The sequence below is a fragment of the Oncorhynchus kisutch genome, linkage group LG5 (assembly GCF_002021735.2).
Source record: "Oncorhynchus kisutch isolate 150728-3 linkage group LG5, Okis_V2, whole genome shotgun sequence".
NCBI lineage: Eukaryota > Metazoa > Chordata > Actinopteri > Salmoniformes > Salmonidae > Oncorhynchus > Oncorhynchus kisutch.
In genome coordinates, this window is record NC_034178.2 from 22252094 (window position 1) to 22471877 (window position 219784).

At 42.2% G+C, this 219784-nt stretch overlaps 6 protein-coding genes and 1 long non-coding RNA gene across 12 annotated transcripts; 2 read left to right on the plus strand and 5 right to left on the minus strand.

The window, feature by feature from the left end:
- Window positions 1–786: 786 nt before the first annotated feature.
- LOC109890763 (RIPOR family member 3-like) lies at window positions 787–55601 on the plus strand. The gene is made up of 5 exons (XM_031824684.1): window positions 787–888; window positions 47870–48075; window positions 54310–54393; window positions 54836–54926; window positions 55346–55601. Exons 2-5 carry the CDS (start codon window positions 47899–47901, stop codon window positions 55456–55458), a joined length of 465 nt encoding a protein of 154 aa, XP_031680544.1. The 5' UTR covers window positions 787–888; window positions 47870–47898; the 3' UTR covers window positions 55459–55601.
- Window positions 55602–62001: 6400 nt separating this feature from the next.
- Window positions 62002–66391, minus strand: LOC109890765 (bladder cancer-associated protein). The gene is made up of 2 exons (XM_020482781.2): window positions 65872–66391; window positions 62002–63091 (listed from the first exon to the last, which is right to left on the minus strand). The coding sequence occupies exon 2, from the start codon at window positions 62949–62951 to the stop codon at window positions 62688–62690; it is 264 nt and encodes an 87-aa protein (XP_020338370.1). The 5' UTR covers window positions 62952–63091; window positions 65872–66391; the 3' UTR covers window positions 62002–62687.
- Window positions 66392–87380: 20989 nt separating this feature from the next.
- LOC109890762 (transmembrane protein 74B) lies at window positions 87381–94383 on the minus strand. The gene is made up of 2 exons (XM_020482777.2): window positions 93723–94383; window positions 87381–92694 (listed from the first exon to the last, which is right to left on the minus strand). The coding sequence occupies exon 2, from the start codon at window positions 92635–92637 to the stop codon at window positions 91897–91899; it is 741 nt and encodes a 246-aa protein (XP_020338366.1). The 5' UTR covers window positions 92638–92694; window positions 93723–94383; the 3' UTR covers window positions 87381–91896.
- A 15737-nt stretch (window positions 94384–110120) lies between these two features.
- psmf1 (proteasome inhibitor subunit 1) lies at window positions 110121–125295 on the minus strand. Of its 2 annotated transcripts, none has more exons than XM_020482783.2 (7): window positions 125030–125295; window positions 123829–123981; window positions 123634–123716; window positions 118818–118994; window positions 113037–113090; window positions 112484–112639; window positions 110121–111055 (listed from the first exon to the last, which is right to left on the minus strand). In XM_020482783.2, the coding sequence occupies exons 1-7, from the start codon at window positions 125156–125158 to the stop codon at window positions 111004–111006; spliced, it is 804 nt and encodes a 267-aa protein (XP_020338372.1). In that variant the 5' UTR covers window positions 125159–125295; the 3' UTR covers window positions 110121–111003. The 2 variants fall into 2 exon arrangements, with proteins under 2 accessions (XP_020338372.1, XP_020338371.1); XM_020482782.2 differs by having other exon boundaries at window positions 112484–112642; window positions 125030–125279.
- Window positions 125296–136360: 11065 nt separating this feature from the next.
- On the plus strand, window positions 136361–194526 carry LOC109890767 (RNA-binding protein 39). 5 transcript variants are annotated; one of them, XM_020482787.2, is made up of 17 exons: window positions 136361–136819; window positions 137303–137365; window positions 137548–137611; window positions 139177–139226; window positions 139360–139533; window positions 154868–154933; window positions 155042–155137; window positions 156373–156490; window positions 156805–156963; window positions 167533–167670; window positions 169307–169372; window positions 171338–171542; window positions 191703–191789; window positions 192092–192200; window positions 192344–192449; window positions 192535–192613; window positions 192733–194526. In XM_020482787.2, exons 3-17 carry the CDS (start codon window positions 137579–137581, stop codon window positions 192831–192833), a joined length of 1587 nt encoding a protein of 528 aa, XP_020338376.1. In that variant the 5' UTR covers window positions 136361–136819; window positions 137303–137365; window positions 137548–137578; the 3' UTR covers window positions 192834–194526. The 5 variants fall into 5 exon arrangements, with proteins under 5 accessions (XP_020338376.1, XP_031680546.1, XP_020338374.1 ...); XM_031824686.1 differs by having other exon boundaries at window positions 156805–156957; XM_020482785.2 differs by lacking the exon at window positions 137548–137611.
- LOC116374184 (uncharacterized) lies at window positions 174277–208167 on the minus strand. The gene is made up of 3 exons (XR_004209975.1): window positions 207969–208167; window positions 175553–175674; window positions 174277–175373 (listed from the first exon to the last, which is right to left on the minus strand). It is a non-coding gene; the product is annotated as an uncharacterized LOC116374184 (long non-coding RNA).
- LOC109891484 (pyruvate dehydrogenase [acetyl-transferring]-phosphatase 1, mitochondrial) lies at window positions 204259–206780 on the minus strand. The gene has a single exon (XM_031824687.1). The coding sequence runs from the start codon at window positions 206752–206754 to the stop codon at window positions 205174–205176; it is 1581 nt and encodes a 526-aa protein (XP_031680547.1). The 5' UTR covers window positions 206755–206780; the 3' UTR covers window positions 204259–205173.
- Window positions 208168–219784: the final 11617 nt, after the last annotated feature.

Consider the following 219784-nt stretch of genomic DNA (forward strand, 5'->3'; position numbering starts at 1 on the left):
TATTACCAAACCCTGCAGATGAGAAAGTTTAACGTGCATGTCACAGTAGGAATTAAATGATAACACAATCAGACCCCTCTGAAAGATCAAAGCTGATGTACTATCAGTCAACGTAAGGTTTGGCGGGATCTCTGGGGTACTGCAATGGAGAGATGTCTAATTTATTGAGCAAGTTACACATTTATCAACAGAGGGCGCTATTATGTCACACTAGCCAAATGCATAGACAGGTCATATCCAGATCACTGCCTACACAAAGAACAAGATATCAGTACAGCTGAATGTATGATTGCTTGCTTTGATGGGGGCAGGATTTGTGTTAACTCTGGGCCAGCAAGACAAAGAAGAGAAGTGACACTGAAAACAGTGGGAGAGGGGAAGAGAGATAGAGCAATAAAGCATATGGGGTTTGGGAAAAGAGAGAGTGCAGGGGAGACCAATAACTTGGATGTGAGATGGAGTACGAGGGGGAATGAAACGGAGCAGGAGAGAGAGAGGTTGCAGAGGAGAGAGTGGGAGCAGAGAGAGGGAGAGAGAGTTTGCTGAGTGTGAGTAGTATTTGATGTGTCTAGCCTCTCTTCTAAGCAACTTATTGGAATTAAGTGTCACTTCTACCTCCTGGAGCCTCTCAGCTGACCATTTCTCCTCTATCAGGAGTTAGCAGCCAGCTGCCCAGCCTACTGTCTCACACACACACACACACACACACACACACACACACACACACACACACACACACACACACACACACACACACACACACACACACACACACACACACACACACACACACACACACCAACAGCGCTGGGGAGGAGCAGCACAAAGGCACTTCAAGAGGCAGTCGGATACACAGTCACCCTGGGATAGGAGTGTGTTTTCTATCAGGTAAGGTCAAACATTTGCTGTCAGTACTACCACTACTGTACTTCTTGCCTCTTTGCTTGGGCTGTGTTCATTCAGTGTCCGCGTTTACATCCCAAGGCAATTGCTCATCAAGATGAAATACATGCAATTGTGTTTTCATGGGATGAAAAGGATACTTTTAGCACAAATGCATGTATGCATTTGCTGAGTGCCTATACAGTTGTTTACAGTGTCAAACTCGGCCATAGTTTCTCATGAACCCCTTATGCTGTTGCTTGCCACTCCTACTCAGTGAGTCAGTGGGTCTGGAGAAGGATTTGACATATTTTAAAACAAATAAGCCTAAGGCCTTCTCACAAATCTGCAGCCTCCGTGTTTATTTTTTAAACTCTTGCTCATGCTTATGGAAAATCTATCTGATTGAGAAACGGGAGGGGACAGAGGTCTTTCAAGCTGTGCTTCCCACAGGTGGGGGAACCTCTAGCTTAGAGTTAAATACTGTATAATGTTGCAGTGACATTGCAGGGAGGTTGTATAGAAGTTGTGGCTGTGTTTATTGTACATGAGGGTGCTCTTAGCTTGGGGTTTCTCCCAGAGATTGAAAAGCAGATTACATATTTTTTTTAAAGTAAAACACGCTTTTGGATGCCTAATAAAGAGCTTTGACATGCGCTAATCGAAAGCAGCATCCAAATAAGAGTCGGACAGATCCCATGCAGGCTTAAAGCATAGGGTGACAGGGACTAAAATATGACTAAATTACAAAAAATTGCTGAACTATGCCTTTGAAAAATGTCTCAACAATGCCTCAGACCGGGACATGTTTCCATTGGTACAATCCCACTTAGTAGTGTACTGTCATCATAACTCCCCATCCCCTCCCACCTCGTCCACTCCATCATACTCCTGTCAGGATCTATTACGTTACACAGAAAAGCTATTAACATGAGATTGTTGTGTAATATTAACAGCATTTGAAATATATACACTACCGGTCAAAAGTTTTAGAACACCAACTCATACAAGAGCTAATCTTTATTTTTTACTATTTTCTACATTGTAGAATAATAGTGAAGACATCAAAACTATGAAATAACACATATGGAATAATTTCCAATCCCTCTTATATTTGTATGGTAAATACACTGCTCAAAAAAATAAAGGGAACACTAAAATAACACATCCTAGATCTGAATGAATGAAATGTTCTTATTAAATACTTTTTTCTTTACATAGTTGAATGTGCTGACAACAAAATCACACAAAAATTATCAATGGAAATCAAATTTATCAACCCATGGAGATCTGAATTTGGAGTCACACTCAAAATTAAAGTGGAAAACCACACTACAGGCTGATCCAACTTTGATGTAATGTCCTTAAAACAAGTCAAAATGAGACGTAGTGTGTGTGGCCTCCACGTGCCTGTATGACCTCCTTACAACGCCTGGGCATATTCCTGATGAGGTGGCGGATGGTCTCCTGAGGGATCTCCTCCCAGACCTGGACTAAAGCATCCGCCGGCATCCGCCGGCGTTGGTGGATGGAGCGAGACATGATGTACCAGATGTGCTCAATTGGATTCAGGTCTGGGGAACGGGCGGGCCAGTCCATAGCATCAATGCCTTCCTCTTACAGGAACTGCTGACACAGCATTAGGAGGAACCCAGGGCCAACCGCACCAGCATATGGTCTCACAAGGGGTCTGAGGATCTCATTTCGGTACCTAATTGCAGTCAGGCTACCTCTAGCGAGCACATGGAGGGCTGTTCGGCCCCCCAAAGAAATGCCACCCCACACCATGACTGACCCACCGCCAAACCGGTCATGCTGGAGGATGTTGCAGGCAGCAGAACGTTCTCCACGGCGTCTCCAGACTGTCACGTCTGTCACATGTGCTCAGTGTGAACCTGCTTTCATCTGTGAAGAGCACAGGGCGCCAGTGGCGAATCTGCAAATCTTGGTGTTCTCTGGCAAATGCCAAACGTCCTGCACGGTTTTGGGCTGCAAGCCCAACCCCCACCTGTGGACGTCGGGCCCTCATACCACCCTCATGGAGTCTGTTTCTGACCGTTTGAGCAGTCACATGCACATTTGTGGCCTGCTGGAGGTCATTTTGCAGGGCTCTGGCAGCGCTCCTCCTGCTCCTCCTTGCACAAAGGCGGAGGTAGCGGTCCTGCTGCTGGGTTGTTGCCCTCCTACGGCCTCCTCCACATCTCCTGATGTACTGGCCTGTCTCCTGGTAGCGCCTCCATGCTCTGGACACTACGCTGACAGACACAGCAAACCTTCTTGCCGCAGCTCGCTTTGATGTGCCATCCTGGATGAGCTGCACTACCTGAGCCACTTGTGTGGGTTGTAGACTCTGTCTCATGCTACCACTAGAGTGAAAGCACCGCCAGCATTCAAAGTGACCAAAACATCAGCCAGGAAGCATAGGAACTGAGAAGTGGTCTGTGGTCACCACCTGCTGAACTAAACTCCTTTATTGGTGGTGTCTTGCTAATTGCCCATAATTTCCACCTGTTGTCTATTCCATTTGCACAACAGCATGTGAAATGTATTGTCAATCAGTGTTGCTTCCTAAGTGGACAGTTTGATTTCATAGAAGTATGATTGACTTGGAGTTACATTGTGTTGTTTAAGTGTTCACTTTATTTTTTTGAGCAGTGTATATATATGTATACATATGTACATACCCACATATAAATTCAGCAAAAAAAGAAACGTCCCTTTTTCAAGACCCTGTCTTTCAAAGATAATTCATAAAAAGTCTAAATAACTTCACAGATCTTCATTGTAAAGGGTTTAAACACTGTTTCCCATGCTTGGTCAATGAACCATAAACAAGCACCCGTGGAACGGCTGTTAAAAATTCTTATGGCTGCAATCCCGTTAACGGGATGATATGACAACAGCCAGTGAAAGTGCAGGGCGCCAAATTCAAAACATCAAAAATCTCATAATTAATAGTCCTCAAACATACATGTATCTTATACCGTTTTAAAGGTAGTCTTGTTGTGAATCCCACCACAGTGTCCGATTTCAAATAGGCTTTACGGCGAAAGCACCACAAACTATTATGTTAGGTTACCACCAAACCACAAAAAAACTGTCATTTTCCCAGCCAAAGAGGAGTCACAAAAAGCACAAATAGAAATAAAAATTAATCACTAACCTTTGATGATCTTCATCAGATGACACGCATAGGACTTCATGTTACACAATACATGTATGTTTTGTTTGATAAAGTTCATATTTATCAAAATATGAGTTTACATTGGCGCATTACATTCACTAGTTCCAAAAACATCCAGTGATTTTGCATAGCCACATCATTCAACAGAAATACTCATCATAAATGTAGATGATAATACAAGTTATACACATGGAATTATAGATATACCTCTCCTTAATGCAACTGCTGTGTCTGATTTCAAAAATTCTTTACGGAATAAGCAAACCATGCAATAGTCTGAGACGGCGCTCAGAAGAAATAGTCACAATAGCTGCCAGATTGGCGTCAACATAAACAAGAAATTACATGATAAATATTCCCTTACCTTTGATGATCTTCAACAGAAAGCACTCCAGGAATCCCAAGTCCACAATAAATGTTTGTTTTGTTCAATAATGTCCGTTATTTATGTCAAAATACCTCCGTTTGTTAGCTCGTTTGGTATACATATCCAAACACTCATTCTGGTCAGCGAGCGTTACGTCAGACAAAAACTTCAAAAAGTTATATTACAGGTCAAGGAAACATTTCAAACTAAGTACAGAATCAATCATTAGGATGTTTTTAACATATAGCTTCAACTTCAATAAAGTTCCAACAGGAGTATTCCTTTGTGTCTTGATGAGCAATGGAATGCAAGTGGATACCATGAGGAATGAGCGTGATCAGAAAATGTCTGACTGCCAGTCAACTGATAGATTCGGCTCTCATTCAGTCCCACAACACAGTAGAAGTCTGTTAATGTAATTTAATTATGCCAATGTGCTTTCATTAATTGAAAACCCTTAATCTATTTTATGAGAATTTGGAGGTGTACCTGTGAATGTATTTCAAGGCCTACCTTCAAACTCAGTGCCTCTTTGCTTGTCATCAAGGGAACATCAAAAGAAATCAGCCAAGACCTCAGAAAAAAAACTGTTGACCTCCACAAGTCTGGTTCATCCTTGGGAGAAATTTCCAAAAGCCTGAAGGTATCACGTCCATCTGTACAAACAATAGTACGCAAGTATAAACACCATGGGACCAAGCAGCCGTCATACCGCTCAGGAAGGAAACTCGTTCTGTCTCCTAGAGATGAACTTACTATGCTGCAAAAAATGCAAATCAATCCCAGAACAACAACAAAGGACCTTGTGAAGATGCTGGATGAAACAGGTACAAAAGTATCTGTATCCTCAGTAAAACGAGTCCTATATCAACATAACCTGAAAGGCCGTTCAGCAAGGAAGAAGCCACTGCTCCAAAACTGGCATAAAAAAGCCAGACTACGGTTTGCAACTGCACATGGTGTCAAGGTTGTGCGCTACTGGTGGAGAAGTCAGGTGCAAGAGAGCAGAGACTTGTGAACAGGCGTACACTTTATTAAGGCAGAGTCAATAAAACAGACAGATGCCACTGCGTCAAAACCTCCAGCCAAAGGTAAAAAGTGCAAGGCGCGAAACAGTCACAAAAATAAGCAAATGTTTAGCAATTAACTTCATTAGGATAGGGGGCAGCATTGGGAAGTTTGGATGAAAAGCGTGCCCAGAGTAAATTGCCTGTTACTCAGGCCCAGAAGCTAGAATATGCATATAAGATTTGGATTTGGATAGAAACCACTCTAAAGTTTCCAAAACTGTTAAAATAATGTATGTGAGTATAACAGAACTCATATGGCAGGCAAACACCTGAGAAAAATCCAACCAGGAAGTGGGAAATCTGAGGATTGTAGTTTGTTTAAGTGATTACCTATCCAATATACTGTGTCAAAGGGGTCAGACTGGACTTCCTAAGGGTTCCACTAGATATAAACAGTCTTTAGAAAGTTGTTTCAGGCTTCTATTGTGAAAGGGGAGCGAATAAGAGCTGTTTCAACAAGTGGTCAGGCTGAAAGCCTTTAGTTTAGTCTCGCACGTGGCCTTGAGCGCGAGCTCCGTTCCCTTTACTTTCTAATGAAAACAGTATTGTCTGGTTGAAACATTATTGAATATTTATGATAAAAACATCCTAAGGATCGATTAGAAACATTGTTTGACATGTTTCTACGAACTTTAATGGAACTTTTGTGAATTTTCATCTGGACTTTGTGAGCGCGCTTTGTGCATTTGGAGTACTGGACTAAACGCTAGAACAAAAAGGAGGTATTTGGAAATAAAGATTAACTTTATCGAACAAAACAAACATTTATTGTCTAACATGGAGACCTGGGAGTGCCATCAGATGAAGATCATCAAAGGTAAATTATTAATTTTAACGCTATTTCTGACTTGTGACACCTCCTCTTGGTTGGAAAATGGCTGTATGTATTTCTGTGGCTAGGCGCTGACCTAACATGGTGTGCTTTCGCCGTAAAGCCTTTTTGAAATTGGACACTGTGGCTGGATTAACAAGAAGTTTATCTTTAAAATGTTGCATAATACTTGTATGTTTGAGGAATTTTAATTTTGAGATTTCTGTTGTTTGAATTTGGCGCCCTGCAATTTTACTGGCTGTTGGCGAGGTGGGACGCTCACGCCCCGAACAATCCCAGAGAGGTTAAACATCCTTCGTGAAATACCACGGAATACAGGGGAAAACCCAGCCTGGCGCGTAACACGAAACACGTAACAAAAACAATTCCACACAAAGACATGCAGGGGGAACAGAGGCATAAATACATGCAGTGTGATTAGGGAATGTAAACCAGGTGTGCAGGGAACAAGACAAAAAAATGGAACAATGGAAAAATGGAGCGGTGATGGCTAGAAAGCCGGTGACGTCGACTGCCGAATGCCGCCCGAACAAGGAGAGACTTCGGCAGAAGTCATGACACATGGGGACAAAGATCGTACTTTTTGGAGAAATGTCCTTTGGTCTGATGAAACAAAAATAGAACTGTTTGGTCATAATGACCATCGTTATGTTTGGAGGGAAAAGGGGGATGCTTGCAAGGTGAAGAACACCATCCCAACTGTGAAGCATAGGGGTGGCAGCATAATGTTGTGGGGGTGATTTGCTGTAGAAGGGACTGGTGCACTTCATAATATAAATGGCTTCATGAGGCAGGAAAATGATGTGGATATATTGAAGCAACATCTCAAGACCTCAGTTAACATCTCAAGTTAAAGCTTGGTTGCAAATCAGTCTTTAAAATGGACAATGTCCCCAAGCATACTTCCAAAATTGTGGCCAAATGGCTTACAACAAAGTCAAAGTATTGGAGTGGCCATCACAAAGCTCTGACCTCAATCCTATAGAAAATATATGGGCAGAACTGAAAAGGTGCGAGCAAGGAGGCCTACAAACCTTACTCAGTTACACCAGCTCTGTCAGGAGGAATGGGCCAAAATTCACCCAACTTATTGTGGGAAGCTTGTGGAAGGCTACCCGAAATGTTTGACCCAAGTTAAACTATTTATAGGCAATGCTACCAAATACTAATTGAGTGTATGTAAACTTCTGACCCACTGGAAATTAAAGCTGAAATAAATCATTCTCTCTACTATTATTCTGACATTTCACATTCTTAAAATAAAGTGGTGATCCCTACTGACATACGTAAGCCAGGGATCAAATGTCAGGAATTGTGAAAAACTGAGTTTAAATGTACTTGGCGAAGGTGTATGTAACTTCTGACTTCAACTGTAAATGAACACCCAAAGCATTGTCTTAGTAGAGGCTTTCATATTTTATTCTCAGGGAATATCTTCTGTCTGTATTGATTCTGGAGGGTTTTCATGACAGCTTTGAATGTCTGGAATTGTGTTCCAAATGGCATCCTATTTTCTATATACACAGTATAGTCTATGGGCCCTGATCAAATTTATTGCACTTTGTAGAGAATAGGGTGCCATTTGGTACGTAGTCTGGGAGATCAATATGAATTGCCTTCCTATTGTTAAGAGGAAGGTTATAACAGATGAGAGCAATGTTAAAATGTTGAAAGGGCAACAATCGTTCAGATATAATTTATCACATTGGCACAACATAACAGGAGATGCCTTGAACTTTATAGAGGCAGTAAAGTCATCTGTTTCACATTTGATTCGCTGGCAGAAAAATAAATAATTATACTAATGATGCCATGATGAAAATATGACACCAATAAGGGAATGATTACGATGCCATAATAAATCAGGGGCCAAGTTCATCACCAAACATGGGAGGAGAGAGAGAGCTTGGATAGAGGCATGCAGCATCTGGAGAAAACATTTAGACTAACCATTAAGCATCCAAAACCTCTTAAAAGCTGATTAAAATATTCCCTGTTTGTGAACGACATGTTGAAAGGAAGTATTTGATGGCATGTATGGCTCTAAAGAGTCTCATGGTTTCGTGTTACAGAGTTAACATCAAGTTTTCATGGGTATTCACTTTTATCTATGAGAGGGTCTCTCTGGTGAGGGTTCCAGTGGTCGCCCTGTTGTCTAGGCTCTGTGTGTGTATGTGCATGCGGGTGTGAGTGTGTGCATGACTCTGTGTGTTTCTATGAGATTCAACCACAAAGACCAGGGAGGTTTTCCAATGCCTCACAAAGAAGGGCACCTATAGGTAAATGGGTAAAAAGAAGCAGACATTGAATATCCCTTTGAGCATGGTGAAGTTATTATTAACACCCAGTCACTACAAAGATACACGCGTACTTCCTAAATCAGTTGCTGGAGAGGAAGGAAACCGCTTACAGATTTCATCATGAGGCAAAAGGTAACTTTAAAGGGAATTTCCCCTTGGGGTAGCCCTTGGTTTGTTTTGATCATGTCCAAGGGATTTTTAGGTCAGTGAGATGAGTTTCACACAAAATTGTCCACGAAGAGGGCAGGACTGGGCTTCACGTGACGAACGGTACACCATAATGGCGGCAGGTAGTCTGACGGGTAGGAGCATTGGGCCGTAACTGAAAGGATGCTGGATCAAATCCCCAAGCTGTCAAAATAAAAATCTGCCGTTCTGCCGTGAGCAAGGCAGTTAACCCCCAACAACAACTGCTCCCCAGACATTGATGACGTGGATGTCGATTAAGGCAGCCCCCTGCACCTCTGATTCAGAGGGGTTGGGTTAAATGCACAAGACAAATTTCAGCTGAATGCATTCAACTGACTAGGTGTTCCCCCTTCCTTCCCTTCTAATGATGACTTCCATTGTATTTGGGGGGGTCTGAAAATAGAGTGAAGGAAAAGCAGCCAACAAGTGCTCAGCATATGTGGGAACTCCTTCAAGACTGTTGGAAAAGCATTCCAGGTGTAGCTGGTTGAGAGAATGTCAAGAGTGTGCAAAGCTGTTATCAAGTCAAAGAGTGGCTATTTGAAGAATCTCAAATAAAACATATATAAACGTAACAGTTTTTTGATTACTACATGATTCCGTGTGTGTTATTACATAGTTTTGATGTCTTCACTATTTTTCTACAATGTAGAAAATAGTCAAAATTAAGAAAAACCCTTGAATAAGTAGGTGATCTAAAACTTTTAAGCGGTAGTGTATGTATTGGGGGAAGGTATACGTCTAACTGTGCATGTGTATGCGTGTATTCCAGGTCTGTCTTTTTGTGTGTATGTCTGTGTCTGGGGTCCCTCCTCTGGCCCCACCTTTCTGTCCGGTAGGGGAGACAGTTTTTTAACAATTACCACTGACCTGTGAGTGATATACACAGTCTCTTGGTGAGGCTAGCTGTGTACGTGTGACTATTCCCCCCCCCCCAGCATACATCATACCTCTCCCACATAAACAGAGGCCCCCAGACCACTTCCCTAATGTACACAAACCAATGAGAAGCTGGAAACACAAAGAACTGATTTGGCGCATTACTCTTTTTTCCCCTCTCTCTTGGGTAGGATGTGAAGATTATTCATAGATTATACATGTACAGTATGTACATTTGGTTGAAGTGAAGTTGAGGAAGAGCTCTGATTGTTTACATAGTGTGTTTATTTTAATCTGTGATATTAAGGTTTACTTCCAAAAATGTGTAATCTCTCAAATTGAAATTGAAACGGATGCATAAGAATTTAAAGATGCTTTCCTCGCCCCTGTGGTTGCAGAATGAATAACATACACAATTGCAGGATGTTATCTCCTAGGAAACAACATTACACAACATGTTTCTTCACTCAATTACACCATATGGAAAAACGTTTGTTCTCTCCTTACCTCGTGTCCAGTCAAATCAAAAACAAAAGTTGGAACATTTTGTGATATACCCTCCCCCCCAAAAATAATTATTGCATCCCCTCTATAGCCCCTGCTCCTTTGCCTCCCCATCCCTCCATTGCTTCGTCCCTCCATCTCTGTGAAAGAGCTTTTCACATCTTTCTGTTTTCTTTATGGTTGTCTGTATGGGCCCAGCCTGTCTGTCTGTCCGTCCGTCGGTCCCTCTCTCTCTCTCAGACCTCTCTCTCTCTCAGACCTCTCTGTTGTTAATCTCTTTAGGAGAGCCCCAAACAGAGTGAGTGTGACTTCTTACTGCCATTTTTTTCAGAGGAAAATGCCTTGACAACGCAATGCTTTTGGAATACACTGCATAATATATGTTGCACAATTGATTTAAGAGGACTCATCAACTCTCATCACCTCTATTTCCATTTGGGTTCGAATGTCTTCTGAGTGTTTATACTTTGAAATGCCTCCTTAGTAGAGGCTGGTTGTGTTTTTTAGCAGGGAGAGCAGAGAAACAGCCACATTATTATAATTATCAGCTGAGCTGAGTGGTTAAAGTTGATTGATGACTAACGGCCCCGAGTGAACAGCTGTACTCAACATGCGGAGAGGAGAAACATCAGTTCCCAATCCTGAGAACAAGCAACAGTGAGAAACACTCCAACAGTGAGAAACACTCCAACAATGAGAAACACTCCAACAATGAGAAACACTCCAACAATGAGAAACACTCCCAAAAATTTTTTTAAACCTTTATTTAACTAGGAAAGTCAGTTAAGCACAAATTCTTATTTTCAATGACAGCCTAGGAACAGTGGGTTAACTGCCTGTTCAGGGGCAGAACGACAGATTTGTACCTTGTCAGCTCGGGGGTTTGAACTTGCAACCTTCCGGTTACTAGTCCAACGCTCTAACCACTAGGCTACCCTGCCGCCCCAATGAGAAACACATCATCAGTCAAAGACAGTTAAAAGGGCTTACACAACTACAATTCTTTCAATAGCGACATAAACTTTTATAGAATAGTTTTTTCATCGAGATAATTGTCCCGCTATTACTCAGCGGGACAAACTGGGCAAAATTGGTTGAAATTATGTCATTATGACATAACTTCAACCTGTTTTTAGTTGTATTGATACCATTTCAACCAGTTTGCCAGCTGGATATGAGTTATCAACCATGATAGCTGAGGTATTGTTGTGGGAGATATCCAACTGCGAGGGCCAATCCTCTTTTAACAAGCTTCATTAAGTCACTTAACCTTGCCCTCGTAATCCTCCTGCAGAGAGTGGCTTACGTAAACAAGAACAGCTAATAGGCTTTGTTCACTAGTGTTTGCTGAGACTGATCACCAGGGAGTTTCAGTGATACTTCATTTGTCTGTTGTTATGCCTTTATAACACTGTTATAATGCATATATGTAACAGAAGTAAGAATGAGCCGTAAGCTCACTTCACAGCTAGCTTGAAAATTTGCCTATAGAATAGAATCATTTTGTAAAGCAAAACTGGTTGGTACGTTGTCAAGGTCACGTGTTTGAGATCAGAGAACCATTGGTTTGAGGGGACAGGGACAGTGGAGGAAGCAAAGCTGTTAGCAGGACACTGATGTCAGTTTTATACACACACATGCAGTGAATTTGGGAAAGTATTCAGACACCTTCCCTTTTTCTACATTTTGTTACATTACAGTCTTATTCTAGAATGGAGTGAATAAAAAAAATTCTTCATCAATCTACGCACAACACGCCATAATGAAAAAGCGAAAACAGGTTTTTAGAAATGTTTGCAAATGTATTAAAACATTTTTTTTAAAGAAATACCTTATTTACATAAGTATTCAGACCCTTTGCTATGAGATTTGAAATTGAGCTCAGGTGCGTCCTGTTTCCATTGATCATCCTTGAGATGTTTCTACAACTTGATTGGAGTCCACCAATCATAAATCCAATTGATTGGACATGATTTGGAAAGGCTCACACCTGTCTACAGAAGGTCCCACAGTTGACAGTGTATGTCAGACCAAAAAACCAAGCCACGAGGTTGAAGGAATTGTCCGTAGAGCTCAGAGACTGGATTGTGTTGAGGCACAGATCTGGGGAGGGTACCAAAAAATGTCTGCAGCACTGAAGGTCCCCAAGAACACAGTGGCCTCCATCATTCTTAAATGGAAGAAGTTGGGAACCACCAAGACCAATATACTTATCCTCTTGCTCAGTTGTGTACCGGGGCTTTCCACTCCACTTTCTATTCTGGTCAGAGGCAGTTTGCGCTGTTCTGTGAAGGGAGTAGTACACAGCATTGTACGAGATCTTCAGTTTATTGTCAATTTCTCGCATGGAATAGCCTTAATTTCTCAGCACAAGAATAGACTGGTGAGTTTCAGAAGAAAGTACTTTGTTTTTGGCCATTTTGAGCCTGCAATCAAACCCACAAGTGCTGATGCTCCAGATGCTCAACTAGTCTAAAGAAGGCCAGTTTTATTGCTTCTTTAATCAGAACAACAGTTTTTCATCTGTGCTAACATAATTTCAAAAGGGTTTTCTAATGATCAATTAGCCTTTTAAAATGATAAACTTGGATTAGCTAACACAATGTGCCTTTGGAACACAAGAGTGATGTTTTCTGGTAATGTAACTCTGTACGCCTATGTAGATATTCCATTAAAAAATCTGCCGTTTCCAGCTACAATAGTCATTTACAACATTAACAATGTCTACACTGTATTTCTGGTCAATTTGATGTAGTTTTAAAGGACAAAAAATGTGTTTTCCTCTAAACAACACGGACATTTCTAAATGACCCCAAACCTTTGAACGGTAGTGTATATAACGTGGAATAAAATTGTAATTAAATGTGATCTACTTCACTTTTTTATAATGAGGGGAAGTCTTCAGGCGACTAGAAAAAAATCCATGTTTATAAAGTCAACACTGACCAGGTCCTTGATTATAATACGCCATACCTGGGGGCTTACAAGCCATGTGGGCACCATTAACACAAGTCCACCCTCTTACACATACTGTATATTACATGTTGTAATGATTTATGACAACCAAGTGGATTTAAGAGTCATAAAACACAGATCTCTAACAATAATTTGGAATGCCAGATCAACTGAATGCTGGACTGTGTTTCCAGTTTAATTTGACACGTCATAATGTTGTTGTTACTGATTAAATAAGCACTCAGCTTTGGTACAATATCCAAAGGTTTCAACACTGCCTTTACATAATGTTTGGACTTTGGGCGAAAGAGAATAATTCTAGTGATTCTGGGCAAATTCGTGGAAAAGAGCAAAGAGACAAGCCAACAAGAACTGTGAGTTGTGGTTCTCCAGAATGTCTCTTCAGTTGTCAGAGGGATGCTTTTCTTCCTGGAACCCTTCCTTGTGCTAATATTTCAACTGGCTTGGGCTCGATAACTGCAGCATGTTGTCATGTGGAGAGACACAGCCATCCGAGTCAAAGTGAACTAAGTGTCAAGATTAAGTAACTCAATCGGCCATTACTTACGTGGCCTTTCTCACACCACACATGCATCTTAATCATTTACCAGCGCTAGCATTGTTATGGAAACGGTACACTCTTAGAAAAAAAGGTGTGTGTGTGTGGGGGGGGGCAGCAAGTCAGATACGTGACCTTTGAGATTGTGTGGGTGGGAGCAGGTAGCTGACTAGTGGTAGCTTCATTAGCCTGAAAGTCTATGGTTAGAACTATTGGCCAGTCTTTCAGTTTTTGCCATGATACTCCTGTACTGCCTGCGTCTGAGTGATTGAAGCAGGGAGAACTTGGGTGGCCGGGGTCCCAGATTATCGTCTTGGCCTTTTTGTGACACCTGGTGTTGTAGGTGTCCTGTAGGGAAGGCAGTATGCACCCTATGGTGCGTTTGGCTGCACATATCCCCCTCTGAAGAGCCTGCAGTCTGCGGCGGTGGAGTTGCCGTAACAGGCTGAGATGCAGACCGACAGTATGCTCTCAATGGTGCTCCTGTAGAACACTGTGAGGGCCCTGTCGCTGTCGTGCCTTCTTCACCCCAATAAAGAAAATGAGAAGTAAAAACAGGTTCAGCCCCTGGTTCGACCGTGATCTGGCAGAGTTACTCCACCTCAAGAATTCCATTTGGCGAAAGGCTCGGCACCCACATACTCAGGCTGACTAGCTCTCGTTCAGGTAAATGACAAATAAGTGCACTCAGGCTATCCGGATGGCCAAAGTTAGTTACTTTAAGGAGCAGTTCTCTATCTGTGGGTCTAACCCCAAGAAGTTCTGGAAAATGGTTAAAGACCTGGAGGATAAACCCTCCTCCTCACAGCTGCATATGTCCCTTAATGTTGATAATGAAGTGGTGATTAAAGAGCTCAGCCATGTGCTCCTTGTCAGTAATAACCACATCAAGTCAGGATTCTTATTTGACTCATTGCCAGTCCAACATTTCCTCAACTCCCACCCCTTCTAATGCAACTAGCCCCAATGCTCCTCCCTCTTTTTCCCCTGCCCGCTATGAAGTTTCTCCCTACAGGTGGTCACTGAGTCTAAGGTGCTAAAGGAGCTCCTGGAACTTGATCCCCCAAAAAACATCTGGGTCAGATGGTTTAGATCCTTTCTTCTTTAATAAGGTTTCAGCCCCTATCATTGCTAATGTCACGCCCTGGTCTTAGTATTTTGTGTTTTCTGTATTATTTTGGTTAGGCCAGGGTGTGACATGGGTTTATTATGTGGTGTGTTTTGTCTTGGGTTTTTTGTAGGTATTGGGATTGTGGCTTAGTGGGGTTATCTAGAATAGTCTATGGCTGTCTGGAGTGGTTCTCAATCAGAGGCAGGTGTTTATCGTTGTCTCTAATTGGGAACCAACTTTAGGCAGCCATATTCTTTGAGTGTTGCGTGGGTGATTGTTCCTGTCTTTGTGTTAGTTTGCACCAGTATAGGCTCAGTCACTTTGGTTTTTATTTTTTCCTGGTTTTGGAAGAGAACGTGAGCCGGGTGCGCCATTCTCCTTGCGGAGATGGTGCAAAATCCACCAACACGGTCGGTCCCAGGGATTGGGCTGGCCAACACGATTTGGTTTGCTTGGAAGGAAAAGGAGTTGGAGCCTTTAGGACGGGAAACTTTTGGAAGGACAATCTTGATGGGGATTCTAAAGCTGACGGTGAAGGACGTGTTTTGCTTCCAAGGCAACTCGTTGGAGGAAGCATACGATGTGGCACTAAATACAGAGGAGAAACATGATGATATCCTGAGAAGGGCAAGAGCAGTGAGAGGTGAGAGGCCGATGAGCCACTATGAAATAACAAGCCTGGCGAGGAACAACTTTAGGGTTGTAACTGTCAACATTTACAACCCACCACAGGTAGCCACCATGTCCCTTGGGGTCCTCCCTGAGGAGGGCCTGGAAGCCTCTCCTCCCATTCCAAAACCCAAGGGAGTCTTTGAGGTGCCTTGCTGAGGAGATGTTATCCATGTATCTCCCCAGAAAGGCCCTCACCTAAGGACGAAGAGGAAAAGCGGCGGAAGAAGGCAACTGAGTGGAGGAGCATGAGAGAGAAGAAAGCGAGGGAGGGGTGGTGGAGAAGGAGACGGTGGAAGAGCAAGTGGAGTGGGGGGAAAGTGCCCTGGTGGAAGAGATGAGGGGTATGGTGGAGGAGCTGGCGGGGGGGAGGGTGGTATCTCTCCACTGCCGCCATCACCAAAGAAGAGTGAAGAGGAGGGTGCGATTGGCTGACAGTGAGAGAGAGGGGATGGCCAAGAGAGCGATGGGGGTGGTAGACACCTCTGGGTTGCTGCTGGTTTCCCCAGGCCCTCAACTTCTGTTGGGTGGGGACACACCTAACAAGACCCAGGACTGGGTACAGGAGGAGGTGGGGAGTTTTTTGTTTGGGGACTCAGCCTCCCCTATTTTTTTCCAAACCAGCTGCAGCGCTGGGGAGGGGGAGGAGTGTGGGAGTAGACCCAGGGTGCGGGGCACCCCGGAACCAAACACTATTCCTGCATCCTGGGTTGGTGAGATGGAGGAAGAGACGTCGGGATTACGGATGGTGTTATCACCGGTAGATATGGAGCAAGGGAGCATCGGGTGAGTCTCCTGTTTTTTTTTTCTGTCTGGGTTTAGTATTTGAGTGTATTACATGTTTTAATTTTATTCTTTCATGGGGTCTAATTTTACTTTTGTTAGTTTAAATGTAAGGGGTTTAAGGGATTTTATTTAGAGGAGGGCGGTTTTTAGTTATTTGGAGGGTGTGTGGTTTGATTTTAGTTTTTTACAGGAGGTTCACCTGAGGGATGGAGGGGATGTTAGTAGGTTTAAGAGGGAGTGGGACAAGGGGGAGTCGGATTGGGGGGGTGAACTCATCGGGGGTAGGGATTTTGTGTGGGCACAGGGAGGTAAAAGTGGAGGGTTATAGGGGTGGATGTCACAATAAGGGATTGTAAATTTAGATTAGTGGTGGTGTATGGGCCACAGGTGGTGGCAGACAGGAGAGAGATGGTGGACTGTCTGGCGCCCACAAATAGGAAATTAGTGATAGGGGAGGATTTTAATACAGATTTAGGAATAGGGGGGATAGCAGTGCAGGCGCCATCACCGGGCTAATGGCTTGCCATGGTCTGGTTGATGGTGGCCTGCACACTACTCCGAAAATGGCCGGTCTTAAATGGCGCAACTCCAGGGGGGTTGCGCGGAGGCTCGACTATATTTTTGTACCCAGGTCTTTGGGTAAGTTGTCTGGGTGGTTGTTGCCTGTTTTCTTTTCGGATCACGACGGGGTGCTCCTGCAGGTGGGGTCGCCAGTCTGGCTCTTTGGTAGGGGGTACTGGAAGTTAGATCGGGATGTGCTGGAGGAGCAGGTTTTTGTTGACAGGTTTTTTGGTTTCTTTTGGAGGCTTGAAGGCCTCCGGTCCATGTGCGAGGGGGTGTTAGAGAGGTGGGAATTAGTTAAGGTGAGGATTAGGGCTTTTATAATAGGGTATTGCAAGAGGAAAAAAGGGAGGGGAGGTGGATCGTATCCAAAGGTTAATTGAACTCGAGTACGAGGCAGGCAACCTTGGCGGGTCGTTTGACTGGGAGAGATCCGCAACCCTAAAGGCGCAGCTCAGGGAGTTGCAGGAGCGGAAGGCTCGAGCTTTCCTGGAGCGTGCGGATAGTGGCTTTATAGAACACAATGAGACTTGTTCTTTATGTCGGTTAGGGCCAGACAGAGTAGGAAGGTAATGCATGGTGTTAGGGAAGAAAATGGTAGTATAGTTAGAGAACCAGAGGATATGGTCAGGGTGACAACTGATCATTTCCAAGGTTTATTTAAGGAAAGGGAAATAGATGTAGAGCAGGGAAATGTGTTTTTAGAACACTTGTCCAGGCGGTTGCCGGAGGACATTAGAGGAGTGATGGAGGCCCAGATCTCACTAGAAGAGGTTGAGAGCGCTCTTAGGAGGATGGGAAAAGGGAAGGTGCCTGGGATGGATGGGCTGCCGGCTGAGTTTTATCTCAAGTTTTGGGGTATACTTGGACCAGTTGTCCTCGAAGTCTTGAAGACCATCCTTGAGACGGGGGTCCCGGGGGGATCAATGGCTGTTGGTGTGCTGTCACTTTTATATAAGAAGGGGGAAGTAACAGACCTTGGCAACTGGCGGCCGTTGACCATGCTGTGTGTAGATTACAAGCTACTTGCAAAGGTTTTAGCAGACCGGTTGCGCACAGCCCTTCCCTACGTCGTCCATGAGGATCAGACGTGCGGGGTAGAGGGCCGCTCTATTAGATGGAAGCTACAGTTAATCAGGGACTCCATCGCTTGGGTTGAAGATAGAGGACTGCCTTTAATGGTTGCAGCGCTAGATCAGGCGAAAGCCTTTGATTGTGTGAATAGATCCTTTTTATTCAGAGTGTTAGGTCGATTAGCATTTGGGGAGAAGTTCATAGGATGGATTCGTACATTATATGTCGGAGCGGGGTGCCGAGTTAGTGTAAATAGTCACTTGGGTGACGTTTTTGACCTCTCGTCTGGGGTCAGGCAGGGGTGCCCACTCTCGGCTCTCCTCTTCGTTCTGTACATGGTGCCTCTGGGGGCTGCCATTAGGGCAGACACAGGGGTGGCAGGCTTGTTGATCCCTGGAAGTGGTGGGCTGCGTGTTAAGATGACGCAGTACGCCGCCGACACTTCCTTGCTGCTGTGCAAGGACTCGTGCCTGACAAGGTCCCTTGCCATCTTTGGGGATTTCACCCGAGCGTCGGGAGCGGTTCTGAACCATGCGAAGTCTTCCGTCAAGTTTTTCGGAAGATTGTGCGGTAGAACGGATGTGCCCGGGGGGTTATCTCTCTGTGAGGGGGCCCTGAGGATTCTCGGGGTCCATTTTGAGACCTCCGGCTCAGCGACGCTAAACTGGAACATGCGTATCGCAGTGGTACAGAGGAAGCTAGCAATGTGGAAGGCTAGGTATTTGTCTTTTATGGGCAAAGTCCTGGTCCTAAAGGTGGATGTGTTGCCGTCTCTTTTGTATTTGGCGTACATCTACCCATTGCCGGCCTGTCTGAGGAGGACTCTAGTGAGGCTTGTGTTTCAGTTCATGTGGAGTGGCAGGTGCGAGTGGGTCGCCAGGGCACGCATGCTCTGTCCCATCGGGGAGGGAGGTAGGTAGGGGGGTACCACATTTCCCCCTCAAGCTGGACGCAATTTTTGTTTGTTTCTTGTTAACGGAGCTTGCTCATCCAGTGATACACCCGCCCGGTTACCTCCTGCGGGTGTTCTTCTCGTTTCAGGCGAGAAGTGTAATGGTGTGGTCTAACACGGGTCCTCGGGCGGAACAGCTGCCGTGGCACTTTGGTCATGCGGCCAAGTGGCTGCGTGCGCACCCTGAGGTTGAAGTTGCCCGAGTAGGTTTAGATCACAGGCACCTGTACGAGGAGGTCAGAAAGGCAGGGAGTCCGGCACCTGTAGTGGGCATCTCGGAAGTGGTCTGGGAGGGAGTGCAGGCGCGGGGTCTGGACAACAGGCTCAAGGACCTGAATTGGTTGAGCCTCCATAAGTGCTTGCCAGTACGTTCCATCATGTACCGGTATAGTTTGGTGCAATCCCCCACCTGTCCAAGATCCTCTTGTGGCAGGGAGGAGACTGTGTGCCATGTCTTTTGGGACTGTGCCTTTGCCGGAGTAGTATGGGCTAGGGCACGGGTGTTGTTAGGTTTTGGTAAGGGGGGATTTTGTATTGATGTGGGCCAGGTTAGAGAGAGGTGTAGGGAGAGCGAGAGGGACGGATAGGGACAGGTTTCTGCTCTGGCTTCTCATGAGTCTCTTTAAACGGGGGCTGTGGGAAGCCAGGCAGAACATGGTGAAGACAGGGAGAGATTGGGGGGTCGAAGGGATAGTGAGGAGGGTGGAAGGAGATTTGAGGGGGAGGATGAAGAGGGAGGAGAGGAAGTGGGGGCAGCATGCTGCTCGGGAGAGGTGGAAGGGGAGTTTAGGGCTGGGTGTCATTTAGATTTGTAAGGGGATAGATTAGGGACGGGGAGATAGGGAAAGGTAGTTTGTAGGGTGACGGGGAGGGAAGATGCTCCCCTGAGGTTTTGTTTGGGTTTTTTGTTTTGTTTAGTTAAATTAAAATACCATTGTTGGAGTATGTATGAAAATTATGAGTTGTAAAGAATGAATGGTATTGAAGGTAATACATTTTTTTTATTTTTAAATAGGCTGTTTAGGTTTTCGCGTTACGTTTCTTGTTTTGTATTGTTCGTGTTTTTTCGTTTATTAAACATGTATCAAAATTACCACGCTGCATTTTGGTCCTCCTCTCCTTCACCGCAAGAAAACCGTAACAGCTAAGCCTTTCTCTAACCTTTTATAACTTCTCTCCTCTCTGGGGAGGTTCCCATTGCTTGGAAGGCAGCCACGGTGCATCCTTTATTTAAAGGTGGGGGGGGTCAAGCTGATCCTAACTCTTTATAGGACAATTTCTATTTTGCCCTGTTTATCAAAAGTGTTGGAAAAACTTGTCAATAATCAACTGACTGGCTTACTTGATGTCTATAGTATTATCTCTGATTTGCAGTCTGGTTTCTGCTCAGGTTATGTATGTGTCACTGCAACCTTAAAGGTCCTCAATGATATCACCATTGCCCTTGATTCTAAGCATTGTTGTGCTGCTATTTTGATTGACTTGGCCAAAGCTTTTGATACGGTAGACCATTCCATTCTTGTGGGCCGGCTAAGGAGTAATGGTGTCTCTGAGGGGTCTTTAGCTTGATTTGCTAACTACCTCTCTCAAAGAGTGCAGTGCTACTATGTTGTCATGTGGTGTTGATATCATGCTGTGTTATGTTCTACTGCCATGCTATGTTATTGTCTTAGGTCTCTCCTTATGTGGTATTGTGGTGTCTCTCTTGTTGTGATGTGTATTGTCCTATATTTGTAATTTTAATCCCCGTCCCCGCAGGAGGCCTTTTGCCTTTTGGTAGGCCGCCATTGTAAATAAGAATTAGTTAAATAAAGGTTAAATACATTTTTTCCTAAAATGCCCTACAGTGTCCCTGTGGTTAGAACATTTCGGCTTCTGTGAGATGTGTACACCGTTGATGAGGATGGGGGCGTGTCCAGCCTGGTTCCTCCTGAAGTCCACAATCAGCATGGTGCCAGGTTGTTTACACCTGTATGTCATCATCACACACTATTTAGCTCAGTTCTTTGCACATTATTGTGAGGTATTGTTTGTTTTGTGACACACCTCCATTCGGAGTGCTGTTTTTCACGTAATTTAATCCTCCCATGTATGATAGTTTTTGCCTGCCTCACTAATGATGCCATTGCATAAAATTGGTAACAACATGTACAACAAATGAACAAGAATTGACAATAGAAGTAAAAATTAACACATACAGTACCAGTCAAAATTTTGGACACATTCAAGGGTTTTTCTTTATTTTGACTATTTTCTACATTGTAGAATAATAGTGAAGACATCAAAACTATGAAATAACAAATCATGTAGTAAACAAACAAAAAAGTTCAACCAATCAAAATATATGTGAACAGTAAAGTTAGTGCCTGAGCTGGCGGACGAAGGGTTCTTGCCTCTGCCTGCTGGAGTTACTTCATGTTGATTCCAACCTTAAAGTAACAAAGAAAGTTAGCAGGTTAGGATATTATTTTGTCACTCCATCTGGATAAGGGCATTTCTGTGCTGTGCCAAAAATTCTCAAAAAGGTGAGATGGGGAAACTCCACTTGATTCGTATCATTGTAATCCTCTTTCGTTTACAAATCTCATGACATGGCTATGAGATGTGGTTGTAAACGTAAACGCACCCCATTCCGTACAAACGTGAGCAACCGCAACATTCAAACGAGGCTACAAAGAAAACTAATGTGACTAGCGACTGTGTTGACGTCAAACTCGGGGGTATGAACTATGTTTCTATTCAAGCGTTGATCGACATGGTAATGGCTCTATAGTATTGGAGAAAAGTTGAAAAAATGGACCCTCCGTTACATCTTGACTTGTCATGTCGTAACGTACAGCACGCATAAAGCAACTTTATGTCTTACAATCTCTCTCCACCAGGTGTAGCACTTCTAGCATCCTTTAAAAACAAGAAATGGACAGTGACGGGGGTAAGGATACCTAGTCATTTTTTGCGTCATTGCATGCGATCGTCATTCTCAAAGCCGCTGTTTACTTCTAAGATCACTTTAGCACCTCCCTAAAAACCAGATTAAAATTCGACACAAACCTTCAAATAGGTATGTAATGACACATTATTTACATTTTAGAGGTGGTAAGGTGATAAGTTGGACAGATCCAGTGAAAAAAAGCCATTTTCCCACAACATCTCTCCTTCTCACTATCACGCATTAGTTTCGCTTCCCCAACCGCCATTTTTAAAAAGACCCGATGGGGCTCATTGCCTGCTTGAATTATGCAGAAACGGGCAGCGTTTAGGTCTTGTAATTGATTCTGTTGGAAAGGGGAGAAATTGTGCATTACAATGGTATTGACATTAACAACACTGTCATCTCAGATTTTCAAAATATGCTTCTCAACCATTGCAAAATAAGCATTTGATTAACAGCTAGCGCACCTAGCGTAGCATTTAGCGTTAGCATTAGCAGGCAACATTTTCACAAAAAACAGAAAATCATTCAAATAAAATCATTACCTTTGAACTTCAGATGTTTTCAATGAGGAGACTCTCAGTTAGATAGCAAATGCTCCGTTTTTCCTGAAAGATGACTTGTTTAGGAGAAATTGCTCCGTTTGGTGCGTCACGTTTGGCTACCAAATAAAAACGAAAATTCAGTCTTCAAAACGCCGAACTTTGTTCCAAATTAACTCCATAATATCGACTGAAACATGGCAAACGTTGTTTAGAACCAATCCTCAAGGTGTTTTTCACATATCTCTTCGATGATATATATATATATATATAGTTTGTGGAAGTGTGCTTTCCCCTCTGAATCCCAGGAGAAAATGCCTGCGGCTGAAGATTTACGCACCAATTTACACAAAGGACACCGGGCGGACCCGTGGTAAATGTAGTCTCTTATGGCCAATCTTCCAATGATATGCCTACAAATACGTCACAATGCTGCAGACACCTTGGAGAAACGATAGGAAGGGCAGGCTCATTCCCGGCGCATTCACAGCCATATAAGGAGACAATTAGAAAACAGAGCTTCGAAAATTCTGCCCATTTCCTGGTTGAAGTATCATCTTGGTTTCGCCTGTAGCATGAGTTCTGTGGCACTCACAGATAATATCTTTGCAGTTTTGGAAACCTTAGAGTGTTTTCTTTCCAAAGCTGCCAATTATATGCATAGTCGAGCATCTTATCGTGACAAAATATTGCGCTTAAAACAGGCACGTTTTTAATCCATATATTAAGAGCGCCCCCTATATCCAAGAAGTTAAAGTTGATCTGGAAGTATTACGTTTATAAGGGCAATTTTACGGAACAAGGTGATGTACGGGTTTAAGTGAGTTTACGTTATCTAGTGGAATTTTTATTCAGCTGAGCCTGCTAGCTAGCAAAATGTTAGGAGCTAGCGAATTAGCTAGCGAGCAGTTGCTGTGAAGTCACCAAAATTATATAAAATAACAATTTGAGGTAGCTATGTAATCTAAGACAAAACTTAACTACTACAAACTAATTTAAATTACAATAAATAAAGGTTAATTTACAAAAAAATTGAACTGTCCAGTGGAACCACAAGTGGGCTTATGTCGCTTATCCCTGGAGCCGGCCCTGACCATCATCTAGTGACCTCTTGGCACACCTGATCCAGGTATTGTAAATAAATAAAAATTAAAAAGGAATATATGATGACCTGTGTCACATTAAGATGACATCAAATTGTTAATCTAACTTTATGCTGTTTGGCTACAATGCCACATATCACACCTTTTTTGGCACAAATGTTAACAACTTTGCAGACATTCTCAGTAGGTTTCACAGCTATTATTGTTGCAATGGCACAATAACTACAATGTGAGACGCAACAGATGCAAATGTTTACTCTCCCTTGGATCTTGTGGCGATTGAGCTGCACAAGATGGCTACTGGGTAGAGGGGACATTGCCAGGCGTTCCCCATTTATAGGGTCACCATCTCAACTGGCAAGTGAGGCAGTTCAATATTGGCTGCTTATGATGTTATCATAGGTAATTGTCTAAGAGTTTTGTGAGTCTGGATGCTCCATATGTTAAGCAGCCAAGTTAACTATAGTGTATAGCCAAGTTTTGAGCATCCATCCTTTAGATATAATGTAAATATCTATACAATTCCCATAGACAAAATGTATAGAAATCCCTTGGGAGAAAAAAACATTGAAATCCTATAGGATCTTATAGGATTCCCTGTCCTGTCAGTGTGCTGATGTGTGGTGCAGCGGTTTAAGCTCCTAACTCCGGACCACATATAACCCTTCAGTCACAAGGGTTCGAGCCCTGGCTCAGCCGATTGTCTGTGCCGTTAAGCCCCCAGAGTCAATGTCCACACCCCCTGTGAAAATATAACTAGCATTATAAAAAAATCCCCATAGAATCAGTCTTATTAAGCTAGATACAGTATAACTGTTTACCATTCCCTCTATCTGTCCTGTACCTTTTTTTTATTTTATTAAAATAATGTCCATTTAAAAAAAATCATATTTGATTCCAATAAAAAAAAATCGTATAAAAATCTAAAAGAAAATCCTTTTCAGATATAAGATAGGTTCCAAAATCTGCTAGGATTTTCCTTTGGATTCTAATATGATTTTTTTTTTATTGGAATCCTATAGGATTTTCGGACTAGGATATATATGTCTACAAAAGAGTATTTAAATCTCCAATTTGAGGAGGTAGGAGTATTTGTGTGGAGAGTTCCTTTGTTCTACTGTGAGAGTCTCTGCAAGGAATTTATGACGTGATTGTAAAGTCATAAACTGCCCCCCCCCCCCCTCCCTCTTCGGCAAGCTGCAGGGCGCTCCAAGGATGGGCAGCGGAGGTCCGGTTGGTGAGCGTCGTTGATGTCCCCCTCTGGTGGTTTACCCTGGGAGGATTTCTGCAAGCCACAACATGAATGGCCAGGGGATGTCCTGGTTGGAGATCGCCATAGCTGTCCCCCTCTGGTAGTTTACACTGGGAGGATTTCTGCAAGCCACCACAAGAATGGCCAGGGGATGTACTGGTTGGAGATCGCCGTAGCTGTCCCCCTCTGGTGGTTTACCCTGGAAGGATTTCTGCATGCTGCTGGAAGCTCCAAGGATGGGCCGGGGTTGTCCGGGTTGGGCATTGCCGTTCAGGACCTGTTCTCTGTTCGTCAAGGCTGATAGATCTGGGCAGTAACTTAAATAAATACATAATTACATTTCTTTACCAAATGAGCGGCATTTTGGCACTAAGTGTTGGTTGTATGGGGACTTTGTTTATGGCTCTATCACTTCCTAAGTGTCAAGGGAAATTAACCGAACAGGAATGAAAGCATAAACAAAAGATATATAAAATATAGTTCTCACACCTTAATCATCTAATTGGACTGTATTCTATATACGTTCATGGTCTTTGCTACATGACTATCATGGCATTGTCTCTAATGTCATGTCTAGGGCATTCCTAATTTGTGGTGTGTTGCTTAGGGCACTATCCTAAGTTTATATCTTAAGTCTACAGCTGCAAGGCACCAGTTTCCGCCAGTCTACAGGGAATACCTATGGACCTCTGTGGAGAAACTGGTGAGTACTGTAGCTGTAGAGTCAAAGGCCTCAAAGTAAATGTTCAACTTTACTAAGTCTGGTATTTTGCTCGGACCATTAAGTGATCCTAGCATAAATCCTTACTGAATGTTCCGTTGTACAGGCATGACTATTTTTGTCATTTGTTCTGGAGGTGGAAGTTCACTGGACTTTTATGACCCGTGTGGTACACCTCAGTAATAGTAAAGTACAGATACCCCAAAAAACTACTAAAGTAATACTTTAAAGTACTTTTACTTAAGTACCACTGCTAATATGACTGATGGTCATAACTCTTCTTGACAGTGTCATTAAGTGAATTTTCTTAGTCCAAATAAAGTGTCATAGGATGGTCGTAATGCTTCTTGACAGTGTCATAAAGAGTATTTTCTAGAAGATATTTAAAATATGATGAAAAAAACATGACTGAAAGAATTCATAAGAACAAAAACCAAGAACTTAAGAAACAAACTTTCAAATGAAACTAAACTTCTTGGCAGGGAAAAAATACATTAGAATAAATGTGGGTTTGACAGTCTTATGTAAGTGTCATAAAATAGTGCAGTATATGACACAACAGGTGTAAATATATGAGTATGGCAGTTTTATGACCATATTATGACAGGTTATGACATTATGACATGGCTACGACTGGGTGTCAAGTAAAGTGTACCGTGCTTTGCTCAAGGGTAGATCGACAGATTTTTCTGCTAGTCGGCTCGGGGCTTCGAACCAGCGACATTTCAGTTCCTGGCCCAACGCTCTTAAAACCGTTACAGAGTTTAATGGCTGTGATAAGATAAAACTGAGGATGGATAAACATTATTAACCTAATTGACAGAGTGAAATTAAGGAAGCCTGTACAGAATAAAAATATTCCAAAACACACATCTTGTTTGCAACAAAGCACTAAAGTAAAACTGTAACATGTGGCAAAGCAATTAACTTTTTGTCCTGAATACAAAGTATTATCTTTGGGGAAAATACAATACATTACTGAGTACCACTCCATACTTTCAAGCAGAGAGGTGGCTGCATCATGTTATGGATATGTTTGTAATCGTTAAGGACTGGAGAGTTTTTCAGGATAAAAAATAAATGGAATGGAGCTAAGCACAGGCAAAATCCTAGGGAAAAACCTGGTTAAGTCTGCTTTGCACCAGACACTGGGAGATGAATTCACCTTTCAGCAGGACAATAACCTTAAACACAAGACCAAATCTACACGAGAGTTGCTTACCAAGAAGACAATGAATGTTCCTCAGTGGCCGAGTTACAGTTTTGACTGTTAGCGGGATTAAATTCGACAACATACGGTGATCGCTACATAAATAGTCATATTAAACATTCATGAAAATACAAGTGTCTGATATGTATCAAAAGCCTAGAATCTTGCTAATCCAACTACGTTGTCAGATTTAAAAAAAGATTTACTGCGAAAGAATACGATGCGGTTATCTGAGGATAGAGCCCCATAAAAAAAAAAACTATTTCAACCAGCACAGGCGTAACAAAATCACAAATTGCAATAAAATAAATAATTTACCTTTGACGATCTTCCTCTGTTTGCAATCCCAATGCTCATTGTTACACAATGAATGGTCTTTTGTTTGATAAAATCAAGTTTTATAGCCTAACATGAAACATTTTGTGAACCGCTTGTGTCGTGAATTCCGTCTCATTCAATTTGACGACACATTCGATGTAAATACACACTAAACGTGACTTTTCCAGTCATGTTTGGTTTCATTGCAATCAACTGGTTTGTTTGTAACACAACCAAACTTGATGGGTCCTTTCGCAGGACGTATTGACTGAAAGAAACCGATTTGAAGACAACAAGTAATGACATTGTTCACCAATGAAATGACCGCTGTTCCGTTGATTGACTGTATTTTAACCCAATGACCACTGATTGTCTTGAAATCTAGCTGGGTAGATAGCCAATGAGCTGAGGTAAACAGCAATATGTAATGTTTGTGTTGGAAGACCAACCCATGTAGTAAACTCCTGCGTAAAGACGGTCATTCGCCATTGAAGATTCATACTGGGAGGAGCTAAATTTGTGACGCACAGCACTTTTCGGCAACGCGCATCTTCAGCTGTTTATATATCGAACATCATGGCAAATAAGTCAGGGAAAGCTAAATCTAAGACTAGATATACGAATGTAGACAAAATTATAGAGGAAATTGATCGTGACAGTGAAACAGATCTTCTTTTGGAAGACGATTCAGCTAGCGACCATAGCTATGACTCCAAAATGGAAGCATCTTTTTTGAACGGAGAGGACATTGTTTTGGACTGGTAAGTTCTTCTCATGCCAATGCCGTTGTTTGAAATTAATAATATAAAATATTATTTGATTTTTTAAAATCATTTTATTTGCAATATATAAACATTTAATGAAATGTGTAAAGTATACATTGGCTATGCATTGTGGGTGGGGGTATGTTTGTATGTATGTGAATGGCCTATGTTTGTGTATAGACAGAGGAAGAAGCATGGTCGCTGTGTTGCGATGTGTGGGTTTGCTGTTACATTAACAGCAAACCCACACATCGTGGAATGGAGTAGAATGTAACAGCAAACCCACACATCGCAACACAGCGACCATGCTTCTTCCTCTCAGTCTACATATTACGGATTAGAGGGAGCATGGTCGAGATGCGTGTCTGCCGCTCCACCCCACCCCCACATGAATTAGCCTATTTGAGGCAGGCCCACAACAATGGCCAAAGTGAAATGGAACAGCACTTTATGTTCCCAGTACTCTATATATCTGTTTATTATACCTGTTGATACAGGGCTCATATGTGAAACTATTCTAACTGAACATTTTCTTTCACAGTGACACTGAATCCGAATGGGAGCCCCCAGTGCCAAGGTGTCCATCCCCCACTGAAGCTGGTACATCCAGCCGGACACCTGTTGTCTCCGGCTCCACACCTCCCGGGCAATCTAGAGGTGTGAAGGCACTGACAAAGAAGCGGAGGAGGGGAAGTGTGCCACCTGCTAACGAAGGGACAGAAGGGCATTGGCACACTGTCTTAGAAGATGATGTGGAGCCACCTCAACCAACATTTAGGCCGAAAAGGAAGCCAGGACCTCAGGTGAACAGGACCGCAACTTACAGCCCCCTTCAGATTTTTCAGCTGTTTTTCACCCAATCCGTTGTCGATTCGCTCGTGTCTAACACGAATAAGTATGGGGAGAAGAAGAAAGCAGGCAAAAAGGTAGCATGGAAGTCCATATCCATGTCAGACTTTTTCTGCTACCTTTCACTGGTCGTCTACATGGGGCTGGTGAAGCTGAAAAGCCTGAGGGACTACTGGAAAACAATCTCTCTACCAACTGCCTTCCCCATGACTGTTATGTCTTGCAAAAGGTTTCTGGTTATCTCACAGGCGCTTCACATCAGTGACCCAAAGGTTGATGAAGCAGATGACAAGAAGAGAGGCACAACAACATTTGATAGACTGTGCAAAATAAAACCTCTCTACTACAGCATTGTTGAGGCCTGCAAAACCTACTTTCAGCCAGCCCAGAATGAATCAATAGATGAGAGGATGGTAGCCTCAAAGACCAGATTTGGCCTCAAACAGTACATGAGAAACAAACCAACCAAGTGGGGTTACAAGCTGTTTGTGTTGGCTGATTCTGTGTGTGCCTACACATGCTATTTTTTTTTGTCTATGTGGGGAAGAACAGTTTTGCTACAGGTACGGGACTTAGCTATGACTGTAATGGAGTTATTGGATTTTCAACTGCTAGGGAAGGGCTACAAACTGTTTGTGGATAACTTCTACACAAGCCCTACCCTGTTAGCAGACCTTAGGAAGCGGGAAGTGTGGGCTTGTGGCACCATTCGTACCAACAGGGTGGGCTTCCTGAAGACAAAGGTGAACGACATGCCTAAGCGGGCTGAGCGGGGAACCATGCGATGGATCTGTGAAGATGGCCTGCTTTTTGTAAAGTGGATGGATACCAGAGAGGTGGTGATGTGCACAACAATCCACAAGTCCTTCAGTGGGGATCATGTCGTCAGACGTGTGAAGGACGGTGCCGGGGCATGGACCACCAAAAATTTCCCCATTCCAACTGCAGTAAAGGACTTACAACAAGAGCATGGGAGGTGTGGACCTGTGAAATGCGCTGATAGGCTATTACAATGTTCTCCATAAGACGATGAAATGGTACAAGACGTTCTTCTATCATTTCATCGATATTGCTGTGAATGCATTCATCCTACACAAGGAAATGGCTAAGAGCTGTGGAAAGCTCTTGCTCTCACAGAAAGCCTTCAGAGAGCTGCTCATCGAGGAGCTTGCTGGCTACAGCACCACTGCACCACGTTCTACCTACTCTACCTCTGTCCCTTCTGCTCCTGCCACAAGTGTTCATCTGCCCAAATGTATTTCTGCTGGTATGGATGTGCCTAAGGGCCAAAAGGGCACAGCATGGAGGCGTCACTGTGTTTGCAAGATTAAGTCCCCCATCACCTGCACCTCATGCTTGGTGACCCTCTGCTTTACAGCAGAAAGAGACTACTATGGCACCTGGCATCAGCAGCACAATATTGTGTAGAGATTTGGCAAAGTGGGTGGGGTTATATCCTTCCTGTTTGGCCCTGTCCGGGGGTCTCATCAGATGGGGCCACAGTGTCTCCTGACCCCTCCTGTCTCAGCCTCCAGTATTTATGCTACAGTAGTTTGTGTCGGGGGCTAGGGTCAGTTTGTTATATCTGGAGTACTTCTTCTGTCTTTTCTGGTGTCCTGTGTGAATTTAAATATACTTAACTCTATGGCACAACCTGAAAATGGCTGCCTGATCAATAATCAATTTGACAGAGTAAGAATTTTGAAAAGAATAATGGGCATATCCTTTCTAGCGCAGGCGTTCCGCTAGCGACCCACCTCGACAACATTCGGTGAAATTGCAGAGCGCGAAATTCAAATTACAGAAATATAAATATTTAACATTCATGAAAATACAAGTGTGATACATCAGAAAAAAGTGTAACTTCTTGTTAATCCAGCCGCCGTGTCAGATTTTCAAAAAGGCTTTATGGTGAAAGCACACCATGTGATTATCTGATGACAGCACCCCGCATACAAAAGCATGAAAAACATATTTCAACCAGGCAGGTGCAACACGAAAGTCAGAAATAGCGATATAATAAATGCCTTACCTTAGAAAATCTTCTGTTGGCATTCCAAAAGGTCCCAGGAACATCACAAATGGTCCTTTTGTTTGATAAAGTCCATAAAAATTCAGTTTAGCTGGCGCTTCATTCAATAATCCACCGGTTTCCCTCCTTCAAAATGCATACAAAATTAATCCCAAATATTACCAATAAACAAATCCAAACTAGTCAAACAACGTTTATAATCAAACCGCAGGTACCCTAATACGTAAATAAACAATACAATTTCAGACAGAGAATTGTTATTGTCTTTACCGGAGATAAACAACAAAGAACACGCTCTCATCCATGAGCTTGGAAACACTACAGACACAATGGGAGCCACCTAGAAAAACTACAAATTCTAGCTCATTTTTCCAAAAACAAGCCTGAAACTCTTTCTAAAGACTGTTGACATCTAGTGGAAGCCCTAGGAACTTCAATCTGGGAGGATTTCGCCTTATAATAAAAATGACAGCCATCGGAAACAGTGGTAGGCTGAAATTTATTTTGGGGGGGATGGTTTGTCCTCGGAGTTTCGCCTGCCATATCAGTTCTGTTATACTCAGACATATGCATATCCTAGCTTCTGGGCCTGAGTAACAGGCAGTTGACTTTGGGCACATTTTTAATCCGGATGTCAAAATACTGCCAACCTAGGCCAAAGAGGTTATTAAGTTGCACAATTCATGTGTGGAAAGATTTTAGAAACTTACCAAGGAAGACTCACTGTCACGCTCTGACCATAGAGAGCCCTCTGGTTTCTCTATGGTGTTGTAGGTCAGGTCGTGACGAGGGGGTGTTCTAGTCTTTTCATTTCAATGTTGGTGCTCTTAGTATGGTTCCCAATTAGAGGCAGCTGATGTTCATTCTCTAATTGAGGATCATACTTAAGGTGTCCCTGTTCCCACCTGCTTTGTGGGATATTGTTTTGGTTAGTGCATTATGCGCTCCGTGACTGCACGTTTGTAAGTTTCACTATTAAATTGTTATGTGGAAATCTACGCAAGCTGCGCCTTGGTCCATTCATTTCAACAATCATGACACTCACAGCTGTAATTGATGCCAAAAGTATTATATATTTTTTTGTAAATACTATATGTATTTCATTTTCAATAAATTTGCAAACATTTCTAAAAACATGTTTTCACTTTGTTAATATAGGGTATTGTGTGTAGATGGGTGAGATGTTTAACATTTTTGATTCCTTTTGAATTCAGGCTGTAGAATAACAAAATGTGGGATGAATCCTGTTAGCTGACATGGATATTCAGCTAGCAGGATATACGCTGCACCGGCTAGATAGAACAGCACACTCCGGTAAGAAGAGGGGGGGGGGGGGGGGGCGGTCTGGTGCAGCTGGTGCACAAAATCTAAGGAAGTCTCCAGATTTTGTTTGCCTGAAGTAGAGTATCTTATGATTTAACTGTACACCACACTATTTTCCAAGAGAATTTTCATCTACATGTCCCTGATTGAGTGTAATACCAACATGTTTCAAGCAGACCACCATAGTCCCTGTGCCGAAGAACACTAAGGCAGCCTGTCTAAATGACTACAGACCCGTCGCACCCACGTCCGTAGCCATGAAGTGCTTTGAAAGGCTGGTAATGGCTCACATCAACACCATTATCGCAGAAACCCTAGACCCACCTCAATTTGCATACCGCTCCAACAGATCCACGGATGATGCAATCTCTATTGCACTCCACACTGCCCTTTCCCACTTGAACAAAAGAAACACCTACGTGAGCATGCTATTCATTGACTACAGCTCAGCGTTCAACACCATAGTACCCTCAAAGCTCATCATTAAGCTAAGGATCCTGGGTCTAAACACCTCCCTCCACAACTGGATCCTGGACTTCCTGACGGGCCGCCCCCAAGTGGTGAGGGGAGGTAACAACACATCTGCCACACTGATCCTAAACACTGGAGCCCCTCAGGGGTGTGTGCTCAGTCCCCTCCTGTACTGAATGTTCACTCACGACTGCGTAGCCAGGCACGACTCCAACACAATCATTAAGTTTGCAGACGACACAACAGGGGTAGGGCTGATCACCGACAATGATGTGGCAGCCTATAGGGAGGAGGTCAGAGACCTGGCCGGGTGGTGCCAGAATAACAACCTATCCATCAATGTAACCAAGACTAAGGAGATGATTGTGGACTACAGGAAAAGGAGGACCGAGCACACCCCCATTCTCATCGATGGGGCTGTAGTGGAGCAGCTTGAGAGCTTCAAGTTCCTTGGTGTCCGCATCACCAACAAACTAGAATGGTCCAAACACATTAAGGTAGTCGTGAAGAGGGCATGACAAAGCCTATTCCCCCTCGGGAAACTAAAAGGATTTGGCATGGGTCCTCAGATCCTCAAAAGGTTCTACAGCTGCAACACCGAGAGCATCCTGTCTGGTTGCATCACTGCCTGTTACGGCAATTGCTCAGCCTCTGACCGCAAGGCACTACAGAGGGTAGTGCGTACAGCCCAGTACATCACTGGGGCTAAGCTGCTTGCCATCCAGGACCTCTACACCAGGCAGTGTCAGAGGAAGGCCCTAAAAATTGTTAAAGACCCCAGCAACCCCAGTCATAAACTGTTTTCTTTACTACCGCATGACAAGTAGTACCGGAGTGCCAAGTCTAGGACCAATAGTTTTTACCCCAAAGCCATAAGACTCCTGAACAGGTTATCAAATGGCTACCCGGACTATTTGCATTGTGTGTGTGTGTGTGTGTCTCCCCCAACCCCTCTTTTATGCTGCTGCTACTCTCTGTTCATCATATGCGTAGTCACTTTATCTATACATTCATGTACATACTACCTCAATTAGCCCGACTAACCGGTACCTGTATATAGCTTCGCTACTGTTATAGCCTACTTGTTATTTTTCACTGTCTTTTTACAGTTTTTTTTATTTACTTATCTGCTGCCTGCTACTATGATAAATCACATGGTGAGGGACATTTGCTATCAAGCTATAAATGTGCATAATATCTAACAAGAGGGGTAAGGGTAGGGAAAAAGGATGAAATGATAATGTGCAAACTGACTGAGTGACAGCAAACTTGGCTGACCGCTGCAAGTTGAGGAAACAGACAGACAAACACCCCTCCGTGCACTGCTCCTGCTCCAGATTTTTATGCAGTGAGAACATGCAGGGAGGTATTTTGCCACATCTACTTAGGCATATTGAAAAGCTTCAGTTTTTTCCAATCACGAATATCACCCAATCCGACTATCAACTATCAATTTACGGATATGATTACGAATACGAGGCACACTCCTAGTAGTTAATCTAGCTATCTAAACTTGTAGTAATCATGGCCCTGGAGCCCTGACCTCCAGAGGCCCCCATTGATTGAGTTAGTCATTCTCACTCAGATATCATATTAACATGAAATAAGTCATGGTAAAATGTGTAGATTTTTAAAAATTAGCTTTAAAATGGCAAAAATTTTATCTACACCAAATGGCAAAATGAGTAGAATTGCATTACATTTGTTATCAAATTGCAGAATGTTCTCATCGCCACAAGGCAAAATGTGTAGAACTGCAGGAAATTAATAAAACATGTTCTCTCCGATGTCTTGGGGGGAGGTCCACTAAAATGTTTTGCCACGAGGTAGGGGCCCCCAACCAAATCGAGCTTAGGCTACAGCGAGCCCTGTTTATTATCCTAGTAATTGGATATAGTAATCATCATAAATTATCCTAAATTGGTTGAATAGACATAATTACACAGTTAAATACAGTGCATTCTGAAATTATTGACTTTTTCCACATTTTGTTACGTTACAGCCTTATTCTAAAATGCATAAAATTGTTTTTTCTTCTTCACCAATCTACACACAATACCCCATAATGCCAAAGAAGAAACAGGTTTTTAGACAGTTTTGCAAATACAGTATATATGGCAGGGATTACAGCTTTGGGAATTCTTGGGTATGACGCTACAAGCTTGAATTTGGGGAGTTTCTCCCATTCCTCTCTGCAGATTCTCTCAAGCTCTGTCAGGGTCGATGGGGAGCGTCGTTGCACAGCTATATTCAGGTCACTCCAGCGATGTTAGATCGGGTATAAGTCCGGACTCTGCCTGGGCCACTCAAGGACATTCAGCGACTTGTCCCGAAGCCACTCCTGCAATGTCTTCGCTGCGTGCTTAGGGTTGTTGTCCTGTTAGAAGGTGAACTTTCTACCAGTCTGAGGTCTTGAGCGCTCTGGAGCAGGTTTTCATCAAGGATCTCTCTATACTTTTCTCCGTTCATTGTTCCCTCGATCCTGACTAGTTTCCCAGTCCCTGCCGCTGAAAAACATCCCACAGCATGATGCTGCCACCATCATGCTTCACTGTAGGGATGGTGCCAGGTTTCCTTGAGACGTGACGCTTTGCTTACAGGCAAAATATTTTAATCTTGGTTTCATCAGACCAGAGAATCTTGTTTCTTATTGTCTGGGAGACCTTTAGGGGCTTTTTGGCAAACTCCAAGCGGGCTGTCATGTGCCTTTTACTGGGCATTGGTTTCCGTCTGGCCACCATAAAGGCCTGATTGGTGAAGTGCTGCAGAGATGGCTGTCCTTCTGGAAGGTTCTCTCATCTCCACAGAGGAACTCTGGAGCTCTGTCAGAGTGATTATCTGGTTCTTGGTCACCTCCCTTACCCAGGCCCTTCTCTCCTGATTGCTCAGTTTGACCGGGTTCCCAGCTCTAGGAAGAGTCTTGGTGGTTCCAAACCTATTCCATTTAAGAATGATGGAGGATACTGTGTTCCTCTGGACCTTCAATGCTGCAGACATTTTTTGGTATGCTTCCCCAGATCTGTGCCTTGACACAATCCTGTCTCGGAGCTCAACGGACAATTCCTTCGTCCTCATGGCTTGGTTTTTGCTCTGACATGCACTGTCAACTGTTGGACCTGATATAGACAGGTGTTATCTACTTTGCATAGTCAATTCACCCCTACCCACAGTGCCTTGCAAAAGTATTCATCCCCCTTGGCGTTTTTCCTATTTTGTTGCATTACAACCTGTAATTTAAATAGATTTTTATTTGGATTTCAATGGATAGACACAAAATAGTCCAAATTGGTGAAGTGAAATGAAAAAGAAAACATGTTTCAAAAAATTCTACAGAATAAAAACGGAAAAGTGGTGCGTGCATATGTATTCACCCCCTTTGCTATGAAGCCCCTAAATAAGATCTGGTGCAATCAATTACCTTCAGAAGTCACATAATTAGTTGACTAGAGTAAACCTGTGTGTAATCTAAGTGTCACATGATCTGTCACATGATCTCAGTATATACAGTTGAAGTCAGAAGTTTACATACACCTTAGCCAAATACATTTTAAAATCTCAGTTTTTCACAATTCCTGACATTTAATCCTAGTAAAATGTCCCTGTTTTAGGTCAGTTAGGATCGCCACTTTATTTTAAGAATTTGAAATGTCCGAATAATAGTAGAGGGAATGATTTATTTCAGCTTTAATTTTTTTCATCACATTCCCAGTGGGTCAGAAGTTTACATACACTCAATTAGTATTTGGTAGCATTGCCATTAATTTGTTTAACTTGGGTCAAACGTTTCAGGTGGCCTTCCACAAGCTTCCCACAATAAGTTGGGTGAATTTTGGCCCATTCATTCTGACAAAGCTGGTGTAACTGAGTCAGGTTTATAGGCGTCCTTGCTAGCACACACTTTTTCAGTTCTGCCCACACATTTTCTAAAGAATTGAGGTCAGGGTTTTGTGATGGCCAATCCAATACCTTGACTTTGTCATCCCTAAGCCATTTTGCTACGACTTTGGAAGTATGTTTTTCGGTCATTGTCCATTTGGAAGACCCATTTGCGACCCAAGATTTAACTTCCTGACTCATGTCTTGAGATGTTTCTTCAACATATCCACATAACTTTCCTCCTCATGACGCCATGTATTTTGTGAAGTGCACTGTATACACCTGTTCTGAAAGGCCCCAGAGTCTGCAACAGCACTAAGAAAGGGGCACCACCAGTCAAGCGGCACCATGAAGACCAAGAAGCTCTACATACAGGTCAGGGACAAAGTTGTGGGGAAGTACAGATCAGGGACGGGTTATAAAAAAAATATCAGAAACTTTGAACGAAACCCCATTAAATCCATTATTTATTCCATTAAATCCATTATTAATAAATTGAAAGAATATGGCACCACAACAAACCTGCCAAGAGAGATTCGCCCACCAAAACTCACAAACCAGGCAAGGAAGGCAATAGTCAGAGAGGCAACAAAGAGACCAAAGATAACCCTGAAGGAGCTGTAAAGCTCCACAGCGGAGATTGGAATATCTGTCCGTAGGACCATTTTAAGCCGAACACTCTCACAGGGCTGGGCTTTACGGAAGAGTGGCCAGAAAAAAAGCCAAGAAGAAAATAAGCAAACACATTTGGTGTTCACCAAAAGGCATGTGGGAGACTCCCCAAACATATGGAAAAAGGTACTCTGGTCAGATGAGACTAAAATTGAGCTTTTGGCCATCAAGGAAAATGCTATGTCTGGCGCAAACCCAACACCTCTCATTACCCTGAGAACACCATTTTGCATCGGCAGGGACTGAGACACTAGTCAGAATTGAAGGAATGATGGATGGCGCTAAATACAGGGAAATTCTTGAGGGAAACCTGTGACTGGGACCGAGGTTCACCTTCCAGCAGGACAATGACCCTAAGCATACTGCTAAAGCAACACTCGAGTGGTTTAAGGGTAAACATTTTAATGTCTTGGAATGGCCTAGTCAAAGCCCAGACCTCAATCCAATTGAGAATCTGTGGTTTGACTTAAAGAAAAGTATGTACAAAGTATTGACTTTGGGGGGTGAATAGTTATGCATGCTCAAGTTTTCCGTTTTTTTGTCTTATTTGTTGTTTATTTCACAATAAAAAATATTTTGGATCTTCAAAGTGGTAGGCATGTCGTGTAAATCAAATGACTATTTTAACAGGTTGTAAAGGCAACAAAATAGGAAAAATGCCAAGGAAAAATGCCAAGGGGGTGAATACCTTCGCAAGCCACTGTACATGTACAAATTACCTCAACTAACAAGTACCGCTACACCCTGTATATAGCCTCGTTATTATTATTTTATTGTGTTACTTTTTATTATTTTTTACTTTAGTTTATTTGGTCAATATTTCCTTAACTCTTCTTGAACTGCACTGTTTGATAAGGGCTTGTAAGTACATTTCACAGAGAGGTCTCCACTTTAGACAAATAAAGTTTGATTTGATTTGTGAGCCTTTCCAAATCATGTTCATTCAATTGAAGGTACCACAGGTAGACTCCAATCCAGTTGTAGAAACATCTCAAGGATGATCCACGGAAACAGGATGCACTTAAGCTCAATTTCGAGTCTCATAGCAAAGGGTCTGAATACTGTAAACAAGGTATTTCTGTTTTTTTACACAACAACTCTGTCAATAGTGCCCAGTGTGAGACATCTGATCTGATTTAATGTAACAATGCATCTATAACTCATCCTATGATCTTCCCTTAGTTCTTCCAAAGGCCCAGAGTGTTTTGGGAGGGGTGTACAAGCAGCGAGTCGCCCCTCTGTTGCCCCGCTGACACATTTGTCAAGACCCTGAGGAAACGCTACATCAACAAGGTCAAAGCCAAAGAGCCCGGCCAGCCAGACACTGTAGCTGTAGCACTGTAGCACAACAGCTAACTCAATGGAAGCTCGAGAACAAATAGCTACCATTTGGGCCGGACTTCAGTATAGGCTGTTCATAAGGTTTTCTGGCCTAGTTTTCTGGCCTGCTCTGTTACTGCTTTAGCCAGCTTACTGTTTTCTTGACAAGGCAACAATATAGTGTCATTGAATGCAGAAGCAGGTACCCACGCTAAAAGTGATATGTCACAATATCAAATCTGTTGATTGACGCAAAATATCACAAATGGCAGCTGCCATCCTTTAGCTCCAGCAGTTAAAGGCCACAGACCTGTGACTAATCGGTTTCGTTCAAATAACTATGACTTAAGGTCGATAGAGGCTGGCTGGTATTTGACTGTTGTAAGTCCCTGATACATTGTGTCATCTGCAGTGTTTGCACAGCTGTTGCAGCATATCCAGGCTAGCTGTCAGATGGTACCTATGGCCCGCTGCAGTCCGGAGAGGGTCACCGTCTTCCAGCTTTCCATGTACCTGAGCCGCTGGAGTTTCACAGACCTGGGAGAACACATCTTCCACTTCTCCAGAGAAGATAACCTGTCAGAAACTAATTTCCTTTTCACACTATTGCGCCGACCTGAACAAAACGATTCTGGTTTTGCTCAGCTCTTTTTGATTGAAAAAGGAAAATGTACATAGCATCCGAACAAAGCACTGGAGCTAGACCAAAGAATGGACTCAGCGACAACCTTCCACATTTAAATGTTGTTACTGTATAACCTCATTCAGTTCCATGGATTTGAGAACAGTTAACTACAGTATGTTCATCGTAGGACCATAACGGAAGACTTATGGATTGTCTTGAGTTGATCTTGAGGGTAAAATGAGTATCATATATTATGCATACTTTAAAGCCCCCAAATCCTGTCCACACAAAACAATGAGGTTTTGTTCAGGAATAAGAGGTACAGAATGCAAAGACAATGCAGTAGACCACAGCAAAATAGATTCTCACAACTATTTCAGATCCAGGATAACATGAGTCCCAAAAACATTCCCAAAACATCTGAATATACTCTGTCGACACTCTTCCTGCTCCATGTTAGGGCTGTTGCGGTGACCGTATTACCGACACACTGGCAGTCATGGGTCATGACTGCAGTAAAATTCTGTGACCGCTGAGTCACGGTAATCTCTTCTTATGCTCTCTGGACATGTGTTAGTAGTACCCAACTTGCTAATTATCATCAGGTCACTAATGGCCTGGTACTCAGGGCTCTATTGTCACTCTAACCACTCTGACATCAATGCAAATGCAATCGAAAATCACACCTAACACTTATCACGAAAGCAATATGTCCTTTTCAATCTCACCTCACTGTGATTGATCAATTTGAAGCAAGAAGATCAACAACAGGTTGAAACTGAGTAGAAAACATGGTCGTTATAGGTGTTGTGTCAAAGCCTAACACAACGAAATGCTTTCTAAGGTGATGATTAATTCAAAACAGTAATCTGATTATTAGAGCTATATATGAGCCCCCTGATTTAAAATTATGATTGTGCCATTATACAATACATAGCCTACCGCATATTACACATGGCAGAAAAAGAAAAAAAAATACTAATTTAAGATCTCTTTGGTACATAATTGGTCTAGCCTAAATTAAACACATTCATAGAAAGTATAGGGCACTTGTATGTTTTCCTAATTAACAGCCAGACACATTACCTTTAGCTACAGAATATCTCATCACTGTGCATTTCCATCTCCTCCCCTGTGTCCTTCATTCCTTTCTCCAGTGCTCAGAGAGAGGGGCTAACAACAGTTTAATGAAATATGTTTAGTTGTGAAAACATGCTACTATCGATGTTCCCGAAACAGATTTCACTTGGTTTTCCAAATTAACAGGGTAGGAGAGCCTCTCATTCAGAGTTTGGGGGAATATCACCTATTGCACAGCGAAATAACCGGAGTAGCCTACCAGACATGAGTGAAAGTTGCCTGGTGGGAAAGGGGCCTGGATTCTCTTTTTGAGTGCATACGGATGACATGCCTTTTTTCTCTTGCCTTATTCCTGCCCATTTGATAATGGGCCATTCTAAATCGCAACTAATTTTACATGCCAGTAAAGACTAGATTGAATTGAGAACAGTCTGATGGGTGAAAATATGATCACTTGATGAGAGAACAGCGTGTGTAGCCAGAGGCAACGAACAGAGCGCAAGCTTTTTTTTGCGACTTTCTCAAATCTGCCTAAAATAAATAATGGATTTAATGTGATGGTGTATATTCAATTGATTTATTTGACTTTTTAAATGTAGATGTTCCAAAGGCGCGCAGCTTGTATATGCTTGTATAGCAGCTGATAGCAGCTTGTATATGGCTTGTATGTGTGGAGGCCTGGAGATGTTAAACATCTTTATGGTAATTTGCGGTCAATTAACATGAAACCGGCAGTCTTTTGCATGAAAATAATCAGCTGACAAAATGTCATGACCGCCACCGCCCTACTCCATGTACACCAGAATTAAGTCTTAAACTGGAGCATGTGGGCATGGTGTGAAACAAAGGACAGGTTTCCTTAGTGGCCTCTACAGCTGTGTCTTCAAAAGGCAGAGGGGACACCCACACCACACAATGAAAGGCCCGTACTAAATCTGCATGTACAGAATGTGATGGGTACCCAGTAGAGAATGCTGCAGAAAAGTTGAGATAATTGGACACGTATGGTCTGAGCCAGACCTGGGTTCAAATACTGTATTCAAATGCATTTAGCTGTGCTTGATTTAGCTTGTCTGTTGCAATGGAACAAATAGAAAAGTCCCAAAAGTGCAAACCCCACCCTCCTGGCACTCTAGGCAGGCTAAAGTATTTCAAATACTATTTTAATCCAGGTCTAGTCTGAGCTGCAGCAGCAGTTGGGAAGAGTCCTAGAGTAATGTGTTGGATGGAAGCCATGCATGTTGTTTTATTTATTGTACAGTAGGATATGCATTTTGACTGATTGGGGATGGTATAGCCTTGTGGTTTTTACTGATAAGCCTTTTTGAGTTATGCTATCTCCACAACATGTGTGTCCTTCAGCTCTCTATCTATTTCCTTTCCAACTGTTGTTGTGCAAATATTTAGCCTCTGTACCTTCTTTACTGTTTCTGCATTCAACAACACCTACCGGGTTGTTTGGCAACTTGCAAGACAATGCCAAGTTGCCTATAAGCAGACAAAGAGAAAGCAGACAGATACGAAGATGGAAAAAAAGGGACAGCTTTAAATTTACTGGTCCAACTCGAGGTGTCATAAAAAAATGCACCCACCTCCCAAAGTAAAAAATGTTTTCACACAACCTTGAAATGTCAACAAAAATTGCACCCGCTCCCCCTCATATAATTAACTCAAAATAATGTTTACAACCAAAAATAACAATAACTGCAGCGACCCTGTGTTTATGAATGTGGATATTTCATCAGACCTACACTACAATCAGAGCCGGTTGCAGACAATGATCAGCTAGTCAAAATCAGATTTTAACATTTAGATGCTGTATTTATAATTATATAAAATATATGCAATACATTTTCCAGCAACAGGTTTCTGTGCCAATGCACCCCAATCAATAAGCAAAGCATTCCGACTTCGGGCGCTTCAACATCTTTGTTTGCCTTTCAAAACCACTATCTACACAGTTCGGATGCTGGAATTACAGGGCATTCGGAAAGTATTCAGACCATTTTACTTTTTACAAATGTTGTTACAATACACCCTTATTCTGAAATGAATTAAATAATTTTTTTCGCCTCATCAATCTACACACAATACCCCATTATGACAAAGCAAGAACACATTTTTTGATTTTTTTTTCTGATTTATTAAAAATAAAAACAGAAATACCTTATTTACATAAGTATTCTTTGCCATGAGACTAGAAATTTAGTTCAGGTGCATACTGTTTCCATTGATCATCCTTGATGTGTTTTACAACTTGATTGGAGTCCACCTGTGGTAAATTCAATTGATTGGACATGATTTGGAAAGGCACACACCTGTCTATATAAGCTCCCACAGTTGAAAGTGCAGGTCAGAGCAAAAACCAAGCAATGAGGTCAAAGCAATTGTCCGTAGAGCTCAAAGAAAGGATTGTGTCGGGGCACAGATCTGGGGAAGGGTACCCAAAAATGTCTGCAGCATTGAAGGTCCCCAAGAACACATTGGCCTCCATCATTTTTAAATGGAAGAAGTTTGGAACCACCAAGACTCTTGCTAGAGCTGGCAGCCTGGCCAAACTGAGGAATTGGAGGAGAAGGGCCTTTGTCAGGGAGGTGACCAAGAACCCGACCAAGTCACTCTGACAGAGCTCCAAAGTTCCTCTGTGGAGATGGGAGAACCGTCCAGAAGGACAACCATCTCTGCAGCTCTCAACCAATCAGGCCTTTATGTCAGAGATTCCAGGCGGAAGCCACTCCTCAGTAAAAGACACATGACAGCCCGCTTGGAGTTTGTCTAAACGCCACGAGAAACAAGATTTTCTGGTCTGATGAAACCAAGATTGAACTCTTTGTCTGAATGCCAATTGTCACATCTTGAGGAAATCTGGCACCATCCCTACGGTGAAGCATGGTGGTGGCAGCATCATGCTGTGGGGATGTTTTTCAGCGGAAGGGACTGGGATACTAGTCAGGCTTGAGGGAAAGATGAATGGCGCAAAGTACAGAGAAATCCTTTATGAAATCCTGCTCCAGAGTGCTCAAGACCTCAGACTGGTAGAAAGTTCACCTTCTAACAGGAGGTTGAAGAAATTCAGCTTTGCCCAGAAGACCCTCACAAACTTTTATAGATGCACAATGGAGAGCATCCTGTCAGGCTGTATCACCACCTGGTATGGCAACTGCACCACCTGCAACCGTAGGGCTTTCCAGAGAGTGGTGCGGTCTGCCCAACACATCACTGGTGGCACACTGCCTGCCCTGCAGGACACCTACAGCACCGATGTCACAGGAAGGCCAAAAAGATCAACCACCTGAGCCAAGGCCTGTTCACTCCGCTACCATCCAAAAAGGCGAGGTCAGTACAGGTTCATCAAAGCTGGGACCCAGAGATAGAAAAACAGCTTCTATCTCAAGGCCATTTGTCACGTCCTGACCTTAGTTCCTTTTTTATGTCTCTATTTTAGTTTGGCCAGGGCGTGAGTTGGGGTGGGCATTCTATGTTTTTGTTCTATGTTTTGTATTTCTGGTTTTGGCCTGGTATGGTTCCCAATCAGAGGCAGCTGTCAATCGTTGGTAGTTATTTTCTGGTTAGTGTTTGTTGCACCTGTCAGAACTGTTTGTTGGATCTGCTATTTTTATACTTTAGAACAGGAACCCCCTTCAGCAGCTAGCCAGCTAACTAGCCGTCATCACCGTTAAACTCTGACATCTGCCGACCTCTGCCCGGTAAATTCCTGCCAGCCTGCACAGCGTGATATCAACCCAGAGCATATCGGACTGCTTTTCTCTACCACATCTCCGGATTCCTACCGCAAGCTCTGAACCTCTACTCCAGATCATCACAACTAGCTAGCTGCTATCCGAGTGGCTACTCCTGGCTAACGTTTCTGTCCTGAAGCAAGCACCAGTTAGCCTGGAGCTAGCCTAAAACTAGGCCCATCTCCCGGCTAGCCGAAGAGATCCATCAAGCAATTCCTGCGCTTCAATACCTCTTTTGCCAATTGGCCTGGACTCTTTGCTGCTGACATGGAGCCCCACCGATCCATCACGACTGGTCTGCCGACGTAAACGTCCGAGGGAGTTTCATCAGGCTCTCCCGTTGCGATGTCCCCCTTGAGGCCATCTGCTAGCCTGCTGCTAGCCTTGGCCTGCTAGCTGTCTGAATCGCCATGCCTCCAGCTCGCCTAGCTACTCACTGGACCCTATGATCACTCGGCTACATATGCCTCTCCCTAATATCAATATGCCTTGTCTATTGCTGTTTTGGTTAGTCATTTTTGTCTTATTTCACTGTAGAGCCTCCAGCCCTGCTTAATATACCTTAGCTAGCCCTTATGTTCCACACCCCACACATGCGGTGACCGCACCTGGCTTAAATGGTGCCTCTAGAGACAAAACCTCTCTCATTGTCACTCGAAGCCTAGGCTTACCTCCAATGTACTCACATCCTACCACACCCTTGTCTGTACATTATGCCTTGAATATATTCTTCCGCACCCAGAAATCTGCTCCTTTTACTCTCTGTTCTGAATGCACTAGACGACCAGTTCTTTTAGCCTTTAGCAGCACTCTTATCTTATTCCTCCTCTGTTCGTTTAGTGATGTAGAGGTTAACCCAGGCCCTGCAGCCCCCAGCATCACTCCCATTCCCCAGGCACTCTCATTTGTTGACTTCTGTAACCGTAAAAGCATTGGTTTCATGCATGTTAACATTAGAGCCTCCTCCCTAAGTTTGTTTTATTCACTGCTTTAGCACACTCCGCCAACCCGGATGTCCTAGCCGTGTCTGAATCCTGGCTTAGGAAAGCATCAAAAATGCTGAAATTTCCATCCCTAACTATAACATTTTCCAACAAGATAGCCTGCAGAGCTCTGTCATACTATTCAGGTCTGTGCCCAAACAATTCGAGCTTCTACTTCTAAAAATCCACCTTTCAAGAAACAAGTCTCTCACCATTGTCGCTTGTTATAGACCCCCTTCAGCCCCTTGCTGTGCCCTGGACACTATAGATGGGGGGCAATCAATTCTTATATCTTCAGAGTTTGTACTATTAGGTGCCCTAAACTGGGACATGCTTAACACCCCGACCATCCTACAATCTAAGCTAGATGCCCTGAGTCTCACACAAATGATCAAGGAACCTACCAGGTACAACCCTAAATCCGTAACCATGGGCACCCTCTTAGATATCTTCCTGACCAACTTGCCCTCTAAATACACCTCTGCTGTCTCTAACCAGGATCTCAGTGATCACTGCCTCATTGCCTGCATGCGTAATGGGTCCGCGGTCAAACGACCACCCCTCATCACTGTCAAACGCTCCCTAAAACACTTCAGCGAGCAGGTCTTTCTAATCAACCTGACCCGGGTATCCTGGAAGGATATTGAGCTCATCACATCAGTAGAGGATGCCTGGTTGCTCTTTAAAGGTGCTTTCCTCTCCATCCTAAATGAGCATGCCCCATTCAAAAAATGTAGAACAAAGAACAGATATAGCCCTTGGTTCACCCCAGACTTGACTGTTTTGGGACACTGTAAAATCCATGGAGAATAAGAGCAACTCCTCCCAGCTGCCCACTGCACTGAGGATAGGAAACACTGCCACCACCGATAAATCTACAATAATAATTGCAATAAGAATTTATCCACGGCTGGCCATGCTTTCCACCTGGCTACCCCTACCCCGGCCAATATCTCAGCACCCCCTGCAGCAACTTGCCCCCCCCCTCCGCTTCTCCTTCACCCAAATACAGACAGCTGATGTTCCGAAAAACCTGCAAAATCTGGATCCCTACAAATCAGCTGGGTGAGATACTCTGGACCCTCTCTTTCTAAAATGATCCGCTGAAATTGTTGCAACCACTAGTACTAGCCTATTCAACTTCTGTTTCGTCTGAGATCCTCTTAGATTGGAAAGCTGCCGCGGTCATCCCCCTCTTCAAAGGGGGAGACACTCTAGACCCAAACTGTTATAGACCTATATCCATCCTGCCCTGCCTTTCTAAAATATTCAAAAGCCAAGTTAATAAAGAGATCACCGACCATTTCGAATCCCACCGTACCTTCTCCACTATGCAATCTGGTTTCCGAGCTGGTAATGGGTGTACATCAACCACGCTCAAAGTCCTAAACGATATCATAGCCACCATCGATAAAAGACAGTACTGTGCAGCCGTCTTCATCAACCTGGCCAAGGTTTTCGACTCTGTCAATCACCACATTCTTATCGGCAGACTCAATAGCCTTGGTTTCTCAAATGACTGCCTCGCCTGGTTCACCAACGACTTCTCAGATAGAGTTCAGTGTGTCAAATCGGAGGGCCTGTTGTCCGGACCTCTGACGGTCTCTATGGGGGTGCCACAGGGTTCAATTCTCGGCCGACTCTTTTCTCTGTATATATCAATGATGTCGCTCTTGCTGCTGGTGATTCTCTGATCCACCTCTACGCAGACAACACCATTCTGTATGCATTTGGCCCTTCTTTGGACACTGTGCTATCAAACCTCCAAACAATGCCATACAACACTCCTTCCATGGACTCCAACTGCTTTTAAATGCTAGTAAAAATAAGTGCATGCTCTTCAACCAATTGCTGCCCGCACCCTCCCGCCCGACTAGCATCACTACTCTGGACGGTTCTGACCTAGAATATGTCGACAACTACAAATACCTAGGTGTCTGGTTAGACTGTAAACTCTCCTTCCAGACTCACATTTGCATCCGTTTTATCACCAAAGCACCATATACTACCCACCACTGCGACCTGTATGCTCTCGTTGGCTGACCCTCACTACATATCCGGCACCAAACCCACTGGCTTCAGGACATCTATAAGTCTTTGCTAGGTAAAGCCCCGCCTTATCTCAGCTCACTGGTCACCAGAGCAACACGCGCTCCAGCAGGTATATTGCACTGGTCATCCCCAAAGCCAAAACATCCTTTGGCCGCCTTTCCTTCCAGTTCTCTGCTGCCAATGACTGGAACGAATTGCAAAAATCTCTGAAGCTGGAGTCTTATATCTCCCTCTCTAACTTTAAGCATCAGCTGTCAGAGCAGCTTACCGAGCACTGTACCTGTACACAGCCAATCCGTAAATAGCACACCCGACTACCTCATCCCCATATTATTACTTACCCTCTTGCTCTTTTGCACCCCAGTATCTCTACTTGCACGTCATCATCTGCATATCTATCACTCCAGTATAAATGCTAAATTGTTATTATTTTCACCTCTATGGCCTATTTATTGCCAACCTTCTTATTCTTCTACATTTGCACACACTGTACATAGATTTTTCAATTTGTCTTTTATTTTGTGTTATTGACTGTGTGTTTGTTTGTGTAACTCTTTGTTGTTGTTTTTGTCACACTGATTTGCTTTATCTTGGCCAGGTTGCAGTTGTAAATGAGAACTTGTTCTCAACTGGCCTACCTGGTTAAATAAAGGTGAAATAAAATCAATAAATACAAATTTCAACTAGACGTTGAACTGATGTCAATGCCCAGTGGGAGACCACTGTTCATTATTCCATTAGTTCGCAAAGAGGCAGGAGCGATTAGAGCTCAGTCAAATCAAGAATATATGCGTTCTGAGTTTTGATCAATGCTGGGAATAATATTTAAACTTTCTTTACTGTGTACATGTTTATTTTTTTCAAACTAGAAAACATTATAGAGGTCCGGACCTCGGCGTCTTCATATGTAGCTACAGCCCTGGATAGAGAGCAGGCTAGACAGTTAGACTGGTAGACTATATTGACATGTGGTAAAGTTAGCGCCCGGAAAGGTTTAGTGAATAAGTACCAAAGCACCTTGAGATAGGGGAGATGCATGGAAGCAGATGGGGAAACTTGGCTAGGATGGAAGAAATTATGTAGCAAAATTCCAATACGTTTTGAACTGTCTCTAACCTCAAATCTTTCAGTGTGTTTCAGGGTACCTGGTGTGTGTGCTATGGAGAGTCCTAAGAGGAGAATGGCCTTTAAGAAGCTGAAAGGGAGGTGCATCGCTGAGCTGCTGCCCTTGGGCTGTACCCTCCATCTCTTAGCCAGCCCCCAGACGGAAGCCAACCACAAGGTGTCTCAGGCTGCCAGCAACTGTCTCAGGACCAAGGTGGCCTTCAGGACCAAGGTTAGGGCGAGGACAAATCTTTTTAATATACTGAACAAAAATATAAATGCAACATGCAACAATTTCAATGATTTTACTTAGTTAGAGTTTATATAAAGAATGAATCAATTCATTAGGCCCTAATCTATGGATTTCACATGTCTGGGCAGAGGCGTAGCCATGGGTGGGCCTGGGAGGGCATAGGCCCATCCACTTGGGAGACAGTCCCACACACTGGGGAGCAAGGTCCAGCCAATCAGAATTAGTTTTTCCCCACAAAAGGCTTTATTACAGACAGAAATACTCAGTTTCATTAGCTGTCCAGCTGGCTGGTCTCAGACAATCCCGCAGGTGAAGAAGCCGGATGCGGAGGTCCTGGGCTTGCGTCGTTACACATGGTCTGCGGTTGTAAGGCCAGTTGGGTATAATGCCAAATTCTCTAAAATTACCTTGAATTAAATTCTCTGACAACAGCTCTGGTGTACATTCCAGCAGTCAGCATGCCAATTGCACGCTCCCTGAAAACTTGAGACATTTGTGGCATTGTATTGTGGTACAAAACTTCTCAGTTTAGTGTCCTTTTATTTTCCTTAGCACAAGGTGCACCTGTGTAATGATAATGTTGTTTAATTAACCCTTTAGAACCCATAGCGGCTGTTGATGGCCTCTAACTTTATTTGACTCTTTGCAAACTGGAATCCATTTATCCGGAGGCTGCATTCATTGTAGCTGGGGATTTTAACAAGGCTAATCTGAAAACAAGACTCCCTAAATTTTATCAGCATATCGATTGCGCAACCAGGGGTGGAAAAACCTTGGATCATTGTTACTCTAACTTCCGCGACGCATATAAGGCCCTGCTCCGCCCTCCTTTCGGAAAAGCTGACCACGACTCCATTTTGTTGATCCCTGCCTACAGACAGAAACTAAAACAAGAGGCTCCCACGCTGAGGTCTGTCCAACGCTGGTCCGACCAAGCTGACTCCACACTCCAAGACTGCTTCCATCACGTGAACTGTTTCGTATTGCGTCAGATAACAATATTGAAGAATACGCTGATTCGGTGTGCGAGTTCATTAGAACGTGCGTTGAAGATGTCATTCCCATAGCAACGATTAAAACATTCCCTAACCAGAAACCGTGGATTGATGGCAGCATTCGCGTGAAACTGAAAGCGCGAACTACTGCTTTTAATCAGGGCAAGGTGACTGGTAACATGACCGAATACAAACAGTGCAGCTATTCCCTCCGCAAGGCTATCAAACAAGCTAAGCGTCAGTACAGAGACAAAGTAGAATCTCAATTCAACGGCTCAGACACAAGAGGCATGTGGCAGGGTCTACAGTCAATCACGGACTACAAGAAGAAATCCAGCCCAGTCACGGACCAGGATGTCTTGCTCCCAGGCAGACTAAATAACTTTTTTGCCCGCGTTGAGGACAATACAGTGCCACTGACACGGCCTGCAACGAAAACATGCGGACTCTCCTTCACTGCAGCCAAGGTGAGTAAGACATTTAAACGTGTTAACACTCGCAAAGCTGCAGGCCCAGACGGCATCCCCAGCCGCGCCCTCAGAGCATGCGCAGACCAGCTGGCCGGTGTGTTTACGGACATATTCAATCAATCCCTATACCAGTCTGCTGTTCCCACATGCTTCAAGAGGGCCACCATTGTTCCTGTTCCCAAGAAAGCTAAGGTAACTGAACTAAACGACTACCGCCCCGTAGCACTCACTTCCGTCATCATGAAGTGCTTTGAGAGACTAGTCAAGGACCATATCACCTCCACCCTACCTGACACCCTAGACCCACTCCAATTTGCTTACCGCCCAAATAGGTCCACAGACGATGCAATCTCAACCACACTGCACACTGCCCTAACCCATCTGGACAAGAGGAATACCTATGTGAGAATGCTGTTCATCGACTACAGCTCGGCATTCAACACCATAGTACCCTCCAAGCTCGTCATCAAGCTCGACACCCTGGGTCTCGACCCCGCCCTGTGCAACTGGGTACTGGACTTCCTGACGGGCCGCCCCCAGGTGGTGAGGGTAGGCAACAACATCTCCACCCCGCTGATCCTCAACACTGGGGCCCCACAAGGGTGCGCTCTGAGCCCTCTCCTGTACTCCCTGTTCACCCACGACTGCGTGGCCACGCACGCCTCCAACTCAATCATCAAGTTTGCGGACGACACAACAGTGGTAGGCTTGATTACCAACAACGACGAGACGGCCTACAGGGAGGAGGTGAGGGCCCTCGGAGTGTGGTGTCAGGAAAATAACCTCACACTCAAAACTAAGGAGATGATTGTGGACTTCAGGAAACAGCAGAGGGAACACCCCCCTATCCACATCGATGGAACAGTAGTGGAGAGGGTAGCAAGTTTTAAGTTCCTCGGCACATCACAGACATCACAGACAAACTGAATTGGTCCACTCACACAGACAGCATCGTGAAGAAGGCGCAGCAGCGCCTCTTCAACCTCAGGAGGCTGAAGAAATTCGGCTTGTCACCCAAAGCATTCACAAACTTCTACAGATGCACAATCGAGAGCATCCTGGCGGGCTGTGTCACCGCCTGGTACGGCAACTGCTCCGCCCACAACCGTAAGGCTCTCCAGAGGGTAGTGAGGTCTGCACAACGCATCACCGGGGGCAAACTACCTGCCCTCCAGGACACCTACACCACCCGATGTTACAGGAAGGCCATAAAGATCATCAAGGACATCAACCACCCGAGCCACTGCCTGTTCACCCCGCTATCATCCAGAAGGCGAGGTCAGTACAGGTGCATCAAAGCTGGGACCAAGAGACTGAAAAACAGCTTCTATCTCAAGGCCATCAGACTGTTAAACAGCCACCACTAACATTGAGTGGCTGCTGCCAACACACTGACACTGACACTGACACTGACTCAACTCCAGCCACTTTAATAATGGGAATTGATGGGAAATGATGTAAATATATCACTAGCCACTTTAAACAATGCTACCTTATATAATGTTACTTACCCTACATTATTCATCTCATATGCATACGTATATACTGTACTCTATATCATCGACTGCATCCTTATGTAATACATGTATCACTAGCCACTTTAACTATGCCACTTTGTTTACATACTCATCTCATATGTATATACTGTACTCGATACCATCTACTGTATCTTGCCTATGCTGCTCTGTACCATCACTCATTCATATATCTTTATGTACATATTCTTTATCCCCTTACACTGTGTATAAGACAGTAGTTTTGGAATTGTTAGTTAGATTACTTGTTGGTTATTACTGCATTGTCGGAACTAGAAGCACAAGCATTTCGCTACACTCGCATTAACATCTGCTAACCATGTGTATGTGACAAATAAAATTTGATTTGATTTAAAATTACTATAGCAGCTGCGAACTGCCTTGTTTTTATAACAATGATATCAATATCACTAAATGAACATGTATACAACCTGTTGTTGTATTCGCGTGGCTGTTATCATCCAGAAACAGGGTATGCTGTCATTTGCCTTTTCAATGTTTTTTATACTTCATTACTCAAAGTGACGTAGCCGAAACAGACAAGACTTTTCACTGTGACAGAGGAACATTTCTGGGATCTTTTATTTCAGCTCATGAAACACTTCACATGTTGCGTTTATATTTTTGTTCAGTATAGATTGGTATAACTTAAATAATTCTAAATGATTATTGATGTTTAAAAACACTTTTGTTTAAATGTTATAAACTCAAATAACTTCACAGATCTTCATTGTAAAGGGTTTAAGCACTCTTTCCCATGCTTATTCAATGAACCATAAACAAGTAATGAACATGCACCTGTGGAACGGTTGTTAAGACACTAACAGCTTACAGACGGTAGGCAATTAAGGCCACAGTTATGAAAACTTAGGACACTAAAGAGGCCTTTCTACTGACTCTGAAAAACACCAAAAGAAAGATGCCCAGGCACCTTGCTCATCTGTGTGAATGTGCCTTAGGAGACAGGCACTGCAGATATGGCCGGGGCAATAAATTGCAATGTCCGTACTGTGAGACGCCTAAGACAGCACAACAGGGAGACAGGACGGACAGCTGATCGTCCTCGCAGTGGCAGACCTCGTGTAACAACACCTGCACAGGATCAGTACATCCGAACATCACACCTGCGGGACAGGTACAGGATGGCAACAACGACTGCCCGTGTTACACCAGGAACGCACAATCTCTCCATCAGTGCTCAGACTGTCCGCAATAGGCTGAGAGAGGCTGGACTGAGGGCTTGTAGGCCTGTTGTAAGACAGGTCCTCACCAGACATCACCGGCAACAACGTTGCCTATGGGCACAAACCCACCTTCGCTGGACCAGACAGGACTGGCAAAAAGTGTTCTTCACTGACGAGTCACGGTTTTATCTCACCAGGGGTGATGGTCGGATTCGCATTTATCGTCAAAGGAAAGAGCGTTACACCGAGGCCTGTACTCTGGAGCGGGATCGATTTAGAGGTGTATCACAGCATAATCAACACTGTGCATTACAGGGAAGACATCCTCCTCCCTCATGTGATACCCTTCCCGCAAGGTACCACATGAGAAAGACAGGAATGTCAGGAATGTCTTCCTGCAAGACAGGAATGTCAGTGTTCTGCCATGGCCAACGAAGAGCCCGGATCTCAATCCCATTGACCTGTTGGACCGGAGGGTGAGGGCTAGGGCCATTCCCCCAGAAATGTCCGGGAACTTGCAGGTGCCTTGGTGGAAGAGTGGGGTAACATCTCACAGGAAGAACTGGCAAATCTGGTGTAGTCCATGAGGAGGAGATGCACTGAAGTGCTTAATGCAGCTGGTGGCCACACCAGATACTGACTGTTACTTTTGATTTTGACTCCCCTTTGTTCAGGGACACATTATTCAAACTTGTTCAGTTTATGCCTCAGTTGTTGAATCTTCTTATGTTCATACAAATATTTACCCATGTTGAGGTTTGTTGAAAATAAATGCAATTGACAGTGAGAGGATGTTTCTTTTTTGCTGAGTATAAAAGCTCAATAAAAGGGCCTCCCAAGTGGCACAGTGGTCTAAGGAACTGCTTTGCAGTGATAGCTGTGCCACTAGAGATCCTGGTTCGAGTTAAGGCTGTGTCGCAGCCGCCGTGACCGGGAGACCCATGGGGCAGCGCACAATTGGCCCAGTGTCGTCCAGGTTAGGGGAGGGATTGGCCGGCAGGGATGTCCTTGTCCCATCGCTCTCTAGGGACTCCTGTGGCGCATACACGGTCACCAGGTGTACGGTGTTTCCTCCGACACATTGGTGTGGCTGGCTTCGGGTTAAGTGAGCATTGTGTCAAGAAGCAGTGCGGCTTGGTAGGGTTGTGTTTCGGAGGACGCACGGCTGTTGACTGTCGCCTCTCCCGAGTCTGTACAGGAGTTGCAGCGATGAGACAAGACTGTAACTACCAATTGGATATCATGACAAAGGGGTACAGAAATGTATAAATGCTCAATAATTGTAATGCTAATAAATGTTTAATAATAATATACTCATGTATTAATAGTATGTATACTACTTATAAACTGTTTTTTTATTCTCAAAGAGTCCTGGTATACATAAGAAACATTAATCCATTACCAAAGGACAACACAAGCATCCCATCCTAATTATTCTTCACTGTAGCTGTAGTCTAGATCCGTCATGCCTCCCTCAGTTGGTATGGTATTAATTACAATTGATTAAACTAAGTGATATGAGCAGCAGTTCAAAGATAGCGTGAGGCAAGAGGCTGCAATCGTCAGCACCCACACAGATTCTGCAAATGCACGGGAGTTTGCTTCACTCTCTGCAACGTGATAGCTGCTTGACAACTTTGGTTGAGATTAGCCTCTCATTTTGTGCTCTTTGTTGTTGCGGGTGGAAGTCATTGATTCTGCTAATGCTCATTTCATATAGCTGAGTCTTTCATCATGGCCTTTACACTTGGGTTGAAAACCTCTCCCATGCTCAACCATGTTCATAATGAAATATTTACCCTAATGATAGATTTACCACATTATACTTTGTTAGTGAAGTACTTGTAGGACCGGTATCCCAGACACAGATTTAGCCTAGTCCAGGACTAAAAAACATTCTCAATGGAGATTCTCTATTGATGTACTGGGAGTCTGGGAAAACTAAACAAAGTCTTACAAAAAAATATGACATGCTATAATTTCAAAATTTGATGGATTTTATGTCCTTATTGTCTTATTATCCTCCTAGGCTGTAGTCTACTACACGGAAATCCTGAGGAACAGCTATGTCCAGCTCCAGCAGACTGCCTGTCTGGCCCTCAAGTGTCTCAAAGTGAGTGCTCTTGGTTGTGTACAATGTATATGTACCAAAGCCACAGGGTGTCGCAAGAAGGGGACATGTGTTGCCAATTGCCACTCTGCATCAACACACTCGATCTTATCCTGGACACTAATGCTTGTAGATTGTTTGTTTTGGCATGGCAGTTCTCTCTACTGCCTTATTTCACTGGGATTTTTTGATGGCATATTTGAGGGAGCCACTGAAGTTGTAGACGTTTGGCCCTGCTTGAAAATAAAGACACCAAGCCAATTAAAAACTAAGGGATACCTTTGAGTGTTTGTACTTGAGATGTATTGCCGTCGTGCTTTTGGGAGACTTATCATGCACGTGAGGGTTATCATGTGCATAGACAAGATTACGTTTCGAAGAGATGGCAGCCTAGCTGTTTGGTTTATATGATACGCTTTGAACTTTGATCTCCTGTGTTTGGCAGGCGATGGAGAGCGTGGAGCAGGAGGTTGAGTTGTGGTGGTCATCTGACGAGGACCTGCGCAGTGCTGTTAGAGAGACCGTGCTATCATATGGTAATCATTCAGCCCTGTTCATTTGCATGCAATTACATTACTAGATAAATTCCCCCAGGTATTCATTATGATTTAAAGGGTAGGTAGCATAAACCTAACCACCTGTAACATATGTTTTTGCATTAGTATACACATCAAAAGTCCCAATGCAAAGTTACCTCACTTTCTATCTTTCATGTCGGAAAATATTTGTCCTGGGTGTGATGCAATATGGAGGACCCGGTAAGCCAGCCAATTCCCTACAATGTAAGCTCCAACAGAAATAACTTCAAATTAAACAAAATAATTTGCACTCATGACTACTGGTTTAACTTGCAAGGTTGCTAGGCAACTATTTGCCATCGCACTGCACACTGCCTTATCCCATCTGGACAAGAGGAATAACTATGTACGAATGCTGTTCACTGATTACAGTTCAGCCTTTAACACCATAGTACCCGACAAGCTCATCATTAATCTCGAGGCCCTGGATCTGAACCCCGCCCTGTGCAACTGGGTCCTGGACTTCCTGACATGCCGCCCCAGGTGGTGAAGGTAGGAAACAACACCTCCACTATGCTAATCCTGAACACAGGGGCCCTGCGTGGCCACGCACACCTCCAACTCAATCATCAAGTTTGTAGACGACACAACAGTAGTAAGCCTAATTACCAACAATGATGAGACAGCCTACAGTGAGGAGGTGAGGGCCCTGGCGGAGTGGTGCCAGGAAAACTACTTCTCCCTCAACGTCAATAAAATGAAGGAGCTGATCGTGGACGTCAGGACACAGCAGAGGGAGCACGCCCCTATCCACATCGACTGAACCGTAGTGGAGAAGATGAAAAGCTTCAAGTTCTTCTGCGTACACATCACTGACAATCTGAAATGGTCCACCCACACAGTGGGGTGAAGAAAGTGCAACAGTGAATCTTCACTCAGGAGGCTGAAGAAATTCAGCTTGGCCCCTAAGACCCTCGCAAACTTTTACAGATGCACTATTGATAGCACCCTGTCGGGCTGTATCACCGCCTAGTACGGCAGCTGCACCGCCCACAACCGCAGGGCTGTCCAGAGGATGGCGCTGTCTGCCCACCGCAGGCACACTGCCTGCCCTCCAGGACACCTACAGTACCCGATGTCATAGAAAGGCCAAAAAGATCATCAAGGACATCAACCACCTGAGCCATAGCCTGTTCAGCCCACTATCATCCAGAAGGCGAGGTCAGTACAGGTGCATCAAAGCTGGGACTGACAGACTGAAAAACAGCTATTATCGCAAGGCCATCAGACTGTTAAATAGCCAACACTAGCCGGCCTCCACCAAGTACGCTGCCCTGAACTTATTCACTGTCACTAGCCGGCTACCACCCGGTTACTCAACCCTGCAACTTAGAGGCTGCTGCCTTATGTACATAGATATGGAATCACTGGTCACTTTAATAATGGAACACTGGTCTTAATAATGTTAACATACTGTTTTACTAATTTCATTTGTATATACTGTATTCTAGTCAATGCCACTCCAACATTGCTCGTCCTAATATTTATATATTTCATAATTCCATTCTTTTACTTTTTGATTTTGTGTTGTTGTTACTGTTTGATTTGTTATTGTTGTGAATTGTTACATACTACTGCACTGTTGGAGCAAGGCTCACAAGCATATCGCTACACCCACAATAACATCTGATAAATATGTGTATATGACGAATAAAATTGGATTTGATTTGAACTTGACGGAGAGTGAAAAATAAAACGAATTATAATGTGCAAATATTGTACAATCCAAGTGTGCAAAGCTCTAGGAGACTTACCCAGAAATACTCACAGCTGTAATCACTGCTCCTTATTTACTTCACATTTTCTGTGATTAGTGGATTTTAGCTCACCACCGCCAACAGTTGGTCTGGAATGTAATTATATGCTAGCATGGCTAAGGGCTAACATTAGCCAGCTTGAGTTAGCTACTGAGCTAGCATACAAACTCGGTAGCACAGAGTACAGTCGTGGCAAAAAGTTTTGAGAATTTCCACAAAGTTTGCTGCTTCAGTGTCTTTAGATATTTTTGTCAGATGTTACTATGGAATACTGAAGTATAATTGCAAGCATTTCATAAGTGCCAAAGGCTTTTATTGACAATTACATCAAGTTGATGCAACGAGTCAATATTGCAGTGTTGACCCTTCTTTTTCATGACCTCTGCAATCCGCCCTGGCATGCTGTCAATTCACTTCTGGGCCACATCCTGACTGATGGCAGCCCATTCTTGCATAATCAATGCTTGGAGTTTGTCAGAATTTGTGGGGTTTTATTTGCCCACCCGCCTCTTGAGGACAAGTTCTCAATGGGAATCAAGTCTGGGGAGTTTCCTGGCCATGGACCCAAAATATCGATGTTTTGTTCCCCGAGCCACTTAGTTATCACTTTTTCCTTATGGCAAGGTGCTCCATCATGCTGGAAAAGGCATTGTTCATCACCAAACTGTTCCTGGATGGTTGGGAGAAGTTGCTCTCGGAGGATGTGTTGGTACCATTCTTTATTCATGGCAACATTGTGAGTGAGCCCAGTCCCTTGGCTGAGAAGCAACCCCACACATGAATGGTCTCAGGATGCTTTACTGTTGGCATGACACAGGACTGATGGTAGCGCTCACCTTGTCTTCTCCGGACAAGCTTTTTTCTGGATGCCCCAAACAATCAGGCAGGGGATTCATCAGAGAAAATGACTTTACCCCAGTCCTCAGCAGTCCAATCCCTGTACCTTTTGCAGAATATCAGTCTGTCCCTGATGTTTTTCCTGGAGAGAAGTGGCTTCTTTGCAGCCCTTCTTGACACCAGGCCATCCTCCAAAAGTCTTCGCCTCACTGTGCGTGCAGATGCACTCACACCTGCCTGCTGCCAATCCTGAGCAAGCTCTGTACTGGTGGTGCCCCGATGCCGCAGCTGAATCAACTTTAGGAGACGGTCCTGGCGCTTGCTGGACTTTCTTGGGCGCCCTGAAACCTTCTTCACAACAATTGAACCGCTCTTCTTGAAGTTCTTGATGACCTGATAAATGGTTGATTTAGGTGCAATCTTACTGGCAGCAATATCCTTGCCTGTTTTGTGCAAAGCAATGATGACGGCACGTCCCCTTGCAGGTAACCATGGCTGACAGAGGAAGAACAATGATTCCAAACACCAACCTCCTTTTGAAGCTTCCAGTCTATTATTCGAACTCAATCAGCATGACAGAGTTATCTCCAGCCTTGTCCTTGTCAACACTCAAACCTGTGTTAACGAGAGAATCACTGACATGATGTCAGCTGGTCCTTTTGTGGCAGGGCTGAAATGCAGCGGATTTTTTTTTTTTTTTGCAATTCAGTTCATTTGCATGGCAAAGAGGGACTTTGAAATGAATTGCAATTCATCTGATCACTCTTCATAACATTCTGGAGTATATGCAAATTGCCATCATACAAACTGAGGCAGCAGACTGTGAAAATTAATATTTGTGTCATTCTCAAAACCTTTGCCCACGACTGTAGATCCTCCATATGACATTGAGAAATAGTGCATTGTGGTAGTTTAGAACATATCTGTAAATAATTTATTAAATATGTAATAACCCAAAAACATAACTATTTTTGTAGTTATAGGTAGCCAGATTATGACTACAACTAAGTTACTAAGTCTCTGACCACATTGTGTTACATTAGTAAGTAAAAACTCATGCTTTCTAGCCTTTAAAGGGCGACTGCACTTCCTGATTTGGCCTTGATTTTCATCAATGCTCATTAAGAAATGCTAGAGGCCATAACTGAAGGCAAATGAGAGCCATTCAATCACAACAAACAAGGGCAGTAGTGAATACGGTGAGGTAAGCTAAGATAGCTTTGCTATGAAGAGAACAAAGTTTTGAAGTTGAGGACTTCTCCCCTCCTGACCGACTCGCCATCTCAAGTTGGTCAGCTAATTCAGTTACAAGTATAGGCTAAAGCCTGCGCTGACCTTGTGTTTAGCCAAACTGACAGTAACTACCTAGCATAGCTTGGTGATAGCTGTAGCTGGCTATCATATTTAGCTGATATTTCTCATGCCAAGAATGTGTTTCATAAGACACTTGCTACGAAAGTAATTTAGTTTGAACGTGTCACGACTTCCGCCGAAGTTGGTTCCTCTCCTTGTTCGGGCGGCGTTCGGCGGTCTTCTAGCCATCATTGATCCACTTTTCATTTTCCATTTGTTTGGTCTTGTCTTCCCACACACCTTTAAATTCTACCATTACATGTTGTGTATTTAACCCTCTGTTCCCCCCATGTCCTTGTCCGGAATTGTTTATTTAAGTGCATGTGCATGTTTATTCTGGTGTGCGACGGGTTTTTGTACCCATTTATTGTTTGTTCTGATCCGTTTTTTTTTATTATTAAACTGCTCCGTTGTAAACCCAGAGTTTGCTCTCCTGCGCCTGACTTCTCTGCCGCCAAGACACACCCCTTACACAATTTATTACGTTACAGCCTTATTCTAGAATTGTAATTTTTAAAATGTCTCTAAAGAAAAAACGAGTGTTTTTGTTTTTACAAATACAACACATTTGATGCTGTAAATATCATATTGATATGCTTATAAAGACAGCATAACTACATTTACCAAGAAAAAGTTAATCAATTGTGGGCTCCTGAGTGGCGCAGCGGTCTAGGGCACTGCATCTCAGTGCAAATACACTGTTGTGTATTTGGCTTGCATTGGATTTGTGACACACATGCTAAAAAGTTAGCAGTTGAAACAGAGGCCAGGTAAACAAAGCTAAAGCATGGGTTGCTTTCATACCTGGTCCATAGACTGCTTACAGGGTAAGAAAACCAAGATGTAATTTTGTTATTTGGGTGAACTATCCCTTTAACAAGGGTGGGGTGGGTTTTAGAGAATAATAACCTAATAGCAGGAACAGCATCATCTAGTTGTCAGAACCTGGTAATATCCGGATGTAGGACGGGACATGAACCAAACAGCTTCAATGACTAATTTCTCTGAACAGGGGGAAAAAACATCACCAAATTCACTGAAAATACATTACATTGGATGAAGAAACAATACTCCGGGCCTCTGCTCCATACTACACCAAACAAAAATATGAATGCAACATGTAGTGTTGGTCCTATGTTTCATGAGCTGAAATATTAACTCCCAGAAATGTTCCATATGCACAAAAAAACATTTATCTCATGTTTACATTCCTGTTATGGGCCATTTATTCTTTGCCAAGATAATCCAATCCATCCACCTGACAGTTGTGGCATATCAAGAGGCTGATTAAACAGTATAATGGGCACTCTAAAATGTACAGTTTTGTCACACAACACAATGCCACAGATGTCTCAAGTTTTGAAGGAGCATGCAATTGGCATACACTAGAGCTGTTGCCATAGAATTGAAAGTAAATTTCTCTACTATAAGTCGCCTCCAACGTCGCTTTAGATTAGCAGTACGTCCAACCGGCCTCACAACTGCGGACCACGTGTAACCACGCCAGCCCAAGACCTCCACATCTGGCTTCTTCACCTGCGGGATCGTCTGAAACCAGCCACCCAGACGGCTGATGAAACTGAGGAGTATTTCTGTCCGTAATGAAGCCCATTTGTGGGTAAAAACTCCACAGTGGTTGGGCCCGGCTCCAAAATGGGTGGACCTATGCCCTCCCAGGCCCACCCATGGCTGCGTCCTTGCCCATTCATGTGAAATCCATAGATTAGGGCCTAATGAATTTATTTCAATTAACTGATTTCCTTATATGAACTGTAATTCATTGAAATTAGTTTATACAATGTTTCAAGGTTGTTGCAGACAATGTGATTTATAAGATATTTATTTTATCAGGATATTTTCTACCTGCAGACTGTTTATATTAGTTAGCTTTATGTAGGCTATTTTTACATAGTTGGCAATGGCAATAGAAGTTGTTTTAAGTTTGTATCATTTTAATTTAGATTTGGATCAAATTTTGAGTAAGGATTTTCAGATATGAAGATGTTATTACTCAAATGAAACTGTTTTACAAAATGTGACAACCATAACGGCACAGACTGGTAGAAATGGTAGGATAAATTGACATTCAAAATGTGAAAGGTTGCCAACCCCTCATGTAGCCTATTGCTAGCAACTTCAGGAAAGTAATTGCAGAATCTGCAAAAGTCAGCAGGAGAATAATTGGGTCAGGTTACGTTTTTTCCCCTTCTGGTAATGTAGATCTCTGGCGCCTTCGAGGCATTTGTCTTATTTCATCAAACTGTAAGCTTAAAGCATCAGACAAGCTCAATGCGTATAGTTGATTTTATAAAAAACACAGAGTGTGTCTATATATGGAAAAATACTAAAAACTGCAGTCAATTGATTGGTCGGAAGAACAGACGACTCTCGGGTTACCAAAATCTTTTTTAGTCGTGGACAGACCTAAAGCAAATGTTTTGAATGTATTGAATGTAGACTCCAAATAACATTGGCTGCACAAGCACAATCTTCACAAACGAGCAAATTGAGACTGATGATCTAACCTATTTTAATGACAAACAAAATGTCATCAGCTACAGCAACCTAACAGAATATAATACAATTTACTTGAGTATCATTGTCAAAAGTTCTCAAAACCAGACCGGGCTAAATGTGAACATTTTGTTAGGCCTGTGGTTCACTGGATAGCCAGCTATAAAATGGTGACCTTTCTGTGATGAGTCTCACACTGGGCTGGAGTTAAAAATAACATAAAACCTTTTGATCAAAAGCTCATTAGCTTGTCCAGCAGTATCTATACGGCCCAACTTAAAATAAAATTCAATGTTTGCCGACCAGCACCAGACAACATGCAGTAATTAACCTTCTCATTTCAATTACTTTCATAATAAACTCTATAAAAACGGACTTGTCTTTTCAAATATTGAGATTCTGTGAACCCTAAAAAAAGTAATGTTTTTCTTTCACCACCAATAATTAGCTTTTCCTTCTTAGTCATGAGGCATTTTCACACTCTCAATTGCAGTGGGCAATAGTGGGCAATTGATAAAACTTGCAGTTGACATAAAGCCTAGAAGAACCAAGAAAACACACAAGGCCACGCATCATGGTCAGTGATAACGCCTTCAGACGTTGAACTTTAATAAATTAAAAGCTGTGGTAACATTTGAGCTCTGCAGGGGAAGTGACATGAAAATGGTTCACATCACTCTTCTGCTCTTGACGTCAATAAAGCTCAACAAGGACGCAGAATATTCATGTTCACCTTCCTGCTACCTTAACATACTGATAGTATGACTTGTGAAAATGCTGACTAACACACACACAATTTCTACCCTTTGGAAACTTTCAGCATTCTGTAATTAAAATTGATGTATTAACACGACATATGAAAACTATAAAGGCAACCATTGCAAATCTGAGTCCAGGGTAGTGGACGTTCACTCAAGACCAGGGGATAAAGGCAGGGGTGGAGGGCAGTAGTGAGGAGGGAGATGGGCAGGATAGGCCATTTTCTGGAAAGTTTACATATGCACTCCTCCCCATGCATTTAAATGCACTGGATTGGTGTAATTGTGGGAGAGGGAATTACCACCCTATTTTTTGCAACAGTCAATTCCTTTGAAATCCATGAAGGGAAGTGAACAAGTGTACACTAAGGGCAGAGGGGATGAGAATCGGGACACTGTCTAGGTTTCTCAGCATCTCGACAGTCAACTGGGGGATTTTATTCACAGCCTAGACAGAGATTGTCCAGGGTCCATGTGCTCCTAGTGTCAGTGGGATCCTCTTAGTTACCCACAATGCTGGGGTCGTGTGCAGAGTCTGGCAGTGTGGAGTCATGGCAGTGGTACAGAAAACAGTTTCCCCAGCAGCTGTAGCAGATGAGAAACAGGGCTGCCAGGAACACTAAGGCACAAATGGTACATGGCTTCCTCTCCAGAAGGAAGCTGAGCAGGTAGAAGCCCATGAACATTGAGTGATTGAACCATAAGGCCGGATTCAGGGGTTTCGGGATGAGGAGGACTGGGAGCAACCACTGAAGGCAGTACATTGTCTGCGAGGGGGAAGCGAAATCACACCAAGCTCAATCAGTTGGCCACAGGGCTAGATGGAATATCACACAGTGAGGTTTCCTAACCACGGCAGATGTGACGTGGGAGCAGGTTGTAACCGTTTACCTTCAGGTTAGGCCTAAAAAAAGGAAAGGAAACAGTAAATAAAAAGGTGCAGATAACACATCAGCTATACATTTCTCTTTGACATGACATTGTTAGCAATATTTCCCTGCAAATGCAAAAATAGCTCAACTTGGTCACGCTCTCATCACCTAGCTACGCTAGTCTGCTAACCCGATGGATGTTGGGTTAGATCGAGCACAACAAATATCTTTCATTGCATTAAAGGCAAGTTAACTATGGTGGGGTTGATTTGATTGACTAGCTGCAGTTAGTAACACTATAATGTTAGCTAGCTTCAAGAAGAAAACAAGCAGGGACGTCAAACATTCAGCCTGTTGCACAGACAGTGATTAGTGCTGAGCGATTAACCCAAAATGTCCGTTTTTTTCCGGCTTTTAAAACACATACAAACTTCAGATGGGCCTGGATATGTACTGGCTTAAGCAGGGGGACACGTCTGGCACTGCAGGATTTGAGTCCCTGGCGGCGTAGTGTGTTACTGATGGTAGGCTTTGTTACTTTGGTCCCAGCTCTCTGCAGGTCATTCACTAGGTCCCCCCGTGTGGTTCTGGGATTTTTGCTCACCGTTCTTGTGATCATTTTGACCCCACGGGGTGAGATCTTGCGTGGAGCCCCAGATCGAGAGAGATTATCAGTGGCCTTGTATGTCTTCCATTTCCATAGTTGACTATGATGAAAATGACAGGCCTCTCATCTTTTTAAGTGGGAGAACTTGCACAACTGGTGGCTGACTAAATACTTTTTGGTCCCACTGTAATTGACTCAAGTCAGTTAAATTACTTGAATTACATTTCGTTCTAGGTTTTTCCTGTGAGCTCGATGTGCAGAACTGTTCGATGTAGTAGGGAATTGTAGTTTCCAACAGGCCAATATTCCACATTGTTCAGCACAGAAAACGTGGTAATTAACTACAATGACCATAATCCACTGTGTGCCCGCTTAAACTTCAGAGCGGGCGCCCGATTGACAGGGATAAAAAGCAGTTATTTCGTGACCCTGAAAATACATGATCTAGCTTTTGTGACGATAGCATTATGTTGTTACAAGTGTCAAGCTTATGGCCATGTGGCAGCCATGTGTGGGAGGGAGGTTCCTAGGTGTGAGAAGTGTACAAAAGAACATAAGACAAAGGAATGTGTAGTATTGGGGAAAGTAGTGGTAGGTGTTAATTGTAAGGGTGCCCAAGGGGCTGGGGATCAGAAATGTCCGATGCGAGAGGGACATGTTGAGGTTCCCAGGGTTAGAGTTGTGCAGAAGTTGTCGTATGCTGAGGCAGTGAAGAAAGTAGAGGGAGATGGGTCAAGGGGGAGGGATCCTGAGAGGAGTGGTGTGAGTAGTCGATCTGAACCAATAGAGGGATAGGCCAACAAGTGATAAACATTTCAGTAAGATTGGATTTTTTAGTGAGTATAGGGTTAGATGGTAGGGTATTTGTTTATTTTCAAGCAAAGTATAAGGAAGTTATACTCCAGTCTAGTAGCTGGCGGTAATGCAACACTTATTGGATGTCAACTGCTGTTAAACCTCATCGAAGAAGTGAAGCATCTTGTAGTGTGCGTCACCCTGGCTGTGTTCATTCGCCAGAGCGAATGTATGTCCATTGAGAACGCACACGACTATACGACTTAGCTAAGAATGACGTGAATAATCAAGTCAAAAAACGTTGGGTAGTTAGTTAGTATATAATTAATATACTGGCCAGTTCAATGTATTAGTAGCCAACTAACATACCGGTAGTACCTACTGCTGTAATGATATGCATGCTATGCGTTTCGTAAGGATAGCGTAGCCAACACATTGTCAGCCAACATAACGTGTAGCGTATATAATTATTAAGCCATTATTTTATTGCTCAACATTTTCTTAACATTTGTCATAATTAGTTAAAGCAATTCGTTTGTATCCACTCTCGTTGGACTTCGGCAGCATATTTTCCGCATTTTTCTTAATCTGAAAACATGAAACCACACCGATTTCCTGAAGAATTGCATTATGGGCTAACATACTCAATTCACGTCATGTCGTACTTTTAGTACGAGTATTCGAACGCAGCTCCTAAATATATATAAATTCTAACACAGCTCCTGTCTTTAGTGCACACCCGTCATGTAAAAATATCCAATTTAGGCTACGTGTGGTTTTTGAATGGTAGTAGTTTCAACAGTGCATACAACCGGATTTTCCGGTTTATTGCCACTTGTCAAACGTTTTTTGTTGTTGTGTTTGTGCAGTGTACAAAGTGCTTGTTTAAAAAAATACAAGTAAACTGATTATTGTTGCACATGTGTAGATAGTATATTTTAGGTCTCCGATATATCACGTAGTGTTTCTGCATATTGGTTATTGATTTGGACACGTTCAAACTGTTTTGACTATTTATCAAAAGGTCTTGTCAACAGGAAACAACGACAAAACATGATACTGTAATGTTAAACTTAAGTTTTAGGAGTAACGTTATACATTTACCTTTCAACATTAATTTCCAATGGTATCGTAATTCATTGTGTAAAAACTGCTGAATAAATCCAAAAACGTGCTGTGATATATCATCAACATAAATCTATCACCAAAACGAGTAGTTAGCTAGCGAACGTTAGCTTGTTCGGTTAATAATTAACGTTAGCTGGCTAACGAGCTTCTAGCTAGCTAAAACAATCGTGTTGAAATAGTAGTTTGTAACAACTTGTCCAATTGAATTATACATAGCTAATATTTCGCGTTTGAAGCTAAGTATTTGAATAACAACACATCATACAAAGAATAGAACCAGACCTGTCAGTTTCCAGGTTCATTCTTGATAGTTTTCTTGATGGACTCCATTGCTGCTGCCTATAGACGACTGCGTAGAAATCCCAGAGAGGAAGAGGCGGCGCCAGAGGGTCCCCTCCTGTCAAAATCTATCCACACGGGTAAACTAACCGATAACTAGCAGACTACTCCCATTGTCAGGACGGACACAAACAGTATCTCTGGCTTTAGCATTTCAATTGCAAAACCAACATAAAAAGATGGTAACAAATTTGCCTTGGTGTAAATTATGTTACAATTATTTTATTCACTAGTAAGAACCCAATACATGTGCTAAAAACATATATAGTGTCCTACATAATAAATATGAGGTCAATAATTATATAGTTCCACATTTTAAATTACGTCAAATATTTTTCAGGCTTTATTCTGTTGATCCTTATCCAATATTGCTGTCAGAGAAACCGTAGCTTGACCACTCCAGAGATGTTACAAAAGAAAGAGACACGAATTCTCCTTCTTCGGTGGGGTTTATCGGCAGTTGGCATCCAACGTTATGGGGCATTACCGCCACCTATTGTACTGGAGTGTAGGCCAGAGACGGATAAACTAAATCCTACCTGCCAGCGCTGCTGCTCTTAAAAAATATATAGTCTCAAATATTTTATCTAATGACGTTCTACTCAATACAGTATTTCAATTCATTTCCTGTATCCCCTTTTCCTTCATACTAGATCTCGTCATCTCTGTTTCCCTCCAATAATGTCCACACTGTATCAATACATGCTCTGTTTCCTGGCAATACTCACATTTTCCTGTTGGATGTTTTCCTATCACATGTAAGGTCTTATTCAACTGGCTGTGTCCCACCCTTAATCTTGGAAATACAGCCTCCTCTCTTCTGTCCTTTCCTGCCGTTCTCCACTCCCCAACTTTCCTCTGTACTTGAAATAAATGCCTGCCCTTAGGATCTCTATTCCACTACTCCTGCCATTTCTCCACCATCACTGTCCATGTCATGCTTTTTGCCTCTGCCTTGCTCATTGAAACTACCACATCAACATCCCCACTACTTAGTGCTTGTTTAGCCAGTACATCAACTGCCTCATTCCCCTCGACCCCCACGTGAGCTCGGATCCATGTAAATATTAGCTGTATACCCATTTATTTACACCTGCCATGGGTTTGTAGCACCTCATAAAGCAGGTCTTGTCTGCTACGTGATATAAAGGACTGAATACGCCTTAGCACTGCACATGACTCAGAGCAAATAACTACTCTTTATGGCTTAACTTCCTTCACCCTCTGCAAGGCCAACAGTATGGCCATCATCTCCGCCATATATGCAGCCAGATGATCTGTAATAAGTTTCCTGACTCTCACCCCACATTCCTGCACTACAAATGCTGACCCAGTACGTCCTGTCCTTGGATCTTTTGAACCATCCTGATATACAGTATCAAGGCTTCTCTTAAACAAATCAGATGGATCAACACCCTCCCTATCTTTCTGTAGTCTCCAATACTTCTAGATCTACTACTGGAGGTGAGAGTAGCCATGGTGGATTTACAGGAATAGCTACAATTGGACTAAACTCCCTTCCATACAGTCCCATCTCCTTCGCCTTAGTATTACCCACCCACCCAAAGCTCGTGTTCTGTCTTCGCTCATGTTCCCAGCATGCCTGTAAAATCCCTTTCGCAGGATGAGATACCCCATGTCCCTTTAGGCTGACCCAATAATTAATTGCCAGCTGCTGTCTCCTGATCTGCAATGGCATTTCCCCCATCTCCACCTGTAGTGCAGCCACTGGAGACATCTGAAACGCCCCACTACTGAGTCCTTGTATGACATCTAGCCTTTCCAATGATGGACGGGTTGCCAAACCATATGCTATACTTCCATAGTCTATTACAGATCATATCAATGAAACATATATGGTCTTCAATGAGGCACACCCAGTCCTTCCCTGTCAGACAGAGCATCACATTTAGTACCTTCTTACACTTTCCCACCGTAGTACGTAGTATCAAAGTATACCCCAAGGAACCTAAAGGCCCCCACCCTCTCCAAGTTTCTCCCATATAACCTTAAGCATACCTCATCTCCCACCTTCCTCCTGGTAAAGAACACTGTCTGAGTTCTCTACACAGAACCTGAATCCCCACATTAATGCCCACTGCTCTACCTCATCAATTGCTTCCTGTACCTTCCTGACTATATATGGCACATTTCTTCTTCTCTTCCATAAGGCCCCATCATCTGCAAATAACGACCTCCCAACGTCCGGCTGTACCTGAGAGTAAGCATCATTGATCATGATTGAGAACTGTCGTGGAAGATTCAGAATTTGTTGGTAACATATGTAAGATGTTTTATATTCATCAAATGTGTGTAAGTTAATTCTCATCAGAATGGTATTTTTGTATAATACTGTGGCGAGGTTGCAGTTATCTGTTCTATGTCAAGACTAAGTTGCATGGTTCGCTGAGAGAGGAGAGGTCAAAGTGTCATCATGTGTAAACATATCTTTTACTCCCTACCTTTTTTCTAGTGGTGAAAGGAGGGTGGCAGTGTCTGGAATCATTCTCATGCTCCCTTTTATCTTAACCTATAGCCTCACTCTCCTCTCCGTGAGCTTGTCCAGGTTTGGTTGTATTTTGAGTTGGTTGTATCTAAATGACAATTTGATATATGCTTGTTGATTTGGAGGATTGGTTTATGGTTCTGGGGTTTGGGAAAGGATTTGCTATAAAGGATCCCATTTTGCCATTGTGTGGGGACTCTCAACTTTTCATTAGAGATACTGAACTGTTGAAAGTCAAAATGCTATAGAGCTTATATAATAAAAAATGGACGTTGATAACTAACTCTGACTTGTGTGTGTGGTTTGCTCCCATGATTTGGTAAATAGAGGAAATTTCCACGACAGAACAGGACTTATCACGCTCCCCTGTGGTGTACCATTATCCACCATGTAGCTGCCTGAGAGAGACTTCCCCATCCTCACCTTCCAAACAGGAAATCCTTTATCCTGTTGTATGTTCTTCCTCCTACCCCCATAATATCAAGCTTGATTAACAACCCCTCCTTCCACATCATGTCATATACCTTCTCCACATAAAAAAAAATACAGTTAACAACAGTCTCCTTGTTCACCTAAGCAGAGCACTGGGTCCATTGTTCCCCTACCCTTCCCGAATCCGCTCTGATGTGGCGATACTAACCCCCTGCTCTCCAGGAAGTAAGTTTGCCTCTTAAGGCTATTGGCCGATAGCTTGTTGGCCTCGTTGGGTCCTTCCCTGGCTTCCGGATTGGTACCACTACGGCCTCCTTCCAGCTGCCTGGTAGTTTCTCCTCCTCCCACACTGTTGTACAACACCAATACCTTATCCAGTGCCTCATCACTAAGATGGGCCAACATAACATAGCACACCTCATCTTTCCCAGGTGAAGTTAACTCAGCCTTACCTATTGCCCTGTTCACCTCTGCCATGGTAAATGGTGCATTCAACGCATCATTTACATCCTCCCTCTATCCAGCAGTCCCGGATGCTCCTCTCTCGTTCTCTCTCCCAAATTTGCTGAGCTATGCACTTGGACAAACGCTTTGGCCATCATCTCTGCCACTCATCAACACTGGATAATCCCACTCCCTTCTGACCCCACTCATCCTCTTAATCCTCCCCCACTGGTGTCGCCCTTCCAATGGTGTCACAGAACCGACGCCAACATGACCTCTATGCCTGTCGAATAGTTATCCTCACCAGAGCCTGGGCCTGCTTATACTAAATCAGATGTTGGAAGTTGTGTGTCCTTTTTAGTACTCTGAATGCCCTGTTCCTACTCCTCACCATTGCTCCACACTCCTCCAAACACCACGGAACTGCTTTCCCCCTCCTCCTCCCTGAACTCTTAGGGATCGCCTCAGTAGCTGCTCCAACTAAAGCTGCTCTCACCCAGTTATTCATACTATCCACTTCCCCTCTCAAATCCACCCAAGCCATCACCCGCTCACTTAACTCCTGAAACGGATCCCACATGCTCTTTCAAACACCCACCTGCCTACTCCATCCACTGACACCTCCTCCTCCCTCTGGCCTACTGTGCATACTATGGGGTAATGATCACTCCCTACTGTCGACTCTTCCCATTAATAGATTCCTGCCATCGCACTAGATACCAGAGTGAGGTCCAATGCAGACTCTTTCCCTGTAACTACATCAATCCTAGCCCCTCGGCCATCATTCAGGCACACCAGATCTTTAACTTCTATCAGATTTTCCATCACTTGGCCATTTCCATCCAAATTGAATTCTAAATAAATCACTGACAGTATCACCAGCAACGCACCCCCACACCTTCACACCTCCTCCTCCATGCTTCACGGTGGGAACCACACATGCAGAGATAATCTGTTCACCTACTCTACGTCTCACACTGCCTGTTCACCCCGCTATCATCCAGAAGGCGAGGTCAGTACAGGTGCATCAAAGCTGGGGCCGAGAGACTGAAAAACAGCTTCTATCTCAAGGCCATCAGACTGCTAAACAGTAATCACTAACTCAGAGAGGCTGCTGTCTACATTGAGACCCGATCACTGGCCACTTTAGTAAATGGATTACTAGTCACTTTATACAATGCCACTCTTCATAATGCCACTTTAATAATGTTTACGTATCCTAATTTACTCATATCACATGTATTTACATAAATCATAACACAAGCATTTCGCTACACTCGCATTAACATCTGCTAACCATGTGTATGTGACCAATAAAACTTGATTTGATTTGATTTAGGCCTACCTGGTTTATTGTTGGTTTGTTTCAGGGTAGGGGAAAAAATGATTATTTTGATGATGTATCCTATACCAAGTCTAAGACTATCACATTATTACAACAAATATTTTATTTTAGGCTTATCTTGCTATGATGCAGTTGTTGCTGCTTGTTGCTGTAAATGACTCAACCGGGATCAAATCAAATCAAATTTATTTTTATAGCCCTTCATACATCAGCTGATATCTCAAAGTGCTGTACAGAAACCCAGCCTAAAACCCCAAACAGCAAGCAATGTAGGTGTAGAAGCACGGTGGCTAGGAAAAACTCCCTAGAAAGGCCAAAACCTAGGAAGAAACCTAGAGAGGAACCAGGCTATGTGGGGTGGCCAGTCCTCTTCTGGCTGTGCCGGGTGGAGATTATAACAGAACATGGCCAAGATGTTCAAATGTTCATAAATGACCAGCATGGTCCAATAATAATAAGGCAGAACAGTTGAAACTGGAGCAGCAGCACGGCCAGGTGGACTGGGGACAGCAAGGAGTCATCATGTCAGGTAGTCCTGAGGCATGGTCCTAGGGCTCAGGTCCTCCGAGAGAGAGAAAGAAAGAGAGAAAGAGAGAATTAGAGAGAGCACACTTAAATTCACACAGGACACCGAATAGGACAGGAGAAGTACTCCAGATATAACAAACTGACCCTAGCCACCCGACACATAAACTACTGCAGCATAAATACAGGAGGCTGAGACAGGAAGGGTCAGGAGACACTGTGGCCCCATCCGAGGACACCCCCGGACAGGGCCAAACAGGAAGGATATAACCCCACCCACTTTGCCAAAGCACAGCCCCCACTCCACTAGAGGGATGTCTTCAACCACCAACTTACCATCCTGAGACAAGGCTGAGTATAGCCCACAAAGATCTCCGCCACGGCACAACACAAGGGGGGGGGGGGGGCACCAACCCAGACAGGATGATCATATCAGTGACTCAACCCACTCAGGTGACGCACCCCTCCCAGGGACGGTATGAGAGAGCCCCAGGAAGCCAGTGACTCAGCCCCTGTAATAGGGTTAGAGGCAGAGAATCCCAGTGGAAAGAGGGGAACCGGCCAGGCAGAGACAGCAAGGGCGGTCCGTTGCTCCAGAGCCTTTCCGTTCACCTTCCCACTCCTGGGCCAGACTACACTCAATCATTTGACCCACTGAAGAGATGAGTCTTCAGTAAAGACTTAAAGGTTGAGACCGAGTTTGCGTCTCTGACATGGGTAGGCAGACCGTTCCATAAAAATTGAGCTCTATAGGAGAAAGCCCTGCCTCCAGCTGTTTGCTTAGAAATTCTAGGGACAATTAGGAGGCCTGCGTCTTGTGACCGTAGCGTACGTGTAGGTATGTACGGCAGGACCAAATCAGAGAGATAGTTAGGAGCAAGCCCATGTAATGCTTTGTAGGTTAGCAGTAAAACCTTGAAATCAGCCCTTGCTTTGACAGGAAGCCAGTGTAGGGAGGCTAGCACTGGATTAATATGATAAAAATTTTTGGTTCTAGTCAAGATTCTAGCAGCCGTATTTAGCACTAACTGAAGTTTATTTAGTGCTTTATCCAGGTAGCCGGAAAGTGGAGCATTGCAGAAGTCTAACCTAGAAATGACAAAAGCATGGATACATTTTTCTGCATAATTTTTGGACAGAAAGTTTCTGATTTTTGCAATGTTACATAGATGGAAAAAAGCTGTCCTTGAAATGGTCTTAATATGTTCTTCAAAAGAGAGATCAGGGTCCAGAGTAACGCCGAGGTCCTTCACAGTTTTATTTGAGACGACTGTACAACCATTAAGATTAATTGTCAGATTCAACAGAAGATCTCTTTTTTTCTTGGGACCTAGAACAAGCATCTCTGTTTTGTCCTAGTTTAAAAGTAGAACGTTTGCAGCCATCCACTTCCTTATGTCTGAAACACATGCTTCTAGCGAGGGCAATTTTGGGGCTTCACCATGTTTCATTGAAATGTACAGCTGTGTGTCATCCGCATAGCAGTGAAAGTTAACATTATGTTTTCGAATGACATCCCCAAGAGGTAAAATATATAGTGAAAACAATAGTGGTCCTAAAACGGAACCTTGAGGAACACCGAAATTTACAGTTGATTTGTCAGAGGACAAACCATTCACAGAGACAAACTGATATCTTTCCGACAGATAAGATCTAAACCAGGCCAGAACTTGTCCGTGTAGACCAATTTGGGTTTCCAATCTCTCCAAAAGAATGTGGTGATCGATGGTATCAAAAGCAGCACTAAGGTCTAGGAGCACGAGGACAGATGCAGAGCCTCGGTCTGATGCCATTAAAAGGTAATTTACCACCTTCACAAGTGCAGTCTCAATGCTATGATGGGGTCTAAAACCAGACTGAAGCATTTCATATACATTGTTTGTCTTCAGGAAGGCAGTGAGTTGCTGCGCAACAGCCTTTTCAATTTTTTTTGAGAGGAATGGAAGATTCGATATAGGCTGATAGTTTTTTATATTTTCTGGGTCAAGGTTTGGCTTTTTCAAGAGAGGCTTTATTACTGCCACTTTTAGTGAGTTTGGTACACATCTGGTGGATAGAGAGCCGTTTATTATGTTCAACATAGGAGGGCCAAGCACAGGAAGCAGCTCTTTCAGTAGTTTAGTTGGAATAGGGTCCAGTATGCAGCTTGAAGGTTTAGAGGCCATGATTAATTTCATCATTGTGTCAAGAGATATAGTACTAAAACACTTGAGCATCTCTCTTGATCCTAGGTCCTGGCAGAGTTGTGCAGACTCAGGACAACTGAGCTTTGAAGGAATACACAGATTTAAAGAGGAGTCCGTAATTTGCTTTCTAATTATCATGATCTTTTCCTCAAAGAAGTTCATCTTGGGGAATGCTGCTTTTTAGTTAGCAGTATCAAAAATAAATTTCGGATTGTTCTTATTTTCCTCAATTAAGAAAAATAGGATGATCGAGCAGCAGTAAGGGCTCTTCGGTACTGCACGGTACTGTCTTTCCAAGCTAGTCGGAAGACTTCCAGTTTGGTGTGGAGCTCGGGTATTTTCTGTGTACCAGGGAGCTAGTTTCTTATGAGAAATGTTTTTAGTTTTTAGGGGTGCAACTGCATCTAGGGTATTGCGCAAGGTTAAATTGAGTTCCTCAGTTAGGTGGTTAACTGATTTTTGTCCTCTGGCATCCATGGGTAGACAGAGGGAATCTGGAAGGACATCAAGGAATCTTTGTGTTGTCTGTGAATTTATAGCACGACTTTTGATATTCCTTGGTTGGGGTCAAACCTCAAATCTTCCAAGCTCAGGGCCGACACTGTAACCACAAGGCCACTGAGTTGGTCTCATTACTTGACTTCAACTGGGGTTTTGAGAATGAACAGTGGTTTAATTCGGTAGTGGAGCTGTTGGTGAATAAGACAGACGCATGCATGCTGAGAGAGACTATTCAATGTACTGTATAGTCAGGTTTTCAACCTATTGTGCATCATACCATTAAAGCTGGAATCCGTAGCGGTGAAACTCCCACGTCTGTTTGCAATATTTCAACAACAATGTAGTTACTTCAAACAACAAACACCATTTCCCCCCTTGGACATCATTGCACATCATTGCCTCAGGATTCTCCTCTACCCAGTTTCAAAAACAAAACAATAAGAAATGCGCCAGGGGGCGACCAATGCAGATTCACCTTATGCAGATCTCAGCTTTAAAGGGTGACTGCACTTCCTGATTTGACCTCGTTTGAGATTTGGTTCATTAAGAAATTCTAGCGGCCATGACTGAATTCAAACGTGAGTTTGTTTCGGGGTGTGGTTGGATTTGGGTGTCTCATGTATGTGTTCACAGGTGGGAAGAGTTAGCCAAATTATTTAGCCAATTAGCTTCAGCCAGCTGGTGTGCGGCCGTGGCAAAGTTGGTTTGATTTTGGATAGCCTATATCCGGGGCTAGGTATGGACCGTTATACATTTCTACAATTTATAGTTGATTTGATTTGAAGTCATTGACGCATGTGGGCAGGATTGAAACAAACCCAACCTTCATTTATGCAGTCATAACCACAAGTCTGATAAAAGTTTTGCACGAGACTGACTTTATGACCAAAGTTGGCCAATTTACACTTTGTAGTCAATTTTCACAGTAGAATAGATGCTTCTGACTCATATCGATGCCACATAAGCTGTTTTCGACATGAGAAGTTGGTCATTAGGGACAGTTGCTCTTTAAGCCAAATAGGCACCCCATGTATGGCACAATCTACAACTAACTAATGTACTGGTGCATCTCAGGCAGTTCAAATTGTTGATTGAGGAACTCTTTGCTGAGGAATATGATTGTTTCTCTTGAGTATGTTTTGTAATCTTGTATATTTGTATTATGCTGTATTTGTAAATTGTGTATATGCAGGGCTCCCTTGTAAACTAGATATTGGTCTCAATGCTTCTAAAATGGTGAAATAAATGTTTAAATATAAATTGGCTCATGGTCACCATATCACCTCCATTATACCCCCCTTTGACCTCCTCCACACAGACCCAACTGGGGCACGACACCAATGTGACAGCCAACCTGAAAATCCAGGTCTCCTGTGTGCTAGAAGACAGCACTAGCCTGCGAAGCCAAATCAACTCTTTAGGGTTAGGTTACTCATACTCGAATGTGGTCCCCAAACTGCCTCCATTACCTTTGCATCCTGAAGACAGTTGACAGATTCTTGTATTAGATGCACACACTTAGAATGACAGATTTGTGGAGGAACTAAATTAGTGTCGTGTCTTTGGCATCATTAAAATGAAGACTGTTATTTTATCAAATCAATTCTCTGTAATTATTGTTACGTGATTATTCTAATCATGTAAATGTAATTAACTAGGAAGTTTGGGCACCAAAGAAAATATTCAGATTACCAAGTTACAATTTTCCTAATACAACTTTTCAGATATTTTAATATCTGATCAATTAATCTTCTGATTAATGAATTATTCTTTCAATCATTTATTCATTAACTATCTAAATAATCACAGAAATGCATAAACAAACAGTAGTACATATGGTTACAAGGAAATGATAGAGGAGGTTCCCTAGTGGGATAAACTGGCTTGGTGGTCATTACAAGTGCATCAAAGCTGGGACCGAGAGACGGAAAAACAGCTTCTATCACAAGGCCATCAGACTGTTAAACAGCCATCACTAACACAGAGAGGCTGCTGCCTACATACAGACTTGAAATCATTAGCCACTTTAATAAATGGATCACTAGTCACTTTAATAATGCCACTTTAAAAATGTATACATATCTTACATTACTCATCTCATATGTACAGTATATGCTGTATTTTATACCACCTATTGCATCTTGCCTATGTCGCTCTGAAATTGCTCATCCATATATTTATATGTGTATATTCTTATTCCATTCCTTTACGTAGCCTAGTTATTGCTGCACTGTTGGAACTAGAAGCACAAGCATTTCACTACACTCGCAATAACATCTGCTAACCATGTGTATTTGACCAATAACATTTGATTTGATTTGAATTGGACACCAGATAAGACAGGAGAATTACACCAGACATAACAGACTGATACTTGCCCCACGTCACATAGACTATTGCAGCATAGATACTGGAGGCTGAAACGAGGGGGTCGGGGGACACTGTGGACATGTCCGACAATACCCCTTGACAGGGCCAACCAGGCAGGATATAACCCCACCTGCTTTGCCACAGCAGAGTCCCCACACCACTAGATGGGTATTAACCAACCACCAACTTACTACCATGAGACAAGGCTGAGTATAGCCCACAAAATTCTCCTCCACCACATGAGCCCGAGGGGGTGCACCACCGGACAGGAAGATCACGTCAGTGACTCAACCCACTCAATTCGAATATAGCACAAAAAAGCCTGGCACAACGTGACACACCCCTCCTAGGGACAGCATGGGAGAGCACTAGTAAGCCAGTGACTCAGCCCCCGTAATAGGGTCAGAGGCAGAGAATATCAGTGGAGAGAGGGAAGCCAACCAGGCAGAGATAGCAAGGGCTGTTCATCATGCTAGTGCCTTGCCGTTCACCTTCGCACCCCTGGGCCAGTCTACACTCAATCATAGGACCTACTGAAGAGATGAGTCTTCACTAAAGACTTCAAGGTCGAGACCGAGTCTGCGTCTCTCACATCGATAGGCAGACCATTCCATAAAAATGTAGTTCTATAGGAGAAAGCCCTGCCTCCAGCTGTTTGCTTAGACAATCTAAGGACAATAAGGAGGCCAACATCTTGTGACCGTAGTATACGTGTAGGCATGTACAGCAGGACTAAATCAGAGAGATTGGTGGGAGCAAATCCATTTAATGTTTTGTAGGTTAGCAATAAAACTTCTTCGAGATAGGGGGCGCTCTTTTAATTTTGGGATAAAAAACGTTCCCGTTTTAAACAAGATATTTTGTCACGAAAAGATGCTCGACTATGCATGTAATTGACAGCTTTGGAAAGAAAAAACTCTGACGTTTCCAAAACTGCAAAGATATTATCTGTGAGTGCCCCAGAACTAATGCTACAGGCGAAACCAAGATGAAATTTCATACAGGAAATGCCGCAGATTCTGAAGGCGCTGTGTTCCAATGTCTCCTTATATGGCTGTGAATGCGCCAGGAATGAGCCTGCACTTTCTGCCGTTTCCCCAAGGTGTCTGCAGCATTGTGACGTATTTGTAGGCATATCATTGGAAGATTGACCATAAGAGACTACATTTACCAGGTGTCCGCCCGGTGTCCTGCGTCAAAATTATTGCGTAATCTCTAGGTCCATGCGCGTTCCATTTTCTTCAGAGGAGAAAGTCAACTGCCACGAATGATTTATCATCGATAAATATGTGAAAAACACCTTGAGGATTGATTCTAAACAATGTTTGCCATGTTTCTGTCGATATTATGGAGTTAATTTGGAAAAAAGTTTGCGTTGTAATGACTTAATTTTCCTTTTTTTTTCTTACCCAAACGTGATGAAGAAAACGGAGCGATTTGTCTACACAAATATTCTATTTGGAAAATCTGAACATTTGCTATCTAACTGAGAGTCTCCTCATTGAAAACATCTGAAGTTCTTCAAAGGTAAATTATTTTATTTGAATGCTTTTCTTGTTTTTGTGAAAATTTTGCATGTTGAATGCTAGGCTAAATGCTATGCTAGGCTATCAATACTCTTACACAAATGCTTGTTTAGCTATGGTTCAAAAGCATATTTTGAAAATCTGTTGTTAACAAAAGGCTAAGCTTGAGAGCAAATATATTTATTTCATTTCATTTGCGATTTTCATGAATAGTTAACGTTGCGTTATGGTAATGAGCTTGAGGCTGTATTCACGATCCCGGATCCGGGATGGCTAGAATCAAGAGGTTTTAAAATCAGCCCTAGCCTTAAAAGCCATGTGTGTGTGAGTGAGTATCCCTAACCGTGGCAACAGACAAAGAACTATGAATGGATCAGTGGTTCACCAATCAGGGCCTTGTGTAGTAACAGTAAAAATACATTGTGTGTTTTTAGGGGCACTAAATGTTCTTGCAAAGATCCCATGAAACGTGTCGAGAACATGAATATCTTAAATTCTGAGACCACGGTAATCACGTTCTGGGTAAGTTCTATTTGACATTAAGGGAATGTCCTCCAAAGTTGTGGGAACATTTGTTGCTAGCTGGGATTTTTAAATTGAGCCTTGTATCATGTGCCATATTACTTTGCTATATCTTTTATTGGTTTGAAGGCAATCCCCATTGTATAGAATGAGCAATCTTAGGTATTACAGTCTGGTACCAGGTCCTTTCTCAATGTGACTGACGACTCGATTCGGTCTTGTGTATCAAAATGTAAAAGTGTCATTTTTACATTTGAGAAAATGGCCCTTGAATATTTTGGTACACTTACTGGAGAGCTCGTCTTTGTATACACCCATTCAGCATCATTCACACCCTCTTAAGCCTTAGCCCCACCCACCTCTTTAAGGATTCACATGTGAGGCCATGTACTAAACAACCAAAGATTTCAAGACTAAAGGCTAATTTAATCTGGAGTGCCAGAGTGTGCTCTGAGCTTTGTCAGATTGTCTGTTTATTGTCTTTAGCGCGCACATTGGCCGAGGAGTAGGGTTGATCCGATTGTTTTGACCCAACAACAGCAGTCAAACACCCAAGCTACCTGGCTAATGTTGGCTAGCTTACTAGCTACTTCCAGACACAAATGAGAGAACAGCTCACTCTGACCATTTTACTCACCCTAGCAGAGCTGGTTAGGCTGTTTTTTTTAATCCAGAGCGTTGAAACGCTTACTGCAACTGTGCTGTAGGCAAAAAATGTATTACGCTTTTTTGCCAAGGTTAACTAACATGTGTTCGTAAATTCCTCAGATATTCTGCGCTCTGGCACACTCAGATGAGAGTGCTCTGAAATCTCAGTAGATATTTAGTAGAATTTAGAATTTTCAGTAGAATTTACCAGCTACGTCTATCGGCAGTTGTCGCTGTGTCATCATGAACATTCTATTGAAATGGTTACTTGCATAGTGGAGTCTTTTGTTTAGACATGTAGCTAGCTAGCTAAACAATGAACCATAATCCCATCTCACACCATTACTACCCTGCATGAATCTGCAGGTAGCTAACCAACCAGGCTCAATGTTAGCTAGCAAATGGCTCTGAGATACGAATAATGTTCCTACACAGATCCTACAAGTAACGTTAGCTAGTGAGCCAGCCAGCTAGCGTTAGAAGGCCAGCATCCCAGAGTCGCTTCTTCCCTGTTGACGTTGAGACTGGTGTTTTATGGGTACTATGTAATGAAGCTGCCAGTTGAGGACTTGTGAGGGGACTGTTTCTCAAACTAGACACTCTAATGTACTTGTCCTCTTGCTCAGTTGTGCACCGGGGCCTCCCACTCCTCTTTCTATTCTGGTTAGTCAGTTTGCGCTGTTCTGTGAAGGAAGTAGTACACAGTGTTGTACGAGATCTTCAGTTTCTCGGCAATTTCTCGTATGGAATATTCTTCATTTCTCAGAACAAGAATAGACTGATGAGTTTCAGAATAAAGTACTAGGTTTCTTGCCATTCTGAGCCTGTAATCGAACCCACAAATGCTGACGCTCCAGATACTCAACTAGTCTAAAGAAGGCCAGTTTTATTGCTTCTTTAATTAGCACAACAATTTTCATATTTGCAAACGGGTTTTCTAATGATCAATTAGCCTTTTAAAATTATAAACTTGTATTTAGCTAACACAACGTGCCATTGGAACACAGGAGTGATGGTTGCTGATAATGGGCCTCTGTACGCCTATGAAGATATTCCATACAAAATCAGCCGTTTACAGCTACAATAGTCATTTACAACATTAACAATGTCTACACTGTATTTCTGATCAATTTGATGTTATTTTAATGGACCAAAAAAAAAGTGCTTTTCTTTCAAAAACAAGGATGTCTAAGTGACCCTAAACTTTTGAACGGTGTCACGCCCTGACCTTAGTTATCTTTGTTTTCTTTATTAGTTTGGTTAGGTCAGGGTGTGACAAGGGGTGGTTTGTTGTGTGTTTGTCCTGTCTAGGGTTTTTGTATGTGTTTGGGGTTGTTTTATTAGTCTAGGTGTTTTGTATGTCTATGGTTGCCTAGATTGGTTCTCAAATAGAGGCAGCTGTTTATCGTTGTCTCTGATTGGGAACCATATTTAGGCAGCCATATTCCTTGGGTAATTGTGGGTGATTGTCTATGTATTAGTTGCCTGTGTCTGCACTTAGTCTATATACCCTGCATACCACTGCTGGCTTGCATCTGAAGCTAAGCTTCATACATATATATATCCCTGGATGGGAGACCAGATGCTGCTGGAAGTGGTGTTGGAGGGCCAGTAGGAGGCACTCCAACACACTCCAGGGCAGTGATTGGGGACACTGCCCTGTGTAGGGTGCTGTCTTTCGGATGGGACGTTAAACGGGTGTCCTGACTCTGAGGTCATTAACGATCCCATGGCACTTATCGTAAGAGTAGGGGTGTTAACCCCGGTGTCCTGGCTAAATTCCCAATCTGGCCATCAAACCATCATGGTCACCTAATAATCCCCAGTTTACAATTGGCTCATTCATCCCCCTCCTCTCCCCTGTAACTATTCGCCAGGTCGTTGCTGCAAATGAGAATGTGTTCAGATACAAAATATCTTCACGTTCGTTTGTTTTTGTAAGTTTGTTGTTCTTCGTTTCATTAAAATAGAAGATGTATTCACATCACGCGCCTTGGTCTCATCGCTATAACGAACGTGACAAACGGTAGTTTAGATGTGATTGAAATGAGATAATAATTGTTTGATTTACACTTTGTTTCAAGCTTGAGCATTTATTGAGTGTACTTTTGAGTTGACATGTCTTCCTTTTAATAATAATTTGTAACTGGTAATTGGTTGTTTGTGTTTAATTCTTATCTTCAAGGGATATTTAATCATTGAGCAGTTCTCCATACTGTGTGGGTTTATTATATTTCCTATTAAGTAAATACATATCTTTAGGAGTGCCTTACATATTAGGTGTAGGCACTGCTCTACATTATTTATGGTTATGCCTATACATGTTTACACACATTAACTGTCACATGCTGACTACTTACAGACCACCTAGTCTAATGGACCTATTATTTAGGTGTGTGAGAGTACTATTAGACTAGATGGTCTCTACGAAATCAGACTGTCCGTCTTTGATTAGCTAGCAAAAATATCTAACTCAAGTCCTTTCTCTTCCCCTCTCTGGCCTTGGACTGTTGCCTAGCAACAGGTCAATTCCCAAAATATGTCACACATGCAATACGGTAACTAATACAGTCCCTGACAGAAAAAGCTAACCAAGGGGAAGAAAAAGATTCTGGTGGGAAAACAAATGTGTCTCACTACACTCCTGTAATGCACTTATATGAGTAGTGGGTGCGGAGTCAGGTGCAGGGAACAGAGGGTAAAGTACAATTGTTTTTTATTCCGGCGCAGGAAAACGGTCACGCCAAAATGCCAGGCGCATAACAAAGACCGGCCCAAAAACAGGACCCAACCAATCCGGAGAAAAACAAGAAAATCGCACAAACACGAACAGAGGAAATAAGCCCACACTAAAGCAGGCAGGCATCACCGTGTTAAAAAGCCCAACTAAAACCTAAACAAGAAATCGGTATAACCAATAAGACAAAACCAACAGAAAAGGGAAAAGGGATCGGTTGTAGCTAGTAGACCGGTGACGATGACCGCCGAGCGGCGCCCGAACAGGAAGAGAAGCCACCTTCGGTGGGAGTCGTGACAGTACCCCCCCCCCTTGGCGCGTGAGCGCAGGACGATCCAGATGGGGGTGATGGAAATCCCTCAACAGCGGCGGATCCAAGATGTCCCCCACCGGTACCCAGCACCTCTCCTCCGAACCGTACTCCTGCCAGTCCACGAGGTACTGCAGGCCCCTCACCCGGCGTCGAGAGTCCAGAACAGCACGTACTGTGTACGCCGGGACCCCTCGATGTCCAGAGGGGGTGGAGGGACCTCCGGCACCTCACCTTCCTGCAGGGGACCAGCTACCACCGGCCTGAGGAGAGACACATGAAACGAGGGGTTAATACGATAGTAAGAAGGGAGTTGTAATCTATAACACACCTCGTTTATCCTCCTCAGGACTTTACATGGCCCCACACACTGCAGCCCCAGCTTCCGGCAGGGCAGGCGGAGGGGCAGGTTTCAGGTCGAGATCCAGACCCTGTCCCCCGGTGCGAACACAGGGGCCTCACTGCGGCGGCGGTCAGCGCTCCTCTTCAGCCGTCCACCAGCTTGCTTAAGGGATTCCTGGACGGCCCTCCAGGTCTCCTTAGAGCCCTGCACCCACTCATCCACCGCAGGAGCCTCGGTCTGACTCTGATGCCACGGTGCCAGGACCGGCTGGTAGCCCAACACGCATTGAAATGGTGACATGTTCGTGGAGGCGGAGTGAGTCCTGAGCCCACGGGACGTCTGCCCATGAGACCCATTCTCCTGGCCGGTTCTGGCAATACGACCGCAGAAACCTACCCACCTCCTGGTTCACTCTCTCCACCTGCCCATTACTCTCGGGGTGATAACCCGAGGTCAGGCTGACCGAGACCCCCAGACACTCCATAAACGCCATCCAAACTCGGGACGTGAACTGGGGACCCCGATCAGAAACGATGTCCTCAGGCACCCCGTAGTGCCAGAAGACATGGGTAAATAGGGCCTCCGCAGTCTGTAGCGCCACACTCTGCCCGTGCAGGTCCCTGAGAATCTCGTCTACAAAGGATTGAAAGACAGGAGAACGGGCAACGGGAGGAGACGGCAGGACTTAGAAAACAGATCCACGACCAGGATTGTGGTGTTCCCCTGAGACAGGGGAAGATCCACCGACAGATGAGACCACGGCCGTTGTGGAACGGGGAGGGGCTGTAACTTCCCTCTAGGCAGGTGCCTAGGAGCCTTACTCTGAGCGCACACCGAACAGAAAGAGACATAGAACCTCACGTCCTTAACTAAGGTGGGCCACCAGTACTTCCCCCTAAGACCCCGCACTGTCCTCGCCACACCAGGATGACCCGAAGAGGGTAGCGTGTGAGCCCAGTGAATCAATTGATCATGGACACCAAGCGGCACGTACTTAAGACCTGTAGGACATTGTGGAGGTGCAGGTTCCAACCGTAACGCCCGCTCAATGTCCGCGTCCACCTCACATACCACGGGTGCCACCAGCCTTGAAGCTGTAAGGATGGGAGTCGGATCGATGGGACGATCCTCGGTGTCATAGAGACGGGACAGCGCGTTGGCCTTCATGTTGAGGGAATCTGGTCTATACGAGACAGTGAACCTAAATCTGGTGAAAAAATCATGGCCCACCTTGCCTGACGAGGATTCAGTCTCCTCGCTGCACGGATATACTCCAGATTACGGTGGTCAGTCCAGATGAGGAAAGGGTGCATGGCCCCCTCAAGCCAGTGTCTCCACACCTTCAGGGCCTTTACCACAGTCAACAACTCCCGGTCCCCCACATCATAGTTTCGATCCGCCGGACTGAGCATCTTCGTAAAGAAAGCGAGCTTCTGTGGCGTGCCCGAGTGCTGTGATAGCACGGCTCCAACCCCAGCCTCGGACGTGTCCACCTCCACTATGAACGCCAAAGAGGGGTCTGGATGTGCCAACACGGGAGCATCAGTAAACAGCGCCTTCAAACGATTGAACGCTCTGTCCGCCTCTGCCAACCACCGTAAACGCGCCGGCCCCCCCTTCAGCAGTGAGGTAATGGGAGCCGCCACCTGGCCAAAACCCCGGATAAACCTCCGGTACTAATTGGCAAACCCTAAAAACCGCTGCACCTCCTTTACTGTGGTCGGAGTCGGCCAATTACGCACAGCGTTAACGCGATCACACTCCATCACCATCCCCGAGGTGGAAATGCGATAACCCAGGAAGGAAACGGCTCGTTTGGAGAACACACATTTCTCAGCCTTAACGTACAGGTCATGCTCCAGCAGTCACCCAAGTACCTTGCGCACCAGAGACACATGTGCGGCGCGTGTGGTGGAATAGATCAGGATATCATCAATATACAACACCCCACCCTGCCCGTGCAGGTCCCTGAGAATCTCGTCTACAAAGGATTGAAAGACGGCTGGAGCATTCTTTAACCCATACGGCATGACGAGGTACTCATAATGGCCAGATGTGGTACTAAACGCGGTTTACCACTCGTCTCCATCCTGAATACGCACCAGATTATACGCGCTCCTGAGGTCCAGTTTCGTGAAAAAACGCACTCTGTGAAATGATTCTACCGCAGTAGCGATGAGAGGTAGCGGGTAACTAAACCCCACTGCGATGGAATTGAGACCTCGATAATCAATGCACGGACGCAGACCTCCCTCCTTTTTTTCACAAAAAGGAAACTTGAGGAGACGGGTGACGTGGAGGGCCGAATGTACCCCTGTCCCAGAGATTCCATGACATATGTCTCCAAAACCAACGTCTCCTCCTGTGACAATGGGTACACGTGACTCCTGGGAAGTGCAGCATTTACCTGGAGGTTTATCACGCAATCCCCCTGTCGATGAGGTGGTAATTTGGTCGCCCTCTTCTTACAGAAGGCGAAAGCCAAATCAGCATACTCTGAGGGAATGCGCACAGTGGAAACCTGGACTGGACTCTCCACCGACGTGGCACCGATGGAAACTCCTATACACCTACCTGAACACTCCTCTGACCACCCCTGGAGAGCCCCCTGTTTCCATGAAATCCTGGGATTGTGACTAGCCAGCCAGGGAACGCCCAGCACCACTGGAAACGCAGGTGAATCGATAAGGAAGAGACTAATCCGCTCCCTATGATCCCCCTGTGTTACCATGTCCAGTGAAACCGTGGCCTCCCTGACCAGCCCTGACCCTAACGGTCGGCTATCTAAGGAGTGCACGGGGAAGGGTGGATCTATCGGCACCAGCGGAATCCCCAGTTTACGGGCGAGTCCGCAATCCATAAAGTTCCCAGCTGCACCTGAATCGACTAGTGCCTTATGCTGGAGAGAGGGAGAAAAGTCAGAAAAATAAATGAATACAAACATGTGACCAACAGTGAGCTCTGGGTGAGTTTGGTACTGACTCACCTGGGGTGACCGAGAAGTGTTCTGCCTGCCCTTTCGACTCCCAGACGAGCTCCCCCAGCACCGGTCGGAAGTGTGTCCTCTCCGACCACAGCTGGTGCTGGAGGAGCCTCCTCCTCCGGTTCCCCTCGATGCGACCCCCCCCTAACTCCATAGCTATGGGAGCGGGAGAGCCAGGAGGTGGAACTGACAGGGCCCTTTCTGACCACCCGCGGGCAGCTAGCAGATTGTCCAGTCGGATCGACATGTTTATGAGTTCATCGAGGGAGAGAGTGGCGTCCCGACAAGCTAGCTCCCTGCGGACGTCCTCCCGGAGGCTGCACCGGTAGTGGTCCATCAGGGCCCTGTCTTTCCACCCAGCCCCAGCGGCCAAGGTCCGGAACTCCAGCATGAAGTCCTGCGCGCCCCTCGTCTCCTGCCTAAGGTGGAACAGCCGTTCACCCAGAAACGGAGGGTGAACTCTGGGTAGTGGTCCCTAGCCGAGTCTGGGCCATTCCAAACTGCGTTGGCCCACTCGAGGGCTCGGCCCATCAGGCAGGAGACGAGGACGCTCACACTCTCTTCACCCGAGGGAGTCGGCCTCACGGTAGCCAGGTACAGCTCGAGCTGGAGCAAAAATCCCTGGCACCCAGGCGCCGCTCCATCATACTCCCTCAGGGAGACGAAGGGGAGACAAAGTGCCCAGCTCGGAGGAGCTGGAGGCGAGGTAGGGAGACCACTCCTCTTCCATTGGTCCATTCTCTCCATCATTTGGTCCAGCGCCGACCCAATCCGATGGAGGATGGCCGTATGATGGAGGACGCGCTCCTCCATAGATGGAAGGGGGGTGGCCGCTGCTCCTGCTGACTCCATGGTGGTGCGGGCTTCTGTAACTACTATGAAGTAGTGGGTGCGGAGTCAGGCACAGGGAACAGAGGGTAAAGGATAATTGTTTTTTATTCCGGCGCAGGAATAAAAATAAAAACACCAAAAGCATAACAAAGACCGTCCCAAAAACAGGACCCAACCAGTCCGGAGAAAAACAAGAAAATCGCACAAACACAAACACGAACAGAGGAAATAAGCATCACCGGCTTAAATAGCCCAACTAAAACCTAAACAAGAAACAGGTGTAACCAATAAGACAAAACCAACAGAAAAGGGAAAAGGGATCAGTGGCAGCTAGTAGACTGGTGACGCCGAGCGCCGCCCGAACAGGAAGAGGAGCCACCTTCGGTGGGAGTCGTGACAACTCCACTGTGAACAATATGGCAGTACTTGAAATTGATACAACTTAATTTGAAAGGACTTTTTCTCAGATTCAGATTCCCTTTCTTTATATTTATGGCTTCCGTTCTAGGAATAGGGCATGCCTTTCATTAAATAGTAGAAAACAAATAATTCAGTCGACATTCATACCGGTTATAGATTATGGTGACGTCATCTATATCAGTGTTTCCCAACTCCAGTCCTCAAGTACCTCCTACAGCACACACTTTTGTTGTAGGATTTGGGAAACTTAGCTTTAAAAATGCTAAATTCTCTCAGCCTCATTGCAAAATTTTTTGTTGAATAGCATGAGATTAGCTATAAAACGTAACATTTTTCTCTCTCCCCCATTGCAATATCTGTAGAATTGCAGAAAATTAGCTTTAAAAGAGCAACATTTTCTCTCGGCCTCATGGCAAAATGAGTATAATAGTGTAACATTTGTGTGGTGGGGGGTGGGGGGGGATTGACCCCAACTCTGAACTAGCCGTATGCAGTCACCATGGAAAATGTGAACAAATCTTCAGAGAGGGACTTTCTACCACAGTACGATGTCATGCAAACTGGTACTGACAAATCCGGAATTAAAGATGATACAAGAGGTATTCGATACACTATAGAAAATCCAACCTTGCCAGCGTTCCCCTTCCTATATCAATCCCACTAATCAGATAACCCCTTTTATCACCGGCCAGTCTTATTTACAAGTCCACAGATGGAGCTGAATGTTCATATTGGGCTGATAAGCAGCAAGAATAACTGAGAGTCAACCACTAAGAGAAACAATAAAGAGGACACAATAGAAAAGTAGAATAGAGAGAATAGAAACAAGAGCAACAAAGGTTTATTTGTCATACTGAAATTATTCTTTAAAATGTTCACATATACAGCTCTTAGATATATCATAAATGCAACAAAAATGGGGCATTGGATTTTCACAATATCTCACAAAACACACATGCAGTTTCAACAGCTTACTCTCTGTTTACTCTTCTATCGCCACATAAGACTTCATCACTAAGTAACTGTATGACTGCTCCTTAAGAACAAGACACACATTGGCTAACAGTCGATGGTACACAAAGTTGTCCTTTACTGATCCATAAACATGCTAGTTCATTTTGCTGTGCTGATCATTATCATGGGTTAATAACTTAAAATCAATTGAGTTATCACTGGTCAGTTTGCCAAGGTCTCAGGATGTATCCACTTCCTTAAAGGTTTTGTGTCCTTAATTTTTTGTTAACATTGAGGGCCTTTCTACACTTTAAGATGAATCCAAAACAAACAGGATTGTTTGGAAAACAGTGTGGCGGCTACCTTGATGATAATGTACAGTTGAAGTCGGAAGTTTATATACATTTGAACTTGTTTTTCAACCACTTCACAAATTTCTTGTTAAACAAACTATAGTTTTGGCAAGTCGGTTACAACATCAACTCTGTGCATGACACTTGTAATTTTTCCAACATTTGTTTATAGACAGATTATTTTACTTATAATTCACTGTATCACAATTCCAGTGGGTCAGAAGTTTAAATACACTAAGTTGACTGTGACTTTAAAAAACTTGGAAAATTCCAGAAAATGAATTCATGGCTTTAGAAGCTTCTGTTAGGCTAATTGACATAATTAATTGGAGGTGTACCTGTGGATGTATTTCAAGGCCTACCTTCAAACTCAGTGCCTCTTTGCTTGACATCATGGGAAAATCAAAATAAATCAACCAAGACCTCAGAAAAACCTCACGTTCATCTGTACAAACAATAGTGCGCAAGTATAAACACCATGGGACCATGCAGCCATCATACCGCTCAGGAAGGTGACACGTTCTGTCTCCTAAAGATGAACGTACTTTGGTGTGAAATGTGCAAATCAATCCCAGAACAACAGCAAAGGACCTTGTGAAGATGCTGGAGGAAACAGGTACAAAAGTATATATATCCGCAGTAAAACAAGTCCTATATCGACATAACCTGAAAGGACGCTCAGCAAGGAAGAAGCCACTGCTCCGAAACCTCCATTAAAAAAGCCAGACTACGGTTTGCAAATGCACATGGGGACAAAGATTGTACTTTTTGGAGAAATGTCCTTTGGTCTGATGAAACACATTTTTTACTGTTTGGCCATAATGACCATTGTTATGTTTGGAGGAAAAAGGGGAGGCTTGCAAGCTGTAGAACACCATCCCAACCATGAAGCACAGGGGTGGCAGCATCCTTTCGTGGGGGTGCTTTGCTGCAGGAGGGCCTGCTGCACTTCACAAAATAGATGGCATCATGAGGCAAGAAAATTATATGGATATATTGAAGCAACTTCTCAAGACATCAGTCAGGAAGTTAAAGCTTGGTCGCAAATGGGTCTTCCAAATGGACAATGACCCAAGCATACCTCCAAAGTTGTGGAAAAATGGCCTAAGGACAACAAAGTCAAGGTATTGGAGTGGCCATCACAAAGCCCTGACCTCAATCCTATAGACAATTTGTGGGCAGAACTGAAAAAGCATGTGCGAGCAAGGCCTACAAACCTGACTCAGTTACACCAGCTCTGTCAGGAGGATTGGGACTAAATTCACCCAACTTATTGTGGGAAGCTTGTGGAAGGCTACCTGAAATGTTTGACCAGAGTTAAACAATTTAAAGGGCAATGCTACCAAATACTAATTGAGTGTATGTAAACTTCTGACCCACTGGGAATGTGATGAAAGAAAGAAAAGCTGAAATAAGTCATTCTCTCTACTATTATTCTGACATTTCACATTCTTAAAATAAAGTGGTGATCCTAACTGACCTAAGACAGGGAATTTTGACTAGGATTAAATGTCAGGAATTGTGAAAAACTGAGTTTAAATGTATCTGGCGAAGGTATATGTAAACTTCCAACTTCAACTGTAATTGTGATAACATAAGTTCTTGTGTGGTTTTTGTGTGTAAAATGTGAAGATGATATCATGCTAACCGTCATTCAATCGTCAAATGTCAACATACATCAGTATTGCATCAACCATAATATGAATACTGTGAGCATTATTGTGATGCTACAGTTGTTCACCTTTTTGAGTGAGAAGTAGCCTAGTCCCAGATCATGTTGGTGCTATCATGTCAACTCATTGTCGTCTTTGGCATGACAAAGAGTGGCAAAGAGTGGCATGATGGCAAAAAGACTGGTACCCAAACTAAGTGAGAAGGTATTGAAGTGTATTCCAGTTGTGCATATGTGAAATGTATGTATTCACGTGTAATAACTGAAAACTTAAGACTAGCAGGGCCTTTATGAGTCCAACATCTCTGTAGTAATACAACATTACCTAACATTCATCAAACACAATCAGATTAACATGGACATTCAACGGATCCTCTCTATTTAACAGTTTGAATAACAAGCAATGCAACATTACTCTTGGTCATAACCTATAGACAGACACTTTATTGATTGTTGAAAACACCATAAGAAAAAGCCTCCTAAAACCTTGAACTGATATCTACGGCTAGATTACTCTGCAAGTTTCATCAATGTACAGTACTTATGAGTAGGCCTATGACGTGAACAGCAGCAATTGGAGGTCAAATATTTTCTACGATACATTGATCCAACAATGGTTCTGTATATAAATAGTTGTTAAATATCTGTAAACTTAATTCTCTGATATATTGTCTATATTTGTTGTGAATATAATATTAACTCCATGATTCAAAATTAAAACAATGGCCACCTTTACATAACTTACAGTATATATGGCTAATAGCAGTAAGCCAGATATTTGTAATTTCTTCCAGGAAAATGTGCTCCTCCTTTCCAAAAGTGCACTTGCCAATATAGACCAACAATGAGTGTATACTATTTGTTATTATTGTTTCACTCACTTCTCTTTGACCTGCATTGTTGGAGCTGAGCATACGAATATCAATGTACCCTGCAAACACATCTAACCCTGTGCATGTGACTAATAAACTCTGATTTAGATGTGTTTTTATGTTGGGCTATTACATTTATTACATACACTGAATGGATATCAACTTCGCAGTTGAATTGTAAGAGAAGACAAATTGCCAAATCCTTAGCCTCAGTTGATGTTAAAGGAGCCTTAGCTTTAAATCATTAATATTCTTTCTGAGCTTTATAAATTGTCTCATTCAGTTGCTCTATATGTAATGCATCACCAGATGGTAAGAAAATCATAATCTGTATACTAGTACTTTGTTCTTACCACTTTCTTTAGAAGTGATTAGCTTTCTCCATTAAATCATTTGAAAAGGCTTTGGTTTGCATTAAATAATTTGGTCTGTAGTAATATTTCATTTGGATAATAACTTATCTGGAGGCGATATATTTCATTATCATGAATGTTTGATATTTATAATAAATAAATATTGTGCTGCTGCTGTTTAACATGCTGATTTGAAAAGAGAGAGGGGGGAGAGAGAAAGAGAGAGATTTATTCTTCCAGCTCCATTATTCCATTGCAAAGTTTCATAAGGACTTCTATGATATATGATCTATGTTACCAAATGGCTCTAATGTATTTTTAAAGATAAAGGCTAAATTTGTAGCAAACAACTGGGACAATTATAGTATATAATTATGACCCCATTTCTTTGGTCAAGACCTTGCATGATGGTATGTGTGTGTGGACATTCTCCTTAACACATTTTGGAGGAAAAGTTGTTGCCGGTTCTCAACATTTGGTATATATATTTCTACATCATTATGAAATAAAATAATCTGTTGTTTTCTTAAATTCATCAAAAACCTGGCCCAAAGCCTCTGATGCATATCTAACATTTCACTTGCTTCGATGTTATTGTTTGTGCTGCTGTATATTCTTGCCAAGACCACGTTATAATAACAACCAAAAGGTTAAGTGGCTCCAGTGAGTTGCTACATATTTAACTTGGCTTATTGGCTCACATGAGCTTAGAATGTTAGCATATGTGTACACAATTTACAGTGACTAACTTTTTAAGGCATTGTATCCGTACATGATAACAACAACAGCATTTATAGGCCTATACATATTGTACATGTTTTGTTCATTAACAATGTGATAAATATATTATCCAGACATATATTCAAGTCTTGAAAAGATGCTGATAGCCATCTGTTTACAGCATGTCAAGTTAGCCTATACAATGAGTTCCTCAAGGGTGCCCATTGTGCTTTTCAGTTCCATCTCAGTCTCTGATTTGATCCTACATCCAACAATACATGATGTGTAGTTCCAGATGTGCTCTTAGTCTTAACCACATTCAGCTTACCTTGCTTGCTTCACTTTTCACAAAGCCCCTCAAGCAATGATTACAACCCTTCACATAGTCTGTGGATAGAAATGTGCTCAGATTGTCCTACTCCTGTTGGGTCCCACTGGACATCTGTGTTCCATCTGTACTTATGGCTGGGGCTGTGGTGCCAGTGTGACTAGGTTCACATTCAACAATAGATTCTGCCCCCTCGCCCAACTGTCTCATCCGCAGGTGAATCGACCCGTACGTCTTCCTGGGTTGGACAAAAGTCCTCTGGCGGTACAGCTCACCTTTGCATATGGACACCATTAGCAAGATGGACAAGAGCATTCCCCCTAGAGTCAACAGTCCCAGGCCTGCTATGATACACTTGTCGAGATGCGAGCCCAGTTGTGCGTAGTACATCTCCAGTTTCTCCATCTGACGAGCTGACACCAGGTCTGGGTTGACCTTAGCCTCTCTGGGGATGGTATAGGCAATGATTACCAGTACTATTCCACCCACCAAGAACACCAGGGCAGATATGAACCCATAGTCGACAGAATGGTCATTAAAGTCAGTCACATGACCCTCCTCAGACCGGGGTGACAGCTCATTTCGCTGGAAAGGCTGGGGTTGTGTCTGGTAGCCCCTATCATTAGACATGGACTGATGAACACTCGAGCTGGCTGGGTCACTGAACCTCATCTCGTGCTCTTCTTCCTGATATGACGTGTTCTCGATTCCAGCTCTGGGCGCTGTCCGAGGACCTTGTCCCGGAGTTGTAGCGGCCTCGCAGGCAGCGCGCTTGTCCCCATCCCCCAATTCATGGAGCTCTACGGATTTCACAGACTCCATCGACATTCAGTGGATCTGCTCATGTCGTTAAATTATGCCACCCTTAATTATTTTGCTGAACACCTGCAGAAATTTATGAAATTATGAAATAGACATTGACATGTAGGCTTATTACGCATGCAGTGCCTGCCTCTCAAATTTGAATAGTCCACCATATTTAGTGAAATCTAAGCGTAATTTAAATCGAAATGGAATATTCTAGGTTAACAAAGGCCACAATATATTTCTTTAAATGATATAGAATAACATATGCAGTCGTCACAAAACAATAAGTATTTCAAATTAAAGCGTTGAAGTGTGTAAACCTTGGTCATGGAGAGCGCATTCCTTAATCAGGAAAATCACTGCCTAGAAGTGCACGAATCACATTGAACGCTGGCAATGTTAACAATCCAAACCCGCATTTACTGATCCATGCAGGCTATTTTAATTATACGTATATTAAACACTTCACTGTTGATTCGCAGATTGTAGACTATTTATTTGGGAATAAATGCATCCCTCCCACCATTTAACCTCGATGGAACGCCACCATGTAGTGCTACTGCTGGTAACACAGATGCTCCGATTATCATTAAAAAGGGTGGAGAGAGTCAAAAAACGTTGATATATTATTAACAAGAACAACCTTTTTCATTATCATAATCATAGCTCATCTGCTAATTGTAGGCTACCAGATCTAGAGATTGACGAGAGTCTAGCTGTGTGACAATAGGCTGTAGGCTAAATATTTACCTCAAACAGTCGGCTACTGACACATTTTCTATATGAATTAGGCCTATATATCATGAAATCACTTCAATTTTCGCACACGATAGAGGTTTAATAGTTTTTAAAAACAGTGCACAATCAACACTGGGATGACCTTGATGACCATCACAATAACGTTGCCTATTTATTAGATGAAATGTTACGTTTTAAGAGGTCGATATCTATATATAGGCCTATGCGTCAATGAATCAAAGAGAACAAATATTCAACAATAATCACATTAGCCTACGATACTATAATAAACATCCCACGCATAAAAAAACTAACGGCCTACTCCTCTCTTGATATATCAATATTAAACACAATAAAGAAAAACCTACCCCAGGTGTTGATGCACCAGTGATAAGATTTTTTTTGTACAAAGATGCCGGTTGCGAGTGAGACGGAAAGACCTCGAGAGCGACTGGCCATGCGCAAACAAACAGCGCCGTGAAATTGGTGGTTGAAGGCGAGCGCATCGCTTCAGTCGGTAGTAGAGCCTTCAGTCATATTAAAAGCATAACCTGCACACACAGAGCTGTAACTACATATGAGTACGAGATCCGGACCTCGGTCATTTTTCCTCATTTGTAAAAATAAAATAAAAACTATATATAGCCTGTTTATATATTTGATACACAATCAATAAATAAGTTACGGATCAACATCTAAATATTATTCCCAGCATTGATCAAAGCTCAGAACGCTTATAGGCCTATTCTTGATCGGACTGAGTTTCTAATCACGCCTGTCTCTTTGTGAACGAGTAGAATCATTCGTTATGTTCGTCTGCTTCCCCCGGATTTGCCTTTTTTTAGCAGCACATTCACCCCTCTCTCAATCGGCTTCCTCCGAGGGCCTGAGACGTGAAACGACCTAGCCTACCCCAGTTCGCAGTCGGCTCAAGTTTGTAGCCTGTCATGATTCACACGTGTCATTTAATTTCACAGATAGAACAATAGGACAAAAATGCATTCCCTTGGCTTTTCCACTCACTTACAAAACTTAGTCCACTCTGCAGTCGGAGAAGATGTAACGAGATGGATTACATTTTATCTCAATAGAATTTTCTGTTCCCAAAACTAAAATCTGTTACGAACAGAGTGAACTAAGTTTTGTAGACCTTACGCTTTGCCAAAGTTTCAAAAGATTATGTTGTTTTGAAGGAGTGCAAATGCGAATTGAGTTATTACACAGGCGTACTTCACAAAGTAGGCGTTCCCTAATGGTGATATGCAAATGTTTGACAGAACGCGCCAATAGGATCGCTCTACCTCTGCTTGGCTCCGCCCATCTCCTTGCCTGTTCTTCCACTATGACTCATTTGTTACCATTTGAAATGCTTGTGTCATGACGTGTGACAAATGTAACGTGGCAAAGTTATAACTTGACATTTGAAAACATTCAGCACTATTTGCAAGCGTGCAGCTCAATTTGAGGTGCAACTCATTTAATAAACTTGCGACAGCTGAATCTTCTGTGAATAAAACATACATTTTACAATGTCGAAGCTGCATGCTGAAACAAGTATAGGTACAGCGTCCCAAAGTATGGGTAACTTCACACGTGAAGTGTGTGGAAGTGGGCGTGTCAACTGAAGTGGGAGGATCAGCAGCGATAGGCGTCACATGTGCGCTCTGATTGTGTTTGGTTGTGTTTGAAAGTTGACGTGTCAACCGAAGTGGAGGAACAACAGCAATAGGCGTTAAACAAAAAGCCAGTCTTTGTTGTTGGAGAATCATTACTGTGACGTTTGAATGTTAATAACATACAGTGTATAGTTGTCTAATGTTTGTGGGGCATATAACTTGTTTAATGATACTCCTCAATCACTACGATCAATCAAATATTTTCTTGAGTGTAATTTAAACAGAGCTGAGATTTGCTTCAAAGTGCATTCACCCTATTGCTTACACCTATCAAGATGTTTCAGATATACACAAGTGCCTAGGGAGGAGGGGTTAGGGTTTCTTCTGGTCAGGGCCTAACTATACTGGCCCAATATTCACATTGCCTAGAGATATCACTTATTGGGACAGTGGTTTGGGTGTTTGTCATTAGTGCTGGTGACCTGGGTTCAAGACCTGTTAGGGGAGACACCCTACTCTCATATTCTTAGAAATCTACTATATGTTAATGTTATTATTGCTGTTTTAAATATAATTTATCAGACATTTCAATTGTTTTTGTCAAAATGTAGTTGTATATGCATATTTGTTTATTATCATAATGTGTATAGATTTCTACGCATTTCTGGAACTTTGGCTACCGGCTTTATGGCTTTGTGCACGACCTCCAGATGCTTCTTCAGGCTTGATGTGGTGTTTCTGGACAAAGAGATCAATGCTGCCTTTGCAGAGTTTGCATTTGACTAAAATGTTGTTCTCTTTCTCCTCGATTAACTCAAAATAATGGGACCATATTCACAAGGAAAAGGTTAAGTGGGGTAATAACACAGCTTTAAGACAGCATGAATTCTGTTAGCATTAGACAAGTCTTTAAAAAATATATATAACACGTCGGTAGAGATATGCTTCTGAAAGTAATATATAGCTTACGAATAATATTACAATATTTGAAGACAGTAACTCGTTATATTACTCTGTTACTCATAAAAGTAATACAACTGTAAGTAATATATTACCCCCAACACTGGTCCCAAGCTATTCTATTGCAATTAGTCTATTTTTCCACATTCAAACTTGGAGATGGAACTTTGTGTTGTGTATTGTTTTGGAATAACTGGCAACATCATTGCTTAAACGGGAAATGTGAGAAAGTTTCTGATATTCTAAGAATATGGCAACTATGTTCTGAGTATATTTCAGAAGCAACACTACCACCTGGGCCATGTTTCGGCAACAGTCCCGTTAGTTCTCTTATAAACTGCTTACACAGACAACTTATATTTGGATGATTTAGCTTATTCATTGTTCATAATTAATTCATCATTATCGTTTTGGTTCATGCATGTGACCGACCAATACCTCACCTCATCTTATCACAGCACTGGCAAACCATGGCTGACCAACTCCCTGACCAAAAGACTGACATTTAGACCATCATAAGAAGGTTCATGTCCATTCTAGTATTCTAATTCCTAACTCTATGGCGGTAATTCACTCACACCACAGATGAAAATGTTCAGGTTCTCTCACAGCGTTCCCGCCTCAGAGTGAGCGGTGGTGGTGCAAGGGGAGACATAACGTTAGCCAGTCTCTCGACAGTTGCCTTCTAAGAGCGAGAAACAAACCAAATGGAAATCGCTCACCGTCCTCACAGCGTCCCGCCGTGGCTAAGAGTTGATTATATTTGCCAACTACAATTTATATTAGCTAGTTATAGAGTGGCGAAGAGGAGGAGGACCTCAGCGGACCCTTTGTGTCCGGAAGTAATTCACCCCTTCATTTTTGTCATTGCACTCTGTGGAGTTACTATTTTCTCGTGTCAATTCACTCGTGACATTCCTGGATTACTCATTATATTAATAAAGTTGGATTTAAATAACAAATATGATTGTCCATTTAAAAAAAAAAAGGTTAAGGGTACAAGACCGTGTACATATCTGGCTGTGTTGGCAAAATCACAACATATCCCATCAAGCCATGGTCGAGGGGAGAGGCTGCCCATTGTCACAGTTCCAAGATAAGTCAGAAACGTCCAGCTACCCTACGCCAATAACATGGAACTTGAATCCATGTTAGGTACCTGGGGTGGCAGGTAGCCTAATGGTTAGAGCGTTGAGCCAGGAACCAAAAGGTTACTAAATTGAATCCCTGAGCTGACAAGGTAATAATCTGTCGTTCTGCTCCTGAACAAAGCAGTAAACCCACTGTTCCCCGGTAGGCTGTCATTGTAATAAAGAATTTGTAATTAACTGACTTGCCTAGTTAAATAAAAGGTCAAATAAAAACATTGTCTTATGACATACAGTTAAAGTTGGAAGTTTATATACACCTTAGCCAAATACATTTAAACTCAGTTTTTCACATTCCTGATATTTAATCCTAGTCAAAATTCTGTGTCTTAGTTCAGTCAAGATCACCACTTTATTTTAAGAATGTGAAATGTCAGAATAATAGTTGAGAAAATTCTTTATTTCAGCTTTTATTTATTTTATCAAATCCAATTTTATTTGTCACATACACATGGTTAGCAGATGTTAATGCGAGTGTAGCGAAATGCTTGTGCTTCTAGTTCCGACAATGCAGTAATATCCAACAAGTAATCTAACTAACAATTCCAAAACTACTGTCTTATACACAGTGTAAGGGGATAAAGAATATGTACATAAGGATATATGAATGAGTGATGGTACAGAGCAGCATAGGCAAGATACAGTAGATGGTATCGAGTACAGTATATACATATGAGATGAGTATGTAAACAAAGTGGCAGTTAAAGTGGCTAGTGATACATGTATTACATAAGGATGCAGTCGATGATAGAGTACAGTATATACGTATGCATATTAGATGAATAATGTAGGGTAAGTAACATTATATAAGGTAGCATTGTTTAAAGTGGCTAGTGATATATTTACATCATTTCCTATCAATTCCCATTATTAAAGTGGCTGGAGTTGAGCCAGTGTCATTGTCAGTGTGTTGGCAGCAGCCACTCAATGTTAGTGGTGGCTGTTTAACAGTCTGATGGCCTTGAGATAGAAGCTGTTTTTCAGTCTCTTGGTCCCAGCTTTGATGCACCTGTACTGACCTCGCCTTCTGGATGATAGCGGGGTGAACAGGCAGTGGCTCGGGTGGTTGATGTCCTTGATGATCTTTATGGCCTTCCTGTAACATCGGGTGGTGTAGGTGTCCTGGAGGGCAGGTAGTTTGCCCCCGGTGATGCGTTGTGCAGACCTCACTACCCTTTGGAGAGCCTTACGGTTGAGGGCGGAGCAGTTGCCGTACCAGGCGGTGACACAGCCCGACAGGATGCTCTTGATTGTGCATCTGTAGAAGTTTGTGAGTGCTTTTGGTGACAAGCCGAATTTCTTCAGCCTCCTGAGGTTGAAGAGGCGCTGCTGCGCCTTCTTCACGATGCTGTCTGTGTGAGTGGACCAATTCAGTTTGTCTGTGATGTGTATGCCGAGGAACTTAAAAAACTTGCTACCCTCTCCACTACTGTTCCATCGATGTGGATAGGGGGGTGTTCCCTCTGCTGTTTCCTGAAGTCCACAATCTCCTTAGTTTTGTTGACGTTTGAGTGTGAGGTTATTTTCCTGACACCACACTCCGAGGGCCCTCACCTCCTCCCTGTAGGCCGTCTCGTCGTTGTTGGTAATCAAGCCTACCACTGTTGTGTCGTCCGCAAACTTGATGATTGAGTTGGAGGCGTGCGTGGCCACGCAGTCGTGGGTGAACAGGGAGTACAGGAGAGGGCTCAGAACGCACCCTTGTGGGGCCCCAGTGTTGAGGATCAGCGGGGAGGAGATGTTGTTGCCTACCCTCACCACCTGGGGGCGGCCCGTCAGGATGTCCAGTACCCAGTTGCACAGGGCGAGGTCTAGACCCAGGGTCTCGAGCTTGATGACGAGCTTGGAGGGTACTATGGTGTTGAATGCCGAGCTGTAGTCGATGAACAGCATTCTCACATAGGTATTCCTCTTGTCCAGATGGGTTAGGGCAGTGTGCAGTGTGGTTGAGATTGCATCGTCTGTGGACCTATTTGGGCAGTAAGCAAATTGGAGTGGGTCTAGGGTGTCAGGTAGGGTGGAGGTGATATGGTCCTTGACTAGTCCCTCAAAGCACTTCATGATGACGGATGTGAGTGCTACGGGGCGGTAGTCGTTTAGCTCAGTTACCTTAGCTTTCTTGGGAACAGGAACAATGGGGGCCCTCTTGAAGCATGTGGGAACAGCAGACTGGTATAGGGATTGATTGAATATGTCCGTAAACACACCGGCCAGCTGGTCTGCGCATGCTCTGAGGGCGCGGCTGGGGATGCCGTCTGGGCCTGCAGCCTTGCGAGGGTTAACACGTTTAAATGTTTTACTCACCTCGGCTGCAGTGAAGGAGAGACCGCATGTTTTCGTTGCAGGCCATGTCAGTGGCACTGTATTGTCCTCAAAGCGGGCAAAAAAGTTATTTAGTCTGCCTGGGAGCAAGACATCCTGGTCCGTGACTGGGCTGGATTTCTTCCTGTAGTCCGTGATTGACTGTAGACCCTGCCACATGCCTCTTGTGTCTGAGCCGTTGAATTGAGATTCTACTTTGTCTCTGTACTGACGCTTAGCTTGTTTGATAGCCTTGCGGAGGGAATAGCTGCACTGTTTGTATTCGGTCATGTTACCAGACACCTTGCCCTGATTAAAAGCAGTGGTTCGCGCTTTCATCACATTCCCAGTGGGTCAGAAGTTTACATACCAAATACTGATTGAGTGTAGCATTGACATTAAATTGTTTAACTTGGGTCACACGTTTCGGGTAGCCTTCCACAAGCTTCCCACAATAAATTGGGTCTTCTTGCTAGCACACACTTTTTCAGTTCTGCCCACACATTGTCTATAGGATTGAGGTCAGGGCTTTGTGATTGCCACTCCAGTACCTTGACTTTGTTGTCCTTAAGCCATTTTGCCACAACTTTGGAGGTCTGCTTTGGGTTGTTGTCCATTTGGAAGACCCATTTACGACCAAGCTTTAACTTCCTGACTGATGTCTTGAGATGTTGCTTCAATATATCCACATAATTTTCCTACCTCATGATGCCATCTATTTTGTGAAGTGCACCAGTCCCTCCTGCAGCAAAGCACCCACCACAACATGATGCTGCCATCCCCATCCTTCATGGTTGGGATGGTGTTCTTCGGCTTGCAAGCCTCCCCCTTTTCCCTCCAAACATAACGATGGTCATCATGGCCAAACAGTTATATTTTTGTTTCATCAGACCAGAGGACATTTCTCCAAAAAGTATCATCTTTGTACCCATGTGCAGTTGCAAACCGTAGTCTGGCTTATTTAATGGCGGTTTCGGAGCAGTGGCTTCTTCCTTGCTGAACGGCCTTGATTGATTTGCACATTTCACACCAAAGTACGTTCATCTCTAGGAGACAGAGCGCGTCTCCTTCCTGAGCGGTATGATGGCTGTGTGGTCCCATGGTGTTTATTCTTGCGTACTATTGTTTGTACAGATTAACATGGTACCTTCAGGTGTTTGGAAATTGCTCCCAAAGATGAACCAGACTTGTGGAGGTCTACAATTTTTTTCTGAGGTCTTGGCTGATTTCTTTTGATTTTCCCATGATGTCAAGCAAAGAGGCACTGGGTTTGAAGGTAGGCCTTGAAGTACATCCACAAGTACACCTCCAATTGATTCAAATGATGACTCGAATTAGCCTGCCAGAAGCTTCTAAAGCCATGACATAATTTTCTGGAATTTTCCAAGCTGTTTAAAGGCACAGTCAACTTAGTGTATGTAAACTTCTGACCCACTGGAATTGTGATATAGGGAATTATAAGTGAAATAATCTGTCTGTCAACAATTGTTGGAAAAATGACTTGTAGATGTCCTAACCGACTTGCCAAAACTATAGTTTGTTAACAAGAAATTTGTGGAGTGGTTGAAAAACGAGTTTTAATGACTCCAACCTAAGTGTATGTTTACTTCCGACTTCAACTGTATATCTCGAAAACAGTCATGACTATTTAGCAAAAATAATTGTCAAGTTTTTTCCCAACTAATTTCTTAGTTACATGATTGTATAACTAGTAAAGGAGTTTTGAAGTTGAGGGTGCAGTATTTATGAAGTTTGGCAATGAGAATGAAAACTAGCAAAGTTCAGCAAGTTAAGCCAGGGAAAACCGGGAAAATTAGCTCGGGCCTACTGCGCATGTGCGCCCATGCACAATAGTCTATTTCAGGAGACATATTGCAGTTTCTCTGCCCTGATATCAGGAGCCGGTGGCAAAAAGTTTGATTAAATAAATCAGACGACTCACATTTAAGGATAGTGAATCTATATGCAATCCTGAAATCAGCTGTAACTGTCAATAGTAAAGCTTAATACAATGTTTGAGTGAACCCTGAACACAGAAAATGAATGGTGAAGTCGCTTCCAGACACGGTAGACTCCTCACCACTTTTTTTTATTTGTATTTCATCCCCCTTTTTCTCCTCAATTTCGATCCTGTCTCATCACTGCAACTCCCAAACGGGCTCGGGACAGGCGAAGGCAGAGTCCCCCGCCAGCTTAACCCGGAAGCCAGCCGCACCAATGAGTCGGAGGAAACACTGTTCAACTGGCGATAGGTGTCAGCCTGCAGCCACCCGGCCCACCACAAGGAGTCGCTAAGTAAAGCCCCCTCGGCCAAACCCTCCCCTAACCCGGACGACGCTGGGCCAATTGTGCACCGTCCTATGAGACTCCTGGCCATGGCTGTAGTAACGTGCCACTTGTAAAGCTGTGCCACTCGGAGGCCTCTCCTCACCACCTTATTAGCTATAGAGCTCAACAGCTTGTAGTCTTAAAAACGTAAATGAGTTACCGCTGGTTCATTCAGCCATTCCTATGGGGAAAGTGAATGGGGAAAGAAGAGAGTTTTGGGAGAAATGCAGAAATAAGGTCTGAGATTAACACAAGCTATGGATATCTTATATGTTTTGTTCTAAGAGATAATTCAGAAAGTTAACATGACCTTTGTGAATGATGAAGCTTTTATGTGTTTAGGTGCTTTTTTTGATGACATAAATGCTTCAAAAGTCACAAAAAGTGATGATAACTGGAGAAGATTCTCATATAACAAAACATGCATTATAATGCGAAACATGATGTGATGGCGACAGATGAATGGCACGAGAATGAGCCTCAGGATATCATCACGGTATCTCTGTGCAAATTGCCATCGATAAAATGCAATTGTGTTTGTTGTCTGTAGCTTATACCTGCCCATACCATAACGCCACCATGGTGCACTCTGTTCACAATGTTGACATCAGTAAACCGCGCACCCACACGATGCCATTACCCGTGGGCTGCGGTTGTGAGGCCGTTTGGATGTAATACCAAATTCTCTAAAACAACGTTGGAGGTGGCTGATAATTTCTTTATCATTCAATTCTCTGGTAATAGCTATTGTGGACATTTCTGTATTCAGCATGCCAATTGCACGTTCCATCAAAACTTGAGACCTCTGTGGCATTGTGTTGTGTGACAAAACCACACATTTTATAGCAGCATTTTATTGTCCCCTGCCCAAGGTGCAACCGTGTAATGATCATGCTGTTTAATCAGTTTATTGTTATGCCACACCTGTCAGGTGGATGGATTATATTGGCAAAGAAATGCTCACTAACAGGGATGCAAATAAATGTGAGCAATTATTTTTTAGAGAAATAAGCTTTTTGTGCATATGGAACATTACTGGGATCTTTTATTTCTGCTCATGAAACATGGAACCAACACTTTACGTGTTGCGTTCATTTTTTGTTCAGTGTATTTAGGCTTGCCATAACAAAGGCGTTAAATACTTATTGACTCAAGACATTTCAGCTTTGAGGCTCAGTGTATCTCACCGTGTGCCACAGGATGAATAGCTATTCCCAGAGCATAACATATGCCCACAGGCAATCTGAGATCCATCCCTCCCTTCTCCCCACTCCTTTCCCTCCCACTCTCTCTCTGTCCTTACACAGCCAGTCAATGACCTAGGAAGCCATCTAAACCACTGAGGACACATTCACCCCGGCTGGGGTTTCAACAGCACTGGGCTAGATGGAACCACAAAGCTTTTTATCATTTGGTCCCAGTCTTAACACCACACAATACATCGAGTTACTGGATATGAGAGGCTCTTCTTCTTGCTGTTGGCATCTGTGAAGAGGAGGAGCAGGACGGGAGAGTTTGGAGAATGTGAGTCAGCCATGTGATTACTCGCATTGATTTCCGTTACATCTGCTCCGTCCCACTTCATCATTAAGGGAGAGGGCTCCCACAGCGAATTGACAATTCCAATTTAGCAACTTTCAAGAGATTGTTTATGTATATTTGGTTGGATGTTGGAGAGACAACAATACAGCAGGTAGGTGATCCACTAGGGTTGAACCATCCTGTAGTTGGAAAACACAGAGGTAACACGTAGGCCTACTGTAACATGTACAGTGGGGCAAAAAAGTATTTAGTCAGCCACCAATTGTGCAAGTTCTCCCACTTAAAAAGATGAGGCCTGTAATTTTCATCATAGGTACACTTCAACTATGACAGACAAAATGAGCAAAAATAATCCAGAAAATCACATTGTAGGATTTTTTATGAATTTATTTGCAAATTATGGTGGCCCGTCATGTAGTCCAGCATCCAGTTGCAGAGGGAGGTGTTTAGTCCCAGGGTCCTTAGCTTAGAGATGAGCTTTGAGGGCACTATGGTATTGAACGCTGAGCTGTAGTCAATGAATAGCAGGAACTCCTTTTGTCCAGGTAGTAAAGGGCATTGTGGAGTGCAATAGAGATGGAATCATCTGTGGATCTGTTGGTGCTGTATGCAAAGTGTTGTGGGTCTAGGGTTTCTGGGATAATGGTGTTGACGTAAGCCATGACCAGCCTTTCAAAGCATTTCATGGCTACAGATGTGAGTGCTATGGGTCGGTATTCATTTACGCAGGTTGCCTTAGTCCCTGTGCCCAAGAATACTATGGTGGTCTGCTTTAAACATGTTTTTATTACAGACACAGTCTGGTTGAAAATGTCAGCTGAGCAGCACATGCTCAGAGTACACATCATGATAATCTGTCTGGCCCTGCGGCCTTGTGAATGTTGACCTGTTTAAAAAGGTCTTACTTACATCGGCTATGGAGAGCGTGATCACACAGTCATCCAGAACAGCTGATGCTTTAGTGTTGCTTGCCTCGAAGCGAGCATAGAAGTAATTTAGCTCATTTGGTAGGCTCGTGTCACTTGGCAGCTCGCGGCTGTGCTTCCCTTTGTAGTTTGTAATAGTTTGCAAGCCCTGCCACATCCGACAATCGTCGGAGCCAGTGTAGTACGATTCAAATCTTAGTCCTGTATTGATGCTTTGCCTGTTTGATGGTTCGTCTGAGGGAATAGAGGGATATCTTATAAGCGTCCAGGTTACAGTTCTGCTCCTTGAAAGCGGCAGCTCTACCCTTTAGCTCAGTGCGGATGTTCCCTATAATCCATGGCTTCTGGTTAGGGTATGTTGGTAGGTCACTGTGGGGACAACGTCATCGATGCACTTATTGATGAAGCCAGTGACTGATGTGGTGTACTCCTCAATACCATAGGATGAATTCTAGAACATATTCCAGTCAGTTAGCATCTGCGTCATCTGACCACTTCTTTATTGACCGAGTCACTGGTGCTTCCTGCTTTAGTTTCTGCTTGTAAACAGGAGTATTTGCCAGATTTGCCAAATGGAGGGCGAGCTTTGTACGTGTCTCTGTCTGTGGAGTAAAGGTGGTCTAGAGATATTTTTCCTCTGGTTGCACATTTAACATGCTGGTAGAAATGAGGTAAGACGGATTTAAGTTTCCCTGCATTAAAGTCCCCGGCCACTAGGAGCGCTGCCTCTGGATGAGCGTTTTCCTGTTTGTTATGGCCTTATACAGCTCATTGAGTGCAGACTTAGTGCCAGCATCGGGTTGTGCTGGTAAATAGACAGCTATGATAAATATAGATGAAAACTCTCTTGGTAAATAGTGTGGTCTACAGTTTATGATGAGATACTCTACCTCAGGCAAGTAAAACCTTAAGACTTCCTTTAAACCTCTACGGGATTGGTGTCCCTAAACCGGGACGGTTGTTGCTAATGTGACTAGAATGAGGTTGTATACAACTGCGAACTTTCCGGAACATAGACATGTCTTATATGGGCAGAAAGCTTAAATTCTTGTTAATTTAACTGCAGTTTCCAATTAACAGTAGTTTTTACAGTGAAAAAATACCATGCAATTGTTTGAGGAGAGTGCACAAGAACAAAAAAACTTGTATCACTGTAACTGGTTTGACTAATTCTCTTCTGAAGGTAAATAATGTACTGACACTCCGTAATCTTTTTCCGATTTGTCATCCTGAGGGTCCCAGAGATACAATGTAGCATAGTTTTGAAAGTGTGTAAACTTAATCTATTACCATATCATTTTTGCATGCTCTCTATAGTTATGTACTTGAAAATCTATCAATTGACACTTTGGGAAAACTCCTGGCAGACTTAATACAAAATATTGTGCAGTAATGTAATTCTTCACTGGATCAGTCTGAAACTTTGCGCACACACACTGCTGCCATCTGGTGGCCAGAATCAAAATTACACAGACTTATCTGAAAGTATGGCCTTCTGCATTTCAAAGATGAAAAAAAAACGAGAATGCATGTTTTTTGTTTGTCTTATCTTTTACCAGATCTAATGCTTTATATTTTCCTACATTAAATTTAACTTTTTCACAAACTTCAGTGTTTTCCTTTCAAATGGTATCAAGAATATGCATATCCTTGCTTCAGGTCCTGAGCTAGAGGAGGTTAGATTTGGGTATGTCATTTTAGGCGAAAATAATAAAAAAGGGTCCGATCCCTAGATTTCGTGCACCAGCTGTTGTTTACAAATACACAGACCTCCACCCCTTGTCTTACCGGATGCAGCTGTTCCATCTTACCGATGCTGCGTAAACCCTCCGGCTGTATTTTATCCATGTCGTCGTTCTGCCACTACTCGGTGAACATAAGATATTACTTTTTTTATGTCCCGTTGGTAGACTATTCATGATCGTAGCTCATCTATTTTGTTATCTAATGATTGTACGTTGGTTAATAGGACTGATGGTAGAGGCAGATTATCCACTCGCTGTCGGATCCTTACCCAACCTCCGTCCCTGATATCTCCGTCTCTTTCTCATGCGAATGATGGGATGTTGGCCTTGTCGGGTGTCTGAAGTAAATCCTTCGCATCCGACCCATTGAAGAAAAATTCTTTGTCCAGTACGAAGTGAGTAATCGCTGTCCTGATATCCAGAAGCTCTTTTCGGTCATAAGAGACGGTGACAGAAAAATGATGTACAAAATATGTTACAAATATCACAAAAAAAACACACAATAGCACATTTATGGGTTAAGAGCCCATAAAACGGCAGCCATCTTCTCAGACGCCATTCAGGTAGTACAATGGTATTTTTCTAAGACCAACTTACAAAATGTTCTTAGCTTTAAAAATGACTTCAGGAACAACATTTTGGATTATTCTGTTTATATGTAACCAATTAGTGAACACAATTTCTTCTGCTTCCAGGTTGCTGACGATAATAGAATGGCTTGGAAATGTAAGTTGTGTGCAACCCCATTTCACTTCAGAACACATTTACTAAAACACTATCATCTAAAGCAGTTATTCCGAGTCCACTGCCATGTCTTTATGAAGATAGTGTTTGCACATTTCTGTCTCTCATTTCTGTCTCTCAATGCACTCCTCTATCGCAATAAGGCAGGTCAGAAATACTGTTGGTCAGGAGCATGCATCTTTTAACTGCCCTCTGTGTACATTCAAGCAACCTTTCTTGTAATCTGTACTCTTCAGTCACCTTAGGGGAAATGTAAAGAAGCATGAGATGGTGGCATGCCCATTTAAAACCTGTTGAGACTATGGGTTCCCCTACAGGAACTACACCCCCCCCGTTCAGCTGAAACAGTGGCGCAGGGAATGCAAAAATATTCTTAGAAATATTTAACCTCCACACATTAACAAGTCCAATACCTCAAATGAAAGATAAACACCTTGTTCATCTACCCAGCGTGTCAGATTTTTTAAATGTTTTACGGCGAAAACACAGCACATATTTATGTTAGACCACCACCAAAACAAAGACAAAAAGGCAGCCATTTTGTACCACAAAAGATAAAATGACAAAAAGCAGGATAAAAAAAAAGAAATCATTCACTAACCTCTTGAAAATCTTCAGATGACAGTCATATGACATGTTACACAGTACATTTGTTTTGTTCGATAATATGCATTTTATATCCATAAATCTCGGTTTACATTGACGCAATGTTCAGAAAATTCTCCAAAATGTCCGGAGGAATTATAGAAAGCTACGCCAGATAACAGAAATACTCATCATAAATTTTGACTAAAGATACATGTTCTACATATAATAAAAAATATACACTGGTTCTTAATGCAACCGCTGTGTCACATTTTTTTTTTACGTTACGGAAAAAGCCTAACATTGCAATAATCTGAGACGGCGCTCAGACGTAACAATATTTCTCCGCTATGTTGAAGTCAACATAAATACAAAATTACAACATAAATATTCCCTTACCTTTGATGGTCTTCGATCAGAATGTAGTGCAAGGAGTCCTACTTCAACAATAAATCGTTTTGTTTCATAATGTTCAATTCTAGTGTCCATGTAGCAGCATCTGCTACCACTTTCAGCTCAAATGCCCAAAAAATGACTTCTGGTCCAGGATAATTTTGCATCAAAACTTCCAAATTACAGGTCGACGAAACTGGTCAAACTAAGTGCAGAATCAATCGTCAGGATGTTATAAACGTACAAAACGAATGGCATTCCAACCGGGCAATCCTAGTTCATCTCGGGCTGATTGGAACAGACGAAGCACTCCAAACGCATATGCGCTTTCAAGCACATTAATCTTTTGCGACACTGTAGTAATTTGCTTCCCATTAGGTCAAAGTTCACAGCAAATGCTCCATTGCACTTTGTACTGAATGAGGACATCTAGTGGAAGACATAGGAAGTGTTTCCAGATCCATAACTTGTTGGGAAGGGAGGGGGCGATGACGTCAAAGTTGCCCCAACTTTCAGGATTCCAAAACTAGTTTGGAAGATTGCCTGCCCTGTGAGTTCTGTTATACTCACAGACATAATTCAAACGGTTGTAGAAGCTTCAGAGTGTTTTCTATCCAATAATAATAATAATAATAATAATAATAATAATAATAATAATAATAATATGCATATATTAGCAATTTAGGTCAGATTTTGATGCAGTTCACTATGGGCACGCAATTCATCCAAAGGGGAAATACTGCCCCCTATCCTTAACAAGTTGCGATTACCGCACAAATGCATACTCATTTAATTCACACAAGAGTAGGACACACCAAGTGTTAGGTCAGGTTTCCGTGATGACATTGTCTGTCAGCAAACTGATAACTCCCCTGTCACTAGCTCAGATGACTTAAATGAAGAATGTCCCAGCCAGAGCACAGAAATAGATGCTTCAGACAATGATGACACTGGTGAATTGAGGAATCAGCTGAAAAAAATTATTATTAATTATTTTAGAAAAATGCAGTCTATCCTTCATGTGTCAGATACAGCTACAAGAAATCGTTTAACACTTAAATCAGATTTTCTCCAAGTCCCATACATTAATTAAGGAGGCAAATAACGAGGTATTGCAGAAGCATGACCACTCTATTAATGATACTACCCTTAATGAATTTGTCAGTGCGGTCATAGACAGTAATATTCTTGCCAGTGGTAGTGCTGAAGGTGCACAGGAATTGTTGAAGTCATACCAAGGATCATTTAGCCATTTGATTTTGAATGAAAGACCACTTGATTTGAAAAAAAGAAAAGAAAAAGTGGGCCTTATTGCCATTAGCCCACACAAACACATTGAATAACATTACATGGAACAAGAGAGTTCCCACCAAAAACCTAAAGGAAGTTTGTTCTAAAGCGTCCGTCCAATATTGAAGATCGAGATTATCAGGAAACAACAACAAAAAATATTTAACCCCTTATTTTAGACACTAAACAGTCTCCATACCTACTTCCATAAATTTTTTAAACTGGTAGCGGGGGACCTTCAGATGAGTCTTGCGAGGCCTAAAGCAAAACAACCGACATGTACGTGTTCGTGAGAGTCTCACCTTTGCACCAAGGGGTCATATTAGTGTGTAGAGCTACACTACGGCTGTATTGACTTCAGACGAGTCCCAAGATACTGTTTTTGCTCTACCCCCACAAGCAATAATAGTTTACAGACCAAACTGTTCGGACGCTAGAGACGATTTTGTGAGAAGACTGATTTTCAGGATGGTCTGACAAAAACCGCTCTAACTCTGTTACCTTTCACCGCAGAAGTGCGACAAAGGAGGATAAGGTCGATTGAGACAAATCCAAAGCAAAAAATGAATTGAAACAGATTGTGGATTTGTATTATGCTAAGTGGATTTGTATTATGCTAATTAGATTCAAGGGGGCGCAGACATAGACCTTAGAGAACACAGGCAGAGCATCAGCTAGCTATGCGAATACGATTTCTCTGTGAAAACGAAAACTGTGTATTTATCATGATGGATATCAAGGCAACCTGAGGATACCTACTTTTTAGTGTTCATGTTATTTCATCTTGCAGAAATCTGTATCCACAATTTTTGGAAAATGTACATTTATGGGAATCGATTGTCCAGACATATCCCATTATGCTGGGATAAACTTATATCCACTCAGATTACGTGGTATGAAAGTTCTAGAAAAAGGGAAAAAAATGACCCTTTGGTATCTCTTTTCCCAAAAGTGACCGCATTTGCTACATACTTTAGTTTTATGCTCTTGTGAAGGTGAGCTGTAATAGATGGAGCAAAGAAATTGATATACTGTGACTAAAAATAGAGGGCAGGATTTCCTGAGCTCACTGAAGGCCGTTATTCAAATTGAGTATTTGACAGCTTCTAATGAAGCCTATTCATTCTACAGTGTTTTGCATTCGAGTTGTTTTTAAACACAAAAACAATTAAAATAGTAATAAAAAAACAGAATGTAATAAATATTTTATTACAACATTTTGCTGGACATAAACCAGTGAAGTCTGAAAAACATTTTAATAAAGATGTCAGTAAAAGCAAACTATTATGTTAAGTTGGGTAGCAGACATAACTTGGATCAATCATTAAGTTCTAATGCTGTAGGTGTTTCCGAACGACTTAGATTGTAAAACAAATTGGACAGGTTCTCACATTTTACTTTTGGGGACACAAGCAGCAAAAGCCAGTCTCTGCAAGCAGCATTTGAAAATCAGAACAAATATTAGCTGCTTGAACATTTGACTATGAACTCCAAAATGTTTAAATTAGAACGGCTGTCTGTAAATAAGCCCTCCCCCCAAAAAATAATTGGGGGTAAAAAGTAGCTTTATTCCTCACACTGAACAAATTAGTCAAACAGTTTTATTAAAAGGGATTCTCCAGTACTTTTGTATACTTTTTAAGCCAGTAGTTTGGAAGGTAGTGTCACCTATGTGCACCACGTTATTGCTCTCTCTCACTCACTCTGCTGTTTGTGCATCTTGCTAGCGGTCACTTGCATGACGAGGGCTGAAGCTCATTGGTTGAAACCGAATTGCTAAGGGGCTGGCCCACATGAGGGAAAATGACAAAGCACAGCTTCCAGAAAAACAGTTACTTTCAAACTAGGGATTTCGTTGCTAATTCAAGCAAAACAAATTCTGCACATAGATCATGCATGCGCATGAACAAACTACACATTGAGCTACCAGGAAGTGTCAAAGCGGGAGGTATTATTATTTTTTTAATATATATTTTTGCCAAAGTTCCAGAGCCTGTCTAAGTGTGTATTCCTCACATTAGAGACAGGAAGTGGTCCAGGATGTGTGAGGAGCGGAGGAGTGCCTTTTCTTCTACATGAACATGTCATCGTAGCCTGGCGGCGGCATGTGGTCTGGGTCTGGCCTGGAAACCACAGAGCATAATACAGTCATACATCCATAAATAATACTCGTCGACAAGTGCCCTACTCAAGACATACCTGGTGGGCAATTTCTGTGACGGCCCACCACACCAGCCATTTTTTCACTCTTAGATGACAGCCTAGAAGAATTGAACCTTGACTTCAGTTACATAGACTGACATATTGCATCTCAAATACCTGTGTGTGTTTACAATAGCCTTCACTTTCTTACCCAACATACAGATGAAAAGCCATCTCTTTTCCTAACTCAGGCACACTTGGATTGATTTGAACACCGGAATGTTATTTATTGTGCACTTATTCATGTCAAATAAATCCCATATTATAAAAGTGAAGTTACACGCTATAACTAGTAATAAATAAATAATATTGAAGGCATTTATAAATATTATGAACAAAAATAAAAATACAATTTCACTGAGTTACAGTAAATTGAAATAAATGCATTAGGTCCTTATCTATGTATTTCACATAACTCAGCAGGGGCGCAGCCATGGGTGGGCATAGGCTCACCCACTGGGAAACCAGGCCTAGCCAAATCGGAAACACTTCTCCCCCTCCCCCACACAAAAATGGCTTTCTTACAGGCAAAAATACTCCTCAGTTTCATCAGGTGGCTCGTCTCGGGCGATCCCGCAGGTAAAGAAGCAGGATGTGGAGGTCCTGGGCTGGCGTGGTTACATGTGTTCATGAGGCCGGTTGGACATGCAGCCAAATTCTTTAAAACAACGTTTAAGGTGCCTTTGTTTATGTTTGAGAAATTATCATGAAATTCTCTGGTAACAGCGCTGGTGGACATTCCTGCAGTTGGCATGCCAATTGCATGCTTCCTCAAAATTTGAGACATCTGTCCCATTGTGTTGTGTGACAAAACTGCACATTTTAGTGGCCTTTGTCCCCAACACAAGGTGCACCTGTGTAATGATCATGCTGTTTAAATCAGCTTATTGATATTGCACACCTATCAGGTGGATAGATTATATTGGCAGAGGAGAAATGCTCAGTAACATGGACGAAAACAAAATGGTGCAACCCCCCCAAAAAAAAGCTTTATGCGTATGGAACATTTCTGGGATCTTTTATGTCAGCTCATGTGCTCAAACTTTACATGTGGCATTATATTTTTCTTCAGTGTAGTTTATTCACCATCACTCCTACAAATGTAAGCTAGTAAGCAATAAATAGATGTATTACTTACACAACTTTCCAATTATGCATTAATGATTAATACAGTTCATACATTAAAACTGTAAATAATGAATATAATCAATAGTTCAAAATCTGTAAATATCAACATATTTCTAGCTTACTAACATTTACAAATGTAAGAATACTACTACTTATGAATGACATCTAAAATGGTGGACATTAGTAATACCCAAAATCAAATTCAAGAAAATAACTCCTACCCAGGTCTGTGTCTTCCGACAGGCCCAAAGGGGTCAAAGCGGGCCCCGGGTGGCACAGCACCCGGCGGCAGGATGCCAGGGAGCCCACCAGAGGGGTCAAACCCTGAGCGGGGATAACCAGCCCTCAAAGGGTCCACGATCATCCCTCCTCCACGACTACTGGGAGACACAGAAACAGAGCCGTCATTGGTCTATTGCATTAGATAGAAAATGCTATTTGCTGTGATAGTGACTCAATAATAATCCACTTTCCTAATATTTGAGCCTGATCTTCATTGTCCGCATAATTTAAGTCATGTAAATTAAAATATATGAAGATAAGATGTCAAATTTTGAATAGTCTTTTAAATGAATACCATCTACATAGTCAGAGTGGTTGGATAAATGTCTTTAGCGCCTAGTGCTTTAAATTCAAAGAAAACAATTGCTTTGCAGTTAAATGTACAGTACACAAACATTTTTGGTAAAAAAGCCCAGCCATAGTGAGGAATGGTCCAACGCCTGCTTCATTGTCTCTTGTTCTACCATTGCTGAGTGCAGGAGGGAAACTCACCCAAAGGGATCCAGATCGGCTCCACCTGCAGCGAAAGGAGCCATGGGGTCTGGCCTGAAAAACACATGACGACACTAGAGTGTATCACAAAGCAGACTTCACGCTATGGTCTTTTAAAACCTACTTTGTTAAAATAGTGAGTTATAGCTTGCAAAATAAACAAATGTGAATCTGGGTGACAACATGAGGAAGTATTTTTTTCCTACATTAGGACTGTTTCACTCAAGAGATTAGGTCTGCGTCATGTGGTATCGTAACACACGGAAAATTTAAGACCGCATATAGTTGTACCCATGCAAGGTATTGTCAGATGTCAACTAAATCTATTGATCCAAAGTGGAAAACTGGTTGATTTGATTGTACAGCCAACAACCAATTCACGTCAGCTGCCAACTAAATACAATATCATTGTACATTCAACGTTGTGCCGTTCGCCCGCAGGGGTCTTGATTGAAAAACAAAATGTGAAAAGTATGCATGCACGTCAATATAGTATCACTTACAGTTGAAGTCGGAAGTTTACATACACCAAATATATATTTAAAAAACTTAACTCAGTTTCACAATTCCTGACATTCCCCATCTTGGGTCAGTTATGATCACAACTTTATTTTAAGAAAGTGAAATGTCAGAATAATAGTAGAGAATTATTTATTTAAGCTTTTATTTCTTTCATCACATTCCCAGTGGGTCAGAAGTTTACATACACTCAATTACTATTCGGTAGAATTGCCTTTAAATTGTTTAACTTGGGTAAAGATTTTGGGTAGCCTTCCACAATAAGTTAGGAGAATTTTGGCCCATTCCGCCTGACAGAGCTGGTGTAACTGAGTCAGGTTTGTAGGCCTCCTTGCTCACACACACGCTTTTTCAGTTCGCCCAAAAACGTTTCTATGGGATTGAGGTCAGGGCTTTGTGATGGCCACTCCAATACCTTGACTTTGTTGTCCTTAAGCCATTTTGCCACAACTTTGGAAGTATGCTTGGGGTCATTGTCCATTTGGAAGACACATTTGCGACCAAGCTTTAACTTCCTGACTGATGTCTTGAGATGTTGCTTCAATATATCCACATCATTTTGCTGCCTCGTGATGCCATTGATTTCCATTTTTCGGCACCAAAGTACGTTCATCTCTAGGAGACAGAGCGCGTCTCCTTACTGAGCGGTAAGACGGCTGGTGTTTATACTTGCGTACTATTGTTTGTGCAGATGAACGTGGTACATTCAGGCGTTTGGAAATCGCCCCCAAGGATGAACCAGACTTGTGGAGGTCTGCAATTTTTTGTGGGGGGATTTCCCCATGATGTCAAGCAAAGAGGCACCGAGTTTGAAGGTAGGCCTTGAAATACATCCACAGGTACACCACCAATTGACTCAAATTATGTCCATTAACCGATTAGAAGCTTCTAAAGCCATGACATAATTTTCTGGAATTTTCTAGGCTGTTTAAAGGCACAGTCAACTTAGTGTATGTAAACTTCTGACCCACCTGGAATTGTGATACAGTGAAAAGTGAAATAATCTGTCTGTAAACAATTGGATGAAAAATTACTTTGCATGACACAAGTAGATGTCCTAACCGACCTGCCAAAGCTATAGTATGTTAACAAGAAATTTGTGGAGTGGTTGAAAAACGAGTTTTAATGACTCCAACCTAAGTGTATGAATGCTTCAGACTTAAACTGTACATATAAATACACTTTTTTCCCAGAAGACTATAGCTTTCAACCCTGGAACTGAAACATGTATTCATGGTGTATTGTGGCAAGGCCCACAGCAGGAGAGTGACCATCCCTTTTAATGAAGGCGAAAGTTGCAACCCTAGAAGACTCTACAGGCGATGTGAGCTGAACTCGAGAAATGCCGCCCATTGGCCTGCGTTTTTGAACACCTATAACTGCCATTTAGAGAAGAAACTTTTTTTTGTTGCCTTAAATAAATAAAATAAGTTTATAAAGTGGCACAGCATCCACATTACATTTTTTGGGAAGAACACCAGATACATTTACAGTAACTTCAGAAAGTACTCATACAGCCGGATTTCCAAATGGTTTAAATTGATTCCTCACACATGCAATTTCAGCAAATTAAGTACTAACATCTCATTTACATAAGTATTCACACCCCTTAGTCAATACTTTGTAGAAGCACCTTTGTTGGCAAATACAGCTTTGAGTAGTCTTGGGTATGTCTGGATCAGCTTTACACATCTGGATTTGGGGATTTTCTCAAGCTCTGTTAAGGCAGATGGGGAGCGGCAGTGAATGGCAATCAATTATTTCCACAGAATTTAAAATGGGATTCAAGTCTGGGCCACTAAAGGCCTTTGACATTCTTGTTCTGAAGCCAATGAAGACCACTGTACTCTTGGAAACACCCCAGATTTATGTCTCATCACAATTCTCTCATATCTATGGATAGTTCCTTGGACTTCGTGGAATAGTTTCTGCTCTGACATACTTTCAACTATGGGACCTTACAGTTAATTCGGATTGTATTTAGACCCCTTAACCTTTTCCAGTCTTAGCCTTATTCTGGACCAATTATTTATTTTTTTGTTAAAAAAAGCACACATCGACAAAGCTAACAGGTTTAGAAATATTTGCTAATTGACAACAACAAAAATGCTAATGAGATCAGGTGCACCCTGTTTCCATTGATCATCCTTGAGATGTTTCTTCATCTTGGACTCCACCGGTGGTAAATAAAACTTAAGACATGATTTGGAAAGGCACACGTATCTATACATATTTTTTATTAAAAGCCCCACGGTTGACAGTGCATTTCAGAACAAAAAAACAAGCCGTGCGGTTGAAGGAATTGTCCGTAGAGCTCAGAGACATGATTGTGTCGAGGCACAGATCTGGGGATGGGTACAAAAACATTTCTTCAGAATTGAAGGTCCCCAAGACACAGTGACCTTCATCATTCTTAAATGGAAGAAGTTTAGGAAGTGTCTTGATGGTTCCAGATTTGGCCGCCCGGCCAAACTGCGCAATCGCAAGAGAAGGGACTTGGTCAGGGAGGTGACCAAGAACCCAATAGTCACTCTGTCAGAGTTCCTCCTTGGAGATGGGAGCACCTTCCAGAAGGACAACCATCTCTGCAGCACTCCACCAATCAGGCCTGTATGGTAGTGGCCAGGCAAAAGCCACTCAGTAAAAAAAGGCACAACAGCCCACTTGGAGTTTGCCAAAAGGCACCATGAGAAACAAGATACTCTGGTCTGATGAAACCATGGTTGAACTCTTTGGTCTTTATGCCACGCGTCATGTCTGGAGGCAACCTGGCACCATCCCTACGGTGAAGGATGGGTAGCAGCATCATGCTGTGGGGATGTTTTTCTAGCGCCAGCGAAAGGGAGATTAGTGAAATAATTGTTGGGGAAATGTGTCATGCACAACGTAGATATCCTAACCAACTTGCCAAAACTATAGTTTGTTAACAATAAATGTGTGGAGTGGTTGAAAAACAAGTTTCAATGACTCCAACCTAAGTGTGTGTAAACGTCAACTATGCGTGTGAAATTTGTTTCGATTTAGAAAATACCATTATCATGCACCTATCTCAAAACGGGCAGCGGGGAAGAAAAAAAAATGTCAATCTATGCACTTAAAATAGCAAATGGAGGACAATTTTCCCATGGTTCATTTTCATGCCAGCCAAGTAGGCTATACTCCTGCTGTAAAGAGAAGCAATGTGCTTAATATTAGGAAAGTTGCATAGCCTATAGAACTGTTGCGCAACATGACCACTCATGAAGTTCGAGATTAGATTTGCATTAATGTCAGTGATTAGAGGGACAGAGTACCAGGCATTTATCAAATTTGGTAGACTAATGACCAGGTAATACGGTGACCGTAACAACCCTAGCCATACCTTACTTCATTGATAAATTACAGAAATAAGAGTCACCAGATCCAATCACAGGGTTGACTAACTCTGGAGATCCCTCCATCTCCACTGAGATAAAAACAGATTAACATTTTTTATTTTTTTTTGCACCGTACTTGTGGACTGATCTCAGAACTCTGAAGTAGGATGTTTTGGTGCAGTTCAGACAGCTGTTTGATTACATTTTTCCATGATCGTGTTTTGTAAATAATTAAATTAACTTGTAAATGTTTATTACATTGGAATTGTAAATATGTATGATTGTGTGCAGGGCTCCCTTGTAAAAGAGGCCTTGGTCACAATGGGATTCCCTGTTTAAATAAACTGAGTATACCAAACATAAGAACACCTTCCTAACATTGAGTTGCAAAACATTTGGCCATCAGAACAGCCTCAATTCTTCAGAGCATGGATTGCTGGCCCATGTTGACTCCAATGCTTCCCACAGTTGTGGCAAGTTGGCTGGATGTCCTTTAGGTGGTGGACCATTCTTGATACACACAGGAAACTGTTGAGTATGAAAAACACAGCAGTATCGCAGATCTTGACACTCAAACTGGTGAGCACGGCTAGCATACCCGGTTCAAAGGCACAAATCTTTTGTCTTGCCGATTCACCCTGAATAGCGCACACATACACAATCCATGTCTCAAGGCTTAAAAATCTTTCTTGAACCTTCTCCTCCCCACTGATTGAAGTAGATTTAACACGTGAAATCAATGAGAACATAGGTGAAACCTAGTCAGTCTGTCATGGAAAAAGGCAGGTGTTAATGTTATGTATACTCAGTGTACATTTAAATTAAATTCTGTCCATCAAGTTATAGTAAATGAAAACAGTTGACAGACTACTGTGTGAAGCTTTAACCTACCCTATCTTATGTGACCGAACGGCTCGGTCTTACGTAGCAAAATTTGAAATTGTTTACATTGGATAAAATAAATCAAAAATTGTATATCATACACTAGAGTTGAGAAACAATGGGACAGTAATTCTGCTCTGAAAGTTGATAAACCCCACTTACGAGAAAATGGCTCTTGAATGTTTTGGTACACCTACTGTCTACAACCATTCAGCATTGTTCACACGCTCTTAAGCTTTAGCCCCACCCATCTCTTTAAGGATTCAAATGAGGCCATGTGCTAAACAGAGTGAGTACGGTAGTGTACTAAATAAACAGATTAAGACTAAGTGCTGGTTTATGTCCATGTCTATTGATATATCTGTTGACAGTTGTCATAGTGACATAATTTTGTCTTCAACATCAAACTTGTCCTGGAGGTCCAAAATAGCATAATTGGTGTATTTTACCACCAATAAACCAATCCTTTAAAAACATGTAGTATGTCAATATAGCAAACCAGGCAACTAAAAGAAACTTCTAAATAATGTTTTGGTTCATTTCTAGCTTGTTAGCTAGTTAGATAACGTTAAGTAAGCTGGCTAGCCAGTTCAAATAATGACCATATCATATAGCTGACGTCTTCACTTAAGCTAATCGGTATTCATTATTACATGAAAATAAACAGTCATTATTTACAAGTTAATGGCAAGCCAATTACAGAAATTAGCTTACGGTTGTGAGTTAAGAAATAAAAGCAAGGCCTTCTACTGGAGAATTTTTGAAATTGGACACGAAGTGTTTACATTCAAATGCCACTCCTGTAAATTAGTGACGTGCATCACCTACTTTCCTGAAACGAGTAACATATACATAAATACCATTTTGTAATGTTACTAGGCTAAACAGTGGGTATAAATCAGTGACTACAGCTGATATAGTACAGTAGGGGTATTCAAGTCATGTTCTTCTTTACTAAGGTGAACATCAACTGGCCCAACACTCACTAGTTGAAGAACCCTGTAGTAAGGTATGTTGTACAAACCAGTTAGGCTGCCTACTGGTCTGTGGATGCCTTGTGGGAATGCGGAGAGGGTCACTGTCCGGCTGGGAGTCATTGGATTTCTCTCTGCTACTCTTGTCTTCCTTTCTTGGCGCAGGCACTGAGGGAAGGAGCTGGCTCTTCACCTTCTGAGACAAATCTTCTGCATTCTTGAATACACTGACAGAGGGGAGGATCATGTCAAAACCAACATGTTTTAGTTACTTATAGGAATAGTAAGGTTCATTCTGTACAAATCTGGAATAAAAATTGTAATGCATGAAAATGTACTTTGTCGCAAGCTTTGAATCATACTTGTCATTGGATCTACACTGAACAAAAATATAAAAACACAAGAGCAACAATAAAGGGTTTATTGAGTTCACAAAGATATCAGGCAATTGATTAGGTCCTAATCTATGGATTTCAAATCAAATTTTATTGGTCACATACACATGGTTAGCAGATGTTAATGCGAGTGCAGTGAAATGCTTCTGCTTCTGCTACATTACTGCGACCGTGGAGTAATGTAACAATTTCACCACAAAGTGTGAAGGAATGAATAAGAATATGTACATATAAATATATGGATGAGCGATGGCCGAGCGGCATAGGTAAGATGCAGTAGATGGTATAGAGCACAGTATATACAGTGGGGAGAACAAGTATTTGATAACACTGCCGATTTTGCAGGTTTCCTACTTACAAAGCATGTAGAGGTCTGTAATTTTTATCATAGGTACACTTCAACTGTGAGAGATGGAATCTAAAACAAAAATCCCGAAAATCACATTGTATGGTTTTCAAGTAATTAATTTGCATTTTATTGCATGACATAAGCATTTGACACATCAGAAAAGCAGAACTTAATATTTGGTACAGAAAACTGTGTTTGCAATTACAGCGATCACACGTTTCCTGTAGTTCTTTTTGCCCACTCCTCCATACAGACCTTCTCCAGATCCTTCAGGTTTCGGGGCTGTCGCTGGGCAATACGGACTTTCAGCTCCCTCCAAAGATTTTCTATTGGTTTCAGGTCTGGAGACTGGCTAGACCACTCCAGGACCAAGAGATGCTTCTTACGGAGCCACTCCTTAGTTGCCCTGGCTGTGTGTTTCGGGTCATTGTCATGCTGGAAGATCCAGCCACGACCCATCTTCAATGCTCTTACTGAGTGAAGGAGGTTGTTGGCCAAGATCTGCGATACATGGCCCCATCCATCCTCCCCTCAATACGGTGCAGTCGCCCTGTGCCCCTTACAGAAAATCATCCCCAAAGAATGATGTTTCCACCTCCATGCTTCACGGTTGGGATGGTGTTCTTGGGATTGTACTCATCCTTCTTCTTCCTCCAAACACGGCAAGTGGAGTTTAGACCAAAAAGCTCTATTTTTGTCTCAGACCACATGACCTTCTCCCATTCCTCCTCTGGATCATCCAGATGGTCATTGGCAAACTTCAGACGGGCCTGGACATGCGCTGGCTTGAGCAAGGGGACCTTGCGTGTGCTGCAGGATTTGAATCCATGACGGCGTAGTGTGTTACTAAGGATTTTTTATGAATTTATTTGCAAATTATGGTGAAAAATAAACTTTTGTTATTGACCAAATACTTATCTTAATACTTTGTTATATACCCTTTGTTGGCAATGACAGAGGTCAAACGTTTTCTGTAAGGTTTTCACACACTGTTGCTGGTATTTTGGCACATTCCTCCATGCAGATCTCCTCTAGAGCAGTGATATTTTGGGGCTGTTGCTGGGTAACACGGACTTTCAACTCCCTCCAAAGATTTCCTATGGGGTTGAGATCTGGAGACTGGCTAGGCCACTCCATGACCTTGAAATGCTTCTTACGAAGCCACTCCTTTGTTGCCCGGGCGGTGTGTTTGGGATCATTGTCATGCTGAAAGACACAGCCACGTTTCATCTTCAATGCCCTTGCTGATGGAAGGATGTTTTCACTCAAAATCTCACGATACATGGCCCCATTCATTCTTTCCTTTACACGGATCAGTCGTCCTGGTCCCTTTGCAGAAAAACAGCCCCAAAGCATGATGTTTCCACCCCCATGCTTCACAGTAGGTATGGTGTTCTTTGGATGCAACTCAGCATTCTTTGTCCTCCAAACACGACGAGTTGAGTTTTTACCAAAAAGTTATATTTTGGTTTCATCTGACCATATGACATTCTCCCAATCTTCTTCTGGATCATCCAAATGCTCTCTAGCAAACTTCAGACGGGCCTGGACATGTACTGGCTTAAGGAGGGGGACACGTCTGGCACTGCAGGATTTGAGTCCCTGTCGGCCTAGTGTGTTACTGATGGTAGGCTTTGTTACTTTGGTCCCAGCTCTCTGCAGGTCATTCACTAGGTCCCCCCGCGTGGTTCTGGGATTTTTGCTCACCGTTCTTATGATCATTTTGACCCCACGGGGTGAGATCTTGCTTGGAGCCCCAGATCGAGGGAGATTATCAGTGGTCTTGTATGTCTTCCATTTCCTAATAATTGCTCCCACAGTTGATTTCTTCAAACCAAGATGCTTACCTATTGCAGATTCAGTCTTCCCGGCCTGGTGCAGGTCTACAATTTTGTTTCTGGTGTCCTTTGACAGCTCTTTGGTCTTGGCCATAGTGGAGTTTGGAGTGTGACTGTTTGAGGTTGTGGACAGGTGTCTATTATACTGATAACAAGTTCAAACAGGTGACATTAATACAGGTAACGAGTGGAGGACAGAGGAGCCTCCTAAAGAAGAAGTTACAGGTCTGTGAGAGCCAGAAATCTTGATTGTTTGTAGATGACCAAATACTTATTTTCCACCATAATTTGCAAATAAATTCATAAAAAATCCTACCATGTGATTTTCTGGATTTTTCCCCTCATTGTCTGTCATAGTTGAAGTGTACCTATGATAAATTACAGGCCTCTCTCATATTTTTAAGTGGGATAACTTGCACAATTGGTGGCTGACTAAACACTTTTTGCCCCAATGTATATCCAATAGTTCTTCCTGGCTGTATGTAACAAGACTTAAGATTTCTTGGGGTAACAGTAAGAAATAAGTAAAAAATTATAATACTGCAGAGTTTCCTAAGAACCCGAAGCGACCATCTGTCAGCGCCAAATCACATGACTGAATAGAGATACGCGTCAGTTGGTCACAGATACCATAAAAAGTAGGGGCATGGATTAGAAAAACAGTTAATATCTGGGGTGACCACCATTTGTCTCATGCAGCATGACATCTCCTTCACATGGAGCTGATTAGGCACCAGTAGAATGTTTTTCTGGACATTGGTGGGTACTGGAACATGCTGTCGTAGACGTCGATCTATAGCATCCCAAACATGCTCAATGGGTGACATGTCTGGAGAGTATGCAGGCCATGGAAGAACTGGGACATTTTTGGCTCTCAGGAATTGTGTACAGATCCTTGAGACACGTGGTCATGATGAAACAAGAGGTGATGTGGCAAATGACCGGCACAAAAATGGGCCTCAGGATCTCATCACGGCATCCCTGTGCATTCAAATTGCCATCGATAAAAAGCAAGCATGTTTGTTGTCCATAGCTTACGCATGCCCATACCAAAACCCCACCATGGGGCACTCAGTTCACAATGTTGACATCAGCAAACCTCTCACACGACACCATCTGCCCAGTACAGTTGAAACAGGGATTCATCCATGAAGAGTTCTCTTCTCTAGCATGTCAGTGGCCATCAAAGGCGAGCATTTGAAGTCCGTTATGACGCCAAACTGCAGTCAGGCCAAGACCCTGGTATGGACGACAAGCAAGCAGATGAGCTTACCGGAGACGGTTTCTGACAGTTTGTACAGAAATTCTTCAGTTGTGCAAACTCACTGTTTTATCAGCTTTGCGGGTGGCTGGTCTCAGACAATCCATGTTGGTAAAGAAGCAGGATGTGGAGGTCCTGGGCTGATGTAGAGGTCCTGGGCTGATGTGGTTACATGTGGTCTGCGGTTGTGGGGCCGGCTGGATGTACTGCCAAATTCTCTAGAAGGACGTTGGAGGCAGCTTATGGTAGAGAAATGAACATTGCATTTTCTGGCAAGAGCTCTAGTGGACATTCCCAGTCAGCAAAACTGCACATTTTAGAGTGGCCTTTTATTGTCCCCGCACAAGGTGCACCTGTGTAATGATCATGCGGTTTAATCAGGGGCTGCAGGTAGCCTAGCTGTTAGAGCATTGGACTAGTAACATAAAGGTTGCAAGATTGAATCCCCGAGCTGACAAGGTACAAATCTGTCATTCTGCCCCTGAACAAGGCAGGTAACCCACTGTTCCTAGGCCGTCATTGAAAATAAGAATTTGTTCTTAACCGACTTGCCTAGTTACAATTTTTTTTAAATCTCAATATGCCACCCCTGTCTGGTGGATGGATTATCTTGGCAAAGGAGAAATGCTCACTAAAAGGGACAAACACAAAATTAGAAATACACTTTTTGTGCATATTGAACTTTTATTTTATTCTTCACATGTTGGGTTTCTATTTTTGTTCAGTATAAATGGATTGATGAGATATTTACTTGAAGTTGGGATATCGAAGACTCTAGGCAACAAAGCAAGAATTGGTGTAATAAAGATTTACAGCATGGCCTATAATATGTAGTAGTATTTCGGTAAGTCACTATATTTTTTGTGTGTGAAAAAAAATATTAAAAGAATGTGGTACATGTGGTCCAGTGGATTTCCTTAGCCAAACTTACAAATCTGTTGTTTGTCACTTTTGCTCCATTAAGTACAGTCCAAATTGAGCAAGACTTCAATACATCCCCAAAAATATGACATACTGACCAACCTTTCAAATGTCTGCAAATGATCTGCATCCACATAATCACTGACATTCATTGTCAGGTCTGACACCTGTTCAGTGGCCGAGTCCTGACACAATAGAAAAGAGTCACACTTAGGCCTACTGTAGATGTAGGCTAACTACATTTGAGAAATAACCACTTAAGATTTGAAATAACATTTTGAATAGCTGTATAGTTACCATTAAGTTGAAGATCAAGGTGGAATCCACAGTGATGGCTTTGACCAAGAAATTAGACTTGTCATCATTTGACTTGTACCGCAGGGTGTACAATTCCTTGCTGTCATTCCACCCTGTAGGAAGCAACTCCGACTTCTTGTCACCACTCCGAGGCTGAATTAAATGTAAATAACAGATTTATTCATTCATAATTACAGGTATGCATCGTCACGTGTCATGTTGCCTAACGTCAGACCCTCTCAAGATAACTATTTAAAGCCACAATCATGAGTGTTTCGGCCCCAATGTTAACCCCGCCACTTTTTAAAATGTAAACTAAGGATGAGGCTGAAAGAATGTAACCACACATATTCATAGATGGATCAGATACAAAGAATGACGGTTCTGGCTACAGATTTTAAGAGCAAAGAACGTGATTTAACCAAACAGATGTGGTATCCATTGTAATTGGGGGTTACATGTTAGGTACGGTTAGGCGTAGCACAGCATTTCAACAAACTTTAACTCGGCGATAAATCTTCGTTCTCGTTTCGGTCAAACATGCATCTTCTAAAAAGTGTCCAGGTGCAGGTGGGTCATTTACGCAATAAGGCCCGAAGAAGTGTGGTATATGGCAAACAACGCGGAGTGCCTGGATACAGCCCTTAGCCGTGGTATATTGGCCACGGCTAAGGGCCTTATTGCAATTATAAACTGGTTACCAACGTAAACGGACCAGTAAATATTATCATCGTTTGGTCATACCTATGGTATATTGTCTGATTAGCGTGTTACAAAATCTAACTAGAGACCTGATTGGCAAGCTAATTCACAAAACACATCCACATAAGCAAAATAATTAGTATTATTGACATATTGGCATTCATACAAATTCAAGAAAAGTATTGATTTGTCAACCCAGTTTGCTGACACCATCACAACTGGCTACCAGCGACAGATTAGCAGTCTGACATGCCTTGCTAACTAACTAACGTTAGCTATTAGCTAGCTAATTTAGCCAAATGACAACACTACCAACTATATATATATTAATGATTGTAAATTAACTAGCCAACTATAGTTGGTTAGCGAGGATACATGTCAGACGGCTAATCTGGCGTTGTTAACAAATTGGGACGTTGTCAGTAAACTCTAAAGCACTTAGCCATAAAACATGGAATTATAAATTAAATTATTTGTAGCCTGCAGGAATCACACTCACCTCATCTCCTAACCCAAGGCATTTGTACCCACTCTTTACAATTTCCCAGTGAACAAAACACACAACGACGTCTTGTGGACATGTAATACTGCCTGCTACGCAGCTATACAAAAGCTCTAAACCAGCCATCTTTCGGAAAGTTATGAATCGATAGCAATGTTTGACCGAAAACGAAAGACACGGCTGTTTATGTTCCTCATTGGGACGATCTCAATGGCTCAACAACGCGATCTCTCCTTTCCCCTTGTCTCCTTCTCAAAACCCATTGGATGAGAAAACCAGAGGTACCGCCCCCCTGACCTTCTCCTCCAATGTGTTGTGAAGTGATCCCTGGGGGAAGTGAACTCGTCTCAGATTTTCAGAAAATTATGCCTAAAAAAAGTGTCTCGTGAAATATATGCCACTCAGAAGAGGCTTTCCATAGCATTGTACAGTACATTGACTGCATACATTTATAATAGGGCTATGGGAACATGATCCCTGCGGGAATTGAGGACCACAATACGAGTCATAATACCCATAAAGCCTAGCGGTGACACCCGGAAATGATTCCAATCGTTTTCCCACCATTAATTTTACCATAGAGGATTTTAGAACTGCTTCATATAAGGTCTGTCTAGGCTTATCCTGCAGTGACTTTTGATACTGAGCAAATCTTTCTCAGACCAGGTCACTTTTGTCAATATATTCACCTGTATGCTATGTACCAGATTGTAACCACTACTCAGTGGTGGAAAAAGTACCCAATTGTCATACTTGAGTAAAAGTAAAGATACTTTCATAGAAAATGACTTGAGTAAAAGTCACCCAGTAAAATAATAATTGAGTGCAAATCAAAAACTATTTGGTTTTTATATATAGTTAAGTTTTACAAGTAAATGTACTTGCTGAAATATACTGAAGTATAAAAGTATAAATGAGGTCAAATTCCTTATACTAGGCAAACCAGATGGCGCAATTATTAATATATTTTTTTACATATAGCCAGAAGCACTCTCCAAAACTCAGATATAATTTACAAACAAAGCATTCTTGTTTAGTGAGTTCGCCAGACCAGAGACAGTAGGGGTGACCAGGGATGTTCTCTTGATAAGCGTGTGAATTGGACCGTTTTCATGTCCTGCTAAGCATTCGAAATGTAGCAAGTACTTTTGGGTGTCAGGGAAAATGTATGGAATAAAAAGTACATTGTTTTCTTTAGAACTGTAGTGAAATACATGTAAAAGTTGTCCAAAGTATAAATAGTACAGTAAAGTACAGATACAAAAAAAAAAACGACTTAATTAAGTAAGAACTACAATGACTGATCGCTGAAGCGCCTAGGGGGCTGGGACCAGCTCGTGCGCCAACAATCAACGATAGGCTGAGTGAGTTTAAACCACGCCCAGTCTCCACTCTGACAGGCCGGCTCGGAAGCAGGAACTACTTCTGTCAGAGTATATTATAATAACTGTGTCAGGAACAAGTCAGTTCTCTGTTCTACCCTGCGTGGTGTTACAGCGAACCCGTATATAGAAAAATTGCATTTACCACTTATTGCTTAGCTAAAAAAAAATACATAGTATACAATATGGTGACTCAGTGTCAAATTTATCCTGATACCAGATTCGATTGACGCAACCCTTAACACTACATTCGCTAAAGTTGCACCGTATCTCATCGTGGTGTAATCTGACTTTCGCAAGCGGTGACATGCTAGCGAATGTGCCTAATGTTAGCGATTAGCACTAACTAGCTATCGTTAAATATTCCTGCCCTGGTGGAATAGCTAACATGTGGGGTCTGGGGAAAAGTCTGACTACACTAACAATGAGCGAACATAATTAGCTAGCTAAACATTAGCTAAATATCCCTGCCCTGGCATGTCACCACGTGGAAAAGAGTGACTACACAAACGGTGAACTAACATTAACTAGCTCGCTCACAAAGTACTTGTATGTGGAAACATTGAGCCCACAAAACACAAACAGTTTTGTTCCACGATTGCATCTGTTGTATCCAACTAGCTAGTTAGCAGAGCAGTATACAGTGGGGCAAAAAAGTATTTAGTTGCCACCAATTGTGCAAGTTCTCCCACTTAAAGATGAGAGAGGCCTGTAATTTTCATCATATGACAGACAAAATGAGAAAAAAAATCCAGAAAATCACATTGTAGGATTTTTTATGAATTTATTTGCAAATTATGGTGGAAAATAAGTATTTGGTCACCTACAAACAAGCAAGATTTCTGACTCTCACAGACCTGTAACTTCTTCTTTAAGAGGCTCCTCTGTCCTCCACTCGTTACCTGTATTAATGGCACCTGTTTGAACTTGTTATCAGTATAAAAGACACCTGTCCACAACCTCAAATAGTCACACTCCAAACTCCACTATGGCCAAGACCAAAGAGCTGTCAAAGGACACCAGAAACAAAATTGTAGACCTGCACCAGGCTGGGAAGACTGAATCTGCAATAGGTAAGCAGTTTGGTTTGAAGAAATGGAAGACATACAAGACCACTGATAATCTCCCTCGATCTGGGGCTACACGCAAGATCTCACCCCGTGGGGTCAAAATAATCACAAGAACGGTGGGCAAAACTCCCAGAACCACACGGGGGGACCTAGTGAATGACCTGCAGAGAGCTGGGACCAAAGTAACAAAGCCTACCATCAGTAACACACTATGCCGCCAGGGACTCAAATCCTGCAGTGCCAGACGTGTCCCCCTGCTTAAGCCAGTACATGTCCAGGCCCGTCTGAAGTTTGCTAGAGAGCATTTGGATGATCCAGAAGAAGATTGGGAGAATGTCATATGGTCAGATGAAACCAAAATATAACTTTTTGGTAAAAACTCAACTCATCGTGTTTGGAGGACAAAGAATGCGGAGTTGCATCCAAAGAACACCATACCTACTGTGAAGCATGGGGGTGGAAACATCATGCTTTGGGGCTGTTTTTCTGCCAAGGGACCAGGACGACTGATCCGTGTAAAGGAAAGAATGAATGGGACCATGTATCGTGAGATTTTGAGTGAAAACCTCCTTCCATCAGCAAGGGATTTGAAGATGAAACATGGCTGTGTCTTTCAGCATGACAATGATCCCAAACACAACGAAGGAGTGGCTGGTAGAATTCCGGCGCCGACAGATATGGCCGCCTCGCTTCGCGTTCCAAGGAAACTATGCAGTTTTTTGTTTTTTTACGTGTTATTTCTTACATTGGTACCCCAGGTCATCTTAGGTTTCATTACATACAGTCGAGAAGAACTACTGAACATAAGAGCAGCGTCAACTCACCATCAGTACGACCAAGAATATGACTTTCGCGAAGCGGAATGGATCCCAGCCGGCGACCCAAAAAAACGACTTCGTAAAAGGGGGAAACGGAGCGGTCTTCTGGTCAGACTCCGGAGACGGGCACATCGTGCACCACTCCCTAGCATTCTTCTCGCCAATGTCCAGTCTCTTGACAACAAGGTTGATGAAATCCGAGCAAGGGTAGCATTCCAGAGGGACATCAGAGACTGTAACGTTCTTTGCTTCACAGAATCATGGCTCACTGGAGAGACGCTATCGGAGTCGGTGCAGCCAACTGGTTTCTCCACGCATCGCGCAGACAGAAACAAACATCTTTCTGGTAAGAAGAGGGGCGGGGGCGTATGCTTCATGGTTAACGTGACGTGGTGTGATCATAACAACATACAGGTACTTAAGTCCTTCTGTTCACCTGATTTAGAATTCCTCACAATCAAATGTCGACCGCATTATCTACCAAAGGAATTCTCTTCGATTATAATCACAGCCGTATATATTCCCCCCCAAGCAGACACATCGATGGCTCTGAACGAACTTTATTTGACTCTTTGCAAACTGGAATCCATTTATCCGGAGGCTGCATTCATTGTAGCTGGGGATTTTAACAAGGCTAATCTGGAAACAAGACTCCCTAAATTTTATCAGCATATCGATTGCGCAACCAGGGCTGGAAAAACCTTGGATCACTGCTATTCTAACTTCCGCGACGCATATAAGGCCCTGCCCCGCCCTCCTTTCAGAAAAGCTGACCACGACTCCATTTTGTTGATCCCTGCCTACAGACAGAAACTAAAACAAGAAGCTCCCGCGCTGAGGTCTGTTCAACGCTGGTCCGACGAATCTGATTCCACACGTATGTTTCGTATTGCGTCAGACAACAACATTGACGAATACGCTGATTCGGTGAGCGAGTTCATTAGAATGTGCGTTGAAGATGTCGTTCCCATAGCAACGATTAAAACATTCCCAAACCAGAAACCGTGGATTGATGGCAGCATTCGCGTGAAACTGAAAGCCCGAACCACTGCTTTTAATCAGGGCAAGGTGACTGGAAACATGACCGAATACAAACAGTGTAACTGTTCCCTACGCAAGGCAATCAAACAAGCTAAGCGTCAGTATAGAGACAAAGTATAATCTCAATTCAACGGCTCAGACACGAGAGGTATGTGGCAGGGTCTACAGTCAATCACGGATTACAAAAAGAAAACCAGCCCAGTCACGGATCAGGATGTCTTGCTCCCAGGCAGACTAAATAACTTTTTGGCCCGCTTTGAGGACAATACTAAAACATGCGGACTCTCCTTCACTGCAGCTGACGTGAGGAAAACATTTAAACGAGTCAACCCTCGCAAGGCTGCAGGCCCAGACGGCATCCCCAGCCGCGCCCTCGGAGCATGCGCAGACCAGCTGGCTGGTGTGTTTACGGACATATTCAATCAATCCCTATCCCCGTCTGTTGTTCCCACATGCTTCAAGAGGGCCACCATTGTTCCTGTTCCCAAGAAAGCTAAGGTAACTGAGCTAAACGACTACCGCCCCGTAGCACTCACTTCCGTCATCATGAAGTGCTTTGAGGGACTAGTCAAGGACCATATCACCTCCACCCTACCTGACACCCTAGACCCACTCCAATTTGCTTACCGCCCAAATAGGTCCACAGACGATGCAATCTCAACCACACTGCACACTGCCCTAACCCATCTGGACAAGAGGAATACCTATGTGAGAATGCTGTTCATCGACTACAGCTCGGCATTTAACACCATAGTGCCCTCCAAGCTCGTCATCACGCTCGAGACCCTGGGTCTCGACCCCGCCCTGTGCAACTGGGTACTGGACTTCCTGACGGGCCGCCCCCAGGTGGTGAGGGTAGGCAACAACATTTCCACCCCGCTGATCCTCAACACTGGGGCCCCACAAGGGTGCGTTCTGAGCCCTCTCCTGTACTCCCTGTTCACCCACGACTGCGTGGCCACGCACGCCTCCAACTCAATCATCAAGTTTGCGGACGACACAACAGTGGTAGGCTTGATTACCAACAACGACGAGACGGCCTACAGGGAGGAGGTGAGGGCCCTCGGAGTGTGGTGTCAGGAAAATAACCTCACACTCAACGTCAACAAAACTAATCAGATGATTGTGGACTTCAGGAAACAGCAGAGGGAACACCCCCCTATCCACATTGATGCAACAGTAGTGGAGAGGGCAGTAAGTTTTAAGTTCCTCGGCGTACACATCACAGACAAACTGAATTGGTCCACCCACACAGACAGCATCGTGAAGAAGGCGCAGCAGCGCCTCTTCAACCTCAGGAGGCTGAAGAAATTCGGCTTGTCACCAAAAGCACTCACAAAATTCTACAGATGCACAATCGAGAGCATCCTGTCGGGCTGTATCACCGCCTGGTACGGCAACTGCTCCGCCCTCAACCGTAAGGCTCTCCAGAGGGTAGTGAGGTCTGCACAACGCATCACCGTAGACAAACTACTTGCCCTCCAGGACACCTACACCACCCGATGTCACAGGAAGGCCATAAAGATCATCAAGGACATCAACCACCTGAGCCACTGCCTGTTCACCCCGCTATCATCCAGAAGGCGAGGTCAGTACAGGTGCATCAAAGCTGGGACCGAGAGACTGAAAAACAGCTTCTATCTAAAGGCCATCAGACTGTTAAACAGCCACCACTAACATTGAGTGGCTGCTGCCAACACACTCACTCAACTCCAGCCACTTTAATAATGGGAATTGATGGGAAATGATGTAAAATATATCACTAGCCACTTTAAACAATGCTACCTAATATAATGTTTACAAACCCTACATTATTCATCTCATATGTATATGTATATACTGTACTCTATATCATCTACTGCATCTTTATGTAATACATGTATCACTAGCCACTTTAACTATGCCACTTTGTTTACATACTCATCTCATATGTATATACTGCACTCAATACCATCTACTGTATCTTGCCTATGCCGCTCTGTACCATCACTCATTCATATATCTTTATGTACATATTCTTTATCCCCCTACACTTGTGTCTATAAGGTAGTAGTTTTGGAATTGTTGGCTAGATTACTTGTTGGTTATTACTGAATTGTCGGCACTAGAAGCACAAGCATTTCGCTACACTCGCATTAACATCTGCTAACTATGTGTACAGTGCCTTGCGAAAGTATTCGGCCCCCTTGAACTTTGCGACCTTTTGCCACATTTCAGGCTTCAAACATAAAGATATAAAACTGTATTTTTTTGTGAAGAATCAACAACAAGTGGGACACAATCATGAAGTGGAACGACATTTATTGGATATTTCAAACTTTTTTAACAAATCAAAAACTGAAAAATTGGGCGTGCAAAATTATTCACCCCCTTTACTTCCAGTGCAGCAAACTCTCTCCAGAAGTTCAGTGAGGATCTCTGAATGATCCAATGTTGATAAAATACAGTTTTATATCTTTATGTTTGAAGCCTGAAATGTGGCAAAAGGGCGCAAAGTTCAAGGGGGCCGAATACTTTTTTAACAAATCAAAAACTGAAAAATTGGGCGTGCAAAATTATTCAGCCCCTTTACTTTCAGTGCAGCAAACTCTCTCCAGAAGTTCAGTGAGGATCTCTGAATGATCCAATGTTGATAAAATACAGTTTTATATCTTTATGTTTGAAGCCTGAAATGTGGCAAAAGGGCGCAAAGTTCAAGGGGGCCGAATACTTTCGCAAGGCACTGTATGTGACAAATACAATTTGATTTCATTTGATTGGATTCGTAAGAAGCATTTCATGGTCCTGGAGTGGCCTAGCCAGTCTCCAGACCTCAACCCCATAGAAAATCTTTGGAGGGAGTTGAAAGTCCATGTTGCCCAGCAACAGCCCCAAAATATCACTGCTCTAGAGGAGATCCGCATGGAGGAATGGGCCAAAATACCAGCAACAGTGTGTGAAAACCTTGTGAAGACTTACAGAAAACGTTTGACCTCTGTTATATACCCTTTGTTGGCAATGACAAAGTAATGAGATAAACTTTTGTATTGACCAAATACTTATTTTCCACCATAATTTGCAAATAAATTCATAAAAAATCCTACAATGTGATTTTCTGGATTTTTTTAGTTGTAGTGTAGTTGAAAATAGTTGCAGTGTACCTATGATGAAAATTACAGGCCTCATCTTTTTAAGTGGGAGAACTTGCACAATTGGTGGCTGTCTAAATACTTTTTTGCACCACTGTATATAAAACAATCAATCCCTAATATATACAAGAAAATCACAATATAATAAACAACAGGTAGCAAAAGGCAGACCATAAGCTATCCCGGGCATTTCCTTCTCAGCCACATACTATAATCTTATGACTCACTTTTGAGACATACTACTATTTAGCCATTTTTTCAGTGAGAACTTGAAACTACCTATGGAGGTTATAAGTTTCAAATTATTTTAGAAGACTATTGCAAAGAATGGCAGCTGAGTATGAAAAAGTTTATTTCCCCATACCACGTAGGTTAAATCTAAAAGGAACAACATCAGTTTCACTCCTTCTCGTGGAATAGTTATAGTTATCCCTTAATAATTTTAAGACAAAGTAGACCTACAAAACAACAAAAAAGTAGGCCAAAACAACCATACTGTATGGCCTCTGCAAGGTCTACAAAAAATAACTAGATTGAACAACAATGACAAGCTATAGATTCTGATTCATACAAGGGTGAGACTTGTGCCCTGAGACGAGTGACTGAGAGTGAGTGAGTGAAAAGGCAGCACGTGTCTGTCTGGGAAAATGAGAGCAGACGGAGAGTGGCTTGTTCTAATCCAATCATTGCAGCAGGTTCAACAGATACTCCACCAGTTTATTTTCAGACAGAAGAACTACACAATAGTTGTTTGGAGCACACAGTGCTTCACACTGTTTGAGTGAACGAGAGATGCGTGCTGGCAGCTAAAAAATATATTTTTCAGATTTGCGGATAATTACAAAAAATACTAATGTCATCATCTTATTTGGGAAATTCTCCATATCCGTTATGATACTTGTTTTGTCTGAATACTCTGCAAACCCCTACTTAATTCCCCCTAGTTACGCTCACTTTTTTGGCAGAAACTAGCTACCACTCATTTGTTGCAAAGTTGTTATACTACACTCAGTGCATATTATAAAAAATGTCAGGTTTGAAGATAATCACTATTTAGCTAAAGTTTGTGATGTGAAACTCAGGCTTTCTGAAGCCTTTGGGGCTTTCATCAAATTGTGCCGGAAAAACAGTTAATTACTCAGAGCTTTTAATACCCATATTCACATTAGTGACACCTGCTGGTCAGCAATGAAAAGCAGTATATGATGTTTACATGCAAGTATAGAAAAGGCTTTAATATTTCCTCACATTTTTTTGTTAACTGTTCCTTTAATTGCACTTTTAGTTAACGGTCCCACCAAGACACTCTAGACCCAAACTGCTACAGACCTGTATCTATCCTGCCCTGCCTTTCTAAGGTCTTCGAAAGCCATGTCAACAAACAGATTACCGACCATTTTGAATCCCACCGTACCTTCTCCGCTATGCAATCTCGTTTCAGAGCTGGTCATGGGTGCCCCTCAGCCACGCTCAAGGTCCTAAATGATATCATAACCGCCATCGATAAAAGACAATACTGTGCAGCCGTATTCGTCTGTAGTCCGGACCTCTGGCAGTCTCTATGAGGGTGCCACAGGGTTCAATTCTTGGGCCGACTCTCTTCTCTGTATACACCAATGATGTCGCTCTTGCTGCTGGTGATTCTCTGATCCACCTCTACGCAGACGACACCATTCTGTATACTTCTGGCCCTTCTTTGGACACTGTTTCAACTAACCTCCAGACGAGCTTCAATGCCATAGAACTCTCCTTCCGTGGCCTCCAACTGCTCTTAAATGCAAGTAAATTCTTGCATTTAAAAATCTCCTTGCCAACAAAGCCAAAGCTTGGCTTCTCCTCTTGGCCTTTCGGCCCAAAATTCAAAACCGGATGAAGCCAACCCTCTCAGTACTCTTAGCACGGAGCGCCTTGACAAAATCGTCAAGAACTTTTGCACCTTTGACCCCATTCCAGGGAAGCCAAACAACACAGACATTCTTATCAGACATAAAATATGTCTTGGATGGCTACCCAAACACTACGGGTACTGAAAGGCTTTAACTGTTGAATCAAACATTGAATAGACACATGACAAGGTTCATATCGAAGGAGATTTTTTTTTTTAAAGTTTGAACGTGCAGACTGGCACTAAGAACAGCGTGAAAGTTTCCCTAGTCAACGCCATTATTAGCGCAATGCCCTTCCCCATGGGCTAGGTCCGTCTTCTGTGCGCGGCTCTGTCGCCCATCCCATGCCTTGAACCTTGCGCGCCCACGGCAAGGCAATCCCATTGTGCGCCACTTGGGAGCCATGACCTATATGACCAATAAATATTGTCCTGCTAATAACAGGGTTAATAATATATATATGTGAGAATATCCAAGGGGCTTTTATATAATTCTAAATTAATAATAATAATAATCGCTTTGTTTAAAAAATAACAATATTTTGGAGATGATTTTGTTTTCAAATAACGTAAAATGAGCGAGAAAAGGGTCATTCTTGAACATGGGGTGAAACATTGTTACTAATTTGTAATTAAATTATTTTTACTAATTTGTAATTAAAGCCAGTTTGTTATTTAGAATTATTTATTTTCGTTTTTAGAGGGAGAGGAACCAAAAACCTTCAGTCATCTTATGGCTCTGACAGTCGAGCCCGGCATGTGTATTGAACCAGCATCTGTAGCAACACAGCTTGCACTGCGATGCAGTGTCACCGCTGCGCCACTAAGGTGCTGTACAATACAACCGATCGGGAGTAGGCCACAGTACTACAGAGACACAGTAGCGCCTTGAGACCCAAAAGCATAATCAGTGCTCTAACTCCCCTTTTGGGCTGGTCTGGAGCAATGAAGTAGTGACTCAGGGTACAGTACTAAACCACAAATTACCTCTAAATCCCAGAGAATAGTCACAAAACTTTTAGAGGAGCAACCACTGTACCAAGCAGTCAAACAGGGAAATGGCTTCAATTTTTTCACCATTCATTTTTCCCATAGGGAATTTTAGAAACACTTAAAATAAGGTCTGTGTTTTGTGTAGGTTTACCCTGGCTTGACAACCATGTAACTCTCTCTCGGACAATATGACTTTTATTATTATATTCGGCTCGATTTACGTTCAGATTCGATAATGCTAATTAGCATCAAAGTAGACATCATGCAAGACTACAAATCCCTGCAATCTCCAGCACAGCTTCTCTAGCTGGCACCTTTGCTAACAGGTATTGTGTCAATTTAAAACTTGCACAAGACAGTTCAAATAATTGTCCACTTAATCCAATGAACCATTGCATTTCTGTTCAAAATTTTGTAACAAGACTGCCCAAATGTGCCTAATTGGTTTTTAAATAACTTTTCAAGTACACTCTCCTCAAACAATATCATGGTATTCTTTCACTGTAATAGTTACTGTAAATTGGACAGTGCGGTTAGCTTAAATTCTTGTTAATCTTTCTGCCAATATCAGATATGTCTATGTCCTGGGAAATGTTCTTGTTACTTACAACCTCATGCTAATCGCATTAGCCTACGTTAGCTCAACTGATCCTGAAGAAATTAAAGAAATGTAGCCAATTTCTTAATTACTACATTTAACTACCATTAGATAGTTAATCCAGAGATTCTTACCTTTGCCTCAATTTGGCAGTCTCATCCAGATCATCATGGCATTTGTAGCTCTTCATGATAGCCACATAAAAAAAATGTGGGGGGGGGGGTAAATACAGGCGAATTATATCGCGATTTTAGAGATATACAAGGTTATCAAAACGTCTCGCCAGGGTAACCGTACCTACACGAAACACAGCCCTTATTTTAAGTGTTTCTAAAATCCGCTATGGGAAAAATGAATGGTGGAAAAACGATTGGAACCACTTCCTTGTTTGACCTCTAGGTTTTATGGGTATTATGACTCATACTGTGGTACTCTATTGAGTCCTAACATAGCAATCAATGGATCAGTACAGTGTATTGATACATACTGTACCATAGATCTGGCAGACGACTGCGATGAAATTTCTCTGGACCGCGACCACAGATTATTTATAGCATGCGTCATTAGATGAGCACGGGAAAAAAGAAGCAACAACAGTGTTTCGCACTCATTCATATTTCTCAGCACATCACGTTTTTTTTAAATATTTTTGTCTGTTTACACGGTGTATACTGGTTTGGGATTTAAAAAGGTACCTTTGCAGTTACATGTAGCCATTGTTAGTTTGTATTAGCAACGTGGAAGAAAATATATTCGTAGCTTCAAAACGAGAGGCCTGCTAGCTACTGTTTGCTTGTTGCAACAAGAACCAGCTACAAGAAACCCTCACGAGTTGGTCTTGTTTGAGCAGAAACGTTTTCCACAAATTTCAGGTACGTTAATGTTCGCTACTTGTATATCTGAACGTTGTCTTTCGTAACACGTTGTATAACTAGTTAATTAACTTGCATACAGTATCTTAGTACAGTAACTATCTACGTGTGTGGTCATAGATTGCTACAGTTGTTACCTAACCTGTCCATCTGTGCTAGCTAACTAACGTGGTCAAGTTAAATAGGGTCTTTGGTCAAATGAACAACCTTAGCTAACCAAGATCAGCCGGTGTGTCAAACACACAGGCTGGTCGGATTTAACTAACTAGTAATGTTATGTGGAGTAAACTGAAACGTAACTGTTCGCTAATTAACTAACTATGTTAGCAGCATGTGTTGGCTAGCTAATGTTAGCCTAGGCAGCAAGTTGTGGTACAATAAATGCAAACAAACTTGCATCAACGGGGTGTAAATCCACGGTTCTCGTAAGACTAACGCCGTTTATTATGACCGTGTTTAAATTATGTTTATCTTCCCCTCTAGTGCTCAATCATCATGGCTGATGACTTTGACATAGAAGCAATGCTTGAGGCTCCATATCGAAAGGTGGGTTTTGGCCTAAGGTATTTTTTGTGATTGTAATGCACTTTATTGTAAATAATGTGGTGGTCTATGTCACTTCTTTGCCCCAGACCCAACATTTCTAGCCTATTCTATGTGTGTTTCTGATGTGATGCTGCAGTTCCTTTTCAGACTATGAATAAATGCCCATCTATCTCTTTTTGTAGACTTGCCTAACGATATCTCACCTCTACTTCCATGAATTCCAGTGTGATCTGTCAAAAAATGAAGGTAGTAATTGCCCAATGTATTGCTGTACTGTGGTCCCCTTGGTAACATAATTGTGGTCATTGAATGGCCAGTCTACAAGGCGAATGCAGTGGATGCACAATAACATTTAATTGAGGGACTGGGTTCTTGATCAGGCCTAGTTGGCATTCTCCTTTATCTCAACAACTGGGCTAATGTTTTGTGCATGGACTATGCCGAACCTGTCAACAAATGCCTAAACCATCTTCTGAGCATGTGGGTGTTAACCAAGAGTTTGACGGCTGTCAAACAATGTCTGTCACATATCTGAGAAGTTTGTCAAAAAGTAGAGAAGTGTTCAGAATAGATTCCATATTTTAGCCTACATGGCAGACGATTGTAGGCCAAACCTTCTGACTGTTTCACCTCACATACAGCCTTTCTGCTTTGTGATAAACTGCAGAACTTTAGCCAGCTCGATTAGAAAAACACAAATGCCCATCGGGCCTGGTCGAGAAGCCAGTTCCTTTAATTTAAAAGACATACCATGGAGACAGTATTCAAATATCTGTATGCATGGTGTGGTTGTTCCACATGATTGACTTTACCCTGCTATTGATTTAAGACCGATATAGTGAAATCGGCCTCTGTAATGATAAAGGTTTGGTAAGCTGACACATTATTGAAAACATGATTGCATGTCCTTTTACTTTCAATACATGAGATGTGTATGGTTAAGTACAGGACGCAGGTATGTTAGTTCACAATGTTCACTCTCATTTCTCATTCTAGTGAGGAAGGAAGTGTGGATTTTGTCGTTACACTGCATTCACCAACAAGTTATACATTTTACATAACCTGTATAACTGAAAATGGCTTTTTCTCCATGATTGACCAGAATGTAATTTTTTTGCATGCTCATTCACGAGGGGTACATGTTTATTTATTCATAAGTCCATTATATTTGCCACACTATTAAATATAGGCCTTACATCAAAGAGTACAAACAGTAGGAAACATGGAACTCTTCTATGCTGCTGGCGACAGTACCAACTAGGGAGTTTCATATACCTCATCTTATATTTAATCATGACTTTCCTTGGTAGTTGATATTACTAAGCAGTGTGAATCCCTGTTTGCTTCAGGGCGAGATGTGTGACAGAGGTGGCATCGAGCTCTTACAGTCCACGAACGAAAATTGGTGAAGATCACTGGAATGGCATCCCCCCCCCACTGGAAATCGATCAGTTTTGGGTTGCTAGCATGGCCACATTGGTCTTAGGCAAAGAATAGCCTTGGAACTGATCTGGATGGGGCTGCTTAAGAAAAATGCACCAGAGATATGACTTCAGATATGGATAATTACTCATAGAACTTGACTAGATGCTAAATGTCTCATCGACAGTATGATTGGAGAGAGAGAGATCAAATGAATAGACACTATTTAAAGGCCCCTAACTGTAGATCTCAGTCCCCATGTAAACTTTAGCATGAATACTTTTTTTAACAATTATTATATTTTCTCTTGTTCCCACCCCCCGTTTATCCTGACAACTTCAAATGTTGCCTCTTCGTCCTCATGATGTTCTTCTATCGACCCTGCTTAGGATGAGATCAAGCACAGTAGTCCAAATGGGCACAAGGAACGCAGCAAGAAGTAAGTGAAACAGACATGGTGTAGTAACAAGCAATGCTCACCCAAATCTATTTATTATTTTGACAATTGTTCTAAAATGTTTATTGATCTTTACTTATTCACTGCCTCACATTGAGTCATTCTCTTTCCTCAGGAAAAAAAAGAGCAGGAGTCGAAGCAGAGACAGGAAGAGAAGCAAAAGCCGGGATCACAAGAAGAGCCATGACCACAAGCGGAGCCGCAGCCACGAACGAAAGCGGAGCCGCAGCAGGGAGAGGCGCCGGAGCAGAGAGCGCAGCGGCCGCTACAGGGACCACAAGACCACCTTGTATGTATGCATGCCTCATCTGGTGTCAGTATTTCCCTTCATTCTGCATCACCCTAGTTTTAGATCCTGCTGCCCTATGTACATAGTCATGGAACACTGGTCACTTTAATAATGTTTACATTCTGTTTTACCAACTTCATGTATATACTGTATTCTAGTCGAGGCCTCCTATTTAACTATTGCTGTACATATACTATTCTTTAGATACACTACATATTCTATCCATGTTGTCTTTATATATATATATATATATATATACAGTGGGGCAAAAAAATATTTAGTCAGCCACCAATCGTGCAAGTTATCCCACTTAAAAAGATGAGAGGCCTGTAATTTTCATCATAGGCACACTTCAACTATGACAGGCAAAATGAGAGAAGAAAATCCAGAAAATCTCATTGTAGGATTTTTAATGAATTTATTTGCAAATTATGGTGGAAAATAAGTATTTGGTCATCTACAAACAAGCAGGATTTCTGGCTCTCACAGACCTGTAACTTCTTCTTTCAGAGGCTCCTCTGTCCTTCACTCATTACCTGTATTAATGGCACCTGTTTGAACTTGTTATTATAAAAGACACCTGTCCACAACCTCAAACAGTCACTCCAAACTCCACTATGGCCAAGACCAAAGAGCTGTCAAAGGACATCAGAAACAAAATTGTAGACCTGCACCAGGCTGGGAAGACTGAATCTGCAATAGGTAAGCAGCTTGGTTTGAAGAAATCAACTGTGGGAGCAATTATTAGGAAATGGAAGACATACAAGACCACTGATAATCTCCCTCGATCTGGGGCTCCACGCAAGATCTCACCCCGTGGGGTCAAAATGATCACAAGAACGTTGAGCAAAAATCCCAGAACCACACGGGGGGACCTAGTGAATGACCTGCAGAGAGCTGGGACCAAAGTAACAAAGCCTACCATCAGTAACACACTACGCCGCCAGGGACTCAAATCCTGCAGTGCCAGACGTGTCCCCCTCCTTAAGCCAGTACAAGTTTGCTAGAGAGCATTTGGATGATCCAGAAGAAGATTGGGAGAATGTCATATGGTCAGATGAAACCAAAATATAACTTTTTGGTAAAAACTCAACTCGTTGTGTTTGGAGGACAAAGAATGCTGAGTTGCATCCAAAGAACACCATACCTACTGTGAAGCATGGGGGTGGAAACATCATGCTTTGGGGCTGTTTTTCTGCAAAGGGACCAGGACGACTGATCCGTGTAAAGGAAAGAATGAATGGGGCCATGTATCGTGAGATTTTGAGTGAAAACCTCCTTCCATCAGCAAGGGCATTGAAGATGAAACGTGGCTGTCTCTTTCAGCATGACAATGATCCCAAACACACCGCCCGGGCAACAAAGGAGTGGCTTCGTAAGAAGCATTTCAAGGTCCTGGAGTGGCCTAGCCAGTCTCCAGATCTCAACCCCATAGGAAATCTTTGGAGGGAGTTGAAAGTCCGTGTTACCCAGCAACAGCCCCAAAATATCACTGCTCTAGAGGAGATCTGCATGGAGGAATGTGCCAAAATACCAGCAACAGTGTGTGAAAACCTTACAGAAAACGTTTGACCTCTGTCATTGCCAACAAAGGGTATATAACAAAGTATTAAGATAAGTATTTGGTCAATAACAAAAGTTTATTTTTCACCATAATTTGCAAATAAATTCATAAAAAATCCTACAATGTGATTTTCTGTATTTTTTTCCCCTCATTTTGTCTGTCATAGTTGAAGTGTGCCTATGATGAAAATTACAGGCCTCATCTTTTTAAGTGGGAGAACTTGCACAATTGGTGGCTGACTAAATACTTTTTTGCCCCACTTTACATACATGCAGACATGCATACATACACAGTTGAAGTCGGAAGTTTTACATTCACTAAGTTGACTGTGCCTTTAAACAGATTGGAAAATTCCAGAAAATTATGTTGTGGCTTTAGAAGCTTCTGATAGGCTAATTGACATCATTTGAGTCAATTGGAGGGGTACCTGTGGATGTATTTCAAGGCCAACCTTCAAACTCAGTGCCTCTTTGCTTGACATCACGGTAAAGTCAAAATAAATCAGAAAAAAAATTGTAGACCTCCACAAGTCTGGTTCGTCCTTGGGAGCAATTTCCAAATGCCTGAAGGTACCATGTTAATCTGTACAAACAATAGTACGCAAGTATAAACACCAGGAAGGAGTCGTGTTCTGTCTCCTAGAGATGAACGTGCTTTGGTGCGAAAAGTGCAGCTCTATCCCAGAACAACAGCAAAGGACCTTGTGAAGATGTTGGAGGAAACAGGTACAAAATTATCTATATCCACAGTAAAACAAGTCCTATATTGACCTAACCTGAAAGACCCCTCAGCAAGGAAGAAGCCACAGCTCCAAACCCGCCATAAAAAAGCCAGACTACAGTTTGCAACTGCACATTGGGACAAAGATTGTACTTTTTGGAGAAATGGCTTAAGGACAACAAAGTCAAGTTATTGGAGTGGCCATCACAAAGCCCTGACCTTAATCCCATAGAAAAGTTTTTGGGCGAACTGAAAAAGCGTGTGTGAGCAAGGAGGCCTACAAACCTGACTCAGTTACACCAGCTCTGTCAGGAGGAATAGGCCAAAATTCACCCAACTTATTGCGGGAAGCTTGTGGAAGGCTACCCAACACATTTGACCCAAGTTAAACAATTTATAGGCAATTCTGCCAAATACTAATTGAGTGTATGTAAACTTCTGATTCCACTGGGAATGTGATGAAAGAAATTAAAAGCTGAAACAAGTCATTCTCTCTACTATTATCCTGACATTAAACATTATTTTAAAAAATGTGGTGATCCTAACTGACCTAGACAAGGGATTTTTACAAGTATTAAATATCAGGAATTGTGAATAACTGAGTTTAAATGTATTTGGTTAAGGTGTATGTAAACTTAAGACTTCAACACTAATGTGTGTGTGTGTGTATATATATATATATATATATATATATATATATATATATATATATATATATATATATATATATATATATATATATATATATATATATATATATATATATATAGTACCAGTCAAAAGTTTTAGAACACCTACTCGTTCAAGGGATGGATTTTCTCCATCTTTGTCTCAGCCATTGATGGAAAGCTATGCCTTTCTGATCAATTTAAAATCAAGCTGAATGTGAATGAAACTCACATTACCTTGTACAATTTTATTGCTAGCAAACTTATTTGGCAGATGTTATTGCGGGTGTAGCAAAATGCTTGTGTTCCTAGCTTCAACAGTGCAGTAATATCTAACAATACACACATCTAAAAATGTTAAGCATGGAATAAAAAAATATATAAATGTTAGGATGAGGAATGCGCAAGTCTGGAGTATGAATGTCATTCAAGGGTTTTTCTTTATTTTTCATATTTTCTACATTGTAGAATAATAGTGAAGACATCAAACCTATGAAATAACACATATGGAATCATGTAGTAACCTAAAGTCTATTTTATATTTGAGATTCTTCAAAGTAGCCACCCTTTGCCTTCACAGCTTTGCACACTCTTGGCATTCTCTCAACCAGCTTCACCTGGAATGCTTTTCCAAGTTCCCACATATGCACTTGTTGGCTGCTTTTCCTTCACTCTGTAGTCCAAACTCATCCCAAACCATCTCAATTGGGTTGAGGTCAGGTGATTGTGGAGGTCAGGTCATCTGATGCAGCACTCCATTAAGCTCCTTCTTGGTCAAATAGCCCTTACACAGCCTGGAGGTGTGCTGGGCCATTGACCTGTTGAAAAACTAATTATAATCCCAGTAAGCGCAAGCCAGATGCAGCGTATCGCTGCAGAATGCTGTGGTAGCAATGCTGGTTAAGTGTGTCTTGAATTCTAAATAAATCACAGACAGTATCACAAGCAAAGCACCATCACACATATCCTCTGCGGCAGAGGTAACTCTGGGACTTCCTTTCCTGTGGCGGTCCTCATGAGAGCCAGTTTCATCAGTGTGCCTAAATTCTATCACAGACTGTGTCACCAGCAAAGCATCCCCACACCATCACTCCTCTTCCTCCATGCTTCACGGTGGGAACCACCTACTCTGCGTCTCACAAAGACACGGTGGTTCGAACCAAAAATCTCATCTGGACAGACCAAAGGACAGATTTCCACCGGTCTAATGTCCATTGCTTGTGTTTCTTGGCCCAAGCAAGTATTTTCTTCTCTTCTTATTAGTTTCCTTTAGTAGCGGGTTCTTTTCAGCAATTCGACCATGAACGCCTGATTCACAGTCTCCTCTGAACAGTTGATGTTGAGATGTGTCTGTTACTTGAACTCTGTGAAACGTTTATTTGGGCTGCAATTTCTGAGGCAGGTAACTGTAATGAACTTAACCTCTGCACCAGAGGTAACTCTGGGTCTTCCATTCCCGTGGTGCTCCTCACGAGAGCCAGTTTCATCATAGACCTTGATGGTTTTTGAGACTGCACCTGAAGAAACCTTCAAAGTTCTTGAAATTATCCGCATTGACTGACCTTCATGTCTTAAAGTAATGACGCACTGTCATTTCTCTTTGCTTATTTGAGCTGTTCTTGTCATAATATGGACGTGGTCTTTTACCAAATAGTGCGATCTTCTGTATACCACCCCTACCTTGTCACAACACAACTGATTGACTCAAATGCATTAAGAAGGAAAGAAATTCCACAGGGTAATAGGGATTTTTTTACATGTATTTTTTACTCTCATCAGACTGAAACTTTACCAGTTGAAAGTATACATAAATACAAAATGTTATTGTACTACACGTTTTATTTATGTATTTTAAATATGCAAATGAGGCAAACCCTCCTTAAATATGTGCTACTTTGCATATTATGAGAATCTGTTTCTCAACACATTGCTTCAAGGCAGAACGTTTCTTGTTTTTATTGTGATCAGACACTCAATGGTCAGACTTTTACAGATCAATTTATCAAAATATTGACATTTCATGGACTTGTATGTATGACGGATGCGTATTTTGTATATATTTACACATAAAATGACAAAACGACAAGATCTATAAAAAAAATTGCCTCTGTAAAAATCTGACAAGACCTAACAACCTGTGCAATAATGTGAATGTACGTCCATTGAAGACTTAGAAAAATAAATTGAACATGTCATTTTGAGAAAATGGCCGATTTTAAAGATAGTTTTGCTGCTCTAGGGATGTAATTATTGTTTAGATAACCTTATTCACTATTATGTATTGATTTACTTATAATTTCATCGCTCTTTATGCGATGTGCAATGCAGAGAACGCTGGAAGAATGATCATTTAAGTACAATAGTGAGTTATTGTAATGTTTGTTTGTGTCAATTAATCCCATAAAGGATGGGTTGGCGATTTGACACAAATACAATTGCATTCATTCATTCGATAGGGTAATGCAATTAAAATGTACTTTCCATAAATATGACAATTTGTCACATTTAATTCAACTCTCATTTATATATCACTTCTAAACTTTTTCAAGCAATAGAGCATTTGCTTTGAATACTGGTCTGTTGGGCAAGTATGCAGTTTTGGGACAATTCTCATATCACTTTGCTCAATTTATCACATACAATGACTTTGTATGGCTGTTGAAATGTTCAGAACATTAATCAGCAATGACTGCCCCATATGTAAGGCCCTCTTTGAGTTGTTGCTGGTGCCCCTTTATTTTTCTTGACTGTGTCTACGCTTGGCACTCTCCATTGAAGTAGCATCAGCTCTCACAACTCCTCTCTGATTGCTTCCAGTGTCACCAAAGTGCTGTCAAGCCACAATTTGTTCATCACATTTGATATTGCAGTGGCTTCAACATTGAACGTGGCTACTGCCATACTGGTTGCTCCGTCAATGCGGCTTTTGCCCATGAAGACAGTTTTGGGGTATCGTGACCATATTACAGAGTTCAGACAGTCATTTGCATTCTGGGTTCCTCCGTGCTACATTCTTTTGAGGTTATCATTTGACATTCTATGATAAACCGTTACCAATTTCTGTGCAACCTCTCACATTTTTTAAATTATGCTCTCCAAGGTTTTTGTGACAGGGTGGATCTTCATTTCTATGGCTCTCTGGTACCAGCACCAATGCTCACAACTGTCCTATTGTTGGAAGTGAATCCTCTCTTGTGCCATCAAAGGATACATGAATGTCTATGATGGCGGCATCATCTTCCTTCAGCAACTCTGCTATGTCTGTGTCTATATCTGCATATGCTCTTCTAATTATCTTTGCAGCACTCTCCATTGACTGTAAGCCCTCTCTGAATATCTGCAACTAAAGTGTGGGGGGGGGACTTATGTCTGTCGACATTAGTCATAACTGCAGGACTAAATATCAGCATGTTACCCATTGTAAATATTAACATATCTGCATGTAGTTCCTTTATTTAAAACTCATTTCTCTCTAATCACATTAGGCTACAGCCCTATGACACTGTAGGCCTATGTGACAGTCTCATTGTATAGTTATGTTTTCCTATCACTCTGTTTTATTAACTTTGAATACATTTGCTGGAGCAAGGAAATAAATATTATTTATACACAGCAAGTCACCTGACAATAATGGTCTACTCTCTCTTTATTTACCTGTCATTCTCCTGTCATGTCTCTATGAGCTGAGATGCAAGGAAGGAATCCATAGGACTTATTTTCTTGAGCTGCATAACCAAGTCCAAGTTCGTGGGCTAGAAGAACCATCCTCACATTTCTATCAAATGCCACATCTCCCCTGGAGCACTCCTGCAGCCTGGAGGAAGTGGAAACACCTCAAATTCATCACGATCACCTTCACAGTCTGCACATTCTATCACGACAGAATCCCTGGTTGGTGGGGTCTATGGTGATTTTTTTTCAGTCCAGTGTTTAGACCCGTAGGGCAAATCAAATTGGTATATTTGTGACGTGGAATAGAAGACACTGTTGGCTGACTGATTGCTGCTAGTTGTCATCTTCATCTCGACTAATTTGCGTCTCGAAGTCTGTACTTAGAGTACTAAGTACACACCCCTGAGGTGCCCCAGTGTTGAGGATAAGCATGGCAGACGTGCCTTACCACCTTGTGGCGGCCCGTCAAGAAGTCCAGGATCCAGTTGCAGAGGGAGTGTTGAATGCTGAGCTGTAGTCATTAATTGTTTTTATTTAGCTAGGCAAGTCTGTTAACAAATTATTATTTAATGACAGCCTACCGGGGAACAGTGGGTTAACTACCTTGTTCAGGGGCAAAACATCATTATTTTACCTTGTCAGCTTGGAGATTCGATCCAGCAACCTTAGCCCAACGCTCTAACCACCTAGGCTACCTGCCACCCCAAATGAACAGCATTCTCACATGGGTGTTCCTTTTGTCCAGGTGGGAAAGGGCAGTGTGATTGAGATTGCGTCATCTGTGGATCTTTTGGGGCAGTATGCCAATTGGAGTGGGTCTAGGGTATCCGGGAGGATGGTGTTGATGTGAGCCATTTTCAGCCTTTCAAAGCACTTCATGGCTACCGACGTGAGTGCTACAGGGCGGTAATCATTTAGGCAGGTTACCTTCGCTTCCATGGGCACAGGGACTATGGTGATCTGCTTGAAAAATGTAGGTATTACAGACTCAGATAGGTTGTCAGTAAAGACACTTGCCAGTAGGTCCACTCATGCTTTGAGTACACATCCTGGTAATCCATCTGGCCCAGTGGCTTTGTGAATGTTGACCTGTTTAAAGGTCTTGCTCACATCGGCTACCGAGCGTTCTCACACGGTCATCCAGAGCAGCTGGTGCTCTCGTGCATGCTTCAGTGTTGCTAGACCCGAAGCTAGCATAGAAGGCATTTACCTCATCTAGTAGGCTTGCGTCACTGGGCAGCTCGCATATGGGTTTCCCTTTGTTGTCCGTAATAGTTTTCAAGCCCTGCCACATCCAACGAGCTTCGGAGCCGGTGTAGTAGGATTCAATCTTAATCCTTCATTGACTCTTTGCTTGTTTGATGGTTCATCTGAGGGCATAGAGGGATTTCTTATAAGCGTCCAGATTAGTGTCTCGCTCCTTGAAAGCTGTGGATGTTGCCTGCAATCCATGGCTGCTGGTTGGGATATGTACGTATTGTATAAACTGCCTTAATTTTGCTGGACCCCAGGAAGAAAGCAGAAGCTAATGGGGATCCATAATAAATACAAATGCGTACGGTTTCTGTGGGGAAGATGTTGTCGATGCACTTATTGATGAAGCCGATGACTGAGGTGGTATACTTCTGAATGCCATTGGATGAATCCCGGAACATATTCCAGTCTGTGCTAGCAAAACAGTCCTGTAGTGTAGCATCCACGTCATCTGACCATTTCCGCATTGAGCGACTCCTGTACTTCCTGCTTAAGTTTTGGCTTGTAAGCAGGAATCAGGGGGATAGAATTATGGTCAGATTTGCCAAATGGAGTGCAGGGGAGAGCTTTATATGTGTGTGGAGTAAAGGTGGAATAGAGCTTTTATTTGATTTATTTTCCCCTCTGGTTGCACTGATTTAAGTTTGCCTGCATTAAAGTCCCTGGCCACTAGGAGTGCCGCTTCTGGATGAGCATTTTCTTCTTTGCTTATGGCCTTATAGAGTTGGTTGAGTGCGGTCTTCGTGCCAGCATCTGTCTGTGGTGGTAAATAGACAGCTACGAATAATATAGATGCGAGCTCTATTGGTAGATAGTGTGGTCTACAGCTTATCATAAGGTTCTCTACCTCAGGCGAGCAATACCTCGAGACATCTTTAATATTAGACATCGCACACCAGCTGTTTTTGACAAAAAGACCCTCGTCTTACCAGATGTACAGTTAAGTCGGAGGTTTACATACACCTTAGCCAAATACATTTAAACTCAGTTTTTCACAATTCCTGACATTTAATCCAAGTAAAAAAAATCCCTGTTTTAGGTCAGTTAGGATCGCCACTTTATTTTAAGAATATGGAATGACAGAGTGATTTATTTCAGCTTTTATTTCTTTCATCACATTCCCGGTGGGTCAGAAGTTTACATACACTCAATTAGTATTTGGTAGCATTGCCTTTAAATTGTTTAAAGGCAAAGGCAAAGCTTCCCACAATAAGTTGGGTGAAATTTGGCCCATTCCTCCTGACAGAGCTGGTGTAACTGAGTCAGGATTGTAGGCCTCCTTGCCCGCACATGATTTTTCAGTTCTGCCCACAAAATTTATACGGGATTGCGGTCAGGGCTTTGTGATGTCCACTCCAATACCTTGACTTTGTTGTCCTTAAGCCATTTTGCCACAACTTTGGAAGTATGCTTGGGGTCATTGTCCATTTGGAAGACCCATTTGCGACCAATCTTTAACTTCCTGACTGATGCTTCAATATACCACACCATGATGCTGCCACCCCCGTGCTTCACGGTTGGGATGTTGTTCTTCGGCTTGCAAGCCTCCCCCTTTTCCACCGACAACATAACGCTGGTCATTATGGCCAAACAGTTCTATTTTTGTTTCATCAGCTCCTTCCTGAGCGGTATGACAGCTGCGTGGTCCCATGGTGTTTATACTTGCGTACTATTGCTTGTACAGATGAACGTGGTACCTTCAGGCGTTTGTAAATTGCTCCCAAGGATGAGCCAGACTTGTGGAGGTCTACAATTTGTTTTTTTCTGAGGTCTTGGCTGATTTCTTTTGATTTTCCCATGATTTCAAGCAAAGAGACACTGAGTTTGAAGGTAGGCCTTAAAATACATCCACAGCTCCAATTGACTCAAATGGTGTCAATTAGCCTATCAGAAGCTTCTAAAGCCATGACATCATATTCTGGAATTTTCCAAGCTGTTTAAAGGCACAGTCAACTTAGTGTATGTAAGCTTCTGACCCACTGGAATTGTGATACAGTGAATTATAAGTGAAATAATCTATATGTAAACAATTGTTGGAAAAATTACTTGTGTCATGCACGAAGTAGATGTCCTAACCGACTTGCCAAAACTATAGTTTGTTAACAAGAAATTTGTGGAGTGGTTGAAAAACGAGTTTTAATGACAACAACCTGAGTGTATGTAAACATCCGACTTCAACTGTAGCTCCTCTGTTCTGCCGGTGCATGGAAAATCCCGCCAGTTCTATATGATCTGTGTTGTCGTTCAGCAACGTCTCGGTGAAACCTAAGATATTACAGTTCTTAATGTCCCGTTGGTAGGATAATCGTAATCGTAGGTCATCAATTTTATTTTCCAATGATTGCATGTTAGCAAGTAGGACGGATGGCAGTGGGAGTTTACTCACTCGCGGCGTATTCTCAGAAGGCAGCCCAATCTGTGTCCTCTTTTCCTTCGTCTTTTCTTCACGCAAATGACAGAGATTTGGGCCTGTTCCCAGGAGAGCAGTATATCCTTCTCGTCGGACTCGAAGGCACACCTGTTAATTGAAATGCATTCCTGGGGACTACCTCATGAAGCTGGTTGAGAGAATGTCAAAAGTGTGCAAAGCTGTCATCATGGCAAAGGGTGGCTACTTTGAAGAAACTCAAATATAAAATGTATTTTGATTTGTTTAACACTTTTTTTTTGGTTACTACATGATTCCATATGTGTTATTTCATAGTTTTGATGTCTTCATTATTATTCTACATAGTAGAACATAGTAAAAATAAAGAAAAACCCTTGAATGAGTAGGTGTGACCAAACGTTTGACTGGTACTGTACTCCGGACTCGGACATTCCTCGTCCTAATATTTCTATTTTTTTTCTTCCATTCTTAACATTTTTAGATGTGTGTGTATTGTTAGATATTACTGCACTTACTGCAAGGAACACAAGCATTTTGCAACACCCGCAATAACATCTGCCAAATAAGTGTATACGAGCAATAAAATTGAACAGGGAAATGGGAGTCTCATTCACATTCAGCTTGATTTTAAATTGACCAGAAAGGCATAGCTTTTCGCAATGGTTGAGACAAATATGGGGTAAATCCATTTATCCTTGCCGGGTAAAGCCGGGTGTACACTACATGACTTTCAAATCCTAACATCTCGTCGCCTCTCACATTAAACTATCTTTCCTGTAGTTTTTTGTCTTGTCAACGTAGTGGTGCGCACACTAAACAATGTGGCACAGATCGGAGGAAGGGGGATGCCTAGTCAGTTGTAAAACTGAATGCATTCAACTCAAATGTGTCTTCCACATATAACCCAACCCCTCTGAATCAGAGAGGTGTTCGGGGCTGCCTTAATTGACATCCATGGCGCTAAGGGGCAGAATCACAGATTTTTACCTTGTCAGCTCTGGGATTCTATCCATCAACCTTTTGGTTACTGGCACAACGCTCTTACCCACCAGGCTACCGGCCGCCCCACACCCTTGGTCATGAGGAGTCTCGCGAAAACAAATATGTAATTGTAAACATATTCGGTCAGACATTTGCTCTTGTCATGCAGAGTTGAAATATCTAGCCAATACCTTTAAAAATATATATATCTTATTTATTTATTTTTTGTGATATCCAATTGGTAGTTACAGTTTTCTCCCATCACTGCAACACCCGTACGGGCTCGGTCGAGAGCCGTGCATCCTCCGAAGCACGACCCCGCCAAGACGCACTGCTTCTTAACAATGCTTGCTTAACTCAGATGGTTGCATAACCCTTTCTCTGGGAACTGAGAGGTAGTGTGAAAACTACTGTGTTCCCTGGCGCTCGCAGTGCAATCCTTTAGCAATGGAGCCGGGTTGCCAAAGTCCCCCAGAACCGTAAGTAAACAAACTCGTAAGGGTATGAGGCTGAATTCTATGGTCCCCAAGCAACCAAGTATACCATTCATGGGGAGACTGTGCATGCGCGGCAAATCTTCCCCAGCTAGTGGGGTGTGTAGGTGCTGAGACTGTTGTATGCCTGAGGCAAGAATGCCTTCTGTTGGCATGCAGTGTTTTCTACCAGCGCCGTCTGTCGGCTATACAGCAGACTAGTCATTTTTAGCCAGTTACTTTTTAGGCTTCTTTTCAAATCGCTAGTCAGAAAATAGTCTGCAGAGCCCTATCCTGCTAGAATGAACAATATGCACCTTCTAGCGATCTATTGATGGGACAGTCGCCTGTCAGTCACAAAGTGTATTGCAGATAGCTGAGAATAATGCCAATGAAATGGAAGCTTGAAAAAAAGTGCAACTGCCAACCCTACCACTGTGTAGTGAGGTCAAAAACAAAGAGCTGCTGTATAGTGGATAGGTATAACAAACGTAGAGGAATTCTTCCTTATCAACCCGTTCTACCTAGAGAGATGTCTATGCTGAACTGGAGAGAGGGTAGGGCAAAAAGCATGGAGTTCTTTGTGAACTGCCTCTTATAGGCTAGGGTGCTACTCCTAGGCTTTCCAGTCCTCCAGCCTACCATGGGGCTTGAGAGGTCAGAATTTCGCTGTGATAGCAGCAAAGGACTGTTTGTGTCTGCCCTGGTTCTGGGACTTCGCCTGGGTATTAAAAGTTGGCTTTTCCGTTCTCCGTCCCCCTTGGTCCGGCGGGACATTGGACCACTCGATGCCGAGTTTGGCCGAGGCTTGCTTGCAGATGTCGATGAGCGTGTAACCTGGGAGGGATTGGCAACCTTGTTACCGTCTGTTGTGCTTGGGAGGGAGGTTGCGGGGGCTCCCCCTCACTTGCTCCATCCTCAGGCTCAAAGTTGGAGAAGCTGCTATTAGCTTGAGCCTCCTATCTTCTCACAAGATTGTGTCTTCGTTAAATGAGGGAAGAGAATTAAGGTTATCCATCTCCTCTGCCCAGCTTTGTACAGACTAGCGCTTGTCCCATATCTTGGGGGGTGGCTCGGAGGCGGGGGTACACAGAACAGGAACAATCTTTTTGAGTCTCCTTCTCTTGCTAACCTTCGACAGTGTACTGCAGTGCAGACACGACTCTGGGTAGTCGACTGTTTCTTGAGTATGCTTGTGTCCTAAACAGGCAAAACATAGAGATGGCTCTTTCTTTGATATGCGAGAGCAACAGGGGGTAGAGCTGGGGCTCAGGTGCCTGTCTTGGGTCATCCTGGCAAGAGTAAGCGGTAGCAATGACTCTGTGGAGAGGTTAATGGCACCCAGTAAGCCGGAGAGCACTCCTAATTAAAATTCCTCAAACATACATGTATCTTATACCATTTTAAAGGTTATCTTGTTGTTAGTCCCACCACAGTGTCCGATTTCAAATAGGCTTTACAGCGAAAGCACCACAAACGATGAGCCAAAGAGTTCCAGCCAAAGAGTGGAGTCACAATAAGCAAAAATAGAGATATAATTAATCACTAACCTTTGATGATCTTCTTCAGATGACAATCATAGGACTTCATGTTACATTTATTGTGTATGTTTTGTTCGGTAAAGTTCATATTTATAAAAAAAAAAATCTCAGTATACATTGGGTGCGTTATGTTCAGTAGTTCCAAAAACATCTGGTCAATTTGCAGAGAGCTACATCAATTTACAGAAATACTCATCATAAATGTTGATGAAAATACAAGTATTATACATGGAATTAAAGATATACTTCTCCTTAATGCAACCGCTGTGTCAGATTTAAAAAAAGCAAATCATGCTATAATCTGAGAATGGTGCTCGGAGAACAAATAGATATACCCGCCATTTTGGAGTCAACAGAAGTCAGAAATAACATTATAGATACTCACTTACCTTTGATGATCTTCATCAGAATGCACTCCCAGGAACCCCAGTTCCACAATAAATGTTTGATTTGTTCGATAATGTCCATTTATGTCCAAATAGCTACTTTTATTAGTGCGTTTGGTAAACAAATCAAAACTCACAAAGCGCGTTCACTAGTTGCAGACGAAATGTCAAAAAGTTCCGTTACAGACCGTAGAAACTTGTCAAACGATGTATGGAATCAATCTTTAGGATGTTTTTAACATAAATCTTCAATAATATTCCAATCGGAGAATTCCTTTGTCTTCAGAAAAGCAAAGGAACGGGAGATACCTCTCATGTGAAATGCGTGTCACCAGCGCGTGACTGCTGCCAGACCTCTGACTCATTCAGCTCTCATTCGGCCCCACTTCCCAGTAGAAGCATCAAACAAGTTTCTAAAGACGGTTGACATCTAGTAGAAGCCTTAGGAAGTGCAAGATGACCAATACCCCACTGTATCTTCGATAGGGGCTGAGTTGAAAATCGAAAAACCTCAGATTTCCCACTTCCTGGTTGGATTATTTTTGAGGTTTTTGCCTGCTATATGAGTTCTGTTTTACTCACAGACATCATTCAAAAAGTTTTAGAAACTTCAGAGTGTTTTCTATCCAAATATAATAATAATAATAATAATATGCATATATTAGCAACTGGGACTTAGGAGCAGACAGTTTACTCTGGGCACCTTATTCATCCAAGCTACTCATTACTGCCCCCCAGCCATAAGAAGTTAAGTCGTTTTTTTTGGTATCTTTACTTTACCATTTATATTTTTGACAACGTACTTTTACTCCACTACATTCCTACATTCCTATCCTACGCTCTGCGGTAGAGTCCTTGAGGGTCCACCTGTGAACAGGTAAGTAGTAGAGCAGAGGTCCTAGTCAGTAGCTGAAGAGAATAGAGGCTCTTAATCATATGTAAGGAAGCCAAAAAGAATGGAAGCTGGGAGCGGACTACGGACCCTAATGTGAAGTGGAGTGGTCCACTATTGGCCATTGCTCCTGTCTCTCTACGAGAGATGTGTGATTGGATATTCATGGACTCCACTCCTAAAAGCGGACGCTACCCATAATTGAGAGACCTAACGAGTAATTGAAATAGAATTCATTCTAGGTAATGCAATACAACATCAACGTCACACTGGCTTCTTATCTGGTGAGCTCTCATTGGCTATTGCTTACCACCGTTGTCAAAACTTGTCGTTGCACATTTCACTACAAGAGCATTGCATATTTTGTGCTGATAAAATAAAAGGTTGGAAAATATCTGGACGGTTCAAAGACTGGATCAGTGGCACTCAGATTGTCTCTGAGGGAGGAGAATTAACGCTTACATTAAACGAGTGTCAATGACGGCCGCGTGCCTCGAGTAGGCAATGACATGGGGATTTTGTCTTCAATCTCTAAAACTTGTCTGGCAAAAATTGTGTAGTGTACGTCTGGCTTAAGGGTTTTGTTCAAGAGAAGAGATACGGAATAAAGAGTTCCGACCCTTGACTAGGCCAAGATAGAAGTGTTTAGAAAGAACAGAGCCATCACATGTTCCCCAATACCCCCCACTCCCACCTACAGTGTATTGACTGGCATACTTTAAGGTCTGGAGTGCCTTTTCCCTCTTATGAGATCAGTAGTAGTGGACTGAGATTAACCTTGTTTTCAATCGCAGCTCTGGGCCGAAATTTAATGGTGGTTCCAGAGGGAAGATTGGACCCCCACCTGTCATCAAGCTAAGGTTTCTATTTCACAATTTTTCTGTTGTTTGTGTAGGTAGTTTTGTGCTGTGTATGTGTGAATGTGATGAAGCAACTCAAATAGATGCTAATGTAACCCTTTCTTTCAGCCGAAGACGTTCTAGAAGCCGAAGCCCTTTCAAGAAAGAGAAGAGTCCTGTGAGGCAAGTGTTCCTTGGGGAGATGACGCAAAAGACCTCAATCAGGTTGACGTTCCACTTTTAAAGCTTGTGTACCCTTGTTCGACAAAGTAGGCTTACAATTTTGATAATACCTTGTTGACAGACATACAGTGACAGACAAAAGTATTTAGTCAGCCAACAATTGTGCAAGTTCTCCCACTTAAAAAGATGAGAGAGGCCTGTAATTTTCATCATATGTACACTTTAACTATGACAGACAAAATGAGACATTTTTTTTCCAGAAAATCACATGGTAGGATTTTTTATGAATTTATTTTCAAATTATGGTGGATAATACGTATTTGGTCACCTACAAACAAGCCAGATTTCTGGCTCTCACAGACCTGTAACTTCTTCTTTAAGAGGCTCCTCTGTCCTCCACTCGTTACCTGTATTAATGGCACCTGTTTGAACTTGAAGCTGTCAAAGGACACCAGAAACAAAATTGTAGACCTGCACCAGGCTGGGAAGACTGAATCTGCAATAGGTAAGCAGCTTGGTTTGAAGAAATCAAATGTGGGAGCAATTATTAGGAAATGGAAGACATACAAGACCACTGATAATCTCAACCCCATAGAAAATCTTTGGAGGGAGTTGAACGTCCATGTTGCCCAGCAACAGCCCCAAAATATCACTGCTCTAGAGGAGATCTGCATGGAGGAATGTGCCAAAATACCAGCAACAGTGTGTGAGAACCTTGTGAAGACTTACAGAAAATGTTTGACCTCTGTCATTGCCAACAAAGGGTATATAACAAAGTATTGAGAAACTTTTGTTATTGACCAAATACTTATTTTCCACCATAATTTGCAAATAAATTAATAAAAAATCCTACAATGTGATTTTCTGGATTTTTTTTCTCTCATTTTGTCTGTCATAGTTGAAGTGTACCTATGAGGAAAATGACAGGCCTCTCTCATCTTTTTAAGTGGGAGAACTTGCACAATTGGTGGCTGACTAAATACTTTTTTGCCCCACTGTATGTAGCATAAATGGTATCGTAACATACGTCACCATACTGGGATTTAAAATGTAGGCCCACAGTAAATTTGCCCGAAACTTGCAGACAGGAGCAGGCACAAGATTTTTGTTCTGGGTTATCCAGATTACCATTTTGCTGACAAAATATAGTAAAATATATACACAAGTGCTTTTACAGTGCTTTTACAACTTTTACAGTGCTGATACAAGATTGGGGCCACTGGAAAACAAAAAATGGCTTTACCACATAAGAGTAATTCAATGCTTTGTTTCTACAGGCAGCCAATAGACAACCTGACTCCAGAGGAAAGGGACGCTCGCACAGTGTTCTGCATGCAGCTGGCAGCCAGAATCCGACCACGTGACCTGGAGGAGTTCTTCTCTGCAGTGGGAAAGGTGAGTGTCTTTACTTGTAATGTCATTGTCATTCTTGTGGCCACCGATTTGCTAAGGATTTGCACCAGGTGAGATGTTTGCTTAAGTTATTTAACACCAAAGGAAACATGAAACTTTGCAATTTACAATAGTTTTTTATTTATTTATTCTAACCTTTTAGGTCAAGCCTCAATGTTTTATTTAGAAAAGATGGGTGTTAAAAATGTAAATGTATTTAGGTGTTATTCACAGCCAACAAGAGCAATGGATTTAGCAATGTCTTCTCTTCTTATGCTCCATCCATTCTAAAACAGATTATTTTGTCAATTTTCAAGGTGAGAGATGTGCGCATGATCTCTGACAGAAATTCGAGGAGGTCGAAGGGGATTGCTTATATCGAGTTTGTGGAGGCCAACTCGGTGCCACTGGCTATAGGATTGTCTGGCCAGCGACTTCTGGGGGTGCCAATAATTGTTCAGGCCTCACAGGTAATGGTTAGTAATCATCTCACAGGGATTTTATTCTTTCTATTTATTTTAACTAGGGCTGTCAATGTTAACGTGTTAATTACTGTTACATTTTGAAATCTTCATGCCGCAATTAAAAAGTAACACATTTAAAGAGCAACTGCCCCTAAAAAACAACTTCTCATTTAGAAAACAGCCCATGTGTCATCAATATGAGTCAGAAACATTTATTCTGTCAAAATGGACTACAAAGTGTAAATAGAATAATTATATTGAATTCAAAACCGCTACTGGTCTTGACTGCTTCACAACATAAATGAAGGTTGTAATACCTGATCGTAATACCTGTGGTAAATTTGAGTTGACTTTGGATATCCTTATTGGGCTAGTTGGGAACCATTGGCAAATTACACAATGTACATGGGACAATGTGTTAACTGTAAATTGTAGACATGCCTATACAAATATTAAAAGCATTTAAAAGGTGTGCAACATGAAATGATTGTCTCATATACATTGTAATTTATTGACAGTCCCTAGCCCCGGAGATGATCTATCCAAAGTTAAATTAATTTTGCCACGGTCGCACACCAACCGGCTGAAGCTAATTGGCTAAATAATTTGGCTAACTTGTCCCACCTACGAACACACACATGAGTCACCCACATCAAACCACCCCCTGAATTTAGTCATGGCCACTAACTAGCATTTCTTAATTAACCAAATCTTAAACGAGGCCAAATCATAAAGTGCAGTCACCCTTTAATCGCATATCAATTTTTTTAGACCACAGTCTGTTTCACGACACATTCCTTTGAGCGCACACACTCTTTGCTCTCGACAGCAAGCAACCTTTCTTGTGGTGGAGAGACCATCCACTATGCGTGCAGCTTTCAGCTACAAATGTTAAGGAAAACTTACAGAAAGTTCAACCATAAACAATTTCTCAGGTATTTCTTTAAATCATAGCAAAAACATATTTGCACAGAAGTAGCTAGTCAGTTATGCTAACATTAGCTAGCTGGCTAACCAAACAAGAATATTTAGAATGCCATGGCTGATTGCCTCTAGATTCAACACTAATTTCCCACAATGATTTGAATTAAAACAGAACTTCAATTACATTTAGCTATTGTTTTTGTTGTCTCATTTCTAGTACAGTAGCAGCTTGTGACTAGTTCATGTTGGGCATGGATAAGAAGTAGCCTAGGCAAGATCTAATAGCTGTATGATATTTTACATTTATATCACACCTGAGGCGAGTTCAACAAGGCTTCTGTTTGTGGTGAACATGTTGCCAGAGTAACAATTTCAGTTGAATGAACATTGCAAAATGTTATGGTGAAGCATCAAACATTTACTTTTTGTAAGGATTACTGTGACTTTTTAGCGACAATGTTCAAACTGAAAGTGACTTCGCTATTCCTACTAAATATAGTGGAAAGTCTACATAGCCAATTAATATTTTTTTTTGCGCCTGTTAAGACCTGAAACACACACTTATGTTCACGGCACACCTCCTTCTCAGACTGTTAGCTAATGTTACGAACGGTCGCTGCTAACACAAAACAAATGGATTATGTTAATTATTTCCCTTGTTGAATGCACCTTGGCTGAGATGTTATTGTCTTAGAAAACAGTTTATTTTGAGGTTTCGGTGAGGTTCTGTTGACATGCATTGAAACGTGTGGCCTTTTCATGGATTTCTTTTCCAAATTACTACCAATGAACATACAAATTTCCTAAAACTTCCTAATACTAAACATAAAATACTTTAAATAAGGTGTGGGACATCATTGGTCTATTACATTTCAGCAAGTAGCAGGTCTATTACGCACCAGCAGCTAGAATTTGTCCATCCACAATTCAACTGTGGGAACATGTCAACTATCAACAGCAGACAACTGAAAGAGCTGGCCTGTACTATACGAGAGATTGTTTGTGAGGAGATTACCTCTGCCCTCGATTTACAATGAAAACCTGTAAATGAATCACTGGTTGTGCTCACTGCTAAATTGGATACCTGTTCAACCGAAGTGTAAAGTCTGGAGAAGACAGCCAATGCGACACAGGTGCGACTCCATGACCTGAAAACAGCGCAAGCTATGTTTGAAGGGATAATCAAACTCTTAAAAGAGAAAACAAGTCTCTGAAAGACTACAACTTGTGTTGGGTGGTACTTCCTGCTCTGGGCCACAGTCTCTTCCCCCAAGGTGGGCTTTTTTGAAAAGGAGGCAGACACTAACAACACAATCCTTTGTTTAGGGACAATGAGGGGACATTGGGAGCTGCTTTTGAGAGGAAAGCTCAGTCAACATAGTGAATGGGTTGGGGGCCTAAAGTTTTAGGAGGGCAGTTCTTACACAGTATGAAATCAGTGTCTTGTTTATAAATAATTCATGGGACAGTATTGTAGGATTTGGCTATACCGACATCTATGGATAGCATAATTGTGTTTGTCAAACAGGTAGGCCTACCACGTTTTTGAATAGGAAGAAATAGGCTCAAATTCTAAATGTAATTCTATGATTAGGCCCATAAAAAAAATTGGTGCGCGCGTTCACATATAGCGGGCATAAAGGAATTTTACTTTAACCCCTGTATCGGAAAGTTACAATGTTTCAATCACTGTGCAGCCAACTGCCTATAGTAGGTAACAGTTTATTTCTAATAAAGACACCTGTTATCACACATGGCACGACCCGACCATTGTTACAATTAGAATAAAAATAACAGTATCATTTAATAATCCTGTAGAACTGTAAAAAGAGTGAGATCATTTGAACTTTGGAAACAAGTGCTTTCATAAATGCATGGCGGGCCTCGTTTGGCTGGAGCAGTGTAAAATGTTTTTTTTGTCAATGACCCAGCCTTAACTAATTTTGTTTATTTACATATCGAATTGGATTGTCCAACATTACATTTCATAATTTCTTCATTTTGTGGCCCACATAGTGGCATCTTCCCTCTGCTGTTGTGCTGCATTGCAGTCAGCAATGTTTTCTCTTGGTAGCTTCTCCATGGTCCTTAAATCAAATCAAAGATACCCAGCATTTACACATTCAGCCTGTCGGTGGTCCCATGCAGCGCAATGTTCTGGGTGACCATTACGCGTATCAGGGCTATGAGCCTCTGCAGCACCTGCTGCCAATGGAGAGTCTCTCCGTCAATAGCCCGTTGGGATTGGGCATTGATAGTTTGCTTGGACACCAGCCTGTTCTCCAGCTCCTTCCACCTCCAGAAACTAAGTAGATGGTCATGCAACTTCTCATGTGAGCTGAGGAGGTGGCACAGATTCTTCCAGTACCTGGTTTCATCCCTGACCAGCTCAGATTTGCCCTCATGTGAAAACATTTTGCAGCAAAAACAGAAGGCTGCATCATTTTGCTTGGAATAAATGAGCCATGGTCTCTCCACTCTCACCCGTTTCCCATCCTCCTATTGTAGTGGGCCACCGAAAATATTTGTCTCATCTCTTGGGAAATTCCCCACCTTATTCTGATATTGCCCAGCATGCACTAAAATGTCCCGTAAAGATCCATTCATATCTTTTGGCCACTCCCCGGGATCGTTTATTTTTTTTGTCTGGGAGTTGGATTTAGCAATAGCAGCACCACTGTCATTGGGGACGTAGAAAGACAAATCTGAGTCCGTGTCCCAGATAGTAGGGTCTCCGCTGGCATTGTTTGGAGGTGTGGCTCAACTGGTGCGACAACCTATTCTTGTCCACCCAGAGAGTGGTCATCATAGGTGGAAATGGATGGCTCTGTCTCTGTGAATTTATGTCCTTGGAGACTTGTTCTCGACAATGGCTTGATGGGCATTGCTGCACGCTGATACATTTCAGCAGCGAATCTCTTTGGCTTAGAGATTGTGCCTCCTCTCATTATTTCTACAATATTTTTTATATATATTCGCTTCCTGGTAGTTTTTGTCTCTTAGACATGGTAGCAAATTTGGTTGCAAATCTCTGAACTTCGGGAGAAGCGGGAATGGGGTGGGAATGGGAACTGCAGTAACAGCTATGAGCTGGTTGCTTGGGTACCGCCGGCGGTGTAGTAGCCGATCAGTGGTACCTGAGGGCAGCAGCCAATTTCCAAATTGCCGCCCCAAATTCAAGTGACCGCTTCAAATCAAATTGTATTTGTCACGTGCTGAAAACAACCTTACAGTGAAATGCTTACTTACAAGCCCTTAACCAACAATGCAGTTTTAAGAAAAATACTTAATAAAATAAGAAATAAAAGTAACAAATAATTAAAGAGCACCAGTAAAATAACAATAGCGAGGCTATATACAAGGGGTACTGGTACAGAGTCAATGTGTGGGGGCACCGGTTAGTCGAGGTAATATGTACATGTAGGTAGAGTATTTAAAGTCACAATGCATAGATAATAAACAGAGAGTAGCAGCAGCGTAAAAGAGGGGGTGGCAATGCAAATATTCTGGGTAGCCATTTGATTAGGTGTTCAGGAGTCTTGTGGCTTGGGGTTAAAAGCTGTTTAGAAGCCTCTTGAACCTAGACTTGACGTTCTGGTACCGCTTGCCATGCGGTAGCAGGGAGAACAGTCTATGTCTAGGGTGACTGGAGTCTTCGACAGTTTTTAGGGTCTTCCTCTGACACCGCCTAGTATAGAGGTCCTGGATGGCAGGAAGCTTGGCCCCAGTGATGTACTGGGCCGTACGCACTACCCTCCGTAGTGTCTTGCTGTCGGATGATGATACAATCAGTATCATGGCTCTGCTCTCGATGGTGCAGCTGTAGAACCTTTTTAGGATCCATGCTAAATCTTTTCAGTCTCCTGAGGGGGAATAGGTTTTGTCGTGCCCTTTTCATGACTGTCTTGGTGTGCTTGGACCATGTTAGTTTGTTGGTGATGTAGACACCAAGGAACTTGAAGCTCTTCACCTGCTCCACTACAGTCCCGTCGAGGAGAAATGGGGCGTGCTCAATCCTCCTTTTCCTGTAGTCCACAATCATTTATTTTGTCTTGATCACGTTGAGGGAGAGGTTGTTGGCCTGGCACCACAAAGCTAGGTCTCTGTCTCGTTGTTGTCAGTGATCAGCCTGTTGTGGCTGTCTTACTTCCCATTAGTTGATGTAACCTATGAACCTTGATGTTTATTTTTTCTTTATTTAACTAGGCAAGTCAGTTAAGAACAAATTCTTATTTACAATGACTGCCTAGGAACAGTGGGTTAACTGCCCTGTTCAAGGGCAGAACGACAGATTTTTACCTTGGCAGCTCGGAGATTCGATCTTGCAACGTTTCGGTTACCGTCCCAACGCTCTAACCACTAGGCTACTTGCCGCCCTCACTTACTGATGGTGTTGGAGTCATGCCTGGCCGTGCAGTCATAAGTGAACAGGGAGTACTGGAGGGGACTGAGCACGAACCCCTGAGCGGCCCCATCAGCGTGGCGGATGTGTTGTTACCCTTACCACCTGGGGAGGGCCCGACAGGAAGTCCAGGATCCAGTATCCAGTTGCAGAGGGAGGTGTTTAGTCCCTGGGTCCTTAGCTTAGTGATGATCTTTGAGGGCACTATGGTGTTGAACGCTGAGCCATAGTCAATGAATAGCATTCTCACGTAAGTGTTCCTTTTGTCCAGGTGTGAAAGGGCATTACGGAGTGCAATAGAGATTGCATCATCTGTGGATCTGTTGGGGCGGTATGCAAATTGTAGTGGGTCTAGGGTTGATGTGAGCTATGACCAGCCTTGCAAAGCACTTCATGGCTACATATATAAGTGCTACGGGTCGGTAGTCATTTAGGCAGGCTACCTTAGTCCCTGTGCCCAATAACTTTATGGTGGCTGCTTGAAACATGTTGGTATTACAGACTCAGACATGAAGAGGTTTTAAATGTCAGTGAAGACACTTGCCAATTGGTCAGCGCATGCTTGGAGTACACGTCCCTGTAATCCATCTGGTCCTGCGGCCTTTTGAATGTTGACCTGTTTAATCAATAAAGTAAAAATTTGACGTACGTATCTGATCATCGTGCTTATTACTGGCAGATACAGATGTCAGAATCTCCTTTAAAGAGCCACAAGATGGCGCTTTAGTGGTTCCTTTCTAGAAAATCAACCATTTTAAACTGAATTAAATTAATTAGTATTGATTAACAAAACATTTGTTGTTGATGATCCTCGGATTCTATGGGGCGCCATCAAAGGTTTTAATAAAAACAACGCAACTGCATTTGCATCTGGGCTGAATAAATCACAGCTAAAGAAGATATCAGAATTGGAAAAGTTGTTAACAACGTTAGAGCGTTCTCAACAAACACTTTTTTTTGGATTAGGTAGCTACTACTCTCTTCTAATTAGTGTCAGAACTAACTCTATTAATAAGACAGAGCGAAATTGCTATCCATCGAGTTGGACTCGCAGTAATGATCAGTTAGCGGATATTGCAACTATTGAATCTGATTCGGGTGAATTTTCAACCAAAGATTTTCCCGTTTCAATAAAGAATACACATCTGATTGTAAATCCACACCAAGCCAGATATATCTTTTAAAAAATAACTAAGAAATCTTCTTCTCTCAACTGATGAAGCCGGTGTGCTAGGAGCCCAAATCTCTCTCTATGAACTCAAAAGGGCATTTGATAACATGAATAAAGGCAAATCACCTGGTTGTGACTGTATTCCTCTTGAGGTCGATTTAAAATGTTGGGTTCAATTAGGTCCACTGTTACCTGAAATGATTATTATTATTTAACCAGGCAAGTGAGTTAAGAACAAACTCTTATTTACAGTGATGGCCTACCCCGGGTAACACTGGGCCAATTGTGCGCCGTCCTATGGGACTCCCAGTCACGGCCAGATGTGATGCAGCCTGGAGTCGAACCTGGTACTGCAGTGACGCCTCTTGCACTGAGATGCAGTGTCTTAGACCACTGCGCCACTCGGGAGCCCATAACACCACCGTTAACAAAGGTTAATTTAGAAGTGCTAAATACAGCACTCATTTTCTTTTTATTAAAAAAAATGTTAAAGGCAAGGACGCTCGCTATCGCCCTCTATCTTTGATGAACTTTTATTTTTTATTCTGTTGTCTCAAAGCTTACTTACACAAATTGATACATCTGGACCAAAGCAGTTAAAAAAAAAAAAAAACGTATCCTCAGATAACCTCCTTCTATTACGTATCTTACATGCTTCATCAGAAACCAAAGCTCCTTGCGCAGTTCTATCTCTCGATGCAGAAAAAGTTTTTGATAGACTAGATTGGTCGATTTTGGAAAGTTTTTTTTTATATGATTAAAATACTGTATATTATGCCAATCCCACAGCCACAGTAATAACAGGCAATACCTGCTCTATTCATTTCAGAATAACTAGAGTAAGGTGATCCCATCTCACCACTGCTGTTTTTGTTGCCTATGAACCCATCTCTACTAAACGGAATCCCAATCGGTTCCCATTTTAAATATTTGGGAATAGATATATTTCCTTCCTTAGATAACCATTGCCAGAAAGTTTAACAGCACGCTCAAATCAATTCAATCCGACCTCAGTAGATGAACTAATATCCCAGTTCTTTTACCGGCAGAACATTGTCAAAATAAATTAATTGCCACGGCTGTATTTCTGTTGTCTCCCCCTTCCAGCTATTGGGGTAAAATTAATAGTGCGGTTTCAAAATATATATGGCAAGGTAAGCAAGCCTTGATATAAAATAAACACATTTGAAAAGAGGGAGATGTGTAAGAGGACTATCTGTACCAAACTTGAAATTGTATTTCCAGGCACTAGCATTTCGACCCATCCCAAATTGGTTTACAAATTATAATTTCGCACCCTGGCTGAGTATAGAGAGAAATATGTTGTCTCCTATTGCCCTGCAAGAGTTGGTCTTCACTAATATATCCCAATGTAAACTACGCTTTGGTCCTATTATTGCTCACACAATGTAACTGGGAATCAAAATTGCATGCCCATACTCCAATATTTCACAATAATGCCTTGCGATCTGGAGGGCAGCCTTTTGCATCCCCCAAATGGTCCATATGTGGAATCCGTACCCATGCCATTATCATGGACAGTATTGGTTTGAGAACATTCCAAGATTTGAAAGACATATACACCATTTCGGACTACAACATTTTCAGATGGAATGGACAAAAAATGGGGGGAGGGGGGATTATTTATGTAAAATCTTCTCTTATGGCATCATGCTCTCTTAGCATCTCTGTTCCCAAAATATGTGAGCTGTTGGTTATAAAAGTGGCCATAAAGTGGCCCCCAAAAAACTATCAAACTCCTCATTGATTGACCTTTTCCTGACTAACTGTCGCCACTGCCCTATTGTTTGCATTTGAGATACCAATTTGAAAAACTCTGACCCTCAAATAATTGTGCAGAGAATAAAAAATAAAAAAATGTATTCACCGCTCCAGGCATTCCTTAATTATCTGTATTCTACTAACTACACCCTGTTTTGGAACTTGAATTTTCCTCATCCATTTTTACCTCTGGCTGATAAACATGCCCTGTTCAAAAACCGAACTAACTCTTGGTACTCAGACCTCCTCTTGATAAGGAATCAAGCCTGGGCCAAGGCTCAACAAACTGGCTAGTTAGCTGATTTGCAGCTATTTAGGCTATTGAGAAATAGGAGCACTGTCTCGGTTAAACAGGCCAAATCATACAACTTCCTTAGCGCTATGACGGACTGTTAGTGATCCCTCTAAATTACATAAAGGGGTGCCCCAATGTTTGATACTCGGCCCACTATTGTTTACAATGTATATCATATACAGTGCTTTCGGAAAGTATTCGAACCCCTTGACTTTTTCTCCACATTTGGTTACTTTACAGCCTTATTCTAAAATTCATTTAGAATCATCAGCAATCGACACACAATACTCCATAATTGCAAAGAGAAAAGTTTTTTTTTAGAAATGTTTGCAAATGTATTAAAAATCAAAAACAGAAATACTTATTTTATATAAGTATTCAGACCCTTTGCTATGAGACTCAAAATTGATCTCAGGTGCCTCCTGTTTCCATTGATCATCCTCAAGGTCCCACATTTGACAGTGCATGTCAGAGCAAAACCCAAGCCTTGAGGTCGAAGGAATTGTCCGTGGAGCACCAAGACAGGATTGTGTCAAGGCACAGATCTGGGGAATGGTACCAAAACATTTCTGCAGCATTAAAGGTCCCCAAGAACACAGTGTCCTCCATCATTCGGGTCCACCCCTTTTTTTCAATTTTCACCTAAAATTACATACTCAAATCTAACTGCCTGTAGCTCAGGACCTGAAGCAAGGATATGCATGTTCTTGATACCATTTGAAAGGAAGCATTTTGAAGTTTGTGGAAGTGTGAAATTAATGTAGGAGAATATAACACATAAGATCTGGTAAAAGATAATACAAAGAAAAACACATGACTTCTTTGAAATGCAAGAGAAAGGCCACAATGAATTATTCTAGCCCAGGCACAATTTAGACTTTGGCCACTAGTTGGCAGCAGTGTGTGTGCAACGTTTTAGACCGATCCAATGAACTATTGCATATCTATTCAAAATGTTGTATCAAGACTGCCCAAATGTGCCTAATTGTGCCACCAAGACTCTTCCTCGAGCTGGATGCCCAACCAAACTGAGCAATCGGAGGAGAAGGACCTTCGTCATGGAGGTGACCAAGATCCCAATGGTCACTCTGGCAGAGCTCCAGAGTTCCTCTGTGGAGATGGGAGAACCTTCCAGAAGGACAACCAACTCTGCAGCACTCCATCAATCAGGCCTTTATGGTAGAGTGGCCAGACGGAAACCACCCCTCAGTAAAAGGCACATGACAGCCCGCTTGGAATTTTCCAAAAGGCACCTAAAGACTCTCATACCATGAGAAACAAGATTCTCTGGTCTGATGAAACCAAGATTGAACTCTGACCTGAATGCCAAGCGCCACATCCCTTGGAAACCTGGCACCATCCCTACGGATCAAGGGAAAGATGAACGGAGCAAAGTACAGATAGATCCTTGATGAAAACCTGCTCAGGACCTCAGACTGGTTCACCTTCCAACAGGACAATGACCTTAAGCACACAGCCAAGACAACGCAGGAGTGGCTTCGGGACAAGTCTCTGAATGTCCTTGAGTGGCCCAGCCAGAGCCCGGACTTGAACCCGATCGAACATCTCTGGAGAGACCTGAAAAAAGCTGTGCAGCAAATGCTCTCCATGCAACCTGACAGAGCTTGAGAGGATCTGCAGAGAAGAATAGGAGAAACTCCCCAAATACAGGTGTGCAAAGCTTGTAGCGTCATACCCAAGAAGACTCGAGGCTTTACTCGCTGCCAAAGGTGCTTCAACAATGGGTCTCAATACTTATGCAAATGTGAAAATTACAAAGCAAATAAAAACGTGTTTTCTTCCACTATAATCAAAAGAATTATACCTAATTAGCTTCAAATTTGAACTTGAATTTCTTAAATTTCTTATGATTAATTAATTAAGTTATGATTCATCTCTGCGGTTAACTCTGTTCATTCTTTTAAATAATTTGACAGCCTTTTATTTAAACAGCCTGAGGCAATCTGCACCGTTTCCCTACGTTCACTTTGTGTGTGCTTTCTCTAGGCTGAGAAAAACAGGGCTGCTGCCATGGCCAACAACCTGCAGAAGGGCAACGCTGGCCCGATGAGACTCTACGTCGGATCCTTACACTTTAACATCACAGAGGAGATGCTACGAGGAATATTTGAGCCTTTTGGAAAGGTGAGAGGCGTTGTACAATGTACCATAGGCGTCGCATAAATGTCAACTTTGGGGAAGCTGTTTTTTCACAAACACCAGAAAAATCACCTTTCTAATAACGCATTGCATGCATCCATCACATTTGCAGACTAACATAAGGTAAAATGCCTAATGTGATGAGTAGATTTGTGAACCGTAGGCCAAGTCATTGTTATAAGTATATATAACTCAATGAATGTTTGCAAAACGTACTGTTCTGAACAGAATGCAGGTGAGCGATTGCAGGGGTTAAAATTCTCCGTCACTGCAATAAAAATCTCTGGGGGGGTGGTTTAGAGATGACATAACCTAATCCAGAAGCATGTCTGTTCTACGAAATATATTCCCAAATATTTATATTTTCTGTTAAGCTGTGTGCACTGAACTGACATGCGTGACTGTTACTGACGAACAGCTCTTTGCGCAATACCAAGTGTCGGCTGGAGTGGTGTAAATCTCACCGCCTTTGGACTCTGGAGCAGTGGAAACGCTTTCACTGGATGGTGATGAATCACGCTTCACCATCTGGCAGTCCGACAGAAGAATCTGGGTTTGGCGGATGCCAGGAGAACGCTACCTGCCCCAATGCATAGTGCCAACTGTAAAGTTTGGTGGAGGAGGAATAGTGTTCTGGGGCTGTTTTTCATGGTTCGGGCTAGGCCCCCAGTGAAGGGAAATCTTTATTCAACAGCATACAATGAAATTCTAGACGATTCTGTGTTTCCAACTTTGTGGAAACAGTTTGGGGACAGTCCGTTCCTGTTTTAGCATGACAATGCCCCCTTGTTCAAAGTGAGGTCCTTACAGAACTGGCCTGCACAGAGCCCTTACCTCAATCCCATAGTACACCTTTGGAATGAATTGGAATGCCAGCTGCGAGCCAGGCCTTACTGACACCACAATGTTCAGAAGAAGGGAATGAAATAGTCTATAATGTGGCGCTCAACCCAACTGTGTAGCCTACTGCAGCTGCTTGCAAAGCAATTCAAAGCCACTACTTTTAGCATTCAGGTAAGGATGTAACTTTCCAGTGCTACTATTTTTGCCATGTAATGCTGTTATTAAAACAAAATCAGACAACCCCATAGTAGAGTAGTTTACCTATTTACATAGTCGGCTTGTTGTGTGTTCTGTAAGATATATTCCTCTCGAGGCGCATTCAAGTTGCGATAGGGAGGCGAACCTGCATTCTGACATGCAGTTAATGCACAACAATTCTTAATAAATTTACAAAATGATCCTCTTTCCCTAAAAGCATGATAGTCATCATCACTTTCTTACATGGAAGGGGAGGTTAACTCTGCTCCGTGTGTTGCATAGAGCAAACCTAGAGCTGAGCAGAAGCGTTTATTAGGATCTGCATGCAGGGCCTGGGAATAATAAATATTTACCCATTTACCCTATGTCATTTCACATGACTGGAGAAATTAGCATCTTTTTAATACCACAACATGACCGAAAAGACAGGCTACCCGACAAACTGAGATAAATAAAAACAACATCGTCTTGAATGCAACCAATTGCGTAGTCCTTCAAAAAGAAGGGGGAGACAGATTGTAGGTCTACAATATATCAGTGCTATGTAGACTTTAATCTGTAATCCATTTCCTTCCACCAGATTGAGAGTATTCAGCTCATGATGGATAGTGAGACGGGGAGATCCAAAGGATATGGCTTCATCACTGTAAGTAGCACATTCAATCCAGTCAATGGATGCACACAATACTACGATTATTGTGAATACTCAGAGTAATGAAATTGTTCGATTAAAACGTTTACATGCTTTGCAAATAGAATAATTTCCCTTACAGTCCGATTTCCATGGACATATATTATAATCTGATGGGAAATAAACGTTATATCACAATGACCATATTGTTAATGGCTGGGAATTCCCAGGGATCTCATTATACAATGTTATCACGATAATTAGGTGCGGATACGATGTATATTGCGATTCTATATGCATTTCAATTCTATTATGTACACTATTTATACAGAAGTATGTGGACACCCCTTCAAATTAGTGTATTAGGCTATTTCAGCCGCACCCCTGGCTGACAGTTGCACACGTGCAATCTCCATAGACAAACATTGGCAGTAGAATGGCCTTACTGAAGAATTCATTGACTTCGAATATGGCACCGTCATAGGATGCCACCTTTCTAACAAGTTAGTTTGTCAAATTTCTGCCCTGCTAGACCTTCCCCGGTCAACTGTAAGTGCTGTTATTCTGAAGTGGAAACCTCTAGGAGCAACAACAGCTCTGACCGCGAAGTGGGAGACCACACAAGCTCACAGAACGGGGGTGCTGAAGCGTGTAGCGCATAAAAATCGTATGACCTTAGTTGCAACACTCACTAACGAGTTCTCAGACTGCCTCTGGAAGCAATGTCAGCACAATTACTGTTCGTCAAGAGCTTAATGAAATGGGTTTCTATGGCCGAGCAGCCATACACAAGCCTAAGATCACCATGCGCAATGCCAAGTGTTGACTGGAATGGAAACACGTTCTCTGGAGTGATGAATCACGCTTCACCATCTGGCAGTCCAACAGAAGAATCTGGGTTTTGCAGATGCCAGGAGAACGCTACATGCCCCAATGCATAGTGCCAACTGTAAAGTTTGGTGGAGGAGGAATAATAGTCTGGGGGCTGTTCTTCATGGTTCGGGCTAGGCCGCCAGCGAAGGGAAATATTTAATCTACAGAATACAACGACATGCTAGACTATTCTGTGCTTCCAACTTTGTGGCAACAGTTTGGGGAAGACCCATTCCTGTTTAAGCATACCAATGCCCCTGTGCCCAAAGCGAGGTCCATACAGAACTGGCCTGCACAGAGCCCTGACCTCAACCCCATCAAAGACCTTTGGAATGAATTGGAATGCCGGCTGCGAGCCAGGCCTAATCGCCCAACATCAGTGCCGACCTCACTAATGCTTTTGTGGCTGAATGGAAGCAAATCCCCACAGAATTGTTCCAACATCTAGTGGAAAGCCAGCCCAGAAGAGTGGAGGCCATTATAGCAGCAAAGGGGGGACCAACTCCATATTAATGCCCATGATTTTGGAATGAGATGTTCGACAAGCAGGTGTCCACATACCTTCGTCATTGCAATTCAATACTGCAGTTTTATTGCGATTCAGTGTTCCGAACTTATTGCTTGTGCTCATTGAGGTAAAACCATGTGCCAACATTATAAGCAAGAAAACATTGAATGTTGGGTTCAACTTGGCTTTCCATGGAATGCGTTCTATTATAACATGATTAGCTACTGCTACTTGGACAGTGTGTTTGTCAGGAGCACCTTCCAGTATAAAAAAAAACGCCAATAATGCATGTAGTCCATTTTTAGAGCCCACATTATTCTGACATATTTTAGAATGTAGTAATAATGTGGTTGTCAATGCTTAATGCCATTGGGAAGACCATTCATTATTGTTATTGTTAATGCATACTTTTTTTGCATGCATTTTTTGGAGGGAGTGCTTTTTCTATATTACTACAATTAAATATAAAATTGAGGTCCATGAAAATGACAATTAAGTACTTAAGAAACTCCTTGAATTTGACTCTTCAATGTCTTTATGAAACCTGATTGGTGTGCATGTAAACATAGTCAATTCATTGGCATGTGTTTTCTCTCCAGTTCTCAGACACAGAGTGTGCCAAGAAGGCTTTGGATCAGTTGAACGGCTTTGAGCTGGCTGGCCGGCCGATGAAGGTGGGCCATGTGACTGAGCGCACAGACGCCTCCAACGCCAGCTCCTTCCTGGACAACGACGAGCTGGAGAGGACAGGCATCGACCTGGGCACCACTGGGCGCCTGCAGCTCATGGCCAGACTGGCTGAAGGTAAAGCCAGAGAGAGCCCAGGGCCTGTATTTACAAAGAATTCTGAGGAATCATGTAAGGGATGGTTCACAATGTACAGAATGGGGATCTGCAAGGAAAGGGGGAGGGTCATGTCATTTGTAATTGATGAAAGCAATGTCAGCACAATAATAATTTCAACATTTCTCAGTGTTTTAGAATTAGTTGCTTATTAGGCCTGACGCTGCCCCTCATCTCTGATTCTGAGCTGGGCACGCAATATCAAGTGCGCCTTTAGGTATTTAATGTGGTGTCAATCAAATGATCCATAGGCTGTACGAAGTGCATGCTCGGGGAAGCAGAGAGCAAAGTAATATTTTGATGAAAATGAACTTAATTGAGTCATTTGCTCTGCTGGTATGGAGTAAATAAAACGAGGCTGCATTACACACTACAATGGATATTCCAACCCTGAGCCCGGACAGCTTTTTTTTTTGTGCTGCCGAACCAGTGGCTGTGCAGTGTAGGCAGTTCAGGAGGAGAGACAAAGGCTTTTTCCCCAAATATATAAAAAAATCATTTTAAATGTAATATCGTGCGCGCGGACTAGCCTATATATTCTGTTCAGTTTGAGAAGGAGAGCGCTTTAGATGGTAAGTAGGACCGGAGGTAAACTTTGATAGCTTGCTACTACTATAATTGATATGATTAAAAACAATGTTTCTTGCTCATGATGTATTTATCAGAGTTATTGACTTCACAATAAGCCAGATTCGAGTAACTTACATTGTGGTGCTGAAACTTGAAGTGGCAGCGTGGCGAAATCTAACGGAAATCGACAGCTCATCAAATCAAATTTTATTGGGCACATACACATATTTAGCAGATGTTATTGCTGGTGTAGGGAAATGCTTGTGTTCTAGCTCCAAAGGTGCAGTAATGTCTAACAATTCACAACAATACACACATCTAAAAGAATGGAATTAAGAAATATATAAATATTAGGACGAGCAATTTCAGAGGGCATTGAGTAGAATACAGTATATACATATGAAATTAGTAAACATTATTAAAGTGATCAATGATAACATGTCCTATGTACATTGCATTTGGAAAGTATTCAGACCCCTTGACTTTTTCCAAATTTTGTTACGTTACAGCCTTATTATATGACAGACTGTTAGTGATCCCTCTAAATTACATAAAGGGGTGCCTCAATGTTTGATACTCGGCCCACTACTGTTTACAATGTATATCATATACAGTGCCTTCGGAAAGTATTCAGACCCCTTGACTTTTTCTACATTTTGTTACATTACAGCCTTATTATAAAATTGATTAAACACACAATACCCCAATAGCTATTTTCAGGTCTCTCCAGATGTTGGTTTGGGTTCAAGTCCAGGCTCTGGCTGGGCCACTCAAGGACATTCAGAGACTTGTCCCGAAGACACTCCTGCGTTGTCTTGGCTGTGTGCTTAGGGTCGTTGTATTATTGGAAGGTGAACCTTCGTCCCAGTCTGAGGTCCTGAGTGCTCTGTAGCAGGTTTTCATCAAGGATCTGTCTGTACTTTGCTCCGTTCATCTTTCCCTTGATCCTGACTAGTCCCCCAGTCCCTGCTGCTGAAAAACGTCCCTACAGCATGATGCTGCCACCACCATACTTCACCGTAGGGATGGTGCCAGGTTTCCTCCAGACGTGACACTTGGCATTCAGGGCAAAGAGTTCAATATTATTTCTCATGGTCTGAGAGTCTTTAGGTGCCTTTTGGCAAACTCCAGGAGGGTTTTCATGTGTCTTTTACTGATGAGTGGCTTTTGTCTGGCCACTCTACCATAAAGGCCTGATTGGTAGAGTGCTGCAGAGATGGTTGTTCTTTTGGAATATTCTCCCATCTCTACAGAGGAAGTCTAGAGCTCTGTCAGAGTGACCGTCAGGTTCTTGGTCACGTCCCTGACAAAGGCCCGTCTCCCCTGATTGCTCAGCTTGGCCGGGTGGCCAGCTCGAGGAAGAGTCTTGGTGGTGCTGTCTCTGAGCTCTATGGACAATTCCTTTGACCTCGTCGTTTGGTTTTTGCTCTGACATTTACTGTCAGCTGTGGGACATTATATGTGACCAACTGGCTCAAATCGGTGTTATGTAGAGCTACAAAATGGAATATCATACACTGCATTTTTGAGGAACAATGGGAAAGTAATTCTGCTTTGAAAGCTGATAAACACTTTTGAGAAAATGGCCTTTGAATGTTTTGGTACCTACTGGAGAGCTCTCCTTTGTCTACACCCATTCAGCATGGTTTACACCCTCTTAAGCCAGCCCCACCCATCTCTATAAGGATTCACATGTGAGCTCATGTGCTAAACAGTGAGTAGTATAGTAAAGATTAGGACTAAAAGTGGTAAAAGTAGTAGCCTACAATAAGGAAAAATTCCAGGTAAACAAAGTGTCCAGATAAAAATATTTTATAGATATCAGATGACGCTTACCAAGACACGCTTGTCTAAATTTGATGGGTCATGTGAAAGAAATGCTTTAACCTCCAGTCACATTTTGCCAAGTGGATGGGTCTCTACATAAGGTGTAAACGGTACAGCCAAATGTGTACTTGCATAGTAGCAATATCAGAAATAGATGGTGTCAATATAAAAATAATAATATACCATATGTACAAGAACACTATCAGTGATAGATGAGGTAGTTATATACTTACAATCAGGGGTAAAGTGGCTGAGCAGCAGGATAATGAAAAAATAGTAGCAGCAACGTATGAAATCCAATATTATTGGTCATATACACGTGTTTAGCAGATGTTATTGCGGGTGAAGCAAAATACTTGTGTTTCTAGCTCAGACAGTGCAGTAATATCTAACAATTTTATAACATATACCCAATAAACACAAATTTAAGTAAAGGAATGAAATTAAGAGTATATAAATATATGGATGAGCAATATCCGAGCGGCACAGACTAAGATACAGTAGAATAGAATACAGTAGACATAAGAGATGAGTAAAGCAGTATGTAAACATTATTAAAGTGACTAGTGTTTCATTTATTAAAGTGGCCAGTGTATTCAAGTCTATAGGCAGCATATAGGCGGCAGACTAATGTGATAGTGATGGCAAATGTGCTAGTGATGGCCTAGTGGTGTGTGTGTTAGGAGAGTCATTTGAATAGAGGCACTGCAGATAGTGCTGATGACGGGTCCCTCCGAACCACACATGATCAAGGGAATCTATTTTTGGAGATCCTGTTTCTGTCCTGCCCATGACTTTGGTGCAGGGCATTTGATGTCCAGATCCTCTTCGCTGCAAAACTCCCTGATCTTCTCAAAAACATAACTATGTCTAGCTGTGTCCAGTCCAGGTGGTGCTTGTACAGGCAGATCATCTATGGAAGGATGATCTTGCGCAGCAGCTGAAACCTGGTCCGATTGAGTCGGAACACTCCTTGGTGACAAAAACACCAGGCTCCAGAGCATCGACTCTGTAAAACAGGAAATAACCCCAAAATTACATTACATTACATTACATCCTTGCGCAACATCAATTCACCTCCCAAATTTAAATAACCTCATACAGTGCAATGAAAATTATATTCAGCTGAAGTGCTGGTACTGCTTGAACTGTGGCAGCGGCCTGAAGTACGGAGTCAGGTGTTGTTGCCAGCAATCTCAGGCAGTGTTCACTGGTCTTTCTGAAGTGCTGTTTGATGAGGCCAAAGCACCAGGGCAAACTTGATGTGATCAGGAAGTGAAGGTCCAGACTGATGGAGCTTGTGTGTGGTCCGCCAGGCCCAATACCAGAGCACAAACCTGTTCTTGTTTTGGCCACTACAGTTGTGAGGAGTTAAATAGATGTAGTAGATGGGACCTAGCGGCAGAAGGATAGTGCATTTGCAAACAACAAAATTACATTAAGTTAATGAAAAGAAAATGTAATGTAAAACATAATAAAATGATAACAGAAATAATGTGAGATCAATAAAAGTAGTGCCAATCATGTTGGAGGTCAATTAAATAAACAAAATGTGTTGTTTATGCTTTACATACCAAGTGTTGTCATCGATTTCTTGTAGAGACGCCACACTGCTGCTTTTGTCACATGGGATGGCAGCAGCTTTCCACCAAAGTGTTTGTGTCCTGGGAGGAGAGTCAGGCGTGTTCTACTAATGCTGAAAGATAAATTCCAGATACAAATATTTTGGCATTATTATACAATAGATAGCCGTAATCACCGTCAGACACACCTGGCTAACTTGGTGGGTCATCATCTGGCGAAGTGTAGTCTTTTGTTTAGACATGCTAGCTAAACAATGAACCATAATCCTAATCCATAGAGTACTAGCAAGACAAACCAATTGTCATAGCTAGCCAAAGTTAACCAAATTGGTTAAATTTTTTGGCGATGTTTACTGACACAGACCATATTCAAACGGTGTTGAGCGTTATTATTCTACGCTCAGGTACACAGACGAGAGTGCTCTAAAACAGTTGTTGCAGTGGCGGTCTATTGAAATGCATACTTGCATACTGGAGTCTTTTGTTTGGCCCTAATGTGTCTGTTACATCTTCTTTTTACCATCACCCACTGTCCTGGCACTACGTCATGTCCCCCCTCGGGTGTTATTCCCCACGCCTCTTTTACTTGTATGCAATAGTTAATAGTTAAGCATTGTACCACTCATAAAGAGACCGTCTGCTTTTCTCAAATCTAACGTGCCTGGTAGTGACATGGGTCGACCTGTGACGACCCCAAACAGACTCAACCCTGTGGTTTTGTTATGTGTTGCCCGTATACTAAATAATACAATGCATCCGGCCATGCAATCCCTCCTTGATGCATCTTTGAAAGTCTCTCTTTCAAAACTTAATTTGTGAGTTCTACCTGCCCTCTCGATCGAGGATGGTACGGGCAGTGTAGTTGCCAGTCTATGTTCAGAAGACAAGCTACGTCCTGACACACTTTTCCTGTGAAATGAGTGCCTTGGTCAGAATCTAATTGTTCCGGAAATCCCCATCTGGGAATGATTTCTCAGTCAGAATTTTAGCTGTGTGTGCAGTTCCTTTTTTTGTAGTGTTGGCTTCAACCCATCATGAGAAACGATCAACAACAACCAGCACATCTTCATGTCCTTTACATTTGGGCAGTGCGATTTTGTTAAGCTGTAGATATCTGAAAGGTCCTGGTGGGGCAGGCGCTCGTCGTGTCTGTACTTTCCCCCGGCCCTTGGTGTTGTTTTCCATACAAACGTTGCAATTTGCCACAACATCCTCAGCCTCTTTCAGCACACCAGGATTCCGCCATTTGCCCACAAAACGGTGAACTATCTTGTCCACACCAATGTGTGCCAAAGAGTATATCTGTGTCACCAAGTAGGGTAAGAGTGCATTTGGCGCTACACATCTCAGGTTGTATTTCCACACACCTTCTTGATTGAGTTTGCACCCTGCAGCCATCCATTCCCACAATTTATCATTTGGGGCACTGCTTTGGATGTTTCTAATGTGTTGCAATGTATCCAAGGTGTATTTCCTAATCAGTTTATGTGACAGCCAAATCATTACCTTACCTTACTCTCGTCTGTAAATATTTTTCCATGTGCTTTCATTTTCAAAATTGCAACTTGTCCAGGTAACTGGAGAGCATTCAGTAGAGCCATCACCTCTGGTCCATTCTTCACAGGAACTCCCAGTGATGTCATGAATCCTCAGTTTTTCCATATTTTTCCTAAATCCTGGGTAATGCTCAAAGCATACCTTGAGTCTGTGTAGATATTAGCTGTTTTTCCTTCAGCCGTTTTGCATGCGTCTGTCAAAGCCACCAATTCTGCCACCTGTGCTGATGTTCCTGCAGGTAACATGTCTGTCACTATCACATTGTTCACTGTAGTAACTGCCCAGCCTGCCTTCCTCACACCCCTCTCCACAATGCTTGAACCATCTTTGTAGAACATAAACTCAGGGTATTCCAATGGATGACTTTTAGTAAACCCATCGGAAAGCTGTTTCATATGTCTTCCCCCCCACTCCTGTTGCTCTCATCTTCTTGCCCGTGTACTGAGGACATATATGTTTTGCATAAGATATGGGCAATACACTGACTTCAGTGCACGTATCTACTAAACAATCTACTGCAAAGTTGTTAACCATCATGTTCACATATATTCCATCCGATTTCATATGTACACCAGCTGAGATGGGATGTAAGAGGGGGTCTGTTAGTTTACCTCCACGACATCCAGCAAACTCCCCTGCTGACTACTAAGCCGGAGAGAGCTTCATAAATTTGCGCATCAGCATTGTGTCGTTAGGGCTGTTGTCCTGTGTCCATTTTCCCTTAGACAGACCATGCTTATCCTCGCCATTTCTCATAAATATTTTGTTTTCCAACATTCTCGATGCCAGAAATCCAGCAATAATGACATACACCAGGTTTCTCTTCTGCTGAACGAATAATGTTGTTGGTTTCACTTAGAACCTGCACAACTCTGATGACAGCAGGTTTATTGTGTTGATTGATGTCTCTGTCCAGTTGTGACATAGTTAAGTTTCCCCCAATCAGTAGTTGTGGGAAAAAAAGTTTTTCGCAAATCATTGTGTATGGATTGCACCATCTGATGTTTGATTGCCCATTTTTGGAGGAATTGAGTGCATCTTCATCTTCCATGTCAGGTAACCCTCTGTGTCTAACCACCTCTGCTTTGAACCTTTCTTCAAATTCAGCAAATGGTTGTTTCAGTTTTTGGACACATCTCTCCCCAATTGGTGGTTGCATTGGTCAGACCCTTAACTTATTGGTGACAGGGGGCAGTATTTTCACGTCCGGATGAAATGCACGCCCAAATTCAACTGCCTGCTACTCATCCCCAGAAGATAAGATATGCATATTAGTAGTATATTTGGATAGAAAACCCTCTGAAGTTTCTAAAACTGTTTGAATCATGTCTGTGAGTATAACAAAACTTATGTAGCAGGCGAAACCCGGAGGACACTCTCTTTTCAATTAGTTTATATTGGGAATCCTTCTTGCAGTTCCTATTGCTTCCACTGGATGTCAACAGTCGTTAGAAATTAGTTGAGGTTTTTCCTTTGTGTAATGAAGAGGTACGGCCATCTTGGACGAGGATAACTTGAAGTGTACTGTTAGATAGAGGCGCGTGACCAGAAAGCTAGCTACAGTTTGTTTTCCTCCTGTATTGAACACAGATCATCCCGTCTTCAATTCTATCAATTATTTACGTTAAAAAATAACTAAAATTGTATTACAAAAGTAGTTTCAAATGTTTTGGCAAAGTTTACAGGTAACTTTTGAGATATTTTGTAGTCCCGTTGCTCAAGTTGGAACCGGTGTTTTTCTAGATCAAACGCGCCAAATAAATGGACATTTTGGATATATATCGACGTAAATTTAAATTGTAGAGTTTCTTATCACTTCAAATGGTCCCACGTCTTCATATACCCACGTCTCGTGGATGCTTCAAAGTCTTTGACCATTCGTCCAACTGTTTTGGAGATGCTGATTTATGTGTGATTACTGTCACTGGAGGTCTGTCTTCACTTCCTTTAACAGCCTGTGTTCTGGTTGGCCTAAGACATCGTTCCTCAACGCTGTCAGAATCTGTTGACTCAAAGCCAGGCAGTGCTGACCAGATGCCTGAAACCCGATCTGCCTTGCACAATTCAATGTGAGGGTCAAATCTACCCTTCAATATCGCTTGTTTCATAGTCTGCTAAGCATCATGATCTACTTTTACATAATGATGTTCAGTGGCCTTATGTGAGCTTAGGGAGGAGATAGTTGCTTTTCTCTGCGATTGCCGCCACAAGAAAGCCAACACATACATAATCTAGCATCAGGAGGATTTCTAAGGGATGTGAAAGATTCAGCAGACTGCTGACATTACACCTCTGGCTAAAAGATTACTGTAGCTCTGCTGGAGTCACTTTTATTAATATCTTTGATACCTTCTTGAAATAGAAGATCCTCTCAAGGAATAACGGAGTCCATCCAAATCATCTTGGATCCTGGTCTCTGTCCACGCATTTCAAGGCTGTGTCGATACAATGACTGGTAAATGATCCAAGACCAGCTCAATTAATCCCTACCATTGTGACAATGAGTCGTCATAATGCTGCATCAAATGTACATTATCTTAGGGACATTGGCAAACACAATGTAAGTCGTTTAATTGATGTACCCCTAATTGCACCTAATACATCTGTTTATCCTACAGCTATTGTAAGCAGTAATCATCAGCCTATAAACCAGAGTTACATTGTTAGCACTGAGGCGGTGTGCAATAGTAAGAAGACCACTTAGTGCAGGGTGAGCTGCATAATCACTCCAATGTAAATAACATGAGTAAGTCTACCTCTGATAAGCTTCCCAGTAAAGCATTAAAAACAATCAAGCAACCAAGAAAAGTGCAAAAAGAAATAGCCCATATTAACATATGTAGCCTAAGAAACAAGGTCCATGAAGTCAATAACTTACTTGTAACAGATGACATTCATATTCTGACTATCTCTGAAACTCACTTAGGTAATACATTTGATGATACAGTGGTAGCAATACATGGTTATAACATCTACCGAAAAGACAGTAATGCTGACGGAGGCGGTGTTGCGGTCTATATTCAGAACCACATTCCTGTAAAGCTTAGAGATGATCTAATGTTAAATACTGTTGAAGTAATATGGCTACAGGTTCATTTGCCTTACCTAAAGCCCATTCTGGTGGGAAGCTACTATAGACCACGAAGTGATCTATAGTGAACAGTCAGTATCTGGATAATGTGTGTGAAATGCTTGATAATGTATGTGATATCAACAGAAGTATATTTTCTGGGTGATTTAAATATTGACTGGCTAACAGTCACAGCCTGAGCTGCCCACTCAGGAAAAAACTGTAACCATTGCCTGCAACCTGGATCAGTTTGTCAAGTCAACCTACCAGGGTAGTTACAAACAGCACAGGAATTCAATCATCAACATATATTGATCACATTTTTACTAACGCTGCAGGTATTTGCTTTAAAGCAGTATCCAAATCCATAGGATGTAGTGATCACAATATAATAGCCATATCTAGGAAAACCAAAGTTCCATAGGCTGGGCCTAATATAGAGAATAAGAGGTCATACAAGAAGTTTTGTAGTGATTCATACACTGCTCAAAAAATAAAGGGAACACTAAAATAACCTAGATATATCCTAGATCTGAATGAATGAAATATTCTTATTAAATACTTTTTTCTTTACATAGTTGAATGTGCTGACAACAAAATCACACAAAGATTATCAATGGAAATCAAATGTATCAACCCATGGAGGTCTGGATTTGGAGTCACACTCAAAATTAAAGTGGAAAACCACACTACAGGAACTGAGAAGTGGTCTGTGGTCACCACCTGCTGAACCACTCCTTTATTGGGGGTGTCTTGCTAATTGCCTATAATTTCCACCTGTTGTCTATTCCATTTGCACAACAGCATGTGAAATGTATTGTCAATCAGTGTTGCTTCCTAAGTGGACAGTTTGATTTCATAGAAGTGTGATTGACATTGTGTTGTTTAAGTGTTCCCTTTATTTTTTTGAGCAGTGTATGTTGATGATGTAAAGAATATTTGCTGGTCTGTGGTGTGTAATGAAGAGCAATCAGACACTGCACTTGACACATTTATGAAACGACTTATTCCAGTTACTAATACGCACCCACCCATTAAGAAAATTACTGTAAAAACTGTTAAATCCCCCTGGATTGATAAGGACTTGAAAAATGGTATGGTTGAGAGGGATGAGGCAAAATGTATGGCAATTAAGTCTGGCAGCCCAACTTTTGCAGAAATACTCATAATAAACATTGATAAAAGATACAACTGTTATTCACAGAATTAAAGATAGACTTCTCCTTAATGCAACCGCTGTGTCAGATTTTTAAAAACTTTACGGAGAAAGCATAATCTGAGAACGGCGCTCAGAGCCCAATCCAGCCAGAGAAATATCTGCCATTTTGGAGTCAACAGAAGTTAGAAATTACACCATAAATATTCACTTACCTTTGATGATCTTCATCAGAAGGCACTCCCAGGAATCCCAGTTCGACAATAAATGACTGATTTGTTCCATAAAGTCCATTATTTATGTCCAAATAGCCACTTGTTGTTAGCGTGTTCAGCACAGTAATCCATCTTCATGAAGTGCAGGCACTTCGTCCAGACAAAAACTTGAAAGGTTCCTTTACAGTCCTTTAGAAACTTGTCAAACGATGTATGGAATCAATCTTTAGGATGTATTTAACATAAAACATCAATAATGTTTCAACCGGAGAATTTTTATGTCTGAAGAAAAGCACTGGAACGAGAGGTAACTCTGTCGGGAGCGCACGTCATGAGACCAAGGCACTATGCCAGAACACTGACTCAAAACAGGTCTCATGAGCTCCTCCTTTATAATAGAATCATCATTCAAGTTTCTAAAGACGGTTGACATCTAGTGGAAGCCGTAGGAAGTGCAACTTTATCCATATCCCACTGTGTGTTCGGTAGGCCAAGCTTTGAAAAACTACAAACCTCAGATGTCCCACTTCCTGGTTGGATTTTTCTCAGGTTTTCACCTGCCAAATGAGTTCTGTTATACTCACAGACATCATTCAAACAGTTTTAGAAATTTCAGAGTGTTTTCTGTCAAATACTAATAATAATATGCATATATTAGCATCTGGGACAGAGTAGGAGGCAGTTCACTCTGGGAATGCTATTCATCCAATAGTGAAAATGCTGCCCCCTATCCCAAAAGAGACAGAATGGCCTTTCACAACCATCAGTCTTAGATTGTTGTCAATGCATTCAGTTTAGGATCACGGGATTTACATCTCTGTGCACTAGGCTAATCTATTGGGATCGTATGTCATCCATACTCTAAAGTAAATCCTGGGTAGTTAATTTTCCTTAACATTTTAGCTACATAGGTGCCTAGCATTAGAAGATGTCTACTTTATTATTAGGTACATTCTTGGCCAGCTGAAAATACAATGATGCTGTCTTTGCTAAAGTTTGTGCTTGCCGAACTGACTCTGCTCAAATACTAGAGAATAGTAGGCCTGGAAACACACACGATTGGTAGGCATTGATGTCGATAGATCCCTTTCATTACTGAAAAATAAGCAATATTTTAGTTCAAATATATTTTCTTTTTAGAGCTTTGTCGTCAAATAATGATCATGGCTATTCCTAGCCTTTTTACTTTGGGAGACCTGTACACATTCAGCCCAATGTAGTGTGAAGTAGCTAGCTAGCTAATCAGATGCGTCAGAAATGTAACAGAAGGTCAATGATACATATAGTTAGGGCTGTTACCGTGACTGTATTACAGCCACACCAGCGGTCACGAGTCAAGACTGCAGTCAAATTCCACGTGACCGTTTGCTTCCTGCAACACTAACTCAAAAAAGTTCTGGGACACTGTAAAGTCCATGGAGAATAAGAACACCTCCTCCCAGCTGCCCACTGCACTGAATATAGGAAACACTGTCACCACTGATAAATCCACTATAATTGAGAATTGCAATAAGCATTTTTCTACGGCTGGCCATGCTTTCCACCTGGCTACCCCTACCCCGGTCAACAGCACTGCACCCCCCACAAGCACCTCGCCCAAGCCTTCCCTATTTCTCCTTCTCCCAAATCCAGTCAGATGATGTTCTGAAAGAGCTGCAAAATCTGGACCCCTACAAATCAGCGGGGCTAGACAATCTGGACCCTTTCTTTCTAAAACGAAATTGTTGCCACCCCTATTTACTAGCCTGTTCAACCTCTCTTTCGTGTCATCTGAGATTCCCAAAGATTGGAAAGCAGCTGCGGTCATCCTCCTCTTCAAAGGGGGGGACACTCTTGGCCCAAACTGCTACAGACCTATATCTATCCTGCCCTGCCTTTCTAAGGTCTTCGAAAGCCAAGTCAACAAACAGATTACTGACCATTTCGAATCTCACCATACCTTCTCTGCTATGCAATCTGGTTTCAGAGCTGGTCATGGGTGCACCTCAGCCACGCTCAAGGTCCTAAACGATATCTTAACCGCCATCGATAAGAAACATTACTGTGCAGCCGTATTCATTGATCTGGCCAAGGCTTTCGACTCTGTCAATAATCACATCCTCATCGGCAGACTCGACAGCCTTGGTTTCTCAAATGATTGCCTCGCCTGGTTCACCAACTACTTCTCTGATAGAGTTCAGTGTGTCAAATCGGAGGGTCTGCTGTCCGGACCTCTGGCAGTCTCTATGGGGGTGCCACAGGGTTCAATTCTTGGACCGACTCTCTTCTCTGTATACATCAATGATGTCGCTCTTGCTGCTGGTGAGTCTCTGATCCACCTCTACACAGACGACACCATTCTGTATACTTCTGGCCCTTCTTTGGACACTGTGTTAACAACCCTCCAGGCAAGCTTCAATGCCATACAACTCTCCTTCCGTGGCCTCCAATTGCTCTTAAATACAAGTAAAACTAAATGCATGCTCTTCAACCGATCGCTGCCTGCACCTGTCCGCCTGTCCAACATCACTACTCTGGACGGCTCTGACTTAGAATACATGGACAACTACAAATACCTAGGTGTCTGGTTAGACTGTAAACTCTTCTTCCAGACCCACATCAAACATCTCCAATCCAAAGTTAAATCTAGGCATCCTATTTCGCAACAAAGCATCCTTCACTCATGCTGCCAAACATACCCTTGTAAAACTGACCATCCTACCAATCCTCGACTTCGGCGATGTCATTTACAAAATAGCCTCCAATACCCTACTCAACAAATTGGATGCAGTCTATCACAATGCCATCCGTTTTGTCACCAAAGCCCCATTGCGACCTGTACGCTCTCGTTGGCTGGCCCTCGCTTCATACTCGTCGCCAAACCCACTGGCTCATTGTCATCTACAAGACCCTGCTAGGTAAAGTCCCCCCTTATCTCAGCTCGCTGGTCACCATAGCATCACCCACCTGTAGCACGCACTCCAGCAGGTATATCTCTCTAGTCACCCCCAAAACCAATTCTTTTTTTGGCCACCTCTCCTTCCAGTTCTCTGCTGCCAATGACTGGAACGAACTACAAACACTTATCTCCCTTACTAGCTTTAAGCACCAACTGTCAGAGCAGCTCACAGATTACTGCACCTGTACATAGCCCACCTATAATTTAGCCCAAACAACTACCTCTTTCCCTACTGTATTTATTTTATTTATTTATTTATTTTGCTCCTTTGCACCCCATTATTTTTATTTCTACTTTGCACATTCTTCTACTGCAAATCTACCATTCCAGTGTTTTACTTGCTATATTGTATTTACTTTGCCACCATGGCCTTTTTTTGCCTTTACCTCCCTTCTCACCTAATTTGCTCACATTGTATATAGACTTGTTTATACTGTATTATTGACTGTATGTTTGTTTTACTCCATGTGTAACTCTGTGTCGTTGTATGTGTCGAACTGCTTTGCTTTATCTTGGCCAGGTCGCAATTGTAAATGAGAACTTGTTCTCAACTTGCCTACATGGTTAAATAAAGGTGACATTTAAAACAAGGTCACGGTAAGTAGGCTTCTCCAAGCTCCGATGCTGCTGATTTTCACTAGTAGCCTTCCAAACTTGCTAACTGATTGGTACTCAGCACTCTATTGTCCCTCTAATCACTCTGACATCAATGCAATTTTAATCAAACACTTCATGAGAGCCCATGAGCTCATGTTGCGCAAAATGTCTATAGTCTATGCAATTGCCTCTGTTAAAAATAGCCACCCTTGGCCTTGATGACAGCTTTGCACACTCTTGGCATTCTCTCAACCAGCTTGATGGAGTTCCCACATATGCAGAGCACTTGTTGGCTGCTTTTCCTTCACTCTGCGGTTCGACTCATCACAAATCATCTCAATTTGGTTGAGGTCGGGGGATTGTGGGGGCCAGGTCGTCTGATGCAGCACTCCATCACTCTCTTTCTTGGTCAAATACACAGCCTAGAGGTGTGTTGGGTCATTTTCCTGTTGAAAAAATGATATGCCATCCCATCTGGTTTGGGATTAGTGGGACTATCACTGCAGAATGCTATGGTAGCCATGCTGCTTAAGTGTGCATTGAATTCTAAATAAATCACAGACAGCGTCACCAGCAAAGCACCCCCACACCATAACACCACCTCCTCCATGCTTTACGGTGGGAAATACACATGTAGAGATCATCTGTTCACCCACACCGCGTCTCACAAAGACACAGCGGTTGTAACCAAAAATCTCCAATTTGGACACTATACCAAAGAACACATTTCCACCGGTCTAATGTCCATTGCTCGTGTTTCTTGGACCAAGGAAGTCTCTTAATATTGGTGTCCTTTAGTTGTGGTTTCTTTGCAGCAATTCGACCATGAAGGTCTGATTCACACAGTCTCCTCTGAACAGTTGATGTTTAGATGTGTCTGTTACTTGAACTCTGTTAAGCATTTATTTAGGCTGCAATTTCTGAGGCTGGCACTGCTAATGAATGTATCCTCTACAGCAGAGGTAACTCTGGGTCTTCCATTTCTGTGGCGGTCCTCATGAGAGCCAGTTTCATCGTAGCGCTTGATGGTTTTTGCGACTGCACTTGAAGAAACTTTCAAAGTTCTTGACATTTTCCGTATTGACTGACCTTCTTGTCTTAAAGTAATGATGGACTGTCGTTTCTCTTTGCTTATTTGAGCTGTTCTTGCCATAATATGGACTTGGTCTTTTACCAAATAGGGCTTCTGTATACCACACCTACCTTGTCACAACACAACTGATTGTCTCAAACGCATTAAGACGGAAAATTATTTTTAAGAAGGCACACCTGTTAATTGAAATGCATTCCAGGTGACTACCCCATGAAGCTGGTTGAGAGAATACCAAGAGTGTCATCAAGGCAAAGGGTGGCTATTTGAAGAATCTCAAATATAAAATATATTTAGATTTGTTTAACATTTTGATTACTACATGATTCCATGTGTGTTATTTCATAGTTTTGATGAAGGTACCACATTCATCTGTACAAACAATAGTATGCAAGTATAAGCACAGTGGGACCACGCAGCCGTCATACCGCTCAGGAAGGAGACGTGTTCTCTGTGAAAAAGTGCAAATCAATCCCAGAACAACAGCAAAGGACCTTGTGAAGATGCTGGAGGGAAATGGTACAAAAGTATCTATATCCACAGTAAAACAAGTCCGATATTGACATAACCTGAAAGGCCGCTCAGCAAGGAAGAAGCCACTGCCCCAAGACCTCCATAAGAAAGCCAGACTACGGTTTGCAACTGCTCATGGGGACGAAGATTGTATATTTTGGAGAAATGTCCTCTGGTCTGATGAAACAAAAATAGAACTGTTTGGCCATAATGACCATCATTATGTTTGGAGGAAAAGGGGGGAGGCTTGCAAGCCGAAGAACACCATCCCAACCGTGAAGCACGGGGGTGGCAGCATCATGTTGTTGGGGTGCTTTGCTGCTGGATGGACTGGTGCACTTCACAAAATAGATGGCATCATGAGGGAGGAAAAGTATGTGGATATATTGAAGTAACATCTCAAGACATCAGTCAGGAAGCTAAAGCTTGGTAGCAAATGGGACAATGCCAAATGGGCAATGCCCCCAGGCATACTTCCAACGTTGTGGCAAAATGGCTTAAGGAGAACAAAGTCAAAAATCACAAAGCCCTGACCTCAATCCCATAGAACATTTGTGGGCAGAACTGAAAAAGTGTGTGCAAGCCAGGAGGCCTACAAACCTGACTCAGTTACAACAGCTCTGTCAGGGGGAATGGGCCAAAATTCACCTAACTTCTTGTGGGAAGCTTGTGGAAGGCTACCCAAAACGTTTGACCCAAGTTAAACAATTTAAAGGCAATGCTACCAAATACTAATTGAGTGTATGTAAACCTCTGACCCAGTGGGAATGTGATGAAAGAAATACAGCTGAAAAATCATTCTCTTTACTATTATTCTGACATTTCACATTCTTAAAATAAAGTGGTGACCCTAACTGACCTAGACAGGGAATTTTTATGAGGATTAAATGTCAGGAATTGTGAATAACTGAGTTTAAATGTATTTGGCTAAGGTGTGTGTAAACTTCCGACTTCAACTGTAGATATTCACGTTTTATTTTGTCTGGTTTAGCATCCCAGATTATTTGAAAAATGTATCATCAGGAGTAGGCAGCGCCATAAGTAATTGAGTAAACTGAGATATGACTAAGGAGTTAATCAGGGCAATGATTCCATAACAGAAAGGTATTTACCTCTCCATGGACACCTTTGTTTTTAAGCCTTGCATTTCAAATCCTCTAATATTGTTATTGGACCTGATTTTAATAGCTAGCATTTCAATGGCCATAAAAAATAGATACGGTGACAGCGGACACACTTGTTTAACTCCTCTTGACAATTCAAAACTCTCTGAGAAGTAGCCATTATTTACTATTTTATACCTGAGGTTACCATACATTTTTTTACCCATTTTATAAGAGAATTACCTCAATTGAAAAAATCCAAGCATTTATAAATCAAATCCAGTCTTACTTTATCAAATGCCTTTTCAAAATCCGCTATACATACCAGGCCTGGCTCCTTAGATGTTTCATGATGTTCTATTATTTCTGATAGTTATTGTATATTATCTTCAATGTATCATCCATGTAAAACCTGTCTGATCAGGATGAACAATACCTGGTAAAACCCTTTTAATTCTGAGTGCTATGCATTTCGCTAGTATTTTTGCATCACAACATTGAAGTGTAAGGGGCCTCCAGATTTTTAGATAGACTGGGTCCTTATATTTGCCATCTGGGTCTTGTTTTAATTATAGAGAAATCAGACCTTCCTGCTGAGTACCTGACAGACTAATCCATATCGTATCACCATCATAATTACCTTTAACATCATTGAGAAACACATCCCAGCATTTCCATAGCAATTGACATTTCACATGATCATGAAAGATCATGTGCATTACTCTAGAGACGGCTTCACTACAGTGTCAAATCAAATTGACTTATAAAGCCCTTCTTACATCAGTTGATATATCAAAGTGCTGTAAAGAAACTCAGCCTAAAATCCCAAACAGCAAGCAATGCAGAGGTAGAAGCACAGGGCTAGGAAAACTCCCTGAAAGGCCAAAACCTAGGAAGATACCTAGAGAGGAACCAGGCTATGAAAGGTGGCCAGTCCTCTTCTGGCTGTGCCGGGTGGAGTACAAATGTATTCCCGACAATATGTTATTATTCCCCAATGCCCCTATTCTTATATCTTCCCCTTGCTTGTTGTAAATATATATAAGCTTGTAGACAAATGCATAAAAAAGATAGGCAAACGCTAAACACATTAAATTATAAAATAGTTCTCGACAATATAGAGAAGAGAAAAGAGAGAGTGAGAGAAGAGAAGAGAGCGAGATCAGGTGTGTGTATGTATAAGTTTGTATGTGTGTGTGTGTGTTCATATCCACTTAATAATGTTCATGTATTTTTACAGTTCCCATACTTTCTTTTTTTCGTAACCTGAAGTCCCTGTAGAATTTAGTACAGCCATGGTGTTATGGAGCTGTCTCGGAATAGCTGTCCATCTATAAAGAGTTTGTCCACAATGAGAAAGGCATGCTTAGCCTTCTCCCTTTGTTGCCTTTGTACCGGATACAGTCTCTTATGATGTTCGATTATCTCCCTTGGAAATTGGTCATTGAGACAAAAATTTGGTCCCTTTAAGCTCCCTACCCCTGCTTTTGATCAGCTCCTTTTGTTGGTAGTGTTGAAATTTTGCGATGATCGGTCGGGGACCCTTGGTCTTGTTGCTCTGAGCTCCAAGTCTGTGTACTCGGTGGAAAGCCACCTTGTTTCAAGTCTCTATAGGAAGTTTCAAGGCGGGTTGCATGAATTCTCTGATCCCGCCCCTCTGGATTATTGGATGCGTCCTCAGGAATCCCAGAAAAAAATATATTTTCAAGCATGCTACGACTTTGTATGTCTAGCGACTCCTTCATTATCCTGTTTTCCTTGAGTAGACAATCCATGTTGGAATCGTGGATTTTTACCTTGGCTGTGAATGCCTTGTTTTCTCCTTGGAGCATGAGAATTTCACTCTGGCTGAACTCCAAACTCCCCCTCAGCCCTGCTACCTCCTCATACAACTTTTCCAGTGTTGTATGGACTCCAGCCAGAGCACTAGCCTCTACTTCAACGGGAAGTAAATCATCCTTGTCTGTAGATAAATCTGTTTTTCTTTTTTTTGCTGGGTTAAAGTTATTTTGTGAGGTAGTCGGATCTTTCCATGATGGGAGTATGTTGTTCCTCCATAGCGTAAAGCTGTTGGTTCTCGTCAATTTTCCTCAGGATCTCCTTAGTATCCAGATTGGCTCTTTACTGCAACCAGTTGTTTTACGAAAGATAACAATGAGTCTTTCCCACGACGACGACAGGTGCCTGTAGTACAGCCAGCTATCACTTGCGGTATTCACGCAAAAAAATGGAACACAAACTTGCAGTCCCAGCCGTAAAGGCTAACCGCGTCGTGAAAACCTTAGCAACAAAAATGTATTTCTGATTAAAATCGATTTAATGAAACAATTGTAGTATAAACAACAAACCGAGTGTAGACAGTACAATGTTCTGTTGCGCACTCTGATGACATATCTGATGACGTATATCCGTCTCTCAAAATACCCAGATAATTTACAGGTGATGCTCAAAGACAATCTGGGCTTTATAATACTCTAATGTACTTGTCCTCTTGCTTAGTTGTGCACCGGGGCCTCCCACTCCTCTTTCTATTCTGGTTAGAGCCCGTTTGCGCTGTTCTGTGAAGGGAGTAGTACACAGCATTGTACGAGATCTTCAGTTTCTTGGCAGTTTCTCACATGGAATAGACTTCCTTTCTCAGAACAAGAATAGATTGACGAGTTTCAGAAGAAAGTACTTTGTTTCTGGCCATTTTGAGCCTGTAATCGAACCAACAATTGCTGATGCTCCAGATACTCAACTAGTATCTAGAAGGTCAGTTTTATTGCTTCTTTAATTAGCACAACAATTTTCAGCTGTGCTATCATAATTGCAAAAGGGTTTTCTAATGATCAATTAGCCTTTTATAATGATAAACGTGGATTAGCTAACACAACTTGCCATTGGAACACAGGAGTGATGGTTGCTGATAATGGGCCTCTGTACGCCTATGTAGATATTCAATACAAAAATCTGCCATTTCCAGCTACAATAGTTATTTACAACATTAACAAAGTCTACACTGTATTTCTGATCAATTTGATGTTATTTTAATGGGCAAAAAAATGTTTTTCTTTCAAAAACAAGGACATTTCTAAGTGACCCCAAACTTTTGAACAGTAGTGTATGTGGATACCAACATATGTTTCAATTTCAATAGTTTTCTGGAAGAAATTGTGCATTATTTGAAAAAAGTGCAAGGGTGCCAATATCTTTTCAACAGAAAATAAATCTTGTCTTGGTCAGATTTGAGTTGAGCTAGCTAGCCCAGTTTGAATGCAAATCCGAGGTTTGGTAATTTTGGGCTGGTTTCTAAGGTTATTTTGGTGTGGCAGGTATCCTAGTGGTTAGAGCTTTGGGCCAGTAACTGTACGGTTGCTGGATCGAATCCCAGAGCTGACGAGGTAAAAATGTGTCATTCTGCACCTGAACAAGGCAGTTAACCCACTGTTACCCCGGTAGGCACTCATTGTAAATAAGAATTTGTTCTTAACTGACTTGCCTAGTTCAATGAAGGTTAAAAAATATTAATAGTGTTTTCCGTTTTTGCCTGTTGGCTCTCCAAAGTTCCCAATTTCTTTGGGTTTGATTGCGCAGCTGCCATAACTGTAAGCTATACACTAGCAAAAGCCCAAATATATTAAATTGTGTCAGCTGAGCTCATAGTGGATCTCATCATTCATTACGTTATTCAGTATGTGCAGCACTAAATCTGGTGGGAATACTGACCCGACAGGGAAAATGAATGGAGCGGTTTCCAGGCAGGCTGGTGGGGCAAAATTATCACAGATTAATCACATTGGTGACTTATTATAGCTTTTGAGCATTAATAAATACTAAAAGCTACATAATATAGCTTTAAGAACCGTATCATAAAGTGTGAACAAGGACGAATGTCAAGCCCAATGTCTTCTGTCTTTCAGGCACGGGACTGCAGATTCCCCCAGCAGCACAGCAAGCCCTGCAGATGGGTGGGGCCATTGCTATTGGTGCCATGGCCGCTGTATCAGGTAATAAAATTATGATTAATTGGACAAGGCTATCTGACTGCCATTATTGCTTTTCTCTGAGCTATTTGAGCTATTATCATCCAGCATTGATCAAATCTGTTGGTTTGCAAGTTAGACACTGATTGGTTGATTTGGTGTGACGAGCTGGTCTGTTGTGAGACTCGTGTTAGAATTTGGCTGGATTGAACAAATAAATAATAAGGAACATTAATAAATGTAACATTTCTAGCACATAGTTTAGTTATTTTAATGTTATATGATGCATTTTTATACTTAAATTTAAAAAAATGTTTTACTTTTAGCTGCCATGAATCCTGCCATGAATATGAACATGAATACAGCTATGAACTTACCCTCACAGCCACTTGCTACACACTGTTTCCAGCTGTCTAACATGTTCAACCCTCGGTCGTAAGTATTTAACATTTAATCAAGTTGTTCAATCTAGCATATTCGTATCCCAAGGAGGCCAGCTGATGAAAGTACACAAACTTAAGACTTCTTAGACCTTAAGATGTTATTTGTGGGTGATAATTTCCCATCTGATTTTACAGTGAAGATAACCCAGGCTGGGATGTTGACATTCAGCATGATGTCATTGAGGAATGCAACAAACATGGAGGAGTTGTGCACATATACGTTGACAAGAATTCCACTGAAGTAAGACTTTTAAGTGTATTTGAATGGTTTTGAAATGGTTGCTGTCTTAAATAGCAACTCAATAAAGTTATTATAATTTTTTTAGGGCAACGTGTATGTGAAATGTCCATCCGTTCCTGCTGCCATGGCTGCAGTAAACGCATTACATGGTCGATATTTTGCAGGTAAGAGGGACTGACTAAAGAATATGGTACTCAATTATGAATTGTCATTGACGCAGTCATTTAAAAATATATATGTTTTTTTCTAAACTGTCATAATATCCTTAACATTTTCTTCACAGGTAAAATGATCACAGCGGCATACGTCCCTCTCCCAACATATCACAACCTTTTCCCTGACTCTGTGAAGGCTACCCAGCTCCTGATCCCTCTTGCTCACTGATGATCTCTCACAGCAAGACATGAAAAACCCAGATTGGTGGGACACTGTATAATAGATTTTTTTCCCCTTCAATTTTCTCTTAAAAAATTTGACATTTTACAGTCTGTGGTCGTTTTTTCATTCCTGCAAGTTATGGCAGTATGTTTTTATTTTGTTAGTAGATGAAGTAAAAAAAAAAATTTTTGCTTTCCATATGCAAAAAATAATCCAAGCTTTACTTGCATAGCCACGTCCAAACATGTGTTGGGCATTGAGGGTGGAGTTTCAGCCAGTCTAAGAGTTCATACATTCTTGTGCTTGAAAGCTTTGATGGGCATGTTGTCCCTGATGAAGTGTACAACTTACAGTTGAAATCGGAAGTTTACATACACTTAGATTGGAGTCATTAAAACTTGGTTTTCAACCACTCCACAAATTTCTTGTTAACAAATTTAAAAAATTATAGACCTCCACAAGTCTGGTTCATATTTGGGAGCAATTTCCAAATGCCTGAAGGTAACACGTTCATCTGTACAAACAATAGTACGCAAGTATAAACACCATTGGACCACGTAGCCATCATACCGCTCAGGAAGGAGACGCGTTCTGTCTCCTAGAGATGAACGTACTTTGGTGCGAAAAGTGCAAATCAATCCCAGAACAACACCAAAGTACCTTGTGAAGATGCTGGAGGAAACGGGTACAAAAAATCCACAGTAAAACAAGTCCTATATCGACATAACACGAAAGGCTGCTCAGCAGCTAGGAAGAAGCCACTGCTCCAAAACCGCCATTAAAAGCCAGACTACGGTTTGCAACTGCACATGGGGACAAAGATCATACATTTTGGAGAAATGTCCTCTGGTCTGATGAAGCAAAAATAGAACTGTTTGACCTTAACGAGTATCGTTAAGTTTGGAAGAAAAAGGGGGAGGCTTGCAAGCCGAAGAACACCATCCCAACTGTGAAGCACGGGGGTGGAAGCATCATGTTGTGGGGGTGCTTTGCTACAGGAGGGTCTTGTGCACTTCACAAAATAGATGGCACAATGATGTAGGAAAAGTATATGGATATATTGAAGTAACATCTCAAGACATCAGTCAGGAAGTTAAAGCTTGGTAGCAAATGGACAATGACCCCAAGCATACTTCCAAAGTTGTGGCAAAATGGCTTCAGGACAACAAAGTATTGGAGTGGCCATCACAAAGCCCTGAACTCAACCCTATAGAACATTTGTGGGCAGAACTGAAAAAGTGTGTGTGAGCAAGGAGAACTGCAAACCTGACTCCGTTACACCAGCTCTGTCAGGAGTAATGGGACAAAATACACCCAACTTCTTGTGAGAAGCTTGTGGGAGGCTACCTGAAACGTTTGACCCAAGTTAAACCATTTAAAGGCAATGCTACCAAATACTAATTGAGTGTATGTAAACTTTTCACCCACTGGGAATGTGATGAAAGAAATAAAAGCTGAAATAAATCATTCTCTCTACTATTATTCTGACATTTCACATTCTTAAAATAAAGTGGTGATCATAACTGACCTAAAACAGGGAATTTTTACAAGGATTAAATGTCAGGAATTGTATAAACTGAGTTTAAATGTATTTGGCTATGGTGTATGTAAACTACCAACTTCAACTGTAGATACCCAGACATAAGAAAAGAGGATGTTGAATCTTTTTGGAAAGAAAAAATAAAATTCAAACATTGCCGTTTTGTTTATACATCAGAATATTTTTGGCCATTGTGGAGAGGTTGGAGTCTGTTTGATTGAGCTCCATGAGCTCTGGAAACGTAATGACTGATTTCATTTGTGGTCGTTTAGAGACCATTTGGTTTTTCAGTATATGTTTTCTAATCAAAATTAGATTTTATAAAGACCTTGATTAAAATGTATTTTAGTTACACTCAAGTAGTTTCTTTCCTTGCTCAATACTGTCTGTAAGCACATCATTCTATGATCCTCCCATTTGGTATAAGCATACATAATATACCCACAAAATATATACACTTCGAAGAAAATCAAAAACTTAATTGGAAAAAATGTCAATGCTGATTAGATATAGAATCCCAAAGAATCCCAAAACTCGGAGTTACTGATTTACTGGTCAGCCGAACAGGCAATATCGATATGTTATTAAAAATATTCTGTAGGCAACAGACTAATGTAAAGGTTGCTTTAAAGGGGCAATCTGCGAATATAACTTAGCTTAGTTCAACTGTCATGCCCCATCCCTCATCTTTTTACCAAAACTGGTGGGGTGAAACATTTTGTGTGAGGAAAAAAAACTTGTGAAAAAACAATATTCGGCTAAACAGTTAAAACATGTTTAGACAATTTAAGAATTTCCCACAAAATGTACTCTGTTTATTTCAAAGTAACAAACATTTCAGTATTACGAACAACGTCCATTACCAACTTATCTGAGATTCTACTGTAATTAAGCTTTGGTATGAATTTGGAGCAAAACTGGACTCTATGTAGGCTGTCCTTGTAAATAAGAATTTGTTTTTAACTGAATTGCCTAGTTAAATAAAGGTTCAATAAATAATAAAAATACAAATATATATATATACAGTGGGGAGAACAAGTATTTGATACACTGCCGATTTTGCAAGTTTTTCTATTTTTTTTCTAATTTTTATCATAGGTGCACTTCAACTGTGAGAGACTGAATCTAAAACAAAAATCCAGAAAATCACATTGTATAGTTTTTAAGTAATAATTTGCATTTTATTGCATGACATAGGTATTTGATCACCTACCAACCAGTACGAATTCCGGCTCTCACAGACCTGTTAGTTTTTCTTTAAGAAGCCCACCTGTTCTCCACTCATTACCTGTATTAACTGCACCTGTTTGAACTCGTTACCTGTATAAAAGACACCTGTGCACACACTCAATCAAACAGACTCCAACCTCTCCACAATGGCCAAGACCAGAGAGCTGTGTAAGGACATTAGGGCTAAAATTGTAGACCTGCACAAGGCTGGGATGGGCTACAGGACAATAGGCAAGCAGCTTGATGAGAAGGCAACAACTGTTGGCGCAATTATTAGAAAATGGAAGAAGATCAAGATGACGGTCAATCACCCTCGGTCTGGGGCTCCATGCAAGATCTCACCTCGTGGGGCATCAATGATCATGAGGAAGGTGAGGGATCAGCCCAGAACTACACGGCAGGACCTGGTCAATGACCTGAAGAGAGCTGGGAGCACAGTCTCAAAACCATTAGTAACACATTATTAAAATCCTGCAGCTCACGCAAGGCCCCTCTGCTCAAGCCAGCGCATGTCCAGGCCCGTCTGAAGTTTGCCAATGACCATCTGGATGATCCGGAGGAGAAATGGGAGAAGGTCATGTGGTCTGATGAGACAAAAATAGAGCTTTTTGGTCTAAACTCCACTCACGGGGTGTTTGGAGGAAGAAGAAGGATGAGTACAACCCCAAGAACACCATCCCAACCGTGAAGCATGGAGGTGGAAACATCATTCTTTGGGGATGCTTTTCTGCAAAGGGGACAGGACGACTGCACCGTATTGAGGGATGGATGGGGCCATGTATCGCGAGATCTTGGCCAATAACCTCCTTCCCTCAGTAAGAGCATTGAAGATGGGTCATGGCTGGGTCTTCCAGCATGACAACGACCCGAAACACAGCCAGGGCAACTAAGGAGTGGCTCCGTAAGAAGCATCTCAAGGTCCTGGAGTGGCCTAGCCAGTCTCCAGACCTGAACCCAATAGAAAATCTTTGGAGGGAGCTGAAAGTCCATATTGCCCAGTGACAGCCCCGAAACCTGAAGGATCTCTATAAGGAACCGTATGATCTCTGTAATTGCAAACAAAGGTTTCTGTACCAAACATTAAGTTCTACTTTTCTGATGTATCAAATACTTATGTCATGCAATAAAATGCAAATTAATTACTTAAATCATACAATGTGATTTTCTGGATATTTGTTTTATATTCCGTCTCTCACAGTTGAAGTGTACCTATGATACAAATTAGAGACCTCTACATGCTTTGTAAGTAGGAAAACCTGAAAAATCAGCAGTGTATCAAATACTTGTTCTCCCCAATGTATATATATTAACAAACCTAGCGCAATGGTCAATCTTACTGCAGCACTGTCGAGTTGTGGGTGTCAAATATATTTGCTATTTTCAAAGCGGGTTAATTATGGGCACAATAGTTAGTTTGACGATTGCTTGACCACTTCCAGGCCAATGAACGCCCTCTATGGCTTACAGTTTTTTTATCACTTTGGTGCAATTTTCACAACTCTTAACAAAAACTCAAAACAGATTATCGAGAAGGCAGTTGCTTAAAACTCTAAGCACATTTTCAATTGACTAAGTACATCAAACCAAATCACAGTCACTTTTTCACAACTTAATCAGTGTTTCATCTAGAAATACATGTTTCACATTGTAATACATGAATCTATAAAGTAATTTCCTCAAATGTACTATTATGATGATTGCTATGATGATTTAACGTCACAGTAAATGTTTAAAAAATTGGATATTGAAAAGATTAGAGATGCACTGGATGTAACAAATTAAATCAAAGTTTATTGGTTACATACAGAGATTAGCTGATGTTGCGAAATGCTTGTGTTTCTAGCTCATTCAGTGCAGTAACACAATATCAATACGCAAATAATCCAAAAATTCCACACTGCTTTCCTAAAATTGAATTGGCCAATACAGTACTGTAATACTGTAATATATGCAATTTACTTAGCAGGCACATTTATCCAAGTGACAACAATCCACCATTGTGGTATGTGACCCCAGTTGGATTCAAACCCACAACTCTGGTGTTGCTCGTGCCATGCTCCTATCAAGTGAGTCACAAACAGACCACAACAATACATGCAGTGTCTTCAGAAAGTATTCATACCCCTTGACTTATTCCACATTTTCTTGTGTTACAGCCTGAATTCAAAATGGATTAAATATATTTTTGTTTCTCCACCCATCTACACACTACCCCATAATGACAAAGTGAAAACATGTTTTTAGAAATGTTAGCAAATTTATTGAGAATGAAATAGAGAAATATCGAATTTACATAGAGTAACAGTCAAAAGTTTTTCTTTATTTTTACTATTTTCTACATTGTACAATAATAGTGAAGACATCCAAACTATGAAATAACACATGTGTGGTTCCCACCGTGAAGCATGGTGTGATGGTGCTTTGCTGGTGACACTGTCAGTGAATTTATTTAGAATTCAAGGCACACTTAACCAGCATGGCTACCACAGCATTCTGCAGCGATACGCCACCCCATCTGGTTTGCGCTTAGTGGGACTATCATTTGTTTTTCAACAGGAAAAGAACCCAAAACACACCTCCAGGCTGTGTAAGGGCTATTTGACCAAGACGGAGAGTGATGGAGTGCTGCATCCGATGACCTGGCCTCCACAATCACCCGACCTCAACCCAATTGAGATGGTTTGGGATGAGTTGGACTGCAGAGTGAAGGAAAAGCAGCCAACAACTGCTCGGCATATGTGGGAACTCTTTCAAGACTGTTGGAAAAGCATTCCAGGTGACTACCTCATGAAGCTATTTGAGAGAATGCAAAGCTGTCATCAAGGCAAAGGGTGGCCACTTTGAATAATCTAAATACATTTTCATTTGTTTAACACTTTTATACATGATAACATGTGTAATGTGATAGTTTTGATGTCTACTATTATCCAACAATGTGTAAAATAGTGAAAATAAAGAAAATCTCTTCAATGAGTAGTGGTATCAAAAATATTGACTGGTACTGTAAGTATTCACAACCCTAAGTCAATACTTTGTAGAACCACCTTTGGCAGCGATTACAGCTGCGAGTCTTTCTGCGTAAGTGTCTAAAAGCTTTCCAAACCCTGATTGTGCAAGATTTTCCCATTATTATTTTCAAAATTCTTTCATAAGCGCTGTTAAATGTGTTGTTGATCATTGCTAGACAACCATTTTCAGGTCTTGCCTTAGATTTGTAGGTAGATTTAAGTCAAAACTGTAACTCGGCCACTCAGGTACATTCACTGTCTTCTTGGTAAGCAACTCCAGTGTAGATTTGGCCTTGTGTTTTAGGTTGTTGTCCTGCTGAAAGATGAATTCATCTCCCAGTGTCTGGCAGACTGAACCAGGTTTTCCTCTAGGATTTTACATGTGCTTTTTATCCTGAAACACTCCCCAGTCCTTAACGAATACAAGCATACCCATAACATGATGCAGCCCCCAAACGGATGTGTTATGGCTTTACACCCCCTGCTGTAATGTGGCTAAAGAGTTACAGAGGGTGAGGGTGTTCTTTAATGGAAGTCTCTCAAATATAATCCAGTTAGAATCAGGAATTCCCCAGGGTAGCTGTTTAGGCCCCTTGCTTTTTTCAATTTTTACTAATGACATGCCACTGACTTTGAGCAAAGCCAGAGTTTCTATGTATGCGGATGACTTAGCACTATACACGTCAGCTACTACAGCAACTGAAATGTCTGCAACACTCAACAAAGAGCTGCAGTTAGTTTCAAGAGTGGGTGGCAAGGAATAAGTTAGCCCTAAATATTTCCAAAACTAAAAGCATTGTATTTGGAACAAAACACTCACTACACCCTAAACCTCAATAAATCTTGTAATAAATCATGTGGAAATTGAGCAAGTTGAGATGACTAAACTGCTTGGAGTAACACCAGATTGTAAACTGTCATGGTCAAAAAATATTGATGCAGTAGTAGCTAAGATGGGAGAAGTCTGTCTATAATAAAGTGATGCTTTGTCTTCTTAACAACACTATCAACAAGGCAGGTCCTACAGGCCCTCGTTTTGTCGCACCTTGACTACTGTTCAGTCGTGTGGTCAGGTGCCACAAAAAAAATTGCAATTGGCTCAGAACAGGGCAGCACAGCAGGCCCTTGGGTGTACACAGAGAGCTAATATTAATAATATGCATGTCAATCTCTCCTGGCTGAAAGTGGAGGAGAGATTGACTTCATCACTACTTTTATTTATGAGAGGTATTGACATGTTGAGTACACCGAGCTGTCTGTCTAAACTACTAGCACATAGCTCGGACACCCATGCATACCCCACAAGACATGCCACAAGAGGTCCCTTCACAGATAAAAAAAAAACAGATTAAAAAACACCTTTTGAAACAGCGGGGACTGTGAAGCAACACAATCACTGGCACAGACACATGCATATATACACACACACATAGTAACATATGCACTATACATACACATGGATTTAGTAATATAGATATATGGTAGTGGTGGAGTAGGGGCCTGAGGGCACACAGTGTGTTGTGAAGTCTGTGAATGTATTGTAATGTTTTAAAATTATTATATGTATTAACTGCCTTAATTTTGCTGCACCCCAGGAAGAGTAGCTGCTGCTTTGGCAGCAGCTAATGGGGATCCATAATAAATACAAATACAGATGAAGTAGTCATTCAAAAAGCATGTTCAACACTATTATTGCACACAGAGTGAGTCCATGGAGTTAGTATGTGACTTGTTAAGCACATTTTTACTTCTGAACTTATTTAGGCTTGCCATAACAACTTACTTATTGACTTGGGACATTTCAGCTTTAAATTTTTATTAATTTGTAAAAAGGAAAAACATAATTCCACTTTGGTATTGTATGTAGGCCATTGACAAAAAAAATCTCAATTTTATCGATTTTAAATTCAGGCTGTAACTCAACAAATTGTGGAAAACGTTTTAGGGGCTCCCGAGTGGCGCAGTGGTCTAATGCACTGCATCTCAGTCCTAGAGGTGTCACTACAGACCCTGGTTTGATTCCTGGCTGTTTCACAGCTGACCGTGATTGGGAGTTCCATAGGACGGCGCACAATTGTCCCAGCATCATCCGGGTTACGGTTTGGCCTTGGCAGGCCGTCATTGTAAATAGGAATTTGTTCTTAACGTACTTGCATAGTTAAAATAAAGGTTAAATAAACATTGTCTGAATACTTTCTGAAGGCACTGTAAGTACAATATTGTAAGATACAATACACGATTACAAGACGGAATGTATTCAGATCCCTTGACTTTCTCCACATTTTGTTACGTTACAGCCTTATTATAAAATTGATTAAATTTAAAAAAGCCTCGTCAATCTACACACAATACCCCATAATATTTCTAAATATTTTTTTGAAATGTTTGCAAATGTTTGTTTTTTTAAACAGATACCTTGTTTACATAGGTATTTAGATGCAACATTGAGCTCAGGTGCGTCCTGTTTCCATTGATCAGCTTTTTGATCAGCCTAGAAACATTCCATTGATGTTTCTAAAACTTGATTGGAGTCCACCTGTGATGAATTTGAATGATTGGACATGATTTGGAAAGGCACACACCTGTCTAAAAAGTTTTACAGAGTTGACCATGCATGTCAGAGCAAAAAACAAGCTATGAGGTAAAAGGAATTGTCCGTAGAGCTCAGAGACAGAATTGTATCGAGGCACAGATCTGGGGAAGGGTACCAGAAAATGTCTGCAGCATTGAAAGTCCCCCAAAACACAGTGGCCTCCATCATTCTTAAAACCTATTAAGGCTACCCCCCTACTTTTAATAATGACATATCAGGCAATTTCCGGCCAAACGTTCCCCTAGCGGGATGTATGTCCTAGACAGGTTAAATGGAAGACGTTTGGAACCACTAAAAAAGACTCTTCCTAGAGCTGGCGACCCAGCCAAACTGAGCAATCGAGGGAGAAGCGCAAATAACCTGATGGTCACTCTGACAGAACTCCAGAGTTCGTCTGTGGAGATGGGAGAATCTTCCGGAAGGACAACCATCTCTGCAGGACTCCACCAATCAGGTCTTTATGGTAGTAGAGTGGCCAGACAGAAGCCGCTCCTCAGTAAAAGGCACATGACAGCCCACTTGGAGTTTGCCAAAAGGCACAAGATTCTCTGCTCTGATGAAACCAAGATTGAACTCTTTGGCCTGAATGCCAGGGACTGTGAGATTAGTCAGGATCAAGGGAAAGATGAACGGAGCAAAGTACAGAGAGATCCTTCATGAAAACCTGCTCCAGAGCGCTCAGGACTTCAGACTGGGGCGAAGTTTCACCTTCCAACAGGACAATGACCCAGGAGTGGCTTCAGGAAAAGTCTCAATGTCCTTGAGTGGCCCAACCAGAGCCCGGACCTGAACCCGATCTAACATCTCTGGAGAGACCTGAAAATAGCTGTGCAGCAATGCTCCCCATCCAACCTGACAGAGCTTGAGAGGATCTGCAGAGATGAATGGGAGAAACTACCCAAATATAGGTGTGCCAAGGTTGTGGCGTCATACCCAAGAAGACTCGAGGCTGTAATCTCTTTCAAAAGTGTGTCAACAAAGTGCTGAGTAAAGGGTCTGAAAACGTATGTAAATGTGATATTTGCATTTCTAAAAACCTGTTTTTGCTTTGTCATTATGGGGTATTGTGTGTAGATTGATGGGGGGGGGGGCTGTTCAATCCATTTTATAATAAGGCTGTAACACAGCAGAATTTGGAAAAAGTCAAGAGGTCTGAATACTTTCCGAATGCACTGTATGATTGCCATCCCCATGAGTGTACCACCCTCCTTCAGGCCATGGATGAGGCATGCAATGACTTCAATCAAGATCTATCTCAGGCTTAGATTCACCAGGCCAAAATATTTTTTCCCAGGTGCATGAACAATGAGGATATTTACTGTGATTTCAATAAGCACCTATGGCCAAAGGCTCGAGACAGGCTTAATTCAAACTAGTGCCTGTTAAACATAGTTTAATTTATTTCATTTGATTACATCGTGAAAGATGTCTTTAATGATAATTATGGAAATGTGATGCTCAGTAAATTTGTATGGGTAGTTCGTTTATTGCCTAATTTGAAAACAGTGTAATGTACTGTAATTTACAGTGCTGTAGCATACTACTTTCAAAGGCCAATATAGATAATGTTTTGCTGTTGGATTTACTGGTTATTACAATAACTTAATTCAAAATATCTAATATGTATTATTATTTATTACAAATGCCAATGCAGCATCTATTTTTCCTGTGGTCTATCAAAATTAAGGCAGTTATATTCCATTTTAAAAACATTACAATACATTTCACAACACATTAACTGTTTGCCCTCAGGCCACTACTCTGTCACATATCTGCAACAGAATCCATGTCTACATGTGGGTATAGTGCGCATGTTGTCATATGCGTGTGTCTGTGACTGTGTGTCTCTTCATATTCCCTGTTGTTCCATGAGGTGTATTTTTATCTGTTTTTTGATCAGATTTTACTGCTTGCATGATTTACTTGTGGAATAGTGATGTGGAATAGATGTGATATGAGTAGAGTTCCATATTACTGTGCATCTCCCATCGTCTGTTCTGGACTTGGGGACTGTGAAAAGACCTCTGATGGCATTATATTCTGTTTTGGTGAATAAACCAATGTACTCATTATATTTCACAGTAAAAATATGTTTTGGATCAATAGATGTGTGGTGAAAGATGTCTACAAAGAAAATGAATGCACAATGAAAGGTTTTGAATGTAAGAGTGGCTAGTACAAGTGTTACCCGTTTGGAGTTTTGTACTAAGAGTTTTGAAAATTCACCACATACTTGAAAATAGTACCAAAGCGATAAAAAAAACTGTAATACTGATTCGCGGTTGTCTCAAGTTGTGTATGCTGTTGACGGTTTGCGTTATCATCAACTCAAATTTCGCTTGAGGGCACGGAATATTCACATATTAGTGGATTGATGCCTTTATTAAATAGCATACAGTAACGAATAATAGCAACAGTAGAATTGCATCCAGTTTTGCTAAATATGTTTGGCGTTTGCAGTCCACACTGTTCTAGATGGCTTCATCATGTACTGTTGGTATTTTACACATTACATTCACGCATCTCCAAAAGTAAAAATATTGTGCTTCTAAAAATTGTATTGTATATGTGAGGTACATACTCAATAGGCAAGATATCTGCTGTTGATATGGTATTATAGGACTGAACAATGTAAATATGTTGGATGAGCCCCAGCTATCAATGAGGAATCGGCCCAGAAGCCTCTTCCGGGGGGCTGGAACTGATTGAATCGGCCCGGTGTCAAGATAAATGACTGCTCAGAATCAGCTAAGTACGTCGGGCCGTTTCCGTCTATCGGAATTCAGCTGACTTTGCCGGCATTTTACCAGAATCCCCTAGAAGCAGCCCGTTGCAAATAAAAAAAATGTTATACAAAATTACCAGATTTGTCATTTTAAATATTACTATTATACCTTTTATACATGTAAATTTATACCCATCCACAAAAAAACATTTTGTCAGACGAAACACCATACACCTGGTGACCATGTTAGCGTGCATGCGCCTGGCCCGCCACAGGAGTCACTACAATGCGATGGAACAAGGACATCCCGGCCTGCCAAACCCTCCCCTAACTCGGACGACGCTGGGTTAATTGTCCGTAGCCTCATGGGTCTCCCGGTCACGGCCAGTCACGGCACAGTGTCTTAGACCACTGCACCACTCGGGAGGCTCAATCCACAAAGTGTTTAATGCTTATCAATTGCCCTGCACAAAGTATCAAAATACTACACAGGACTCTAAAAGAATTCAATTTAAATGTTAAAGGTATTTTTTGATCACAAAAACTGAGGAAATATGGAAAAATAAATAATGAAATGTTAATTATATAAAGCAGCCCATGTAATTATCTGCCAGAGAGTAGCCCCAATCGCCCCGAGCCCCAAGTAATACATTTGGGCCAGATAATTCACACCGGAATCGGCCCGGAGCCCCAAGTAAAATATACATTTGGGCCAGATAACTCTCACCGGAATCGGCCTGAGCTCAATCCCCACATCCTAGTCATAAGTAATACTGCCGAAGGCGGCCCAGACTTGGCCCACATGACATCAGCCGAGACTGACTCTCAGCCGAGTGCCCCGACTCTCAGCCGGAATCGGCCCAGATCCACTGTGCTAGCTGGGGTGTATATGTGAAAATGGGGATAGATACAGAAACACGCAAAATGAAGAAGGCTATGCAGGTGTGAAAATTGTCTAAACCTCCAAAACTGCACTCACGAGTAAAAAATAAAAAAATCTTGATAGGCTGCTTGGCGTATACATAGCCAGGATAAAAAAGACGCAATGGAGCATTGCTGTTGAACTCGGCTTCGTTATAGTTGGTAAGCCTACAGAGGACTTTCTAATCAAATAGAACAGAAAACAACTGAAATATTTCAAAATATGAGGGTCACAAGCATCATCACATCTCTCTTGGAAAATGTCAGAGCCCCAGTTTGACAAGAGCGCCATTCTTAGCGCCAGCCAAAAATAGAGCCCCTTATTCCCCTTAATGTCTGATCTTTAATTGGCTTACATGTTGGCACTTTAAATGGATTACAACAATTGTTATGTCATCCCTGTACATCCTTGCCAGGTCCTGAGGCAAGCTGAGCATTTTCGACAAGCGTCTTGGGTCCACAGTACCAAAGCCATCACTCCCTAAAGCATGTCGGATCAGATGTGTTGCAGAGTTCTCATCCTCTAAAGCAAAAATGGCTCTGCTTTTCCTCTCCTGGAGCAACCTGTGCATCTGTCCCAGTGTGAAAGACAGCCCAGATACAGGTTTCTGCCAGTGTAGACCAGTCAGATGTTCTCCTATGACCTGCACCACAGTTTGCCTGTGCATCAGCTCCCATAGTCCATCAGTTGCCATGATCAGAAACTTGTCCTTTGGCCTCAGTGTGTGGATTGTCACCTCTGGCTCAGCAATGAGATATGGTGGCGTGTGGTAGTTAGGTGGGAGCATCTTAAACTCATTGGCAGAGAAGATGTCTGGTCTTGTTTCATACACCCGGTTCAACATTTCACCACTCCATTTAAACTTCATGTCTCCGAACCCTCTGAAGGGCATGAGGAGGCCCAGTAGCCTGTCGTGTTTGACTACCGTCTTGTGTTCGAGCGCAGGGTGCTCCGATAGAACCCTCTGCAACTCGTCTGCGTTTTGGGCATTGTGGTCGTTACTGATGGTGTGTGCTGACCATGTCCCGTTCTCCTCTTGGACTCCCAGCACAGCCCTGCTATCCCCCAGGTTGGCCACATGCAGGTCATCTCCATCCACATGGACGACACATGCTGTGCACCCTGACAGAGCCACCCGAAGAGGGGTGAAGTGGGAAAAGGGGACCCCAAAGTCCACCTGGGCCTCAAGTGAAATGTCATTGTCCAACCTCTTGAATGCATTCATCAAAGCCATTTGGACGTCCCTGTCCTCATCCTCCTCTAGATCGATCCTCTCTTGCCAGTATGTCCTAAGGCTGTTGAAGTAAAGCTTCCCAGAGTCTCTGCTGGTATGGTCATTTGGGTGCTTGTGCCACTGTAGCATGGGTAACACCGGCCTTTCATTCTCAACTGCATCCTCAATGTCCATTAAGGTCTTCACTGGGAGTAGAGCCACAGCAATGTAGTAGAAGAGCCTTTCACTGACTGCCTGGGCGCACGCATAACCTGCATGTCCATCGAAAACCCCCAAAAGCATTCCCCTACTCTGGAGACAAGTCGCTGCACTCCTGCGGTCCTCATTCAGAGCATTTGATGCCAAGATGTTACTATCTAACCCTAAAATTGAGTTAACAGAGTTTCGTCCATCATATCCATTGACTTTATAACTGTACTCATTAGCTTTTAAGATGTGGTTGATTTTAGAAAGAGGCATCTGACTGGTCTGATGGTTGTCTCTGTATTTTCTCCCATTGATTGTTTCTGCTGGGTTGTTGATACCGATCAAATCTACTGGAGGTCTGGAAGAATGACACAGTCTAGTATCAAAGCCAAGTAATTTAATTTGGGTCAAGCAGCTTTTCCTTATCATTCTTAACCTGTACATGGCCCAGTATTGTTTGAGGTGTTGAAAGCAAAGCGGGGGTACCATCTTTAGAACTTGGAGTTTTCAAACGCCACCTGTCAATAAAGCAAGCATGTCAATAGAATTTAATTAAATGTGATTTACAGTACCCTGAGGGTTCACCTCAATTGAAAAATGCCCCCCCCCAGGATGCTTCTTCCCGAGAGCTAAAGAACCATATCACATTCTGCACAAATCAGTCTCCTGGCAGCCTATGTGGAATGTGTTGGTATCCTTTGTGGAATGTATTTTAAGACATGATTTTTGTACATTTGTTGTTGATTTTATGCTTTCTTACTTCCCATTAGTTGATGTAACCTATGAACCTTGATGTTTATTTTTTCTTTATTTAACTAGGCAAGTCAGTTAAGAACAAATTCTTATTTTCAATGACGGCCTAGGAACAGTGGGTTAACTGACAGATTTGTACCTTGTCAGCTCGGGGATTTGAACTTGCAACCTTTCAGTTACTAGTCCAACACTCTAACCATTTGGCTACCCTGCCGCCCCATGTAATCGTCATATATATGCTGCCATATCCTACCCTGAAGAGATAGTTACAACAGACATGAGACAATTATAAGTGTCTGTGACAGCATGGGCAGTGCCATTGAGGCTACAACTCATACGAATCCCGACCCAGTTGACTACTTTGTATACTTTAAAATGCCTGAAGCATGGTGGACGCCCTCAATGACACTGCCCATGCTAAAATGGCCACTCGAGGCCTCTATCATTCTCTGTGGTTACAGTAGACAAAGAAGTTTGAACAACATGCCTTTCACCGTAAAGTAGCACATGTACAGTTGTTCAGCTATTGGGAAGAGGCTTCAACAAAATCAGGTCACACAGCCACTGCATTCTTCTTTTAAGTACACTCTTTCCAAAAGTTGTTTTCTATCCAAACTATTCGTTCTCGATCTTATTTCATTGAAAGAATGTGTTAATTATTGACAATGACCCTTGAGACATGATTAGACTATTACATACTAGACTACATGTAGACTGTAGTAGTAAACCAGTGCAACAGACAACAATTGACAGTTCTGTGTACAGTTACAGCACTTTATTTTACTGTTTGAAGTTGAAGTTCTGTACCCATCCTCTCCACATAATTTTCAATTGACCACAGAGCTTGAACTTTCAAGACATTCAACTTTCATGTTTTAAATGTCCTTATACATTTCCAAAGTATACACAAGAACACCTTTAGACATTTGGCTCATACTTGGTCACCTTACCTGCTGTAGCCGATGAGTTACTCTGAGCAGTTCTTGAGAACAGAACAGTTAGGTTATATTTTAATTAACTTGGGTAGACTACTTTGTTCCCATGCTTAATATATTGTAGGATGAATCTGTTTTGGACGATTATAATGTGCTGTCAGAAGCTGATATTTCCTCCCCAAAATGTGACTATAGACAGGCTCTCAATTGTAAGAATTGGTTTGAGTATACAGAACATCACATGTGCAATAAAGTGTGACCTTTGAAATGAGAATATTCATATCTGGTCTAGAAATAGGTAATCTATAAACCAATGGAAGCTTGAAAGACATGCATTGTAAATATTGCATAAAATCCATGGGACAATGGATGATTGACAGGTAAGAGAATATCATAATGAATTTTAAAAGCCTCATAACATCCCAAAGTTCTCTGACTTCTTTACTTCTCTTTTCTACTTCTGTACACATTTATTCCTTCACTCACACACAAAATAATCAATTTGGCCAATATTTAAGGACGACGAAACAAACAAAGGGGTTTGCAAACTAGACTAATCCATATGACCTCTATTTAAATTGGTGGATATAATAAACTTCCGTTAAATGCCACGTCCGTAAACGTACAAACATTGAGAATGGACCAATTAAGTGTCTACATATAAGCAGTCAGTACACCCATGTCTTGTCCTTTCCGTCTTGTGTTGGGAGAGGCGATTCACCTTATTTAAGGACCCGGAAACAAAACTGTTATGTTTGTTCTTTATATAATGACAAACCGGGCGTAGGTTTAACTACTTTTAATGAACATATACTTCAGCTAGAAAACACAATTTTTAGCCACCTGCCCCCCGCATAGCCTGCCGGGTAACGTAGTCTAAATGTTATTAACACATAACAACACATCTTCTTTCCTTTAAAAGAAAACTGCTTTTCCATGTAACTACACGTCACATCACATTTGTTTAATCAACCTGCATAACATGCCATCAGTTCAGGTAGGTGTCTTGCACTTTTGTCGTGTCGCTGTTTTTGTTTGTCTTTCTGTTTTCCCTTCGAGTTTGACTTTGTGAGCACCTCTGGGTGTTAGCAAGTCCTCATTGATTGGGTAGGTTGGTTCTGATGCGACGTCCCATCAACATTTGTGCAGGTGAAAGTCCGTTCTGCAGCGGTGCGCTGCGGTAGATCATCATATTTTTTAGGAAATCCTCCTTTCCATCGTGTGCCTTTTTCATCAGACCTTTGACAATTTTGACTGAACTCTCTGCTAAGCCATTGGAAATTGGGTAGTTGGGGCTGGAGGTGTTGTGTCGGAATCCCAAGTCATTAGCGAACGATCAGAATTCTGAACTTGAGAACTCCGGGCCATTGTCCGAGTACAGTTCAGACGCAACCCCATGTCTTGCAAAGACTCATTTCAGGTAGGTGATTACAGCTCTGCTGGAAGTAGTTGGCAGTGTGGCTATTTCAGGGTAGTTTGAGTAGTAGTCGGTAACAACAGTGTGACTTTTGCCATTGCAGTCAAAAAGGTCAACTCCAACTTTGTAGTAGGGTCTGTTGGGTACTGGATGAAGCATTAGCGGCTCTGCTTGCTGCTTTGGCCTGTAGGTCAAACACATTTCACATGAAGCAGTGGTCTGGCTGATTTCCTGGTTCATTCTTGGTCAGCACATTACTTATCGTATTCGCCGTTTACCACTTGTGTATTTTCTGTAGCATTTCTTTGCGTAGTGTTATGGGAATGACAATCTTGTTGCCTTTCAACACTATGTAATCCACAACGGTGAGCTCTGCTCTGCACATCCAGTAATCCTGTATTCTCCTTGGACAGTTGTTTTTCTGTGTGGGCCATCCTATCAGTGTTGTGTCTTTCAACTCTGTCATTGTTTGGTCAGCTGCAGTCTCTCTTTTGATCTTCTCCATTCTCTCAGAAGACACCGTAAGTGATGATACGATCATGTCAACATAGGCCTGAACCTCAGTGTTTTTCTGTGTGTCGAGGCTCTCCTTGTCGACTGCTCGAGAAAGAGTGTCGCCGGCGAACATAAACTTTCCCGGGATCAAGATCATCTTCACATAATACTTTTGCTGTCTGATCAACATTCTCTGGATTCTCATTGGACAATCATTCAGTGGCTTAGACATGATTGACACCAATGGTTTGTGGTCGGTTTCTACTTCGAAGTCTCGTCAGTAGACGTATTGGTGAAACCTTTCGCAAGCGTATGTGCTCGCCAGTAGTTCTTTCTCTATTTGTGCATACCTTGTCTCTGCGCCTGTCAAGGCTCTGGACGCATAAGCGACGGGTTGCCATGTGTCGTCATGCAGCTGAGGAAGTACTGCTCCCAAGCCAAACTGTGACGCGTCTGCAGAATTCCTTGTGCTTTTCTCTGGATCATAGAACATGAGCACTGGCTCTTCTGTGATTGTCTTCTATAGGTTTTTGAAGCAGTTTTCCTGTTCATGGGACCATTCCCATTTGTTTTTCTGTTCCAGAAGACATCTGAGTGGAGCGGTGTGATACTGTTGCATCTAGGTGGCAGGTGTAGGAGTCAGGCGCAGGAGAGCAGGGATGTCTGAGAAGCGTGTTTTAATAGGAAAGTCCACCAACACAGGAATGGCACGATCGAAAAGGTACAACGCCCTCGACAACATAGAACCAACAGAACGCCCTCCACTCCTCGAATGTGCTCGAAGATAATGTGGATTGTCTTGTGGTAGACCTCTGGCACTGAGAGAATCCCATATGGTAGATGAAGAAATATGTACCTAACCTCAGGTGTGTTGAATGTGCATAGCCTTGAGCTTGCATCATCTAGCTTCATTTGCCAGAATCCTGATGAGGCATCAAGCTTACTGAACCACTTTGCTCCAGCAAACTGCGACATTATCTCTTCTCTGGTTAGAAACTTGAAATGCTTTTTCTTGATTGCTTTGTTGAGATCTCTCAGGTCTAGATATATCCTGAGATCGGCGTTCTTTTTCACCACAATAACCAGTGAGCTTACCCAGTCTGTAGGTTCATCCATTTTTGTGATGACGTCCATCTTTTCCATGCGTCCGAGTTCGTCCTTGAGCTTTTTCCTCAGTGCAAATGGAACTTTTCTGCATACAGGCACAACTGGAGTAATTTTGTCATCAGTACATATTTTGTGTTCTTCTGGTAAACGTGACATTCTGGCTTGGTACAAAGTACTCCTCATATTTAGCCATTAGCACAGTCAATGTCAAGTTTGCCTCGTCTTGCTGAAAGCTATTGTAAATGTCCAATGCATCCTCTCCAATAACATGCAGAAAAATGGAAGCTTTCCATTTGTTATCATCCCCCCCTGCACCACTGGCTGCTAGATAGATATTGAGTCTCTAATTGAAACGTTTCCAATTGTCAGCTAGATTGCCTGCTAACTGCATAGGAGTAGGAGGACTAAGCCTATCCATGACAGAGAACAGGAACAGTGTCAATTTCTCTTACTTCAGTATGTTGCTCATCAACTTGCTCGTCAACAGATTCCAATGCAGCCTCGCTCTCGCTGCTGTCACTCTCGCGGCTCGTTGCCCTCACTCTTGCAAGCTAGCATCTTCGACTACTCATGTCACTTGATTTGTGGGAGAATGTTCAATTTTCTTCTCTGAAATTTGCAGTTACTCCTTTCTTTTCTCTGTCTCGTCTTAGCTACTACCAATCTGACACCATGATATGTTTGTTCCTTGTATAATGACAACGTTTAACTACTTTGAATGAACATATACTTCAGCTAGAAAACTCCATGTTAAGCCATGCAAGGCATTCTTCAACCACCTGTCCCCCGCATAGCCTGCTGGTGTAACAGTATAGCTTCCGTCCCTCTCCTCGCCCCTACCTGGACTCGAACCAGGACTCGAACCAGAACCTCTGCACACATCAACAACAGCCACCCTCGAAGCACCGTTACCCATCGCGTCACAAAAGCCACAGCGCTTGCAGAGCAAGGGGAACAACTACTTCCCGTCATAGCCTGTTTCCTCTCTAGGTTTCTTCCTAGGTTTTGGCCTTTCTAGGGAGTTTTTCCTAGCCACCATGTTTCTACACCTGCATTGCTAGCTGTTTGGGGTTTTAGGCTGGGTTCCTGTTCAGCACTTTGATATATCAGCTGATGTAAGAAGGGCTATATAAATACATTTGATTTGATTCAAGGTCTCAGAGCGAGTGATGTCACCGATTGAAATGCTATTAGCGCGCACCCCGCTAACTAGCTAGCCATTTCACATCGGTTATACTGGGTAACGTAGTCTAAATGTTATTAACACATAACAACATAAAAACAATGTCTGAATGTTCTGTTTTGTGGAGGACTTCCGTTGTGGCATTCTTGTCGTTTTGCGAACGTTAGCTAGCTAGCTGCAATCTGCAAATCCTGACAACTTTGTGCAGGACCATCTCTTCCCAAGGTTCCATGGGAACTCAGCAACCACATATGGCAAGGAGAACAAGCAGGTGGCCTACACATGGATAGAGAGCTGTGGGTTTAGTCTGGAGAGTAGAGGCACAGTAGTGAGTGTCAAGAGCCATGGCTTTCTGCAAGCCCCGATGGAGTGTTAAACTCTAAGAAGTGTGAGTCTGACTGAACTGTGTGAGCCTGGCTGAACTGATGATGTTATCCCTAAACTGAAGGCATTCTATTTCACAGATATGCTGCCAAGGAGTTCCAGTCAGGCAGACTAACTCTGTGCTCCAAACATGTTCATTTGTGGTATCTGGGCTTGGGTCATAATACTTTGTTTTTGAATAGTTCTTATTTTGTGCCTAGTAAAGCTCACTCTGTCAGCTCCACCTTATTATCGAAGCATAACTCTTGGTGTTTTGTTTTTTTGCACAGTTCTCTTCATGTGCACATTTACCTGATAATATTTGCATAATTCTTCTTGTTTTTTTTGTCTTGCCTTGTACAGCTTGCTTCATACATGTTTATCTAATGGCTAAGGATAACTCCTTATGATTTATACATATATTTATTGTACCTTGTATAGCTCTTTCTTCTCATATGGCACTCCATGAACTTACCTAAGCATACCGTAACTCATCTCCAAGAGTTTAAAATGTGTTTTCAGTTTGATTCTGGGTTTGGTTTTCAAGGTCACAAATGAACAAAACAGTGTGGCACTTGATAAACAGTTGTCTTCCTTCTTGGTCTGTTAGACATGTTGGTGTTGAAGAAAATGTATTTTAAATAGATTTTAGAAGGCATGATAGTGGCACCTAGTGGATGCCTGTAATTATCAGGAACAGGCAAAGTTACAGTACATTTCAAATGTAAGACCATTAAAATGATTCAGATTAAACAGGAAATACAGTGAGGCAAAAAAATATTTTGTCAGCCACCAATTGTGCAAGTTCTCCCACTTAAAAAGATGAGAGAGGCCTGTAATTTTCATCATAGGTACACTTCAACTTTGACAGACAAAATGAGGAAAAAAATTCCAGAAAATCACATTGTAGGATTTTTAATAAATTTCTTTGCAAATTATGGTGGAAAATAAGTATTTGGTCAATAACAAAAGTTTATCTCAATACTTTGTTATATACCCTTTGTTGTCAATGACAGAGGTCAAACGTTTTCTGTAAGTCTACACAAGGTTTTCACACACTGTTGCTGGTATTTTGGCACATTCCTCCATGCAGATCTCCTCTAGAGCAGTGATGTTTTGGGGCTGTTGCTGGGCAACACGGACTTTCAACTCCCTCCAAAAAAATTATATGGGGTTGAGATCTGGAGACTGGCTAGGCCACTCCAGGAGCTTGAAATGCTTCTTACGAAGCCACTCCTTTGTTGCCCGGGCGGTGTGTTTGGGATCACTGTCATGCTGAAAGACCCAGCCACGTTTCATCCTCAATGCCCTTGCTGATGGAAGGAGTTTTTCACTCAAAATCTCACGATACATGGCCCCATTCATTCTTTCCTTTACACGGATCAGTCGTCCTGGTCCCTTTGCAGAAAAACAGCCCCAAAGCATGATGTTTCCACCCCCATGCTTCACAGTAGGTATGGTGTTCTTTGGATGCAACTCAGCATTCTTTGTCCTCCAAACACCACGAGTTGAGTTTTTACCGAAAGTTCTATTTTAGTTTCATCTGACCATATGACATTCTCCCAATCTTCTTCTGGATCATCCAAATGCTCTCTAGCAAACTTCAGACGGGCCTGGACATGTACTGGCTTAAGCAGGGGGACACGTCTGGCACTGCAGGATTTGAGTCCCTGGCGGCGTAGTGTGTTACTGATGGTAGGCTTTGTTACTTTGGTCCCAGCTCTGTGCAGGTCATTCACTAGGTCCCCCCGTGTGGTTCTGGGATTTTTGCTCACCGTTCTTGTGATCATTTTGACCCCACGGGGTGAGATCTTGCGTGGAGCCCCAAATCGAGGGAGATTATCAGTGGTCTTGTATGTCTTCCATTTCCTAATAATTGCTCCCACAGTTGATTTCTCCAAACCAAGCTGCTTACCTATTGCAGATTCAGTCTTCCCAGCCTGGTGCAGGTCTACAATTTTGTTTCTGGTGTCGTTTGACAGCTCTTTGGTCTTGGCCATAGTGGAGTTTGGAGTGTGACTGTTTGAGGTTGTGGACAGGTGTCTTTTATACTGATAACAAGTTCAAACAGGTGCCATTAATACAGGTAACGAGTGGAGGACAGAGGAGCCTCTTAAAGAAGAAGTTACAGGTCTTTGAGAGCCAGAAATTTTGCTTGTTTGTAGGTGACCAAATACTTATTTTCCACCATAATTTGCAAATAAATTCATAAAAAATCCTACACTGTGATTTTCTGGATTTTTTTCCTCATTTTATCTGTCATAGTTGATGTGTGCATATGATGAAAATTACAAGCCTCTCTCATCTTTTTAAGTGGGAGAACTTGCACAATTGGTGGCTGACTAAATACTTTTTTGCCCACTGAATATATATACACACACACACACAGTATCTTATGTGGATAAAAATATAATGTGTAAAGTTACATTTCAGTTGTATGAACAATCTCACTGTTTAGTCGGCATCCTCATGGATGATCTCACCCTGCATGTTAACAAATGCTGAACGGATTCTAATGACTTTGTCAATTTTGTGTGTCAGGTTGATGGGAACAGTCTGGGAGAGGATTTTGAACACGTGTCGTCTGATAACTCTCAACATGTGTACGCACATTTGCTATCCTTCTCGTGCTTGTGACATCCTCGTCAGACAGCTGGTCTGCATTGTGTTCTAGATTATCTCCCTAGGAAGTAATGGAATGTAGATCCTCATGTGCTCCTTCACTTGTGTCAATCCAACTGGAAAGGATTCTGCTCACTGCTCCCTGGGACACAGCAAAGCGTTCAGCAAAATCACCCTGGAGTAGATTCGGCTTCATCAAGGTTATCAGTATTTGATCAGTGATATGCATCTTGAAGTTAGCCGTTAAGGATTTTTGCAGAAATGCTACATGGTCAAAGAAAACACCAAGAGTAAGGCCAGTATACAACACTGAGCTAGTGTCATTCTTCAGGATGGTGTGGGTCAATGGCTCTGCACCACCACATTGGATTTGTTTGTGGCAGGTGGGCTTGTTTTTTGTTAGTTTTTTTTACCCCTTTTTCTCCCCAATTTCGTGGTATCCAATTGTTGTAGTAGCTACTATCTTGTCTCATCGCTTAACAAAATAAAATACACAGACAGCCTACTGGTCATGGTTAGGTTAAAAAAAAGAAAACACTTGAACCTTTAATAATTTAGATAGATTCATGAGCATCCACAGTGGCATGCCAGCAATGATGGAGATAATCATGGCATTGGGGAGACATTGTCAAACAGAAGTTGTTGGATAGCTAACACTGTGAGGACTAACTAGCTAGGCTAGTTAGCAAGCAACTCTGTATCAACTCTGTATAGCTAGCTATGTGAGTACGTTAGGCAACAGTTAGCTATTTACAGTATGTTAGGACTTACACCATGCCAAAACGGATGCGCGTGTGCGCCATCATGCGCAAATTGATTTTGTCCCCCCACACCAAACACGATCACGACACGCAGGTTTAAATATCAAAACAAACTCTCAACCTAATATATTAATTTGGGGACAGGTCGAAAAGCATTAAACAATTATGGACATTTAGATAGATAGCTTGCTGTTGTTAGCTAATTTGTCCTGCGATATAAACATTGAGTTGTTATTTTACCTGAAATGCACAAGGTCCTCTACTCTGAAAATGTATCCACATAAAACGATCAACCGAATCGTTTCTAGTCATCTTTCCTCCTTCCAGGCTTCTTTTTCTTCTTTGGATTTTATATGGCGATTGGCAACTAGTTTTCATAATAAGGTGCATTACCACAACCGACCTCAGTTCATCTTCCAATCACCCACATGGATATATGTTCCTAAAAACCAATGAGGAGATGGGAGAGGCAGGACTTGCAGCGCGTTCACAAATAGAATCAACTTCTATTTTAGAGCCTGGCAAAGCAGACGCTCGTTTGCGCGTGCGAGCAGTGTGGGTGCAATGATTGAATAACATGTATGTGTAAATTTATTTTGCAGCGCTCGTGAAAGCGACCAGTGTGGTCAGCAAGTTTGGAGTGGCTACCTACTACTAACATAGTTAGCTAAGCTAGCTAACTTCTGTCTGATTCAGGACACCCCATCTGTGACGATAGCTTGCGTGAGTAGCAGCTAGCTAACAGCTGTACAGTACCTGTGTTTGTTAATGTCCTGATGATATGTCGCCTTCTGGTCTGTACTGAAGCATCATACCCCAGCCACTTCTCAGGGAAAGGATAGAATGGACACATTACATTTTTAAAGCTTTAAAAAAAAAAAAAACTAGTTCATTGCATCCGCCGTGCAGCCCAGTTTCATAATATGACCATATTTCCCAGCTGCTTGTCATCTTTTTGAAGTAGTCACGAAACAGCAGGCCTTATTTTAGGACATTTTTCCCCCTGCCAGCTCCTATTATTTATATTGAGCATCTTGGCACCAACTCCCCTTTCGAATGCTCAATTCCCTGCTTATTGTTCTACGTCACAATGCCTGCTTCGTTATTGTTGGCAATGAGACCTGCTCATGTTATTTATAGTTAAAAATGTAAACAACAACAAAAAATACTCATGGAACTCTGAGGTCGTCCCATTGTTTCCTATAGGAGAAATATAGGCATGTCTGTCTATTTCGCTAAATATCTCGCAATGTGCATATTTGGATTTTTTCAAGTCGGACGACATTTTAGTCATGAGAATCTCCTCTTTCTAATTATGTAAGTCTGGGCAGCGAGCTCGGTTGTCATCAAATGCTAGCCCCAAAATACATTTTGCCCTTGGAACGCTGAGCTCCCCCCATTGTTTTCCTAGGTAGAGGCATGCCGGTCTATTTCTCAAATATCTCATGTGTATATTTAGATTTTTCAAGTTGAGCACCATTTTAATCAAGATAATCTCTTCTTTGTAATTATGTAAGTCTGGGCAGCGAGCTCGTTTGTTATCGATCACTAGACCAGAAATAGTCCGAAGTTTTAATTTTTCCCCTATTTTCTCATTACGCAAGCATAAGCACAGTTGACACCATCGAGGTGCGGATGTTACGAACAGATTGTTGTGGTAAAATAAAAAGTGATCTTTTTTTGTGCCATTTAGGCGAAATAGAATTCTAAGCATCACTCCAAAACAGGCTCTGCGAACGTTTGATTCCATTCATGTTCTATGGGCTCGTGCTAGTGTTCCAGTTTAGCCAACGTTCTGAAGCCGTTTTTCAGCCTTGGGTGAATTTTGACTCGTTCTATTGTCCAGCCTAGAAAGGATTCTCTTGTCCACGAAGTGATAGGAACAGATCGGTTTGATAGGACAGGTCGGTTTGGTAGTTTCTTCAAGTTCAATGCTCAAAGCCAAGAGACTCCTCATCCTTAGGAGGTGGGTGCAAATCAAAAGGCGCTTCACAACTGCACTCCAATCTCAAAAAAGTTTGGTGGTCAAAACCCTCCTGCTCCATAAACAGCTTCCGTTTCTGCCAGTTATTGTGGCATCCCCTTACCGAACATAAAATGCCAATTTTTTGTGAATTCATGTTTGGGAAGTTGTGAGAAGTGACCCTGCCCATATTTCCATCGAAAATTAGGTGAATACGGACCACCCCAAACAATTGCAATCAGTTGGTCAGAAAGTTCAAATCAATGTTTCATATCGTGGTGTAGATGAACTGCATTGAAAATTACACAATAACGCAAGATCACATTTCCAGCACGGCCGAAAACCAGACCTCCCTTGCCCGCCATAGGAAGCAAATGGTAATTAATAAAGAATAAGTGAGCATTGCATTTGCAGATCCTAAATCTGAACGAGCTACTGCAACTCGTGGCTAAGCTGGCTACCTTGACTGGCTAAGGCTAGCCTGTAATCGCGCTGCTAGTCCGCAAGCCCGTTCCAGGTGGACTTCATTGCTTCTTCATTTATGGGTGTATTACAATGGAGAGTTAACAGAACATATTAGCATAATTTGTTCAGATTATTTGATGATTAATTGGCCTCTACTCTTATTTATCAGTATTACAGGGCTTACCAACTCTGTTCCTGGAGAGCCACCATCCTGTAGGTTAATGTAAATGGTAAATTCAGATCAAATCTAATGTATCTACCAGTATAGATTCTGATAGCAGAATGTAGGAAATAGTTGGAATGGCTTTGTCCTAGCAGGTGGAACTGAGAAGCTGTGAACTGTCAGTGATCTCTAAGTGGAGGGAGGTCGTGAAGGAGGTGCGATTGTCTTTGAGGTGTTCCGTTAAAGTCACCATTCATGGCCAAAAACTTGAGGGTAGAGCTGGGGAGCAGGGTGGCAACATATAGCCATCTGCATTGTACTTGCTCAAGCTCCTTCTCCAAGTCTTTGGTGCAGCTGACAAACTGAACATCACCATACTCCAGCACAGCATACTAGAATACATGAACACTTGTAATATTCTTATAATATTCTTATAATCCATATACTGTATATCAGCACCATGTCACCAGGTCAAATTCCTGGTACATGTAAATGTTATTGGTGAAGTTTGTTCTGATTTTACAGCCCATTATTACAAAGTTATTTACAAACAGAAGTCAAATCACCATGTCAATAGCAACACAACACAGTAACATAACAATAGTGTACTGCATCAGCCAACATATCATGGAAACAACCTCACTAGTAAGTCCTAGCAATAATTAGTGGAGTAGGTTTTTAGTGTGTTAATGTCTAAGGGCACAGAGTGCCAGCCTGGTGCAGGTCTACAATTTTGTTTCTGGTGTCGTTTGACAGCTCTTTGGTCTTGGCCATAGTGGAGTTTGGAGTGTGACTGTTTGAGGTTGTGGACAGGTGTCTTTTATACTGATAACAAGTTCAAACAGGTGCCATTAATACAGGTAACGAGTGGAGGACAGAGGAGCCTCTTAAAGAAGAAGTTACAGGTCTTTGAGAGCCAGAAATTTTGCTTGTTTGTAGGTGACCAAATACTTATTTTCCACCATAATTTGCAAATAAATTCATAAAAAATCCTACACTGTGATTTTCTGGATTTTTTTCCTCATTTTATCTGTCATAGTTGATGTGTGCATATGATGAAAATTACAAGCCTCTCTCATCTTTTTAAGTGGGAGAACTTGCACAATTGGTGGCTGACTAAATACTTTTTTGCCCACTGAATATATATACACACACACACACAGTATCTTATGTGGATAAAAATATAATGTGTAAAGTTACATTTCAGTTGTATGAACAATCTCACTGTTTAGTCGGCATCCTCATGGATGATCTCACCCTGCATGTTAACAAATGCTGAACGGATTCTAATG

What these genes read in the sequence shown, in the direction of transcription:
- LOC109890767 (XM_020482785.2), top strand. Translation starts at nt 137,315, where the DNA reads ATGGCTGATGACTTTGACATAGAAGCAATGCTTGAGGCTCCATATCGA. An exon ending in CACAAGGAACGCAGCAAGAA is followed by an intron (nt 139,227 to 139,359) that starts GTAAGTGAAACA and finishes CTCTTTCCTCAG; the next exon opens with GAAAAAAAAGAGCAGGAGTC. An exon ending in AACATGTTCAACCCTCGGTC is followed by an intron (nt 192,201 to 192,343) that starts GTAAGTATTTAA and finishes CTGATTTTACAG; the next exon opens with TGAAGATAACCCAGGCTGGG.
- psmf1 (XM_020482782.2), bottom strand. Translation starts at nt 125,158, where the DNA reads ATGGCTGGTTTAGAGCTTTTGTATAGCTGCGTAGCAGGCAGTATTACA. An exon ending in GCCTTGGGTTAGGAGATGAG is followed by an intron (nt 123,982 to 125,029) that starts GTGAGTGTGATT and finishes CATTTAATTCAG; the next exon opens with CCTCGGAGTGGTGACAAGAA. An exon ending in CATTTGCAGACATTTGAAAG is followed by an intron (nt 118,995 to 123,633) that starts GTTGGTCAGTAT and finishes CCCCTCTGTCAG; the next exon opens with TGTATTCAAGAATGCAGAAG.
- LOC109890762 (XM_020482777.2), bottom strand. Translation starts at nt 92,637, where the DNA reads ATGTCGATGGAGTCTGTGAAATCCGTAGAGCTCCATGAATTGGGGGAT.
- LOC109891484 (XM_031824687.1), bottom strand. Translation starts at nt 206,754, where the DNA reads ATGGTACCCCCGCTTTGCTTTCAACACCTCAAACAATACTGGGCCATG.
- LOC109890763 (XM_031824684.1), top strand. Translation starts at nt 47,899, where the DNA reads ATGGAGAGTCCTAAGAGGAGAATGGCCTTTAAGAAGCTGAAAGGGAGG. An exon ending in TGGCCCTCAAGTGTCTCAAA is followed by an intron (nt 54,394 to 54,835) that starts GTGAGTGCTCTT and finishes TGTGTTTGGCAG; the next exon opens with GCGATGGAGAGCGTGGAGCA. An exon ending in AGAGACCGTGCTATCATATG is followed by an intron (nt 54,927 to 55,345) that starts GTAATCATTCAG and finishes ATTACAGTTCAG; the next exon opens with CCTTTAACACCATAGTACCC.
- LOC109890765 (XM_020482781.2), bottom strand. Translation starts at nt 62,951, where the DNA reads ATGTACTGCCTTCAGTGGTTGCTCCCAGTCCTCCTCATCCCGAAACCC.